At 48.3% G+C, this 283,562-nt stretch overlaps 1 protein-coding gene, 7 long non-coding RNA genes and 1 other non-coding gene across 16 annotated transcripts, besides 24 other annotated features; 5 read left to right on the top strand and 4 right to left on the bottom strand.

Moving 5' to 3' along the window:
* Window positions 1-18,394: 18,394 nt before the first annotated feature.
* Window positions 18,395-24,882, top strand: LOC124903249 (uncharacterized). The gene is made up of 2 exons (XR_007063943.1): window positions 18,395-18,877; window positions 24,579-24,882. It is a non-coding gene; the product is annotated as an uncharacterized LOC124903249 (long non-coding RNA).
* Window positions 19,974-20,865: an enhancer, noted in NCBI's record as "H3K4me1 hESC enhancer chr13:112865406-112866297 (GRCh37/hg19 assembly coordinates)". NCBI's record gives its function as "activates a minimal SCP1, AML or CMV promoter by ChIP-STARR-seq in naive H9 embryonic stem cells {active_cell/tissue: H9 hESC(naive)}" and the evidence as "EXISTENCE:reporter gene assay evidence [ECO:0000049][PMID:30033119]".
* Window positions 26,405-27,196: an enhancer, noted in NCBI's record as "H3K4me1 hESC enhancer chr13:112859075-112859866 (GRCh37/hg19 assembly coordinates)". NCBI's record gives its function as "activates a minimal SCP1, AML or CMV promoter by ChIP-STARR-seq in naive H9 embryonic stem cells {active_cell/tissue: H9 hESC(naive)}" and the evidence as "EXISTENCE:reporter gene assay evidence [ECO:0000049][PMID:30033119]".
* Window positions 27,991-28,782: an enhancer, noted in NCBI's record as "H3K4me1 hESC enhancer chr13:112857489-112858280 (GRCh37/hg19 assembly coordinates)". NCBI's record gives its function as "activates a minimal SCP1, AML or CMV promoter by ChIP-STARR-seq in naive and primed H9 embryonic stem cells {active_cell/tissue: H9 hESC(naive and primed)}" and the evidence as "EXISTENCE:reporter gene assay evidence [ECO:0000049][PMID:30033119]".
* Window positions 28,783-29,576: an enhancer, noted in NCBI's record as "H3K4me1 hESC enhancer chr13:112856695-112857488 (GRCh37/hg19 assembly coordinates)". NCBI's record gives its function as "activates a minimal SCP1, AML or CMV promoter by ChIP-STARR-seq in primed H9 embryonic stem cells {active_cell/tissue: H9 hESC(primed)}" and the evidence as "EXISTENCE:reporter gene assay evidence [ECO:0000049][PMID:30033119]".
* Window positions 30,957-34,624, bottom strand: LINC01070 (long intergenic non-protein coding RNA 1070). The gene is made up of 3 exons (NR_108094.1): window positions 34,549-34,624; window positions 33,602-33,726; window positions 30,957-32,044 (listed from the first exon to the last, which is right to left on the bottom strand). It is a non-coding gene; the product is annotated as a long intergenic non-protein coding RNA 1070 (long non-coding RNA).
* Window positions 31,999-32,498: an enhancer, noted in NCBI's record as "H3K4me1 hESC enhancer chr13:112853773-112854272 (GRCh37/hg19 assembly coordinates)". NCBI's record gives its function as "activates a minimal SCP1, AML or CMV promoter by ChIP-STARR-seq in primed H9 embryonic stem cells {active_cell/tissue: H9 hESC(primed)}" and the evidence as "EXISTENCE:reporter gene assay evidence [ECO:0000049][PMID:30033119]".
* Window positions 34,625-36,268: 1,644 nt separating the features above from the next.
* Window positions 36,269-51,468, top strand: LOC105370370 (uncharacterized). Of its 7 annotated transcripts, none has more exons than XR_944283.1 (7): window positions 36,269-36,564; window positions 36,781-37,140; window positions 42,438-42,490; window positions 48,839-49,093; window positions 50,159-50,316; window positions 50,714-50,808; window positions 50,950-51,468. It is a non-coding gene; the product is annotated as an uncharacterized LOC105370370 (long non-coding RNA). The 7 variants fall into 7 exon arrangements; XR_944286.1 differs by adding an exon at window positions 47,834-48,358 and having other exon boundaries at window positions 48,839-50,316; XR_944288.1 differs by having other exon boundaries at window positions 36,269-36,480; window positions 48,839-50,316.
* Window positions 41,416-42,615: an enhancer, noted in NCBI's record as "MED14-independent group 3 enhancer chr13:112843656-112844855 (GRCh37/hg19 assembly coordinates)". NCBI's record gives its function as "activates an origin of replication core promoter dependent on BRD2, BRD4, P300/CBP and CDK7 cofactors, and independent of MED14, by STARR-seq in HCT116 cells {active_cell/tissue: HCT116}" and the evidence as "EXISTENCE:reporter gene assay evidence [ECO:0000049][PMID:35650434]".
* Window positions 47,291-48,490: an enhancer, noted in NCBI's record as "BRD4-independent group 4 enhancer chr13:112837781-112838980 (GRCh37/hg19 assembly coordinates)". NCBI's record gives its function as "activates an origin of replication core promoter dependent on BRD2, P300/CBP, MED14 and CDK7 cofactors, and independent of BRD4, by STARR-seq in HCT116 cells {active_cell/tissue: HCT116}" and the evidence as "EXISTENCE:reporter gene assay evidence [ECO:0000049][PMID:35650434]".
* Window positions 58,738-59,238: an enhancer, noted in NCBI's record as "H3K4me1 hESC enhancer chr13:112827033-112827533 (GRCh37/hg19 assembly coordinates)". NCBI's record gives its function as "activates a minimal SCP1, AML or CMV promoter by ChIP-STARR-seq in naive and primed H9 embryonic stem cells {active_cell/tissue: H9 hESC(naive and primed)}" and the evidence as "EXISTENCE:reporter gene assay evidence [ECO:0000049][PMID:30033119]".
* Window positions 59,239-59,739: an enhancer, noted in NCBI's record as "H3K4me1 hESC enhancer chr13:112826532-112827032 (GRCh37/hg19 assembly coordinates)". NCBI's record gives its function as "activates a minimal SCP1, AML or CMV promoter by ChIP-STARR-seq in naive H9 embryonic stem cells {active_cell/tissue: H9 hESC(naive)}" and the evidence as "EXISTENCE:reporter gene assay evidence [ECO:0000049][PMID:30033119]".
* Window positions 67,284-67,978: an enhancer, noted in NCBI's record as "H3K27ac-H3K4me1 hESC enhancer chr13:112818293-112818987 (GRCh37/hg19 assembly coordinates)". NCBI's record gives its function as "activates a minimal SCP1, AML or CMV promoter by ChIP-STARR-seq in primed H9 embryonic stem cells {active_cell/tissue: H9 hESC(primed)}" and the evidence as "EXISTENCE:reporter gene assay evidence [ECO:0000049][PMID:30033119]".
* Window positions 67,979-68,675: an enhancer, noted in NCBI's record as "H3K27ac-H3K4me1 hESC enhancer chr13:112817596-112818292 (GRCh37/hg19 assembly coordinates)". NCBI's record gives its function as "activates a minimal SCP1, AML or CMV promoter by ChIP-STARR-seq in naive H9 embryonic stem cells {active_cell/tissue: H9 hESC(naive)}" and the evidence as "EXISTENCE:reporter gene assay evidence [ECO:0000049][PMID:30033119]".
* Window positions 71,160-71,864: an enhancer, noted in NCBI's record as "H3K4me1 hESC enhancer chr13:112814407-112815111 (GRCh37/hg19 assembly coordinates)". NCBI's record gives its function as "activates a minimal SCP1, AML or CMV promoter by ChIP-STARR-seq in primed H9 embryonic stem cells {active_cell/tissue: H9 hESC(primed)}" and the evidence as "EXISTENCE:reporter gene assay evidence [ECO:0000049][PMID:30033119]".
* LOC100506016 (uncharacterized) lies at window positions 71,247-76,800 on the top strand. The gene is made up of 2 exons (NR_134944.1): window positions 71,247-72,324; window positions 76,150-76,800. It is a non-coding gene; the product is annotated as an uncharacterized LOC100506016 (long non-coding RNA).
* Window positions 71,865-72,570: an enhancer, noted in NCBI's record as "H3K4me1 hESC enhancer chr13:112813701-112814406 (GRCh37/hg19 assembly coordinates)". NCBI's record gives its function as "activates a minimal SCP1, AML or CMV promoter by ChIP-STARR-seq in primed H9 embryonic stem cells {active_cell/tissue: H9 hESC(primed)}" and the evidence as "EXISTENCE:reporter gene assay evidence [ECO:0000049][PMID:30033119]".
* Window positions 80,497-81,072: an enhancer, noted in NCBI's record as "H3K27ac-H3K4me1 hESC enhancer chr13:112805199-112805774 (GRCh37/hg19 assembly coordinates)". NCBI's record gives its function as "activates a minimal SCP1, AML or CMV promoter by ChIP-STARR-seq in naive H9 embryonic stem cells {active_cell/tissue: H9 hESC(naive)}" and the evidence as "EXISTENCE:reporter gene assay evidence [ECO:0000049][PMID:30033119]".
* Window positions 118,746-119,945: an enhancer, noted in NCBI's record as "BRD4-independent group 4 enhancer chr13:112766326-112767525 (GRCh37/hg19 assembly coordinates)". NCBI's record gives its function as "activates an origin of replication core promoter dependent on BRD2, P300/CBP, MED14 and CDK7 cofactors, and independent of BRD4, by STARR-seq in HCT116 cells {active_cell/tissue: HCT116}" and the evidence as "EXISTENCE:reporter gene assay evidence [ECO:0000049][PMID:35650434]".
* Window positions 123,940-124,558: an enhancer, noted in NCBI's record as "H3K4me1 hESC enhancer chr13:112761713-112762331 (GRCh37/hg19 assembly coordinates)". NCBI's record gives its function as "activates a minimal SCP1, AML or CMV promoter by ChIP-STARR-seq in primed H9 embryonic stem cells {active_cell/tissue: H9 hESC(primed)}" and the evidence as "EXISTENCE:reporter gene assay evidence [ECO:0000049][PMID:30033119]".
* On the bottom strand, window positions 123,942-259,647 carry SOX1-OT (SOX1 overlapping transcript). 2 transcript variants are annotated; one of them, NR_120392.1, is made up of 4 exons: window positions 259,564-259,647; window positions 136,326-136,482; window positions 133,483-133,641; window positions 123,942-124,245 (listed from the first exon to the last, which is right to left on the bottom strand). It is a non-coding gene; the product is annotated as an SOX1 overlapping transcript (long non-coding RNA). The 2 variants fall into 2 exon arrangements; NR_120394.1 differs by lacking the exons at window positions 133,483-133,641; window positions 136,326-136,482; window positions 259,564-259,647 and adding an exon at window positions 124,598-124,838.
* Window positions 125,179-125,798: an enhancer, noted in NCBI's record as "NANOG-H3K27ac-H3K4me1 hESC enhancer chr13:112760473-112761092 (GRCh37/hg19 assembly coordinates)". NCBI's record gives its function as "activates a minimal SCP1, AML or CMV promoter by ChIP-STARR-seq in naive H9 embryonic stem cells {active_cell/tissue: H9 hESC(naive)}" and the evidence as "EXISTENCE:reporter gene assay evidence [ECO:0000049][PMID:30033119]".
* Window positions 125,328-125,862, top strand: LINC00404 (long intergenic non-protein coding RNA 404). The gene is made up of 2 exons (NR_047014.1): window positions 125,328-125,358; window positions 125,719-125,862. It is a non-coding gene; the product is annotated as a long intergenic non-protein coding RNA 404 (long non-coding RNA).
* Window positions 127,660-128,279: an enhancer, noted in NCBI's record as "NANOG-H3K27ac-H3K4me1 hESC enhancer chr13:112757992-112758611 (GRCh37/hg19 assembly coordinates)". NCBI's record gives its function as "activates a minimal SCP1, AML or CMV promoter by ChIP-STARR-seq in primed H9 embryonic stem cells {active_cell/tissue: H9 hESC(primed)}" and the evidence as "EXISTENCE:reporter gene assay evidence [ECO:0000049][PMID:30033119]".
* Window positions 156,852-157,632: an enhancer, noted in NCBI's record as "H3K4me1 hESC enhancer chr13:112728639-112729419 (GRCh37/hg19 assembly coordinates)". NCBI's record gives its function as "activates a minimal SCP1, AML or CMV promoter by ChIP-STARR-seq in naive H9 embryonic stem cells {active_cell/tissue: H9 hESC(naive)}" and the evidence as "EXISTENCE:reporter gene assay evidence [ECO:0000049][PMID:30033119]".
* Window positions 157,633-158,413: an enhancer, noted in NCBI's record as "H3K4me1 hESC enhancer chr13:112727858-112728638 (GRCh37/hg19 assembly coordinates)". NCBI's record gives its function as "activates a minimal SCP1, AML or CMV promoter by ChIP-STARR-seq in naive H9 embryonic stem cells {active_cell/tissue: H9 hESC(naive)}" and the evidence as "EXISTENCE:reporter gene assay evidence [ECO:0000049][PMID:30033119]".
* Window positions 160,251-164,808, bottom strand: SOX1 (SRY-box transcription factor 1). Its single transcript, NM_005986.3, has one exon. The coding sequence runs from the start codon at window positions 164,296-164,298 to the stop codon at window positions 163,123-163,125; it is 1,176 nt and encodes a 391-aa protein (NP_005977.2). The 5' UTR covers window positions 164,299-164,808; the 3' UTR covers window positions 160,251-163,122.
* Window positions 175,229-175,958: an enhancer, noted in NCBI's record as "H3K27ac-H3K4me1 hESC enhancer chr13:112710313-112711042 (GRCh37/hg19 assembly coordinates)". NCBI's record gives its function as "activates a minimal SCP1, AML or CMV promoter by ChIP-STARR-seq in primed H9 embryonic stem cells {active_cell/tissue: H9 hESC(primed)}" and the evidence as "EXISTENCE:reporter gene assay evidence [ECO:0000049][PMID:30033119]".
* Window positions 177,891-178,091: a silencer, noted in NCBI's record as "peak2105 fragment used in MPRA reporter construct". NCBI's record gives its function as "represses an SCP1 promoter by STARR-seq MPRAs in K562 erythroleukemia cells {active_cell/tissue: K562}" and the evidence as "EXISTENCE:reporter gene assay evidence [ECO:0000049][PMID:32103011]".
* On the bottom strand, window positions 179,819-179,879 carry LOC124900341 (small nucleolar RNA SNORD44). The gene has a single exon (XR_007063953.1). It is a non-coding gene; the product is annotated as a small nucleolar RNA SNORD44 (small nucleolar RNA).
* Window positions 203,352-203,852: an enhancer, noted in NCBI's record as "H3K4me1 hESC enhancer chr13:112682419-112682919 (GRCh37/hg19 assembly coordinates)". NCBI's record gives its function as "activates a minimal SCP1, AML or CMV promoter by ChIP-STARR-seq in primed H9 embryonic stem cells {active_cell/tissue: H9 hESC(primed)}" and the evidence as "EXISTENCE:reporter gene assay evidence [ECO:0000049][PMID:30033119]".
* On the top strand, window positions 217,009-217,986 carry LOC105378193 (uncharacterized). Its single transcript, XR_007063876.1, has 2 exons — window positions 217,009-217,094; window positions 217,694-217,986. It is a non-coding gene; the product is annotated as an uncharacterized LOC105378193 (long non-coding RNA).
* Window positions 219,701-220,244: an enhancer, noted in NCBI's record as "H3K4me1 hESC enhancer chr13:112666027-112666570 (GRCh37/hg19 assembly coordinates)". NCBI's record gives its function as "activates a minimal SCP1, AML or CMV promoter by ChIP-STARR-seq in naive H9 embryonic stem cells {active_cell/tissue: H9 hESC(naive)}" and the evidence as "EXISTENCE:reporter gene assay evidence [ECO:0000049][PMID:30033119]".
* Window positions 259,648-283,562: the final 23,915 nt, after the last annotated feature.

Genomic DNA, 283,562 nt, shown 5'->3' with positions numbered 1-283,562 from the left:
GGTGCAGATTCTCAACTGCTCATCTTATTATTACGTCATGACTTACACGCAGGGCACACACACTTTTCGGATAACAGTCTTTTTAGATGCGTGGTCTGAGCCTGCTAAAGGTGAACACAGCCTGTCCTGAGGTTTCCCTCTTCCTCCGGCGTCTGCCTCCTCTGGCTGAGCAGGAATGCCATCTCTGCGACTCTCACCCGCTGGCACGGCACTTCTCCTCCCCTGGGCTTTGAGGAGCAGCACTGGCTCATCTTCCCACAAGAGGTGTCCCAGCATCTGAGGACAATGATATTCTCTTCTCATGGAACCCAGTCTCTTCCGCTGCCTTTCACCCGAGGCAATGCCATGTCTTCTCGGTGTCTTGATCGTCTTTCTCTGAACTTGCTTGGAGTTGTCTGCATTCCTCTCCAGGTGCCACCCACGATGGAAGGCGACATTGCTGGTGAAGTCTGACTCCTTGAGAGTGGCGTGGGTCCTTCACCTCCTCCCAGCAGGGCGTTTCGGACAATACAGCCTAGGATTCTATGGATCATGGGTAAGTCATCCTGTTGGCTTATCTTAAGTAGATTGACGATTGAAACCTAAAGGCGTTTTTACAAGTGTTGGTGCGAAGACTCCCCAGTCAGGATGTATGTGGTTGGGTTTTGCATCCTAGATCTCATATTCACACCTAATACATTTTATCTTTAAAACTTTAAAACTTCCATTCCTCCAGACAGCAGGAACTCTGGGGACACAATTCTGCTCTTCACAGTAGCTCCTGTCCCAGCTTTAAGCCATTATTTTATTTGGCTGATGTTTCACGCGCAGTGAGGTATTCACATGGTGCAGTAATCCCCACGTCGTCCCGGTTGACACCCAGCATCTTAATGGCTGGCCGTCTTCATCCACCCTCTGTCCTTCTAAAATGAAGCTGCAGATACTATCTTCTGGCCTCAGACACAGCAGTCAAATGTTTACGTGCTCTCCAACTGGTTTGTGTGTTTGTATCTAGTTCAGCATTTCCAAGTTTCTGGGGAACATCATGAGATACCACCAACAAAAGATTTTGTGGTCAAATTAATGGGGAACGTTCAGACTATGTCTCCTTAAACGCTCTGTATTAATGTGTAAAAGGTCTCCGAGAACCTCTGCATTTAAACAACAATAACAAAAACCCACACAAAGAAAATTGTCCTCTGTAATCTGTGTGACCCAGCATTTCCAATTTCATCTGATGACGTTTGGAAAACAGAACTCATGCCCTCTGCCCTTTGGAGCATGTTCTTCTGCAGCTAGACCTGCCTTTCATGTTCTGTAATTCTAGAGGGAGTGTCTCATGTCTGGCTGTTTCCTCTCCCAGCAACTGAATCTAGGTTCTGAATGAGCAGATCCTGTCAATCTAGGTTGCACGCATTTCTCACTGTGTAACGTCAATTACCCTAGTCCTTGTTACTTGAAGATTGTGAAGGGAAGTAAATACTGTCACACATAAAATGATTACTTATGGACTGACCACTTACAAAAGTGTGGTCCACTCAAATGCCCTTCCCCCTGGACAGCAGTAGCTCTCGGCTGTCACTGTCACAACCACACGGCCTTTGGTCAGGGTTGCTTAGACACAAGCGAATACAAAGCACGTTGGTAGAAGGAAGGTGGAAATTGTGAAGCAGGCAGAGAATTTTGGGGTTGATGACGCTTGTAGAGTTATTGGCCAGAAGTGATCTGGTCAGAGGTGAACTGATTAGCAAAAATTGGTCACGCAGGTAGACCCAGGAGTTGCGAAAGGAAATGACGTGAACTCAGGAGTAGGGGGAGCCCTCGGGAAAGCTCACGGAGCCCTTGAACTTCTGCAGGAGCAATGCTCCTTTCCAGCCGGAGGCCAAAGTCACATGTCAAGGGCATTCTAGGTGGCTGCTGTCTAATCTTGTCAGAGAAAAATTCACCCAGAAAGATATGTATATATGATTGATTCTTTTGGTCTAACAATGAAAACATAGTTATGTTTATTACATGTTTCGTTAAAATACAATAAAACAAACCACTTACCATACAACTATGTTTCCTTTCATTAAGCTAAAAATTTCAAGTAAGGCGTTTTGGCTGTGAAGTTCTGGCCTTGATTTTAGGAGGATTCTGCAACTGTTCCAGGGTGGAGATGCTCATGGTTCTTCCTCAGCAATGGGGCCGCCTCTGTGAGGAAGCTCACACGTGACGGGTCTGAGCAGGGAGGTGCAAGGGCAGCCTGAGGCGGCAGACGGCAGCACTGGCTCTCCCCACAAAACACCGGTAGTGACCGTCGCCCTGGTGTCCAGCCGAGCCTGGCCCTCTCTGGAGTCCTTCCTGGTCGCCTTTGCACGGTGCAGAGGTTGACACTCAAAGTTTCAGGACTTCACTGCTTTGAGGCAGCTGCAGGATGCTGCGGTCTTTGCCCCTGTCTCGGGGGCGCCAAGTCTGCAGGGCTGCTGGGGACAGCTTTCCTCTAAGGTCCGTATCAATGGCAAATGGTTTTTTTTTTTTTTTACCTCATTTTGAGGGAGAAGGCACTTTCTGCTTAGAGTAGCATAAAACCAGCTCCCTCCAAGGCAGAAGCCCAGGCCTGGTGGCACCTCCTGTGGGACCTGGATCATCATCCTGAAAGAACAATCCCAAATGCTGTAATCCCGGAAAATCAAAATCCTTAAAATCTAAATCCCCACAGTCTAAAATCCTGACATTTAAAATCCTGAAACCACAGTCGCAGGACAGTTGCATCATGTCAGGTGGGACGATGACCTTGTTACGGTCTTCACTGGAAATTAAGCATGGTTTAAGGAGATGCATTTGGCGGAAATTCAGATGAGTGATGGGCCCTGCCATACAGCACTGACAGAATCCTTGGTTTAAAAATTCGTCACGTGCCTGCAGTGACATTCCTTCTGGCTGATGACGTGCCAGGAGATGTTAATGAATTAAAGCCACACTTGCCTGAAGAAGCTGGCGAAGTTACCGACTGGTTCAAAAATAATTATGTGCACTGTAGGATAAGAAGACACCTACACAGGCCGGGTGCCGTGGCTCACGCCTGTAATCCCAGCACTTTGGGAGGCCGAGGCAGGCGGATCATGAGGTCAGGAGATCCAGACCACCCTGGCTAACACAATGAAACCCCGTCTCTACTAAAAATACAAAAAAATTAGCCGGGTGTGGTAGCGGGCGCCTGTAGTCCCAGCTACTCGGGAGACTGAGGCAGGAGAATGGCATGAACCCGGGAGGCGGAGCTTGCAGTGAGCCGAGATTGTGCCACTGCACTCCAGCCTGGGCGACAGAGCAAGACTGCGTCTCAAAAGAAAAAAAAAAAGAAAACAAAAAAAAGAAGACACCTACACAACGGTTTTGCCGTTCTGTCGCCAGCGCGGTTCCCACCAATCCACGGTCTGCGTATGAAAGCATCCAGATGGATTTCCTCATACCTAAAACAATGTGGACGCATGGCACAGAAGATGTGAAGGTTGAAGAGGGCTCATGCAGCTGTGTGTTGAATCACAGAAGAATTCCAGAAGAGCAGAGCCACATGGAAATGAATGTGAACGTATCCTCCGAGGAGAACCATGTCCTGAAAGAAAAAAAAGCAGCAATTCATCACCACGCAGAATTCAAAACGTAGTTAATGATCGTGAAAGCCGGCCAGCTCTTACGGACTCCGACCTGTGTGCAATCGCCAATAGTCCATCCCTGTGATATGATTTTCCATAGGTTGAATTTTCTTTTTAGTTTCTCCCACCATTTTAAATTGTCAGCATTATTTCTTACAATTTGCCATGCTGTGTATTTCACCTTCACATCACTTCAATACCGGAGGTGTAAATTGTGTGGAGACTTTTAGAAAGTTTTGTTTTATGCATCTTTTGCAAATTTGACTCCACGAAAGTGCGTGATCATAACCTTGAATTTGTGTGTAAGCATTGTGTGTCTGTGTGTGTGTGTCTGTGTGTGTGTGTGTACACAGAAACACTGAAACTTCCTCCGTAAATGAAGAGATGTCCTTTTTGTGCATCTGTGTTTGTGAAGGATAAAGTTTCTCGAGATCTCAGCTCCTTGGGTGACCGCATGTGTGGAGATGACCCATCTCGTTTTTTATGGGTCTTGTCAAAGGCTGAGGCTCTTGGCCACAGTATTTCAGGTGACTGGAGGATAAAGCTGGGTGCACATAGTGACCAATGACAGTGACGTTGTTTACACATTTCCCTTTTACACCTATTTTTTCATGAATCCGGTTCGTCTGCTCATAGCTGTTGTACTCAGGCAACAGTCCTTAGATACCTGAGCGTTTGTGCTCGCAAAAATATGCATGTTCTTAGGGGCCGTTTCATTGCATCAAGTGTTCTGTCATGTTTTATAAATCCCCTTTTAAAATGTAATAAGTATTGTCTTAAATAATTTAAAATGATTTTTTCCAGAAGTACCTTGTTGAGATTTTGATCTTCCGGGATGTCAACATTCGGGATTATGGAGTTCGGGATTGTGTCATTGGGATCACGATCGACCCCCTTCCTGGGAAATGGTTTAAGCTCCCTCCGCAAACCCTCGGAAGTCACCGTTGAGTCATTCCCTCCTGATACAGTGTGGTGACCATGCCGTTGTTGGTTGTATTCTTATCACGAGGGCCCTGTGTGACCCCACGGAGCAGCCTGTGCTGTGTGAATCGAGGCCGGCTGTGCAGCTCTAGCTTCTATGTTAAATGCTTTCAGATGCCACTGGCGTTTCACTCACAGTCCTAGGATCCATAGGGATAGGGTGAGGCAAGATGCTGTGAGCGCATCTGGGTCAGACCAAAGGGGCAGGAGGAGGAGAGGAGTGAGGAGGGTTTGGATGGACAGCAGCACCTGAGCTTAGTTTAGGGCCTGTGAGCTTCCGTGAGTGGAGAAGGACAATGCGCTGACACTGACACAGACTCAGAAGTCACTAAAGCATCTAGAACTCAACTTCTTCTCCCCAAGTAAGGCCCCAACCCAGGCACCTTCTCAAATCATATTTCATGTGTCCTCACTTCTGCCAGTTCCTATTTAAGGCAATTATGGCTTTAGCAAAGGACTCTGATGATACTACGCAAAGGGCGTGTGTCCCTTGTTTGTAGTGGGAACGGCCAGACAGGATCATCCATGGTCTGTATTTCAGCCGCCCAGTGCTGGCTTATGGGTGCAGATGACTGACACGTCAGGGTAGATGTCACCAAGATAACCATGCGTTATTCTGCTGGCCATGGTGGGGTTGACTTGGGCCCTCATCAACACATCCTGGCCTTTTCATGTGACATTCAATTATTTCAGAGGGCAGTGTGTCTGGAAAATTGCTTACATTGTTCAAGCACCAGGCAGGCAGAGTCCTCTTGGCTAGTGATTAGGGGAGAGCTGTGCATTCAGGATCAAAGACTGTGGGGGAGGTACATATGTAACCAGCAGAGATGTATCACCATGATAGTGGGATGCTGCATGCCGTGGGGTCAGGGAGACTTCCTGGCTGTGACAGTGATGAAGTGACTCTTGTCATTCTCCTGGGCACTTCCCTCCAGGCCATCCCAACACGGCCATGCCTGGGTCCCCAGCCATGCCTCACACGCATCTGGCTGCAAATCTGGCCTTCTCCAAGGGCGCTTTCTTCCCTCTCAATGAAGACTGAGTAGGAGGGAGCAAGTAAGAGTCCTGCACATGCTGTATACACAGGACAATGGCTACCCACGCATGAGCATTGCTGGTCTATCAAGGACGTACCCAGCAATTACCGTTGATGAAATTCCACTTTAGTGATGATCTCAGGGACAAATGTTTCCTCCAAAAACATACAAAATGATTTTGGATCTGCCATTTGCAATCTAACCCCATGAGTCCCTGGGGCCACATCGGTTGGAGTTCGCCTGGGTGCTGCACAGCCTGAGCCACTGCCCAAGGGCCTCGCCTCGTGCGTCTTATTGGCTTCCAGTACAGGGCCAAGCCATGGTAAGTTTTCAGGAACAGTTTGTTGATTGATTTTTAAATCTTTTTCCAGGGTGGTAGATCAATGAATGGAACACAGTGTTTCCAAATGCTCATGTGACTTATGACCAGAGGACACCAGTCAGCACCTTTGAGCAGTCGCCGTGTGCCAGGTGCTGTGCTGAGCACTTTGTGTCCAAGATCATGTTAAATCCTCACAACAACCATGAGGGGCAGACTCTGTGATTTTCGTCATTTCTCAAAGAAGGAAATTGAGACCTTAAAAGACATAACTGTGTGACACCACACGCAAACATATTTAGGTCTGGTTTGGAAGATTGTGTGCTAATTCTCACATTCTTCTGCCATATGCAGCCACACATGAAATGTACAAATGCTCCAGAGCTCAGGCCTTGGTGACAGGAGCGCCCCTGCAGGTGGGGAGCACTTGGCATTCTAGCGACGGCTCATTTATTAATGATGAACTATCCTGGGAGGTGGGTAATGAGGTCACCACACTGTAAATGAGGACCCTGGAGGGAAGTGAAGTCTTCCAGGTCGTGTGGTCTGGTGACTGGGAGGGCTTGTCCTTGTGTGCCGAGTCGAGTGTCTTTTTATGACTCCTTCGTTATACATCAGAATTGGAAGCAGCAACTTTGTGTTAAGAGAACATGTCGCAGCCAGGGCTTATAAATGAATGGGCTTGGGCAGGGTGTGGTGGTACATGCCTGTAATCCCAGCGCTTTGGGAGGCAGAGGCAGGCAGATCTCTTGAGTCCAGGAGTTCAATACCAGCCGGGCAACATGGCGAAACCCCAGTACTACTACACAAATGCAAACAAACAAACAAAAAAAAAAAGCCAAGTGTGGTGGCGAGTGCCTTTAGTCCCAACTGCTTGAAAGGCGGAGATGGGAGAATCACTTGACCTTGGTAAGTTGAGGCTATAGTGAGCTGTGATCTTGCCACTGCACTCCAGCCTGGGTGACAGAGTGAGACCCTGTATAGTATAAAATAAAAAATAAAAATAAATAAATAAATAAATAAATGTGCGTTATGAGTATAAGACAAAACCATACACACACACACACAAACACATGTATACGCAACACACATACAGACACATAAAGAACACACACAACACATACATGCATATACACATGCATATAAACACATATAAGCATACATACATACACAGAAAAACACACCCATAAGACGCATAACAGTGGAATCTTAAGAAGATGCTAGCCTTGGCACACAGACTCGGTCTCCCAGAAGCACACACACATACACACACATATACGCATATCCCAGAAGCACACACACATACACACACATATACGCATATGCACACATATATGTACATGCATAAACATGCACACACACACACACACATATACACAAATACACCCCCTCCAGCAATGTTCCATGAAAGTGGCAAGTTGGGTGCTAATGAGCAGTGACCTGTCAACAGACACAAAGTGTTTGAATTAGAGAAGTGAAAAAAACAGAATTACATAGCACGCTAAATGTTTAAAAAAAACACTGAGTAACATTTTTTTACATTGGCAAAATTTGATCTTTGTTTTTAACAAGTCATAGAGAAGTTTTATTTATTTTCCTTCAGAACAATGGCCAGAGCGTTGGTGGTGTCGGACACCCATTAAACAGAGTGAGACTCCAAGTTAACACAGAGAAGAACAAAATCGCCTTTATTTTTACCCACGGAAGGAAGAGTGAGGGTTTCAAGTCATATTAGAAGTGCTCTTTGGAGACCCAGCATGGTGGCTCACGCCTGTATTCCCAGCACTTTGGGAGGCCAAGGTGGGTGGATAACCTGAGGTCAGGAGTTCGAGACCAGCCTGGCCACCATAGTGAAACCCCATCTCTACTAAAAGTATAAAAATTAGCCCGGCGTAGTGGTGGGAGCCTGTAATTGCAGCTACTCGGGAGGCTGAGACATGAGAAATGCTTGAACCTGGAAGGCAGAGGTTGCAGTGAGCAGAGTTCACACCACTGTACTCTAGCCTGGGTGACGGAGCGAGACTCCATCCCAAAAAAAAAAAAAAAAAAAAAAAAAAAAAGTGATCTTTGGGTGTAAAACTGATTAGCATGAGGTGGGCAGAGCCAGACTGAGAGCTGAAGTTTCCATGACTCCAGAGTTCTCTTTAGGAAAAAGAAAGCAAAGTGAGACCCAAGTGGGTATGAAAATGGCATTTGTTTAGAGCGAGAAAAGACATCATAGCAATTTATAAATTTTGAAACACTGATAAATACCTAAGACACCATGAAATCAGGGGGATGGTATGAAGTGTCTGACCCGCTCTAACACCCTTTCCCCACTGTTTGGCTGAAGACCCTGATATTTCCTACAGGGAGAAAAATACAAATTAGCCTACTCCTTCTGGTGGATCAGAATTTGTGTTTAATGATTGATCCTTTAGAAAACTTTCTTTTAGTTTTACAACCAGCTCTTGGAACATCTCCTAAATTTTTTAAAGATTGTTAGCAAATTTGGGGAGAACCTCTGTCGAGTTTCTTTCCTGTAAAGAGCTGTAAGTTTTCAGGAAATTTAAAATGTTCCCATTCTGTGAGGAATCCCAATTATTCCTTCAGTTGCCGACTCTCATCACCAATCTGCCATCAATGCATCTCGGAATTTATCGTGGCCCTCACAGAATATCCTGCCAATCTAAGTGGTGTGAATCTTCGAAGCCATGTCACCATGGCTGGGCCCCAGATGTGCCAGCAGCCCTGTGGTCCTCACCTGGCACGGGGAAGTGGCATGGGGGTGGGGGACTGGGTGGGAAGAAACAGACCCTATCCATTACGGCTGCCACACTTTTGTGCCTTGTGGAATCCCATGGGGCTGTGTGCACACGGCCTCGGCCCGATGGACGCGTGGGCTCAAGCTTCCTTAGCTTCCTGCAAATCCGCCCCAGCTTCGGTGACACCAAGCCCACCACGTCCTCTGGGCGGTGTGGCTACTGTGCCCCACTCCCCAGAGTCTCCTCTTGTCTCAGCCCTGATCCTGGCAGTGTTTCCCACGACTTCCTTTGATGTGGAGTCTTTTATTTGGTTCACACATGCAGTCCCATACTGGTAATGTGTCCAGAATTGGTGGGTTCTTGGTCTCACTGACTTCAAGAATGAAGCCGCGGACCCTTGTGGTGAGTGTTACAGCTCTTAGGGTGGCGCGTCTGGAGTCTGTCCCTTCTGATGTTCAGATGTGTTCGGAGTTTCTTCCTTCTGGTGGGTTCATGGTCTCACTGGCTCAGGAGTGAAGCTGCAGACCTTCGCGGTGAGTGTTACAGCTCTTAAGGCAGCGTGTCTGGAGTTGTTCGTTGCTCCCGGTGGGCTCTTGGTCTCGCTGGGCTCAGGAGTGAAGCTGCAGATCTTCGCGGTGAGTCTTACAGCTCATAAAAGCAGCGTGGACCCAAAGAGTGAGCAGTAGCAAGATTTATTGCAAAGAGCGAAAGAACAACGCTTCCACAAAGTGGAAGAGGACCCGAGCGGGTTGCCAATGCTGGCTCGGGCAGCCTGCTTTTTATTCTCTTATCTGGCCCCACCCACATCCTACTGATTCGTAGAGCCCAGTGGCCTGTTTTGTCAGGGTGCTGATTGGTGCGTTTACAATCCCTGAGCTAGACACAAAGGTTCTCCACGTCCCCATCAGATTAGTTAGATACAGAGTTTGGACACACAGGTTCTCCAAGGCCCCACCAGAGCAGCTAGATACAGAGTGTCGATTGGTGCACTCACAAACCTTGAGCTAAACACAGGGTGCTGATTGGTGTATTTACAATCCCTGAGCTACATATAAAGACTCTCCACGTCCCCACCAGACTCAGGAGCCCAGCTGGCTTCACCTAGTGGATCCCACACCGAGGCTGCAGGTGGAGCTGCCTGCCAGTCCTGCGCCGTGCGCTCGCATTCCTCAGCCCTTGGGTGGTCGTTGGGACTGGGTGCCGTGGAGCAGGGGGTAGTGCTCGTCGGGGAGGCTCGGGCTGCACAGGAGCCCATGGAGTGGGTGGGAGGCTCAGGCATGGCGGGCTGCAGGTCCCGAGCCCTGCCCCGCGGGAAGGCAGCTAAGGCCTGACGAGAAATCGAGCGCAGCGCCGGTGGGCTGGCACTGCTGGGGGACCCAGTACACCCTCCGCAGCCACTGGCCCGGGTGCTAAGTCCCTCATTGCCCGGGGCCAGCAGGGCTGACTGGCTGCTCCGAGTGCGGGGCCCGCCAAGCCCACGCCCACCCGGAACTCCAGCTGGCCCGCAAGCGCCGCACGCAGCCCTGGTTCCCGCTCGCGCCTCTCCCTCCACACCTCCCTGCAAGCTGAGGGAGTGGGCTCCTGCCTTGGCCAGCCCAGAAAGGGGCTCCCACAGTGCCGTGGGGGGCTGAAGGGCTCCTCAAATGCCACAAAGTGGGAGCCCAGGCAGGGGAGGTGCCGAGAGCAAGCGAGGGCTCTGAGGACTGCCAGCACGCTGTCACCTCTCAGTAAGAAGAATGACACAGAAGTTGGAGAACGGAATGTAGGGAAAGGGTTATCTTCCTCTCCCATGCTCATTTTAGAAGATGGAGGACAAAGGAGAGAGGAAAGAACACAGGTTGTCGGGTAAAGTGTGCTGTACCCTGTCCCTCTGTCTCTTGTCAGAGAATTTAGGGCTCATAAAATGCCTTGGATTTCAAAGAGCATTGGCTCTAAAGGTAAATTTACCTGTTGCTTTTCTGTAAAATGCCAGGTGGTTTTCTACTGCTAACTAGTGAACAAGCATAAGGTCATGATCCCTCATGACTGCAAATGCAGCTAAAGGGAACCGCTCCATCAATGAGAAAGACAGGAACATCCACGGAGCGTCATCAGACGGCGTTTTCTAGCGAGGCACACGTCACAAGTTCAGAGAGCGTCTTCTACCTAGTCCCTGAACCAAGACAGGAACATCCACAGAGCGTCATCAGACGGCGTGCTCTAGCGAGGCACATGTCACAAGTTCAGAGAGCATCTTCTACCTAGTCCCTGAACGCTGCACAAGGAAGGAAGATTCGTTTTGCAGGAGCAGTGCAAAAGCAAAAAGCAACAAAAGGAAGCCCAATTCTGACGCAGGTTGTTTGATGTGCATGAAGGGGGCAGACGGAAATACAGCAAGTTCTCTTCCACGTTAGCTCCCCTCACATTGGCCCTGGTGCCGTCTTCATGCCTGCTGCAAGCTGAGTGAGGCAGGCCTGCTGTCCTCCCTGGGGCGAGCTTCTCCACTGATTTTCCTTATACCTGGGACCCAAAAATAGATTCCAAAACCTACCAGACATTTTATTGGAGCATAAACAGTGCAAAATAACAGAATTCCACCCTATAGAAAACAGCAGCTGGGGGCCTCACAGGCCAGGCATCTACAATGATGGGATTGCTGACCCTACGTTATCTGCCACGCTTGCAACTTCTCTGGCCAAGCAAGTCTCGGGAGCTGCGAAACAGATGAGGGCAGGAAGGCCAAACCGTCTGCTGGTTTTCCCGCTGACTTCCAGGGTGGTTTCAATCAACGTGCAGGTGCGGCGTTGAGAATGACAGCTCGTCGGCCTGTACGCCTCTCAATAATGAGATTACATCTCATGACAGTGGTGAATTTGACTTTGACATTATGGAATATGAAGCAACCACTGTAACAGGAATTGTTTTTTAAAAAGAAAGAGATGCAAAAAGTAATGGTCATTTATATTAATTTCACCACAGAAATGGTGGCTTGGTATAAGAAAAATTGCATCAAAATTATAATTCTAAGCATAAAACAATGATTAGTATTGCAGTCATTGGAGAAGAAGGCATGCAAAAAAAAATACCACGAACATTTCAGGAGACTATTTTCCTCATATGAAGCTTATTCTTATAATATTACTGCATTTCAAAAAATACAATTTTAGAAAAAAAAATGAACTATAGCTCTTTGCAGTGATAGGCGACAGGTCAGAAAAGCATTTCAGAATAATTTTACACCTTTTAACCTTAAAAAATACTTTGCTGACAATTGAGAAAGGGCCTTAAAAGAAGCTCTGATAGGCATTCTCACAGCGGGGTTGCCTGTCCCATCACAGGGCTGGCGTCTGCATAATGCACCCCATAATAAGACGTGCGCTGCAGATCACAAGGCGGAGGAGAGGCTTTAAGAGTCAGCCTTGGCAAGAGCCGCTATTAGTCATGACACTGAAAGTTTGTTGCATAAAACTCTTGGGAAGACATAAAGGAGGTAAACTGTTTAAAATTTTGATTTGAGCTGGGAAAGAACGACTTTGTCACAGGATTTTTGTCTGCATTTAAATATAGATTTAGCATTTCTGGTTTTCATTTCTGCTCATGCTTGGACAGTCTGGTTAAATGGAAACTCCACACTGCTTTGCTAAATGAATGGCACTGTCCTCGGATTCTATTGCTCAAAGCGGTAATTGTTAGAAAACTGTGGTAACAATTACTGGTGATAATTACGAATGCTAATAACGATGGCTGGTAGTTATATGTTTCCCAGTTGCAAATCCCGGTCAAATTTAGGGGAAACTCAGCAATATTTCGTCGTAACAAAAACAAAAAAACCATCCATCAAGGAATGATACACCCTGAAGTCATCTTTTAATGCCATTATAAAAGGGATGGATTCTGAGTCAGGTGAAACTTGCCTCCTGGAACTGTAGCGGGAAAAGAGAGGAAAGAGGAAGACAATAGGATTTCTTGTGACTTTCAACAAAAATCTCACTAAACACAAGAGAGGCGAAAGGAGATGGGAAAGACTTGCTTCTAAGCAAGTTTTCTTTTCCTTACCTAGAGACCAAATTCATGATGTTTTTAGTTGTCCTGGGGATTGCTTTCAGCTGTGCTTTGTTTAAGACGGACACTGTTCCTGTCTCAGGTGAGGTCACTTTAATTAGAACAGCGCTGACCTCGGGACTGGATTTGACTAGCTACTCAAACACAGTGCCTTTTATTGTTTTAGAGATATTCAGAGATGAAAGAAGTAATTGGCTGTCGGGTCTGGATCCTACTTGAATCACGCTTTAGTAGGATGCAGAGAAGTTGCAGCTAATTCTTTCTTTTTGTCTTTCTTTCTTTCTTTCTTTCTTTCTTTCTTTCTTTCTTTCTTTCTTTCTTTTTCTTTCTCTCTCTCTCTCTTTCTTTCTTTCTTCTCTTTCCCTCTCTCCCTCCCTCCCTTCCTTCCTTCCTCTCCTCTCCTCTCTCTTTTTTCTTTCTATCATCCTTTATCCTTCTTATTTTTAACTTTTCCAGTTTGGGTGACAGTTTCTCTTTCAAGTCATACAAAAGACTTTCCACATTTTCTTATTCTGGCTCCATGTGGCCACTCTCTGAGCAGTCGTCCTTGGGAACATGAAGTGAACTTGGTGCCTCTCGGGAAAGGACTTTCTCCTGCTCCGCTGTCTGTGAAGATGATGGAGGTGCCAGGGCCTGGCTGGCAACATCCATGTCCCATGAGGCGTTTGCTCCAGAACGAGCACTTTGCTTCTCTTTGGCAACTAGTTCAATTAACAGAGGGTTCTGTAAATTTTAAACGGAGAAACAGGGACCCAGCAGGGTGAAAAGGAATCCACTTTTGGTGGGAGAAGACAGTGCTGCTATGGGGTTGCCCTGAATGGGTTGAGGGGTTTGCCCACACCACTGGCAGAGGAGGGCCTCTGAACTTTGTGTTGTTCTGCTGCCAAGAGAAGGAAACTGGTGAAGAAGATCTGCGATTTTACAAAATGATAGGTTATTGTTCTTTGTTATTTATGTTCTATTTAGTAAGTTGTTTTATATGCTGTTCTATAGATTCAGGCAGTTTTCAATGCCTAAAATGGCTCTATCCCACCCCTGAAATATATATTTTGCATATGATTTCATTTTTTATTCTCAAAGTTCAAATTCTACATGTTTTGGTCAAACGTGGAGACGTGAATTTGACTTGTGGCGTTGACTATTGAGAAATAGTCAACTAAGTGACTGGAAATAGCAATTTTTAACCACTTCGTGGAGGCTGTGTGAATGTCACCCTAATCAGATGAAGCGCTGACTGACAAGATTTATGACAGTCACAAAAAAGTCCTGGCATCTCAGCTTTCCACAGTGTGCGGACCACGGTGGTTACCGTGGTAATTAGTATTTTCCAGAAAAATTCATCAATTTTCCTCATATTGTCAGGGAGCCCCAGATACCCATGCATATGTGCAAACACACACTAACATGCACGTGCATGCATAGCAACACACCTGCACCACACGTGCACACATGCAAACACACAAACACATATATGCATGCATAGCAACACACACATGCACACACACTTGCACACGTGCAGACACAAACACATGCATACCAACACACATGCACCCACACGTGCACACATGCAAACACACACAAACACACATGTGCATGCATATCAACACACATGCACACACATGCACACATTCAGACACAAACAAGTGCATGAATACCAACACACACATGCACCCACATGTGCACACATGCAAACACGCACTTGCACGCATATCAGCACATGTGTGTACACATGTGTGCACACCTGCAAACACACGTGTGCAAGACACCCTGATAGGAAACCCTCTATGACCTGCCGGGGTCTCCAGCTCAGCTTTCCCTCTTGGAGCAGGTCGGGAGCAGCACACTCACTCACACTTGCTGGAGTGGAGAAACTGCAGCTGCATGCACCAGGTCATTCTTTGCTAATATCTTTATTTTCCAGAGAAATGAAAATGATGCATTACACTTAGTATCTATTCTCTGAGAATTCGCAGATACTGAACATGCCAGTTTGCTCTGACAGCAGTCTAATCTCATGAATAGTCTCCGTGTTGTTAGTGAAGACACGAAAGGAAAATCACTGGGGATCAGTCTTTTCTCAGGGCTAAGCTCCGTGCACGGGCCAATGACCAGAGAAAGAAGGGGCACCTCCAGTTTGTCAGTTCTTCTCCTATTTGCCCTCCATTTCTAATGTCAAACTCACCCCGTCACTTTCTGACACCTCTCACCATGTCAGAAGTAGAGAGAGAATTGGCCGGACTTGTTTCTTAGTAGAAAGTGCAGGATTTGGGGTGCTCATACATGTTTATGAATCATTTTTATTTGCTAACAGCATATAATTTTGACAGAATCACTTGGATGAACAATTAGCTTCAGGAGGCGAAGCTCTGACAAGGGCCCATAGGTCAATGGTTGGTCGTGCACCCTCATTGTGGGTATTTTCAATGCTCTCCCTGCTCTGTGGCCTCGCCCCTCCTCTTCCCCGTCTAATGCCTGGGGACTTGAGGGAGCTCAAAAGTGACATAAGCATGAGTAACTTTCTTTATGTACTTTTCTGTATTTTTCCCAATATTTTAAAGGATATCCATTACTTTTCTCTCCCAGTAATTTTAATGTAAAAAAATAACACAATTAAAAAAACCCAGATTTTTCTCCTACAATCGTTTGTCTCTCCTGCCACTGTGGACCAGACGCTCTCAGTGCGGCCAGCGAGGCCGTGGGTTCAGCAGGAACTTCCCTGCTTGCATTTTCTCTTTCCAGAAATGTCTCCTGCTCCTTTCACGCCATGTGTTTTCTCAGCCCGTTGCCTCGGCTTGTACCATCCTCTTCCACCTGGAATCCTGTCCTCCACCTGACCAACTCTGCAGAGACTTCAGGACCCAGCTGAGAACGGTTCCTCCAGGTCCTGGGGTCCTCCACTCCCTCATCCCCCGGCCCACAATCCCCTGGGCACCCACACTGGGACGCTGATTCCATCTCGAAGGCACTGTGGTGTCAGCTGTGAAGGCTTGCATTCCCTGACACCCGGGAAGGGGCCTCGTTCTCCCCCAGCAGGGCCCTAGAAATAAGCGGATTCATCACCTTAGCCTCAGCGTGAGCTTCGAAGCACACGCTCTGAACAGAACCTCCTGGACACAATGCGTGGGGGAGGCCCATCGCCCGGCCAAGGCGTCCTTGAGACCCCAGGAGGGAGTCAGATTCCTGCTCCGAAGGGCCTGCAGGCCCTGGAGCACCCGGACCTCGGCTCCTGACAGCAAGCAGTGGATGTACCCGTGCAGGGGATCCGCTGCCATTCCAAGGATCCCGCTGGCGTGCCACTCGGTTTTTCTCTGCAGATAACCTGGAAACTGGGAGATTTGTACAGATTTGAATGTTGACTTCATCAGCCCCGCCTCTCAAAAACTGCATGTACTTGAAATAAGAGTGAAAAACAATGGCATTGGAAGCCAGACTCCAGAAATCAACCAGAACGGACCTGTTAATGGGTTCTGGTGGCGGTGGAGATGAGAACATGCCTTTTTTTCTTTGAACATTGCAATAGGAGAAATGACACATGGGTAAGGAGCTCTTTTTCTCCCGCTCCTGAAAGGAACAAGGCCCACCTGACACTGGTCACTGGTGTTTCCCTATTCACAAAACGGGGATGGAAAAATCAGCCCCACCAGAGAAGAGCTAGGGTGCCTTGAGACTCCACAGTCAGACACCCAGCAAGGTACAGAGAAGGCAGGAGAGGAGCACAGCTCAGTGCTTCCTGCTCAGCCCTCTCCATCTCCCTCCCCACTCCAGCCCTCACCATCTCCCTCCCTGCCCCCCTTCAGCTCTCTCCATTTTCCTCCTCTCCAACCCTGACCATCTCCCTCCCTCCTCCCTTCCAGCCCTCCCCATCTCCCTCCCCACTCCAGCCCTCACCATCTCCCTTCTCCCCTCCAGCCCTCCCCATCTCCCTCCCTCCTCCAGTCCCCCCCACTTCCCTCCTCTCCAGCCCTGACCATCTCCCTCCCTCCCCCCTTCAGCCCTCTCCATCTCCCTCCTCTCCAGCCCTGACCATCTCCCTCCCTCCCCCCTTCAGCCCTCTCCATCTCCCTCCTCTCCAGCCCTGACCATCTCCCTCCCTCCCCCCTTCAGCCCTCTCCATCTCCCTCCTCTCCAGCCCTGACCATCTCCCTCCCTCCCCCCTTCAGCCCTCTCCATCTCCCTCCTCTCCAGCCCTGACCATCTCCCTCCCTCCCCCCTTCAGCCCTCTCCATCTCCCTCCTCTCCAGCCCTGACCATCTCCCTTCGCCCCTCCAGCCCTCACCATAACCCACCTCTCCTCCAGCCCTCCCCATCTCCCTCCTCCCCTCCAGGCCTCCCCATCTCCCTCCTCTCTTCATCTCTTCCCATGTCCCTCCTCCCCTCCAGCCCTCACCATCTCTCTCCCCGCCCCCAGTTCTCACCATCTCCCTCCTCCCCTCCAGGTCTCCCCATCTCCCTCCTCCCTTCCAGCCCTCACCATCTCCCTCCTCCCCTCCAGCTCTCACCATCTCTCTCCCTCCTCCAGCCCTCACCATCTCTCTCCCTCCTCCAGCCCTCACCATCCCCCTCCTCCCCTCCAGCCCTCACCATCCCCCTCCTCCCCTCCAGCCTTCGCCTTTCCCTTCCTTCCTCTCCTTCAGGATCTGCTGGAACACTGGGCAGGCCAAAAGACAGCTGTATGTAATGGAGAGGTAAGTGTGTATCTCAGGTATCTGAAACCCCCATTGGTAATTGAGTGAAACAGTTCCTTTGAGCTCTGTGCACAGTGCCCTTGGTCCTGTTTCTGGGCTCTCTGATGGCCTCCTACAGGCCTCAGCTCTGCAGAACTTGATTTTATCTTTTACTTTATTTGTGCAGCTGACTCAGGAACAATGCAATTAAGTTAAACTCTGTGGACATTGGAGAATCTTCTGCACAGAGGGGTTTAAACGGAGTGCTGGTGAAGGTGAGGACTGGGGTTATATGTCTACATGTTTGGATCAGGTGTGTATTTGGGGAAGGAGCTCAGACCACAGGTGCCTGAGTCAGCCCACCAGGGCTAAGTCCCAGCTCTGCCACTGAGTCCGTGAGCCCATGGGCCCATCTCCCTGTGGAGCTAAGGAAGGCACACCTGTGCCCATCTTTTCATGGGAGCTCAGAAATACCCCGCGGAAGTGCGGAGGTTGCATCCAGAATGTGACAGTGTGGGCGCACGCAGGGCATGAGCCTGGACCCCACCTCGCCCTCGTCTGCACGGGGAAAGGAGGCATGGAGAAAGCAATGGCAGGGCCTGCGAGGAGAGCCTGATGGAACCCAGCCCCGCCATCGCAGTGGCCCTGAAGCCCCTGGCTGGCTGTGGCCAGGCAAGGAAGGCAGGAGCGGCGGTCTTTCGTCCTGCTCTGTGGTCTTTGGGGCCGAATGCAGTCTGTGGCACATGTGGGGCGAGGCAATGGATGATGTGCCATGAGGGAGGCTCCGTCTAGGACATTCCCATCAGACACAGTGGGTGGTGGCAGCCGCAGGGCCCGGCAGGACTGAGGTCATTGTTGGCAGGTGCCCCACACCTGCAGGGGGCAGTGACTGACATGAGGCAGGAGCGCCTTATGTCAACCTTGATGGCGTCATTCATTTGAGATCAAATTCCAGTTAATGCTATTATATTTACACACATCGCACACTGCTGTTGAGGGATGTGTGGGCACATTTCCCTTGTGCTATCCAGGAAGGGCTAATGATTGGAAGGAAAACGTCAGCCCTTCTCAAGCAGCAAAATAACAGCACCTTCTGTTTCCCCTGAATCCACATGAGTGTGGTGCTGTGAAAGAGGTCGCTGGCTGGTGTTGAGGGTGCCTCCGTGCCAGGGAGCACTCAAAGCTACAGACATTCACCTGCGAATGGTCATGGACCTGACCGGCTGTTTTCTCTGCATTTCTCCCCTGGCTAAAGATGTGTTGCTGGGTAAAGTGATTCTCAGACTTGACCTCCTGCTGCCCTGCTCCCACCCTGGAATGGAGCAGGTGCCAGGTGGACATGGCTGCAGGTGCTGTGGGAGGTGAGTCGTGCAGCCACAGGGGAAAACGTTTCAGGATCCAGTGTCCGTCCTTCAAAGTTGCTTCTAACAAGGAAACCGCTGCCTAATCACCGGCACCTGTCAAATTGGAATCTCAGGTATGAAAATTTCCCAAGGACCCACCTAATCCAGGTTCCTTTCCCTAAAGCAAATAGGGGGGCAAATATAGTCAAAGCCTCACACCATTCCCTTAAGTTTTTTAAACCAAGACTCCTCTAATCAGCTCAATATAAAAAGAATGATTTTCAGAAAACTTCCTATTAATTCAAAAGTCAGAGCAGGTAGATCCCCAGTGACTGGCACGAATTAGCTGTCCGTTAACCATTATAGAAATGCAACTGAAAATCATGATTAAAAAGGGGGATTGTGTCACTTAACTCAATGTCCACCAGTTATATCTATGTTGCAAAAAAATAGGATTTCATCCTTTTTTATGGCTGAATAGTATTCCACTGGGTATACAGACCACATGTTTTTTGTTCATTCATCTGTTGCATGGTAGGGTGACTATAGTTAATAATATTGTGTTGTACGTTTCAAAATAACTAGAAGAGAGGATTTTGGATATTCACGCCACAAAGATATAATAAATGTTTGAGATGATGCATAAGCTAATTATCCTGACTGATCATTACACAACGTTTGCATGGATTGAAGCATCACACTGTACCCCATAAATAAGTACAATGATTATGTGTCAATTAAAAATAAAATAGAGCTTAAAGAAGAAGAGGGCTGGAGCGCAGTGGTGTGCACAGGTGGTCTGCCTGGGCCATAGTGCTGATGGCATTCCCCGGGCCCTCCCAGACTCTGAGAGTGAATGCCGGCTCATTGGATCTGCAGCCAACACACCGTGGCCCTCACTGATTTTTGTTGCAACACCCATTCAGTCACTGAAGCATTCACTCATTCATTGATTCAAGTAGCCATCGTGTATATTAAACTTCCCTTTTTTGTGCAAGTTCAATTTGACTTCTGGCCTCTAGACTAGACCATTGCTCAGCAGCCTGGAGACCCTGTTCCATTCTTTGGAAACGTTTAATGAACATTTATTTAACAAATATTTGATGAAACCATACCAAGATCTCATTTTTCATCTATCAGATACAAATTTAAACACATGAAACATATTCTGTTTGCTCACACATTGCTTATGGCGAAATGGCACAACCACTGTGGAGTGAATGAGGCAGGTTCTTGGAAAATCCCATGCCCTGTTTCTAAGAATCTGTTTCGAAGATAGACTGGCAAAAATAAAAGTGCCATAGGCATGGCTTATTTGTCACACTATCTGTAACAGCAAAACACTAAAAGCAGAACAAAAAGCCAAAACAAAGAACCCACACCTGTAAACCACCCTCATATCCATCAGGAGGGGATGTGTGAAGATGCTGTATTTATTCACACATTGGACACAGCGGAGGATGCCCAATCTGCTGCCATTTACACGAGAGGGGAGGCAGCTACGCAGACCAATGCAGATATATTTGTTTTATACTAAAAACCCAGTGAAAGAATTAAACCATAACGTAGAATTTCAAGGTGATTACTTACAGGGGGTGGTGGAAATAGGGTAGAGAGGTCGAAAGCAGAGGCTGGACTTCTCTCAGAACACCCTGCTGTGTAGACAGTGCTGGGAAGGGGCGAGGTTTCCGGAGGCCCCACTCATTCTCAGGCCAGCAGGGACACAGCCTGCGAGCCCAGCCGCGCCTCCTTAAATCAAAAACCAAATCCATTATTTGACCTTGGAACTATGTAAAGATTGTGCATAATTATCAAACATGATTAAGTTTTAAAAGTCCTAAAAATCAAAAGCAAAATGAAACAGATGAGCATGTGTATGTATTGAGTTAGTCACCACCACACACAGAGAGAAGGCCTTTTCCAGTGACTTTAACAGTCAGTAATTTAACTGTGGCATCCCTACTGGGATACATTCTAAGGACAAAAAGAACTGCAACAGAATCTTAAACAGTGTCTTTAAGTGATCATATTGTTGGTGGTAGTGTAGGTACTACATCTCCGAGGTTCTCTGTGTGTGTGTGTGAATGAGTGTTTTACTTTTAGAGATGCGTACCATAACGTTGATGGATGAAACAATACTGTGTGAGATTTTATTAAAATAACACAGGAGGCTTTGGAGCAGAATTAGGTAGGAGTAGAGTCGAAGGAGGCGGCTATAAGATGGTAATTATGACGCTGGGTGATGAGTATGCGTGAATTTTTTTGTACTTTTCTCTCTACTTTTGGTCACGCCTGCTTTTTCTGTAATAAACATTAAAGACACTTGTTGAGGGTCATCCTGTCCGAGTGCTGGTCTGGGATGCAAGGCTTTTATTTCAACCAGCGTTTCTGACTCTAGACTCTCACACGGCGTAAATATCTCTGCCTCACACCCATGCCCAGGCGTGCTGTCTGCGTGGTGCCTCTGTGTACACTGGGGGTCCCTGCACTCAACCCCACAGGCTCACGCCCACCACTGCCCACCTCAGGCGCCCAAGAACCTGCCCAGATCACCCACTGTAAGCAACAGGAACCGAGCTAGTAGCATCACTTTCTTCCTTATCAAGTAACTAATCACCAGCCGTGGCACTGCTAGGAATTTAGCACAATGTCAAGCCCAGCTGGAGAACTCATCGAGGCGTGGCCCTGACTGTCTCTGCATGAGTAAGCAGTGGCCAGGCTCCTAGACCTTCTCCTAGGCCATCCGTGCGCTTCCTTGTAAAATCCAGTTTTGCCAAAAATCCCTGCAAAGTCAGTTTAGCAAGGACTCCACCCTCGATGTCTGAGATGTCTCCTGGGCCTCCTCTGCCTCCACCATTCCCGGTGATATCAGCACCCCGCCTGCCCCCTGACTGCACCCCAACTGCTCCCCGCCTGCCCCTGACTGCACCCTAACCACCCCCTGCCTGCACCCCACCTGCCCCCTGCCTGCACCCCACCTGCCTACTGCCTGCACCCCATCTGCCCCATGCCTGCACCCCACCTGCCCCCTGCCTGCACCCCGCCTGCCCCCTGCCTGCACCCCACCTGCCCCCTGCCTGCACCCCGCCTGCCCCCTGCCTGCACCCCACCTGCCCCCTGCCTGCACCCCGCCTGCCCCCTGCCTGCACCCCACCTGCCCCATGCCTGCACCCCACCTGCCCCCTGCCTGCACCCTGCCTGCCCCCTGCCTGCACCCCGCCTGCCCCCTGCCTGCCCACTGCCTGCACTCCGCCTGTCCCCCGCCTGCCCCCTGACTGTATCCCAACTGCCCCTGCCTGCACCCCGCCTGCACCTCACCTGCCCCCTGCCTGCACCTCACCTGCACCCCACCCACACCCCGCCTGCCCCCTGCCTGCACCCTGCCTGCCCCCTGCCTGCACCCCACCTGCACCCTGCCTGCCTTCCACAGGAACCCCACTAGGTCTCCTTCATCTCCAACGCTCCCTCTTAGTCATCTTCCAGACGCTGCAGGGGCCCCGGCTCTGGGGTCTTCCCACCGATACTGCTTCTCCCCGTGCCGTTCTTTGGAGCCAGCTTAGTGCGTCCCTGTGTTCTCAGACCAGGGCCTCCTGGGTACATCATTCAGCAACTGGCTCAGTTAAAACAAGAAAGGAGAAGCTGCCATGGGCTCCCTCACTCAGAGCCATCCATTCTCATGCACAGTCGAGACAGGGGATGCCCCCGGGAGCCCGTGGAAGGTGGCAATGCCAGGCCTTGGAGAGGCAGGAGGCCGGACTCGACCCCAGAGGTGGGGACCCGGACTCTGGACTGGACTGAGGTCTGGCTGAAATAGGGAAGAGGCAAGAGCACCTCTCCACGGGACGTGCCCACCCATCCCGTGTCAGTTTACCATCGCCACGGCAACACCAGGACCACTCCCAAGTTACCATTCTTATTCTAGACATTTCTGTGTAATCTGCCCCTAATTTGCAGTCATTAAAAGCCCCACTTTAGGGTCTGTCTGCCCTGCGCCCCCGCGACCCATATGCACTCTGGACCCTGAAATTTACCCAAAGGTAAATGCTTATGATATCAAAACTGGATCTCCTACACCATGTTCTATATTAGGGGGAACCATAGTGAGTAACCACCACATTTTAGAGGAGAGGAAGCAGAGCCTAAATTTAAATAAATTAAGGAGATGTAGGAGGTGCTGTAACAACAAACTGAGTGACTTCCACAGCAGCGTTTGATTCTCTCCCAGCTCCGGAGGTCCCCCAAGTGCAAGACCAGGGTGTGGGCACGACCCGCTCCTGTGGGGCCTCCGAGGGTCTGTCCCAGTCTCTCCCAGCTCCCAGCTCCTCCGAGGGTCTGCCCCAGCCTACCCCAGCTCCCAGCTCCTCCGAGGGTCTGCCCCAGCCTCCCCCAGCTCCCAGCTCCTGTGGGGCCTCCAAGTGTCCACCCCAGCCTCTCCCAGCTCCTGGAGCTGCCTGCTGTCCCTGGTGGTCCCTGGCTCGTAGCTGCACCCCTGCAACCTCTGCCTCCCACATCACATGGTTTTCTCCTCTGTGTCCAATTTCCTCTTTGTATGAATTCACCAGTTATATTGAATTAGGGCCCATCCTACTCCACTATGACCGCATCTCCATGAATCACCTCTGCAGCAATCCTATGCCCAAATACACTTCCCGCCTTATCCCCAGGTTCTGCATTTATGGATTCAACCAGCTGCAGATCGAACATACTAACAACAATAAAAATAATACAGATAAAAAATTAACACAAAGCAACAACTATTGACACATCATGTACACTGTATTAGGTACTGTAAGTATTCCAGAGCTGATTTAAAGCACACAGGAGGAGGCGCACAGGTTATATGGAAAACCATGCCATTCTATACAAGGGCCTTGGGCATCCATGGGTTTACACCTGAGGGGTTCCTTGGACCAGTCTCCTTCGAGTGCCAGGGAAGAACTGTGAAGCCTCATTCTGAGCTGCCTGGGCTCGGACTTCAACTGTGGATTTTAGAGGGACGCAGTCCAGCCTGGGAAAGGAAGTTACAGATGGAGACGCCACCGGGAGGTGGTCGGCGAAGCTGGGATGGGAATTAAGCTGCAGAGTGTAACATTTCTTTGGGTGAGGGCGCCAGACAAGAACCTCTGAATTGGCACGCAGGGCTGTCGGTGTCGGTGAGACTTACACGTTTATAGTGAGAATTCTTCCCAGAAAGGGTGACCAATAACACTGAAAAAAATAACATAACCATGGCTTTCCTTGGAGTATTTAAAAATATTCTTTGTCCATTTACGATGACCCGGAATTTCACACCATCTGCTGGACGTGAAATGAAACCCAGAAAGTGAAAGGGGAAGAGACGACGGTCTGCAGGCTTCAGGGCCCAGCCGTGGGCCCAGGTCCATGTGGCTGCTGCCTTCCCTTTCCGTGCTGTGCGTAGCCTCCTCTTCTCTGACCGCTACCCCGCACCCCCTCTCATTTCCTCCCTACTTTCCATGGGGTCTCACTTTATTTGGATGACTTTCTGGGGAAGTTGGGTGGGTACCCAAAAACAGAGGCATTTTCAGCATGGAAAAAGCCCTTAAAACTAACACTTCAGTTCATTTGAATAAAAAAATCCCCAAAGATATCAAAGGCTCTGAAATGATATCATCTACCTAAATATGACGCTTAGAAAATCTGTGGGGATGATGCCTAGAAGCCCTCTAGAAACGCCGCTGTGGACAAGGGCACCCCAACTGTACTAGTGAAAAGTCAGCACAAAAGTAGATTAACGAGCAAGAGAGTGAGGAATTAATGCCTTTCTTGCTATGTTTCACAGCACACTTAATTGCCCTTCAAATTCTTCCTTCACAGCCATCAGCCTGTAAGCTGGATCTGGGAGGCTTTGTTTCTGGAGACTTCTGCTTTCTTTGGAAGGCAGGCTCAAACCTGATCCTCTATACAACGGTCCCGAGTTAAATCTGGCCAGTCTGAAAAGCCAGCCATGCTGGCGAGTGCATGAAAATCCTGCTTCAAAGGCAGAGAGCCGGGCTCCACGCGACATTCCGCACCTTCCTCAGGGTGGCTTCTCCTTCTCCCTGGCCTCGTACCCTAGAACTTAAAGTATAATAAAAAAATAAAAAATAAAAAAGGAAGAAAACCTGCATCATCAATGAAAGAAACGTCTAGTTTGTCTAATTCTATTGTTTATCTTTATTTTTCTATTTTTCTCTGTCCCTGAATTTTAAAACTTGTTTTCCCGTGTATAGATAGCAGCTCTGAACACTGAAATTCTGAGATTATGTTGAGAAAGACAACCAGTAAAAAAAACCAACAAGAAGCTTCAGTAGCAAAATGTTAAGGGTGCATTTTTCGGTTTCATTCAGTATTTCTAGTCTCTTTAACAGTAAACCTAAGAAATTACCTCCTGCAATAGAAGTAGCATTGATAAAAAAAATAATGTTTGCAACTTCTCCTGAGTTTGAAGAAGTACAAGAAAATTTAATGTGGATGAATACAATTCCTGAATCTTTTTTTAAAAAGGAAAACTGTTCATGATGATATATTTGCAAAACCTTCCAAAAATGAGTTTTGTTAGAGAATAATACACTCCTGTACTCTGTATTTTAAGTTTCATAAAACAAGGCATAAACTTTTAAAGATTATTTTAGAGGTTTTCCGGAAAATATGCGAGATAATTGCCTTTCTCCTACGCAAAACTAAGCTCACTGCCTTGTGCTTTTTGTGACAAATTATAAGTAATAGAACAAAGCCTTCAAAACTGCCATTGTAGCAGAAGAGCGTTTGGAACAAGAACATAGACTATGGGTGGGAATAGTGGTTTTAGTTTTAAAACTATTTACACACAGAAATTTTATTAAAACCTGCTTTTTTCTCATACAAAATAAAAGTGTGAACCGGGAATCTGTCAGGTGCGTCCTGCTCCGCCAGCAGGCATCTGGAAGAAATCACCTCGCCTTTCGTCACTCAATTTCTCTCTAAATTGTACCTGTAAGCAGACTAGAATTATGCTGTTTATTGGCAACACAAAGAGTGCTCGGCGGAAACAGAACTTGCCCGCAGCAGCCACTTTCAGTAAGGAAGCTCGGCGGATCTTCTAACCACTCCTGGTGCAGAGTGCATGTCGATCACCCATTATCTGTCCCACAGACACGGGGGACATGATTATTCTCCTGAGGAACCCAGGGCCATGGCTGCATTCTTATTTTTAAAGTAAAGTGACTTATAGTTAATTTTTTAAAACACCTTTTTATTTTAAGGGGAGAAAAGGACATTTTGCTCTCACAACAGAGAGTGACCTTTTGTTGTCTGAAAGCTCTGTATTAAATCATCTGAAGCTCCTATTTATTTATTAATTTGGGGATTGTCATTGGTACTGTTCTGCCTTGACAAGGATTTTTTTAAATTAGTATTCCAAATAAATGAACACAAACACACGAATTAGTTATTTGAACTTAAAACATGTGTTCTTATGAAGTAGAAACTTCACGAAATAAATTCACACTGTGTTGCAGTTTCTCTTTTCCAAACTTCAGTGTTACCAAATGTTGTTTTCCTCAGGTTATTTTCGGAAACGCTTTTCATTATTCTAGGAAACTTGATGAGCTTGTGTGTTCCGGCACTTCCTCGGGGGATGGTGAGGGCGGCCTCAAGGTGCTTAGAGGATGAGAGAGACCCTCTTCCCTCTGCGGGTGCACTTTCTCAGGTTGGACAGATGGTTCATTCATGGCTTTTAATACTTCCTTGAACTTTCTTTATTGCAAATCAGATGCGACTGCTGAACGAATCTCTACTCCCGCTGGAAGGCTTGGTGCCTCATTCCTTTGAAACAACAGGTCACTTCTCAACTATGATTTGGCTTTAACCTGAAATGATCTTTGTGCATTGTGAAGACTTGCTTCCCGCCGGACTTCCAGCTCTGATTTCCCCTCCTCAGAGCAGGGTTCAGCGCATAGCCACTTTCTTCCCACACACACAAGAAAATGAAACACACTTCTGCGCTCAGGAAAAGCACCCTTCCTGCCCTTGTGTGGACGATTCTGGAGCAGAACCTATTGTCTCGGTTTGCAAAGCACAAAGGAGGTCACCGATGGATCGCATCAGGGTGGAGGTGTGCCCCAGATGAGGTCAGAATATTTGCAGCAGAAGAATGGCAGCTCTCCCTGGCCAGGAGCGGGCCTGCCGCTTCTGTGCTCCTGACTCCTCCCCACATTCTTCTGGTCCGGTTCCCACAGACAGACAGGGCGCGGGAGGTCAGAGTGGACGGAACAAAGGGGACCCCCTGCGGCGAGGCCTTGCTGGGCTGTCAGCACCAGTAATTCATGAGCGCACCTTTCATCTCCATGAGGATCCATGAGGGGTTAAACAGAGACCCATTTTACAGCTGACAAGATTGAAGGGGCTAAGGAGCGGCAGGGAGGCAAAACACCCTAAAATTCATAGTATTCCAACCACCTGCTAAAAATAGATCCGTGCAGGTTCTCCTTTCATTTCTCCCCACATAATGGGATCTGTGTTTCAGAGGCAGCATAATAAACAGGCAATGCACGGTCCGGGGGTATTTACACATTGTGTGGTTAGAGAAGGAGAGAGGAAGAACCGGTGGAAACAGAAAAAAATGATGCAAAACGGCAGCTCCAGCTCCTGGAGGGCACGGGGCTTTGGACAGCTCACCCACAGCTTGGAGGCCAGCTGCGCATCTGAGCCTCGCCACAGCCAAGCAGAAAGGAAGACCTTACAAAGCACGAATGTGGAAATGGAGTGCGCACTGCAACATCTGACAGCGTGCACGTGTGTGCGTGTGTTAGTTGTGTGTGTGCGTGTGCCGTGTCGACAGGAGGAAGAGCAGTACACAGGGAAGGAGCCACATGTGGCTTTTGAGAGATTTCATTTGTAACAGGGCTTCCCCAGCGACTCCTAATGTCTGTTCTGAAACCATCAAATGAATTTAACATACGTTTTAACTGATGAAGGACATGTCTCCAAAATAATTCCATCGAATTTTATTTTAATCAATAGGGCCATCACCTTCTGTGAGGGGGATTTTCTTAGTATTTCTGGGTGGTGTTTTAAAGGAAGTTGAAGAAGGTGGTCTCCCAGTGCAGCAACATTTGTAAAAGGAAGCCACAGGGCATAGTGTGTTCATGTGTGTTTGTGTGTGCACACATGTGTGCCCATTTGTGCATGCATGTGTATGTGTGCACTAGTGCATGCCCATGTGTGTGCTGTGCATATGCAGGTGTGCACTTATGTGTGTGTGTGTGTTGTGCATGCACATATATGTTGCCTTATGGGGCACATGTGATTGCATGCATGCGTGTTTGTGCTTGTGCATATATGTGTGTGCACATGTGTATGTGTGTGTGCTTGTGTTATGCATGCACATGCATGTTGTATGTATGGGCACACATGTGTGTTTGTATATATGTACATGTGCTTGTGTGCATGTATGCATGTGCATATGTGTGCGTGTGCTTATGTACATGTGTCTGTGTTTGTGTGTGTTTTAGCTGTTAGTTTAACCCAGGGCAGGGTGGAGGTCCCCTCACTCACACGTAGATTTGGACTTGCCCTTGGCATGCCCCGCGGGGCTGTGCGGAATCCCAGTCTTTGGTGTGGTGTGTTCAGCAGCTCGTGGGTGCTGCCCGGGGGCATGGTCCCCTAAGGAAAGTGTGCTCAGGGCCTGACAGCTCTGTTGCTCACGGGGGCGTTTGTCCATCACTGACTCCGAATTTGCTGAGTTTTCAGAGCAGCTGCACAGCCCTGGCAGGCACTTCCCCAGTACATCGCGGCTCCCCTGAGCCTCAGGACTTCACTGCACAAAGCCCCTGTTTTCTGCCTGCTACGTCCTCACGTTGGGGACACTGCTGATAAAACGACAGAGGACAAGCATTGTGCTTCCTGTCTTCTTGGCAGAAAGGACTGGACAAGGAGGCCAGCAGGAGGGACCCACTTGCTCTTCCTGCTGGCAGTGATTTCTCTCAAGTGCGTGGATCTTCACCCATTCCGTTCCCAGAGGCCTCTCTGCGATCCCTTCCATGGGAGCCCACTCCTGCTCAGCCTGCATAGCTACTTCCATTTCTTCTGGAAGGCCCCACAGCCTTCGTGAAGCGACATTAGGCACACAGTGGGCTTTTTGGTGTGGATACACAGGCATGTGTTAGGGATGCTTGGTCAGCAGGGAAGCTAAGGAAAAAGTTGAGCAGAGATATTTGGGACGGAAGCTCTAGGATGAATGGCGACCCCCACACCCGGCTCTGCCACGGGGTCCTTGGGGTCAGGTGGGCCCGGCTCCAGCAGGGCAGGCCCCTCGGGTCCTTTGTGCTGCAGCAAAGCTCCCGCCTGCAGTGGAGGCTGTGGGAGGTGGTACCTTCTCCACACCGCCCCACCCCTTTGTCATCCATGGAATCCTCGCTGGTTGCTTAGAGAGGAGGATTTTTAGGGGTGAGTGCCCAGGACTCAGATGTGGGAGCTGCGGAGTGAAGATCAAAGGCACCCCTGTGGTCCGCGTGTCCCGTGTGAGTGGCGGCCAGTGGACAGCCAGCCTGTGAGTGGAAGCCCTGCCTCTGCGTCCCTTCGCAGTTCAGAGTCTCGAGGACCGCCCGAGACCCAGGCTAATGCTGCTGAGGCCAGGGAGCTTTGAGGACAGTGTGTTTCCAGCAGCTCAGCTTTCCCTGTGCCAGGTGGGATGGGGGAATGGAGATGGACGTGCTGGGTGGGCGAGGGGCAGCAATCTGGACAAGCCCCCACTTCACCCTTCAGTGTCCCCTCCAGGAGCCAAGCCAACTGTCACTAAGACGCCACCGCATCACACGCCCAGCTTGCGGAGGTGCCACCTGGCTGCGGATTTGAGCAATGTGACGGTCCTCTGGACACTGGAGCATGGCACACCACGGTGGTCTCCGCTTGCCCTTTCCCCTTCATGCCGACGCAAAGAAACGCATCTCTGCACAGACGCCCCTTCTTAGAAGCATCCAGAGCTCCTGAGCACTGGCTCACGCTCCCCTGGCCTGGCATCTGCAGCTGAGCTCATCCACCAAGACCCTCAGGGACTCATGGTCCCTTTGGGGCAGCCCCTCCCCAGAAGCCTGCCCTGGGTCTCTTTCACGGCGGCTGTCCGGGACACTTCATTGGTGGCAGAGATTCTTAGGAAGAACATTTGTGACCCAACCACCAAATGAGAGGGGTGCTGGCCACTGCAGACCTGGGAGGAAGGGCTCTGGCTTGCAGAGGTGTCTGTGCCAGTTCACCCCTCAGAGGTGAAGAACTTGGTGCCACCCTGCCTTGGCTGAGAGGGCAGAGAAGGGCCTGAATGATGCCACAGGTCTCCAGTGGGGAGATCATCTCCCTTGCCCCGTGTCCCTCTCGTGGGCCCAAACAAATGACAGGCCCAGCTTCCAATGTGCACACAGGCTGTGGGGTGGCCAACTGCCCCGGGATGGCCTCTGTTTCCCCCTCGGTGCGGTGATGGTGGAGAAGGCCTTTCACTTGCGGGCAGAGCATGGGAGTCAGCAGAGGAGACTAACTTTAAAGGCCCCTTGTGTGTTCCCGGCTGTGTGACTGTGGGCAGTCCCTGAGATGGGGGATTTGTTTGTTCATCTGCACAGTGGGACCCGATTGCCAGTGGAAGCCTGGGCAGGCTGTGGGAAGAGCTCAGTACCTGGTGTCCTGGCATCAATGGACATTGGGTGGCATGAGGTGAACGGACAGGCACTGGATCCTTTCCTGTTAACCTCGTTTCAGAGGGAGGATGAAACGGGACCCGGCATGAAGGCCTTGAAGTCGGAAATGGACAAGGAGGGAAACAGCCTGAAGGTAGCTGGAGGCGCTTAATAACGCTGCCCGGGACTGGTCCAGCAGCCATCCTGGGTTGGTGGGCTGTTTAAGATGTGGCCAGGGGACAGAATATTAACACCTCATGTTGGTAAGCACTGGGCGCCTTTGTTTTCTGTGTTTTTAAACCCATGATCATTTTGAAACATAGGCTTAGTGGGCAAGTAGCTTGTCCCTGTTTTACAGATGGGGAAACTGAGGCCCAAGGGACCGTGCTCACTGCTACCAGTTAATGGCAGAATAGAATGAGAGCTGGTTTTCTGCTGTGCAACCTTCAGAGCCAGACTCCTCCATCAAACCTAGGGGAAGACACATTCCCCCGGGATAAAAATCAGTACAATAAGTTTTTATTGTATGATATTTAAGGTGAAATAAAGTTGAAATAATGTTGAAGCAAAATTGAGCATGAGTCAATTCTTTTAATTGAAAGACATTTAAAATACATCACAGTTGTATGGTTCTTTAAGAAACACTGGGATGAATCTTTTGTAAAGTGGCAAACCCTTTTGTCATGCGAACAGTCACTCTTAATGTGTCTCGATGTGTAGATTTCATATTTTCAAATATCGTGTTTCTTGAAGCAGGTCACGCCTTTACGAAGGGTCTGGAAGGGAGAGGATTTGACAGTGGGGCACCTGCATTTACAGGCTTTGCATCAATTACAAATCTTGCAAATAAAATAAATCTCCTTAAAAAATAAGAATAACATTTGTAGCAATTTTTCTCTCCAATTTTCTTTCTTGGCATTTCAGTACGTTTATCGCTTGATCTCTATGAATCATAAATCACCCCATAATCACACAAAATGCCCCCAGGATATGTCTCCCTCAGCACTAACCCTCTCCCTTAATGACAGCAGCCAATTGTTGATTGTTTATTTGATCCAAGAGACACACCTCACCCAAAGGTTTTCAAAGAGCCAAGACGAAGGGCCAGCCTGGAGGTGGCTTCCCGCCCTGGCTCTGGTGGGCACCCTGGAGCTGGCGGCTGTGGTGAGGGCGGAGGCGTGTGTGGGCCCAGTCAGCCCAGCCTGGCCCCGAAACTGTAGGGCCTCAAGTGCGCTGCGGGCTTCTGCTAACTTAAAACAAATATGGTGCTTACTTCCCAGATGACCTTTTACAATGGGATTCGAAAAAGCCAGCGGAGTTTTATTTGAGAATGGTTTTAATCAATTTGGAAATTGATTTTGTTGGTTTGATGTCAAGCTGTCATTTTTCAGAGACCCGAGTCTTATCTATCAGCCTGAGGCTTTGTGGCAAACCCATTCCACAATAAAAGCAGCATTGGCCACCTGAGGAAGTGGGAGGAAGAATTGTGAGGCTTTATCTTCTCCTCTTTTTATGTCGATAAGTAACGTAGGGTCCTAAAGTCCCTCGTGGAGTCTTCGAAACCCAGCTCCTTGTGTTTAAACAAGATCCAGGAGCAGTCCTTAGTGTCCCTCTCCAGTGGTCGCTGCCTCTGCTGCATGAAAGTGACATGATGAGGTCCTAGGATTTCACAGGTAAAGGGAAGTCGGGTCAAACATCCCATTTTACAGGTAGAGAAATTGAGGCCTAGATGGGGAATGACATGAATTTCTAAGCTGCTAAATGATGGAGAAAAGGTTAAACGGCCTCAGACTCCTAGAACTACAGTTATGCCCTCTCCTTCCGGGGCATTCCTGCTGGTGACCTTAGACCTTGGGGAGGCTTGACAACAACCAAGCAGCAATGCCGCCCAGTCACCAGCTGCAGACAGCAATGCCACCCTAGTCACCAGCTCCAGACAGCAATGCCACCCTAGTCACCAGCTCCAGACAGCAATGCCACCCTAGTCACCAGCTCCAGGCAGCAATGCCACCCTAGTCACCAGCTCCAGGCAGCAATGCCACCCTAGTCACCAGCTCCAGGCAGCAATGCCACCCTAGTCACCAGCTCCAGGCAGCAATGCCACCCAGTCACCAGCTCCAGACAGCAATGCCACCCAGTCACCAGCTCCAGACAGCAATGCCACCCAGTCACCAGCTCCAGACAGCAATGCCACCCAGTCACCAGCTCCAGGCAGCAATGCCACCCAGTCACCAGCTCCAGACAGCAATGCCACCCAGTCACCAGCTCCAGGCAGCAATGCCACCCTAGTCACCAGCTCCAGGCAGCAATGCCACCCAGTCACCAGCTCCAGGCAGCAATGCCACCCAGTCATCAGCTCCAGACAGCAATGCCACCCAGTCACCAGCTCCAGACAGCAATGCCACCCAGTCACCAGCTCCAGGCAGCAATGCCACCCAGTCATCAGCTCTGAAGCAGCCCCCCCAGCTACAAACTGTGTCGTTAAACTCTAACTCGTCAGTTCTCTGATGTGACCTGGGTGCCTGGAACTGTAGTATTCATGGTACTATTTACCATATGATACTGGCAGAGGGGTTGATGGACAAGACAGATGGAGCAATGGCTGGGACGGATCGTGGATCTATCACAGTCTCCAACAGGGACACAGTCTCCCGGAGCAGCCATGGGGCGGCTGGGTCTGGGCTGCCCTCCCTGCTTCTTGCCAGTGTGCCCAGGTCCCGCACACCTGGCTGACAGGAGCCATCCTGCTGGCGGAACATGGTGGCCGGGGAGCTGCCCCAGCCTCTGGCAGTATGGGAAGCAGTGGGGGGCTGGCCTGTGCTATAGTCTGAATGTAGGTGCCTCTCAAATACGTACAGTGAAACCTAAGCCCCGTGTGATGTTAACAGGTGGGGCCTTCTGAGAGGAGGCTGAGTGATGCGGGCTCCTCCCTCGTGAACAGGATCCGTGCCTTATAATGGAGGCTGAAGGGCATGCCCAGCCCCTTTTCTTCTCCCACCCCCTCCCTACGTGAGGATGCAGCCCAGAGGTGCCATCTTGGAAGCAGAGGCTGGGTCCTCACCCACCGGCTGGGAACCAGCTGGTGTCTTCATCGTGGACTTTCCGGCCTCCAGAACGATAAGAAATAAATTTCTATTGTTTATAAATTACTAATTCAAAGGCATTTTGTGATAGAAACATGAATAGACTGGGACATCTGGGCTTCCTTTGTCACACCTGGTCAAAGCTGCCTGGTCAAGCTATGAATGCTGTCTCCAGCTCTCCCTTGAATCTGGAGACTGGCCTGTTTTATGTTTTCATCAGCCTCTGCCCGAATCCCTCATGAGACCTCCATCCAGAACCTGTACGGAGAAAGAATGAGGATGCTTTAAGGATCCTGTGTGACTTCTGGTAAAACAAGTGTACTAGTTCACAGTAGGGCTAACAGGTCACTTGATGCTTGGACCTGTGTGGATTCCTGCTGAAGCAAGTGTATAGGTCACATCAGAGCTAACAGGCCACTTGCATGCTTGGATGTCTTCCTCAGAACATCCTTGAATGCTCTTTCAAAAGCATCTCCCCCTACCCCTTTGTCTTTCTCTCTGTCTCTGACTTTGCACGTGAGTGTCCAAGCTCTCTCGGTGAGTAACAATGCCTGGAGATATTTGAGATCAACCATTCGTGCCTTGACCATGCCTGTAGTCAAGGCGGTGGGGCTGTGTGGGGCTGTGTGTGGCTGCATGACATGAGGGAGTTGGGGCTGGGGCTGGGGCTGGGGCTGAGGGCATCGGGCTGCTGGGATCTTGCCTCTAGATCCTGAGCATGCCAATGTCCATTCTTATTCAGCTCGTGTTAGTCAGGTGAGGACTGGGTAGCATCAAGAAAGTGTAGCCTGGAGTTTGAAACAGAACATGATGAAACTCTTCTCCCTGTTAGGATTTTATTTTATTTTATTTTATTTTATTGTACTCGAAGATCTCAAGCCAGGCAGTCACACAGTACGTTGTTCGGTTTATTGACGTTTCCTTCATCAGCACCCTGACAGGAAAAAGATGACTTGATTTCCATTTGTTTTCCTTGCCAAAATAATGAAGACTGTGATGAGTGTTTGTTTAATATGCACCCCCCACTTTTTTTGGAAGAGAAGAGCAAAGAAAGATCAAGAGAGGAGGAGCACCCATTACCTTCATGGAACAGGAGGGGCGCGGGCATAATAGATGCGGCAGCCGTGGGAACAGGAACCAGGGCACCAGGGAACCAGGGGACCAGGGAACCAGGGAACCAGGAAACCAGGGAACCAGGAAACAGTGAAACAGGAAACCAGGGAACCAGAGAACTAGGGGAACCAGGAAACCAGGGCAACAGGGAACCAGGGCACCAGAGAACAAGGGCACCAGGGTATCAGGGAACCAGAGAACCAGGGGAACCAGGAAACCAGGGAACCAGGGAACCAGGGAACCAGGGAACCAGGGAAACAGGGAACCAGGGGAACCAGGAAACCAGGGAACCAGGGAACCAGGAAACAGTGAAACAGGAAACCAGGGAACCAGAGAACTAGGGGAACCAGGAAACCAGGGCAACAGGGAACCAGGGCACCAGAGAACCAGGGCACCAGGGTATCAGGGAACCAGAGAACCAGGGGAACCAGGAAACCAGGGCACCAGGGAACCAGGGAACCAGGGCACCAGGGAACCAGGGGAACCAGGGAACCAGGAAACCAGGGAACCAGGAAACAGTGAAACAGGAAACCAGGGAACCAGAGAACTAGGGGAACCAGGGAACCAGGAAACCAGGGAACCAGGAAACAGTGAAACAGGAAACCAGGGAACCAGGGAACCAGGGGAACCAGGGAACCAGGAAACCAGGGAACCAGGAAACAGTGAAACAGGAAACCAGGGAACCAGAGAACTAGGGGAACCAGGAAACCAGGGCAACAGGGAACCAGGGCACCAGAGAACCAGGGCACCAGGGTATCAGGGAACCAGAGAACCAGGGGAACCAGGAAACCAGGGCACCAGGGAACCAGGGGAACCAGGGGAACCAGGAAACCAGGGGAACCAGGAAACCAGGGGACCCAGGGAACCAGGGAACCAGGAAACCAGGGAACCAGGAAAACAGGGAACCAGGAAAACAGGGACCCAGGAAACCAGGGAACCAGGGGACCAGGGAACCAGGGGACCAGGGAACCGGGAAACAGGGTGCTGAGGAGGCAGGAGCAGGGAGGAGGGAGGGAGGGAGGGAGAGAGGGCGTAAGGGAGGGAGGAGGAAGGAATGAAGAGAGAGAGGAAGGCAGGGAAGAGAGGGAGAGAGGGAGAGAGGGAGACAAGGAAGGAAGAAAGAAAGGAGGGAAGAAAAGTAAAGAAAGAAGGAAGGAAGGTAGGGAAAGAGGGAGGGAGGGAGGAAAGAGGGAAAGAAGGAAGGGATGGAGGGAGGGAGGGAGGAAGGAAAAAAGGAAGGAAGGGAGGAAGGGAGGTGAGGGAGGAGGAAGGAATAAAGAGAAAGGAAGCCAGGGAATGAGGGGAGAGGGAGGGAGGGAGAAAGGAAAGAAGGAAGGAAGAAAGGAAGGAAAAAAGAAGCAAAGGAAAGAGGGAGGGAGAGAGGAAGGAAGGAAGAAAGGAAGGGAGGGAGGGAAGGGAGGAGAGAGGAGGAAGAAATGAAGAGAGAGAGGAAGGCAGGGAAGGAGGGGAGAGAGGGAGGGAGGGAGAAAGGAAGAAAGAAGGAAGGGAAAGAGGGAGGGAGAGAGGAAGGAAGGAAGGGAAGAAGGGAAGGAAGGAAGGAAGGAAGAGGGGAAGGAGGGGGGAGGAGGAAGGAATGAAGAGAGAAAGGAAGGCAGGGAAGGAGGGGAGAGAGGGAGGAAGGGGGAAAGGAAAGAAGGAAGGAAGAAGGAAAGAAGAAAGGAAGGAAAAAAGGAAGGGAAAGAGGAAGGGAAAGAGGAAGGAAGGAAGGAAGGAAGGGCAATTGGTACTAAATTCTTGTAGTGCCCAGGCACTCTTCCCCTAGTGGGCAGGGCAGAGAGACTGTGAAAGGTGGAGATGAAGGAGAGCCATCATTTCACTCTTGAGAAAGGACGGAGCAGGCTGTGTGGAAGAGATGAGATCTGGGATAAATTGGAAAAGGTATCAAAAAATTAGGAGGGAAGAAATATTTTCAGCAAGTCTGCTACCACACTCCTCAAATTCAACTAAGAGTGGTGATTTAATGTAAGATTTATATTTTTATTAACTGGTGCTTTGTTTTCATGTTGATATTAAAAGTGCCTGTCTTCTGCATTACTTTTTATTTTTAGGGAGGAGAAATTTATTTTGCATTTTCCGGGTTCTTGGGAGCTGCTTCAGCACTCTAGAGTCTTTATGGATAAGATCCTGGGTCGCTGGCACCTGAGTGAATTAGTAGTGGGTTCCCTGATCTTCCCTCAGGTCAGAAAAGCTCCGCATCCAGCCCTATTAGCAGGGGCAGAAACAGACGCCAGGAGACACTGCCCACCTCCTGGGAATCGGAATCAGCCTTCACAGCACCAGGAGCCTGGGGTGGGCTGCTGTTTCTGTAAGGTTTTAAAAAGTCAGAGAGCACAGAGTTCTTCCGGAGCCTATTCTGACTCCTCCTGAGTTTTGTTCACGTGAGATAATATCCTCCTGGGAAAAAATCTTGATGGAAAGCCAAGGCCCCCCTGCTGGCTGCAAGAAACCGGAATTCGGCCTTTTCGGCGCGCACCCGGACACGGCGCTGGGATGAAGGCGCCCAGTTCATGCCCAGCCAGGGCCTGCAGGGACAACGGGGTGAGCGCGGAAACGCTGGCATGGGTGTGGGTTTGGGGAGGCGGGAGGAGGCTTACTCCGGGGTTCTCTGTATCTGTGCTGGCCACACAGATGCGCTGTGTCCGCTGAGATGTCGTCTCTCGGACAGCGGTCTGGCGCCGCCGAGCACCAACGAGCCAACGAGGAAGGACACGAGTCTCAGGTGCTTCCTTCCGAGTGTGGGTCGCTTTCTTATTTCGGCCAAAACAGAACTTCACGTTGGAAAATAGCACTAATTCGGGCTGTATCCAACCGGCACGCGCAGCTAGGAAAGGCTTCCTTCCGCGGGGGCTTCACTGGTTTTCCTGATGTGCAAGCCACCTGCAGATGTGTAGAGCCCGGACTCTGTGCGACGTGGGTGTGGGACTCCACGTGTGCCGCGTGACGTCTCCGTGTGGCTCCCTGTGGCTCGTGGGCTGGCGGGGCACTGCTTATCGCCCCTTCTGTTTCACCCTGGGCATCGTTCCTGTCACGAATCTCCCCCTGCCCTTGCTCACCAGACCCCCCGGGGGACTTGGCCACTGTTCCCCGCCGCCGGCTACCTGCAAAGCCTGGGTCGAAGGTGCTATGTCAGCAAGGCTGGGGCTGCGCGCTCAGCTACAAAGCCCTGAACTGGAAACTGGCTGCTCAGGGCGCAGAGGGGGACAGGAAGTGTCCTGCCAGGGGCCCAGGGCTCTGGGCTGTGGCTTCCATCCCATCGCTGTGTTCTTTCCTGCTTAACTTTTGTAGGTCTGAGCCTCAGTTAGTTTATCTACAAAATGAGGAAGGTTAGGTCACATTATCTGCCAGGACTTATGGAGCAATGATGGGTGTGTTTACAATTTTAAAGTTCAAGGTGCCTGGACTTTATTTTCAGTAATTCGATGGATTTGCTTTTCAAAAACAACTAGCTTTGGTACACCACACTTAACATGCCAGATAGATGAAAAGAAAAAAAATTCTTTTACTGAATGGCCGAGTTTGAGGGAAAATAACAGAATTTATCAGAGTCAGAAACACGTTGAGAAAATAAAGGTGCATTTAAACTGGCACTCTTCCCCGAGGTATCTGCTAGCACCCATGGTCCTGGTCATCCGACTTTCAGCGGACCTCACTCTCGAAGGAGACGGAGCCTGAGGCCTGTGCGGGGCGGCCAGGGCACAGTACCCGAATCAGTGGAACAGAAACTTCTGCCCACTGATGGTGGCCTCAGCCTTGGCTCTGAGAGCAGTGCAAGTAAAGTCTTCCCTCAGAATTCCCAGCCATAAGCCTGCGCTCACGGGCTTTGAGGTCCAAATGTACACTAACTATATGATTGTTAAGAAAGACAAAAATTTAACTTGAAGCATCCCAGAATTGATAGTACTCCTGAGTTCTTGGAAGAAACAAAATAAAATCCTCCTTGAAGAAACTCACTTTAAATCCTCAAAGAATTATGAAAGATAAAATACCAAGACACATGGGCTCATAATCAAAACCAAGAAACACACAGGAAATAAGACGTGAGGCAAAAAGTCAACTGCAAAGAACTGAAGATACAGAAAGCATTAGATACAGAACAGAAAAGAAGAATGTTTAACACATTGAAGGAAATACACGAGGATATTAAAAGTCTGAGAAAGCAGCATAAGGTTGTCAAAATTGACCAGGAAGATTTCAAAACCACTCAAAAGCCCTAGAATTTTTTAATATGTATATGAAATTAGACTCAACAGAAAGGGTAAGCAGCACATTTGATACAACTGCAGAGAGAATCAAGGAGCTGGAAGATAAAGTTGAAGAAATTATTCAGAATGCAGTTCTGGAAGAAAAAAGAGAAAAATAGGAAATAAATATTAAGAGGCTTTAAGGATCAAGTGAGGATGATTGCCACATTTATGATGATAATTACAGAATAGTTACGGGAACAAGTGGAGACAGATGGGGAATTTTCCAGAATAGACAAAGTATATCCATCCTAAGAGCTGGGAAGCTCCCCAAATTATGGATTTCTTATAGATATAGAGAATCAAATTTTAAAATTTATCTGGAAATTCAAAGAAAATAGAATGCCCAAATCATGTTTGAAAAAGATGAGTAAAGTTGGAGGAATCACACTACTCAATTTTAAGACATTGTAAAGATGTGGTGATGAAGGAAGTATGCTATCACAGAAAGGATGCCGTCACAGAAAGAATGCCGTCACAGAAAGGATACCGTCACAGAAAGGATACCGTCACAGAAAGGATACCGTCACAGAAAGGGTACCGTCACAGAAAGGGTACCGTCACAGAAAGGATACCGTCACAGAAAGGATGCCGTCACAGAAAGGATGCTATCACCGAAAGGATGCCGTCACAGAAAGGATACTATCACAGAAAGGATGCTATCACCGAAAGGATGCTATCACAGAAAGGATGCTATCACCGAAAGGATATCTATATGTGCTGTCACAGAAAGGATGCCCACCGGAGAGTCTAGAAATAAACTCACACAAACATGACCATTTGGGTTTTTACACTGTTACAAAGGCAATTCAAAGAAGAAAAGATGTCTTTTCGACAAATTGTGTTTGAACAATTGGATAACCATATGCAAAAAGTTAAATAAAAAGAGCTTTGACTTGACACTCACAGCTTATACAAAACGGAAACAGATCTTAGGACTAAATGTAAAACACAAAACTATAAAATGTTTAGAAAAAAGTGTAGAAGAAATTCTTTGTGACCTGGGATTAGTCAAAGAACTGGTAGATATGACTCCAAAAGCATACTTCATCAATCAAATGAAATAATTATTGGACTTAATCAAAAGTAAAATTTTCTCCTTTGCAAGAGACACTGCTGAGTAGACTTAAAAGGTAACCTATAGACTGAGAAAAAATATTTGCAAGTCACATATCCAATGAAAGACTGTTATCCAGAGTCTATAAAGAACTCTGAAAACTCAACAGTAGGAAATAAGCAACCAGTATAAAAGTAGGCAACAGACGTGTCACCAAAGAGAATATGTGGAAAGCACCTTAGCACGTGAAAAGATATTCAGCATCATTAGTCCTTTCGGAGATGCAACTTAAAGCCACTGCGAGATACAACTGCATGCCTATGAGCAGGCCTGCAATAAAACAGGTTCCAAACACTCAGTGCTGGCAAGGATGGGGAGCATCGGGAGCACTGGTGCGTTACGGATGGAAATAAAAAATGCTACAGATGCCCTGAAGACTGGTCCCTCCTGACAAAGTTAGCCACATGACCTGCAAATCAAAAAGAAATAAACACGATAGAAATGGAAAAAAGACATGAACAAGTGTTTCACAGAAGACATGAATAGAAACATGAATAGCAAAAGGAGAAGAAAAGAAAGAAAGAAGATAATCTCTTTAGCAATCAGAAAAATATGAATTAACCTTTCTCCTGTTTACAAAGAAAAAAGTGCAGCTTACTGCCAGCGCTCATTTGCTTTTACATAAACACGCTCTTTGAGGCTGAAGCAAATCTGACTGAGTTTCAATATGAAAATCAAATAGAAAAACTGTTTTTGGAATTATTTCTAAACAAAACTAACATCAGAATAATCTGAATCATGAGAATCATCTATTTCGGAAGACTTGGATTCATCAAACAAATCTTTGGCCAACAACCGTTTAAGAACAGTGTTAACATCACATGTAGGAATGCTACATTTTCTAGGATTTGACATTTTCAGCAATCAAGAATTATTATATTTTGCAAAGGGAAATACCACTACTAAAAACATAATGGTGGCAAAGGTGTCCTGGGGTAAATGCTGCAACCACAAGTACCACCAGCGAGTATTATTGGGGCAAATGGGAAAAGAGAGATAATAATTCATAGGTACCTGATTAACAAAATTAAACAACCTGACAATAAAAAATGTGAGGATACAGAGTAAGTGGAACTCTCACAACCTCATGTCATGAGAATTCAGTAGTAAAAGTCCCTTTTGAAAGCCACTTGGTATTATCCACTCTACTGGGTTGAATAATGTCCCTCCAAAAAATATGTGTGTCTTAATCCCTAGTAACTATGAATGTGACCTTATTCACAAAAGATTCACAAAAGGATCTTTGCGGATGAGTCAAGTTAAAGATCTTGAGATGAAATCTTCCTGGATTTGGAGTCCTGAATCCAATGACCAGTGCCCTTAGGAGGACAGGACACAGTGACACAAGGGAGAAGCCATGTAAAGATGGAGGCAGAGGTTGCAGTGATGCAGCCACCAGCCAAGGGATGCTTGGAGCCACCAAAAGCTGGAAAAGGCAAGGAAGGATTCTCCTCTGGAGCCTTCAGAGGGAGCACAGCTGCTGACAGCTTAATTTCTGACTCTGTATCCAGAACTGAGAAACAACACATTTCTGTTCTTGGAAGCTACTTACTTTGTGACGATTTGTTATGGCTGCCCCCAGGAAACTACACCTCTACTCACGTTGAAGATTTTTGCATTCCTAATAATACAGTGATTCTACTTTTAGGTAAAGTCCCATTTTGAAGAACACTGACTATTTTTTCTTTTCTTTTTTTTTTTTAACTGTGTTCCACTGTGTATTGGCTTTGCTATAAAGAACCATCTGAGACTGGGTAATTTATAAAGAAAAGAGGTTTAATTGGCTCATGGTTCTGTGAGCTGTACAGGCTTCGGCTTCTGGGGAGGCCTCAGGAAACTTATCATCATGGTGGAAGGCAAAGGGGAAGCAGGCATGTCTTCACATGTCTAGCAGCAGAGAGAGAGCAAGTGGGTGGGGAGGTGCTACACCCTTTAAACAAGGAGATCTCAGGAGAACTCACTCACTATCACAAGAACAGCAAGGGGGAAGTCCACCCCATGATCCAGTCACCTCCCACCAGTTCCCTCCTCCAACACTGGGAATTAAATTCAACATGAGATTTGGGTGAGGACACAGATCCAAACCATATCACACCGTAAGAAAACATTTCACATTACAATTCAGTACTGAGATATACACAATGTATTACAAATGCATTGAAGAAAAATTAGAAAACAAATGTCACTCATAATTTTACCATCCAAAGATGACCAGTATTGATGTATTTTCCTATGGTCTTTTGCAGACACGCCCACCTACCCACAGGATGGGTTCCTACATCCCATTCGTGACCTGCCTTTGTCCCCTAATAAATTATCGTAAACATTTTCTTACCAATAACATGTCTATGATTGTATTTCACTGTATGGACATTTTAAAAATTTCTTTCTTCATTTTTGCTCTTAAAAATAACTTTGATAAATATCGCGCCAATATCTTTTTGAGCTTGTCTTTTTATCCTTACCTTTGTTGACAGATGGTCACAGGACGGCTGCCTCAGCTCCAAACAGCAACATCTGAAGGAGAAAGGTAGGAGACAGGTGCAGAAGGAAGCTTTCTCTCTGGGAAGATACTCCTTTTCATCTGGGAAAAATATTTTCCATAGCATCCCCTGGCCAAGTTTCTCCTACACTTTATGGCAAGAGTTGGGCACACAGGCACACACGGCCTAACCTACTGGCATGGAAAGGGAGCCCCATGGCTGTTTCTGAGCAACCACGGTTTATCCCCCGGCTTGAGGCAGGAACTGGCCTCCTCTGAGGTTGGGGACTTTTCAGCCAGTATCTGAGCAAAACTGAGGCTGCACTAGCAGAGAAGACCTGAGAGAAATGGCTGCTGGGCAGGCAACAACACTGTCTGGGTAGTGGTGCATGACCCGGCGGCTTGCAAGCTCCTTCCTCCTCACTTAGTGGTCTTCACTCAAAGGAAAACATCTTTCCAAGTTTAAATTGTATTAAAGGTCTCCTTCCTCTCTCCTAGTCTACAGTAACGCTCTTACCCAATCCATTCCAAGTTTAAATTGTATGAAAGGTCTCCTTCCTCTGTCCTAGTCTATAGCAACACTCTTACCCAATCCATTCCAAGTTTAAATTGTATTAAAGGTCTCCTTCCTCTTTCCTAGTCTACAGTAACGCTCTTACCCAATCCATTCCAAGTTTAAATTGTATTAAAGGTCTCCTTCCTCTCTCCCAGTCTATAGCAACGCTCACACCCAATCCTGAGTCCCAGGTGTTTTACCGTTCTCTGGCATGATCAGCCAGCTGCCTGGTAGCCAGCTGGTTACACTGGACCACTTCCATTGTGGACAGGGCAGTGCTTTATTATTACTGGAATTGACAGTTACTCCAGATACGGATTTGCCTTCCCTGCATGCAATGCTTCTGCCAAAACGGCTATCCGAGGACTTACAGAATGCCTTTCCCACTGTCATGGTATTCTACACAGCATTGCTTTTGACCAAGGAACTCACCTTGTAGGAAAGAAGGGCTGCAATGGGCCCACGCTCACGGATTCCCCAGTCTTACCATGTTCCCACCGTCCTGGAGTGGCTGGCTTCATGGAACAGAGGAATGGCCTTTTGAAGACTCAGTTACCATGCCAGCCAGGTGGCAGCCCCTTGCAGGGCTGGGGCAAGGTTCTTCCCAAGGTGCTTTAAATCTGCATCAGATTTTATGTAGTGCTGTCTCTCCTGGCCGGGATTCACGGGCCCAGGAATCAACAGGGTGGAAATGAGAGTGGCACCACTCAGTGTTACCCCTAGTGACCCACTGGCAACATTTTTGTTTCCTGTCCCCAACACCCCTGCTGGCCAACAGGTGTCAGTTCCCAAGGGAGAAATGCTTCCACCAGGAGACACAGCAGTGATTCCATTGAACTGAAAGTGAGGCCTGCCTTGGACTCCCTGTGCCACAGAACCAGCATGCGAAGATGGGGGTGACTGTACCGGCTGGGGCGACTCTCATGTACAGGCCTCCCTCATTTCTGCTGCAGGACATCCAGGATAAGCCTGGACATCACCCAGACATTCATCTTCTGGGGAAAGGGAGCATGTTTTCAGTTGCGTGCAGCATACTTGTGTTTCGGGCAGCAGTGTGACTTTGCTGCTGTCTTGATCTGGAGACGAGTATAAGACTCAGGCAATGTGGAGGGTGGCAGGTCCAAGAGTAGACTGAGACAGTCAGGCTTGGGAGTCCCCTGGCCAGGCCACCATGCTCGGTTACGCGGTGCTGCCGTGAACGTATTCTGTAAATGAGACGAACACCCCCCATTACCCTGTCGTAGAGGAGATCATCCTGCATAACCTCGTCGGGGTGGGGAGGCTGACTGGTCAGCAGAAAGGCCTGGAGAGGGGAGCCGAGGTCCCCCTGCAGAGGAGGAAACTCCTGGGAAGGGCCTGATCCTGCCTCAGTTTCCAGCTGCCCAGAAAATCAGACTTACCCACTAGGCCCCAAAACTGTGCAGGACGGGTTCTTCACACTCCCCTCCCCTCTCTCTGTCTCCCTTGAGATATATGTGGATATAGACTTGGTTTTATTTCCCTGGGGAAATCTGATCGATACAGGTACTACATTCGGCGTCCAGTCCATGACTCAGGAAGTCAATTCTCCGTCCCTTCGCTCTCCTTCCATCCGAGGCCAAACGCATTCACTTCACGCTCTTGGAATGTTTTCATGTAAAAAGAGTGCCATATCAGGATTAATAGTTTTATGTATATAAACTAGTAATATATAGAGAAAATAACACTTCAGGATCAGATACAGTTGCCTGAACTCTGTGGCTAAGTTAAGCCCCACACTGTATGGCATCTGCCATGCCTCACACCACAGGCCACGTTGGACCCCAGTGCTTTGGTATAGGAGGATGTCCTCTGCCTCCACAGTGAGCCATGGCCCCACCCTAGGTTTCAGAGCAGAGAAATCGCCCTGACAACTAAGCAGCTTCTGACACCCAATTCTGTGGAAGATCCAATCACAGGGATCCTGCCAATTGAGGAATGATGGGAAGTCTCTGCTCCAGGTTACTCGCGCCTGGTACAAAACAGATGCTCAGTAGATGGTGGCCATCACACTAGCAGCAGGTGCTGTAGGGCACCAACACCTCAGAGACAGGGGATGGAAAACATATTATGTATTAAGAGCTCACAGATTTTGCAAGACTCTCCTTACCAAATTTCTACTGAAACTGTCAGCATGACTGTTTTAGACCATTTGTGCTGCTATAACCAAATACTATAGACTGGGTAATTTATACACAGTAGAAACTTATTGTCTTAGCTCTGGAGGCTGGGAAGTCCAAGATCAAGACACCAGCAGGTTCCAAGTCTGTGAGGACATGCTTTTGTGTTTCCAAGATGGTGCCTTCAATGCTGTGTCCTCACATGACCAAAGGGCTGGGTTGGTGGTCCCTCGAAGTTGTCTGTTAAATTTATTTATTTATAGCATCGTGGAGTCACCAAGAGAGTGAGGCTGGAGCTCCACCATCTCTGTGGTTTTGTCGTCACGGGGTACAGCTTTCTCACAGACTGGATCAAAGACTCACCACACTTTAAAAAAAAAAGAGGGAAAGGCAAAAATCAGGCAAAAATTTCAGATACGTTGACACCTGGGGGCTGGAGCAGCTCCACCTACATCCTCCACAGCTGGTGGCCTCAGCTTCTCCTGACAAATGCTTCATTCACTCTAGTGGCTGTGGCCCCCCAGGGCTGCCACATGCCTGAAGCTGAGCCATGGAGAGCCCGTCTCTGCAGCAGAACCCGCAGCAGTGGGCGCAGGGGAGCCAGTGACACTCAGACCTGGGGCCACGCAGGAATGGGCCAAGCTAGCTCCCTCCAGCCCTTTTATAAAGTTACTAGTCCCATTCATGAGGGCAGAACCCGCAGGGCCTACCACCTCCTAAAGGCCCCACCTCTTACTACTGCCGCGCTGGGGATGAAGTTTCAATGTGAATTTTGGAGGAGACACAAACATTCAAACCATAACAGCAGCTTAGAAAGAAATACTACAACTGGACCTCCGTGCTCAAGAACCCAAGGCGCTTCTCATAAGTATTGTCATAATAATGTCCAATACTTGTGTATCTCATAATGGTTTACAAAACCTTTTCACATAGTCTCACTTAATTTTCACAAATACCTAAAATAGAAAATTACACTCCAATTGATTATATTGTTATCCATTTCTGTGGGTCAGGAACAGGGATGGGGTACAGCACAGATGGCTCCACCCTGCTCCCTGAAGTCTGGGCTTCAGCAGGACGACAGGAAGCTTGGGGGCTGGACCCCCCCGAAGGCTCATCCACCCACAGGCCTTGCGGGGGGTGATAGCTGCCAGCTAGGACTGCAGCTGGGGCTGTCACTAGAATGTTACACGTGGCATCCCCCTGTGTCAAGACTTCCTTACAACATGGTGGCTGAGTTCCAAAGGTGAACGTTGGGAGAGACATGGTGAGACAGAGAGACAGAGACCGAGGGTGCGAGGCGGCACTGTGGTCATGGGGAGGGAGAGAAAGAGAGAGTGCACGTGCCAGGCAGGGGTCCACACATTTCATGACCTAGATTGGCAGTCCATTGGTTGGGGCAGTAAGGAGCCCCTCAGTGGGAGGGGAGCCCCTCAGTGGGAGGGGCATTGTGGGAGACCATGCGGTTGGACTAAATATACCAGTGTAGCCATCACTGGAAAATGCAACCTGTCACATGCATAAATTAGGAAAATAAAGCTTTTGATGTTAAGTGACTTGCCAGGGTCACGCGGCTGAGTGTCAGGATGAGACGGGATTTCCGGCACCAAGACGACCGGTTGTCAGGCTATTCCATGTCCACCAGGCATCGCGCCCTCTGAGAGTGGCTGTCGGCCTCCTTTGGGTGTTTCCCTCCTCTGCCCTTCGACACTACGGCCTGCACCCCATCACCCCATCTCCTTCCTCATCATCAGGGGCTGCCTCTATTGTTGAGTTAAAGGTGCGTGAAAGCCAGGTGGGAGCTGTCACCAGCTGCACAGGCTTCTAATGTGCAAGTCTGAAGCAGGACCTAGGAGCCCACCTGGGTGGAGATCCTGGCTGTCACCTTCCGGTTGGATGACATGGGGCATATTTTTTGAGCCCTCGTGGCTCTGGTTCATCACTGAAAACTGGGGAAGATTTCATGAGTTTATTGTGAGAATGAAATGAGTTAATATACGCAGAGTCCTAGGACAGTGCCTGGTGCGTGGTAAGTGGCATTATTATGATTTTATTACCATTAATTATTACACTCTCTCCTTATACATGTTTCGATCAACTCCCAGGGGCTTCCCTCATGTTCCACAAGCTCTGTGTTGTAACTGCTGAACGAGTTTACAGCCACGGACTTTCAGGGACCTCAACAGCCCAAGCAGGCCTCGTTTACCTCAGTATTTTCTCTCTCCGGCGAAAGCCCCGGTGGGCAGTGAGTCTGGTGTGGCACAGCAGGGAGAAAAGAAGCCCACCCACTCCTGCAACAGCAAGGCCAGCGCTGGGGTCTCCGGCCTGAGCCTGGGGGCCTGGGCTTCAGTTGTTTCTGTGACCTGAGTGTGCAGGTCACCTGGGCTCTGTGCTCCGTCTCTGCCTGGCGAGGCTGGCGTGGTCCCGGGCCTGAGTGTCACTGGCTCTCCTGTACCCACTGCTGCTGGTTCTGCTGCAGAGATGGGCTCTCCATGCCTCAGTTTCAGGCACGTGGCAGCCCCCGAGGGCACAGCTGCCGGAGTGAATGAAGCATTTTTCAGGAGAAGCCGAGGCCACCAGCTGTGGAGGGCGTCCCGTGGAGCTGCGCCAGCCCCCAGGAGTCAACTTATCTGAAATTTTTGTCCTTCCCCTTCTCCTTCTCCTTCTTCTTCTTCTTTCTTCTTCCTTTTTTTAAAGTGTGGTGAGTCTTTGATCCACTCTGTGAGAAAGCTGCACTGCGTGACGACAAACCCACAGAGAGAGTGGAGCTCCAGCCTCGCTTTCTTGGTGACTCTGCGATGCTAGAAATAAACAAATTTAACAGACGCCTTCGAGGGGCCACCAACCCAGCCGCACACTGAGTCGGCACGAGTGTGTGCCGGGCAACGCGCTCAGCTCTGCGGGGCTGCGTCACCAGCTGCACTGCGTCTCCCCCACTTTCATACACTGCAGCCCTCACCCCCAGGACCTCCCAATGGGACCGCATTTGGCAGTGGGGTCTTAAAGAGATCGTTGGGTAAAATGAAGCCATAGGGGTTGGCCCTCATCCAGTAGGACCAGTGTCCTTATAGGAAGAGGAGGTTAGGACAGACACACACAGGGACGGCCGGGCGAGGACACAGGCAGAGGGCAGCATCCAGAAGCCCAGGAGAGGAGCCTCCGGAGGAACCAGCCCTACTCACACCTTGGTCTTGGACTTCCGGCCTCCAGAACCACGAAGAAGTAAGCCACCCAGTCTGCGGAATTTTGTTATGGCAGGTTGTAACAAGGCTTTCTGAAAAATACAAGCATTTCAGGCAGAGGCCCTTCACAGCCTGTTACGCAACCACTCAAAGTGCATGCCTTGTCTTTTGCAATTTCCTCAGAATTGGTTATGTCACTGGCACTCACGCCTAGGCCGTCCCGAGGGGCCAGCCCCGGGCACGGTCTCCCTTTCCCTGGGTGTGGGTACTGCCGGTGTGGGAACTGGCTGCTGGCGTGGGAACTGGCTGCTGGTGTGGGAACGGCTGCTTGTCCCAGTGGTGCCCACCTGTGTCCACACTTCAAGGCCACCTGGGCCTGGAGATGTCACTAAGGGTTGACCCGGAGACGCCGACCTCAGGGACCTGGGAGGCTGCACACTGGCCGTGTTTGAAGTGACCCTCATGTCACCCAGGTCAAGTGCCACGGGCCCCACACATCCTCTTCTTCCCTGTCTCCCAGCTGCAGGCCCGGACTGGATGGCTTTGGCTAAGGAACCAACGCAGGTGGAGAAGGAGGCTGACGATGGAGCCCAGGCACTCCAGCCTTGAAGGAGGAGAACCTGACCCTGAGCCTGCATGGCAGCCGTGCGGGGGGACTTCGGGGGGTTTCCCCTTTGCTTCCATCCAAAGAAAGTGCCCCACGTTTGAAAGCCTCTGTGCTGAATGCTCCCAATGCCCTCCGATTCCATCTAGGTCGTCCCTACCACCAAGGCAGGTGTGTGAATTCACCCGCACAGCTCACCGTCCTGGGAGGGTGACGCTGGAGGAGGGACGTCCCTACCATCAAGGCAGGTGTGTGAATTCACCCGCACAGTTCACCGTCCTGGGAGGGTGACGCTGGAGGAGGGACGTCCCTACCATCAAGGCAGGTGTGTGAATTCACCCGCACAGTTCACCGTCCTGGGAGGGTGACGCTGGAGGAGGGACATCCCTACCATCAAGGCAGGTGTGTGAATTCACTCGCACAGTTCACCGTCCTGGGAGGGTGACGCTGGAGTAGGGATGTCCCTCCGGGGTCTCTTCAGCATCTGCCCTTCTCCACCACATAAGTTCGTCAGTGAGGGGGAGTCACGCAGCTGGGAGCATGGAGTGCAGTGCGCAGGCCCCTTGCCCGGGGCCAGGCTCCCTCTGCCTCATTGCCGCTAAGAGGCTGCCCTTTCTGGCCTGGACATCTCCTGGGACTGTGGGCCCTCACAGCCCTGGGCAGTCTGGACAGGACGGACTGTGCTTCTCATGGGGCAGCACTTCCTCCACTGCAGACGCTGCCACCTGCCCCCTCCCTCCCTGCTGGAAGCCTCTGGTCTCCAGGCCTCTCCTGGCTGTCTCTGGCCCTTGCCTCATTCACACCCAGCTGTGAGCATACCTGCTGGCTCAGCCCAGAGCCCCTGTCTTCTCAGCTTTGCACCCCAACTCCTGAATTTGGTTTTCAGCTGGATTTCCTTAGGCTCAGGACTTAGCCAGGACTTGTGGACTCTCCTGCATATTTCTAGTACATGCACCTGCACAGGTTCGGGCCCTCTGACCACGAAGAGTGAATGAGACTGGGAGGGGTCATTACACATTGCAAGCAAAGCCATAAACACACACACCAGCCAGGTGCAAAAAGAGTTAAACTAATTAGCTTATTCCCTTGGGGAGAGTTTAAGCAGAAGTAGGAAAATAACTGAAGTACCAAACTGTCAGACAATGAATGGGTCTGGAATAATGTGAAAATTACTGCAACTGTCTGAGAGGCTATGTAGTTGGTGTTGTTATTAGTGGGGAGCTTTTTCCTCCACAGAGCAAGATACTAAATGGATGTCATTTCTGGGCACTTACATAATTGGCTAAGGCTGGTCTCAGCGGAAAACAGCCGCTGGCCCTGTCCACACACACACGCGGACCCACGGGGCCACTTGGAAGTCGGACGCTCCTGGCCTGACACTGCATTGTCTCCAGGTGGGACTGTGGAGCCACTTCCCTGGCCTGCCCCCTCTGTGGACAGGTGCTTGCTCATTTCCTGTGGACAGGAATCTCATTCAGACACTGGGCTCTGCTCCTTACCTCCTCCTCCAAGTGAGCTCAGCCGCTCCACACAGATGGGCAGCACTGTCCTCACCAGAGGGAACAGTTCGATTCGGGAGGGAGTTTGAGACCCACCACACCCCTTGCCCAGGCTTGATGCGAGTGAGGTGGAGAGCCGCCCACTGACCTGGAGTTCACCCCTCTTCTCCCTGAATTTCCTTTTCTTTATTCCCTTCCCAGTTTAACCTCTCCCTCTTGGATTCAGCATCACCTAGGAGAGACTCTGGTGCTCTTTTAAATACCTTTCCTTTCTGCCTTTGCCACTACACAGCAGAATGAGAAACACAGCAGAGAGGGAATGGTCAACCCCAGAGCACTGGCCACTTTGGGAAAATGGACATCTCCTCTCCTCTGGCTGAAGGAAAGGTGAGCAGACTGGCTGCAGTGAGGCTTCCCAGAGGTGCCAGGCAGGCAGGTGTGCTTCTCCAGGGTAGAGACAGAGTGTGGCTCAGCTCTCCCTGAATCAATGATCTCACCCAAGTTCTCCTTCATTTTTCCTGGACACAGTAAGAAGACACGGTGTTGCCCCAGGCTATGTAGCCCACAACAATTTTCCATCCAAATGCATGAGCCCGGGTTCCCGATGAAGACTTGGCTTCTCCTGAGCCCGGGGGTCCTGGCTGCTCTGGTGCCAACCCCTGGGTGTCTTTGAGCTGCAGAGGGCTTGCCACGTGCATCCTCCTCCCTCTGCCTGAGCCACGAAGACCAGGCTGGACTATGTTCCACAAAGACTTTTTCCCCTCAGGGGTCTCCTCCCAACAACACTTAACCAAGCTTTGTATTCAACAAGGAACACATTCCGCCTCCACCAAACCTCATTGAAAACAGAGAGGTGCATGGATAACCATGGCCAAATCATAACTGGTATGCATGCTCATGGTTTTCTTTGAAAATCTAACTGTCCTTTAAAAATCTTTCCCACATGAAGAGCCACAATAAATGACAAATACAAATTATAAGTTTATAAGGAAAGTATGCTAGTAAGTGTAAGCAAATTAAAAGGATGTCCCATAGGGTGGTAACAACTGATTCAGTGTTGTCAAATGTTTTGGATCCCCGTCGGTGGTAGGAAACATACTTTGTGGCCTGCCTCAGTAGACTCATGCATATGCACAAAGATGAGTGAGGTGAAGCTCACCTTTACTGTGACACATTTCATTACATCCTGTTCTGTTGAAAAGGAACGGATTGCTGTTAGGATTCTGTCCCGACGCCGACTCATGGCTCGCTCTTCAAACACTGAACCAAGTGGTGGAAAGGGCACGTGGTATGTTCACAACTCACACATGGAGCACAAACGCACACCCACATCCACCCACACGTCTGCCGAGCCTCCAGCCACTGGGCTGGATGTTATAGACTCGTGAACAAGCGGCCACTGTTATTCTCCCACTTCATCCTCACTGTCCTCTCAGTTCTGCTCACGGTTCTAGAGGACATGTTCTTTGCTGGTGCTGGCTTTCAGCAGTGCCTCCATGTGGCACCAGGTGCTCCTGCTCTGAGCCAATCAGTGTGTGTCTCTGGACACGTGGATTCCATCCTGATGGGATGCTTCTACAAGAGCAGTCCATGCACTAATTCAGACTGAGAAGGGAATAAAGGTGATGAAGTAGAGAGGCAAGGACTTTTCTACAAATTATCAAACTAGGAGTGCCAGCATCTTTTGAATATATATATAAATTAATAAGAAAATGCCATTCCAGCCTATCAATTCCAGTTACCTGTTCACACTGAGGTTCCACCCCATCCTAGGAGGCCATAAGGATACAAAGCGGCCAGTGATGAGTGCGGGAGGAGGCGGATGGGGGATCCCCAGGGCCAGGGCTAGAGGAGGAGGTTGAGGTACCCAGTGGGGACCTCAGAGACCCCGGGTCACCCCCTTCCTTCTGCAGTATCAGCTCCTGTCCTCACACCAACACGTGCAGTTGCACCACAGCCAATGCAGCTGCCCAGGATGCAGAGGCACCAGTGACACTGCTCCATGGTGATGGCACAGGCAGCTGTTGTGTGCACGTGAAGTAGACCAGAACTCTAAATGCTGTGCGGCGAGGCTGGAACCAGGCGGGAAAGAGCAGCAATGCTGTGTTACTGGAAAGACCGTGGAAATCCCCTGTAAGAACCCTGAGCCCCTGTGCCCACTCTGCGGGGCAGAGCGCTGGTGTTTTTCCTGAAAAGCTTGTGAGTCCATCTTGCTTTTTAACCATACTCACTTATAACGGTCACAAAAATGAAACATTTAAAAAATAAACAAATGCACCATGAGCAGCCTGTCCCAGGGCGATGGACTCACCCAGTCCCACGAGCAGACCTTTCAGGAGCTTTCCAATGGGGGTGATCAATTACGCAACAAACAGCTACTGAGCACCTACTGTCTACCAGGAACTGGCTCAGATAGGGCCAGGTGCCAGGTGTGAGCAAAAACACACATGAAACCTGGCCTTGTGATGCCCACAACGCAGCTGGGAAGACAGATGCCAGTTCACGTACACAAATACACGTACAATCTAAGATGCGGGAGCCCACTGCCCCACAGCCTCACAGGGAGGGAGGTCCCTTGGCTGACACCTGGGGAGGAGAGTCCCACCCACCACCCTGATCGTGGTCCTCCTAGGAGGAGGACCTTCTCTGCCCTCCTAGGGAGGAGCCAGTTACTGCTGCCCACAAGGAGGGCAATGATCCCATTACCAGTTGGCCTTAGGGCACTGTGGGCCCAGCCCTGCTTGGGGCAGGTGTGAAAGTGAAGGTCTACCTGACTCTGAACGCTTGGCCACAGCCTCTCCTCAGTGGAGGCCCATAGCCTCCATCCACAAGACAACGTGAGAATGTGAAATCAGGAGAATGGAGAAGTACCTTCTCTCCAGAGGGAATACAGTGAGTGAAATCAGGAGAATGGAGAAGTACCTTCTCTCCAGAGGGAATGCAGTGAGTGAAATCAGGAGAATGGAGAAGTACCTTCTCTCCAGAGGGAATACAGTGAGTGAAATCAGGAGAATGGAGAAGTACCTTCTCTCCAGAGGGAATACAGTGAATGCGTGCACGTGGGGGCTCTCCCACTCAGGCTGTGTGACCTCAGGCAAGCACCTTAGCTTCTCTGTGCCTCAGTTTCCTCCTTTATAAAACGGGGACTTAAAAACATCTTGTAGGATAGGATTGTCAAGAGAATTAAATGAGTTTATGTGTGTAAAGTGCTTTAAATAGTGTCTTCCAAAGACAGTCACCCAAATAAACCATGTGAGCCAAGGACACCAGTCACCTGGGGCTGACCCTGCTGAGATGAGATGGACAAGGTGGATGAGCTGGCCCATAACTTGAGACACTTATCCTGATATTCAGCCATAGGATGGTACAGGGGACCCGAGAGCTGTCAGCACCGTGCCCGCTTCCCACCCGTCCCTGCCCGCACTCTACCTGGGAGAGCCTCCTGGGCTGCTTGTCTGCCCCTGCATCACCAGACCCACACTCTGCAGCCCCACTCTTGAGCCCTTTCATCTATACTCCACGCCTGGTGAACCTCATGGTGACTCTGCTCCTCTTTTTCCCTCTTTCTTCTCTAAAAAAAAATCTCCATCTTGTGGCCAAGGAAGAAATAGTGTGAGTTGCTTGTAGGCAGGAAAAGTGATGAGGACGCAGGAAGATCTCCAGTGTTAACATGTGAACGACCATCTCCACACGCCCCCACCTCCTTCCCTGTTGATCGTCTTCCACATTCTCCAGAACCTGTGCTTTTAATTCTTGTGACTCAATTTGAAATCTATGTATGGAAATTACAATGATCAGTTGTGAGGAAGGCTCATGCCGGACAGTAGAAAGTTCCAGCCACAGCAACTTCATTGTGCAAATCGTTCTGGGCTCTCTCAAGGCAGCTTTCCCTTGGCTGTTGGCCCAGGAAGTTATTTATAATCCAATAAAAATTAAAAGGACTTGTGGGAAGGATTTACTTACAGAGTGCATTGGCTCTTGCATTCAATTCATTGCTAATGTTAATTCCTGTTCATTCTAAAATTTCTGAATATAGAGCCTTTGCCTCTACAGAGAATTTAGCAAGTAAACACCCAAGATGAGAGCCTTACTTTTTATTCAGCACTGGGTGCCCAGCACAGCGTCCAGGACACTCGTAAGGAGCCAGAAAACATTTAACAAATGATAATGATAAAAAATAAAAAGAAACTGGACAGGCACGGCTGTCTCCGCCACAGGTGACATCTGTCTGTGCCTCCATATGCATGGAATGCACCAAACGCTGAGGCTCCTACAGAAGAAAAACCCAACCAACGATCAGAGTTTCTCGACAGGTGCAATGACCCTAGAGTGTATGGGGCAGCCCTCATGTAAAATATGCTGCCCTCGGTTTCCCCTTTCCTGGCATCCATTTGTTCACTCTTGCTGTATTTTCTATCCTAAAGGACTTTGAATGCCCTGTAAAACACATAAAACAAGACTCAGAAAATGGATCCAAGTGGCAACTCAGGTGAGCTGCAAATGGAAGCCTCCAGGTAGCAGGGCGAGTGTTCCTCACACACACACACAGAGCCATCCATCTGGACAACGCTTCCCGCCTTCTCAGCACCATGGGGCACAGGAGCCGTGAAAGCTGCAGTACATGCTGAGGCTTGTGCAGGCCACTCACAGTCCTCCAAGGGCTCCATCCCCCGAGGTGCTGCCACTGTCTCGGGCAGGAGGCCACTCAGTCCTGCAAGGGCTCCATTCCCCGAGGTGCTGCCACTGTCCCGGGCAGGAGGCCACTCCGTCCTCCAAGGGCCCCATACCCCGAGGTGCTGCCGCTATCCCGGGCAGGAGGCCACTCGCGGTCCTCCAAGGGCCCTGTCCCCTCGCGGTGCTGCTGCTGTCCCGGGCAGGAGGCCACTCAGTCCTCCAAGGGCCCTGTCCCCCCGAGGTGCTTGCCGCTGTCCTGGGCAGGAGGCCACTCAGTCCTCCAAGGGCTCCATTCCCCGAGGTGCTGCCACTGTCCCGGGCAGGAGGCCACTCACGGTCCTCCAAGGGCCCTGTCCCCCCGAGGTGCTGCTGCTGTCCCAGGCAGGAGGCCACTCAGTCCTCCAAGGGCCCTGTCCCCCCGAGGTGCTGCCGCTGTCCTGGGCAGGAGGCCACTCACAGTCCTCCAAGGGCCCTGTCCCCCTGCGGTGCTGCTGCTGTCCCAGGCAGGAGGCCACTCACAGTCCTCCAAGGGCTCCATCCCCCGAGGTGCTGCCACTGTCCTGGGCAGGAGGCCACTCACGGTCCTCCAAGGGCCCTGTCCCCCCGAGGTGCTTGCCGCTGTCCCGGGCAGGAGGCCACTCAGTCCTCCAAGGGCTCCATTCCCCGAGGTGCTGCCGCTATCCTGGGCAGGAGGCCACTCACAGTCCTCCGAGGGCCCTGTCCCCCCGAGGTGCTGCCACTGTCCCGGGCAGGAGGCCACTCAGTCCTCCAAGGGCCCCATACCCCGAGGTGCTGCCGCTATCCTGGGCAGGAGGCCACTCGCGGTCCTCCAAGGGCCCTGTCCCCTCGCGGTGCTGCTGCTGTCCCGGGCAGGAGGCCACTCAGTCCTCCAAGGGCCCTGTCCCCCCGAGGTGCTGCCGCTGTCCTGGGCAGGAGGCCACTCACAGTCCTCCAAGGGCCCTGTCCCCCCACGGTGCAGCCACTGTCCCAGGCCGTCCAACCCCAAAGATGCAGGGAATCCAGAGCTCAGAACACCTGTGACCCACTCCTGGTGACACATGGGCTGGCAGGAGAGATGAGCGCTTTTCGTGGAACCAGTGTTTACCAATATCCTGTGGTCACTGAGGGATAGAGAGGAATAGGTTCTCAGCTACGTCTCTAGAATGCAAGCATGACTTCCCTATGGCCTGTTTCCCATCATAACCCTCAACGCAGACTGTGTCCATTTCCTAAGGTTGTTGTTATGAGTGTCACAAACTGGGTGGCTTCAAACATCAGAAATTTATTCTCACAATCTGGAGGCCAGAATCCAAACGCCCCGTGCTGGCAGGGCTGCTGCTTTCTCTCTGGAGATTCAGGGGGATCCTTCCTCCTCCTCCAGATTCTGGCCGCATCACTCCAGTCGGCCTCTGTCTTACGTGACCTCCTTCCTCTGTACCTCTGTCTTCACGTGACCTCCTTCCTCTGTGTCTGTGTCTTCACGTGACCTCCTTCCTCTGTGTCTCTGTCTTCACGTGACCTCCTTCCTCTGTACCTCTGTCTTCACGTGACCTCCTTCCTCTGTGTCTGTGTCTTCACATGACCTCCTTCCTCTGTGTCTCTGTCTGCTTATGAGGACCCCTGGCATGTTGGATTAGGGCCCAGCCGACTTCAGGGTGACCTCATCTTAGTCAAATTACATCGTCAATGGCTCCATTTCCAAAGAGGTCACATTCATAGGTACTGGGGGTTAGGACTTCAACATGTATTTTTGAGGGAAGACAATTTAACCCATATCACGGGCCAGTGGAAAATGCAAAGGTAAAACTGAGAAAACCAAGTCTGTGATGACTCAAAATAATGTGGTCCATACACTGAGGCCTCTAATGTGTGGCTTCATCTGAGGACAGCGGCTCCTCTATGACATCGTCACACACACCCAGTCCTTGGTGGGGCCTGGGCAGCTGAGGGCTTGAGGAACATTCTCCATCCATGACTATGGAAGGTCAGTGAAGCAGGGGCAGGAGGTACATCGTTCTGTGAGAATCAGGACTGGTCAGAGGTTCTGCTCTGATCTGTTCCAACTCATTGACACATGAGCACTTGAGCTCCAACTTCTCTGCCATGGAGCTGGAGCACAAGCAGAAACCACAGAAATGTCCCAGGGATTCCAGTACTTCGGCATCAGAGCTACGCCTCCCACAAAGCATTTAGCTCTGAGAGAGGTTAACAACCACAAAAACCGCAACACACTTCCTTTGTTGGATCATATGTCTGAAATTTAAAAATCAGTCTCCATATGGCTTGGCTAATCTGCCTCAGTTCCTCATTTTTTATTCCCCCACCCTCATATATATAACTTGGATTACACAGTCACATTTTGTTCAGTTGTATTTTGCATCTACTAGTGTAGCTGCCTTGCCTTGCACACTCTCTGTTCCTTGAGAACAGTCCGTTCTTAGATTCTCGGATCCTCCTCAGTGACTTGTTCATAGAGGCACAGGGATGCCTTACTAGTGCTGTCAAATGAGGATGATTCATAGTAATTCATGGAATACTAGCTCTGAAAATCCTGGCCCATACTAGTCCAGAGTCAGGCCATATAGCTAACTGGGTGCATTTAGATGTCCACATTGTGAAGATTTCCGGAAAATGTTCATCTCAGTTCTTCTGTCCTAGAGATCTAGTTAATATTTTTGGCCATACTTTTCCCAAGACACAAACAGGTTTTGAAATTGTTGGTCAATATTAAGATGTACATGTGGATTTGTATCTACTTTGTTGAGACCATTTATGCCATTCAATGTAGCAAATAACAGAGCGGGATTTAGTGAGAGTAGAGAGCCATCCACATTTTCCTAGCCTCCTTGCCATGGTATTCTCATTCCTTCCCATCGTTTCTTCACTCTCAATATCATCATTTCCTTCTGTCTTCAGTTTTTAAATGTGTTTAAGGGGACACATGTTGACACCCCTGCTAGTCTAAATATCCCTGTGAGGGCAATTCCTGTGTTTTCAGAGTCCGTATTGCCAACAGTCACCTTCTGTAGATTCTATGCAGACTCAGGGTTATGGACTTACTTGGGGCGGGGCGGGGGTGGGACAGAGGAAAATGGTTCTTCAGCAGATTTTGTGCCCTTGCTCTGGCAGCCATATTTGTAAGAACCATGCTGGGAAGAATCCTCCCAATTTCAGAAGTCATGGAGCAGATGATTAGAAGTGTTCCTATTTTGTCCTAAATCTGCAGCACAAGGCTCAGTGTGCCTTGTCTTCAGTAAGAAAACTTTCAACACTCTTATAAAATGCAACAATATTAGAAGTACCTCCCCCAAAAGACTAAAATATATTTCCATTTTAAAGAAAATGTATTCCTTGAAACATCCGATTGCTGTGATAGGAGGGTGAAATCCAGCTGTTACCATCAATTCTAAGCCCCTCTTTTCCTCCGAGTTGGTGGAGGCATTTTGTGTAATTATCCTGCTTGTTTTTCTGTGTTTTAACGATTTTCCCGGTAGCTCCTAGGGTATTTTTTCCTGGTTAATTGCTTGCTTTGCATCTCGCTTCACCATGGTTTCAGGCGGTGATGTGCTCCCAAAAGGACGTGCGGTAGCTGCCCTTCACTTCATCCTGATGCTGAAGACAGTCCTCAGGATGGCAGGAAGACCGGGGCCATGCAGCCGCTGGCCACAGCTCTGCCTCTGAGTCATGGGTGGTGGGGTTCTTGGTGGCTTGCTTTCCCCAACACCCTCCCCTGGGTCAGCCCTTGTACATCCACACAAGGACACACTGTTTGCCACCATCACTCAGGCTAAAATACTTCAGCCACCACAGACCTTAAATGAACCCCACGGAGAGGCAACAAAAATAAAGCCAGGCAGCAACACAGGAGGCAGCTCCGGATTCTTATGTAACCGAGTCAGCTTGCTCTGGAGCTTCTCATTAGCCCAAATTACAGATCTGCGGGGCACTCTTCGGGCTCCATGCCATCTTCTGTTCCATTCCTTTCACCCTTCAGCTATGTTGCTGGGTGAACAGCTTCTCTGGCAGTGTGGGGCGACGGGGTCGAGGGCCATCTGCCTGTGTGGTCCCTGCATTGTCCATCAGCCCGGAACCCTACCCTGCAACTTGAGCCCAGGATGCCCAGCAAAGTCCAGCGCACTGGCTGGCTCGGCTGGCTGAGGAAGAGCGTGCTTTTCACAGAGTGCTACCTGGCCCCCGCAAGGGGATGCAGACGTGGCGGCGGCGCTCTCTCATGGACATCAGGAGCAGGATTTGCAAACCATGTTCACTCTGAAGTCCTGATGGAAGAATAGAAACTTCATCTTGCTATTAAATAATGTAAAGCTTTAAATCCTAAAAAGCAGTGTTACAGGCTCAATTGTGTTCCCCAAAAAGACATGGTGAAGATCTGACACCCAATACCTCAGAATGTGTGTCCTTATTTGGAAATAAGGTCACTGGGTGTCATTAGTTCAGCTCGGAGGTGGTCACCCTGGAGTGGGGTGGGCCTGAATGCTTATGGCCATGTCCTTAGAAAAAGGGGTGATTTGGACACAGACACACACAGGGAGAGGAGCACGTGAAGATGCAGGCAGAGGTCGGGTGGTGCTTCCACACACTGAGGGGCACCGAGGATGGCCGGCTGCCACCGGAAGCTGGGGAGAGGCTGGAACAGAGGCTCCCTTGCAGCCTCGGAAGGAAGCAGTCCTGCCCACCTGGCTCCAGAGCTGGGAGTGAATGTGCTCTGCTGTCTAAGCCACCTGTCTGTGGTCATTTGTCAGGGCAGCATCTGGAGACCAATACAAATAGCATCTGCTGAGCCCACAACCCACCACGTTTCCCTTCCACGCCATTCACTCATTTCCTACAAAGCTGCATTGCTGTCCAGACCCCAGGCACTTCCCTGAGCCCTCTCTGCCCTGGCGGTCCTCCCTCGCTCCCGCAAGCTGAGCTCACCCCCACCCGTCTCATTGTGCCATTTCTGCTCTTCTCCCACGCAGAAGCCTCCGAGGGTCCCGTGCTCCTGCCCCTTGCCTCTGATATGGCTCCTCGCACCCAGTCAGCGCTGCTGTCCAGAGCCTGGGCCTGGCCGCCCCTCTTCCTGCCTTGCGTGAGAGAACCCTTTCCCGGGTAAAGCTGCAGCCTCTGGGCCATCAGGCCTTACCCTCCAGCCTGCATCCACTATCCTCTGTGGCTTCCCCCACCAGCTCACCCCATCCCAGGGTGCACAGCCTTGCAGAGGCTCAGGCTGGTCCTCCCACCTGGCAGAATTGCTCTTCCTGATTTCTCTGCCCGTCCAATTCCCAGCACCCTTCCAGCTCAGCTCAGATGCAACCTGTTCAGAAAGACAGCTTTGACCTCCCTGCAAAGTCAGGATTCACCTGAGCTCTGGATTAGGACTTTCCGGAAGGCAGGGAGCCCATTGGAGGAGCCTCGCCACAGGTAGAGGCCAGTACATGACAGGCCCCAGAGGCTCGGAGTGCCTGCTGCACTGGCTGAGCTGCCACGGACCATGGGTGAGCACAAAGCTGGTGCCCGCTGCTGTGGGGGGAAGCTGTGAGCAGCAAGGAGTTGCATTTTCCCCTCCTTTTTCCCACCCTGGCTCTGGCCTTTCCCCGCCTGCCCTGGCCTGGCCTGGCCTGTCCTGATTCCTCCTCACTTAACACCCAGCACCTGGCTTGGGAGGCGGGTGGCCTCCTGCACCTATGTGCTGGGCCAGAAAGACCCCTGCACCGCTGCAGAAGGAGCTCTAGGCCCTGGCGTTGTCCTCACTGTGGGGTCAGCCAAGCTTCTGAGGGTCCCTCTTCTATTTCTAAAGGTCACCAGTGTCCGTTCCACGCAGGCCACTTCCTTCCTTCTTGTGCACCTGCCAGGGAGAAGTGTGGTGGGCTCCTGGCCAGTGCGCATGGATGAGGAGGGGGCCTGGGCAAGGTGCCGCCAGGGACATGCTGGGCCACCCACCCATGCGCCCAGGCAGAGACGTGCCTGGGAAAAGACAAAGGAGTTGGACAAGGCAGCCATCAACATAGGAACAGCAGACAAGGAAAGAAAGTCTTCCTCCCTCCCAAGGCCTCCTCTCACCCAGGCTTCCCCTTCTTACAAGGTGTCTCAGTCCCAGGTTGGGGGATGGGGTTGCTGCTGGGACCCCAAGCCCAGGACTGCGGGGACTCCCCAGGTGGTTATGGCTGGGGGAGGGAGGGGTGTGGGGGTCTCAAGGCATGGCTGGAAAAGGGGTCTACGGGGTCCCAGAGCATAGCTGAGGCCGAATGTAGGGGTCCTGGGTGTGGCTGGGGGTTGGATGCTGAGGCTCTGGCAGGGACCTGACCTTGGCTCCAGCTCTGCACTCACCCGTGGGCAAGCCTGGTGCCCCTTGGAGCCTGGCTTCCCCGTCTGTGGGGGTGAGGGGTACCCGCCCATGAGGGCCTTGGATGCCCCTGGTCCAGAATTGGGCTCCACGTGGAATCCCAAGGGTGCAGGCTTCTCAGTGGTCCAGGCCTTCGGGTCCCTGCAAGGTGTCCCCACCTCCATCTTCTCGGCCTCTGTGTGTCTCCTTCATCAGAGCCTGTTTTTCAATCCCGGCTGATGAGTCACCAGCGACCACCTTTTCGTGACTTTCCTCTGCCTGTCCCGGTTGTCTGGGCATCTCTTGGGGAAAATCCTGAGCTAAGGGATGTGATGAGCAAGACTCTTTCTAACCCGGCTCAGGTCAGGTGAGGATGTCCTCGAACCCTGCGTCCTGGCAGGGACTGTCGGGGCCACCCTCCCAGAGGGTGCAGGTGGGGTGCTGCCTGGCCCTGGGCCTGCCAGGTCCCTTGTGACATCAGTCAGCCAAGGAAATTTAGATTTAGTCAACTAAATAAGTAAACTGGCAAATATTATCCAGATTAGCACCTCAGCTTTTAATGGCTGCCCTGTGCATTTGGGGTATTTGCCTCAACTCACACTGCCGGTGCGACTTTCCCTGCGAGTGCGAAGTGCTGAGTGGAGGCCAGCCCTGAGAGGGAGGGAGACGTGAGGGGGCTTTCAATCCAGCCGTCCAGGTTTATGGATAAATGTGTGGAAGCAATAAACAGAAACCGGGAGGGACTTCATTCCAGTCACTGCTACACTCAGAGATTCTAGCAAAGTCTCTTAAGTGCCAGGCACGCAACAGATACTGGTGAGTTAATTAATTAGTTAATGATTAGCACAACACATCATGAGGAGGGAATAAGAAACAGCATCAATGAGTGATGCACTCCGGCCTTTTGCTGTTCACATGATTAATGGAGGCCACACACAGAACATGATGGAGGCCGCACGCAGCACATGATAGAGGCCACACACAGCACGTGATAGAGGCCACACGCAGAACATGATAGAGGCCACATGCAGAGTGTGATAGAGGCCACACACAGCACGTGATAGAGGCCACACGCAGAATGTGATAGAGGCCACACGCAGAGTGTGATAGAGGCCACACACAGCACGTGATAGAGGCCGCACGCAGCACGTGATAGAGGCCACACGCAGAACGTGATAGAGGCCGCACGCAGCACGTGATAGAGGCCGCACGCAGGACGTGATAGAGGCCACATGCAGAGTGTGATAGAGGCCACATGCAGAACGTGATAGAGGCCACACGCAGCATGTGATAGAGGCCACATGCAGAGTGTGATCGAGGCCACACGCAGAACGTGATAGAGGCCGCACGCAGCACGTGATAGAGGCCACATGCAGAACGTGATAGAGGCCACACGCAGAATGTGATAGAGGCCACACGCAGAATGTGATAGAGGCCACACGCAGAGTGTGATAGAGGCCACGTACAGCACTACTGAGAGGTTTTCGGATAGGTTTTGGTGTGGACATTTTAACACCTGTTCACATGGGAGAGCGGAAAGGAAGCAAATGGCGTCTGTGAGTCATAGTGAAAGCCGTGTGACACAGGCTTATGGGGAACGCCTCTTCAGCAGTCAGTGCATCCTCTTAGAGGACTCATTTCAAATAATTATACAAACAGCTCCCGCTTCACCTGGCAGCTAAGAGAGATTTGTTCTCTCTCAGTGAACTCTAAATGAACTTTCCACATGTTAGTTATCGAGTAAGATGCATTTGTGTGTTTTCTAGGTCCATGGGGTTTCTGAGAGGATCTTTATCCTTAGGTGGATATTTTTTTTTTAAATACCTTATTTCATGTATGGTTCTAACGTTTTGCTGAAATGAATACAGTTGCACATCTGGGCAGGCTTAGGCTGGTTTGGACGATCAAAGGCCAGGACCCCAAAGTGACTGGAAGAAACTATTAAGAGACACCTGACAGCTACGGCTCCTCAGTGAGGACCTGAGTCCTCCTCCCAGAGCCTCCATTTGCCTACGAGATGGCCTTGCTCAAGGCATCAAATCTCTCCAAGCCTCCGCTTCCTCAGTTATAACATTGGGATATCAGCAGCACTACCCTCACTGGCCTGACAGTGAGAGGCCCCCCTCTAGCATGTCCTGCATGTGGCCTCTATCACGTGCTTCATGTGGCCTCTGTCATGTTCTGTGTGTGGCCTCTGTCATGTTCTGTGTGTGGCCTCTGTCACGTGCTGCGTGTGGCCTCTGTCACGTTCTGCGTGTGGCCTCTATCATGTTCTGCGTGTGGCCTCTATCATGTTCTGTGTGTGGCCTCTATCATGTTCTGTGTGTGGCCTCTATCATGTTCTGCATGTGGCCTCTATCCACTCCAGACCCACGAGAGGTACACATTGGCTGCAGCCACTGGTTTTTCTCTGACAGTGCTTACACTGAAGCAGAGACTTTAGAAAGAAAATCCATCTCTACGAATAAAATCTGAGTTATGCTTGGAGAAACGGCTTAATTTTGAGAAAGCCTAAAAGAGAAAGAAACAGAGACCGAAGCTGAGAGACAAAAAGAGAGAGAAGGACAGAGATGATCCTGAAACACCTCAACTCCACACTGATGTCTGCTCTTTCGGCAGATTCTATAGTCCTGCTTTGTGTCTATACTCATCATTCTCTAAGACCTCTTTCAGCTAAATAAATTAGTGACATATGAAATCAAATTAAAGGGCAATTGATACATTTGCAGCTTTTCACATTATATTTGAATAATGGTCAGTGCACAAGCTGAGTTGTTGGCTGAGGCTTATGTTCCAGCTTCCTGCTTTGGGGTGTGTGGTGTGGTTGCCGTCCTCTTCTATCAATGTGCATCTTCTGGCTTTTGCTGTCCTGCAGATGTGCTACTTAGCTCCCGGGAAGAAGTTCTGGGCAAAGCAGGGACAAAGACACGCAGCTGTGAGCAAGTTTTATTTTGTGCGTAAAGGACCCTCAGCTTTGGATACCACTCTGTGCATTTGTCCTGAAATTTGCTGTGCAGCTTTTTCCTAGGAAAGATTTCAGAAAAGGGTCGCACCTAAGCATGTCCTATAAATAGAATGCTTGGGCTGGATGGAGAAAGCAGGCAAACGAACATTCCCCTCTGCCTCTCAAAAGCCACTCCGTGGCAAAAATACGTGTTTGTTTTCATTTCCTCCATAGGAAGCCTTTCTATTCTCTTGAGCTATTTTAATCTATTTTTTTCTTGTGTGGACATTTTTCATAATAAAAACTGTCACTCATTATACTGTGTGAGGTGCTAAGTGCTATATAGGCATTACCTGAGATATTTTCCATCTATGAGGAAAACACTGTTATTATCCCCATTTTACAGATGATAAAAATGGAGCTAGGTAAAACATACACAGAGGAAACAAAAAAACCTTTGGTATTTTAACACGATCTGGGTTTCTTGTCAGAATACAGTTATCACCATTTCTTCTCCCCCATTGCACCCCCTGGATAATTCTTCTGAAATTTGGGGGAGGTTTTTCCAGCAGTGAGAGGAGAAAGGGCTCACAGCCCTCCTGTCTTGTTGGGTTTAGCTTGCTGTGTTGTGATGTTGGAAGACCTGGCTCAAAGTTCAGAGCACTGGAAGTCCCAGGGTGGTGAAGCCCCACACTCAGAGACCAGAAAATGCTTTTGAAAATGCTCCTTTCGGTGTGCCAGGGACTAAGGACTTTCTGTGCCCCCCAAATCTCCTGCCCAGCTTTCTAAAGATGCTCTTTCCTGACTGGAAAATGCGGCCCACACTGCCACGGATACTCAGCAGCTCATTTTCCTTAGTGAGTTACAGCCACTCACTTTTGTCTACTCTTAAATCTCAAAATGGCAGGCCGCGTCTTGGCATAGTGTAAGTTTCATTATATGTGGATCATACAGTGCAGCCATCAAGGGCTTTCCCCCAGTGGAGGGTTTTCATATAAAGCCCTGCAGACGCCTTAAGAGGCCGTCAGCTGAAACTGCCTTGACCTGTTAACTGGTCAACCCATATGAGGTTGCCCAGAGAAATTGTTCCAGGTAGCATTCTGCATGCAGGGAGTTTGCATCTTGGTTTGGATTTAAAATGCAGTTCTGCCTGTATTGTGTGTATTCGTATCTTCTCGGTGCTGCTTTCTGTAGTTGGCTGTGGATAACCTGCACCCTCCCACCGCCTCCATGATGGGGCTAAGGTCAGACCCTCAGCACCCCAAACCCAAGGGGCAGACCCTCAGGGTGGTGACAGTCCCAGGCACGGAGCTTGGCATACCAGGAGGACTTTGTGACATGATGGAGAGACCGATGAGGCTAAACATCACGTGTGCCCTCCTTCATCCTCATGGGGACAGGAGAGGCCCTGCAGTTCAGGAAATCATATGTTTGAAATTTGCCTTAATAGAGTGACAGTCAGAAATAGTGAGGAGCAGGCTTCCAGGAGGAGGCCCCTAAGATTTCACTGGCTGCGGGGCCTGCCTGCGCCCTGGGTGGTGACCCAAGTCATGCTGCTGGGCCGCAGGTGCATCCTCGGGGCCCCTCACCACCACCTGGGCAGTGTCCTTTGCTCTGATCTGCAGTGAGGTCCTTCCAGTGGGTGTTCCTTTGCCAACGCACACTCTGAAGGCGAGAGGTGTGCAAATGGCTGCTGCTGTGAGCACGGGGCAGGGGCACAGAAAGTGCGGGGTGAGGAAGGAGATGGCCAGTCCCACTGGGCTTCACATCAGCTGCTGTGATTGAAGTTTGAGCAAAACAAGAAGGAGGAGGAGGAGGAGAAGGAAGAGGGGGAGGAGGCGGAGGAGGGGGAGGAGGGAGAGGTGGCAGAGGGGAGGGGCAGGTGAGAGGAGCTCTAGGCTGTGCTCAGGAAAAGGACACACGATGAGCTTCCAGTTCCACCTCTGCTCTGTCTCCGGGATCCTGGGCGAGTCTGAGTAGTCTACGCCCTAAAATTCCATGATTTGAACTTCTCAAGACATCAACGAGTTTTAAAATGTCATTGTAGTTCCAAAGTGTTTCCCTTTATAAGATCATAAAAAGGGTTTTCTCATATACAATACAAATTTTTCATAAACGCGTTGTGCCAGCTTGACTGATTTATCTTTTTACTTGAATGAGTTTGAGTTGGCAAATGGTTTGGGTGCTATAGACACAATCTGAATTTTCTAAATTAAATCAGGCTCTTGATGTCTGCGGTATTTTTAACAATTATGTGATTTAGCGAAAGCAGTCCTGTCAATTTAGCAATTTACACTGACTAGTTATCCACCGGCCGCCGTCTGACGGCAATAATGATTGTTATTGCCTCCATATTCAAGGAAGAGAGAAGAAAAGTTAAGTGATCAGCCCAAAGCAAGGAGTAACGGGAGAAATAGAATTTAAATCTCAGCCCCAGGCTCCTGGTGCCCAGGCCTGTGTTCAAGGAGAACACTTAGCTGTGAAATCACGTTTGCAAAATTACGACATTAAGAGAAATCTGACATTGTTGGCTCCATCTTGCTCCTAACCTCCAAGCCGTCCTCGGTCACTCCTGGGTGTAGGCTAACCTGACTTCAGGAGGAAGTTAGTTTATAGTTTAACCTTAAAGTAAGGATGATAGTAACCCTTCACAAAACCACCTTTTAAAACTAAATGAAAGGCCACAACGTCAGGATTATGAGAGCAGTGGGTTTCTGCTAAGATACCGTTAAATGGCAATCAGTCGTTGTTCCAGAGGCCACAGGATTTGTAACTTCCCCAGGTATGCCGCAGACAACATCACCATGGTAGAGCCCCAGGTTGGCCTTTTGAGATGTCTTTTCAGACTTTGCACTTCTGACCAGCTAACTCCACCTGGACAGGTGAGCCATGATGAGGCTGTCCTGTGGATTCCACTCAGAGGTGGACTCAGAGCAGGAGGAACGTCTTCACTCTCAAAGGTGGACTCAGCGCGGGGGGAACGTCTCCAGGCTCGGAGGTGGACTCAGCGCGGGCGGAACGTCTCCAGGCTCGGAGGTGGACTCAGCGCGGGCGGAACGTCTCCAGGCTCGGAGGTGGACTCAGCGCGGGGGGAACGTCTCCAGGCTCGCAGGTGGACTCAGTGAAGGGGAAACGTCTCCAGGCTCGGAGGTGGACTCAGCGCGGGGGGAGCGTCTCCACGCTCGGAGGTGGGCTCAGCGCGGGGGGAACGTCTCCAGGCTCGGAGGTGGACTCAGCGAAGGGGGAACGTCTCCAGGCTCGGAGGTGGGCTCAGGGCGGGCGGAACGTCTCCAGGCTCGGAGGTGGACTCAGCGAGGGGGGAACGTCTCCACGCTCGGAGGTGGGCTCAGCGCGGGGGGAGCGTCTCCAGGCTCGCAAGTGGACTCAGCGAAGGGGGAACGTCTCCAGGCTCGGAGGTGGACTCAGCGAGGGGGGAACGTCTCCAGGCTCGGAGGTGGACTCAGCGCGGGGGGAGCGTCTCCAGGCTCGGAGGTGGACTCAGTGAAGGGGAAACGTCTCCACGCTCGGAGGTGGACTCAGCGCGGGGGGAGCGTCTCCAGGCTCGGAGGTGGACTCAGCGCGGGGGGAGCGTCTCCAGGCTCGGAGGTGGACTCAGCGCGGGGGGAACGTCTCCAGGCTCGCAGGTGGACTCAGTGAAGGGGAAACGTCTCCAGGCTTGGAGGTGGACTCAGCGCGGGAGTTACGTCTCCATGCTCAGAGGTGGGCCCAGCGCGGGGGGAACGTGTCCACGCTCGGAGGTGGACTCAGCGCGGGGGGAACGTGTCCACGCTGAGAGGTGGGCTCAGCGCGGGGGGAACGTGTCCACGCTCGGAGGTGGACTCAGCGCGGGGGGAACGTGTCCACGCTCGGAGGTGGACTCTGCGCGGGGGGATCGTGTCCGTGCTGAGAGGTGGGCTCAGCACGGGGGGATCGTGTCCACGATCAGAGGTGGGCTTAGTGCGGGGGGAACGTGTCCACCCTGAGAGGTGGGCTTAGCGCGGGGGGAAAGTCTCCACGCTCAGAGGTGGGCCCAGCGCGGGGGGTACGTGTCCACGCTGAGAGGTGGGCTCAGCGCGGGGGGAACGTGTCCACGCTGAGAGGTGGACTCACGTTTTTACGCTCCTACGATTTCATCCGCAACCAATTGGCGGCACCCATTCCCTATCTCCTGACCACGAAAGTATCGGCGAAAATCCCTAATCTCCAAGTCTTTGTGAGATGGCTGTGGGTGACAGCTCAGTCTCCTCCGTCAGTTAAACTCCTTCTTTATTGCAATGCCCTGGCCTCAGTGAGTTGGTTTTCTCTGTGCAGTGGACAGCATGAACCCGTCAGATGATTACAGCTTGTTGGAGTAGATGATCATTTTTATTAAGTTGGCTTCAGAAAAGCCAAGAAGGGGCTGGAACATTTATTTTTGAGCACCTTAGAGAGGATAAATGCTCACTTCGCCCTGCACATCTTCTAGTCTTGAAAATAAAAGTTAAAATCTGATGACGATGATCAGCTGGGCAAGTTAGGAAACTCAAGGCGCTCAGAAGCAGCCTGAGGCCGAGTCCTCCAGTCCTCTCAGCTGTTTTAACAGTCACATTCCATCCTGCATCTTTTGAGTCTGAGACTCAAAAGTCGCATAATCTTCTAACTTGAGAATTTGATATCTCATCTCCTTCCCATTCTTCTATCTTTTGTTGCAAATAATTTAACGTCACATTTGCTCTAATTTTCTGTTATTTTTTTTACTTTGAGCCCTTCTCCCATTCATGTCCCGTACTAATTGGAAGGTCTTTAAAAGAAAAGTCGCTGTCATTTTGTCCCTTGGTTATTTTGTTGTCTTTTTTTTTTTTTTTGGAGAAGTTTGGATTCAAATAAAAGTTAAACTTAAAAAAAAAAAACCATACCTAAATATGTTGGTATGAAAACTAAATTCTATAAATAATGCTTTTTTAATGCAAAGAATGGCTTTCTGAACAAATAACCTTACTGCTAATATTAAATGGAAGCACTTTATGATACAAATGCAAAACTCTTCCAAATCATTTTCGGGAAAAAAAATCATGAAAGTCTGAAATTAGCAAATGAAAACATTGCGTCCAGTGATATTGTTTTCTAAATATGCCTGAAATCTGTCATAATCTGTTTTCCTGGAACAATAAGAAAGTGGTTCCAAGCCCCCATTACTATCATTTTCTACACAAAGGTTATCTGTGCATTATATTCAATATAGAATTTTCAAATTTTGAAACATTTTATTATTACAGTAATGGCTATTGCCTTTTCTAACAGACACCCTGTCAGAAGGTTTAAAAAATGTATGTTTCGGTTCATGCAAAAAAAAAAAAAAAAAAAAAAAAGGTCAAAACTTTTAAAATGTCACTTCTTCTGCGCTTTGCATAGAAATACATTGGATCAGTGGGAGGCTCCCTGCCCACAGAAGGGGCTGCGGGAAGAATGCTGCCTGCTGCTGAGCCTCCACTTTCCTGCAGCTGTGAGCTGAGCAGAAAGGCACTGTGGGAGTCTATTGTTGCCCCAGCTGGGTAATAGTTTTCTTATTTTACAGTCAGCAGCCAAGGGGGGTTGGGGTGTCTCCGTAAAGTGCCTGAAAAAAATACATAACTCCTGCAAATAGATCACTTTCTGCTTCTTCCATGAGAAACAGGAGTCTATAAATTGTGTAGTTCGTTTGGACCTACCAGTATAATTAAATATCACAAACAAAAGCCACCCCCAGAACCACAAGAGCTACAGATACGGTGCATTTTCCCGACAAACCTGGGCTGCGGGGAGCGCTGGGGCCTGCAGACTTGGTGACACAATTGTTTCTCCCATCTCCCGTCAGCCAATTATTCTTTCCCGTTTACTTTGTTTGAAAGTCACCTGCCATATGCTGAAGGACTAAGGCATGAAACTAAAATTTTAATCTCAAATGTTTTCAGCAAGGCGGGATTGCAGGCGCATGGGTCCTACTGAGCGTCTGAATTCCGCTTTTGTTTACCAGGCAGATCGCTAAGTTTGCGTGAACGGTGGTTAGGCTGCCGAGTGTCTTCACGGCTGAAGTTTGAGCAGGGCCCGGACTTCAGGCTTGTTTTGTTTTGTTTTGCACTGTGAATTGTCCATCGTGGTTTTGTTACCATGGAAACTCATTTTTAAAAGGTGAAAAGTCACTGACCTTTTACCATTGCCACTGCAGGAATTAATATTCTAGCAGGTTGGGAGGAAGGAGGCGTCTTGAATGTAGGTGAGGCCGTTTTCTGGTGATGTCCCCACAGAGAACTGTCTGATTTTTAGCCTTAAAGTCACAAGGGGACTAGGCTTACACTTTTTTTTACACAAATCGCCTTCAAATCAGATGTTTCAAAAATAATGAGACTGTTTTGTGCAGAGACTAAAATGAAGCTGTTAGGACTTTGATTTTTCAGAGCGATCGAAAGCGTCAGCTTTCTCATTCCTTAGGAAGCTCCCGTGGCTGAGTTTTAAAATGTTCACTCTGATGACCTGACTCTCTGGACACCCAACGAGTGGAATTATTTGTAGAAACTAATAGCACACAGTCCTAGAGTGAGCTGGCGAGTAGAAACCAGCCTGTGACCACATGGAGAGTCAGAGAGCTGAAGGAAATGTACTGTGAATGGGTTTTTCTTTTAAGCGCACTGAATAAATGAGATCTAGTGTTTACTCTTTTGATGGATCTGAGGACAATGTAAGTTTCAGGCACTGTTCCTGGAAAGGAAGAGAAAGCCACTTCTCGGGGTCACTGAGTGTTGACGCCGCGCCTAGTGTGGGTGGTGATGAGAACGCAGTAACTGCTCAACAAACAGGCGCTGAATGAGTCGCCTGTGACGGTGCTTCCGGAAGCTTCAGCCATATGCTAGTTATGGCAAGTCTGACAGATGGATCGACAGCAGCTGTCCGCCAGGATGCATGTGCTCTGCCTTCCTAGGGGTTGGGCACGTGATCATGGGATGGTGTCAACCCAAGAGAAGGGGTCTTAACATGCAAACCCTTGAATACCAGAAAACGGCAGCTGCAAAGGGAAAAGATAAGAACAAGGGAAAATTTAGTATTTTAACTTTTTGCTTTCTGTATGGGTAAGAACAAAACCCCAGAAACAGAGGGCAGGCTAATTGGGTGATCAAAGGCACAGGACAGGGGTTGGAGCACGCCAGGAGCTGACAGTCCTGTTAGCAGAAGCATGTGAGCCGGGGAGCAGCTGTCCTCAGACCCCTGAGGTGCAGGATGTGGGGCATTGCGAACCACACGGGCCCCACCGTCCTCCCCACCCCGGGGCGATGACAGTGTGGACTAAGGCTAACATGCTTTTCCTCCATCAATCTTTGAATGAAATGTGGATACTTTGTTCAGAGCCTGTCTTTAAGGCTGGTGTGAGAGCAGGCCTTGGGTGAGATGGCTGGGCAGCGTGCTGCCCGGCAGGCATGTGCTTTTAGGCAGACACTAACTAAAACATCCCAAACAAATGAACATGGAGTGAGGAACATGGCTGAGTCCAGGCCTCAGATCCCAGATATGGCTGTGGGAGAAAGGAGACCCGGTCTGCATCTCAGGAGGGCCAGAGCAAGTTCTGAGCTGCTCTGTGGCCAGGGTGGGCTCATTCATCCCTGCATTCCAACTCCCAGCCCTGTTCAGAAACATCTATTGAATGAGCACATGAATGACAACATGAATGAAATCACAGTATATTGTCCCATTCCTGGGGTATATGAAAAACAGAGGGAAAGGAATTCCAAGATACTCCTTCACCGTTCCAGCCTGCCCTGTTCCACTCCAGGCCTCACGACTGCACTCGGCCCCGCCCCAGCCCTGCCCCCTCTCCGGCAGTTACTAGCATAAAGATGCAAAGTCCAGGCAAAACAACTCTCAGTTCTGAAGGAACAATGAGAAACGGTGATGAAAGGAAATACATGAGTTTGCGGAAAATTACTGTTCTGTCTGTTTCATCTGCCTATTTTATGTAAGTTCCCCTAAAATCAGTGTCTGCATTTCAATTATCCCATTATTTTTATCAGGACAATGGCCTCTTTCAGTGACATTTATTCTTAAAATAGTAACACCCTCAGAGACTATTTTTGGCAAACCAGAAATCCCACTTGTCCTCTCGGGAAACAGCATCTGGAGTGTGGGCTGGGGGCAAATGCACCAAGATGAGATCGTGCTTCAGCTTTCTCATCCGTGACCTGAGGCTGGTCCCATCTCCCTTCCTGAATCCACAGGGTCACTGTGAGAAGGATGCATGGACAATGCATGTGAGTGCTTTGGAAAGACTCAAGTAAAAGGCAGAATGGATTGTTCACCACCCAGGGGAGAGAGGATGGGGAGCTCTCCCCAGGGCAGAGTTCCAATGCTTAGGGCTGGTACGGGTGGGGTCTGAGCTGCGTGGAGAACTTCTTCTACTCTACTGACCAACATGTCCTATCCTGGTTTACCAGGACCTCCCCGGCTTAGCTTCTAAGTCCCATGTGCAGGGAACACCCACCTCCCAGTTGTTGGCACCGTCACACCTCATTCTGCATTTACTGTCCCTCTCCAAGCAATGGCCCACCAAGATGAGACGGTCTCTTCAAGAGGCTTTCCCTGGAAATAGGAGATTGAGGTCAGAAACCCCCAAGGGAAGCTTGGCAGCCTTAGGAGAGACTTCGCCCCTGACACATCCTTTCCATGCCCCAAGCTGACATTTCAGGTAAAGTAAATATATATTCAGCAGCTTTTGTATAGGCAAAGCCTGTACTAGGGGTGGCAGAGTTTTCCCCTTAAGAGGTCTATCTCATGGGGTAGGAATTAAAATACCTATGATAGTGTCTTACTAAAATACAGGCAGGATGTGAAAGTATGGCAAGAAAAACACTGAGAAATTGAGAACAAAACTGTAACAGAGTGAGCTAAACAGCCTCCAATGATCATTTACATAAAGTCCATCTCCACAGCCATTTCCGTTTCCCAGATACTCTACTGACCCATAACACATGCGCAAATATATGCATGCACATTTAGACCAGTGGGAAGGGGTTTTATAAATGCTCAGAGTAGAATCTGATTAGTAATACAGGGATTAAGATTAAGTTTGAACATAGACTATTAAAAGGTAATTAGTGATCATTATAATTTTTTGTAGTTGGTTAGAGGTAACACAGTGTTGTTTTATTTTGTCTTTATTAATAATGAAATTATACGCATATCTACAGTTAAGAGAATGACAGGGAAAGAACAAACTTGAGTGTCAACATATCTGTTGTCAACTTAAAAACAATTGTATGGTAAATACGAGAAAAAATACTGGGTAGCCAAGAATTTTGCAGCCTTTAGCATTAATTCCAAATTAATAATAATAAAGATGGAAAATTAGTAGTGAAAGGCTGATTATAGTGCTCAGGGGAAAATTCTAAAAATTTTCTTGAACTAAAAATGCTAAACTATCTTAGCTATAACTAGAAGTTATAAGGAGGGAACAGAGTAAAATAATCCAACTGTTTTATATTATTTACTTTGCCTGAAGTAAAGAGTAATAGAATAGAACACTTTGGTTTCTGGTTTTTATCCAGCAATGAAAAAAAAAGTATATGAATGATAAGAATGAGGAATGGGAGAATAGTAGCTGAATAAAAAAGTACAGAAATGCCAAATTAACAGAGGAAAAATGGAAATAAATGGATCAAACTGTCCAAAATGAGGAAAAGAAAAAAAAAAGACAGAGCAAAGTATATACGTATCTTAGAAAACATAAAGTAAGATAGAGAATAAAGTCAAGCGTATCACTTAGTACACTAAATGTGAATGACATAAACTTCCCTATTAAAGCAGAGATTGTCAGACTGTGTTTTTAAAAATCCACTACATGTTGTGTAAAAAAAATTTTCCTAACAAAGTGGTAAGAAAAGTTGAAAATAAAGGAATAGGCAAATAGATATTAGGATATAAAAAAGGAAAGAAAAAATAGTGATATTAATGAAAAATAATGAAGATAATGAAGAATTTAGGCCTAATGGCTCTAAATGAGACAAAAGCAGGTATTTTGTAATAATAAAAGTAACAGTTTATTAAAGTGAGCCATTAGCCCAAATGTGCCAGTCAACATAATGACTAAATGTAAACCACAAAAATAAATAAAATAAGTTAACATGACAACAATTTCTATTATAGTGGAACTAAAATGTCCCAAACAAATGAACATTGACCTATATGATTTGTAAATGTTAAATGAGAACCTTCATATGCATTCAATGGCCAATAAGTAATAAGAACTTTCTGAATAAAATCCCACCTGCGTCTGGTTTCGATTGTAAGAGTCAATACAAGAACTGATCTCAAGAACTATCTTGGGCTTCTTGGGTATCCCAGAAAGTCTCTAATATTAGCAGGTGCTCCAAACAACTCAGCGGCCCTTTGTCAAAGTGGTAGGTTGTAGGTTAGTGGCTGACTTGGTCAAAGTTAAGGGCTGGGGAAGCGCAGTGTTGGAAGCCCTCTAATCACTTACTTAGGGGTAACTAAAACTCACAGAATGATTTTGCTTGCTTACGAGAACTACGACCATTCCTAAACATATTCGTAAATAAGTGCAGTTTTCTTTCTCGATAGACACTACTTGGCTTCCAGCATAGTCATGTTTGTGAGAAGTTTTATGTAAATCAAATTCTGTTTTCCAGTTGACTAACTTACCATTTCAAAGTTGTTTTGTTTCTTTCTTGATTGATTCTCCATTGACAGTGACTCTTACATTTCAGCTTTAAGATTTTCTTCCTTCAGTCTTTCCACTGAAGCATTAATGATCACTAAACAAGTGATTAACTGCATTTAGAGACAACTGCTTAAAGAAAGCTTTCAGTGAATCCTCCTTTGAGGATTCACCGCTAAGTATCCTTTTGTTAAGTGAAGCCTCCCCTGTAATATTAATAGTAACCCCACAATTTGTCTGTTTGTAAAGTGTAGTGGACGACTCTTTTGTTGTGTAGCATCTGCAGCCCTCCTCTGGAGCTACACTATTGGTGGTGGAAGCTTTGTGGAATGTCCCATTCCCAGTCCATGTGGTCCCAGCACAGGGTGCCATTCCCGCCTCCAGGGACATGACACAACCCAGGCCTAGACAGGGACCCCAGTGCATTCTCCACTGCTCCAGTGGCTCACTCCATGATGACCACTTGACTCAGCCAGAGCCGAAAAGATGCAATGAGATGTGGTGACTTTTGGAAAAGAGAGTTTTGTTTACCATTGGAGCTGAATCCCAAGAGGAGGTTAAAGATCGAATCATTGACTCCATCTCCTTAGCACTCAGATATTGAGACCTAAGCCAACTCAGCAGAAATCAGCAAAAATCACCCAGCTCCTGATGACACTGTTTGATATCTGCACTTCTCATGCCAGAAGCTAGTCCTACCACTGAACTTTTCAGCTTAGGTGACCCAATGTATTTGTTTCTCATTTAGCCCAGTTTACAATGGGTTTTCTCTCTCACAACCTCAAGCATCCCTTCAGACGTTGAAAGTCTGAATTGTAGTTGCTGGTAGGGGTTAGAAATGACCATTTACTTGCATTTTAAAAAGCGCGTCCAAAAAATGCTTGGGAAATGTTGGCAAAACAAATTTTTGAAATATGGCTACAGCAAACTATGATCTCTCTGCATAAAGCCTATGTAACCTGCGATTGCCAACATGACTTCCTATTTCAAAAAATATCAGTTACAGTAAAACTACATTCTCCTTTTTTGTACTATGGAATTTAATGTAAAAAAATATGCATTTTTGTGGACTGAATTATTCTTATGAAGAACCGTCTACCTTTCTTCCAGGAATAACTGCTGACATCCCTTCAATCACCATTGGCTGCTCCGAGCAGCTTCTCAGAGCTGGTTTTCGATTTTCTTTCACAGTCTTTCTCAGAACTCTGCGATCCCCAGAGGTTACAAATCTGTGTTGGGTGCTTTCTCTGCTAAAGAAGAATTTTCTAATGGCACAACTGAGGTTTCGAAAAAGTCAGCTTCGAGAATTTTCCTAAGTACTAAATCATGTGCACTGAAAGCATTGGAAAGAAACCACACCTGCACGAGAATTTCAAAGCCGGGGGCTCTATGACTGGCTGGACGCTGGAGCCCTCCTTTAAAGGATGGAGGCAACTTGGCCAACTGCATATTATTTTCTATGGCAGTGGCCCCCACTGTTCTCAGGCCATGAAACTCGGGAACGGATTGTGGCTGTCACGCAGAATCAAAGAGATGGATTGGCCGTGTTGCTTCAGGACTCAATCTTCTCAAAGCTTCTGACTCCAGACAGACAGTGCCTCCCCATTCTGCTGGCTGAGACAGGAGGGGTATAAGACCAAAAATCGAAGTGTGTAAGATCCTGAATTCCACTGCCTGCCAAGCAACTGAAAGTGCAGTTATCATCAGCTGCTTCTCCCTGATCTATTTTCCCATTAAAAAATAAAGACTTGGATCCTGCAAGAGCTCTGGGATCCCTTCGATGGCAGAGACTCTTGGCTGCATATATGTGTATTGCAAGGTGCCCAGACGAATCCTTCATCTCCAAATATTGCCAGACCTGATGAATGGCCTCTTGGGAGATCCCTGCACCACACCCCTCCTTCCTGTTGCTGGGCTTCCCCTGGGGGCTCTCCCCACACCCAGTGTTCTCTGTATATGACAACATTGACACTTAGATGGCCTTTGTGACCTGTGGACACAAGCAGCGGCCAAGCCTGGTGGTGGGCACCTCGCACGGCACGGCACTGCGTGCTGTGGCCCCTCATGGAGAGACCCCTGTAATTCAAGTCAGTGCTGCCTGCACACCCACCCCCCATGGCAGTTCCTGTCCTGGTGGCTGGCTCGCTGGTCCTGCCCTGCCAGTGGGGAACACCTCCCTGCTGCTGTCCAGGGGCAGATGCTGCTGTCCTCCTGGCCGGGAGCTGGCAGCAGCCCTTGCTGGAGTCACTCATCTTCGCCTGCCAACTTTAGAGGTTCCCCATCTGGTGGCAGATGAGAAGCCCCTGGCAAACATTCTTTTATGTCAGAAAAAAGTCACATCCAGAGGTTCCAGGTGAATTGGTGCGTGGTGGGGCCTAGGCTATCAGTGCTTTCTAGAAGCTCCCAGATGATCCTAAGGACAGCTGTGCTTGGGACCCCGCCGGCTGTGTCACGGTTGCATTTGAAACCCTCACTGACCCCCACTGTTTACAGAACACAGCCCTGGCCCCTAGCAGAGCAGCCAAGACCTTCCTTGATTTGGTCCAAATTTACATTGACAGCCTCGTCCTTTGTTACACACTTTTCCAGTGTGCGTTTCCCCTGCCCCTTTAATTTACTTGCTCCCAATTGCAGTGTGTGGAGCACCTGTGTCGGGAGTGTGCCCAGGACTTGCTTGGGGCACAGCCCTCCGGGGAAGCACAGAAAGGCCACCAGGCAGAAGCACACAGGACACAGAGGAGGGGCGTTGACTCTGTGGGGCAGGGCTGGGTGGCAGGGTTGGAACCCTGAGGCCATGCTTGAGCTGCTTGGAAGGAGGGCAGAAGCTTCTCAGATGGAGAAAGGGCCCAGCCTCTGGGAAGCAGGGCCAGTGCACAGCTGGAGGGGCTGCTGTGCCTGGATAACCATGAGCAGGTCAGGGTGGATGGAGTGTGAGGTGTGTGTGGGAGGAAACAGGATAGCAGGACAGGTACACGGGCCAGCTCGGAAAAGGCCTCCACACTCCACACTCACCCAACCCTCACGCCGCCCTCTAGAGCAGGTGCTGTTGCCCCTGTTTATCTACAAACACACAGAGGCTCAGGAAAGGTAACTCACCTGCCCAAGGTCACTAGGCAAAGACAGCAGAGCCAAGACTTGAACCCATGCTTGTTTGATTCTAAAGCCTCGTAGAAATGTCAGGTGTGAACAGCACTCTTCCTCCTCTTTTCTCCTGCCACAGTGGGCTTCTTCGGCTCTCTCCTCCCCAGGTCTCTGCACTGCTGCTGGCCCCATAGCTGGGAGCTCCTCCACCTGCCCACAGCACACACCCGCACTCTCCCCCGGACAGGGCCTGCCACTGCTCAGGACTCGGTGTAAGGGTCAGTCCCTTGGAGCAGCCTGCTCTGGGTGACGCCCAGCAGGCTTCAGCCTCCAAGCTGAGGCTCCATCTCTCTTCCTCGCTTTTACTTTTAGGGTTTAAGAAGGCAGAAACTCTGTCTATTCCCCTTATTCCGTGCCCCTCGCACCTGCAGGCAGTCTGTCTTTAATAAATGTTAGTGTAACCCATCAATCTACCTCTGAGCTTAACTCAGCGGACCAACCAGTTTATCACCAAACATCTATTGTCTCCCTAGAGAGAGACTGGAAGGGGGATTCCTAGCCCCACCTGGGGCAGACAGATCATGTACCATGAAGCAGCTTCCAGATTTGAGGGATTCTTCCTGAAATTGGCTTTGGAAGGAACTTCTTCAGCCTTACACTTGGAAGTCTTGATGGACCGTTAGCTCAATAAGCCAAGACGGGCATCCGGGGAGGAAAGCAGGGAGCATGCCTGGAGGCGAACGACGCCCATGGGAAAAGGACAGGTGGTTGGTGTTTCCCTTCATGATTCTAACCCAGCTCCTTAAGAGACAGAAACTGGCTGGGTGCGGTGGCTCATGCCTGTCATCCCAGCACCTTCGGAGGCCGAGGTGGGAGGATTACTTGAGCCCAGGAGGCAGAGGCTGCAGTGAGCTGTGATCATTCCACTGCACCCCAGCCTGGGTGACAAAGTGAAACCCTCTCTCAAAAACAAAAAGAAATTTACCTAGAAACTCTGGGTGTTATGAGTTCAACTGTGTCTCTCAAAAAGACATGCTAAAGTCCTGAAGCACAGCACTAGCGTGCTCTTATCAGAGAGATGAGAGGCCTGAGGCGCAGAGACAGCCTTCCTGCAGATTCACTCGGAATACAAGTATTACATGTGTGTCTTGAACAGACGTGGGAGAAAACAGAGTGGCTTTTGCACCAGAGCGGACATTTGGGGTGAATGCTCAGCCCCGGAGCGCACATTTGGGGTGAATGCTCAGCCCCGGAGCGCACATTTGGGGTGAGTGCTCAGCCCCGGAGCGCACATTTGGGGTGAGTGCTCAGCCCAGGAGCGCACATTTGGGGTGAGTGCTCAGCCCCGGAGCGCACATTTGGGGTGAGTGCTCAGCCCCGGAGCGCACATTTGGGGTGAGTGCTCAGCCCCGGAGCGCACATTTGGGACGAACAGATAGCCCTGCAGTGGACATTTGGCTGGGACATCCCCAGGGCTCCATCGCTTGGTGCCTAAACACGGTGTGGGGAAAGAGCAGAGCAAGTGGAGTCAAGAAGCCTTAACTTCACAATTTCCTAAAATCCCACCATCCTTTGCATTCCATTTTTTCCTCTTCCTTATCTTCTCATTTAGCGTACAACTGAAAATAGGTTAGTGTTGACTCAGAGCATTCCACTGAACTGGTAATTACAGTTACCTTTGAAGGGAGGTATTAGGGAACTGTCCGATTATGCATTATGCAATTGTGAAATGCTTGAATGTTTTTGTAAGTGTGTACGGCTTTCAGAATCAAGGAATAATCAATAAAATATCTAAAAGGAAGTCTAAACAATTTGGGAAGAGCTGGGACAAGTGTCAGGATCGCCATGTGTTCCTATACCCCAGCAGGGTGGGTGTATCCATTGCCATTATTCGTCGAGTTTCCGGTCTTGGTTTCTTCTGGCCCCAACAGGCATGTGTCTAGAAGAGGTCAGGGGTGTGAGGCAAGGGTGCAGCTAAGTGGGGCAGGGGGCGGGGGGTCCTGCCGGATCCTCGGCATCCACTTCAGCTTGCTGTGGGCCTGAGGCAGGCCCCCCTCACTGCACCGCTTAGAAGGGGTTGGCTTCTGTGGGTGTGCAGCTTCCAGATCTCCAGGCCAGCAGGGTGTTCGAGGTCACTCTCCTATCAGCCACATGATGACAGAAATCTGAGGCTGGTGCAAAGGCTACTGTCTTTTTTTTTCATGCTTCTCTTTAAGATACACATCTAATACTTGCACACTGAATGGATCTGCAGAATGGCTATTTCTGTGCCCTAGGCCTCCCATCTGTCTGATAAGAGCATGCTAGTGCCGTGGCTCAGGACTTTAGTGTATCTTTTTGAAAGACACAGTTGAAGTCATAACACCCAGAAATTCAAGATGTCGCTGTCAGTAGCATAGCTGGATTCAGCACTCAAGTCTTGGGTGAAATGCATTTATGTTTGCTTTGAAAGTTTTGTTTTCTTGTTACCTTGACCAGATAGATCATCCTGAGCATGAAATACTGGGCAAATTATTTCACCTGCTCCAGGCCTGGCTGGCTCTTCTCTGTAAACTGGAGTGCTAACACCACCTCCTGCCTAGAGATGCTGTCCAGACAAACCCAGGTGGCAGTGTGCTTGCCGTGGGTGTGTGTGTGTGTGCTTGCCGTGGGGGTGTGTGTGTGTGCTTGCCGTGGGTGTGTGTGTGTGCGCTTGCCGTGGGTGTGTGTGTGTGCTTGCCGTGGGTGTGTGTGTGCGCGCTTGCCGTGGGTGTGTGTGTGTGCGCTTGCCGTGGGGGGGTGTGTGTGTGCTTGCCGTGGGTGTGTGTGTGTGTGCGCTTGCCGTGGGGGGGTGTGTGTGTGCTTGCCGTGGGGGTGTGTGTGTGTGCTTCCCGTGGGGGGGTGTGTGTGTGCTTGCCGTGGGTGTGTGTGTGTGCGCTTGCCGTGGGGGGGTGTGTGTGTGCTTGCCGTGGGGGGGTGTGTGTGTGCTTGCCGTGGGGGGGGTGTGTGTGTGCTTGCCGTGGGGGTGTGTGTGTGTGCTTGCCGGGGGGTGTGTGTGCTTGCCGTGGGGGTGTGTGTGTGCGCTTGCTGTGGGGGGGTGTGTGTGCTTGCCGTGGGGGTGTGTGCGCGTGTGTGTGCTTGCTGTGCGCGTGTGTGTGCTTGCTGTGCGTGTGTGTGCGCGCGTGTGCATGCGTGTGTGCGTGTGTGTGTGCACGTGTGTGTGTGTGTATGTGTGTGCTTGCCGTGCGTGTGTGTGGTGTGTGGGTGTTGGGGTGGGGTGGGGCAGGAAGGACTCCATCCCCATCTTCTTAAGGAATGTGAATGTGACCATTGCCTGAAGTAGAAAACGTTTGCAAGTGGTTCCAAGGAATTTTAGACCCAGGAGCACTCCGAGCCGGATGTGGGAGCTGAAGGACTTCACATTTTGTTCTCTAAGTGCCATCGAGCGGCCTCTCAGCGGCGGGATGGACACGGCAGTGCCGGTGGGGGGAGCCTGACACTGTTCTATTTCTAGTTCTTCCATTACCTTGATGTGTGACCTTGTAAAATCTTCCCTTAAAAAAAGTATCTCTGTGGCTGATTTCTTCTTCATCTTGAAAGTACAGGTGGTAGTCATGAATATTTGTTTCCTGCAGGTTGGTTTTGTAAACCTCTTCTCGAAGGAAAAGTACACACAGCTGTGGAGTATTGTTCTTATTAATAACTTCATCTTGGCATGCACTCGCCGGCTTCTAAGTCTTTATATTAATATTCTACTGCAGAAAATATGCCACAATAGCAACCTGTCTGATTTCTCTGTCTTCTGTTTTAGAAGCTGACCTATACACTAAATAGTTGTCCTAAACAGAACACATTTTTTTTCTCTTTCCACGTCAATGTCTAACCATGGCATCTGGTGGATCCTTGCAGTCCAGCTGTCTGTTGCCAGTTGTGTTGGTCATCTTGGGGCTGCCATGACAAAGGACCATAGACTGTGTGGGTCAACCCACAGGAACTGATTTCTCACCGTTCTGGAGGCTGAAGTCTGGGATCAGGCACCAGCATGGTCACTTCCTGGTGAGGACTCCCTTCCTGGCTTGTAGATAGCTGCTTTCTGATTGTGTCCTCACAGGGGGAAGGTGGTGGGGTGGGGGAGAGGGAGAGCTGTTGTGTCTTCTTAAGAGGGCACTGGTCCCAGGAGGAGGATTCCACCTTATGACCTCTTCTAAATCTAATTATCTCCCAATGGCCCCATCTCCAGATACCATCACACTGGGGGTCAGGGCTTTCAGAGATATCATCAAACCGGAGGCCAGGGCTTCCACAGATACCATCACAGAGGGGTCAGGGTTTCCACAGATACCATCACACAGGGGTCAGGGTTTCCACAGATACCATCACACAGGGGTCAGGGTTTCCACAGGTTCCATCACACAGGGGTCAGGGTTTCCACAGATACCATCACACAGGAGTCAGGGTTTCCACAGATACCATCACACAGGAGTCAGAGCTTCCACAGATACCATCACACTGGGAGTCAGGGCTTCCACAGGTACCATCACACAGGGTTCAGGGTTTCCACAGATACCATCACACTGGGAGTCAGGGTTTCCACAGATACCATCACACTTGGAGTCAGGGCTTCCACAAGGACCATCACATGGGGGTCAGGGCTTCCACAAATATCATCATACAGGGGTCAGGGCTTCCATAAATATCATCACACAGGGGTCAGAGCTTCCACAGATACCATCACACTGGGAGTTAGGGCTTCCACAGGTACCATCACACAAGGGTCAGGGTTTCCACAGGTACTATCACACTGGGAGTCAGGGCTTCCACAGGGACCATCACATGGGGGTCAGGGCTTCCACAAATATCATCATACAGGGGTCAGGGCTTCCATAAATATCATCACACCGGGGTCAGAGCTTCCACAGGTACCATCACACAGGGGTCAGGGTTTCCACAGATACCATCACACAGGGGTCAGGGCTTCCACAGGGACCATCACATGGGGGTCAGGGCTTCCACAAATATCATCATACACGGGTCAGGGCTTCCATAAATATCATCATACAGGGGTCAGAGCTTCCACAGGTACCATCACACAGGGGTCAGAGTTTCCACAGATACCATCACACAGGGGTCAGGGTTTCCATAGATACCATCACACTGGGAGTCAGGGCTTCCACAGGTACCATCACACAGGGGTCAGGGTTTCCATAGATACCATCACACTGGGAGTCAGGGTTTCCACAGATACCATCACACTTGGAGTCAGGGCTTCCACAGGGACCATCACATGGGGGTCAGGGCTTCCACAAATATCATCATACAGGGGTCAGGGCTTCCATAAATATCATCACACAGGGGTCAGAGCTTCCACAGATACCATCACACTGGGAGTCAGGGCTTCCACAGGTACCATCACACAGGGGTCAGGGTTTCCACAGATACCATCACGCTGGGAGTCAGGGCTTCCACAGGGACCATCACATGGGGGTCAGGGCTTCCACAAATATCATCATACAGGGGTCAGGGCTTCCATAAATATCATCACACAGGGGTCAGGGCTTCCACAGATACCATCACACTGGGAGTCAGGGTTTCCACAGATACCATCACACAGGGGTCAGAGCTTCCACAGATACCATCACACTGGGAGTCAGGGCTTCCACAGGTACCATCACACAGGGGTCAGGGTTTCCATAGATACCATCACACTGGGAGTCAGGGCTTCCACAGGTACCATCACGCAGGGGTCAGGGTTTCCATAGATACCATCACACAGGGGTCAGGGCTTCCACAGATACCATCACACTGGGATTCAGGGTTTCCACAGATACCATCACACAGGGGTCAGAGCTTCCACAGATACCATCACACTGGGAGTCAGGGCTTCCACAGGTACCATCACACAGGGGTCAGGGTTTCCATAGATACCATCACACTGGGAGTCAGGGCTTCCACAGGGACCATCACACAGGGGTCAGGGTTTCCATAGATACCATCACACTGGGAGTCAGGGCTTCCACAGGGACCATCACATGGGGGTCAGGGCTTCCACAAATATCATCATACAGGGGTCAGGGCTTCCATAAATATCATCACACAGGGGTCAGAGCTTCCACAGGTACCATCACATGGGGGTCAGGGTTTCCACAGATACCATCAAACAGGGGTCAGGGCTTCCACACATACCATCACACAGGGGTCAGGGTTTCCATAGATACCATCACACTGGGAGTCAGGGTTTCCACAGGTACCATCACACAGGGGTCCGGGTTTCCACAGGTACCATCACACAGGGGTCAGGGTTTCCACAGATCCCATCACACAGGGGTCAGGGTTTACACAGATACCATCACACTGGGAGTCAGGGCTTCCACAGGGACCATCACATGGGGGTCAGGGTTTCCATAGATACCATCACACTGGGAGTCAGGGTTTCCACAGGTACCATCACACAGGGGTCCGGGTTTCCACAGGTACCATCACACAGGGGTCAGGGTTTCCACAGATCCCATCACACAGGGGTCAGGGTTTACACAGATACCATCACACTGGGAGTCAGGGCTTCCACAGATACCATCACATGGGGGTCAGGGCTTCCACAAATATCATCATACAGGGGTCAGGGCTTCCATAAATACCATCACACAGGGGTCAGGGTTTCCACAGATACTATCACACTGGGAGTCAGGGCTTCCACAGGGACCATCACATGGGGGTCAGGGCTTCCACAGATACCATCACACTGGGAGTCAGGGTTTCCACAGGTACCATCACACAGGGGTCCGGGTTTCCACGGATACCATCACACAGGGGTCAGGGTTTCCACAGATACCATCACACAGGGGTCAGGGTTTCCACAGATACCATCACACAGGGGTCCGGGCTTCCACAGATACCATCACACGGGGGTCAGGGTTTCCATAGATAGCATCACACTGGGAGTCAGGGTTTCCACAGGAACCATCACACTTGGAGTCAGGGCTTCCAGAGGGACCATCACACCGGGGTCAGGACTTCCACAGGTGAACTTTGGGAACCATATTTCAGTCCATAGCACAGTGGTAGACCATTCTCAAATAGGATTGTTTTGTACCCATCTGCTCACAATTGCTTATAGCTCACCCTGTTGGCGTGCCGTGGATCTTTGATGCTGAACTAGGGACATCAGGATGATTGGGTCTTTATGCTCAGACAGGATCGTCTGGGGCTGCCCCAGGACATCCCAGCGTGGGTGCAAACCAAGAACTCCTGGACCCTTAGTGCAGGTGCAGGGAAAGGGACCCTACGTGTTGTGGGCACAGCAGGAATTTGGAAGCCTTGAAATTTGTCTAAGTCCAGGTGGCATGACTCACTGAGTGGCAGCGTTCTAAACTCATCCAATAGCATAAGGTGTCCTGGCCACGTGTACAAAAGGCATTGAGCCCCCATTCTGGGATCCTCAGAGTTAGAGGGAGGGCATCTCACTGCACCTCAGCTGCCAGGCCCCAGACGTGGTGTGCATCACCGGAAGACATAGAGGAGCCACGCAGAGCTACTCTGCCCACGGGCATGCTTGTCTCACGTTTATCCTCTGCAGGGCTTACTTGTAGCCTTGGGGTAAAGTAAAAGTGATCTCGAATCAAGTCCAAGCTCATGCGCAGCATCCTTGAGCCCAGCCAAAGCCCTCTGTGTTCTCAGAGACAAGTGGACGGTGGTGAGCACAGACAACAGCTCCAGCACTCAGCTCACCTCCCATTCAAATCAAGGTGGCGCTCCTGTGAGAAGCATCCCGGGGGTCTGGCTGTCCACAGCCCTGGCTTTGGTTTCAACGTCAGACCTTTCAGGCAGCACCAACTGTGACGGCGCTGCAAGGAAAGCTGTGAAAGCCACGCTTCCCAGGAAATCTTTTTCCCTGGAAAAGGCACTCGTTTCATTGGAAATGAGTCACATTTCTAATAGACGGGTTTTTCCATAACGTGCAATTCATAATTCATCTAGCTTTTGTCAAACTTCACTCTATTGTCTTTGAACAGAATATAAAATACCCACAAGTATTTGGTGCCATCGTCTTCCAGGTTATGAAAGCAACCGAAAGAACACTTTTAAGAGGCCTGGCTTTGAACGCCTGCCTTTGTGTTGGCTGAAAGGACATAGAACAATTCTAAAAGCCTAGACGCTGAGGAAGAGAGCCGGGGCGGCCTGCTCAGCAGCTCCTGCTCCATCACCACGCTAACAATGATTGAAAAGTAAATTTCTTTTTAATAAGTGTGGTATGCTCGGGGGACGGGGCGAAAGGGTTAATGCGATGCTTGACCCATTAAAACTGTGGGCTCCAGGGAGAACCTTGTCAGCTGATCAGATGATTATTTCTGCAGGAGAAGGAGTTGAAAACTGAGCCTCAGTGGCCAGGTAATCAAGGAAGTCAGCACCAAGGAGGATGTGGCCGAGTAGCGCCAGAGCGGTTACCTGAGATTCTATTACTTGTCATCTTTCAAGCATTATAATGAGATTAGAGTAACCCTAAACTGGCTGAAAACAGAAATCTGGCTGTCTGTCAAGTTTATTGTGTCAGGTTTTACAACAGTGCAGATCTGGTTCCTCTGAACCTGCTGTCATTATGCTGGGAGGGAGGTCCCCGAGAAATCCCTGTAACCTCCAGGCCTGCTCAGACCCCGGCACTTGCACCGTTGTTATTGCTTGAAAAACTTGCTAATGTTTTTGTTTTTTTCTTTTTTTCCACCATGTGATTCAAAAACTAGTAATTCAATGGTGCACAAGTCTTTCCTTCCCCACATCTTTGGCAGGTTTCCTGGGTCCTAAATGGGCACACAGTGGACCCACAATCCCCTGGCATGAATCACACCAGGCTCACATACTCATGTGCGTCCATCTTCCGGAACTACCACGTTGACTCTGCCTTTGCGGGAAGAGACAGAAGCCTCCTTTGCTCTTGAGCGAAACCACTGGTTGTGTCGGAAAGTCATCTGGTCTTTTGCTGGGCTACCTGTTTTGATGCTCAGGACACACTTGTTGAAATGCTGCAGCCACACCTTGAGATGTGAGCTGACATTTAGTGAGCACTTGCCGTATGTCAGATGTGGTTCCTGCTGTTTAATATGTAGCATCTCAATCCTTTTGCAGGCGTGAGCGTTGGCACCTGGTCCAGATCCAGGCAGGGGGTCAAGCAATTTGCCCATTCCTGTAACCAGCAGAAGCAGCAGAACTTGGTCCTGGAGCCCATGTTCCTAGCTCTGGAGGTGTTTGGCCTCCTCAGGAGCAGGGGTGCTGGGCCTTGAAGACTGATTCTTGAGAGACTGATTTGTAAATGCCATGTGTTTTCTTAAGCAGCATAGGATTCCGGAAGAGCAGACAGGAATGATTCACAAATGCCTCATCTTGCAACCACCTTTGCTTTGTAAGAACTGACTCCAGGCAATGTTCTGATCTCTGTTTCTGCAGGTTACTTCTATGAAGGTCGTATTTTATCATTTCAGAGGCTACTGATTAATTAAAACCCAGATGCGTGCCAGCTGGCTGAAGCAGACATGAAGGAGAGCAAAGCCCACTGAATATACCAAAATTTAGCCTAAATCTCCCAGGACGGTAGAGATAATGTGCAGGTCCGAGACTCACTGTCTGCTGAGTCCTGTGGAGCCCACATCCGGGTGATTATTGGTTACCCAATAATGTGAAGCTGATGGCTGAGGCAGCCCAGAACCCAAGGCAGCCTGACGAGGAGGGCTGGGACAGCCTGGGGTTGCGGCAGCCACTTTCCTAGCCTTTTCCCTCGGCTGTAGGCCCGCATGGGGGGCAGGGGCGGCTGGGGACTTGCACTATGTGAGTGGAGGCTGTGGATTTGCACTGTGGCCAGTGTTCTGATGCTCTGTGTCTCGTTTTCCCATCAGCAAAGTGGAACCACAGTCCTCACCTCCTCACATCCCATCCCCAGGGCCACAGCCACCTCCCTGCAGTGTCCTGAGCTTTGAATGAGACAGTTTTGGTGAGAGCGCCTTAGGGAGGCCCCATGTACTCACAGACCCTGGTGATGCTTGGGTGTGGGGGACACTCAGGACTCCTGCCCGCCATCCCTGCCGGCTAGGGCTGACTGTGGGACCTGCTTCCCCGCCTGCCACCGGGATGTTGAAGGACTCTCTGAGCACAGGGAAACCCACCACTCTCTGTGTCCCAGCCGGCTCGTTGAATGGACCATAGGCAGGGATGTGGCAATGAACCTAAGTGGGGCCTGGCCTGCTCCGGCTCAGGGGTGCAGTGCAGGCCTTTTGCCCTCGAGGGGCATAACTTGCCCTCATTCCTCACTAAGTGAGGCCACGAGCCAGGGCCACTTAGGGCAGGTTATGCCGGCGTCTCTGTGGCTCCGACCCAATCGTCCTCATCTCCATGTTTGTATTTTCTTCATCCACTTCCAGTTCCCCATCAGCTGACCCCGCAAGGTGTGTGCCTCCCTCAGGGGCTACCGGAGAGAGCCAGATGCCCTGGACCTGGAGGGGGGTTTCCTCCTCTGCCAGCAGCTCTCCCTCCCTCTCTCCCAGCAGTCTGGGTCACCTCTAGGCCCCCTGGAAACACCTGCTTCTGCGGGGTCAGCCAGTACCCCAGCTAGTGCTCCCCTCCTCCCCTGTGGGTGCAGATGAGTGAGGAGGGGTCCCCATGTACCAGCCCTGAGGCCAGCAGGCCCACTTCCCCACGAGCTGGTGCCCGTAATGACCCTGTTGGGATGAATGATGGCCACCATGATGGCAGGAGCCCCTGCTCTGTGTCCTGCCCCAACCCTGCACCTGAACAACCTCCTCTCTAGGAGGAGTAAAGTGGTTCCTCCTGATCCCCCCATGAGGGGCGCAGGACACACCCTAAATGTGTCATCATGACACCGTCGCCACAGCTGCCCAGTGGTAATGCCACAGCTCGCCGAGCATCCCTGTCTCCTTACCTGGCTTGATTTGAATGGCAAGTCTGGGGTTTGTTGGCTGGGTTTTTACTGTTACATATGGATATGTTCAGAGACTCAGAATGGCTACTGCTCCTGCCCAGGGTGATGCTCTTGATTATACTGAGTTAAAATGCAAGTCTCTTTGTCACCCCAAAAAGGCCAGAGAAAAGCCCCACGAGGGCCTCTGTCAGCACTGGGCACAGCTCTGTCCTCCCCAGGGCTAAGGAGAAGCCCCGGGACTCCCCTTTCCGGAATCTCAACCCATTCCTTCAACCGTGCATTTCGACGGCCTGCGCAGGGCCATGATGGTGGAGGATGAAACAGTGACCCCCAAGGGGAAGCGTTTATGACCCAGCAGCAGAAATCAGGCACCAGCCAATTCCCACGGTGAAAAGTGGAGTCTATCACCGTCGACCTGGGCCATGAGGACTGGACGGAAGGCATGGTCCACTTCTGATTTTCAGGGAAGGGCTTGGAAAGGACATGGGTGGGTGTAGACCGGGAAACCTGGGAAGTATGTTCTGCTCAGAGGTAGGAGCGTGAACAGCTGGGCTGTCTGGCAGGGGCTTGGGGGTCCCCTGCATGGAGAATGAAGTAGACAAAGAACATCTGTGAGAGGGAGGCTGGGAGCCTGGGTGGGGACTGTGGCTTGGAGGCTGCGAGACTGGGTGGGAACATGGCTTGGAGGCTGCGAGACTGGGTGGGAACATGGCTTGGAGGCTGTGAGTCTGAGTGGAGACTGTGGCTTGGAGGCTAGGAAGCTGGGTGGGGACCATGGCTTGGAGGCTGCGAGGCTGGATGGGGACTATGGCTTGGAGGCTGGGTGGCTGTGAGGCTGGGTGGGGACTGTGGCTTGGAGGCTGGGTGGCTGTGAGGCTGGGTGGGGACTGTGGCTTGGAGGCTGGGTGGCTGGGTGGGGACCATGGCTAGGAGGCCCAGGGGAGCCGTGGCTGGGAGGTTGGGTGGGGACTGTGGCTGTGAGGCTGCGTGTGGACTGTGGCTGGGAGGCTGGGAGGTTGGGTGTGGACTGTGGCTGGGAGGCTGGGAGGTTGGGTGTGGACTGTGGCTGGGAGGCTGGGTGAGGACCGTGGCTTAGAGAGCATTGAATGCATGAAGAAGATGCTTTGCCTCAAACAGCACCAAGGTTATCAGAGGACTTTCTGTGCCTGAGCCATGAGATCAGAGTGTGCTGGGGCACAGGGCTGGGAGCCACAGGACAGCGGGCGTGGCGTGGGTGGCTCCACAGTTTGCTTTCTCTTCTTTCCACCCACTGGTCCTCGTCCCAGAAGTGGCAGATGAAAGCCTGAAATATTCCCTTCCTGGACAGGGCTTGGCCACCCTGTTGTACTTTCCTTTCTGGGGACTCTGTTCACCTGGCATGAAAATCTTTGTCCCCTAGACCAATTGGTTGAGGTATAACAGAATCCCACACACTTAGAGAAGAAAGGCAAGTGGAGCCCTGAAGTCAGGTACCATTAACCCTTTGAAAAGGCACTGGGAGGCCTCATGTCACCGAAGCTGACTACGCCTTCAGAGTAGACAAGCCTGTGATAGCATCAGATTCCACAGTTTCGTCTTCTAACAACCCAATCCCGTTCACCATAGCGTCTGTTTCACGGATTATGAAGAAATCACTCAGATGCTAGAATAAACATTAAGGGACAATTTATGGATGCTGCTTTGTGGTAGCTTTTAATATTAACATGATAGATATTGAGGAAAGGCCAAAGATAGATAGCAAGGTAACTATATACCTGTGTGTGTGTGTGTGTGTGTGTGTGTGTGTGTGTGTGTGTGCATGGATGGATGTGCATATATGTATGTATGTATGTAAATCTCAGGGCCAAGACTGTGGTCTCATTTCTCACTAAGAGGAAGCAAAGCTCTCTGGGGAAACAGCTGATCCCAGCCTGGAGTAATACAAGGTGAGCCTGGGATGTTCTGTCCCCGCACATGGTGACAGAGCCAGTGGAAGGAAGCTTCCAATGGCCAAAGATGGGACGCTTGATCATCAAAGTGTAACAACTGCAATGGATTGAGACCCAACACATATGCTCAAATCCATAAGTTCTTCATGAAACTAAAAAAAAAAAAATTAATTGGTACCATTGGAGAATGCTAATGAATAATTCATTATTTTGAAAACTCATAAAGGAAAGGTATTAAATATTTATGTCATCTTTCCCATATAAACTACACAACTGGGTAACCAGATATAATATGAGGCAAATGCTCTGTTAATGAAAGTGTTCCAGCTAATAAGTGGAGAAGTGATAGAATTAGAACATGCCCATGGTGCTGTCCTGAGTGTATCAATGTGTCTGGACACGGAGCTGTGATGGCCACTGGCAGTGCAAAGTGAGAGGCATAAGCAGACCCCACGTGCCTCCCGGCAGACACAGCCACCCAGGAAGGAGCTCACCTCTCCCCACCGTGAAACCCAATCTCTTCAAATCCCCAGATCTTATTTCAGTTTATGGGAAATTTGGAGGAGCGTGTTAGATTAAACCACTGGAATGCAACCGGGAAAATCCCGCACATGGAAGCCCATTATATCTATGACTGTTTCCTTCAACACTGAAATTGTAAGAAAAAAGGAAAGAAAGAAGAAACAGCAGTGAGACCTATGGATTGAAAAGGCTCACAAAACCTTTCAACCAGTCACCATTGTAGGACTCTCATTTTCATCTTGGCTCAAACAAATTAAAAAGCAAACAATACATTTAGGTATGACATAGATATATGATATTAAATGAGATGCTTGGGAAATTTAAAAACTGACTAGATATTTTATGATGTTAAGGAATTATTGTTAATTTTTTAAGGTGTGACAGTGTATATAATCGTGGCTTTTAAAAAAATTCCATATTTTTTAAAGATCTGTGCCTAAATATTTACACATGAAAATATGCAACATTTGGGATTTGTTGGGGGAGGGGAGTGGGAGGTTTGGATTGAACAGGACCTCTGTGAATTGCACAGGGTATGCAGGGATTCATTGTACTATTCTCCCCATTTTTATATGTTTTACATAATTTTAAAAAATAAAAGGTATATATGTATGTATAGTCTCAGATTCTTAGAGCATAAAATCATCACTTTTGCTGAGACACTAGAGATCTTCTGCTCCTCTTTGCAGTGTTTACCCATGCACACGCTCATTAACGCACGCATAAGTGCATATTCCTGCTAATGCCCTTAAATATATATTTTCACAGATAACTAGATGTATATTTTAATTGCTTTCCCCAGTGAACAAGATAATGTGTGCTGGAGCCATGGATTAAAAACATGAACTGTAAAATTATGCTGCAAAGTTTAGAAAACTTTCAGAGGTTACATTTTGACATACTAGGATCTTGCCTTTAACAATGACAGAATGCTACACAAAAATACTGCATTTCATCTGGTGTGGGTCTTTATCTCATCTTGACAGATTATTGCTGGTTAAATTGTAGTGCTGACTTAAAGGCAGGACTCTTCAAGGGAGTCAGAAATTAAGGCTTCACCAAATGGTAATAAAGCTATTAAAAATGCAAACAGCAAACAGCTACACTGTACAGGTTAGACAGCTAATCCAAACTAACAGTTTAAAAAGCAGAGCAATTACACTTTTATTTAAATGCAAGGAATATGAGCAAGAATAGAATAAGGAGCCTTGTTTAAATGCATTCTTTTGAATATTTATTAGAAATAATACATGTAGTTAAGCCACTTATCTGATTTCAGTGAATAAGTAAAATGCAAAAGATCAATTTTCATAATTATACCGAAGAAGTCTGTCTTTCATAAAAATCTCATTAATAACACCATTATTACTGAAAAAATATCTCAGTATTATTATTGTTATTCTAATTATCAGCAAAATGCTACTGATAATGTTGTCATAAAATTTCCTTTTAGTATCCTATTAAGAGAGATAGACTAAGTAGTGGTTTAAGTTAAATCTAGACCCTAAGTGGCATTATGAAAATCTTCTTTGTGTATTGGGTAAAATACATTATGTGTATAATTACATAAATTACGGTGAGTTTGGCAAACAGGACTCTATGTGCATTTACGTCTGTAGGTTGTATGTAGTCACTGGGCACATATGCAGCCATGCACACCCGTGGTGCAGCTGCCCACGCTATTCAGGCTGTGGGAGGACAGCAGTGGTCATCCTTGGATGTCAGATCACTCATTATCTTAAAATGAAATGTTCTTGTTATTAACCACCATGAGTTGCTTTTAAAATGTATTCATTTTTACATTCGTTCCTCAGTCATTTACCTGTACTTACTCGCATCCACCTTTAGAAGAAACTGTTTCCTCTGGAAGTCTGACAATTTGCCAAACTCTTGCCTGGGTGGAGGGAAAATTCCTTCAGTTCTCTGGGCCTGGGTTTCCATCTCTGAAAAACCGTGCCCAGAGAAGGAGCCTCCGCAACCATTTCATTCCTGATTGTTTCGCTGAAATAAAACAATGTGTAGCCTGGATCTTTGGCAAATACTGCTGCAACAAAGCAAAACAGAACGGGAAGCATTTTGAGACTTCTCTTTGTGTCATGGGCTCTATTAAGAAAAAAAGAATTTGAAGCAAAATTAACTATGCAATTATTATTGGTACTTTGTTCTTGATTCCAATAAAAAAACAATTCCACAAACTCCAGTGTCTTTGTTTAGGCAGCATATCTGCCCCCAGCCCACTCAGCCTGACTCTGGGCACAGGCCTGAGCCGCCCCTGCACGCGGCTGCCTCAGAACCGACGCTGCATTTTCTCCTTCAAACCTGCAGAGAAGGGAGCAATGGTTCCTTTCACCCCTCACTTGGAAATGATAGCGATGACTGAAAAAACAGACAAACAAAAAGCCCATTTAGATTGACTCCTGTTTGTGAGTATCTTTAAAGATCACTGTGCTCATAGGAATAAAGACGTATAAATATCCAAAGCATTTCTTAAATTGTATTTATTTATTTATTGAGACAGAGTCTTGTTCAGTTGCCCAGGCTGGGGTGCAGTGGTGCAATCTCAGCTCATTTCTACCTCTGCCTCTTGAGTTCAAGTGATTCTCTGCCTCAGCTTCCCAAGTACCTGGGATTATAGGCGTGTGCCACCACACCCGGCTAATTTTTTGTATTTTTAGTAGAGATGGGGTATCACCATGTTGGCCAGGCTGGTCTCAAACTCCTGACCTCAGGTGATCCACCCGCCTCGGCCTCCCAAAGTGCTGGCATTACTGGCCTGAACCACTGCACCGGGCTTAAAGCATTTTATTTAGTGAGTTAATGCTAAAATATCTCTGAATTGGAAGATATAATAATTTTTGACAGTGCATATGAATAGAAATCGCCACAAAAAAAGTAAAAGGCTTACTTTTACTTTCAGCTCAAGGCTGAAAACATAAAGACATTTGGGAGTATAAAGTGATGTGGTCACCTCAGGATCCTACCTTTTTCTTCATTATTCCATACAAGGGGGCTCCAGAAAGAGCCACCCATCCAGGAGGCATGCGCTCTGGGCTCCAGACCTTGAACTATGGCTGTGGCTGCAGGGGCCCCTCCTGTTTTGGGGAGAAGGTCTAGCTGAGCCACCAGAGAGATCCCGGGGCCACCTTCAAGGCAGGGAGCACCTCAGGGTATGGAGCAAAGGTCTCCCACATTTCACAGGAGGTCAGAATTTCAGAGATGGGAGTCCACGCCCCGGAGTGTAACCTTCCACCCAGGCAGCACCTCCCTGCACAACACACAACACAGCTGCGAGGAACCCTCTGCCCTCCAGCGTCTGCTAGGGGAGACCTGCTGACCCACCACTGCTAGACAACTGGGCTAGAAAGTTCTCTTTGAAACCAGGCCAGAACTGCATCCAAATCTGTACCTAGTGATCCTAGCTCAGCATGCTGGAGCTGTACAAACTCACCTTGTTTCTATGTCAGAGACCTAAAGCCTCTGAGGATGGTTACTACAATTCTCTAAGCTGTCTCTCTCCTCGCCCAGTTGCAGCTCCCATCCTTCACATGATGTGCACTGTCCTCACCCATGGTCACCACGCAGCTCCTGCAGAGACACTCTGCCTGTCACAGTTCCTTTCCGTTCTGTTCCATGAAACTGGGCATCCCCCATGTGCAGGCACCACCTGACGACTGAGGGAAGGGAGGAGGGAGGGAGGGAGGGAAGGAGGGAGGGAGGGAGGCGGGAAGAAGGGAGAGAGGGAGGGAGAGAGAAAGGGAGGGAGGGAAGAAGGAAGGGAGGGAGGGAAGAAAGGAGGGAAGGAAGGAGGAAAGAAGGAAGGGAGAGAGGGAGGGAGAGAAGGAAGAAGGAAAGGGGTTGGGGGAGGACAGAGAGGAAGAAAGGAAAAAGGGAGGGAGGGAGATGAAAGAAAAAGAAAGAAAGAGACAGCAAGTGGGCACAGTAGACCCAGCCCCTGCCAACCTGAGAGCCGCAGGAAGGGCTTCACAGTGAGGAGCATTCTGGGTAGAGAAGGATGTCACCCGGAGGAGGGCCCCGGGGTCAACATGACCCACCTTAGGAGAACTCCCTTGAGCCAAGACCTGGAGGAAGGGTAGGTGGTCACACCTGGGAGGAGGAGCCCTAATGATCCAGGAGCAGGGGGAAAGGTGGGGAGGCTGCCGTTCCAGAACATTCCCTCCTGGTATGTTGGTGAAGTTGCCAACTGAGGCAGGGCCAGAGAGAAGGTTGGGCTCGAGTCTGGGGACCAGGTGCCCTGGAGGTTTTGAGGTGGGGAGCCACGGACTGTGGCCAAGGGCGTGGAGAGTGGATGCGTGGGTGAACCCAGAGGCAGAGGCCTAGGCAGGAGGCTGTGCCCTGGGGATGCAGAGAGACTGTCAAGCAGAAGAGGCTTAGAACGTTCCCTAAGTGATTTCTGTACAATGCTGGCTGCGTTACAGGTAGAATGGGTTTGGGTAGGCTTATCTGGGAACCTAATGTCACTTTTTAACATTGTTTCTGTGGGGAATATTCTAAGATCCTATAACTGAACTTGGGTGTGACCTATCTGGAGATGGAGCATGGCGTATACCACAGCTTGGCAGTGCCCAGGGGGAGGCCCAGCTTCCTGGTGGCTCTTAGTGAGAGCTGGGTCTCGGATGCTTCTGGAGGGAGGATCAACTCTTCCAGGGGCTGTGGGTGTCTGGGACCGTCCCCGGCAGGGGCCCTAGGACAGAGTTTTAGGCCATTTGTGAAGGGACCTGAGCTGGCTTCCCTGGTTCTCTCTCAGGTGATAAAAAAAAAGAATAGAAAACCTAACACCTAGAGATGTTTCCAAAAAAGTATTTAAAAATAAGCCATTAAATTGAACCCTCTAGGAAAGCAGGTCTTGGCTAATTATTACTGTGGTTTAATCTTAACAGAGAATTTGTGGGCACTGTCTCTGTGATGAGGTCACCAGCCTGTGGTCAAGGACTAGCATTTTATTTCTAATTCCCAGTCTGTCGTGGAATGATGCTTTTGTAAAATACAGTAAAAAGGAATTACTTTTAAAAAAGCGAAATAAAAGTAATCCATAAAAGTGCCAGGCATGGTGACTCATGCCTGTAATCCCAGCACTTTGGGAGGTCGAGCTGGGTGGATCACCTGAGGTCAGGAGTTCGCGACCAGCCTGGCCAACATGGTGAAACCCCGTCTCTACTAAAAATACAGACATTAGCTGGGCATGGTGGCGGGCACCTGTAGTCCCAGCTACTTGGGAGGCTGAGGCAGGAGACTCGCTTGAACCCAGGAGGTGGAGACTGAAATGAACCGAGATTGCGCCACTGCACTCCAGCCTGGGCAACAGAGCAAACCTCCATCTCCAAAAAAAAAATAATCCATCAAAGAAAAGTCAGACTTTTGAAGTGTGAGATTCAATATACATAGCACTACTGTGTCAAATTGCTGCAGGAGTTTTAAATTCTCACCGCTCACTTCTGCCCCTACTTCCTCACCTGTGGCGTTCAGTGTGAGGGGTGAGCCGGCCGTGGGCCACACTGGAGTGTGGTGATGGGGTATGTCACTGTTTTCCAGGAGAGCTGGCCCGATAGCGCAGCTGTGCTCAGGGCTTAAGGGGCGGTGAGTGTTCAGCCTCCACCCTCCTTGCTGACGTGGCATTCCCGGAAATCCGAAACAGTGTGGTTACTGAGGTCATTTAGATCTTGAATCCAATTCTCTGGTGTTCCTTTTCTTTAGGGGAACATTGTTATTTCTGTGAAAACAGGGACTGGGGCTTTCAGGATAAAGGGGGATGATGATCGTTTCTGAAACTGAAGAAGCGGGAGAGAAACACTAGTGATGGCAGCTGAAGCCTCATGAACCTGGGCTGGTGGCCGTGGAACGCCAGGTCAGCTCCAGCCTAGGAGTGAGTCCTTGAGAGTAAGTCAGGGTCATAATGGTGTCCATACACAGCAGCAGACTTCCCTGTGTTTCCTAAAGGCCTGATGAAAGAGGCACCATGACGCTCCACCACCCTCCAGTCGGGCCCCATTTCCCTCCTGGGCTCCTCCACAGGCCCCTGCCATGCCTCCCCTGCATCCAGACAGAAGCCCTGTAACAGGTCAGCCGATGAAATGACTAAAGCAGAAGCAGTTTCCAGAACGCAGAGGTCATCCGGGCTTCCTCATGGGACAGAGGTCCGACCGCTCACAGCTCTGCGCATCCATGTCTCTCTCTCGGTGGACAAGGGACAGGGTGTGTTAGTTCGCTGCCACCTCTGGCGGAGAAAGTTCCACGGCAGAATCAGATGGACACGTGGCTGGTTCCCGGCACACACTCGCACCGCTCTCTTCGATGTGATTTTATCTGTGAAGGCGTGTGTATAATCAGTGGGGATTCATTTTCAGAGAAAGGACCCGCTAAAAAAAAGTGACCCTAATGAATGTCATTAGGAAGGAAATGCTGCTTTCTCTCTGGCCACTGTTTACACCGGGGCTGTAAACAGTCCAGCGTGTCCACGGTAACCAGCAGCTCCACATTTAACTTTTCAGTCTATAAAGGAGGCAATTACTTTCTTCTTTACATTTGTATGGTTTATAATAGCAATAAGACTGCCCCCGCCCTGGGTCAGACAACTCCTGGTGATTAATGAACAACTGGCCATTTTCATTTAAGTTTTTCTTTCTTAAGGGCTTTTGATTTCACTCCAGGGTCTTAAACTTCCTTGGTCACTTGCTGACTGCCAAAAAATGTCCTCCTTGTGGGTCATGACTGCCCCACACTCTTGGTTCTAAGACAAAGGCAAGCCTGCTGCAGTATCTTCCGTGTGGCCGCGTTAGTCCGTGAGTGGCACTGTTTTACCCTCTTTGTGTATGTACTCATGCAAGTGGCTTCTGTGTATTTGAGGAGGTAGCTGGGAGGATATTTTGTGATACAGAAGCAATATAATGCATGATGGACAAAGGAACGTATTCTGTGTAACGTCACAGCACTAAGGCATTAGAGTTCAGTGCAATTCTCTGCTTTACAAAATGAAAATGGGAATGCCATCCGGAGGCTTCCTCTACTCATCCAGCTCTACCTGGAGAAATTCAAGCTTTATTTATCACATGAGAAACACTTATCAGTCACCTCCAGGTGTATGTGCCACATGATGTAGGGTCACAGACATGTATTTGCCCCGTAATCAAAAGATACTGCACATTTATTCTGTATTAACTTCTTGGCTTGACTTGGGCTGTGCACAAGCTGGGATCATAATCTGTGGAAGGGGATGGGTATAGACAGTGAATCCTACCACCCAGCATGCAAATTGGAATCTTCAAGGAGACACTGTGAGCTTGAGGTTGTCGAGATGTTGCTTCATTGTGGTCATCTCCACTGCAGCTGCGGTGGCAGGAAGACGGCCCTGCTTCCTGACGTCCACCCACGAAGGACACTTCCTCAGGTGCTCTTTGAACCATTTAAATGGTCAGGGCGATTCACCTGCTCATGGAACCAGCCTGCATGTGGGTTAGAATAGACACCACTGGGCGTATCTATTGAGGATGCAGAGCAGACACACAGGGGATGGCAATTCTCTTTGCGGTGTGAACACAGGGTTTGGTGTAGCTGATGGTTTAGTGGTGGAAGATGAATGTCTGACCCTCTGCTGTGGCTCTCGAGGGAAAAGACTTCCTGGATGGCGCCAGCTCTGTGCAGTGGGGCGATGGGTGCTGAACGTGCTTGGTGGGTCACCTGAGCTTTGGGTGCCTGCGTGGAGTGTTGGCCCAGCACTGGAGGGGCTTGGGCGTCATGCTCCCTTCTGGAGCTGCTGCTTGGAGATTTTTAACTCAGTCGGTATAAGCCTTTCTTTAGTGGTAATATTCCTGAGAATCCAAGAGAGTTAAGTTTGGTGAGAACCTAACTGTTATGTGTGTTGCTTTTAGCTTCTAACTTATTCCAGGTATATATCATGAACTATATGTGTAAAGGCAACTTTTAAGTGGCAGTCTTTAACATAGATATCCAAATACAACACCAACCTGCTTTTCAAACTGTCTGGGCAGATGTTATTTGGAGTCATTCAGCCCGGAAGACAGTGCAGTCCTACTGTTCAGAACCTCCGTGTATATCTGCGGCCGGGCAGGGATGTGCCCGGCTCAGACTCCGCCTTCCTCGGCAGCCGCCGTTGCTCCATGGTGGGCAGGCGGCTTCCTGCCCCTCCACTTCATGCTTCCACAAGTAGCATGGCGGAACATTTTTTTAAAAACAAGGAAGGAGGAGGGAAAAGCTGTTCCACTCTGCAGATTCATTCCCGAGGGAGTGCTGTTGCTCTTGGAGTCATCCACGCTGGGCACATGCCTCCGTTCGCCGGGTGCTCTGTGGGCTGCTCCTGCCCATCCTCGGCTTCCTCCGCACCAGGCTCTATCCCTGCCCGCTCCTCACTGCTTGGGTTCGCTGTCATGTCAAGCCCTGCACTTTGCTTGAGGTTAAGTGTTGGGGAATCTCCCTCCTCACCTCCCTGCGTGAGAGCTGCCGGACACCTGTGGGTCTTCCTGTCTCCCTGAGCACAGGACAACCCCCCACGGCCAAACAATCAGCACAGACCCCAACCACAGTCGGACCCCCCTATGTGGTCTCACAGACAGAGAGGGTCTGTCTGCTTCTTAAGACAATGTGTTTTACTTTTCAACCGTGAACCATTCCCAGCTCCCGGGGAGTGCCAGGCGCGGTGCCAGGTGCTAGATTCCCATGCTGAGTGCCCGAGGCGGCCCCACACCCAGGGCTCAGCCTTCAAGGGCTGCAACAGAGAGGCTCAGCCTGCAAGAGCAAAGCAGGGTGCTACGGCTGAGAACACCGAGGGCTCCGGACTAGGTGGCCAGAGAAAGCTTCGGGGAGAGGTGGCCTGGAAGCTGAGTTCTAGTCCTGGGAAGAGTCGGGAAAAGCCTCCCAGGCTGAAGCAAGGGCAAGTCAGAAGCTCTGCTCGGGGCCTGCAGGCCGTGCACAGCCCCAGGACCTGCCCAGAATCGCTGTGGGCTGGAGCCTGTCCCAGGCAGGCCCTGGAGGCTACGGCGGGATTTGATTTCCTTCTGTGAAGGGAGCTGCAGAGGAGTTTCCAGCGAGGGAGTCTTGTGATCAGAATGATGGTTTCAAATGTGATCTCTGAGACTGGGGGAGAACAGACAGTACACAGACAAGAGCGGAGGCGAGGAGGCCACGGTCCATGATGGACCCCGTGGCTGGGGGACCCCGTGGGATCCTCTGGGGAGGCGATACCGTGGGACGGCAGCCTCAGAGCCAGAGCAGCAGCAGTGGGAGAGAAAATCAGATGAACGTGGGGATGTTTGGAGCAGGGGTGAGAGAAAAGGAGAGCTCGAACCAACTCCCAGGCCTCTGGCCTTGGTGATGGGTGAAGATGACACCGCTGGCCCAGCGGGGAAACGCAGCATGGAGGCGGCCAGTGCCCAGAGAACCCGGGCCCTGTGCTTGACAATAAAGCTCCACTGAGTGCTATTTAACCTGGGTTGTTGGAAAGATTCCCTGTGATTGTGAGCGCTCCCGGTTCATTATTATGAACTTCGAGCATTCAGCTGCTACGGAGACACAAGCGTGACAGTTAACGTCGTTGGCGGTGCACCGCAGAAACTGGTTTTTACGCCAATATTGACCTAACTGGCCAATGCAGACTTTGAAAATGCACGTTGAAGAAACAGTGGTCAGATCTGGGGTCACTGGAACTCAGCAGAGAAGATTCACGCCCCCTCTTCTGAACCCTCTTTCTGCAAAGCTTCAGTGCTCACTCATCAATACTTCTTTGTGAATTTCTAGAAGTCCAAGTTCCAGGAGCCTAATTAATTTAGTTCCTCTGATAGGAGGATGAGCCAAGGGAAAGGAATGGCTGTTAAAGGAGCTTTTATCTCAGCCCAAATTGCAATCAGCTTTCTAATTAACCGAACAATTTAACTGAAACTAACTATTTTAGTTAGCACCGTCCAGGAATTTCTGATGAGTCTTTGTACCACAGGAACCGGAACGCGTTGGTACTTTTTACTTGGTTTCTAAATGTTACTTACCTTGTTTCCATCTCTTTTTTATGGATACATAATGATGGTTCACATTTACGGAGTACCTGTGATATTCTGATACATGCAGGCGATGTGCAATGACCACATCAGGGCGTTCAGGGTATCCATCCTCATTCATCATTTCTTTGTGTTGGGAACATTTCAAGTCTCTTTTCTAGCCATGCTGAAATACACGATAATTATTTTGTTTGGTGTTCATCACTGTGCTCCTGCCACGCCAACATCCTCCTGCTGTGTAGTTTTCTGTTGGCTAATAGCCATCATTAACGCCTTATTCCCAAAAGCCCTTACCTGTAGCTTAACACCTCATTCACTCCCTTCCCAGATAAAATAAGTGCACTGTGACTTGTATATGTATTCAGGGCATTCTTTGTTTAGTTTTTTTTTAATCGGCAAATAATAATTGCCTGTATTTCTGGAGTGCAATGTGATGCTTCAATGCGTGGATCTATCGTGAAATGGGCAAATCAGGCTAATTAGCATATCCACTACCTCACATACTCATCGTCCTTTGTGAGAACATTTAAAATCCACTTGTTTAGCAATTTTGAAGTGAACAATGCATCGTTATTAACTATAGTGACCTCACTGTGCAGTAGACCAGCAGAGCTCCTTCCTCTTGTCTAGCTGAAACTTTGCATCTTCTGACCAACGTTTCTCCTTCCCTCGCCCACTCAGCCCCTGGGACCGCCGTTACATTCTCTGCATCTGAAAGTATGAAATTTCAGACTCCACGTAGGAGTGAGATCATGCAGTGTTTGCCTTTCTCTGCCTGGCTTGTTACTTGGTATAATGTCCTCCGTGTTTATCCACGTTGTCACAGATGATAGGCTTTACTTCTTTTCTGTGACTGAACACAATTCCATTGTGTAGATGTACCATGCTTTCTTTTTTTTTTTTTTTTTGAGATGGGGTCTCACTCTGTCTCCCAGGCTGGAGTGCAATGACGGGATCTTGGCTTACTGCAACCTCCACCTCCCGTGTTCAAGCAATTCTTCTGCCTCAGCCTCTTGAGTAGCTGGGACTACAGGTGCGTGCCACCACGCCCAGCTAATTTTTTGTATTTTTAGTAGAGATGGGGTTTTGCCATGTTAGCCAGGATGGTCTCGATCTCCTGACCTCGTGATCTGCCTGCCTCGGCCTCCCACTGTGCTGGGATTCCAGGTGTGAGCCGCCGTGCCCAGCCTGCCTGCTTTCTTTATCCATTCATCTACTGATGAACATTTAGGTTGATCTGTATGTTGGCTATTGTGATCAGTGCTGTAGTTAACATGGTATTGAATTCAGTATGTGATTTCAATACCTTTGGATGTAGACCCAGAAGTGGGGTTACTGGATCCTGTGGGACTTCAGTTTTTGATATTTTGAGGGGCCTCCGTACTGTTTTCCATAATGGGTACGCCAATTCACACTCCCTTTTCTCCATATCTCCGATTCTGCCATGTTGCTAACATCACTCTCTATATCCTATTTGGTTTTTTAAAGTGTGCTTTTAGGACTTGTAAAATATGTTATTTAAAAGAAAAAGCCAAAGAGTAACTACACTAAAATAATCTGTATTAGGCAGCTTTGTGACAAAGCAATGGGAGAAAGGAAAGCTTTGGAGAAAAGGAAAAGAGGCGGGGAAAAGGAAGAAAGGAGGGAAGAAGGAAAGAGCAAAGAAGAAAAGACGGAAAGGCAGGAACGCAGAAGGAAAGCATGAAGGGGAAGCTGGGGGCCCAGCTCTGAGGGCGGCTTGACTATGTGTGGAGGCAAACAAGAGCTTCCGGGCAGAGCCCCTCTTCATCTCGATCTCAGCTGAAGACTTCAAGGTCTGGCTTAGCACAGCGATTAATTAGAGGACCACATCCCCATGGGCAGTAAGAGGATTTACCGTTGAGGCTCCTGGAGAAAAACAGGGAAGGAATACATGGATGGAGAGGCTCCTTGCTGTGTGAAGAGTCCCAGCTCCATGTCCTGTTGCCCGGGGCAAGGCTGGAGTGTCGGAGGCCCCTCCTTCCAGGACTGCACTCGGAGAAGGAGCCCGCTGGCCAGCAATCCGGGGGTGCCCTCATCCCTCAGTCCTCTGTCAACACAACACACACCAGAGACACTCTCAGCGTCACAGCTTCCCGAAGTGCATCTCAGGGAACACACCCAACACTGGAGGACACTTCCCAGGAGAACGGCGAGGTAGGGGCCCCCACGCAGACGTGCTCACAAGGGGCACGGCGAAGGGTGGGCATGTGGGTGATGCTCCCTGTGCTTCTGCAGGGACAAATCGCTGGGAAACCAACAAGACGAGGAGGGCAGGCCAGCCTGGGACCAGAGAACAGGTGGTGTGGCTGCTTCTGAGCGCTGTGATCTCCTACTGATGACAGAGAGAGAGCAGAAGAATCAGAAGGCCTTACTGGGAGAGGAGAAAAGAGAGAGCTGCTGTGGCCAGCTGGGGTTCTACTAGAGCCAATAAAGAGTCCAGCTCCAAGGATGACCATGGAGACCCACATCCCAGAACACCAATCTTCCTGTCAGCACCATACACCCACGCTCAGAACAAACTTTGCAGCCGTTGTGAACTGACGTGGTGCAGTTCCAGGCATGCAGCTAAGTGAAAAAACAGCACAAAACAGTAAGCAGAGTACATCACCCTCCAAAAACAAGAAGTGGGAATGAGAAAGAATACACACACACACGTGCACACACACGCACACACACACATGCACACATGCACTTGCACACATACACGCATATGCACACACAAGCACATGAGCACACAAGTACACACATGTGCACACACACACACATGCACATTTTGTAAAAAGAAACCCAGGATTATCCAAGCCAACAACAAAAATGTTGACCATAGGGCTTGAGTGGAAACTGGATGAAAGGGACATGAATGAGCATGAGACTTCTCTGAGAATCTGTGTGTGTGTGTTTTTAATTTATAAACCATATAAAACAAAAAAACACTTCAAAGAAATTCTGAACTTTGCTTCATGGGTTTGTATTGATATAATAATTCTGAATCTATTTTGCACATATTAGAGAGTAGAACGAATAAGTAAATATTTTGACCTTCTTAGGAACCAGGGGCATTGCCATAGGGAAAGGAGAGACCAGTATGTGATAGTGGAAGGTGAGGAAGAAGACATCAGGCCTTGTGTTGTAGGGTTTTAATTGGAGGTATCCGTATAAGCCCATAATTTCTAATCTTTAACCTGGCCTGCTGGAAGAGTCTAGAAGCACTGCACGCCTCTAGCAATGAGCATACTACCACCCAGATCTGTGCTTCTCAATTATTTGATCAAAGGAAGCAAGACTTCTGGGAGAAAAGGTTGATTTGGGGTGTCGAGCAGGTGAGCTTGGAATAACTTTTTGGGTCAGAAAGCAAGACAAAGCTCAAAATCAAAGGGGGGGGCATCTGGTGCTGGCTTAGAGGGCATAAGCCCACTGCTGCTTCCAGCTCCCCCTGATTAAACGGAGAACTTGGGTGAAATACAAGCAGTGACCACCTGATGCCACTGAAAGTAAACAGGGGAAGGCAGATCGGGAAAGAGGTCCAAACATGAGGAAAACCAGTATGCCCATGGTAAGTCCTCTGGATTTCTTTCCTCTTTGTATCTGTGAAGTTGGAAGCAAAGGTGAATGTCTTAGTCCACTTTGGACACTACAACAAAATACCGTAAACCAGTGTTGTATAAACAACAGGAACTTATTTCTCACAGTTTGGAGGCTGGAAGTCCAGGATTGAGGTGCCAACAGATTCCACGTCCTGCGAGGGTTTCCTTGTTCACAGAAGCCACCTTCTGGCTGTGTCCTCACAGGGTGGGACGGCTGGGGGAGCAACTGCGGCTCTTTTATAAGAACGCTAATCCCACCCTGAGGCTTCACTTTCATGACCTGGTCACTCTCAAAGGCTCCACTCCTCATGCCATCACGTTTGGAGTTAGGATTTCAACATACGAGTTTTGGGGCCGCAAAAATAGGGTCCATAACAGTGAGCTGACGTGGGACCTCCTCCTCAGGCATGGGCAGCAGAACTCTAAGGGAAGCCCAGCTCTTTTGCCAGAGGCTGGAAAGGCACCCCTGTGAGCCAGAGTACATGGAGATCATCGCTGTTTTTCTTCCCTTCTTTCCTGAAGCTAGCCCCACTTGCATTGCCGCATGAATGGTGCCGTCACCTGAGACCCTGAGAGAAGGCCCAATCTCTCTGGTCAGAGGACCTGGGAAAGGGCCCTTATGTGTGAAGAATGAAGCCGGTGGGGGGTGTCCCAGTTATTGTTTTCTCTCTTTCTTTTTGTTGAGACGGAGTTTGGCTCTTGTCGCCCAGGCTGGAGTGCAGTGGTGCGATCTCAGCTCAATGCAACCTCCTCCTCCCCAGTTGAAGTGATTCTCCTGCCTCAGCCTCCCAAGTAGCTGGGATCACAGGCATTCACCACCACACCTGGCCAATTTTTTTTTTGGTAGAGACAGAGTTTCACTATGTTGGCCGGCCTAGTCTCAAACTGCCGACCTCAGGTGATCCACCCGCTTTGGCCTCCCGAAGTGCTGGAATTACAGGCACAAGTCACCACGCTCGGCTTGTTTTCTCTGTTTTTCCTGCTGCTCTTGGCCGTGAAGCTGCACAGGAGTGTTGAGGGCAGAACTTCTGAGATAATCCCAATCATCTGGCCACAGACACCGGGAACATGACCTTAAATGCTGCAGACTGTGGGGAAATCCCGGAAAGAAGAATGTTGGGGAAGGGGATTCCCCAGTTCTGTGTATAAAGCCGTAGATGCATGCGATCGACCGCAGAAGTGCAGTGAAGGCAGTGGAGACCCTATTCCCAGACTAAGCTCCAGGGTACATGTGAGGGCTGGCCCCAGACAGCAAGGCAAAGGCCGTGAGAGCAGTCGGGCCTGGAACCAGCACCCATAGAAGTTTCCGTGGCCCTGGAAACCTGCACCCTGAGCCTAGCTGGGCAACCGCCTATTAACACAAGCCAGTCACAGGCATCAACATCCTCCAGAAGGTTTTCACAAGACCCAGACTTGTCTGGAATCACTCAGCACGACAAACAATCCCTGGCCAAGTTTCAGCACGAAACAGAATCAGAAGATGCCAACCCTTATATAGTCCAGTCATCAGTGGACAAAGAGGACAGATAATTACCCATGACGGAGAAGACCAGGCACCACGATGGCCCTGTTGGCCTGATTGGTGTGAAGACTCCACACAGTGAGGGCACCAGAAACGCACCCTAGGGTGGACCATGTTGCACACCACTGAGCAAGCCTTTGAACATGCACAAGAACCAAAATTGTATAAACTGTATCGATTAAACATAATGGAATTAAGAAGGAAGTCAATAACAAAAAGATACCCAGAACATCTGCAAACATTTGGAAATTAGATAACATATTTTTAAATAACCCATAAGTCAAGAGAAAGAAACAAGGGAACTTAGAAAATATTTTTACTTGAATAAATATGAAAACACAGCATATCAAAACTAGAAGGATGCAGCTAGAGCAGTGCTTACACCCAAAATTATAGATTCACATTGTTACATTTGAAAAGAAGTAATGTCTGAAATCAAGAATTTAGCCTTTCACCTTAAGAAGCAAAATAAAAGCAAACTAAATCAGAGCAAACAGAAGGAAGACAATAAAACAGCAGGCAACATTGGAACTGGAGACAGAGCCACGGAGAAAACTAATGGAGCCAAGAGTTGGCTCTTTGAAAATATCAGTAAACTCAATGAGCCTCTATCCAGAATAAGGAAGGAAAAAGACAAGATACAGTTTACCAGCTTATGGAGTGAGAGAGAGGATATCACTACAGGTCTAGAAACATGGAAAAGGTAACAAAGGAATACTATGAACCACACTCTAACCATATTCGATAACAGATTAAATGACCAATTTTTTGAAAGACACAACCAAAACTCACTCAAAAAGAGAGAGGTAACTGGAATTACTTCATACTATTGAGGAAATTGAAGCCACACTTAAGAACTTAAAAAAAGAGAAGAAACTCCAAGGCCAGATGGCTTCACTGGAAAATGCTATCAAACATCAGAGCAAGAGATGACAGCTGTGCACACACTCTTCCAGAAAACAGGAGAGGAGGGAACGCGTTCCAGTCATTTATGAGATCAACGTTATCCTGATACAAAACACCAACAGACATTACAGGACAACTGCAGAGCCATATCCCTCATGGGCAGAGATACAGAAACCCACGACCTGATATCAAAACACAGACAGACATTACAGGACGACTACAGAGCCATATACCTCATGGGCAGAGATACAGAAACCCACAGCAAAAAAATAGCAGGAAGAATTTGCCCATGTATAATAAGGATAATATATCATGACCAAGGGGGGTTTATTCCAGGAATGCAAAGTGGGCTCAACATTTGAAAATTAATATGTCATCATATTAAGAAAAGAAGAAAACTCATGTGATCACCTAATTAGACACAGACAAAGAATTTAACAAAAATGTAACATTCATTCTTGATAGAAATTCTCAGCAAACTGAGAATAAAAGGGTATGCCCTTAACTTGTTAAAAGTAATCTACAAAAAACCTATAGCTAACATCATACTTAAGTGGTAAAGACTGACTGCTTATCCCATAAAATTAGGAAAAAGGTAAATTTGTTCAATGTCACTGCTTCTATTTTTTATTCAACGTAATACTGGAAATCTTTGCCAATGAAACTAAGCAGGGAACAAAACAAAGCATACAGGTTGTAAAGGAAGAAATAAAACTGTCTCCATTTACAGATGACATGATCATCTACATGACAAATCCTATGGAATCTACATAGAAAGTCCTAGAACGAACAGTGAAGTCTAGCAGACTCACAGGATACAGTCAATATGCTAAAAAGAAATCAGTCGTGTATCTATATATTAGACATAAACAACTGGAAATCAATTTTTTTAAGAACCATTTCCAATGCAGAATAAAAATAAAACATTTAGGTATTCATATGAAAAAATATTGCAGGATATGTATGCTGAAAACTATAAAATGCTGATGAAAGAAATCAAAGAAAATCCATATAAATGAAAAGATATTTGTGTGCATGAATTGGAAGACTTACTATGGTTGCCATGTACATTCTTCCCAGCTGGATCTATAGGTCCGAGGCCACCCTAACCAAACCTCCCCAGGACTCTTTCAGAATAGCCAAACCCTGATTCTAAAATCTACCCAAAAAGGCAAGTTATTAGAAACACCAGAACAATTTTGAAAAAGAAGAAAATTGAAACTACTTCATTTCAATCCTTATTCTAAAGATACCATAATCAAGACAATGTTATACCAGCAAAAAGATAGACATAGATCAATAGAAGAGAATAGAGTCCAGAGATAGACTTGCACAATTGATTTTCAACAAAAGTACAAAGACAATTCAATGGAGAAGAGAGTCTTTTTAACAAATGTCACTGAAACCATTAGACATCTACATGTGAAAATAAAAAGGTCTCCATTAACTAAAAATTGATCACAGACCTAAATGTAAAGCATGAAACTCTAAAAAATGTAGAAGAAAATATAGAAGGAAACCCCTTGTGACCTTGGTTTAGCAAAACATTCTTAGATACAACATTGAAAGTAAAAGCCATAAAGGAAAAATTAATAAACTGAACTTCATCAAAATTAAAACCTTTTGCTCTGTCCAGGTCAGTGCTAAAAGAGTAAAAATACAAGATGCAGATTAGAATAAAATATTTTAAAATCATATACCTAGCAAAGGAGTTGCATACAGGCCATATATAGAACCCTCAAAACTCAACAATAAGAAACCAAGCAACCCGGGAATGAAATTGGCAAAGCATTTGAACACGTACTTTAACAAAGAAAATACATGAGTGGCAAATAAACACATTTTTTTTATTGTTTTTTTGAGACGGAGTCTTGCTCTGTTGCCCAGGCTGGAGTGCAGTGGCCCGATCTCGGCTCACTGCCAGCTCCGCCTTCCGGGTTCCCGCCATTCTCCTGCCTCAGCCTCCCGGGTAGCTGGGACTACAGGTGCCTGCCACCACGCCTGGCTAATTTTTTTGTATTTTTAGTAGAGACGGGGTTTCACCGTGTTAGCCAGGATGGTCTCGATCTCCTGACCTCATGATCTGCCCGCCTCAGCTTCCCAAAGTGCTGGGATTACAGGCATGGGCCACCGCGCCCGGCCATAAACACATTTTTAAAAAGCTCAGTATCATTATTCACTGGGGAATGAATGGAAATTAAAAGCATAATGAGATGGCACTGTACTTCATATATTTAGTATGGTTTTTCTTTTTTTTTTGAGATGGAGCCTCGCTCTGTTGCCCAGATTGGAGTGCAGTGGCGTGGTCTTGGCTCACTGCAACCTCTGCCTCCTGGGTTCAAGCAATTCTCCTGCCTCAGCCTCCCGAGTAGCTGGGGAGTAGCTGGGATTACAGGCACACGCCACCATGCATGGCTTTTTTTTTTTTTTTTTTTTTTTTTTTGGTATTTTTAGTAGAGATAAGGTTTCACCATGTTGGCCAGGCTGGTTTCAAAGTCCTGACCTCAGGCGATCCATCTGCCTCGGCCTCCCAAAGTGCTGGGATTACAGGCATGAGCCACCGTGCCTGGCTAGTAAAATCAAACAGATCTTATAAGAGCTCATAAATATGTATTTGTATTTATCCAAATGAAATGAACAAATAAGCCATTTAAATAACCCAAATTGTGGTCATTATCCTCACCTCTCCACATGCACTGACTGAGCATGACCACATAACAGTTTTATGGGTGTTTCTTTTCAACAACTATTTTCATGAAATTTAAAAATGACTATAATTGGCCAGGTGCAGTGGCCCACGCCTGTAATCCCAGCACTTCAGGAGGCCGAGGTGGGCGGATCACCTGAGGTCGGGAGTTCGAGACCAGCCTGACCAAAATGGAGAAACCCTGTCTCTACTGAAAATACAAGGTTAGCCGGGCGTGGTGGCGCATGCCTGTAATCCCAGATACTCGGGAGGTTGAGGCAGGAGAATCGTTTGAACCCGGGAGGCAGAGGTTGCGGTGAGCCGAGATCGCGTCATTGCACTCCAGCCTGGGCAACAAGAGTGAAACTCTGTCTCAAAAAAAAAAAAAAAAAAAAAAAAAAAAAAGACTATAATTACTCTTTGCATTTGGGGATTTCTGGAACATGCCTAAGCAGTTGTTTCCTCACTGCTTCTCTTAGAACAGAAGGACGGCTCCGTGTCTGAGTGCAAAAGCGTCTGCAGAAGGAAGCTGATGCAGCTCAACTCCCAGAAAAGGGGCCGTGGGATGAGAGGTATCCCCTCACATTTACCTTGTGAATACCCCATGCCACCCCCACAGAAAGAATCTGCAAGGTTAGAGCTTACATAGCTGTGTACATTACATGTATAGTCTTTTGTCAAAGGTAAAATATCTCATTATCCGTGATGGGAAAAGCCGTCTGCACCCAAATTTGGAGCCTCCTAGCTCAAGGCTTTAAACTGAGATTTTATAGCTCTTTGCTTCAGACCACTCCGCTGCAGATGAGCACTGGTGGTTTACACCAGTAAAAAGGCAGAGATCCGTGTGCTCCTTATTAAGGTCAGAGTAAATGTCTTCATCCTTTTAAAAGCATTGGCAGGTCCTGAGACAGGTTGCGACCTTTCCAAGATTGACTAGAAGTACTTCTCACGCTGGTGTCATGCCGCCTGTGTCTATCTGAATGTCACACAATTGTGATGTTTAGAACAGAGCTAGGCCTGTCCTGGAGCAGGCAAGGCCACACTGCATTGTCGGGAGAACCCCTTTTTATCATGTCCCTTCATTTACTTCTACCCCACCTTAACCTGTCGCAAAAGAATGCCTTTTCTTCCTAGATAATGCAAGTAGAGGATGGCAGAAATAAATATAATAAATAAAATACGACTTGTGGCAAGTTGTGCCAGCCGATCGCTAGAACAGACTCCCCCTGTTAGAGAGCTCGTCTGGGGTCCATTGAGGGTGCCGTGGCATTTGGGGTGGCAGGACCTCAGCTCACCCCTGCTCAGACTCTTGGCTCTCCTGTGCTGTCCCAGAAACACCCCTTTCTCCTTTAGACACCACAGAAGGAAGGGGATCAGTCCACACTATCTGGAGGGTTTTGGCTTTAATCCTTTCCTGCTCTCTTTGCTTGGCTACACTTCATTCCTTCCTTCCCCGCTCCCTTCGTTCCTCCCCGCCCCTCTTTTTCGCCACTTCCTTCTACCCCCTTCCTCCCTCCCTCCATTCCTCCCACGTTTCCCTCTTCTTTTCTTTCCCTGCCTCCCACCCTGCCTCCCACCCTTCCCTCATTCCTCTCTTCCTTCTTTCTGCCCTCCCTTCCTCTCTCCCTCCCTTCCTTCCCTCCTTTTTCCCTTCCTTTCTTCCTCTTTCTTTTCCTTTCTTCCTCTCTCTCTTCATCCTTTACTGGCTCCCTTCCTCTTTTCCTCCCTCCCTTCTTCCCTTCCTGGACAACCAAGTCTAGCAGGTGCCAGGCACTGTCCTAAGAGCTGAGGATCCAAGTCCAATGGAGACAGCCTTCCTTCCTTATAGGAATGACAGGGGCAGGAGAATGGAAGGTGATCACAGGGCATTGTGCCAAGGTGGGGGAGCCTCTCAGTGACACAGGTTGAGGAGAGCAGGGGAGTTTTTGGCAGAGGGGCCTCCTGAACCCAGGAGTGGTCTTCGTGACTAGCAGCAGCCCCATCAGGCAGGTGCCATGAGCAGGGCTGTGTCTCAGCCGTGTGCGTGTCTCAGTCATGTGCGTGTCTCAGTCATGTGTGTGTCTCAGCCATGTGTGTGTCACTGCATGTCTCAGCGCTGTGTGTGTCTCAGACGTGTGCATGTCACTGCATGTCCCAGCCACGCATGTGTCACTGTGTGTCCCAGCCATGTGTGTGTTGCTGTGTGTCCCAGCCATGCATGTGTTGCTATGTGTTCCAGCCATGCATGTGTCACTGTGTGTCCCAGGCATGTGTGTGTCACTGTGTGTCCCAGCCATGCGTGTGTCACTGTGTCCCAGCCATGTGTATGTCACTGTGTGTCCCAGCCATGTGTGTGTTGCTGTGTGTCCCAGCTGTGTGTGTGTCACTGTGTGTCCCAGCCGTGCATGTGTCACTGTGTCCCAGCTGTGTGCGTGTCACTGTGTGTCTCAGCTGTGTGCGTGTCACTGGCACATGCTCCCTAAAGTCACTGATGCCATTTGAGTTTTAATATCCAAATTGCCCGTTTTGAAATGTGTCTACGTGAATCTATTTAAAGTCCTGTCTGCTGCGCAGTGGTGCATTCGATATATGAGTTGTGATTTCATTTCTCATTTATTATTCTTCATATTCAAATTCAGAATCTGTGATTTCTCTCTGAGAGTTCTCAGAGGACTGTAAGTGGAACCGAGACACGCCTCTTGCCTTCTGCAGGTTCCCTGATCCGACTGGTGGCCACATGTCTGAGCCGTCACAGGGCTGGGCTGCTGTGGCTGGCACTGTTGGTGACAACCTCCCAACCTGCCTGTGACGGAGGCCACAGCACACTCAGGGGTCGCCTGCCATGCTCCCCGTGCCTGGGGTTTGTGGTGAAAGCCCCAGGCTACTGAGCCCATTAGGGGTCCCGAGATGGTCCATCCCCTCCCCACCCACCTCCAGCAATCTCTTGAAGGGGCAGCCTCGGCGACAGCCCCTTGATTGGGGCTTGGCAGACCCAGCGGGGATCCGGGGGCTGGAAAACACGCCAGCCCCTCTGCAGCCCGAGAAGCTTGCAGGCTCCCTGAGTGGCAGGGCCTCCAAGACCTAAGTGGCCGTCCTCAGAGCCGCCTCCTTTTAGAATCATCCCAAGGTGGGACCCAGCCACGAAAAGGCCGCTCTGAGTCTAATCTCCTCCAGGACTGATTGGCAATTGCGCTGCCGTGCACAGATGCAATCAGATGGGAAATCACTGCGGCCGACTGTCACGTGCTCAGGCCTCCCTTGTGCACCCCTGATGCAGCATCCACGACCTCAGGAAGGAGCCGTGAGAGCAGGTTCCACACCCAGCCCAAGTCACCCTGAAGGCCCTGGGCCCAGCACAGCAGAGATGACAGAGTGGGAGGGGTGGGACCGAGGACTGACCGCCGGCTCAGTGTGCACGTGGAAAGAAAATGCTAACAGAGACATCAACCTGAAAATTCAAATTAAGTAGAGTGGGACATATTGGGTATTTCTTTATAAACGAAGAGTTTCCCCGTCCTCTCTCCTCTACCACACACAGAGTGGGATGTGGCTCAGCCATCGTCCTGTTCCGGTGCGGCGGGACCCAGGATAAGCACTGCACGGAATCCCAGGCCTCAGCACCTTACCCCAACGCCCCCGACACGAGGCTCACAAGCCTGCTTGTGTGGCACCCCCTCCTCCTCGAAGGCGGAGCTGGCTGCACTACTTCTGTTTATGTCTCCCCATCCCCCAGGGCTTCCACCGCGGCACTTGGCGTGGAGGTTCAAGGTTACTGCTGCAGGGACCTCGGTTGCAGGCTCAACCTCTCGCTTCCGGGTAAGGAAGGGGAGACCCTGGAGCCTGCAGATTTTCACCCCTAGGCAGCGTTCTCCCCTGGGCTGTCCCGACCCTCTGCCCTGGAGCTCCATCTGGGTTTGGTGCCAGGACCCCCTGCAGGACTGGAAGCAGGAGAGAGACAGAGGTGGCGGTGCGGTGTCCACTCCTGCTCCTCCCTGGGCCTTGGGCAGGTGGCTTCCTCAGCTGAAGGTTGCTGCTCCCCTCCAGCTGTGGCCCTGAGACACATCTCCCTTCTCCCAGGCAGGGCTGCAGTCTCCTCCATCCCTGTGGGCCTGGGGCTAGAAGACCCCAGGGTACTGCCCCACTGCCCTGGACATTCTAGCTTCCCGGCACACTGCCCCATGGTGGATACCTCCAAGTCCCCTTAGGTATCTTGTTTTAAGTGGGCCACCTGGTCCCGGTGAGCCCCTGGGCTGGTCCAGCGCCCGGGGGACATCTCTCTTTGGTGCAGGCCCAAGAACTGGAAGCTGGGGTGCGTCCATGTGAATCTGTGCAGGGCGTGAAAACCACATGCCCACACTGTTCTGCTCAGGCATTCAGGTGTGCGGGGGCCGTGTTTGCTCGGCAAGGCTTGTCTGTCTGTCCCCCAGGGCTGCGGTGACAGAGTGTCCCACACAGGGGAGCTTAAATGTCAGAAATCAGTTTCATCACAGTCCTGGAAGCTGGAAGTCAGAAATCAAGCTGTTTGCAGGGCCGTGCTGTCTCTGAAATCTCTAGAGAGGGTCCTTCCTGTCCCTTTCCAGCCACCGGAACTTGCCAGCAATTCCTGGTGTTCCCGGCCTTCCAGCTGCATCACTCCCCACTCTGCCTCCATCTTCACGCCCGTGTCCCTTTCTTCCCACTGTGTCTCTCCCCGCCTCTAAGGACAAAGTTGTAGCGGACCAGGGCTGGCTCTACTCCGGCTGAAGTAGCCTGTGGACAGCTGCAAAGTCTATGAGACGGGCACGCGTCTTGCCCAGTGTTGACGTCTGTAGTGACTCCGTTTCTAATGTGTAGTCCCTTCTCTTCCTTTCTTCCTCTCCCTCTTCATCCTTGGCTCCTTACCGGCCTCTGTTCCTCCCTCCCTTCTTTCCTTCCTGGACAACCACGTCCAGCGGGTGCGAGGCACTGTCCTAAGAGCTGATGGTCCAAGTCCAATGGAGACAGCCTTCCTTCCTTACAGGAGGGACAGGGACAGGAGAATGGAAGGTGATCCCAGGGCGCTGTGCTGGGTACATTCTGAGGTGCTGGGGCTTAACACTTCAACCTGTCTCCTGGGGGGCCACAATTCCGCCCACTGCAGGGCTCCATTCAGGGTTCCCCAAGCCCACCCTCCGTCCCTCTACAGCTCTCCCCGCATAGCAGGCCTCGGTTTCCCCTGTGTCCTCGCTGTGAGCACAGGACGTTCAGGATTGCTGACCCATGTTCCTTCATCGTCTTCCCCTCCACTGGGTTGTCCGCGTATTTGATCATCTGAGCCAGGCATGGTACCTTTCGGTATGAAAGGAGGTGCTAGTGTTTGGGCTGTGCCGACGGGCGTATGCCGGGTGCTGGGCACACAGAGACCATGCCTCATCCACGCCAGCCCACTGCCCGCATCGCCTTCCTGGGGCCCTTCCCTCCAGGAGTGAGCTGGAGAGGAAACAAGGACAATAACATTGACTGGGTTTTTTAAATGTGTGAACATGGATGGCTCACCAGCATCATGCTTTTTTTTCAGATCATCTCTACTTATTTGGGGAAAAGAGGTGCATCTTGTTTAAAAAAAAATAGGAAGGTGTCACTATTGTGTTGTTTTGTTAATAATCAGCATTGATGGATGGCAAGCATGTCTCTTTCTGTCTTGTGTTTGTCCTCCAAATGTCTGGGACGCGACCCAGCAGCATGGCTGAGCCTGAACTCGGGGCCCTGCTGCAGCCGAGATTCCTGCAGTGTCCTCATTATTAAAGTGGTCACAAGGATGCAAACAAAGTTCCTGGGAGGTTGTGTTGAAGGCGGGGTGAGGTGATCCTGTGGGAGACGCAGCATGCATCCTGGTGCGGGGCCGGGGCTAAGGATGGGCTCCGAGGATGGGCTCCGAACGCTGGCCCAGGCCGCCGTGCAGCTGGTGTGTCCGTAGCCGGGCTGCGTGCTGCCTGCAGGGCCTGAGACTGAGATGCCACACAGAGAAGCTCTGCGGAGTGTCTCCACCTCTCTCCAGGCGGGCACATGAACCAGCCCTGCTCTGCCTTCTGTTCTTCCACCAATTAAATCCAAAGAGGAGAAAACATCCTCTGGAAGAAGATACGTCGTTTCTGCTTGTACAAATGGGATGTAATAGAATTTTCTCAAGGTGTGTGAGCTAACTGCCAAGTCATCAGTATTTCAAAGCTTGTGTTCACAAGGTTTAAAGTGAAAATATTTTTCCAGACCAGAATACAGAATGTACTGAGATGTGTTTTGAAATGCTCTCATTTATTAAGTTTTAATTTCTTTCATTCTTTGAAAAATCAACCAAAAATGTCATCTATAAACACTTAAACATTAAGTATAGATGTATATTTTATTACCCATCATAATGGGAAAAGGATTTTATATTTGATCAAGATATTAATTTTGGCAATTCAATTTTTTCATCAAAAAAGCTCGGAAAATGATTCTTACCCAATGTAGCAAACCTTCTTCTGTGCATGTGGGCCCCATCTGTGCTTCAGAAAGTGCCTCAGTGAATGGCGTTGCACTTGGGCTGTCCTACACCCGCCTTTTCCGTCTCTCACCCATGGCCAGCCCTTCCACTCACTTGGCAGGATCCCACAGTGCCAGCTGCCCCAGGACTCACCTGGCAAAACTCACCCCTGACTCATGGCACTCATCAGCCCTCCACTTCCCGCTGCATGGCTTGAGGAAATCACGCCCTTGCCTCCTTGTTTCACCCGAAAATCATGACCGTCTACTTCCAGGAGGCCAGAGGCTGCTGCCCAAACACGCAGGGTTTCCCCAGGCCATTCACTCCCGGCATCCAAGGACATGGCTCCCTCCGTCTCCAAAGCTGGCCTCCTCCTCATGGCCTTCATCATGTTTCACCCTCAGCCACATGTTCATTCCTCCTTCCTTCGAAAATATCCAGGACACACCCAGCTTGTTCCAGGCACAGAGGCCGAGGATGCAGCATGCACTGCACAGGCAGGAATCCCTCCCGGGTGAAGTGTGGTTCTGGGTGCGGAGACCACACAAAGAAAGCCAAGGAGGGATTTGGCTTGGTCCTGGGGTAAGTGCTACGGAGATGAAAGAAGACGAAAAGAGGTTGGGGCCAATTTAAACAGGCGGTCAGGAGGGCCTCACTGACAAGGTGGCCTCTGAGCAAAGGGCCGATGGTAGGAGGCGAGGAGGTGAGGGGCAGAGTCCTCTGGGGAAACGGAAGCAGCGGTGCCAGAGCCCGTAGTGGGGCAGGAAGCGGTCAAGTGGCTAATGTGGGTTGAGCAGAGGGAAGTGTAAATGGAAAATTCAACCAAAGGGATAACAAGGGGCCAGATAGTGGAGACATTGTGGAAGGTCATACAGGCAGGCCCAGGTGCCATGTGTACCACGCAGGGGCCACTCACCTGTTCCAAGAATCCTGAGTGTGGCCACTCCCCACCTGCTCCAGTGCAGGCATGGATCTCTCTCTCTCCCTGAATGAGTACAGTTGCTAAGACTTTTCTCAAGGGCTGATTCTCATGGACCAAGAGGTGCTTGAAGACTAGGTTCACAGCGGCTGTCATAGTGAGCTGTCCCCACTTGGACCTTACACTGATACATACACCAAGATGCTGCAGGTCACTCAGTGCAGGAGTACTGCACTGAGCAGTATTCCACTGCTCAGAATCACTCCAGAGGTCCTCACTGCCCAGAGAATCAGGTCAGCATTCATGCACCTGCCGTCCAAGGCCCTCCATTGCACAGCCAGATGCTTCTCCTCCAACATGGTTACCCTCTGCTCACATACTCAACAGCGTCTTTGGCTTCAGCCAAGCTGAGGCATGCCCACACTGCAAGCATTCAGGAAAGAAGCCAGTGCAGCCTCTCACTTCCTCTGCCGAGGGACTGCTGCTACCTTCCAATCAGGCCCTCCAGGCAGGGGCTTTGCTTGGAGGCCCTGAGCAGATTCCATCTTCCTCTGGGAACTTTCTCTGACTACCCAGCTCTGAACCATCCTTTCCTCTGCAGAATCATCAAAGCGTCTATTCCTGTAGCTCTGCCCCTTGGTATGGGGCCCACTTTCCCGAAGACGATTTGCTATGTCCTGCCCCGTGCCTCTGTAAATGCTGTTCCCCTGCAAGAAAGTCTTTCCCTTCCTCTCCTCTTTCCTCAAGACTGAGATCCTGGGAAGCGTTCTCTCCTCTCCCAGGAGGAGAGTGCCACTCCTTTCTAAGTGCCCCACTGAATTACCTGTAATTGCAGTTGTCCTGCTGAACAAGTGTTTACTGTCTCTTCGCTACAAGGTTGTAAATTTCATGAGAGCATGATTCATGACCAACGTCTTTACTTCCGTATCCTGCACTTTGCAAAGCACCATAAATATGGTAGATACCTGACAAACATCTACTGCATTGAATTCTTACCCTATCATCTTTTCCTGTCTTATCAAAGAATATAAATTACCGTGTTTGCTTATGAATAATCTCCAGTGAAGGTGTCAGTTAATTTTTTTTGGACTAGAAATAAAAGACCATGCCACAGATCTTCAGAAAGATCCTCCCATGAAAGGAGCTTTGAGGGCCCTTCCCACCCTTGCCTCCACCTTTCCTCTTTAACAGAGAAACACGTGAAATAGACATTTTTAAAAGCCACAAACCTTAGATTTGCTCCGATCAGAGAGGAACCGGGTGTGATGGGCGTCTCAGATCAGAGAGGAGCCGGGTGTGCTGGGCATCTGACTCATGCTCTGTGGCCTCCATCCAGTCCGTCCTCACAAAATGCACAGCGGGAAAGAAGGAATGGACTTAGTTTTCTTCTGGGGAGAAATACGCTTCAGTAGAAGCACTGGAGGGCTTGGAGGAAGGCTCAGTGTGCTGTGTCTGCTTCTGGGATGGTCCTGGGTTTGGTGCATGAGGTAGGCTAGGGTGCTGGCTAGGGTGGTGGGCTAGGGTGGTGGGCCAATGTGGTGGGCTAAGGTGGTGGGCTAGGGTGATGGGCTAGGGTGGTGGGCTGGTAAGAGCAGTGAGACGGTGCGTGGAAGGTCAAACCAGTGGAGTGCAGTGGGCAGTGAGCCTGCTAACTGAAAGGACACCTGTGGTGGGTCTTCTGAAGGCTTCTCCGCAACTCCACATAGGGGTTCATGCTCAAGACCGTGAGGTCAAATCATGGTGGTGCATCTGGAAGCTTCTAAGAGTCAAGGAGGGCAAAAGGTCATGGGCCACGTTCAATTCTCGCTGACCCCTCTTTGCACGGATGCAGGTGACCCCATCTCACCTGCCCCAGACAAACACTATAGCAAGGCTGCGCTGGCTACAGGACGGAAATGCTGGGTAAGCTAAAGACATGAAGGAGAACACTGACCCCATGGGCATCAGCTCACCCCTGACCTCAACAGGAGACGGGTGAGGCAAAGCTCCAACTCTCTTGTTTTTCATGAAGCTTAATGTTTTCCTTTTTTTTTTTAATTCCTCATTCTAGATCTCGGCCTCTGACTTATTTTGCTTTATATAATTCTTGTTTCAGCAGCTGCTTCTCAGAGTCCACACCCACCTGCAGCTGCGGCTCACTGCAGTATTTGAACAACTATGATACTCTCCCTCAAAGTACTCACTTTTGTATTAGAATGCAATCAGAAATTCCAGTTTTAGGCTGTTGGGCTTCCTTCTTCATTTTATTTTGTTAGTTTTTTGCATGCCCAGGCATGCATTAGAAATTTAATTTTGTCCTGAAGATGAAGATGAAGGTTACTGTCATTATTGCCACTCAGAAATATGCTCTAAAGATAGTAATTTTCGAATGGAATGGCATCCTCTGTGGGCAGCAGCCTGCTAGATGAGTCTGTGTCTGTTTCTGAAATATATGTTCTGACAGCCATTCTGTTCATTCTATCAAATTATCAACTTGTTAAATACCTTTTGTGATAATAGATTATAATGGTGACAGGAGCAACAATTCAGTGAACTTTGACTGATAAACGGATGATAATCACAATGATCAAAGAAATCATTTTCTCACCTGCAAAATTATTAAAGAGGCTACCCAGTGAAAACAAGCTGAGTTATGCTACTGACTTCAGCAAATGTGGTCTCTGTATGAAAGCCTCAAGGACCTTCTTTTCCAACCCTTGACATTTTAGTTTTGTTATAAGGACTTTGTTATATTAATAGCCGTTTTCGGAAAGAGAGAAACAATGTGTGAAGTAGATGTAAACAATATGTAGATAAGCAGAAAGTAGCCCTCCGACAATGACATTCGGGCGTCCCTCTCTTGAGCTATCTCCATCCTAGAGTGAGTCAAACAGCCCAGCCAGTGTGACCTGAATCTTGATGGTTTTTCTGCCCTTATATGGAATGTATCTTGAGGAAAAGCACAAAGAACCCACCAGCACAGACGATGTGCAAACTCTATAACTGGCTTAGAATTATGGGAACCTTAGGAACGTCTGTTTTCCCGTGCAAGTTGTCTAACTTGCAGAAACATTTGTAATTTGCCTACTGCCATATTAAAATCTAGATAAGGTCCCTCATTTACCAGAAGACTTCGTTGCTTTCTTATCTGCTTTTGAGACATCTTGTAATAAGAGTTGTGTTTTTTTTTTTTTTCCTTTTGGGTCTGTAGTGCTTTTTCAATCAATGTAGCTGACGCCAGATAATTTCAGCACAAGGGATATATCACACTGGCCCTGTATGAACATTGACCTAATTTAGTTAATCTTAGATTATTTACCCAGAATATCTCGTCTGTGAATATTTGAAAGTATATAACCATTGTAGTCCTTAGGGGAAAGAAGAAAAACAGAAAGCAAATGAGAGTCTCTCTGGCTTTATAAGGTGATGATGCAAATGAGGCTGTGTAATACATATACTAAATGAACAGACCATCGTACACATCCAAAGTCAGAGTGCTAGAGTTTCCAATGGGATGTTGATGGCTCTTTAACAGGATATGTGCTAATTTTTTAGTTTCTTCTTTGGCAATTTTTTTCAAAAACAGGTAGTTTGATTAAGGAATAAAGTATTTCTACTAGTTCCTTACTTAAATTTTAACAAGAATGATATTGCCCAAAGAGTTAATACCAAAATTAACCATCTCAATTAGTTTACCCACAAAACTTTGCTCATCCTTGGTATTGCACAACATTTTCTTTTTCCTCTAGTTAAATTTAATTTAGCTAAAAATAGAACAGTAAGTGGACAACATACTAATAATGAGCAACAGGACAGTTCCTTTTATGATAAAAACAAAATTTTAATTGTATTCAAAATTATCTATGAGACATTTCCATTATTGGCAAAGTAGACTTAACTTCACATTTCTGTTGCATTTTTAAAATTAATTATACAACTCTCAAGATAAATGCATAAAATTATAACGTGTGTGTATGAAGCCTGCATGCAGAATTTTTGTGTTGCAGTTATACTGAATTTATTGAAAACATGCTTGGAGCAATCTCTTTTCACTTGCTATCATCAAAAGGCAAAATATAATTTCTAATTTTTATAACTTCACTTCTAGAAATCTGTGGCTAATATGTGAAATATTTTTAAATACCTTCTTTAAAATAAAACGTTTGCAAATATGGTTTCTTGCAACTTCCGTGACCAAAGTATGACTTCACAGATTTTTGAAGCTGTGAGTCAATTATAGGAATAAAAAGGAATTCCACTCTTGATGAGTAGAAGCGTTTTCCCAGATGTAAATTCTTGTTCAAGCTTTCTGTTTGTTTGCTTTGTTTTGGGTTGTGGTGATGGTAGGTGGTCGCAGTGAGAGGTGTGTGTGGAAAAATTAAAGCAGAAAAGTTCCAAAATGCTGACCCGAGATTTGAAAGTAACAGGAAAGCGGGCTTTCGAACTGTGCAGACATCACACAGTCGCCTTAGTCCTGCACATCTCCTCATTATCAAACACTTGGAGCAAGAGTCTTCAGAAGTTACTGCAGAGTTCATGCAAGATTGCTGACTGAGCTCACAATACAGTAATTAGACGGAATTAAAGTTAAAATGGAAAGAAAATGAATCGAGAAGTAAAATACAAGGTGTAATATCCCCCCCCCCCCCACCCCCAACCTGCCCCATTGAAAGAAAAGGAGCTTTGAGAATAGATTGTGTTACAAAAGCAACTTCAGAACAGCTCTGAGCCGGCCTCCCGCGAGGCCACGTGCTCAGCCTTCTCCACCATTTTTGCTTTTCCTTTGACATTTCTGAAGGATCTGTGAGAAGGTCTCACACTGCCCAGCAGGAAGATAACACACAAATAGCCATGTAGGTAATTGCAAAGTTCCTAAGAGCTACATTTTTAGAAAGCAAAAAGAAGGTGAAATTTCAATAATATATTTTACTTAACCTAAGGTATCTAAAATATAATCATTTCAACCTGTGATCAATATTTTAAGTGATGACTGAGGAGTTTCACATGCTTTTGAGTACTGCATCTGGAAAATCTCGTGTGTGTTTTACACTGAGCAGCACGCCTCACCACAGAGGGGCCCTGCTCTCCCTGCTCAGTAGCCACTGGGGGCCAGTGGCCACCACCCCGGACAACACAAGTCCAAGGGCAGCCGAGGAAAATGCACTGAGAAAAGCCTGAACCTGGATGCTGAAAACAAACAGCGAGAACCCAGAGCACCTCAGCAGCCTCAGGCAGGAGCCTGCTCCGAAGGTGCAGGAGAAAAGGAACTGTTGACTTTGAGAAATAAAATGTCCTCATTCTCCATTTTCTGCTATAGTTGTTGAATTTCTATAAGGAGATTATAGTCAATAAGGAAATTATGTCCCTAAGCTAGTAACCTTCCAGCTATGTGACTTTCCCTCCCATGAGAAGTCCTGCCACCAAGAGCCACCTTGGTGTTCAGCCAGCCTTCGACACTGTGGAGATGCAAGGGGATTGCAGTGCGTGTGTGTGTGTGTGTGTGTGTGCAAGTGTGCAACTGTGTCATATGTAAGAGTGAATGCCTGTGAGTCTGTTGCATCTGTGAATCGTGTGAATCTGTGAATCGCATGTAAGAATGAGTGTGTGACTTGGATGTGTATGTGGGAGATTGATTCTGGGAATTTGTGTGAGAATTTGTGTGAGTGTGTAGGAATGTGTGTGACACGTGTGCAAGAGAATGCATGTGTGAGAAGGGGAGGAAGGCCAGAACAAGCCAACCGTCACTGGCTCCGGCGCTGGCCAGAACCACTGGGCACCCTGGAGGGTTCTTTGTGCAGGAAAGAGGTCCAACCTGTGCCCAGAGCTTCTGTGGACCATCAGCTTCACCCCCCAATGATGACCTCTGCATCCCCTCAACAGACAGATTTTGAAACCCACAATTAGCCAGGCACTGTCCCCTTGCCCCTGGGGAGACATCAGTGACCCGGACTGGCCATCAGTGACCCAGGCTGGCAAAAACTCCCTCTCTATGCAACTTCCTGGGATTCCCCTCCCACAGCCACATCTCCAAAAAGCCGGCCTCTAGCTTGGAGCCCTGTCCCTAGCCTTTGGCAGCCTTGTCTGCAGGTGGGGTGGCAGGAGCTGGGGCCAGAGGATGGGGGCAAGGCTGCCCAGGCCCAGCCAGGGGCTGGCACACATGAAGAACCTCCTGCTGGGTGTGATCTGTGACTTTCCAGAGCCTTCAGGCCACATCATACAATGCTCTAGGAAGGAAACAAAATGGTGTCCCAGTTCAAAATTATCCACATTTACCAAGAGTCCCCCGCTTACCCCGCCCACCCCGTAGCTTTTTCCTGGGTCTAGATGGCGCCACTTTCAATCCCGCCCCCCACCAAAAATGACACACCCAATAAATAGATTTCCTCCATGTATTTCCCTGTTGTTGTGTTTACAAAAACATTGTTGGTTGCACTACCCCTTCACATCCTACCCCCTCCTTTTGTCAGAAGGAGGGCAGGCATTTCGGGGGCCTGGGCGCTCAAGGAAGGCCTCGCGGGTGCAGGAGAGGCCTTGGGGTGTGCAGGGGAGAACCTGCCCCTCTGCCGTCTTCGACCTTAAAGTTTAGTCCTCGGCTCTGGTCTGGTGGCTTTCTCTTGCCTTCTCCTAGGAAGTTTTCCCAGCCTCAGATGCGGCAGAGAGGGGACAGCAGCTTGGAGTCCTGTGAGGAGGTGGAAGGACACGTTAGTGGAGATCCTGGGCCTGAGGAGAACTAGCATTGCTCAGGGGAGGAAAATTGCCTCTGCTGGCGCCTGCGGCCTCCCACGAATCTGAGAAACACTACTCCACCCGCCTCTGCGTCCCTCAGGCCCTAACGGTGGTTTGCGCTCCTGGGTTCTAGCGCCCTTGGGTCTCGCTCGCTGGTGCCCGCCCTGCACCCGGGGCATCAGGAGCACCCCTCCCCACCATTCAGATTCTAGAGGAACGAGACCACTTGGGCAGGTGCGGGTAGGGGACCGGGCGTGGAAAGCGGGAGTGCAAGCAGGTCCTCAAGTCACTGAGACTCTCCTCACCTTGGGGTGGGGACTGGAAGTTTGTGAGCTGCTTGCAATCCTGCAGTTTGAGGAGCGTGGCCTGATGTTTTAACTGTTTTGCTTTAGGGCGCGCAGCCTCTCTGACATGCATTGTTGTGAGTTCACCCTAAAGGGTATGACTTCAGAAACGATCACTGCCGCGATCATTAAAACAGAAGATGATGTCTATGAAATTCACTCGACTTGGTATCTGGGCCTCTTTCAGTGAATTTAAACTCGCAACATTAAAGCAACTCTTGGGAGAAAACGGGAATATGTCCAAATCTCAGGTCATTCAAGTCAGACATCCGCGCTCAGAACCCCAAGGAAGGCTTTTAAAGTTGCGGAATGCACCAGAAGGAGAGCAGGGATCCCCCGAGGCCCCACTTGCGAAAGACCCCCCTCCCTGGGCCCCTCCTCCTCTTCCTACCCCTACCAACGTTGGAGGGGGTCTGGACTTTGAAACTTGTCACGGGGAAAAGAACCTTCGCCGAGAAGGCTGCTAATGAATTCAGACTGCATAGTTCTCAAAATCTGATGTTTTGCAATGATGACATTAGCGTGGCGGCCGAGGGTCCGAGCCCAGAAAGTCTGCGCAGCTGCTCGGCGCTTTGAGCGCCCGGGACAATGGGCGCAGTGTTCGGCCTCGGCCTCTCCAGGCCATTTGCATACCCCGTTCTGCCTGAGTGACCGGCGGAGCTGCGGCAGGGAGCAGCATTGTCCACGGGTCACTTCAAGATGAGCGAGATGACAAGAGCCAGGTGAGCGATGGGGCGGGACATTCCCCAGGTCACGAGAAGAAAACGCGGGGAGAGCCTTGGCCAGAGCTTGGGTTTGTTGATTCTCGAGGTGGGATTTGCTCGTTTGCTCTTAAAGCACTCATCAGATGTTGTAGGGGGAAATTCGAGATTTAAAGATTTTTAACAAGAATTTACAAAGCCTCATTTTGGGAGTAATTTGGGGTCTTCCTTTTTCTGAAAAATCCAGTGATCTTATGGCATTTTATTTCATTGTATTCTTTCACTCTTCGAAGTTTAAGAGTTCCACCGCCAAAGGGAAGCAGTTTCATTCTCTATAGCCAAAAGCTGTCACCAGTTGAGTCTGAATTTGTTATTTTCCAGAAACACCATTTTGAAAAGTTGCAACTGAGGCCCCTTGGCCGGCAAATCTGAGCTGCAGAAGCGCCTGAATTCCGGACGTTAAACCTCCAATCACCAGCCAGGGCAGCTCCGGCTGGGACAGCGCGGGCGCGCGGCCCCTCCACCGCCGCCAAACGGAGCGCGCTTGACGCCCCCGTTTTGACTTCAGCTCAGAAAGACAAGTCTTTGTAATGCAAGTTCCTCTTCCCTAGAGAGTTGACGCACCACCTGCCACCATCTCTACCCCTAGCCCTGGAGCGGCCTGCAGAACTGGGACTCTTCTCTTGTGGATTTCAATCGTGGGGCGTGTAACTGTTGCCAATAATTTTCAGAGACCTGGATCCTTAAGGAGGGGATCCTGGGGGAGGGACCTGAGGTGGGAACGGGTGGGTGGGACGAAGGACGAAGCCAGAAAAACCGAGACAACAGGAGGGAGGCAAGGGACCGAGGGCAACGTTTCTCCCAAGTGAAACACGCTGCATTCCGGCACCGACGGCTCCTCCGGCGCCTGGGCCCCCCCAGGCCCCGCCGCGATGCACCCAGGGCCTCCCGAGGCCGCGCTCCACCCAGGCTGCTCCGGGTCCGCAGCCCCACAGGCCCTCCTCCCCTCACCCCTCCTCCTCCCTCCGCCTCCCGCACCCGCGCACCACCCACTCGAGCGAAAAGCAAGTCAAGCAAATCCTGGGGAAGGCGCCCCACAGCCCTCTCCCGCGGGCACCAACACCTGGGCACACCGCGTCTCAGGCGGTAGCGGAGCTGGCCCACACCGGCCCCGCCAGCGCCCGGGAGGCGTCTCCAGGTCCCTACCCGCGTTCGCTGCGGATTGCAGCGACGCTCATCTCGGGAATATAACGATTAATCCAACCGCAGGTTTCCAGATAAGTGATTGTGATGGAGACTGTTGGCGAGAAAATAGACAATTATCCGCTGTTAGCTTTACATAAAGATCGCATTAACTCAAATTAGTTATCAGACAAAAGAGCGTCGGCGCGCGCGCCCTGCCTGCCCCGCGCCCTGCCCGCGGGGACCCCCGGGCACAACCAGGCCCAGGGCACGGCAGGCAGGGCCGAGGCCTCGGCAGGGCGCGAGGAGAGGGGGCATGCACTAGGGGGCTCCGAGCTCTGGCCCCCGCGGGGACTGCGTGTTGCGCCCTCCTAGACGCAGCGCGGGGCTCCAGACGGGGACAGGGTGGCTGCCCGAGCGCTCCCCGCCCCCCAGCGCTCCCCTCCGCTGCGCTCCGGCTCCCCGCTGCTGCGCCCCTCCCGCCCTCGCGTCCCGCTGCCGCAGTCCCTCTTCCCCCGCGCGCTCCGCGAGGCGCTACCCTTTTCTTTCTGGCGCCCGCAGCACCAAGTTGCTGGTCCCTGAGCACGAGGAGACGAAGTTAATGACTCCGGGAGGGAACTGCCCCTCGACCCCAAACTCGCAGCGAAAGCGTCCTCGGCCATGCGAACACTCTTAGACTACCGTCCTGTGCCCCGCCGTCCCCACTCCACGCGTGCGGTCACTGTCCCTCCCGGGGTCGCTCCCTGCGGGGCCGCGCTGCCACTCGGACAGGAGAGGGGACCAATGGGAAAGGTGGGCTGGGGAGAAAGGGCGCAGAGCGACCCTGGAGCTGGGTGTCCATGGCCTGGGGGCACCGGCTGAAACGTGGCCGTACAGCCTGGACGCCGACAGAAGTTGCGCACTGCCCACGCGCCGCGTGGCCTACTGGCGTGCTCTTTCTCCCGTGTCCCCACTAGGGTTGACACCGGCCCGCCGGAACACAGATTTGTGCAAACGCACAGCCCAGCGCCCTGAGCCCCGGCCTGGCCGCAGCGCCCAGCGGGGTTCCCCCCTGTCGCCGGCGCGCGCTGGCGGCGGTGCTCCCGCCCGGGCTGGCCTCGCTCGGCCCCCAGGGTCCCCGGGCCCCGCTGAATAGGGCGGATAATGACCCCCGGTTCCCAAGGCAGGCTTTCTGCGGCCTGGTGAGCCTTGGACTTGTGTGGTCTAAGCCTTTCCCAGCTTGTCCCATTCTGTCACCGGGATAAGGGGCTCCCTCGGCTCGTTTGCACCTGCGTCGCTTTTGGCTCCTTCAGGAATGCGCTGAAGCTTGTAATCAGCTTTGTGAAGCCATTGAGTGCACGGCTGAGTGAAACTTCCAAAGCTCGAGGAAAACGGGCCGGCTGAATGGGAGCCAGCATGGGGCTTCTCTCCAAGCCTCCGCGCTGCCAAATTCCAGCAGAGCCCCTCACAATCGCTCCGCGCGGGCTTGACTGCTTTCCCCACACTGAGAAAAGTGAGAAAAGAAAAGCGAAAATACCAGTCACCGAGGTTAGCCGCTTGTTCCCAGATTAATGGCAAACGGCCCCCTCCTCCTCCCCGCGCCCCCGCCCCCGCCCCCCTCCTGCATAGCGTACGGATTCAGGAAACACGGCAGAGGGGAGGGGAGGACAGTTATTCATAACTCCCCATCTGATTTCATATTTTCTGTCCCCTGCCCAGGGCGGGGTCTTCGAGCCAAGCGCGCGGTCCCCCCGCCTGCAGGTGCTGAGCTGGGCTGCCGCGGGCCCGTGGCCTGGGGAGGTCTAAGCAGGCTTGGCTGCACGCCTCGCTCCAGTAGAGGAGTCAGATGAAGCCAAACCTAAGATTTCCCAAAACTAGCCCTGCAAAGCCTTCACAGTACTCCTAACAGGAAACAAAAACAACAAACCAGCCCTGGGCCTCCAGTGACCTCCATCCCCACATCCACTCAGCAGGGCTGGCGCCTGGAAACAGGCACTTCTGGATTTCAGGGGCTTGGGAAGGAGGAGGTACAGGGAAGGGAGGACTTCTCTGACACCCAGGGTGTGTGTGTGTGTGTGTCCTCTTGCAGATAGTTAGGAGTAGAGGTGCCTGCAGCTGGGAGTACCCCCCACCCCACCCCGTTGCACGCCTCCCTGTCTGGTTCCGGAAGACAGGCGTTCTTCCAGAGGTTCTTACCAAGGGTCTAGCCCTTCAGACCAGTGCCTCCCAGGGCTGCCTCCCAGGCCTTGGGTCCCTCCCTCCCAATCAAGGTAAATGAGGGTTCCAGGCTGGCTTTCTTTCCAAAAAAGGAGATTCTTGGCAGCCAGTAGAAAAGCAACCAGCTTGCAGAAGGCAAGCAGGTGGGCAACAACATCGGGGCGGCTTTCTCCCCGTGGCCAGCTCCTCCAGGGCAGGGCTCCTTCCTCCTGCTGTTTCACCCCATGGTCCTGCAACAGTGCATGGCAGTGTGTGCAGAGGAGATGCTCAATACCTATTCATCAAGTGAATGCTGTCCAGTTTTACCTCTCAAAATTCAAGGCCTGCAAGCAGGTCTTCTGGAAGGGAAATATGGCAGCTTTTCTCTGGATGGCTCATAGGGCCCTCTCATCAGTGAACCCGCATAGGCATTACTTGTGGGAAAGAAAGTGAAGACAACATTATGATCTACGTGTAAAACTCTTTTTACAATCGCTGTGCATTTCTTTTGCTAATTAATTCTTGCCACCATGAATTGGACTCCTTTCCTTTTCTGCAAGCACAAATATTAAGCACAAGTTTTAATATGTGAGCTAGATTTCCATTCCTTCTAGTAAACACACGTTCAGGCCTGCCAGGTTTTCTTTCTCCTGCTGTAGAACCTTGCTTTTGTAGGGGCACCACAATGTCTGACTGCTGCTCTGTGCTATAAATAGTCCCCTGGTGGATCGAAAGGTTTAATGGGCCTCTTTAAATACCTAACTTATTATAAAGCCCTGGGAGAATCACATTAACAGGCAGAGAAGAGCAAGAAGAGAGCTCCCCCTGTAGATGCCCTATTACAGCATTCTTGGAGATCCGGAACAGGCAGGACTTTTCCTATTTATGTACATTAATGTGCATGAGAAGCTGCAGCACGCTGGCGCCGGGAGGGGCTGTGGTGGTGAAGGGGTGCACCTAAGCTAGGAGGAGGTGACACTTAAAGAGGTCAAGTGATTTGCGCAGAATTACCCAGAGGCATCGCGACTGTTATCAGTAATAATGAGAAGTCAGAAAAATCAGTGGGTGCTTTGTCCTGTGTTTAAACACATCAGATAGTCCCGTTTAAGAGCAAGGAACACCCCCACCCCCAGCCAGTTCTGAATCCCCAAAGGTGGCACAATGGCAGAATTGGTGAATCTCAAAGAAAAGTTGAATCTCTCTCTATGCCAAGACTTTGTGCATCCATTCGTCGACGCTGAAATGCTTTAAACACTCCAAATTCATACCGCCCATTTTGACAGTTAAAGTTTGCTTTTTATGATAAAGTTTTACATGTTGTTTTCAGCAATGTTTCTCCTTCCAACCACTCTCAGTAACAAGTCAGGAGGATATGCAGTAATTCAGAAATTAGTGAAATTTCATTCCTGGTGGGGGTGTTGGATTAAGAGGCTGGGAGAGTGTGAAGCAAGTCAACGTGTAATTGCATGATAAGGCTCTCACGAGGAATTTATTGGCCAAGTTGCTATTTCTATTCCTTCCTAATCTCGTTTAGCACATTCACTCTCTGCAATCTGTCTCCATAATCTTCTGTAGCAGAATGGCAGCCAACAGAAGCATGCATGTTTGGAGAGAAGAGAAAATATGCAGAGGCGTGATAAACTGATGCTAATTATCCATATTTAGGACACGGAGTGCAGAAGATCAAGGTTTACAAATCACAAGCCCGAGCCCGTGATGATGGCTTCCGCGTGTGGAATACATTGGAGGAGACCAGATAAGGGTTTCATGGGCAGGAGAGATTTATTGGTCAAAGGGTTCACCTTCCACTTTTCCACTTTTATATAGCAGTAAATTATTTAGGTTAAATTCACCAGAACATTACTCTTTCATCTGGCGACGTGCCATGGCTTGCTCTTTCTTTGTGTCTTTTCAATGCAAATCCTTGTAGTTTAACATCAGTTGATAAGAAACAAATAATTGAAGTAATAGGTAATTCCCTTTAAATCGTGCATATAGGATGGTCCCAGAAAGAATGAGATGAGGTAGAGAGCAGAGGGCTGAAAGTGAAGAAATATCAACCTCAACTCTTAAATGGCATAGCTGTCAGGAAACAAAATTTAGATATTCACTGCATGTATGTGTGCACATGTCTCTGTAAGCTCCACAGCCAGCATGCTTGTGGTAAGAATAGGTGTTCTAGTGTAGCACTAATATGGATGATTTTCCTTTCTGGAACCCCGACCATTTAAAATTTAAAGAAATCTAGGCCGGGCACCGTGGCTCATGTCTGTAATCCCAGCACTTTGGGAGGCCGAGGTAGGCAGATCACGAGGTCAGGAGATCGAGACCATCCTGGCTAACACAATGAAACCTGTCTCTACTAAAAATACAAAAAATTAGCTGGGCATGGTGGCAGGCACCTGTAGTCCCAGCTACTCGGAAGGCTGAGGCAGGAGAATGGCATGAACCCAGGAGGCGGAGCTTGCAGTGAGCCGAGATCGCGCCACTGCATTCCAGCCTGGGCGACAGAGGAGACTCCGTCCCCCCACCAAAAAAAAAAAAAAAAAAACACTAAACATAGTTTCTCTTCCCTCCACTATTCCCACATCACCTCCAACTGACTTAATATTTACAATTGCCTCTCAATGCTCTCCAAGACTTCTGGCTCTGAGAAAAGACATAGAAAGAATTCAGACCAGAAATATCTTGTGGCGTGGCTGGGAGGTCAGTGGTACAGACTTTTCTGCATTACAGAAATTGCCTTCTAAACTTCCCAGAGAACAAGCACAAATGTAGCACAGGATTTGGTTGCAAGTGGGCATGCTTATTTAAAAATTTATAAGATTAGCTAAACCCCATTCAATGGTACTAACTTTGATTTTTTTTTTTTTTTTTTTTTGAGGAGTTGAGGGAACTCATTTTTAGCTTTGGTACCGAATGGGAAACTGGTCTCCTAGAGTTTTCATTTGTAGATTTTTTTTAGTTGATGGGAGCGGGGGACAAAGCAACAGAAATTCTCTGTCGAATACACACTGCAAACTAGCATGAACCACTCATTATAAGGACAAGAGGTTTTTAGAATAAAAATAGTTATGCAAAAGTTTGGGGTTATAATTTATAATCCCTACATAAAGAAATATTAGGGAAGAATAGCTGATATTTGACACAAACAATTTTTTTTACCCCTGAGACCATCGGGACAAGAAATTATCTGTAGGCTACTTCTACACACACACACTTTTTCTATTTCAACAAGCCTAAGATGCCATTTATAAGATGCATCTTTATTTTACATGCTGCTATGAAAGAAAAAACTCTGCCAATTGTAATTCTAAGTTGCCGCTGATGGTAATGGTGCATTTAGATTCCAGAGATGATAAAAATATTTAAAATGAGTGTCTTAGAACCAAAGAAATACAATATGCATTGTTGAGTTCATTGAATAATGAGTTTGTAACATTTTATCCAGAATATTTTCAAAATTATCCATTGTTCCATAGAAATTAACTTTGTTGTAAATTAATAAATGTGTCAATAATCATATGTGAGTAACACATGCAACACGACTCTATAGATATGCAGAGTTTAGAAATGCAGAATTGAAACATTTATCCATTCCAGCCACCTCACCCAAAGGAGAAAGAAAAGTTAAAAACATAAATATTCTCTCATCAGTAATAATCTAGCAATTGAGGCAAAAGATGTGGATTGCTGGTTTTTTTCCAGAAATTATCTAAATTAGAGAAAGAACTCCAATTGTTCACTTTATTTGATACACATATGCATATTTGGTGCCTGCCAAAGTAAAGTGAACAATTTAGGCTGGTTGGTTTGGTTTTGGTTTTGGCACTGCAGATTGGATATGGTTAATTTGAATAATTTGGTTCCAAGAATCAGCTTCTCCCCCTAAATGACAGATTTTTCTCTACATGATCTAAACTGTGCCTAAACTCTTTACCTGTAGATGCTCTCATATTCACCTTCAAATACCTCTCCCTCCCCACACTGAGGACCCTATCAATCTAAGAAAACCAACCATAATTTTGAAAATAGGATTACGTTCAGAGAGAGATCAGCAATTTTCAAGGAACCAGTTAAATCTAATTTAATTAAATTTTAAAATGAAGCTAAAAATTTTTAAATTAAGTCTAATGGAAAATTTTTAACTTCAATTTAAAATTAAATTTCATGTTTCCTTGTAAGTTAGCTTGTGTTCAGACAGGCAGACACGGAGACTAATTTTTACTGCAATAGAAGTAGGCCTTGGCTGCACGTGGAAAGCACGAGGGGGAAAGGTACCCGCCAGCAGACCCAGGAGTTCTAAACATGCCCCACAGAGGCTGCACGTGCCTGTGCAGGTGTGCGTGTGTGTTTCTGTGTGCTCACACTTGCCCATGCCTCATGAGTGGCATCTGAATCCTAGCAAGCTGCAGCAGGCAGCACTCGTGGCACCTGCCAGAGTTAAGCACTGACCAAGCCCTGGTGCAGGAGAGAGCAGGGAGATGTAGAGAGGCCAGGGAGAGGAGCAAGGGAAGTGGAGAGAAGTACGACTGTGAGTTAACGTCTTTCTGGAAACCAGCTTTGCTCTTCCTTACGGTTCATGATGCCAAGCATGTGCGAATGTGAGCCGCGTGCTCAACTCTGCCTGCGGGTCTTTTTCTCACTGAAGGGAATGGTCAGCTGGGCCTGTGTCTGTTCTTTGTTCTTACCCTCCTCTTGGAACCTCTCCCCCAACCCTAGATGAATTAATCCACAAATGTCTACTCAGTGCATGCAAACTGCAGTAAGCATCTCGTTCATAAATACCTAGTTTCCACTGAATTTTCAAACCATGCAGAAGATGGTTCTGTGTGTTCGTCTTCCTGGATCACGCTCCTGGGCCACTTGAGTGGAGGCATTTTCACCTCTTCAAAACAATGTCTCAGGTCGTGGTTTCTTAACTGTGGGCAGTGTATACTGAGGTATCTGAAATAAACACAAAATTCCACTCATCATTCGCCTGTGCACTGGTTAGCAAGATGATTACAAGATACTCTAAATGTGCTCGGCGTGTTGAAACACACTTTCAGCTCCAATGACTTCAAATAGCTTATAAGTAAAACAAATAAACAGAATAATGGTGGGATTTATTTGGATTTATTCATTACGAGACTAACCAAGGCATGACATTTTCAGGCATGTCTTAATTTTTACAGGAGCAGGAAGGGCTTTCCTATCTTGATGTGTTCATCCCCCAAGCCTCAGGCAGTTATCTCTCTGGCCTGTCCCACGGCTTGAGGAGCCGACAGGGCACTGTGAGGGCTTTCGCAGCTCATGCATGGCTTGCCCCAGCTTCTACACATTAAAAGTGAAATAAATACCCAGGCCGACTCGCCTAGATTATGATCTGTGAGTTGATGTGTTAAATGAGCCCGTCGCCTTAAAGGTTATAAATGACAAGATTTTTACTATTACAAGTAATTTATAGCGATTTCCTGTTTGACGTGACAGATCCTCATGGAGAAGTCCAAATTCGTCTGCTTGACATACATTTATTTTAACACTTTACCCTTCTCCAAATTCTAGCATGTATTAACTACTGTTTGCCTAGGTGTCAATTTGTACCTGTGGGGTCTCCCTCTTGAGGCCTCAGTGGGGTCCCCTGGCCTCTATTCCAGCTGGCTGCCTGCATTTTAGCAGCTAATGTGGGTGATTACTGGCATATTTACTGTAATTTATAAAAATCACAGGAAATGACATTTTTATTAGTCACTGACTCCACCGTCACCAACTGCAATGGATGTTATGCATACAAATCCATTTTACAAAATTGTTCTTCCAAAATCAGAAGCTCTTTCCAGTCTCTAATTCTGTGGAATGATCACATTTCACTTTCACTTACCATGAACGGGATCGCGGCTGAGCTCAGAACTCAGCTTATTTCTCAGGCCTTGGAACTGTCTGTGTGGGGACTAGAATAGGGTCAGGGAAATGCTCTCAAAGACAGAGAATGATCCGGAAACATCCTGGCCTCAGTCTGAGAGTGAGCACGGCACCCACGCTTGCTATTGTCTTTACCGTTATGTGTGCCAGGATTTGTGGGACCCGTGCACACTGACACACTCCAGGGCCGTGGGCAGAGGTGGCTCCACGCAGGTCAGGTGCGGCTCGGAGAACCTAGTAGAACCCTGTTCTGCCAGTCCCTTGCTGCATGGCTCCAGGAGGCCTTGCTTCTCTGAGAAGGTTGGCAGTGGATTGAGTCTTAAAGGATGAGTAGGAATTTTCTGCTTGAGGGCAGAGAAGGCAGGGAATGTACTATGAGCAAAAATGCATGGAGTTGTAGGAGAAGATGTTGGGGTTGGGAAATTGCAAGATTTTTTGATATTGCTGGGGAGTAGGGTGCCTATGAAGGAACAGAGAAAATAAGACCAGAACCTTATTTTCCAGGAATCATATCGTAAGCCATGTGAATGCCATGCTAAAGAGTTTAGACGTCATCCTACAGACAGTGAGAAACCATGACAGATGCTAAATGGTTTTGTGTACATTGAGTATAGCTTGCTTGGAGTTACATACCAAGGGAGGAGAGACTTCAAGGAGGAAGAACTATCACTTATCTCAAAGGCCATAGGAAGTCCAGTTGGTGGAAGTTCCCAGCATGTTCATTGTGTGGGGAGAAGTAAAAGGCCTTTGTGAGCCCTCACAGGATGACTCCGGGGGGAGTGGAGGGGCAGGACCGGAAAGGAGGAGGGGCTCAGAGAACACAGCTCTGCAAGGAGCTCAGCTCAGAGTGGGGAGTGAGGGCAGCTACAGTGCTGTGGGGGCTGCAGCAGTGCAGAGAGGAGGCCAATGGCAGGAGGCACTGAGGATCCCAGAGAATGGACAACTGTGACCACAGTGTTTAATAAGAACACAGTGTGCACCAGGAGCCCAGCTGTCTGCACCTTCACAACCTCATCTAATCTTCATAGGAGCCCTGTCTCCTTTTCCTAATTGTAAATCACATAGTAAGTGTCAGCCTTGGGTTTGACCCAAGGAGTGTGACTCCACAGCTGGGCTTTCACCATGGAGCTGTGGGGCACTATTGAGGGTAACGTGGGACCAGGAGGAGTGCCTTCAGACCAAACTCGAGGGAGAACCTTTCCCTGGACAGAGGAAGGGGAGGGAGGAGGAAGGGGGCTGCTGCCTGTTAAGTTTCTGACGGTTGCTGACACATACCAGGCATGAGACACTTTAAATCTGTTATTGGCTGGGCGCGGTGGCTCACACCTGTAATCCCAGCAAATTGGGAGGCCAAGGCAGGTGGATCACGAGGTCAGGAGTTTGAGACCAGCCTGGCCAACATGGTGAAACCCCATTTCTACTAAAGATACAAAAAATTAGCTGGGTGTGGTGGCGCATGCCTGTAAACCCAGCTACTCAGGAGGCTGAGGCAGGAGAATAGCTTGAACCCAGGAAGCAGAGGTTGCAGTGAGCTGAGATCACGCTGTTGTACTCCAGCCTGGGCAACAGGGTGAGATTCCAACTCAAATAAAAAAAAAAAAAAAGAAAAAATCTGTTATTTATCCTTATTAACAAGGCTGAGGTGAGTGTTTCTCATGCCCTTGTGACAAATAAGGAAACAGGTTCAGGGAGACACAGGGAATCGGTAGGAACAGTAATATCCAAACCTGCATGGGCACGACTTGGAAGTGTCCCTGGAAGTCCGCCGTCCCACCCTCGGTGTAGCCTGTCCTGAGAGGGGGCCCTGATGATGGAGGGCACACAGGCTGCAGGCTCAGGCCCGGCCTGAGAGCTGCGCTTGCTCGGAAGAAGATGCCAAGCCATCTGGAAGAGAAGAGAAGGGCCTGGTGGGTGAATGGCTGGAGGAGGTTGCAGTTCTCAGAAATGGACGTGCTTTCTGACCAGGGAGGGGCACAAAAAAGAATCCTGGGGAGTGCTGAGGACATCACTGGTTTTTCAGACTAACCAAATGGGATGGACCGTGATGGTGTAGGGATGGCTGAGACACAGTACAGAAGCTACTGGATTCGAGGTTAGAGCCCGATGTGGCCATTTCAAGCCAGGGTGGTGAGAAGCCAACTGCATTGAATGTCTTCACTGGGGCAGCCTTGTTGAGCCCAGGGAAGATCAGCTGTGCCGTGAGTGGAGTGTAACTTGCTCTCAGGAGCATTTCGGAATCACACAGCTCTGACTGTCAGAGCTCAGCCCTGCGCCTCTAGGAGAGAGACACATATGGGGCGGAGGTAGACAGAGAGACAGAGACACAGAGGAAGAGTCAGAGAGAGAGAAGAAGAAGAACAAGAGAAGGGAAGGGAAGGAGAAGGAAGGAGAGAGAGGAAGGGAGAGAGAGAGTTTGCTGAAATGGATGGGAATGTGTTATCGCTTACAGCCCTAAATCGGAACTATCTCACAGTGCAATAATTTTTTTTCTTTTACTACGATGGCCAGTACCAAAGATCTAATGAACAAATCCCCTGCATTTGGGAACTGAGAATCAGATTTAACAAATATTTGCTGAGAACCTCTAATGGCTCAATCTTTCAAGAATATTTCCTTCTTTAGTTCTCACAGTCCTTCAAGTTATATATCATTTTTGCCATTTTCCATTTGAAGAAACCAGCTCAAAGACGTGAAGCAATTTGCTTCATGTTTACAAAGCTAGTAAGTAGCATAGTCAACGTTTGAATTAGATCATCTGACTTCAAATCAGTATCCCTATACCACAGCTACCACTGTAGGGTCTACATACGGTGTAGATCACAGTACAACTAAGGTGGAATTTCACCAACCACCAAGATGCAAAGATTGAGTGCTGTGGAGACAAAGGAAGCGATCAGTTGGAATCACTCTGTAGATCCACTGGGACTTAGAAGAGAAGAGGTTGAACAGCAGTGGACTCTGGGAGGGTTGACATTGGCAAAAACCCAAGGGCAAATTTGATTTACTTAAATCAGGTCATGGCTTAAAATGAACATCTTTGTTGTAAGCCCAAGATGTCAAATTGACCTCTGTGACTCCTGGAATAGTCTAAAATGGGAGTTCCATGGACACTATCAGCCCCTTTGACACTGTGGTGAAGCCTCTGAACCCCTTCTCAGGATAATGTTTCTAAATGCACAAAATACAGTGCATATAAGGAACTGATTCGTTATTTTGAAAACTGGTAAGTAAAGGGAAAGATTGTAGCATGTGCATTCTGGTTTCTGTACTAACTCTACCACTGGGTAACCTAATAGTCAAGAAGACATATTTTTTCCTTTGTAGAAGTATTATAGCTAATACATTACAGTAATGATAGAATTTGAAAAAGCATTTCGCATCTCCTAATTAACGAATGGATTCACGCATTAACCCTCAATGGCACCAACTCCCGGAAGTCACGCTGCTTCCCTTTTGCCCTTGAATCAAACCTGAACAGTATCAGGACTCTGAGGCCAACTGTCAGTTCCCAGAAAAGTCACGGAAGAGGCAATGATAAAGGATACCACGGATGCAATTGGCAACCCAGACCGTGGGAAACTCTGCATGGTAAATAACCCTCTTTTTTTTTTTTTCCAAAGAATTCCAAAAAGAGAGACAGAAGAGTGAGATTGTAATTAAATTCTTTAATAATCATAATTTCTTACTAATGGCATGTGTGTGCCTGCCATTGGAAGGAGATTTTGCAGCTGCCACCTTCGTTTCATTTTCTGCTTTGATTTTTGTGGGGTACTTGCTTTTATACTGCAGCAAATGTCAAAACCCAGATTCACAGAGACAAGGCTGCTGCCATGAGGGTTGTAGCCCTGTCTCATATGGAACCATGAACCATATCGGGCTACTAGTTTGTGCGGTGTCCACAGACAACAGTTATCACTGTGTTTCCCTTGAACATTGAAAATATCAATGTTGTTGGCACCCCTGTGAGCTTGCTGTGAGGTCCCAGGGTACCTTGGCACACAGGGAGCAAAGTGTCGCCTAAGTTATACAAGCAGGTGCCCTGGATCCAGAAGAACCAATGGTTCTTGCTTTCTAGTCCCGTGAACCATATTCATGCAAGGACGAGGTCCTTCTTCTGATTTCATTTATAAATGGACAGTGGACATGTGTCCAGAACTTGATGAAATTATGTAACAAGTTACTGGTCTGTTAAATTCTGAAAACCGTCTCTACTTAAGTATATTTGACTTATCTGGACTGTGTCCTCTTAGGCAAATTTCTTTTAGTGGGAGATCTACTGTTTAAACTGTTTGAAAATTCTCACTGTTCTTTTAGCTGTGACAGTTAATTTCCATGTGCATTTCTACTTCTGGTCATGATGAAACTGGTATCAAACTAGAACTTCTGCTGTTAAAAATCTATAAAGTTGGACAAAATGTGTGAAACGAGTGTTTTCAGATGCTTGACAATAAGAGTGCAGGCCTGTGCTCCCTGAAAGAAGGGCCATAACAGAGGTGAGCCCCAGGATTGCCCAGTGTCCTGCCATGAGCCTTCCCAAAGCAGGTCCCAGAGGAGCCCGGGCAGGACAAGGCCATCCTGCTAGGTCGAGAAGTGTAGGAGATGCAGTGGAGCTGGAGGGGAGCACAGGCTGAAGGCTCAGAGGAGAAGTTTCAGAAATCCACAGGGAGGCCTGCTGGCATCTTTGAATACTCAGCTCTACCTGCTAAGGCAAGACTCCAAAACAGCAGACAAAGACCAACTACCAGGGAGAGGAGCTGAGTAGAAATTCCAGAACTGGCATGGGGCTGGAAGACAATGAGGACCAACAAACCAGTATGGAGAGACCTCGTTGAACACACCAAGCACTCCAGTTAATATCCTGGAGCAGACGTGATTTAGGAATAAGGTTACTCTAGCCCTAGAGTCAAGACTACTGCAGGCATTCACTAACTGAGCTTAAAATCAAGCCTTAAGAGGATCAAGTTGAGCTGCACGTAAATTAACTGCCTACCACCATTAACTTCAATATTCTTCAAATGAGGACAACGAAACCCAGACATTCAAAAAGCTGGCATCCACTATGTCCAGCATGCAATAAAAACTTGCCAGATATATAAAGAAGCAAGGAAATGTGAGAAAAATGTGAGGAGAAAAATCAGTCAAAAGAAACTGACTGGAAATGACAAAGACGATGGACTTTAACACGACCATTATAAATAGGTTGAAAGATTTAAGTGAAAATGTAAAAATATTGTGGGATCAATAGGAAATATCAATAGAGAAGCAAAAACAATTGGAAAGAAAACACACGAGAACTCTAGAACTGAAAAATGCAATTGAATATGAACATTTCCGTTTTATCTATAAACCTTCTGATTACAATGCCTGTCTCATCCGTAAACACAATGCAGTATACAAAATAGCTTGTCTCGTGTAAATAAAATACAATGTAAGTGAGTAATCCCTCGTTTGACTCAAGCATGTTTCCTGCAAAGAAGCTGAGGGACTTCACACACATATCCAGGCACTCTCAAAATCAGCTGGGCAGCACTGGGCACTGCAGTTTATTGTCTAAGACAAGGCTGTTGATGGGACTTTCTGTGATGATGGAAATGATCAATGTCTGCACTACCTCATACGCCTGCCACTAGCCCCATGTGGTTATTTACATTTACTTTAATTAAAAACTCAGTTCCTCAATAGCAGTAGCCAAATTTCAAGTGGTCATAACACAGCTCTGAGGTCTTAAAGTCAATTTTGTAAAAATCTTTTTTTTTTTTTTTTTTTTTTTTTGAGATGGATTCTCACTCTGTTGCCCAGGCTGGAGTGCAGTGGTGCAATTTCAGCTCACTGCAACCTCTACCTCTTGGGTTCAAGCGATTCTCCTGTCTCAGCCTCCCGAGTAGCTGGGATTACAGGTGCCTGCTGCCACACCTGGCTAATTTTTTTTTTTTTTTTTTTAGTACAGCTGGGTTTTTGCCATGTTGGCCAGGCTGATCTCAAACTCCTGGCCTCAGGTGATCTGTCCACCTTGGCCTCCCAAAGTGCTGGGATTACAGATGGGAGCCACCATGCCTGGCCCAGTTTTTTTTTTTTTTTTTGGTATGTTGAAATAATTAACTCAACTTCCAGAGTTTGGAATGACTCAATGACTGCATAAGAAGAAATTTATACACTAGGGAAATTCAGGTGTGAATTTTTTTTTTCATTTCATTAGTTAATATGTTAGGAAAGAAGTGAAGGACCTATCTGAACTCAGTGGTTCTAAAGTTTCATAGGCAAAGCAGTTAGTTGGAGGGTTTGTTATAATAAAGATTTCTAAGATACACCCACCCCCAGATTAAGGGGTATTTAATATGGTTATCTACTACTGGGTGGGACTCAGAAATCCACATTTTTTGGAAACATCCTAGGTAATTCTGATACATGAGTATGCCTTAAGAAAAGCTGAAAAAATATTCAAATATTCAAACCAAATGTTGCCACTTCAATCAGTGTGAGTTTACATGCATGGTGTGGACAATTATCTAATTTTTCTTTTTGTAACTTTTGTTGGTGTTGAACTGCCTGCCTGCCTGCCTGCCTGCCTGCCTTCTTTCCTTCCTTCCTTCCTTCCTTCCTTCCTTCCTTCCTTCCTTCCTTCCTTCTTTTCTTCCTTCCCTCCTTGTTTTTTTATTTTGAGACAGAGTTTTGCTTAGTCGCCCAGGCTGGAGTGCAGTAGCACAATCTTGGCTCACTGCAACCTCCTCCTCCCGGGTTCAAGCAATTCTCGTGCCTCAGCATCCTGAGTAGCTGGGATTACAGGCGCCTGCCACCATGCCCGGCTAATTTTTGTATTTTAGTAGAGACTGGGTTTCACCATGTTGCCCAGGCTGGTCTCTAACTCCTGAGCTCAGGCAATCTGCCTGCCTCAGTCTCCCAAAGTGCTACCATTACAGGCTTCAGTCATCGTGCCCGGCCTATGCTGTTTTTAAATGTAGAAAAAAAGTTTTTTATTTTTTCCTTATTCTATTAAAAGCAAACTGCATTTCTCAGATGATTCAAAATGTCATGTTTCTGTGTACTAGAACTTAGGATACAGAGGTCCTATTTACTTGTTGAGTGAGCAAATCCAGGCGAGAGATGTTTTAGGGATGCTGTCTCTGAACACACTTGCTCCACACACGAGTGAACTGAGTGTGGCCTGAGACCCCTGGTCCAGCTGAGCGCCCTGCTTCTGTGTTGGCAGGACACATTTCACAGGCAAACGTGTGAGTGTGAGCACATTCTGGATCATTCGTCTTTTTCTCTTGGAAATAAATTATAATAAGATTTTCACTCGCAAACTCACCAAAACGTGTGTTCTCCCTTCGAGGTCATGGAAAATTCTCTCACATAATAACATAGGATAAAGACAGATTTGGCTTCCTGAATTCATTTTATGAAAATCAGACTTGGAGGCATTCTAGAAGGAGTCCAAAGAGGAAAATTTGATTTCAGGAACCTTTTGTCATCAACTTTTTCAACACTGAGTTGGCAAGCTACCTCTTAAGCCTGCCAGAGCCAATGTTTCATCACATCCATTTCTCATTGAACCACTGGGTTTCTTCTACTTCAAACTAAAAACCCTGCAGGATATTGTGTCTATAAAAATAATTTTAGAAAGATTTTTCCAACCTTATATTTAAAAGGATTTTTTTGTCTGTTTGCTTAATTAAATTCATTTTATTTTAAAAGCCAAACCAAATTGTTTTGTGTTGTAGTGTTTTGTGCTTTTGGTGTAATAGTGGAAGACACATCACACAATGGTGTATTTGTGCCCTATAAATGCTACATCATACACATTTTCCAGATTATATAGGAATCATCTAAATAGTCCCAATACCAGCCATAATTCCATTTTGTCTTTTTTGTATATGTTATGTACCAGTGAGAAGAAGGGCACAGTTATATTTAAGTATAGCTATGTATGTGTATTTTGAGAAGAAAAAAAAATTTTCCTTATTATTCTTTATCCAAATTCTGACACTTATACAATGGCCTGCCATAAAATGCTTTTTTTTTTTTTTTTTCAGTATTTGTTTGATTTTTGGGTCCCTGAGTCCAATTCGCTTATATGCTCAAAGAACGTCTCTAAGTTTTGGGTCACAATAGTTTCATTGACTTTATTTTGGGGACCTTTGGTTCCAGCAGTAGCCTACTTTTTTGTGATAGAGAAGAGATTAATGAATTAACCCCTTTATAAATACCACGTGCATTTTCTATTTCTGGACATTTCTGAATAGGGCCCATGAATCACTTAATAATTCTGTGAAAAGCTTTCTGTGGCAATTCTTTGGACATCTCTGGCCACTAGATAAAATTCCATGTTCGTGGACTAGGTGGAATAATCACCCTGTTAGCGCTTATGTAATAGCACTGAGATCATCTCGTCCTCTGTAGGGACTGGCATCACTCTGTGGCTGTGTTCTCCCCGTCTGCCGGAGTCTGCCTGGTGATTGGCCTCATTGCTGTCTGTAGGGACTGGCATCCCTCTGTGGCTGTGTTCTCCCCGTCTGCCGGAGTCTGCCTGGTGATTGGCCTCATTGCTGTCTGTAGGGACTGGCATCCCTCTGTGGCTGTGTTCTCCCCGTCTGCTGGAGTCTGCCTGGTGATTGGCCTCATTGCTGTCTGTAGGGACTGGCATCCCTCTGTGGCTGTGTTCTCCCCATCTGCCGGAGTCTGCCTGGTGATCGGCCTCATTGCTGGGGCTGTAGGTGGTGGTGGTGTTTAGCACTGTGGTTTCTATTTCTAAGAACACCCTTTGCAGAAATGGTTCCACCTCAAGGTTCTACCGCAGCTTCAGTGTGGGGTGGCTCCCGTCACTCCTATGAGAGTTACACTCCTTTCCTTTCCCTATTTCAAATGAAGACAGTCTCTTCAAGATGAAAAGGGAAAGGAAGGGGTCACAGCTAACATTAGACTCTAACACCAAAATCAAAACAATTGCAACTGGCATTGGGGCATTTCATACTTGGACACAGAGCTGCACACCCCGCCCGCTGCCAACCAGGAACTTCACAGGGGGTATTCACAGATATCCGAAAGTGCGCATTTAGAGATGGAGATGTGAGATGGATTGGGATTCAGCAGATACAAACCCTATCCGTGCCTGAAGGACCTCTAATCGCGTTGTCTTCACATGTCTCCTGAGGAGCCAGGAAAAAGGGGTTTCACCTCCTGTGCTTCGTGTGGAACTCCACTGCAGCCTCTGAACTCTCCTTACTCGTGTCCATGTGACTGTGCAGGACTCAGTGTTCTGTCAATGGTGGAACTTGGTGTTTAGAGAAGAAAGGCTGAGGAACGGAAGCTGGCTCTGGTTTTCCATAAGGGTCAAGGACACAGGGAGACAGAGGAAAAAAAGAGAGGATTTGGTGAGAGAAAACAGTGAATGTCCAAGACCTGATAAAGGAGAAAATTCCAGTTAGCAATGCAAAACCTTACGATGGACTACAAGCCAGAGAAGCGAGACCTCCTGAGACCTTCTCTAGGTTTCTGGTAAGGGGGCAGCATCGCCAAGGAAAGCCATTTAGGATGATGACTGCAGTGCAGGGGACTCCTGGTTAAACCTGGCGATTTCAACACGTGTTTTATTGATTTTTTTCTTTCTTGTAACCCCACTCACATGAAAATTAAATAGTATCAAAAAGGAGAGGAGGCTTTACTGGCTTATGAACAGCAGTAAATTTTTTGGAGATCAGAAATAAAGAGAAAGCAGACCTAAGAAAGCCAACGCAATGCCTAAAGTGAGTGATATGATAAGAACCATGCTAATCTTACTACAGAACCAGAAAGGACCCGGAACCTGAAATTCCAGTGTCTGAAATGATAGAACTAAAAGGAGTCTGAAGTCCACAGGAGAGAGGCCAGACTTGGAAGTCCCCTCCCCTCCCCAGCACACCGGCAGCGACCCCTCCTCCAACGCAGCAGATTCATTTACAGAAAATGGAATGAGAGAGGCAGTAGAGGAGGAGACAGTAAGCGTAGCAGATGGGAGGGGAGAAGGGCTGCCCTGAGAACAGACCTGTTACATGAGAGCTTATGTCCTGGACTGGGGGTCCCTCCGTCCCTTCTGTGCAGTTGCAAGAATGCCTGTAGGTGATGGCAAAATTTTTCTCTAGAGAAACAAAAGGATTCAAGAAGAGGGGAGATCCCCAAAACTACACATAACTGACATCTGGATATTCCTGCAATGAAACATTCAAATTTCAGGCTGCAGTAAACCTACCAGGTATCATACAGCCCCTCCCAAAGCTTCCAATCAGCTTTTTTGTGCCTCATTTAAAAATATTAACAGATAAAAAGAATAAACATACATTAGAGGAAAGCCCCTACATGAAAGGCTGAGTCCAAAATTAACAGGTAAAGGGATTCAGAAGCAGCCAAAGCCATTCGGGACAAGTAGAGGCATTTACATAAAAACTCATAAAGAGGATATTATAATTCATGAAATGAAACCAGCACAGTATTTAAACCAAAAAGATATAAGAAAAACTCAGAGGACAAAATATGTCCTGGAATGTAAAAATATGATTGTTGAACAAAAACAAATCAATGAAATAAGTGAAAGATAAATGTGAGAAACTATCCAAGAAAACAGAGCCAAAAGAGCAAGAGAGAGAAAGGAGAGAAACAATATAAAAATCAAAAGATGATGCAAAAGATGTGATCTCTAATAGGAATTCCAGAAAGAAAGACCAGAGAAAAATAGAGAAAATTTTAAAGAAACAATTCATGGAATTTCTCAGAATTGAAGGATATGACTTTCAAGATGGAAAAAGTACATCAGATTCCCAGCACAGGAAATCAAAAAAGATATCAATACACATCATCACGCAACTTCAAAAACCAGTAATAAAAAGAGAAAATAAAAACAGACAACAAAATAGTTTGCATAGAAAAACCATAGATCAGATTTTTTTTTTTTTTTTTGAGACGGAGTCTCGCTCTGTCGCCCAGGCTGGAGTGCAGTGGCGGGATCTCGGCTCACTGCAAGCTCCGCCTCCCGGGTTCACGCCATTCTCCTGCCTCAGCCTCCCAAGTAGCTGGGACTACAGGCGCCCGCCACTACACCCGGCTAATTTTTTGTATTTTTAGTAGAGACGGGGTTTCACCGTTTTAGCCGGGATGGTCTCGATCTCCTGACCTCGTGATCCGCCCGCCTCAGCCTCCCAAAGTGCTGGGATTACAGGTGTGAGCCAGCTAATGCCATTCTTAACATGAAAGACTGAAAGCTTTCCCTAAGATAAAGAATAAGACAAGAATGCCAGGTCTCACCACTTCACTCCAACACTGCACTGGAGGTTCTAGCCCAGGAATCGCAGCTCCCTGCCCAGCCATTGACTGGTACCTGTCCCTGTCCATGGCCTGTTAGGAACAAGGCCACCCAGCAGGAGGTGGGCAGCCAGCGAAGCTTCATCTGTATTTACAGCTGCTCCCCAATGCCCACATCACCACCTGAGCTCTGCCTCCTGTCAGATCAGTGATGGCATTAGATTCTCATAGGCGCGTGAACACTGTTGTGAACTGCACACGCGAGGGATCTTGGTTGTGTGCTCCTTATGAGAATCTAATGCCTGATGATCTGTCACTGTCTCCCATCACCCCCAGATGGGACCATCCAGTTGCAGGAAAATGAGCTCAGGGCTCCCACTGATTCTACATTCTGGTGAGTTGTATAATTATTTCATTTATATATTACAATGTAGTAATAATAGAAATAAAATGCACAATAAATGTAATGCACTTGAATCATCCTGAAAGCATCCCCCCACAACCCCCCATCTGTGGAAAGTTTGTCTCCCACGAAACTGGTCCCTGGTGCCAAAAAGGTTGGGGACTGCTGTTCTAGCCAGTGCAATAAGATAAGAAAAAAAAAAAAGACATCAGATTAGAAAGGAAGAAATAAAAATGCCTTTATTTGCACATGACGGGATGTCCATGGCAAGAATCCAAAACTAAAATAGTTTGGGATAAATATGACAAAAGATGTATGAGATCTTTGCACTCAAAACTGAAAAACATGACTAAAGGAAACTAAAGAAGATTTAAATAAGTGGAGATTATATAACATGTTGAAGGATTGATGACTCAATGTTGTTAAGATATCGGTTCTCCCAAAATTCATCTATAGATTCCATAAGGCCTCAATTAAAACTGCAGAAGGCTTTTTTTTTTGTAGACATTGACAAGCTTATTCCAAACTTTATATGGAAATGCAAAGTACATAAAACAGCCAAAACAACTTTGAAAAAACATTAACAAAGTTGGAGTATTTACACTACCTGTTTTTAGGACTTATACAGTAATTAAGATTGCGTGGTATTGACATAAACATAGATCAATAGATCAATGTAAAATAATAAAGAGTCCAGAAGTAAAACCACACATATATGGTCAATTGATTTTTGACAAAGGTGCCATGGCAATTTAATGGGTAAAGAATAATCTTTTCAAAAAATGATACTGGAACAATGAGTAACAATATGCAAAAAAATACTAACACTTACTTCATGTCACATACAAAAATTAATTCAAAATGCATCACAGTCCTAAATGTGAGAGCTAAAACTATAGAATGTTAGAATATTGCTCATTAGAACATTTTGCAATGATGGCACTACTATTTGTCGTACTGATCAAGATGATTGCCAGTAGCCCCCTGTGACGACTCAGCACTGGAGATGTGGCTGGTTGACTGAAGGACATTACTTATGGATAAACAACTGTCTCTCCCTACAGCAGAATACTCACCCATAAAAGGAATGGCCTATGGATGCATGCTATATATGGATTACTCTTAAAATCATTATGCTAAGTGAAAGAAGCCAGACAAGAAAGAGCACACACTATAAAATCCCATGTATACAAAATTCTAATAAATGCAAACCAATCCATACTGACAAAAAGCAGATTCGTGGTTGTTTGCAGGTGGAAAGAGGTAAGAGAGAGGGTTTGCAAAGAAGGGAAGTGAACTTTTGACGGTGATGGATATGTTTGTTATCTTGATTGTGATGATAATTTCATGGGTATATATATTTGTCAAGCTGTATCAAATTGTTTATGGTATATGTGTACAGTTTATTGCATATCAAGTATCCCTCAGTAAGGTGTAAAACACAAATAGTACAGATTGCTCAAAAGCAACATCATGTGTTGGAGATAAAATCACAAGGGAAAATTATTTTTTAATCTAGATTTCTATACCTAGCTAAACTATCACTCTAGGGTTGTACAGCCTATTAGAAGGCATAACTTACCAAAACAAGAAAGGAAATCCAGCAAGAAAAAACATGGATATGGAAAATGGGAGATCCGTGGCAGAGAGATGACATGAAATGTGACAATAACCACCATGCAGCAAGGGGACAGAGGCCCCCCAGGCCTGGCTGCAAGAAGAAGCTGAGCTGATGAAGTCCCTGATGTATTCAACCTTGCAGGACATACTATTTAAAGGTGTTTACTAATACGGATGCAGAATTTGGAAAGAATTTGTGATAGGACCGTAGAAAACCGAAGGATGAACAACATCAACTCTCACAAAACAAGACCATTAAAAACTTTAGGTAAAAGAACAGTTTCCCAAGAATGGAAATGTTATTGTTTACCACTGGGCTCAGCCATGAACAATACTTCTACATTCAAAATAAGGTAAACACTGGCATTCACTTAACAAAATCCAATGATGTACCTACTTTGGGAAAGACGGGAGTAGGAAAGAATGTGAAAGAACACCATAGCTTTATAGTCCTGCTAAGGTCTGAATAGATGATGTCTACAATTAATAAATCAAGAATAAGCAATACAAACATATAATCCAGAAATATGGAGATAAATATGTGAGAAGAATGCCAAAAGAATTCTATGAAGCTGCTGCTGGGGAATGGGTCCAAGGGATGGGCTTGAACAAAGCGTGGGTCTGCTGTTTTCCTTGGGAGCCTATGATACTGTTTGCCTTCTAAAGAAATGTTCATATGGATTATATTATTAGCATTAGAGTCTGTCAGCTCTGGGCTGATCCTGAATCTTCTGTTCATTGATAATATGCCCTTTGGTAGATTACTTAACCCCTGTTAGTCTCCTCACTCTATAAAAAGGGGAATAACTATACATCTCAGAGATGTAGTGGGGATAGTATGAGATTATGTGAACTGCATGGAATTGCACTGCATTCTTCCGAAGGGGTAAAGGTGGTTTAGTAAAAATAAAAATAACTCCCAGGTGGCATCTGAGGGTTATTCAGTTTCCTTTCTGCTGTAACGGAGGGACCGTGTTGTTTGGAGTAGAATTCACATTAGTGGCCACTACATGCTGTCTTAACATGGCAACAAGAAGTAAGTCCCCTCTGACCTGCTGTGGCTTCTACAGTGCCATGATGTAGGTGATTAATTCAGGATAGATTCAAGGTCATTGAGAGGGTAACCAGTTGGTAGGAATACGTATTAAAAGCTCCTGTTTGCAAACAGGTCTAGGGGATAGTAAGGGTATTCAAAAGCTCATGAAACACTAAACTACTTCTTTTTTCAGCAGTACCAAGGCCTTTAGAATATGGACTATTTACTAGGCAAGAAAACTCAGTGTCATTATCAATCACCACCCATTATGGCTTGAATGGTGTTTCCCCCAAAAATGTTGACGTCCTAACCCTAGCACCTTTGAATGTGCCTTTATTTGGAAATAGGGTATTTGCAGATGAACAGGTCAAGACAAGGTCATTAGAGTGGGCCCTAATCCATCGCCTGTTGTCCTTTGAAAGAAGGGGCACTTGAACCAGGCATGCATGCACTCGGGGAGCAAGCCCTGTGAGGGTGAAGGCAGCAATCAGGGTGACGTGTCCCCAAACCAGGGAATGCTGAGGATGCCAGCAACACTGTAAGCTGGAGGGAGCCTGGCACTGACCCCCTCACAACTTCAGAAGGAACCAGCCCTGCCATCACCTTGATTTTGGACTTCTCTACACAGCTGTGAAAGAATAAATTTCTTTTTTTAAAGCCACCTAGTTTGTGGTACTATTACGGCAGCCCCCAGAAACTAACACAGTGAGGCCCCATTTAGTACACATGGGAAGGTTAAAGTCTCCTAACTTAATCCTCCTAAAATAATCCTTTGAAAGCATAAGGAGAGGCTGTTAACACTTGCTCTTCATCTTTGATCCATGCTTTCCAGCCCTGATCAACTCTGCAGCAGCATCTCTCTGGATAGGGTGGCCTCATCACCAAAATCTCCTTGTCTTTCTAACATTTGGTCTTTCCAATGTGACCCATCTCTGACCCTGCTTTGGATTCACTTCTAGCTTGTAGGTAATCCCTTGCTTCTAATAACTTCCTTAACGTTCCATGTATTTCTTGGCCTGAATTATTTATTTCTAACGTCCAGTCATTGTGATGAATACATACAACTAAAATATTTAATCACATCTAATACAAATGCAATTAAATGACTACACTACAGGGTTCTGACTTCAATAGGCATAAGGTTGTCGAAGGTTATTTTTATGCCTTTTCACTGAGCATGGGTAACAACAGGTAAGGAAGCCTGATGTCTTTCATTTTTTGCTCAAATTGGGGTCCAGTGAAATACTGGCTAAAATGTAAATCACCTTCTTGCTCTCGTTCACTTCCTTCTCTCACTGCTGCCCCATATTTTCCTCAGTCTTTCTCAATTTTACTCAACAAGAAAAAAATAAGAAAGTAAATTTTAAAATAATAGAATGCCTTTGGCCACATGCGGTGGCTCACGCCTGTAATCTCAGCACATTTTGAGGCTGAGGTAGGGGGATCACTTGAGCCCAGGAGTTCAAGACCAGCCTGGGCAACATAGAGAGACATTGTTCTACAAAAAAAAAAAAAAAAACAACAAACAAACAAACAAACAAAAACAACAAAAAACAGCCAAAACAAAAAAAACTTTTTTTAAAGTTAGCCGGGCATGGTGGTGTGTGCCTGTGGTCCCAGCCACTCAGGAGGCTGAGGTGGGAGGACCACTTGGGCCCCAGAGGCTGCAGTGAGCAGTTACGGTGTCACTACACTCCAGCCTGAGCAACAGAGCAACATCCTGTCTCAAAAAAGTAGTTTAACATGTATAACTAAAAGTTATCATTTTCAAAGGGAGCATTTTCCCCAGATACATATATATTTGATGAACATATAAGATAAAATAATTATTCAAAAAAATAAAAAGGTGAATGAAAAGTTGTGGTTTCAGGGTGCCAGTGATCAATTAGTACTGACCCCTTTACTTTGTAAACTCCTGCCTTTGCACATGGACTGGACTGGTCATTTCTGTCACCGTCATGTACAATTCACAGTCTTGCTGCTGGTGGGACACATCAACTGTCCCTCATAACCGCCCGTGACGTTCGGAACTACAAACACTGTGTAACCTGATGGTTTTCCTAGAGAGAAGAGAACTCTGAACCCAGAAAGAAAGAAAGAATGTACTGGAACAGAATTGTTTCTAGGAGAGTTAATGAAATAGAAAGGTAGAATCTAGGGTAACTCTTAGAGCAGTTTTGCTGATGGTCAAAACTATTAGACTAAGCATCTTCTTTAGAAAGTTCGTAGAAATCCTGGCATGGGGAGCATCTGTGACCAAAATAGGCGACAAGCTGATGGACACGGTTTAGAAGTTCTTCAGCACGTGAGCGCACATGCTAGCATTCTGCCATCTCTAATTCTGTCTGACTTGCATAGATTTAAATTTGGTTATGTTAATCTGAGTAAGATGTTAACGTAAAAGCTTTCTTGCTCATTAAAAAAAAAAATTTATTTCAGCCTTTAAACTGAGAATACTACTAGAAATGTAGTCTCAATTCTAAAATACCGACTATGAAATATGGATAACAAAGCAAATTATCCACACGAAGGAAAATTATATAAAATTCTTAAAATAATTAAGCCAACACTTTATTATTCAAAAATGAACACATCACCTGTAGCAACTATTTGCAAAAAGCTAAAATTGTATTCAAAACCACAGCTTCAATTAAATGGTATAATTGCATAAACACAAAATGTAGGCAAAAATAGATAATTTTACATCAATCTGTTGGCTACAAGTTTGATATCAATTTGAATAGTATAGGTTTTCATAACACCCTTAGCACCCCCAGGGATTTTTTACAGTGCCCCAAGCTGAAATGCCTAACTATTCTGTTTGTTAAATAGTTAACTTCAAACAACTTCATATATATTTCTGTTCTAATAACGTAGCAGTCATTTTTTAAAGTGACACATATAGACTGAAATAAAGAATACTATTTTCACCTCACTTCTTGCACACCAGCCTTGCATACTGGTGGTCTGCACGTGCCTGTCTTGAGCCGCACGGCCTCTCCAGCCTTGCCTCTGGTTCCGCCCAACCCTGCATTTCCTGGTCTGCACTTTTCCCACAGGAATTGCTTTTGACACAGCAACTGCCAAGAACCCAGTTTCACAAAGATATGATGTCATCCAGGGAGTGTAGCTGCAAGTTCACCCTGGGAGTCTAAAGCTGCCTCCAGCTAGCTCACAGGGCCTGGGAAGAGAAGTCTAAAACTGCCTCCAGCTAGCTCACAGGGCCTGGGAAGTGAAGTCTAAAACTGCCTCCAGCTAGCTCACAGGGCCTGGGAAGTGGCCGGCGTTGCTGTTTCCCTCAGAATTTAAAGCTATGCTGAGCTTGTGGGGCTCTGGGGTTCCTTGGCTCACAGTTTGAGAAACCACAGGCATCACGGACCAGGTTGAGGTGGGTCCCGAGGCACCACCCTGTCACCAGGGAAGGGTGACATAATTGATATAACATTATCTATTTTTGCTGCTTTTGCACTGTGCTGACACCAATCATTCTGATTATCAAAAATAAATTCCTAGGTTTGTATATTTCAAATATCCAAGCAAGTAACACAGTCAAATCCACACTGCAGCAAGGGTTGGCACAAAGTGGAATCATAACCCGGCCCCGGAGGCAGAGCAGGTGGGACTAGCTGTGGGCCTATTTCTACGTCAAGATTCTGTCTCATGGTGTGCCCCGCAGAGGCCTCCTAATGGCTCCATGACAAAGCCAGAGTGTGGCCCAGCAGGGTCCCTCACAGTTCTGGTTTCAGTCTGGGGGAGGGAGTGGGGCTGCCTGTTCCCTGCCTGGCCTGCTCTTTCTGTGTGCCTGAACTAGCCCTGTGCACCTTATCTTAATATAATAGGACCCAACACAGCACAGCACAGCACAACACAACACAACACACAGTACAACACAACACACAGCACACTACAGCACAATTAACATAACACAACACAGCATAACACAACACACAGTACAACACAACACAACACACAGCACAGCACAACACAACACCACAACACACAGTACAACACAACACACAGCACACAGCACAATATAACATAACACACAACACAGCATAACACAACACAACACACAGTACAACACAACACACAGCACACAGCACAACACAGCACAGCACAATATAACACACAGCACAACACAACACATAGCACACAGCACACAACACACAGACAACACAACACACAGCACAGCACACAGCACATCAGCACAGCACAACACACAGCACAGCACAATACACAGCACACAACACAGCACAGCACAGCACAATACAGCACAACACAACACAACACAACACACAGCGCAATACAGCACAACACAACAGAACCAAACAGCATAACACAATACAGCACAGCACAGTACAACGCAACATAGTGTAACAATACAATACAACAAAACAGCACAGCACAATACAACACAACAGCACAACCTACAAGCATTCCTTGCACCAAACTACGTGGGGAATTATGCAGCAGGTCCCGGGGAATTCAGGGCTGGAAAGCGGGCTCCCTGGCCCGCAGTCCCAGGTCCAGTGTTGGCCTCACACAGACCCCCGCCCCGCCCTGTGGCTTCCTCCCGCAGCAGCTCAGGCACCCTCCCCAGCTCTCCTGCACCTGAGCAGGGGCCCACGCCCCGCCATGCAGCGGGAGCAGGCTGCTTATCTCCCCGGCTTTTCCAGCCCCTCATCTCTGGGCGCCGGACTGCGCTTTCTGTCTCTTAATAACCACAGCAACAGCAGCCTCAGCTGGGCAATGACTGACGTTCCTGGTGTTCTGTGACAGAGCCTTTGGGGTCCACGGCCCCCTCATGAGGACAGGCTGGTCCCATGTCCACAGGGACAGAGGGACTCCCTGGGCCGACACGGGCCAGCCTTTCCCTGTGTTGGCTCTGGGATCCCTGCGTCTGCCCTGCTGTACTGAATTAAACTCAGTAAATATTTATTGCCCCTCTGCTATGTGCCCAGGGCTGTGCTGATTCTGGAAATAAAAACTTTAAAAGTCTAGCCAGACACAGTTGCTGTGCCTGGGGAGGCCAGGTGATGAGGGGGGGACCTGCCTCCATGTGCTTCTACCCAGGAGCACCGCTGCCTCAGGACACATTCCACAGGGGGGAAGGCTTCACTCACCCAGTGGAGGAGGACTCGCTGCGGCAGGGGCTGCAGGGGCAGGCATGGGGCCTTGGCCCTTCTTTGGTTAAGTTTTGAAAAAAATTCTCAAGTGATGAAATCACCTTAAAATGTTATTGCAAATGTTCTGTTTTTCTCAAACCTAATTTAATATCATCAGAATTGGCTCAAATTAAGTAAAAACATGTTATTCAAATTGGTATTGAGCTTTTAGTTTATAGATTGATTTAAAATGATCCATTTTGCTTTTATTATATCTTAATGCAATTGCATGATTTAATTTGAGCTGTGATTTTAAATATAATTTTATTTTTCTGCAAATAGTTGCTACAGGTGATATATTCATTTTCAAATAATAAAGTGTTGGTTAAAACATTTCAATAATTTTATATAATTCCCAAGTAAGTAAATAACTTGGTTTGTTATCCAAATTTCACGGTCAGTATTTTAAAATTAAGAACATATTTAAAGCATTATTCTCAGTTTGAAAAACTAAAATATATCTCTTCTAAATAAACATTTTAAATTTTAAAATATTTGTAAAATTCTCTTATTTAAAATTTATTTTTCTTACATGCTATTCAAACAGAGAATGAGTTCCTCCACAACCATCCCCTAATCTGTATCTCTATCTAGAAATATAATGAATGCTCTCTTCATTATGAGCAGCAGTATGGTAACATCCATAATGCCAAATTAAATGCTTTGTAGATAAAATACTGTTGATACACAATAATTTATTCTGTTTAGCCCCTTCTATTTGCATAACCCCTTTGTCTCAAAGAAATCTGAAGTACTTATTCTATCAAGCCTTTCTAATAAGATCTTCCCATTTTACAGATGATACTATCGAGAAATTCAGTAGCTACATACCATATCATCATTATTATTATAGTTATGATCTATTGGACAGAGGCAGTTCAACCCTGTTGCGGCACTATTACATGGCCCTTCTCTGACATTTCAAAGGTCCTTAAAATAACCCTCAACAACATGAGTGTTTTGGCCTATATTGTATTCATAAGGATTGCACAGAGCCAGTCTACTTACATACAAATTAGTTTGTTACAATTAGAAATTGATGAGACACAATCCATGACTGTGTGTAGTCCTTTTAATCAACCTTTCTTTAAATCAAAGATCACATGTGGTTTCTGCTTCCCTTGTTCCACACTGACTGCACTTCAGGAGAGTTAGGATGTATTTACAGGCAGCTAACACAACCCGTAGGAAAATGGAACTAAAATCAGTACATCAGTCTTTTCTATTAGGAAGATTCTAATAATTCAGCTCAAAAATTTTTTTTAGTCTTCCACTAATTTAATTTTTTTCAAAAATCATCTCAATTGAACAATTAAGTAAGAGCACTTTATAAATAATAAATAGCTACTCAAATTTAAATGATGTAGTCTTAGTAGCTACTTACCATAAAAAAAAAAATAGGCCCATCTCCTAACACGGGTTTCCCAAGTGTCATCCAGGACTGGCCTCAAAATCTCCCCCAAGTGTGTCTAAGAAAGGGCAGATCCTTGAGGCCCGCTGGAGCCCCAGAAGCAGCCTACCAGCGGCACTGGGTCTGAGAACCTGAATTTGGAGCCAGCTCTCCTAGTGATCCCATGCACCTTGATGCTGAAAGACCATTGCCCTTGCAAACCTCTGAGTTTCAATCTTTGACCACCAAGACCAATCCGAAGCAATCATTCATTAAAAAACAAAGCAACTATCACATACACTCTGTTCAAATTTACATTGCAATCTGTATCTACTGATAAAGAACATCCAACATGCACATCTCATGGGAAGGCCACCTGAGGGAGTATTTATTGGAGCACCAGGAAGTCACAGGCTCCACCGTGGGTGTACCTCCTCTGCAAAACCTTCCTCGGTTCTCATACACTGGGCCAGAGCACCCTACCTGAGCATCTGGCATGGGCCTGTGTCCCACACCCATAACCCTCGACATCATACTTGCCTGTGTGATCATCAGTCTCACCCACCAGATGGTGAGCCCTGTCGGGTTGATCTTTGCATCCTCAGCACCTGGACACAGGTTGCATACATAGCATGTGTTCATACTCAACTTGAACACGTAACAAACTTGTAATAAATGCTTGTTGAACAGATGAAAGAACGAATGTCGTAACTGTCAAGCAACTTTACAGAGAAATCACTATTAATATGGATACATGGAAAGACTGTGGTTTGTATCATTTCCATTGTTTCCTGCCGAGGGCAGATCTGGCACTTAATGTCCCAATTGTCCATTGGACGTGCCCTGAGCTCACACGGGCTTCCACTCCAGATGATTCTGGAGCGAGTGCTTCCTATTTGCTGGGCCCTGCATGCACCTTAGATGATGCATCCCTGGGAAGCTGGTTTTGTAATTTCTGCTTTACATCTGAGGAAATGGACTCAGAGGTAAGGACATTTGCCCAAGGACACAGAGCTAATCTCTGGCCTGCATGACACGGTGAAAACGGCCAGTTTTTACAAGGAAACTTCATTCTTCAGTTCAATTTCTAACATAAAGAGCTGGCTTCTGCTTCTCCATCTACCTGGACACTCTCACCACTGAAGTTCAGGCTTTTCCACTTACTGAAATGTCCCACTGGAGTTTGAATTACCTAAAACACGGGGTTGCTAAACCCTTTCTGAGGTTAAAATATTGCTCACCTGGCTTTCCTTCTGTTCTGTTACTTAGAACGAAAATGATACGTTGGCCTCTGCTTTGAATTTTTTCAGGTTGATCCTGACACCACTAGTCTAATGTTTCTAGGTTCTAGGTACCTAGAAGGCACCTCTGCCCTGCAAATTCCAGGGACCCATCCTGACCTGGGAAATCCCAGGTCAGTTCCTTAGCTGCCCGAGACTCGTTTCTGTGTCTTAGGAGTGCATAGGACTAGCGCAGAGTGCTATTGCTGCCACTAAATATCATCTCTCGTTAGCATTTCCGGGGTGCTCAGAGAGAAAACAATGTCTGGGTGATGACTCTTGTCAGTCTCCCCATTGTCAAACCCCATCTCACGTTCCTCCACACTCACAATATTTCCCCATTGGGAACATGCCTGACATTGCAATTTCTCAAAACTGCAGCTCTGCAGTGAATGCCTAATTCCTGAAACTGCAAAATCTAACAAAAGCGGATTTTTTCCACTGATTTGACTGGCTGACTATTTCAGGGCTTTGCATGTGATGACCTGCTGCTCTCCACAAACAACGTCTTCAATGCACCCACATGGTTGCTCTGAAGTGGCCGAGGGCAATTACAGCCTCGCCAGCTGCCTACCGGGCATCGGGAATTACTCACAAGGTCCAGTGTTTCTGCCGCAGACACGATTTCCCCACAAGTCACACTTAGCAACTCGCCAGGCAGCGTTCTGTGGCTTGATTTTGAACCCAGAACCCATTTTCCATCACAGCGCCCCCATGTCACCCAGGGTAAGCTGTGGACAGGTCATTCACTCAGAGTTGCTTGTTTTGTGTTGTTTTTAAAAACTGCTTTGTCCTTTGTTTTTGTTTGAGTGTTGGTGTTTCATATCGGCAGATGAAAAGTAATTTAGACGAAAATATGTCAATTCTGTTCTTTTTATTTTTACTATCAAAATAGACGATCATTTTCCGTCTTTGGATCTATCACTTGCTCGGGTTCTTCACGTGTTTTTCATGTGAAAACTCTTGCTGTTGTACTTTCAGCACAAATTTCCAGCTTGGCTGCTAGGGAAGATGCATTTATCTGCTTTCTTCCCTTGCCCCCTGACCTCCCTCTCCTCTTCACCCACACTCGGTTTTCACTCCTTTCCCGCGGAGCCGCGGCTTTCCCTCCGTGATGAAAAACGCCACGCGCAACGCCCGGGAGCCGCAGCTCTGCCCGGGTGGAGAAAGCGGTGTCGTGACAAACAGCATTGATATTTTATACCCCGATTCTGCGTCACACACGCCCCCCAGAAATAGATCCAGGGCTGCGAAGAAGCTCGGATAAGGCGAAGATTCCTGGAGAGCCTGGGGACGCAGTCGTCCGGGAGAGGAACCAGGCCTTCCTGTGATTTTTTTGTTTCTTATGGAAATTAAGAAACAGTTTCTAAAACAGAGCCTCTGGGGCAGAGAGCGCAGGCAACCTTCTCCCCAGTCTTCCCTCCAGAGGAGCAGCCGAAGCGGCCCCGGGGAATGGAAAAGGCAGGTGTTTATGAAGGAGATGGAGTCCTGGGGGGCAGCCAGTCACGCCCTGCAGGCCCCAGTCCGCGCCCGGGTCGCTGGTGCGCGCTCCCCTCGGCGCCCGTCCCCGATGACGCTGAGGCCCTGGGGCGCTGTGGCCGCGTCCCCTCCCCCTCCCCTCTCTCACGCCGGACCCGGCCGGTACCCGGCCTCCCCTCCCCCTCCCTTCGCGCCCACTTGTTGCCGTCCGGCCCGAGCCGTGCTCGTTCCGCCGGCTGAGTGTAAAAGGGTTTGACTTGCGGCTGACCCCGGGTCAGCACTTTCTCTCCACTAATCCTGCTCTCCTTCTACACAAAACCCTCGGCCCCGTCCCTCGCAGCACTCATCTTAATCTCCACCCGCCCCCCGCCGGCGGCTGACACCGGCGCGGACCTGAGGGAGATGGGCTCCCAGGGCGCCCGGGGACCCCTGCGCCCTCCCGCCCCGAGGCTGCGGGGACGGGGCCGAGGCAATGAGGGGACTAGTAGGGGGAGCGCGGGCCGCCCCGAGACTCGTGCCCCATCCCGCCCCGACCTCCGACTGGGCGCCCAAGGGCCGGAGAGGGACGGAGAGGGGAGCCGCGCGCGGGCCTCGGCGGGGGAGCTTCAAAGACAAAGAGGAGGCCGGGCCGCGCTGAGAGAGGCCGGCGGCGGAGACGCAGCTCGGTGCGGGAGTCAGAGGGCGGTGGAGACGGCACAGGGACTGGAGAGGCGGTGGGAGTGGATGGCGGGGGCGGGGAGGGAACGCCGTGTGCCGGGACCCCAAGGACAGCGGCGCGGTGTGCGGGGCTCAGCCGCGGGCAGAGCCGGAGAAAGGGCGACTTGGAGAGGCGCAGGCAGGGGGGTGCGCCCGGGAGGCCCGAGGCCCCGAGGAGGCCCGGCCACCCCCGCCCGGAGGGGACACGTCCGGACCAGCCGCAGACGCCGCTCGGCTCCCGGGGGCGGGAGGAGCGTGGTCCCGGCGGGCGCGCAGCTGGAGAGGAAGGGCCGGGGAGGGAGGAGGGAGAGAGGGAGGGAAGAACGGGGGAGGCGGGGAGGAAGAGGGAGGAGGAGAGCTCGCCCTCAGGCAAGGGGAGGTGATCCCGAGGCCTGGCTCGGGCGGGAGCAGAGGACTGGGTGAGGGGTCCCTGCGTCCCCACCTCCCGGCCTGGGCCTCCACGCGAGCCCCCCCGCCGGCCCTCGCTCCGTCCTGACGCCGCCCCACCCCGCCGGATACTGGGGGCCCGCACCCCGCTCACTTTTCCCCATCTGGCCTGGCCTTTCAGTCTCGCCAGATAGTCACGCTGGAAAGAGAGCCGCGCCAAGGCCAAGTCTGCTTTTCACTTGAAGTTTCCAAGGACTCAGACCGGGGGTTAAATTCTGCCGCCGACGCCTCTGGAGCCGCTGCCCCCGGGCCCAGGCCGAGCGTGGGTGGGGAGGGGGCGGGAGTCGGCCGGAGCCCGACGGGGTCGAGGGGGCGCTGGAGTCCGGGCTGGCCTGAAGCGAGCCTTCGGGGGGGGGCGGGCACACGTCCGGGGATGGGTTTCTTGAATTAACTGGAATTTTCCGGAGACAGAAATCTGCGGCGCCCAGTCTTTGCCGGGGGAATGAAACGCGGGAGCATGAGTGCCGTTCTCCCACACGCGTGATTTTAATAGACCTATCAGTCACGCTCCCGACGCGCATCTGGAGATCACGCTGTGCCCGAGTCTTCTTTAAAACTAATCCATCTAGTACGTTACGGGTGGGTTTCTCCGGGGAAGGGGACGTCAAAATCTCAACAACAAAAGGGGCGGGTGAGTTGAAAAACAAAACAAGGCAAAAACAGAACAAAACAAAGCAAAAAAACCCTCAAGTAAACCCTCCTACCCTCAGTTTGGAGGGCAGGGCCCGAGCGCAATGGCAGATTTACGAAGTCACACTGTCGCCCCCGCAGAAACTGATGCAAACTTTGCACTAGGCCTCAAAGACTCCTATCCGCCTTCCCTACACGGGTTGCAAACATAATTGGACTAAGCGACAGAAGCACCACCCTGTGATTTGGGAAGTGAATGAAGTCGTCATATAATATAATAACTATCATCATATAGTATTTCACTCCGTGAATACGATGAGTGTTACCTTGGCCAAGCACCGAATTCACAGTCGGCTCAGGGCCTACTGTAATCTTTTCTCCACTAATTTGAATTGGAGCGACACTGCTGGGGGCGGGGAAGGGGGGATAGAATCTCAATCCTGAGATGAATCTCAGCTAATTTCCTTGCCCCCACCCTGTGATATTTTTAAATGGAGTCATTAAAAATTTATATTTGCTTTTTTCTGTGTTGTTCTAATCAACAAAACAAGGAAATAAGGTGGTTGGAGCACCTGGCATTGGCTATTTCAGCTGACTGTGCACGAAGCACCTGCAATAAGATGCCAAACTGTAAAAGCTGCTTGCCTGGCGTCCCGGGCGCACTAACTCAGCTTTTCATAGTCTGTGCCTCTAAAGTGGGGCCCACATCCTAATCTTGAGCCAAGACCTAGATGCCAACAATTGGACACAGAAACTCCAGGGTACACACAGGGGAGCACAGGGGCCAGACTGAGAGTGGACGTCAGTCAAAGAACCTCAGAGAGAGTCCTTTAAGTTTGTATATTTCAGAGAAAACCCTCAAGGTCCCATTGGACCCTCAAGGTCCCGGTGAGTTAACAGAACAAGCATTATAAAATTTCCCAAATCATCTCCCGGAGAGGACTGGGGAGGCCCTTATCCCGGACTAAGTCGTAGTGGTGCTCAGCCATCCATGGGCGCACAGACTCTTCCAGAAACAACTGCTTCAGAAAGGATCAAATAGCTAAAAGAAATAAAAATAAAGAAAAAGAAAAGAGGGGGGGGGTTTATTATCTTGTTAGAAAGCAGTGGACATCATTCTTGAACTTTTTTGTAATCACTTTAACGAATGAGTGGTTTAAGCAAAATTATCAAAATGACTTCCCAAATTACACGTCAATTGTCAGATCAGCATTATACTTAAAGCTATTCTCGAATGCAGGCTGAATTCGGTTCTCATTAAACTTATAGCATAGGCTCACTTTTGGACGGACAGTCCATACTCCAGGACAAGGAAGGGTGTTGAGAAAGCGAGGGGAAACCTAAGGCTGCTGAAATAAACGTATTTCCATCTGGGCTTCAAGTGTTTTTTTTTTCCAAAAATATAATTTCATCTTAACGTTGTGATTAATTTTTAAATGTATTTGCTACAGTATAATTTTTAAATGCAATATTTAATGCTGTCAGATTACTTGAAGACAAAGTTTTACAGAAATTTTTAAATTTCAAAAAAAAAACTGCAATGTACCAATAAACACCTAGAAAATAATATAATTAAAAAATTTAAAGCATCAAACAACCTCAAGATCTCGTCAGGAATAATGAACAAGGCATTTTGCGTTCACATCGGTTAGCAACTTGCATCCCAGTTCACGCGGGGGAGGGTGATGGTCGATATTTCTGTGTGTGTGAGAATCCAGCACAATTATTTTGCCCGTTTTCCCAAGAGAAAGAAGCCAGGGGGAGGGGCAGAGGATGGACGGAGGGGGCTCGGCTGCAGTACGTTTTGGTTCAGCGATTGTGTTTCCTTGAAACACATTTAGATAAATTCTGCTCGAAATCTTAATTGCTGGGGAATTGGGAAACCCGTGACCTGCCCTGGTCTTTGTCCTTCATCCATGGCCTGGTCCAGGGTCCCACCACTGGGGTCTTCCCTTCCTCCTCCCTCCTCTGGACCAAACTGTGGCGCAGACCCCCAGCCAGGTGGAAGGCGCCCCGCTTGCAGCAAGGTAACGCGCAGCAGCCCCAGCCGTCCGCAGTGAAACAGCCGGAGCAGAAGATACTTTTATTTCTCGGCCCGTATTAACACTCAGCTCTACAAAATAACCTATAGGTTTTAACTTCCTTCTCTTTCATTGAAAAAGGTTCCTTGAAAAATCCTGTCCTCCCATTCCCCGGGGTTCCCTTACTTTTAGTTCATACAGATAATTTCCCTGTCAGATTTCCTCATTGCATTTTGAACTCATAAAACATGCACATAAAAATAGCATGTTACAAATTTATGGAGAAAATGGGCTCTGTCTCTTAAATTTGTTGACTCGAAACATTTTGGGTGGGGGGTCTTTTTTCGTTTTTAGAAGAAAGGCTTTTTAGAAAACTATGTACATAATCTGACTTCTCCTCCCCGCATTGCAACGCCGAAAATAAAATTTTTCACAATGCATTTACAAGAAATAATACAAAACCCAAAAAAAAAAATGGAAATGCTCAGATACATAAAGTTTTACAAAACCCAGAATATAACTCCGCCGTCTGAAGGAGGGGGTGGTGGTGGTAATCTCTTTGTATAAATTAACAAACCAACCCAAAAGAGCGGTAACAACTACAAAAAACTTGTAAGTGCTTGGACCTGCCTTACTACATTTATAACAAATGCGACGAGCTCCGCGTCACTTGGGCTCCGGCGGTCGGCGCCGTCCGGAAGCAACGCGGAGGAAAGTGAGCGCGCCGGCCGGTATACAAAAGTGGGCTTCGCCTCTCGCCTCGTTTTGACTTTTTTGTCCCCTCGAGCAAAGAAAACGCTTTCCGCTTCCTCCGTAGGTGATAAATACTGTACAAAAAGTCTCAAGAAAACACCGAAGTTCAGTCTAAAACCCAAGTCTGGTGTCAGCGCCCGGCGGTCGCCAGGGTCTCCGGGGAAGGTGAGTGGGGGACACGCGTCACCCGGCGTTCGTCTCCAGTATTTTCCTTTTGACAAGAATGTGGGAACGTCTGTACAAAAGCCACGCCGCGCCGGGGCGGGGCGGGAGCCGGGCGCGGGCCGCGAGCTCGTGGGTCGCCGCCGCAGAGTCCCCGGCGTCCCGAAGGCGCTAGATGTGCGTCAGGGGCACCGTGCCGTTCACGCCCGCGCCCGCGCCCTGGTAGTGCTGCGGCAGCGAGTGCAGCCGGCTCTGCGCCGCGGCCGCTGCTGCCGCCGCCGGGTCGCCCCCCTCGCCGGCGGGCAAGTACATGCTGATCATCTCGCGCAGGTCCCCGGGGCACGGCGCCCGCGAGTGCGCTGGGGCGGGCGGGCTGCCGCTGGGCTCCGACTTCACCAGAGAGCCCAGCGCGCCCAGGGCGCCCGACGACGCGGCCGCCGCCGCCGCCGCCGCCGCCACGGCCGAGTTCTGGTGCGCGCCGCCCGCAGCGGCGGCGGCGGCGGCCGCGGCGCCGTAGGGGAGGCCGCCGTAGCCCGAGGGCGACGCGCTCATGTAGCCCTGCGAGTTGGAGATGGGGCTGTACTGCAGCGCGCCCATGTCGTAGCGGTGCATGGGCTGCGGGTTGTGCGGGTGCGCGTGCGGGTGGTGCGGGTGCGGGTGCGCGGGGTGCGCGTGCGGGTGCGCGCCGCCCGCGCCCGGGTGCTGCCCGTAGGCCAGCTGCGCCTCCTGCATCATGGCCGCGGCCGCCGCCGCCGCCGCCACCGAGCCGGGGTAGGCGCCGTTGGCCCAGCCGTTGACGTGCGCGTAGCCGCCGCCCGCCGCGCCGCCTGGGCTCTCCAGGCGCTGGCCCACGGCCGCCGCGCCCACGCCCACGCCCACGCCCATGGCCACAGCCGCGCCGCCGCCACCCGCGCCGGCCGCCAGGAGCCCGCCGGCCAGCGAGTACTTGTCCTTCTTGAGCAGCGTCTTGGTCTTGCGGCGCGGCCGGTACTTGTAATCCGGGTGCTCCTTCATGTGCAGCGCGCGCAGCCGCTTGGCCTCGTCGATGAACGGCCGCTTCTCGGCCTCGGACATGACCTTCCACTCGGCCCCCAGGCGCTTGCTGATCTCCGAGTTGTGCATCTTGGGGTTCTCCTGGGCCATCTTGCGCCGCTGCCCGCGGGACCACACCATGAAGGCGTTCATGGGCCGTTTGACCCGGTCCTGGTTGGCCTTGGCGCCCCCGCCGCCGCCGCCGCCCCCGCCTCCGCCCCCGCCGCCGCCCGCCCCGGCGGGGCCCGAGAGGTTCGTGGGGGCCTGGGCGCCGCCGGGCGAGTGCAGGTCGGTCTCCATCATCATGCTGTACATCGGGGCGGCTGGCGGGTTCACCGGCACCGCGAGGAGAGGGCCTGGAGCATAGACGGCCGGGGTGGGAGGGAGACGGAGAGGAATTCAGACGGAGTGAGACGGGGGCGGGGGGGTCCTAGCGGAGAGAAGAATGGGGAGGGGTGGAGGCAACGACAACAAAAAAAGGCAGAAACACACGCACTCGGCGCCGGTTCGGCTCGCAGGTGGAAAGTTTCTCCTGATGCACAAACCACTTGCCAAAGAGGCCGACGGTCGGGGTCGCCGTCTTCGCCGCCACCGCAGCCCAGGCGCCCTCGGCGGAGCGGTGCAAACAGGTGCAGTCGTGGCCAAGTTGCAGCTCCGCTTTTGGGGCCGGGAGCGGTGCGCTGGGCCCGGCCCGGGGTGTGCTGTCTCCTCGCCGGCCGCCGCTGCGCGCTGTCTCCTTCCTCCTGCGCTCGGTCCTCAGCGGCCTCCAACTCGGAGGCTGCAACTTCTAGCAGGGCGGCGCGCCGCGTGCGCTGGGCATGTGCTGGTCCCAGGTGCCCGGGGGAAGCCAGGCGCCAGTGGCGGGGGGGGGGAGGCGCAGGGGGGCCTGCAGGGGGCGATTACGGTGCAGCCAGGGAGGGGCCCGGGGACAGCGGGAGGAGCGCGGGCTCGCGGAGAGGGCCGGAGAGCCGGGGCCGCCGAGCCCGGGATGGGCTGCCCGCTGCCTGCCCGGGGCCGTGCGCTCGGAGCGGAGGCGCACGCGGGGCCGGCGGCGCGCGGGGCCCAGCAGCCATACGCCGGGCCCGGGCTGCCATTAAATGAGCGCGCCGCGGCCAATGGGAGCCGGCGGCGGCGGTGATTTGCATGGCGCGCTGGCGAGTGACGTGGGGAGGGAGTAGATACACTGGGCGCGGGCGGCGGAGCGGGGAGGAGGGGAGGAAGGAGGGGGAGCAAAGCAGGAAGGAGGGGGGAGGAGGCCCGGGAGGGGGTGACAGCCACACCGCTTCCTGAGCGCGCGCGCGCGGCGGCGGCGGCGGCGGCGAACCCCGAGCTCGCCCTCCTCGCCGCTCCCCGCCCGCGCGTTCCGAATGATTAACGATTGGGTTGAAAAGCGAAGACTAAGAAAGGATCGTCGTGGGGTGGGGGGAGGAAACGCAGCCCCTGGCCAGGTTTAAACGGGCGCAGTGGAGACCCAGCTCCTCCTCTGCCCCCGCCGGCCAACTCTGTGCCTGCAGGGAAGGGGAAAGTTGAGTGCGGGGCTGGCACGTCGCCCTCAGTTCCCCCGAGTGCTGAAAAGGAGGGGCGCTCCCTTGGACGCAGGGGATACCCTCCGAGGGCCCCTGCAGGTTCTCTGCAAGGATCAGGCGGCTCAGCCATCCCCCGCCCTGCATCCGTTCTCGGCCGCGGCGTGCACTGAAGTTCGCCAGTGCCCGCTCTTGCAGCGAAGGCCTTCACAGTCCAGGCCCCACAATTCGGGTAAAGGGGGAGTATTTGTGTGGGCATGGCTCCATAGCTTCGTTTAGTATCAGCCCTAAACTTTTGTGGGGAGGAGTCTTTCAATGAGCCCGGGGCCATAGTCACGCACTCTTCCCAACCCGGATCTTCTTCCTCTGGAAAAGGAATTTCTAGGAAGGCCGAACACAACAAGATCTATCTGGAATCTAGTTCCTGAACAACAGTTGAAAAAGTTTGTTGAATCGCAAAATAATGATATGGCGCACGCTTTTCTGGAGTGAATTTCCCACGAGCTGGTTGCCTAAGAACGGAGAAAACTGCGTGAACTGCGCGGGGCCACATAAACCGAATGAAAGGCGGGGCCTCAGGACGGGTCTCAGCCGCCGGTCTGCGTCATGCAAAGGAAAGGCCTGGCTCGTGGAAAGAGTAAGGCATTCACCTGTGGTTATCATTCTTAAACCTCAAAGTGGCTTTGATTTGGGAACGTGAAAGAGATTTTCAAACGCAGTCTCAAGTAGCATAGCGCTCACACTACCGTTTCCACCAGACTGATCTGAAAGTGGTCCAAAGACGACTTTTGAGCCCAAGTATTCCTCCTCTGCCCTCCCCGAGGCACCCTGAGATGAGAGTGCTTGTGGAGATTGGTGGTGGGTAAAGTAGAACCTTCACCGCATGTCACATGTCTGCCTGTCTTGTAGTAGGAATATTCAGTAAAGATGATGATAACGGTAATAGGAGTAATAGGATGTTTGAGTCTGTTGGGCAGCGAACACGTGACACCTTTTTTTTCCTCTTAAAAAAACTTCTGAGGTTGTGAATTTCTTGACCCTGTTGCTTGTCCAAGGTAAAAGAATAATGCTTTATTTCCTCTCAATTGCTATGATTATTACTGTAGGGTTTGTTTTATTATTGCAGGGTTGCTACAGTGTGAAGTGCAACAGCAAATTGATCTCTCTGCAGATTAAACTGCTTTCATTCCAGGCCATTCAGCATTTACTAGTAAATCCATCAAGTAATATATAATTATATTAGAAAGGGAACATCATTTTATATTTATTTTTTCACTAAATATCTAGGTTATAAACTGGGCTTCCAACTACCTTCTTATTTCACCAGTCGAGTTTGTTAAATCTTTTGATTTGTTACATGCACTACCTACAAATATCAGTTACATTGTGAATGAACAAAAAAGGAGCAATAATATTGTTTGGGAATGCTATAGCCCCATTTTTTTCTTTGATAATTTAGGAGGCAATGGGTGTGCAGTGAGATCCAGTGTGTTATGGAAAGTCAGCAAGACTGAAATAAAGGAAATGGTTTACAAATTATAAACTATATTATCCACTTAGCAGTTGAAAGATTTCTTTCCTCTGCTTTTCAATTTAGAGTTTAAACTAAATAGCTTAAGACTCCCTGAAAATGCTTTGTATGAATCAGGCTTGGCACATTATTTTCCATATCAATGGAGCAATTTATTTTATAAACACCCTGCACTCCAGTGTGCTTTGCAGGAATGCTTTATGCTTTGGGGAACTTGGATAGCTGACTTTGAAATGGTCTACTTTTTTTCTACCATAGTCCCGAAAATTGTTTCCAAATACGACGTTACCCTTGTTTTTCAGAGCATCTAAATAAGAGGAAAATGGTTTAGCATCCTGTGAGCTCACACTAGTGCTCAACGTTCAGGGTGCTCTCCATAAGCCCTCTTCAGTGACGAGATGTTCCCTAGGCCCAAGCGGCTGCACGCACTATGTGTGGCCACCTGCATAAGTATTAAACCAAAGCTGCAGGTGTAACTTGTTGCCAAGCGATAAATGATTGGCAGCAGCAGGCAGTGCCAATTAGGCAGCACAGGGCACTGCATGCTAGACCTCTGTGCCTTCATTCCTGGCATGAGGATTGACGAGCATAATATTAACTCCTGCTGGTGATCGATGGCTTCTGGAAGCCTCAATTTCTTGCTCCTTCTAAACTCTTTCCTCAGTGACTCTTTAAGAAGAGAGAAGACAGTCCAAAACCAGTTTGAAAAGCACCTCCTTCTCCCTTCTACCTCCAGCCAAGTTGGCAGTTACCTCCTTCAAACCCAGTACTTTCCCAAAGGCTGGACTCCTGGAGATTTGAACACTGACTTCCCTATTCCCAAGTAATGTAATAGGAAGTCTAGACCCCCAGGCACAGGGTTACTGTCACTGTTGATTGACCAAACTTGCTTTTTTGGCAGCTCAGAAACTTCATTGTGCCTCTTTGCTCAAAATGCCAAAGCGAAGATCAACTTAGAAATGTGGATAAAGACACTTTCTATTGTTGTATGTAACCTGTGGTCATAATCTTCAAAGCCAATCCAGAACCAAGCCATCCCTAGAAGTTACACGCACACATATATGCCTGTATGTATGTGATAGGTTAAGCCATTATGCAAGAAACCTCAACTTTCAAGTAAATTGAGTGCTGGACTGTAACACCATTAGCTTAAACTGTCTGTATGGAATAATTAGCACTTTTAGCTTTTGTCCCCCTTCCCCGCTCCCGCCCGCCCCCCAGCATGAAAGCGAGCTTTGAGGCATCTAGAGGTGGATTTTCTGGCCCAGTGTCAGTCCCGAGTCCCAAGCAAGGAGCACGATGGACAAGCTAGGAGTTCTACGGGACAGTGAAAGAAGACAGAAACTCTGCCCTGTCTTTCGTGGTCCTGGTGAAGTCGACCCGTCTTGCTGACACTCTCCAGGGACATGTGGCCGCACCACAACCGGTTGCCCTCCTGGGTTCAGCTCCTACGGCTTCTGGGGCCGGTTGGAGGATTGAGGCCATGTGTAGGTGCCTCCCCGGATCTCCGAGGGGCTCAGGCTTCCGCGCTCTGGTGTCGCCCCAGAGGGCCGAGGCCACAGTTAAAGGAGGCAGATGAAGAGGAAGCCGCTAGTTTCCAGGCGGAGCTTTTGAAAGAGACAAGAGTAGTCAGAAGGAGAGGAGGAGAAGGCGGAAAAGAAAGCGCGGGAGAGAGAAGAAGAAAGAGCCATTCAAATTGGAAGAGGCCTTCGAGGCCATCTCTGCCAACAGGAGGCGCGGAGCGAGGGCGAGGAGGGAGGGGAGCGCGACGGTGGGGACCGCGCGGGGGCGGGGCGGGGGTGCTGGGGACACCGCAGCGAGAGGAGGGCGGGCGGAGAAGGCCCGGTTTCCTCCCGCGCGGAGCCATGAGGGGCAAAGAGGCAGCGGGCCCGGCTGCACGGCTCCGGCCCGAGACCCCGCGGCGTGTCTGCGCTGGCCGTGCCGTGGCGCGCGCCTCGATCGCCGTCTGCTGGCCGCCGCCGCCCTCGCGGAGACACCGGGGCTCTCCGCTCTCTGCCGCCTCTGCGCCCCTCACTCGCTCTGGCAGCCAGAGGCCTTGTTCGAGGGCCTGGAGCGCGCGTTCGGGTGATGGCGCTCCAGGGCGCTCGGGTGATGGCCAGGGGGCTCTTGAGGAGTGCTCCTCTCTCTAGGGTCCCTGGGCGCTCTGAGTCCATCATCTGCGCCCTGGCCCGGGCTAACTTGGTTCCACTGTTCCCAAACAAAACCAGAGAAGCCAGAGTAGCACAGAAGTTTTTGTTGGTGGTGGTTTGGTTTGGTTTTGAAGGAGGAAAAAAAAATAATAACAGCCCAGGGAAAGGGGGTGTGTGGAAGGAGAACGGAAAGAGAGCCCTGGCCATCAGGGATAGCAGCAGAGCTGTCTGCGTGCCGGCGCACCGCTCTCTCCTTTGCCTGACTAGGCGTCCTAGTTTGGAGGCCGTTCCAGTAGCGTTTGCGGGGAAGGGTCAAGAAACTCCTTCTCCTCAAAAGCGACCCAGGCTTTCTTTCGGGCGGTTCGTGTGGAGAGCCGCACATTCACAATCGAAGAACAAACAACTGTGTGTGTGTATGTGTGTGTGCGCGCGCGCGCACGCGCGCGTGCTGTGTGCCTCCGAGCTCTCTGGGTGAAAGCATTTGGAGAAGCTCTGGGAGCTTTGGAGTAGGGGCTCACCCTGTGAGCAGTACTCACACATATAATTCAAATTTCACAGCTGACCTGCTCTGAAAACCTCAATCAGCTTCTAATTGAAGGGAAAACAAAATATTGCTTCCCTACAGCAGAGCTAACGATTTAATCATTATATCAGACATTATAGCTTTTAATTAGGCTAATGCTGATACTGTATGGAAAGAGATAATTCAACACAGTTCTTGATGAATTCTGTAATTGGGTTAACGGCAGAGCAGTTGGGGGAGAGACGTCAATATTCAAGCTGCGTCTGTAGCCACCAGGTTTATGAATGAAAGAGGAGACAAGGGGAGGAAAAAGGCTGGAACCAGAGCGGGGCATTGCGCCCTCCGCCCCACGGAGCTACGGGCGGCTCTGGAGAGAGGCGGCGGGAGACCCGAGCAAAGCTGGGAGGCCGCCGGATGCCAGACCTCTCGGGCCTCGCCGCTGAGCACCGGCTTTTCCTGCCGCTCGGCCTGCCCGGCCCTTCTTTTGTGGGAAACTTTCCGAGAAGACTCTCTGCTGGGCCTACCTGCCCTGTACGCCCCGGCACGGGAGTATTTCTGCGCTGTTCCCACCCAGCCCAGCTGGCGCAGATGTAGCGCGCAGTTCTGTCGGGTGGCTCTTAAAGACGCGAGCTCTACCTGGGCTTCCACCCCTCGCCAGGTCCGAGTGCCACTCAAACGGGCACAGTGCCCCTGGCCGAGGGCAGCCCTAGTTGGTCCTCAGCGCTGTGGGCACGGCGGATGCGCCGAGCGCCCGGCGCCTCAGGGCACCACAGGCTGCCCATACTCTCGAGCTCACAGTGATGACTGCGGGGTCGGCGGGAAACGGTGCTTGGAGGGGGCGCCGGGCCTATTGCCTAGAGGCCTGGACCCGGTGGCCTAGGCTGAGCCGCTGCTGGGCCCTGTGGCTGCATCAGGAAATTGGCAATTAAACCGCCGGGCCGCTTCTCTTCCTCTCCTGTCGCTAAGGGTCCTGGAAAAGAAGGAGGAAGCAAAAGGCCGTTCGCACTCGCCTGCGGGAAGTCTATTGTGCGAGAGAGCAAGAGTGACCCCTCCTCTCACTCCCCAGTCTCTTCTTGCCAAGTAGGGCCTGAGCCACAGGCGGTTTCGGGGTCCCCCGGGAGCCGCGCCTGGCCGGCTGCGTCGTCCAACCTCTGGCTTCGCGTGGCGGGTGCACGCCCAGAGCGGCTGCCGGCTGGGAGCGTTCCCCTCCCTCTTCTGCTGCCCAGATTTCTAGGACCCGCAAAAGTTATGCCCAAGTGGGTGAGGAGGCAAGAGGCGGAGCTGAGACTGGACCCTGCCAGAGGAGATGGTTCTCGAGCCTCGGATTTTGAGGAGAAAATGCCTGTGCCTTTCAGATTTGGTTGAGTTCTTTAGAGAAGTCGCCTAAGCTAAGTCTTCCGCGGTTTTAACCCAAATGGTTTCAGGGTGTGATTTTTTGCACTTTTTATACTTCTGCGCTTCCCTTTTAAATTTTTGCTCTTACTCTTTGGTTTTACCACATCAGCGCAATATTCTCCTTCAAGATAAATATACCGTGTTGTGATTCAGCCTTGTCTTATTTTGTCAGTAATTACGGCAAAATTAAATGGGTCACTGCTAAAGTTTCATTTACACAAACCCCCGTAATTAACAGCTTGAATACACCTTTTTACGTTGTACAAAAGTTGTAATTTTCTAACGCATGTTGTTTTTTATTGACGGAGAATGCTTGTGTTCGATGCCATCCTGAGCACACAAAGCACCTCCTCTGAGCACTAGGTGTGTTTTGTTTCTGTAATAGTGTAAAGAGCCGGTACGAGATCAGACTTTTCTGAATCTGGGGTAGCTTCATAACCACTCCCATTAAAAACTGCCGATTATAAATGTCCAAGAGTGCAGGACATCTGACTAAACTGGGAAAGCCGAAATTCTGGGGAGAAACAAACTGGTCTGGCCTGTTACACCCCCACTCCTGCTCCCCGGAGTGTGGAAGAGCAGGTGGGATTTGACATTCTAGGGCTGCTGTAGTGTTCACTCTGCAGGATCAAAAACAGCGTTTTAGGCCAGTGCAGGGACCAGCTTAGTCTCAGCGAGCCAGTGACCAGGGGCTGCCTGCAAGCCAGTGCAGCAGCTATGAGTCAACAGGCCTTTCCTCCATCCTCTCTCATTAGCCCTCAGATGGAAAAGGCATCACTCACAAGAGGAGACAAGTCATAGGGAATTTCTATATGAAAAGAAATGAAGTGAAATCAGAGATGCTTTTTCTTACAGGCCATCCCTGTTATTGCAAATTAGATTAGCTACACAGGCTTCAATATAAACATGACACGAGGTTCACACGAGTGAAAGGACCATCCACTCCAATCTCTGCTTTCATCGAAGCATCTCACATAAATTACATCTTGTCCTTTAATACACTTTTCAATGAGATTAAAACATCACTTTGACACAATTTCAAGCCCTTTCAGTCGCATGGGTTGCTTACTTCAGAAAACAGCAAATGGGGAAAGTGGTTCTGTTTAAATCTTCAGGCTGTGGGATGGGGCTTTAACGCAGCGCCAGTGCCCTGCACGCTGAGCTAATAGAGGGCCTCTTGGCCCCATTTGAATGCCATTTATCTTACCTCGAAGAGACAGAAACCAGCTGTCCTGTGAGCAGAAATCAGATTTCCCTCAGGTTGGGTGGAGGCCTGTGACTACCTGGGCACAGGGCCTCTTTGGAAAGCACATTTGTATTAGAGCAGCATCCTTCGGACGGGGGAACGGGAATGGCCTGCGCTGACCCTGAAAGGGTCGGATACCCCACAGGACAGACACTAGCTTTAGGGAGAGAGTGCCACCTAAATGAGATAGGGGAGGTTTGGCAGATCAGGCAGAGAAAGAGCCCTGTTTTGGATGGTGCTTGACCCTAAATCTCAACTTAGAGGCAGTGAGAAGAAGTGGGCAAACATAGGTGAGTTTTCTGCTAAACCAGCTAAAGGGAGATTTGCACCTCTTCTTGCCAGCAGAAACACGCCACTCTGACTCCCCAGGGGCCACCTGTCCCTTCATGGACTGACTCCTTCTGGACTGGCTCCCATGGCTCTGGGGAGTGGAGGAGCCCCACCCAGACAAAGGACCCCATCGGGCGGCAGTGGAGGGGTGTGTGGGTTTCAGGGTAGGGGTTCTATGCATTTTCATTATTTTCAGCTGTTTACAATTATGCTCAACGCTCAGAACACACAGGCAGATTTGCTTCTGGAGTAGAGGCTGGTTACAGCCTGCCTTCTCAGGTGGTGTATCCTCTGCCATCAGCCAGGTAGGCACAGGAAGGCTCGCCACTTGGAGCCTCTTCCCTCAGACCCAGCACAGCCAAGGCAAGGTTTTCGGGGCCTCCTCTTCCTTGCGGGGAGGGAGACTAGGACCAGCAAGTCCAGCCGCCCAGGTGCCAGCCCCCTCCCTTCCCCAACCCCTTTCTCTCTGCCTCCGTGGCAGCCTCCCCACAGGGCTCCATCCGTTTCCATGACATTGATAACAAGATCCTAGCACTAGGCCATCTGAAGGCTCTCTCTTCATCCTTACAGGTACGCATGCCATCTCCTGTGTGCCTGCCTGCTTCAGCCCTGCCACCTGGCCTGCGTCGCATCCGGGAGATGTGCTAGCAGGGGAAGAAGCCTGGTAGGGCCCAGGGGATGTGGGTGGCAACGGAATTGCTTTCCTCCTGGATCCCGGTTTAACCACCCTTCCAAATCAAGCGGAGCTCCTCGGGGGACACCTGCCAGTTGTTGGAGACTTCCCCCTCTGCTGCGGGCGCTCTCTGCATGCCAGGCCCTAGGTGCAGGGGAGGAGGCCGGGGTAACAAGACCATTGTCCTGGGTGGGGAACGGAGCAGGACTCCTCTTTCCACCCCAGCGGGAGGGAAAAGCTGCCCTCCCAGCCGCCTGGGCAGCCCCGCTGTCCGCCGCTGCGGTGACAGGGACTTTTGGGGATCTTCTGCGCCAACTGGGGTACCATCAGGGCAATTCCCCCAACCCCGCCTTTCACAAACGAGCTTCCAGAACGCAGGCCCCACCGCACTCCAGGAAATCGATGTTATAAAGCGAGCTTTTAATGCCTTAGTTGACTGGCGGCCGCTATCGCGTTCAAACACCTGTTTCCTGCAAGGGGAGGCGGCCAGCCGGGTCCCTGCTCGGGTCGATGACTGCCAGGCTTGCCCCGCCCTGCCCATTGACTCCCGCACCAGCCACCGCCGAAAATCCATTTCACCTTTGAAACTTCGTGACCTTTCCTCTCCACGGGAGGCTCAAACCCGCGGAAAGAGGGAGCGGAAGCGGGCGGCTCCGCGGCGCTGGTGGGGGAGACTCCCAGCTGCGCAGACCGAGAACCTAGGCACGCGCGGTGCTGCAAGAGGAGGCAAAGCGGGTGTGATTTCGCTGGAGGAGGGAGGACAGGCGCACGGAGCTGTGCGCCCGGGCGGGGTTCACTCCTCCTAGGGCGGCCCGCTCGGATCCCACCTTGGGGCGCCCTCCTTTGGGCGTCGGATCCCACCTTGGGGCGGCGAGACTGAGGCGTGAGCCGCGCTGGTGGGGCTCTCGGACGGGCACCGGCAGCTCTGCGAGTCCAAGGCTTGCGGCTCATTGCTTTTTTTTTTTTTTTTTTTTCGGTAGCAGAATTAATACAGTCAAGCCCGTCGGTCAGTCACAGTTAAATTGATTCTTTGCCCAAAACACCTCTCACTAAATGGCACACGCTTCAACATGTTAATTTTTAAAACGTAATTTCAGCCCGCGGATTTAGTTCTCGGCGCGGCCGGGTGTGCACCGGGGAGAGCGCAGCCTGGCGCTGCCGAACGCGAGGGTGGGGGAGCCGCGAGGGGCGGGGAGGGGGCGCGGAGCTGTGGCGGACAAGAACCTCTCCCCCAAATCCACAGACTCGACCTCCCTCCCCCCTCCCCAAAAATGGCGACCCAGAGAGAAACAGTCTGGGTCCGTTGGGCGGCGGCCAATCCCAAAAGCCGAGGATGGGGGAGGAGTGAACGCACAGATAAGAAAATGACAAATGTGCCCCGCGGCGAGTCCGCTAGCCGTGGCCACCACATCTACCCACCTGTTCTTTCCTGGGGCCCCAAAGCTGCGGAGACACCCCATCCTCCTTCACGGAAAGTCACCGTGGAGACACCGCGCCCCTCTCCCGAGAGCCTTTACCGGCCAGCTCCGCAGCCCCGGGCGGGCTGAAGCCCCCGCGCAAGTTCGAGACACACTTACAGTTAGTTCCTCCTCCAGCTCCAGCGGGTCCCCAGGGCGGGTCCGGCACGGCCGCGCCCCTAACGCTCTGCCCACGGGCACCTCCCGGAGCCCCGACTCATTCCGGACCGGGTGGCCAGCGTGCCCAGCGCGACGCAGATCTCGGACCCCGGTCCGGCCCGGCTCCGGCAGCGCCAGCCCCGTAGCCGCGGGCGCCGGTGCCACGCGCACGCACACACACGCGCACACTCACACGCGCACCCCCGCTAGCACACTCACTCGCACACGCGCCTCTCTCCTCGCCTCGCGCGCGCGCACACACACTGCAGGCGAGAGAGACAAGAAAATGAAATTTATTATTGATAGAAAAGACTTTAAAGACAATTTCAAGTTATTGTTTCTCTCTGGAAAAAGGAGATCCCTCCACATAATGAAACGCCTTTTGTGTGGCGCGGAACAATACCAAACAAGTATTCTAATAAATAGCCACTTTTTTGTTCCTACTCGACAGTGAATAGAATCGAGCAGTTGGTTTGCGAGCAGCTGGGACGCCGTTTTGAGCTGGGAGGTGGAGCCGCGTCTCCCGTCCTCCTCTCGCCGCTCCCCAGTCCCCTCTCCCCTGCGTCCCCTCCTGCTCCCCGCTCCTCTCCCCATTCGCTCGCTCTCGCCTCCCGCCGCGGGTCCCCCTCCCGCGCCCCCGCCCCCGCGTTCCGGCCTGGCCTGCGGGATTCGGGCCGAGGCAACTGCAGGGACGGGGCACCCCTCCTGCTCCCCTGCGCCTCCGTCCCGAGGGACTCGGAAGTCCAACCCCCGCCCCCCCAAAAAATAGTTGTCAATTCTGTCATCACAGAGGGCTGCCTATTTTCGCCTGGAACTACCACCCGGACCTTTTCTAACCCCCGGGTGGGAGGATGTCACCCCCCTCCCGTCCCGTGTCCACCCGGTCCTTCCCTGGGGTTTTCCGCGCCGCGCCCCCACTCCCACCCGCGCCGGTCCCCGCGCTGGGCTCTCTCCTCCCGCGGACAGCGCCTCAGCTTTGTTGGCTCGCAGCGGGGACACCGTGGCCGTGGGCGCCGCCGCGCGAGGCCTCCCCTGGGAGCAGCTCCGGCTCCCCCCCCCCTTTTTAAATATTGCTCTGCGACGGGCTCCTGAATTCGCCCCCATCCCCACACTAGTGCCCTCACGACTGACGGCAGCTGCTGAACGAAGCAGTGTCTAAGGATTAGTGTTGTGGACACAAAGCTCTCCAGGTAAACGTCCCTCGGCCAGGCGGCCCCGCGTTCCAGGCACGCACTGCGGGAGGGGAGGCCTGCGGGGCTGTGCGGCGCTCCGGGGTGGTGCGGCCACCCCTGCCTGGGTCGCGGACCCTCGCGGCGCGCTGTCACTCCCTCTGCAGGCGGAGCCCCAGCCTCACCTCGGAGGACCTAGTTGCCTGCCCTCCCTAGCGCGGGGCTAGCCCACGCAGAGCCGAAGGCGGAGGAGGAAATGTGTTCTGTGAGGCTCCTGGGCTGGAGCCACACTTGTTTCTCGGGGTCTGGGTCTCTGTCTCCACCCTCCCTCTCTGCCTCCTCCCCACAGTTGAGTGAGGCTGTCAGCACTTCGGACTTAAGACCACCACCCTTGAGACTCCCTGCAAATGTATCACAAGCAAACTCACTGCTTTTTTGAAAATGACGACCCCACGTTTGCCCAGAGGATTTGTGACCCCCTCACACCCAAGGCAATATGTTTACCAACATAAAAAAAAAAAAAAGGACGCACAAGTCCAGCACAATCGAAAGACAGTAAGGGCGTGCCAGCCCTCAGTGTCGGTGCGGGGCGCGCGGACCCACGCACACATCTCCCCCGGACAAACGCAGGGTAATTTTTTTTCCATTGTCGGCAGCTGCAGTTTGCAGGAGATCCTTGTCTGTCTGGCTCTAATCTCGGAGACAAAAACCCCACATGACTTCACTCGATGGATCTTAATCTAGAGAAACACTATGTCATTTGCAAATTATTTCTTAATCGGACTAAGCTATTTAGAAGTGCGAGTGGAGGAGTGAGTGTTTTGGAAGCCGCCAGAGCTCAGATGTTGACTAGGAACACTCTTCCTAGCAGCCTCGCTTTCCCCCAAAGGCACGTTGGTCTAAGTGTCAAAAGCAAAATTAAGCAGGTACGTTTCTTTACTTGGGGATTTTTAAAAAATTTACTTTTGAGAAACTGTATTCCCTTGGAGTTTAAGGCAATTTAGTTCAGTCCTCCAAGATGCTGGTAACAAGAGGAAGTTGGTCCTTGACATCTTTAAAAAACCGGGTTTGTGCAGGAATTTCGTGGCGGGAAACGCGGAGACACGTTGGAATTGGACCCATTCCAGCAGGCTCCTTGAAAGCTTTTTCCTTTTGTATGGAAAATGGAAACATTTTGGAATCCAGATTTAAAACTTTGACTTATATTTTACATGTTAAGTCGCTGAAAGATTGGGTACAACACTGCATAAACCTTCAAAACCTGCAAATATTTGAATGGTTTTTGTAAGCGGAGCAGCTGCCAGTCAGCTGGCTTTGACAGGCTGCCACAATTTTGTCACTTAATAGCGGGTGTTAGGCTAAGTGCAAAACACTCTGGCAAACAGATGTCAAACCCGTATCAATGGGGGTTGTGAAGTGGAGTTTTAACCCACATCGGGGTCTCGCGCACGGAGCCAGTGTGTACACGGTACACAGCGCAGCGAAGGCGAGCGCTCCTAAACGTAGTGGCCTCGCCCGGGGCGCTGGAGACGCGACCCTGAAATTCTGTAAAACCGAGGCTGCTCCTCTCCCGCCGAGACAGAGGAGAAGCAGGGCCAAGGAGCCTTGCAGGGCATGGGGGTGTGGACCCACGTAGCTGCCTCCAGCCCCGCTGCCGTCCTGCGTCCCGACCCGCTTCGCCCGCAGAAGGTGGCAGCTCTTTGCCCAGGCTGGCGTGCAGCGGCAGGCCCCAAGCGCGGCCCCGCGCCTCCCTCTTTCCGGCTTGCTGTGGGCGCTGCCCCCTTGTCCACCGAACTCGGCCCCGGGCAGCGAGGCTGTCCTGCGGCCTCAGTGGTGAGAAGGCGGAGGCGACAAATAAAAAGACTCTCTGTCCGAGCAGAGCCGGCAACCACGGCCCAGGTCACCCAGGTGTCTGCGGCCGCGCCAGACCCCCGCCAGGCCCAGAGCCAAGTGCAGAGCGTGGCGGCACCGGCGCTTTATTCCCTTTGCCCACAGCCGGCCGTCTGGGTGGAAACTGGCTTTTCCTCGTGGTTTGCAAGAGGAAGTGGCCCAGGAGCGCGGGGTCCTTGCGCGGCGAGGCGGGGAGGGCGGACGCTCAGAAGACCGTCTTCTTTGTTTAGGCACCGGAGGCGGCCCCTGGGGCACTGCCCTCCCTCTCCCAGGCAAGGGTCCTCCCCGAAGGCCTGATCTGCCCCTTTCGCCTGAAGGACTGGAACTCTTAAGGGCGGCGGCATCAAAAAAATGACCCCAACCCCCTGCGGCTCGCGGGATCCTGCGGCCTTTGTGTTTCTCGTGCTGAGAACGATTTACGCCCGCGCGTGGCTGCGGGGTGAGGTCTCAAACATTCTGCTCTGCCGGCAAACCAGTGCCACGGGGGATTATTCTGCACGAAGAATATCTGTTCACTCACTCAGAGCTTCCGTCATCCTTGAAATGTCTTCCCAAATTTTCACCTCTTGATGATGTCTAACTCCGACACCAACCGCACATGGGAACAGGAGGCATCCCATGACTGATCCCACATCACAGCAGATCACTGGTTTTCCGATTTTTACAACGTGGATTGCATTTGACTTCGTGCTTAACTCACACTTCTCCTTTTCTTTGAATAACCATCATACCAACTCTTCATTTTGGGAACTTAAACTTGTGGCTGGAAGGCCAAAACGAAGCTTTGGATTTTACTACAAAATGTGATGAAAGGCAAATTTGTCCTTATGTAGATTAAAAGAATTCTCAGAGCTTTCTCTTGAGGACAGCGATTTCATTCGGCAATGCATATTCCTTCATGATAGGTATTTGGCAACTGATTAGGAATCTTTAGGCTAGTATTTACTTTATAATGAACAAAAGTCAAAACACTAATTTTAATTTGCTTCACTATAAGCTCAGCCTGAGACCATTTCTGTGTCCCATGAATGCACACACAGTTAATAAGTGCTTATTTGTTTCTTATAATAATGTGTGTGTCTTATATTCTCATTGATGGAATACAATCAAAGCATAATTTAATGCCCCCCAAACCCTCTTAAAAATATACAGAACAAATATTCTCCTGCCGGGGGGGGGGGGGCTCCAGAGAACTAAAGCTTCTCTGTGCCATTAATTTTAATTATATCTTAATGGAAAATCAGATGTTTAAAAGCAGTTTCCACAGGTCTATAGGATTCATTAATTCTAAATGTACAGAAAAGAATGTATTTTCACCTTCCGGCTAAAGTTCACTATTTTCCCACGTAAAAGTATCTAACCACAGAATTTTGCTTCGTCTCCTACCGAGGTGCATGTGCCGTTCAGGAAGGTGGGGGTTGACTGGAACAGATGTCAACTCCAGCAAGCATCCCTGCCCGGGCTCGTGCAGTGCACTGGATGTCTTATTTCAGCTGTGAGGTGGAACTGGGCCTAGGTCTTTTGAGGGAGGGGCAGGGAACAATTGCTCAGGGCAGATGTGCTGTGCGGATGTGGCGGAGGGACCCCGAGATTTCAGTGTGGAATTGTGGGGTGCAGCTGTGCAACCCCGGGAGGGTCGGGCCTCATGGTGCGGGAGCTTGAAGGATGAAGAGGATGCAGCTAGAAGGATCATGCTCTCATCACAGGTGATTCCAGGGGTGAGATAACTTTCCGAAATCATCATTTGTGGTGGAGGGTTTTTGTTTTTTGTTTTTGTTTATTTGTTTGAAATCAGCTAAAGCCGAGTATGACCTTCACATTCAGGCATCATTTGCTTATCATCACCCAGGGCAGTGGCTTTCACGTTGTTGGAATTGACTTCATCAAAAAAAATTATATAACTTGAGATTCTGCTTACCCATTCTTTATTAGAAGCAGTAATTTCACTAAAGCGGTAATATTTTTCTATGCAGTTTATCCAAGGACTTAAGCTGAACCAACTGATGAGCCATAAAATAATGAATTTCACAGGTTTGTTGAATTTCTGTACTTATGTTTAACTGAACACAAGCTTCCCTCTCATGTTCTCCTGCCCCATTCTTTTTTCTCAACACTCAACCTCTGTAGTAAGCCAGATGCAATTAGAATGGAATGTACAAATTGTTGAATAGGAATACAATTGGTATATCAAAATCTTCTCTGAATCGGAGCTGACCAGGGTCAATATTTCACTTTATTCCAGTCCTTGAATATAGAAGCACAGCTGCAATTATTGAAAGACTTCACCGAAGAGTTAGATATTGTCAATGGGGTGAGTTTGAGTAATTGTCATTCAAAAGAGGAAGAGTCTGCTGATACGTGTGTGTATAATATTGTAATAATATTAGATGCTATAAAAATAAAAATAACCCATGTTATATAGGAAGAAAGGGCCTTCTCAGTCATTAATTCACAATAAAAACAAATTTCATTTGAAAAGTTAAAACAACTGTAACATTTCTAGTATTTATTGACTATGCTAATTCATAGGTGATATGCACACGAGTAGGTTAAGCCAGACTTTCCAGCCTTTAGTCAGCAGTCTTTGGAGGCAAGTCACAGCTTCGTGACCTGCAGTTGCCTGGAGCACTGGTTGGTGACTTCTCTAATCCTCAATTTTCTAATCCATAAAGTGGAGATATTAAATCCTACATGGTAGGATTATTGTGACAACTGAACGATGTCATGAATGTAAAAGCACCTGGACCTGGCACTCAAAACATCACTGGAAGACTCTCATTTTTTTCACTTGGTCTTCTTGGCAGACCCACTCACATGGATTCCCTGGCTCAAGGGGTGATGGAGAGAGTGAGGTCAGGCCAAGAAACACCTTACTTTCTTAGGGAAAACCCCAAAGGTGTGTCCAGTGTGGTGTGTGCTGTGTATCCAGCATCGCCTCCTAGCCAGAGGTCTTTGTCTGCAGTACCTTAGACCCTGATCTACGTTGACATTTCAATGTTCTCTTCCTAGTGCTTCTTTCTCAGAAGTCCTTAAACATCTCCAGTCACTAACTAAAATTCGACACTCTGTCATGTTCTGTCACATGTAACCCAACTGCCCTTTGTGGGAACAGTGGGCATATCTAAAAGTCTTATTGCTTTTGCTCATAAAGGCTTATTTATGGACCAGAATTAAAGTGCAATTGGAATACACATTTCCTATTTCATCAACTACAGGATTTGGAGGTCTTACCTCTTACTTGCTTGGGGAGTTTTTTAAATTTTGGACCTTCATTCATTTCTTCATTCATTCATTCCTCCCTTCATTCATTCATTCATTTCAGAAACATTTCCCAGTCTCCTCCTATGTGCCAGGCACTGTACTGGGCCTGGGGATGTAAAGGTGATGAAAAGTAGGTGCCGTCTTTGTCCTCACAGAATGTGGGGCAAAGCCTCACTGGTGGTATTTGGCTGGTTATTTTTCTGGGCTGGCCCCTCTCCGCCTTTCTCTGATGCTCTTTCTTTCCATCTGTCACGCACTTCTTAAAGCTTTTTTTGCTTTTTGTTTTTATTTTTATTTCTGATGAGGAGTTTTTTCCCTTCTTTCCTGTTGGGTCTGTGATCATGGAGCTACAATAAAGATTCCTTGGTAGAAAAAGTTGATGTAGTTTTTTTTTTTTTTTTTTTTTTCTCCTGGCTTTGATTCTGCATGATGCTAAAGCCTCTGAATAAGTCAGTCTACATTTCACTACACTGGTGCTTTTTGAGCTTGATGTAGGCAAATGTCTGGGCATGACCCTGGGCAGGTGCTTTGTTCTTCCAGGACCTCAGTTTTCCAAGCTGGAATATAAGGCAGCCAAACTCAATGGGTTCTGAATCCACCTTTCAAATCTAATGCTTCATGGTTCTAAAATTAAATAATGGAATATTTCATCATGGTTTAGACCCCCAGGGTCTAATTTTTTGATCTGTGAGGTGGGTACAAAAATGTATTAGCCTCCCAGGAACATTAGTGTTCTGAGAGGAATCCAGAAGCTTCTAAACATGTCAAATGCTTATTATTATAGACAAGTTTTATTCTTTCCCATGTCAATGGGGCAATAAGGCACAAGATGAGAGGGAGCCCAGTGATAGTCCTGTTAAGACACGTGCTTCCTGCTATTTACATTTTGCAGCTCTGGCAGAGTACTGGGTATTAGGAACTCAAAGAGTGATTTCATAAAGAAAAAAAAAGTGTAGTTTATACCAAAATGGAATAAACCCCCTTTTGAGTAACAACAATCTGCATAAATGCTTTAAGAAAGCCTATAATTATGATAAAAATGTTGCTCAAAGTTAAAATTATGAAGCAATCAAGATTTATAAACAGTCTCTCATCGACTTTTAATCATTCTTTCTTTTTTATATACAAACTGTACACAATATATGCTTGTAATATATCATGCTATACATTTTATTTTCAGTAATTTAGCCGAGCAAAATATATATGAGGTGACATTGAGAAACTAGGTTATATATGCACGTGATTATGGGCATGTAGCTGCTTCCAGTGTGCACGCACGCATGCACACACACACACACACACACAGTGATAGCTATGCATCTTTTTTGGTATCTTACACAGAAAAGATGCATGCTTTTACTGTATCAGAATCTCTTTAAAACTTTAGTATAGCTCCTTTTGCAATATTTTGGAAAAGTATGTCATGCATATGAGTATTAATACCCTTTTGCCAAAAAATTTTAATTACTGGATGACTAAGGGCAAAATTGACCAGATTGATCAATATTTGTCTATATTGGGCAAAAATTGCCTCAGTTGAGTAGCAGGAAATAAACAATATGGTGACCATGTGAAGGGCTGACCTAGAATATGAGTTTGTAAGTGCTGTGTTTGGAACTTTGCGTTGAATGACTTTAAAATGTTTAAGCATACATTGAAGAAGTTAACATAAGGAGACCCTGATAGCAATAGACACTTGTTAATTGGCAGGTTTATGTCAGGGATCAAAAAACAATTCTAGAAAGTTTTAGGAATTGCATGAGTGTGGTGCCTGGCACCTAGAACTCCTTCCCTGTAGGCCGTCCTTTTCTGCTAATGTCAACTTCACGTTTGTTATAATACCCTCTAGCATACTAGCCCAATCCACCTAATTCTAGCTTCTTCACTCAGTTGGTCCTAGCTACATAAAATGAAATATATTAGAGTGCAAAGAACTAACTCGTAGGTTTAAAATGACTTTTTAGGTAAGATTTTATCATCCGAAGATTTGAAAGAGAAAGATTTAACTATTGAAACTCTATTGCCTCAACAAATAGTGACCTAGGATACATTGATTCTTCCCAGGCAAAGATCCTCAGCTGGCTCTGTGTTCTCTCAAAGGCGTATTATTCCTTCTCTCCTGAAGGCTCACCCATGAGAGCCGTATCAGCACCTGCTGGAATTTTGGCTCCTACTTGTAAGAAGACATTTCTGAACTTGATCTTGTTGCTGGAAATGTCTCCGTGGAATTCCATTTCACCGCAGGTATAACCTGAGATCTTCCAAGGTCTGCTGGTTTTCCAACCTCATCTTCAGCTTCTGTTTCCAGCCCAAGGACACTCAGTTCGCTCCTGCTGCGGGGCCTCCTTGCCATCTGCTCTTTGTGCAGGTCCCCTGTGCGCACTCACATATTCAAAGTCTCCCCTCAGCCTTTCATCCAGCCCACTCATCTCCCAAGCCACGTGTTTAAAGAGGCTTCCCCCCCCCATCTACATTAGGGTGCTCAGTGTTATTTTCTCACTGCACTCTCTACTTTCAGCACACAATATCTATCATAATTTAACTACAGACTTAGATTTGTGGTTGTTTCATGTCTATTTTTTCGCATGGACTGTCTACTCCATGAGGGCAGGGCTCATCACATTTGGCCCACACTGTGCCTAGTGCCCAGCACATTGAATATGCTCAATAAATACTTGTTCGATGCACGCAGATCAGCAATGATGGGTGGCTGTCTATGGTGGAGAAACTGGTATTGAAGTAGTGCCCAGCAATAAGCAACTGTAAAACCTGACAAAATATATGAGGTAACCGTTTTCCAGTGGTGGGCAATAGGTGTTCCCTAAGGACCTGTGAATGAAGGAAAATTCTGGAAATGAGCCCCTGCCCTGGTCTCTGCCTGTGAACAATTTCCCGGCCATGGCCAGGGGGGGCTGGAACCCAGGGAGAGTATGGTGGTCCCTCTGAGTTGGGAAAGCAGAGGTCAAAGTTTGAAGCACCTGAAGCAGCTGGAATCCATAGGGTCTAAGAGTAGAGAGCAGAGAGCCAAGTAACAAGATGGTCTGTGGCTGAGGGCTGGGCTTCCCATGAACAAGGCAGAAATAACCAAGGCTTATCGATAGAAGCTGGCAGGGGATTGAGAGTTAAGCAGAAAAACGGGAGGTTGAGCAGTGGAGTGCTGCCAGAGTTCCAGTCCTGTCAAGGCGGAGAGATCTTAATGCCACTTTAACACCTGTGGTGTCCAGATGAGATGCCAGATAGACTGCCACAGGTGGTGGGATCAAATGCTAGTGTAAGACCACTCTAGTCCTGCCCTAACAAAACCTAATATCAAGCTCTGCAAAGACACACAAAGGATATAGAGGTTGAAAGGTAAGTCTGGCAAAGTTGGAGGGGCTTGGGAAGCACTTTGGACTTCCAGAGATATGCTCACATTCACAGAGATCATTCAGTGATTGAACTACCTGCTGTCATAAGAGTCAATAACGGAAAAAGGAAGGTACCAAAATCCAGAGTCTCTACAGCATTTTATCCACGAAGTCAGTATCAGTGGAAAAAAATCACCAGACAACTAAGAAACAGGAAAATGAGATTCATAGTCAAGAGAAAAAGCAGTCAAAAGAAACCAGTCCTGGGATGGCTCAGATGTTGCACTTGGCAAAGATCTTAAAGCAGCTTTTACAACATGGTCAAAGAATTGAAGGAAAATATAGTCTTAACAAGAGAACAGATTGAGAATCTTAGCGACAAAATGTAAATGATAAAGAACCAAATGGAACTTAAGAATCTTAAAAGTATAATAACTGCAATGAAAAATTCACTAGATAGGCTTGACAGCAGGTAAGGAATATCAGGAGGAAGAGTTGTTAATTTGAAGACATCAGCAGATATCATCCAGTAAGAAGAACAGAGAGAAAGCTAGAAGGAAAAGGGGTGGAGCCTCAGGGACCTATGGATAATATTAAACCGCCTAACACACATGGAATTGGAGGCCCAGAGGAGAAGGAAGTGATATTGGGCATCACCTTTTTGGTTTTTTCTTTGGCTGGATATGCCAAATAATGACCAGATACTTACCTAAGTTGATGAAAAACATAACTTTCATATCCAAGAATCTAATCAAACTCCAAGCAGGAGTATGCAAAATAAAAAGACAACCATACCTAGGCACATTGTAGTTAAACAGATAAAAAAAAAAAAGATAAGGGAAAAATCCACACATACAGGGGTCTAAGTGGACCCCTGTACAAAATACAAGGAGGCCAGAAACAACGGAAGGGCATTTTTACAGTGATGAAAGAAAAACCCCACAAACCTGTCAAGCCACAGCAATTCTGTATGAAACAAAAACCTCCTTCAAAGAAAGGCTGAAAAAAGATCTTTTAACATCAGTGAAGGCTGACGGTATTCCTAGCAGAGGCCTGCGTTACCAAAATTCTGAAGGAAGCCCTTCAGGATTATGGGTACTGGGGAAGAAATGAAGAGCAGCAGACGTGGAGGAAGGTTGTTCTTCTTCCTGTAATTTACTTGAAAGAAAATTAAGTGTTTAAAAAGTAAGGCTCCCCTTTGGAATTAGTGTCGGCTTATCAGATGCCCAAGGATGTCAAATGCCACCACGTCCTTGGCTTCACTAATTCCAGCAAACTGAATGTTTATTTACAGGCGAAGCAAAAATGAAAGACAGGGCGTGAAACAACACAAGGTTGAGAATGATGTTTTATCACAAAGCAAAGGGAAGCTCTGGAAGTCAGTGAACTTTCAGGATACCTTGCCAACCATGAGTTGTTAACCCAATCTTCTCAAATTTCTTGAAGATGAAATGCCTGTTATCTTCCAGTCAGAAACTAGGTTATGTAGAGGAATTATTGAGTTCTTCAAAAATACAATAAACATGCTGACTTCTCTGTATTATTAGGTTGTTTCTATGCCTATTTCTCAATCTTCCCAAGAGTCCTTGAATGCATTAAAGACAAGGGACAGAAATGTAGAGGGAGGAATCTGGCTCATTTTTAAAATGGAGATTTGTTTGCAACATAACCTGAGTATTATCTTTCATATTGCTGCCCAAGGGCATTTGAAATAATTTCTTCTTAAAAGAGGTTCAGGGGAAAGTCTTTAGAGCTGAAGAGTTACTTGACTCTGGGCCTCTCTGTATAATGATAAAATAAAGATGCATTTCCTTTGAGAATTAGAAAAAATAGTAGCCAAACATTCACTCTAAGACTTATGGGGTTTTTCTTCCTCCCTTCCCCTGTTTTCCATTCTCTCCTCGAGATAATTTACTATTTGTAGTTATGAGTCCTCCATTTTAAATGAATTACAATCTGGAATGAAAGAAAGCATGTTTCATCCTGAAATTTAATACTTGAAAAAAAGAAGTACTTACATCATTCGAATAAATGTAGTATTGCCTGTGAAGACATCTAGTTTCTCTCTCTCTCTCTCTCTCTCTCTCTATATATATATATACACACACACACATTTTTGCTACTTAACATTGGAGCACATTTTTGTTTTACCATCCTCATAGCCTTGGAGGTACAGCACGTGCACACACACACGTACACACACGAATACACACGTACACACATGCACACAGGCACACATGCATGCACACATGTTCACATGTGCACACATGCACACATACATGATGCATCATGCATGTACACACACATATGTACACACACACACATGTACACACATACACATGCATACACATACACACCCAGAACTCTTTCATTCTCTTTTAATGAGATCGACACTTACCAAGGTCTTGTACTTGAAGCCGTGTTCTCTACCTTTCTTCCTGCCCTCTATAAAATGCTCTCTCAAAAACTGAAATTCTTCGCATCAATAAAAGCATCTGAAAAAATGTGTTTTATGTGCCAGCTGGATAGTAATTTGCAGGGATAGAAAATATTGTTAAAAGGGCAATGCTGAACAAAACGTACATCTTATCTAACTTATGTAGACTTATGTTTGCTTATATTTAAAGAGATGATTGGCCTATGGTTGGGCGTTCTTTTTTATTTGCACCATTACTGGATTTTTCTCATGTCTCCTTGATGTTATTCAAGGGCTGTCCATCAGAGCTTTGTATCTTGAAGATGAAATACTCCATGACCTGTAGTGTGGTCCCCACCAGGAGCTCCTGAGAAACGCTGAATCTTGGGCCCCACCCCATGCCCACGAGTCTGCATTCTAAAGGAATCCTGGGAGGTGCTCCCCCAAAGCATAGGTCGACAGATTTTTCTACTAGGTTGATGTTTACTCAGATAGCTTTAGAGAAAAACAATATTTGTACTTCTTTGTGGCAGGCTTATGCAATGAATCCCTAGAGAAGTGAATAAGGATTTGTAATTATTGTTTTGATACTTTTCTGGAACGTGTGTTTATATGCAGTGTTTCACACAAAAAAGATTGATTATTTTATATTTTACAGTAACGATAAAAATGCATTATGGTGTTTCTCCAAGTCCACTATCTAAGACAATTTGTGAGATATTTTAGGGTCACACTACTTTAAATGCTAGTTTAGCATGTAAGTACTTATTTAATGTCTGGTTACTAATTACCATCCCATGCTGCTTTGTCCTTGCTAAAATATAAGCTAGTTTTACTGATTTTAAAAAATGTAAACTTGCTCTCAATCCTATGTACTTCCTAAAATAATTGGACATTTGGGTTATAACTCTTCTGTCATTTTAACATTGAGGAAAGTGAAGGAGAATTGAAATAAATATCCATGAAATGCTGGTATGGGTTGGGAAGCAGGGACTTGAGGGTACAGCTGAAGACTAGAAACAGCCTCTAAATTAATGTTACGTCTCTCCTCTCTGGATTTCTTAGGCCATTATTTACAAGCTGTCAAATTTTATGGTTGAAGTAATTTGTATGAACTATGCACTGAAAGCACATTTTATCCATTGATTTCCTGGCAGTTCGTGGTTGCCACTCATCTCCTGAAGAACACTTTCTGCTTTCACAAAGCATAGATTAAAATATCAGTCTTCAGTCCTGTCTCTAATGCAGAGATAGAGAGAGTAGGTTTTGAGGTTTCGTTTCGTACTGCTACTCCTCCCAGAGAGCTACAAAAGCAAATAAAAATCTTCCCTACAGGAAGATGATGATATCCCAGGCCTCAAATTATATGTTCAAAAATTTAAAAAATTACTGTGCCAGTAGATAGTGGAAGATGGCCAGAGACAAGGAGACCAAACACCATTAAATGAGATGAAACAGAAATAAGAGACTCCAAAAACAGAACTACAGTGACTCCAGACACTGAAGCCAATAGATGAGGTATGCATTATATTTAGTATATAACAAGAGATTAAGCAAAGCTCTGAAAAAATGGTCAGGGAATTGGAAATCCCAAAAGTAAAACAGAAATTTTTAAAAACTCTGAAGAAAAAAATAATTAAGAAGTCACTGGATAGATTTAAGATCAGATTAGATACAGCTAAAGAGAGAATTTGTGAACTGGGAGACTGTTCAAGAGTAAACCTAAAAATCATCATGGAGAGATGAAAAAGGAAAACCTCAGAAGTAAAAGTAAGAGACATAGACTATACAGTGTGAAAGTTCAACACACACTTGAGTCTTAAAAAGAGAAGAGAACAAGAATGGAGAAGGAAACATAGTTGAAAATATAATGGCTGATAATTTTCTAGAACTAATACAGCAAATTGAAATACAGATTCAAGAAACCTGGTATGTCCCAAGTGGGATAAATGAAAGGAAATTCATAGCTGGGTACGTTAGAGTGAAACTGCAGAAACCCAAAGGCAGATGAGACTTATAAGCAGCCAGTGACGGCAGGCAGACTACCTTTAGGAACAGTGTCTTCCCCAGCTGGCTTTCAAACAAAAGTAGACACAAGAAAATCATGGAGTGATGCTTTCAGGCAGGGCTGGGGCAAGGGCAAGGAGATGAGGAGCCTGCCTCTGGTGCACAATTTAAGGAGATGCCACAACACTGAGTCATCAGGATGAGGAGTAGCTCTCGACTGTGCTGGAAGAGCCTGCAGATGTCGCCTTTACTCCCAGCGTCAGGGGAAGTAGCTGATTCAGGAGTTTTGAAGCAATAATATGGTTAATCAAATATGAAGGCCCTTTTAGCCTAGGAATTTTGCATGTTTTTTAACCAACCTTAACAAAAATTTGTGAAAGAGCAGAGAAAAGGAAAAAAAAAACCCAACTCTACCACCTTAAATAATCATTTTTATATGACCCTCCTGATCTTTGTTTGTATGGATGTGGTTTTCCATAGTTGTACAGTTGGGCCTAGAAAGCTCCATCCATGTGTCCCTGTCCAGCTGGGAGGTGGGACAGCTCCTTTCCCTGCTCCTGGGAGGGACTATGACAGCATGGGGTGTCAGTTTCCCAGGGCTGCTATCGCAAAGTCCCACAACTGCTGGCTTCAAACAATAGAAATTTGTTGTCTCACAGTCTGGAGGCCAGACGTCTGAAATAAGGTGTCCATAGGGCTGTGCCTCTCTGGGACTCTTCTGGGCAGGGTCCTCCCTTGACCTTCCCAGCCTCTGGCAGCAGTGGTCCAGCCTCTGTGTTTCATGGCTGCGCTCCGGCCTCAGCCTCTGTCTGCACATGGCATCCCCTTGTGTGTCTCTGTCTTCATCTCCTTTTGGGTCTTCTCTTCTTACAAGGACTCGGGCATATTGGATGTAGGGCCCTTCCTACTCCAGCATGACCTCATTTTAACTAACTCCATCTGCAAAGGCCCTATTCCCAGTAAGCTCTCATTCTGAGGGGCTGGGGGCTAGACTTCCAAATGGCTTTTGGGGGACCCAGTGTGACCCATAGCAGACAGCAAAGCAGAGAAGGCAGCAGTTGACAGCCCTCAGCCTTCTCTAATCCTTGCAGACTCCAAGTGAGACCACTGGGGAGTCTTTTTCTACTCACTTCAATATAACACCTTGTTAGGCTGGAGATTCTTTTTCGCTGTTAAGCTGAATTCCAGTGGTTCATCTTCCTAGTAAATAAAAAAGTGTGCTAACTTCACAGAAAACAGTCCCAATCTCACATGTTAATTCAATTCTTTGTTTTTCCAACAGAAAGTATTCTTCCCCCCAGCCCCCGGCATCAGCCTAAATTAAACTTATGCTGTCTTAAGAGATCTAAGGATTCTGGGGACTCTGAGTCCGAGGAGGAGTCTTAACATGTTCTCAAGTAAATACCATAGATCTTTCTGAGAATGCAACTAGGAATATCAGTGGTTTCACTGGTCTTAAAGTAATTTGGTCTTTTAAAAAAGGTTTTAAAGGTGTTAACATAGCCAAAGGTCAAGCTTCATTTCAACAAATAGTTGAGCCTCTTAGTGAGACAAAGCATGCTGTATGTTTCCATGCATATGCTATAGTTTGTTTGAGATTTACCTTTTTTTGCATGAAAAAGTGAGCACTTGTCAATTACCCACTAGGAAAGTGTTGTGATAGAGAGGTCATTTTTCAATAATTGCCTGAATAAAAACCATTTATGCAACATGCCATTTCTGCTGCATGTGTGCCAACAGGCAGCACAGCTTGGTGAGGGACCTCCCCTCACTCCTGTCCCACCCAAAAACAGTGCAGTGCAGCATGGATTTGGATTCTCTAGGAAAGAAAATGCTACTAAAGTTACAGTTGCTAACCTTTACCATACTCAGTCTCTACAAGGAATGCGATATTGCTTGCTTTTGCCCTATGAGATTTTAGGTGTATAAAGATGAAAGAATCAATCAATTCTACTTTCAGTTTTCCTCCTCTGGGTAAATGTCACTACTGTGCACTGGGCTGAGACTTCTTTCTCTTCCTGCCCACCTCCCACCCCTCAACAGGACCTGGCAGCTCGATTCCTAGTTGAAGGAGCACAGGGCTGTGGGTGACTGGTGCCGGCCAGAGGCTTAAGCCCAACCTATGGGCCGGGGCCACAATAAAATATGAGGGTGGGGCCACCAGCAAGTCCTTCTGTCCTGGAAATCACGGAGGTGTGAGAATCATGGAACTGCAGCTTCCCATACATTTTGGAAGGGAAGAAACACATGCACCCAAACCTACTTTTGGTGGCTTCGTTCTGCACCATAATTTTGTGATTGCCGTGGGTGCTGACGCAGTTTGTAACTCCACATTCTCATGCTGATGCTGATACAGTTTCACCACTGCCCACAGCTGGAAAGCAGGGACTTCTGGCACCAAGTGCTGTGGGAATGATTTCACACAAGCACCAAATGTTGACGCCTAAGATTCATCTTGGTCAGTTTTATCCGTTTCTCTTCCATGAACACATTCACGTGGAATCCACCCAGATGGCATGAGGGTTTACTGAAAAATTTTTTATGAATCTGCTCATTTTTATCACCATGGAACTGTATTTAAAGAAGATAAATTATTTTTCTTTGCATTCAACAACCCCAGTTTATCCCCCAAGTAATCAGAGAGTAATTCAAGGTGATCGAGGGTTTAGCCCTGAGCTTTCTTGATGAAGGAAATGTTCTGTGTCTGGTCTGTCCCCTGCTGTGGTCACTGGCCACACATGGCTGCAAAGCACTTGAGGTATGGTGAATGCAACAGAGGAAGTGCATTTTTAATTGTATTCAATTTACAGAGCTGCTGCTTTGAACTTCGCAGGTGTAGACGCATTGAGGCTGGTGTGGTTGCTTATCTTCCTAACAGAGCTCCTTAGCAGGGAAAAATATATTTTAGATTTCCTTCAAATCAGTGTTTGAAACACTTGTAATAATTGTCATTCTCATGAAGGAAATTCATCCTATTTTACAGCAGAAACACAGGAAACCAGGAGTTATGGAGACTGGCTTAGGATGTAGGAGGATTAATTGATTTTTTTTTGGTCGATGATTATAGATGTAAAAGTGACTCAGTTTCTTGTTAATTCCCCAGGTAGCTTTTACTGAGACCCTTGCTTGAAGTAGGAGATCCAGGCTCTGGAGATGGAGCCGGGAGAAATTATAGCCTCATGCACACAGGGCTTGCTCCATGCTCCCTCCAACTGCCTCCCGACTCCTGATGCCCACCCCGTCTAGAAAGCTCTTCCCTCCGACACACAACATGCGTGTGGCTCTTCCCTTTGCTCCTTGCCTCTCTGCTGGAATGCCCCTCATCTCAGAGCTGTCCCTGCCTAACCCCCGCTCTCACTCCCTTCACCCGCTGTGATTTTCTACAAAGCACAGATCACCATTGGACATTGGCACGAGGTAGCCTTACTTGCTACTGGTGTGTGGGGGTACATTTTGGCCAAGTGAAGCTCAAGACCCCTGCTCTGCAGCCAAGCAGAAGTGTTGAAGAGCTGCTATACGAGACATCTAAGGAAAGGGAGACAAGTGGGAGGTGAAGCTGTCCTGCAGCTGAGAGAGACCACTGGGAGAGTTGAGGGCCGCTGGAGGAGGAGCAGTGAGGGGCACTGCATAGGTGTGCCCAGGATTTGGAGGTCAGGGAAGTGAGGGAGAACCTGCAAAGGAGACTGAGAAGGCAGAGAAGCAAGAGAGGGCTGGATCCTGGAAGCTGGTGAAGAAATAAGGATAACTTTGCCCACTCCTGACAGAGAAGTTGGATGGAGACAGAATTGGCCGTGGACTCAACTGTGTGGAGTCAATTCTGGGGACCTTGGCAAGTGCTGCTCAAGTGAGTGCTGGTGTGATCAGCAGAGAGCAGGAGGAGGTGAAGTGGAGACCTGGCACAGGCCAGCCTGGAGGGCTTCGCTTAGATAGGGAGGCGGGAACTCCATTATTTATAAAAGCAGATGGCCAGCATGCGCAATGCCATTTGCAACTGGGATATCCATGGTGACGCTGTGATTTACTCACATGTGATAAGAATGTAGTTGACCCAGCGTATGTATGTAGATTCATCCTAAATAAATGATTGGATTAGGAGTTCCAAGATTTTTGCCTTATTTAAAATATATGCTAATCACTACTCAATATACATCTTTTCAAATCAATCTATTTGAACATAACAAACTTAGGACGGGAAAATAGCATCAATAAGCCCAAATCTGAGTGATGCAGAGTGTGAGGGGGGCTGGAGAGACATTCCCATTGTTTTCTCCCAAAGTTACATTTAGATCCAGAAAGAATTTTGCTTACTAAAAAAAGAAATCCCAGAATCCTCTTTCAGAAAATTTTGAAATAGGATTAATTTAACCTTTCTAGAAGACTTCAAGACATTTCAAGATGGACATTTTTGTGCCAGTAGAGAAGTTCCTGCTGTCTCTGATACTAAGAAAGAAAACCTTCTCTGCCTCAAATTTGCCTTAGAAAACACCAGGCAAGCACTACACTTTGATGCCTAAGATCCATCTTACTCAGTTATCAGTTTCTCTTCCATGGACATATTCATGTGAAATCCAGCCAGATGGCAACAGGGTTTATTGCAACGATTTTTCAAATTTGAAGTCATTTTATTTTTCAAATTTTTCAAATTCTAAGCCATTATATTCGAGCCATTCAAAATGGCTTCAAAAATACCAAGGGCTGTTTCTGTAGTCCTGACCACCGAAGACCGTCCATCCCACCCAGAAAGGCGTTCTGGAGGTCGGAGACAGAGCTGGGCAATGAAGCCTCCACATAGAGGTAGGAGCTGTGCTCATCCCTGCCTTCTACTGCTGTAAACAGAATGGCCCCCTTCATCGTTGACCAGCTATTGCTGGGTCTTTCCAAATGGCTCAAGTCATGCACACAGCTCCACGGCTCACGGGTAGCAGCAGTTCCTTTGCCGCGGGTGCCCTGGTAGACGCAGTCAAGCAATGGTTCTCATCCCGTGTTTGCTTGTTTGACCAAACAACATAAGGTGGAAGAAACGACAGGACGGCTTGCCCACAGCCGGAGAGAACACGGTCCGGCCCCTCTCTGTAGAGCAGCCATGGATCCGGGAGACGGAGGTTTCTGAGACACCCTCAACTCATGAAAGAGCCCCGCACGTGTGCCAAGTGATTCCCAGACAGAAACGACGACGGGGAAACAATACCGAGGTATAAACTTACGCATTTTCATTGTAGGTATATTTCAGCTTTTGGTTTTCAAAGAGTCTTTTGGATCCCAGCAGAGGCAAAAAGACTTAGATAAATAGTTTTCAATGCCATGGTTGAAGCCGTTATCAGTAGGTTTGGGAAGAACGCCCTCCTTATATTTGATATGGACTCGCCTGGTCAGACAGGAGCAGAGGCACACTCGCACGGGGAAGGGAGAAGGGTTTAAATAAAGGAAATATTTACAAATATGTGGGTAGAATTAGGGAGAACCAAGAGCAACTAGGAAGCCTCCTGGGGCTGGTGTCAGCGGGTGGGCACCGTTGTCTCCCCTCAGCAGCAGGGAAGGGGAGCTGACCTGGAGACGCTGAGAGAGTTGCGTCTAAGAAAGGGCTGGTGGAGACGCGGAGGGAGCTGGGCCTGAGGAAGGGCTGCGCGCCGTGGCCACTGGTGGAGACGCGGAGGGAGCTGGGCCTGAGGAAGGGCTGCGCGCCGTGGCCACTGGTGGAGACGCGGGGGAGCTGGGCCTGAGGAAGGGCTGCGCGCCGTGGCCACTGGTGGAGACGCGGAGGGAGCTGGGCCTGAGGAAGGGCTGCGCGCCGTGGCCACTGGGGAGACGCGGAGGGAGCTGGGCCTGAGGAAGGGCTGCGCGCCGTGGCCACTGGTGGAGACGCGGAGGGAGCTGGGCCTGAGGAAGGGCTGCGCGCCGTGGCCACTGGTGGAGACGCGGAGGGAGCTGGGCCTGAGGAAGGGCTGCGCGCCGTGGCCACTGGGGAGACGCGGAGGGAGCTGGGCCTGAGGAAGGGCTGCGCGCCGTGGCCACTGGTGGAGACGCGGAGCTGCTGATATGCAGCCCCAGGAGAGACTAGGAGATACAGGTCCCAACTCCCCACTTTTCCTGCCCTCCAGGCCCCTGCCATCCTTCCCAGTGATCAAACCCACCCCCAGGCCAGAATCCCCTGGAAATCAGCTTCCGGGACTCAGAAGAGGGTGGAGGACAGGGGAGGGTGGAGAGGGGACGGCAGGGCCGAGTGCAGAGTGCTCAGTCCGGCCCTGCGAGGGGAGCTGGACTCCCCTTCCCTCCCTTGGCGCTGAGTGGGGTGGGGTTGGGGACATGATGTACACCCTAGGATTCAAGAACACGTGCACACACGGCCTGCGCGGGTGCAACTCTGGGGATGTGACGGCCACACGGAAGCATGTCCGGCTCTCAGGCCTGCTGTCCAGGCAGGCAGGGCTGGAGGCAGGCCTCTGAGTCTGGGCATCTCCGGGTGGCCCTGGAGAGCACTCTGTGTCGATCTTGCCCTGAGAAGGGTGCGTCGGTGCGGAGCCGTCACGGTGGGCCTGGCCCTGCTGCTGAGGAAAATGCAGGGCCCCGGGCTACGTATGGGTAGTTGCAGAGCTTCAACTCTCATTTGACAAATTTCAGAGAGATCTCGTGCACTCGGAGCCGTTTGCATCACTGGGGCCGTTTCTAAGGCGGGAGAGGCAGTGCGACCCCCACGCAGCCACCTTGGGAAAGGCAGAACTACCTGCCCGATTGGCTCTCAGCAAGGGCCTCAGATCCTCAACACGTGGGCCGAACGCCCCTGCCACTCGGTAACTGGGTGACCCAAGGCAAGCTACTTAACTTCTCAGCTTCAGCTTTTCATCTGAATAAATGGATAATCTTATGGTGAGAATCAGCACTGTCTCTGATCCATGCTAAGCATCAAGAAATAGCCTCTATTTTGCTGTTGGTTCAACAGGAACAAATCTGTCTTCCAATAATAAATGCAGTGACTGGCACGTTGTTTGAAGACATAAACCTGATATCATTAATCTGCTAGATTTCTGACCTTGGGAAAATCTCTGGTTCTCAGATGGTTTTATCAGTGGAATAAAGTATTTGGACAGGACGAGATAATCTGTAGGCTCCAGTTCTGATATGCTCTGCATTACAGGGAAGGACAATAGGACCACTTGGCCAGAGGACACTGAACAGGTCCCTTTAGGTCTCTAAGACATGAGGGAGAACCGCCGGGGTATGAAGGAGATGAGAGATGGGGCAGAAAAGATGAGTCCCAGATAAGAAGCCCAAGGAACAAGAGACCCCTGAAATGGGGACAGGAGGGCAGTGGCTCATCCTCTAGGTTGGGGACAGGAGGGCTCTGGGTCACCCTCTGGGTTGGGGACAGGAGGGTTCTGGGTCACCCTCTGGGTTGGGGACAGGAGGGCTCTGGGTCACCCTTTGGGTTGGGGACAGGAGGGCAGTGGCTCATCCCTCTAGGTTGGGGACAGGAGGGCTCTGGGTCACCCTCTGGGTGGGGGACAGGAGGGCAGTGGTTCATCCTCTAGGTTGGGGACAGGAGGGCTCTGGATCACCCTCTGGGTGGGGGACAGGAGGGCAGTGGCTCACCCATTAGATTGGGGAGAACTTTTCTCTTGGTTCTTGTCATGGTGCTGGAAGCAAGTATGTTTCCCTGTTCCTGGGACCCAGACTCACACACACACACACACACACACACGGGTGAACAGGGCCATGCTCCAATGTGCTTCTGCTCCCCTGAGACCCTGCAAGGAAGGAAATGCGGAGCCCTCATCAGACAGGCCTTAAGGGTCACTGCTTCCCGCTTCTCCTGGCAGATGCCCTGAGGGTACATGGGTCATTCTGACCGTCTGCAGGTTCCAGGAACTAGGCCTCCTTCCACAGGGAGAAGGACATTCCACCAGCAGGGATGGGGCCGCCAGGGCAGCAGAGACCCTGGGCCTGTCCTGGAGAGACAGCTCCTGTGGCCTTGCTTACCACAGGATCCCAGACCTTCACACACTAGCGGCCAAGGTACAAATAACTCACTCATCCCTGAAACTTTATGCAATGAGAAGTCAGTCACTGCTTAGACTCCAGACATAACACTAAGGCCTAGATTAAAATAGCTTTATCCAGCTGTTCGATTTCCATCTAAGGCCAACGGACTTCTTTAGGCAATGAGTAGTGACCAAAAAAAGAAAAAGGCAAAAAATTAATATTTACTTTTACAGTCTCAGATTCCACAGGGACATTGTTCAGGGGAAATCCCAGGAGTCTCCTGGAGAGGGTCAATGAATGAGTCTGGGTCTGGGTCATCTAGGAGTAGTGGAACCCGAAACCAGATTGTGTGCCAGAGGCTGCTTCCAGGCGGAGCAGCACCACAAAGCTGCCCCTAGGTAAGAGCCTGGGATTCCCGTGGGATTTGGAGAGCGCAGGCATGAGGCACGGGCTGAGATTGACCCTGCGAGCCAAGTTATTTCCTCTGCACAGCAGTACTGCATGTGCAAAAGCTGGCCTGTCTCCATCTGGAATCTGAACGTCAGAAATGATTCCTGGGGTTGCTTTTTTATTTTAATGGGTCATAAGGAGAATTCCACAGAAGAGGCTACAGCAGGAGAGCCTGAAGCGGGGGAGAGGTGACGGTCACGGGGGATTCTGGCCATTGTGCCAATGCGCTGTGAGTGACGGGGGACCCTGGGCGGTGAGTGCAGACAGGGGTGTGGGACTGCTGCTTCCAGATACAAAATAGCTACTCCCGTTGCAGCCCAAACTGGAGTCAGCATCTACTGGGCCTGCAGGAATGAACGCCTTACTAATGACCATGAATTCAGAGTGCGAGGAAGAACCAGGCCTGTTTAGTATTGGGGACATTCCAGATTTAGGGATATGGAGGGCTCTGCTTATTAGGTCATGGGCTTTGTCCATGTGGACACACATTGGGTTGGAAATGGCCCTTTTCACAAAGCGTGCCTTCTTTCCTCATCTGGTGTGTCTTCCTCGACCGCAGAAGCTGGAGAGCTTGCAGGAGCCACGGTTCCTGACCCCTCTGCAGCTGGGATTCTGCACGCCACTTCCATTTCCTCACTAGCTTCTCTTACCTATGGAGATGTCAAAGCAGAGGCTAAGTGGGCGCCATCTCCTTGCTGCAGGTGGTCATCTCCTGCTACCTGGAGAGGCTGCACCGTCGGACACTCCCACAGCACCGCCCCTGCACCAGCAGTCCTGTGTTGAGGAGCGGGTTTGTGTGGAAAGGTGGAACACCCAGCTGAACGGCTGAGTGGCATTTGCAGCTCCCTGATCCTGGTTGTATGTCTTTGACCTGAATCTGGTGGTTTTGGTGCACCTGATTCCCCATTTTCAACTTGTGGCAAAGGCTGTCAGTGGGTCAGGTCTTTGGGGTTCTAAGAGCCAATCCTGGAGGTCCCACCAAAGCCCTGTCTGCCAGCCCTGCTCCAGGGGGCCCTCAGCTTGCCCTGGAGCCCCCGCGGTGGTTTCTGTTTCTTTTGCTGAGCCATCAATGGTACAACTCACTGTTCCCCGAGGAAGTAGAATATCTTTGTTCATTTATTTATTCCTTCATTTGTTGATTCATTAGTTCTTTTATTTAACTATAGTTATATAAATAACTATAGTATATTAGTTTTTATTTAACTATAATATAAAGAGTTAAATAACTATATTGTTAAATAAAAGAACTATTTAATAGTAATAACTTTTATTACTAACACTGAACACCTATGACTTGTAGGTGCTTTCCCAAGCTCTGGGGACATAGAATTAAATAAGACTTAATCATTGATGAGATGACAACCTAGTGGGGGACCCCAGAAGACAGCCCTTCCATTGAACGTATCCCAGGCAATGGTGGAGCCTGGTCCTGCTGGGCGCAGAAGGTGGCTGCCAGGAAAGGTTTCTGGGAACTATCCCAGGGGGATAATATCAGGACATTTACACAGAAGCACACTGGTAAGCGAGAGGCTCTGTTAGGGGGCAGAGTGGAATCTTGGAAGGGCGAGGCTGACTTTCAAAGGCTTCATGAAGGTCATGCTTGAGCAGAGAACTGGAGGGAAGAAGAGCTGCAGGTTGGTGGAGAAAAAGGAAATGACAGCCATGGCCATGACTCACTGTGCTCAAGAGACCTTTTTAACTCTTCCCTCATCATGGGGCTCAAGGGCGAAGCCATCAGAAGCAGCTGATTCTTATGCCAGGCTCTGGTCTTCCCTGCAGCCATCGTCTTCCATCTCCGCAGGCCTCCTGGGTTGCAGCCCGGGATCGGATTCCAGGCCACAGGAGGGGCTGCAGCGGCGCCTCTGAGGTCCTTTCTGCATTTTCCTCCACCTCTCTTCTCTCCACCAAGTTCAAATCCTCTTTCCACTTTCACGAAGCTCCCATGGGCTCCTGTGAACCAGGTCACACCTGGGAATTCCTTTCCGAATTCCTCATGGCAAGCCCAGGCGGACACCTGGTTCTGGGCCCACTGCTGCAGCTGTCATTGCTCTGTGTGTTCTCACTCGGCCCTTGATGGCCAGCCCTGCAGAGAACCCCTGTCTGTCACGATTTCATCCTGCCTGGCACGTCCACACTGTGTGGGATGACCACGTGCCTGATTACTCAGCATAAGCCACTCACTTCACAGGCATTTGCTGAGGCCCTGCCACGCACCAGCATGGATGTTACATTGAGTAAGAGGGAGGCCCTCTTTTCTGTTCGCATGGACTTGGGGAATCCAGGTAATTACCCAGGAGGGTGGTCGTCCGGTGCACATAGCAGAAGGGTGAACAATTTAATCCAGGTGATGAGAGCTGGCATGGGGCTCTTTCCTCGGTGTGATGAGAGACCAAGGGCCTCTGACACCAACAGCAGCAGTAGGTTGCTGGTGTCAAGGAGGCTCTAGGGGCACCGTCTCTGCTGACACTCACGGCGGGTGTCCCTGCATCTCACGGATGAGGAAACAGAGGCACACACAGGCTCAGGAAGTCACTCAGGTGTGCAGGTAGGAAACAGAGGAGCGAGGATTTGACCAAGACCTCCATCCAAGTCGCGAGGCAGGAAGAGCTCCCAGGTGGGCTGTGGGGAAGGGAGAGGGAAGAGCAGGTGCAAAGTGAGGAGGCATGGGACACAGGAAACCAATGCAAGTTGCAGGAGGATGGCTCCCCATGCCTCGCAGAGTGCAGGGTGCATGGCAGGCACCCAGCAACGCTGATGCCCTGACAGCCACAGTGGCTCCGGGGTGTCTGCCACAGGTTCTGAGAGGAGCCATGGGTGAGAGCAGAAGGCTCGCGGGCTGGGCGTGTCTCACACCTGTCCAGATAATCGCGCTGCCGCTTGTGGTGTTGAAACCTTTGGCAAAACCTAACACCCCGAGCCTCAGTTTCCCCAGCTGCAAATCAGGAGTAATATATGTACTTTGTGGCATTATTTTGTGCGTAGGAGACAGTATGTATGGAGCAGTAGCATGGTGCCAGGTAAACAGTGGGTGCTCAACAAATGTGTACGGTTAACATCCCACACTCAGCACACAGCTCCCCAGGGCCCAGAGAAGCCCTCTGGTGGGGTGAGAGCCACTCCCGCAGGACCGGTCTCTACCATAGGCGAGCATCCCCAAGCCGGCGCTGCCGTAAAGAACTCTCGCGCTATGGATTTCATTATTCGCATCTTACATCTTTCTGGTAAGTGATAATGCTGTTTGTTATAACTCATTAAATTGAATAATCAGCAAAGATCACAAAACAAGAACAAAATTTACCCACACATGGTTCTCTATGGGTTCACCTCTCCCTGTGGGAGCCCTAAGGGAATTTACTGAATTGAGTGTTTCCTGCTTTCTGAACTCCATAAACCTTGAGTTAACGTGGACCTGCGGGAAGGGCAGGTGGAAAACAGCCCCCATTTCTGAAGGATGCTGGAGTCCATGGCTGCGTGTCTCCAGCAATCTCATGGGCCTGTGCACAAGCTTCTCATATGTATTGACGGCTTTTTTTTTTCCCACATGCAAAGGGGTCCCCTCCTCTTGTACTGACCTCCTGCTCTCTCCAGCCAGGCCTGTGAGCAGAGGAGGAGTTGCAGTTTGCAAGATGCAGACAACAGTCTTCTCAGGGCCCAGCCCAGCATGGCTTTGGGACGCATAACCCTTACTCTCCCAGGGAGCAGTAACAACAAAGTGCACACACACAGCCCGGTGAGTCCACCGCACGCAGAGCTGTGCTGAAGCTCCCCGTTGATTTTAGCTCGTGGGGTTTGGCAGTTGCATTTTGCTCGGACTTTGACTTCATTTGAAACTCCATGGTGGGAAAATATGTCAATCAGATTGTTTTCTTGAGAATGAGGCCTTTGCTAACAGGCATAGAAATCTAACCTGCGTGATGAAATAAGGCAGTTTCTGCTGGACAGATGGGGTGAAGTTTGGATCTTTAGAAACTCTGGGAAAATTTGAACAATAGTAAACTCTGAGAATCTGCTGAGAATTCATCTCTGTCGCCTTCTTGCCGGCGGTTCCAGTTTTGGGGGAATGAGTCAACAATTCTGTGTGTGGCAGTGAGTGTTTTCAGAAGGTAGCCATCCACCTGGACCCTTCTCCCCCAGCCTGTTCCATTCCCCATGGCTCCAGCCACACCCTCAGGTGAGAGCCAGCATTGCTACCATCTGGGCCTATCTCAGGGACTGGTGCCCTCTCAGGCACGATTCATGAGTTTGCTTCTTGAAATTCACCTGCTCTTTTAAACGACGTCCAACTCACACCAAGTCTTAATGGAGGTCCTTGTCATTTACCAGATGTTTTGGGCAACCTTGATGCCCAGCACCAGGGTTTCTGGGCTTCTCTCTATGTCGTATCAGGACAGGCGTCTTCGGTCTCTGTTCCAAATTATTGGCAGTTTTCTAGGGACCTGGTGTGGCAGAGAGAAACTGAACACTGTTGTAGGGCTGACTTAAGTCCTGCAGAACAGGCAGAATACAGAGGCAATGGGTTTGCTGGGTCGGATGTAGAACAAAGGTTTCAAGCGTAAGGGACATTGGTTTTTGGCCCTCACCCCCGCCATCACCACCACTCTGATCCATGCCAATAACTCGGTTTGGGTGCAGAAGCTGTTTTTATTGGGAGGTTCATATGTAATTTGCTGTCTCATATTTGCATACACATATTTCCCCCCTAGACAGTTCTAGCCTTCAAAAAAGAAAGGAGACTCTTCTTGTTCATCTGATAACATCACTTCTTAAAAGCATCAGTTTCTTTGTATGTTTTTGAGGGAGCTGAACTACCTGCTCTGTGAGGCATCCCCCAGTCAGCAGCCTGTGTCGAGGGACAGGTAAGACCCTGTGAATGGCCTTCGCTGGTCATGAAACATCTCGTCATGGTTGATTTACTGGGGGCAGCGTGTGACTTTGGGGTTAAATTTTCCTGGGATATTTGGCCAGCTGTGCTCCAACTGGGAAGTGTCTGCTGGTGCCTGCTAGTCTCTGGTGCACAGGACTTTGTCGCCCTCTGAGCTGGCCCCACACAGCTGACCCTCATGGCTTCCGACGCGCTGACCACGCCAGCCCCCGCTTTCCTTCCCAACCATGCTGGTTTCCCTGACATCTCTCTTCACCCGGTTGGCCCCGACTTCAACAAGGCCCTCTCCTGGACACCACCCCCGCCCCCACTCCAGCCCAGGTCCTGCTCACTGGGCAGCTCGGAAACCGCTGGATGGAATCTCTGAAGAAAAGGACACTCAGGACAGTGTGAGCACAGCAGAGCTGTGTAGATGAGACCCAAACAACTGGCCATTCATCCATGTGTGAAAATAATGTAGACATGGCCCTTGAGACAGAAAAGGATTAATCCACAAACAAAACCAGTTAATTTTATCCTATAAGCAATGCCAAAAGTTTCAGGAGATCTTAAATCTTGCAGAATAACTTGCAAGGTCAGTTTGTCGTTTCCTTCCTGAGATACTGCTCCTCCTTTTTGAGAACCTACCCATCCTTCCAAATCTTCTGCCGAGCTCCCACCAGGCAGCTGGGTGGAAACGCTTCTGCACACAGAGGCAAAGGTTCCGGTGCCTATGAAGGATCCACTGAACCTGCAGGTCCCTGACAGTGTCGATGGTGGGGATTCAACACCCAGCGTCCCATGGAGAGACTCCTTCCTTAGGGCCTCTGTAGACACTCACGGCATTTCCTGAGTGTAGCTCAGTTCTCAGGAATTTCTCCCCCCCGTTCTCGGGAGAGCACCAGACCCGATGGCGCAGCGGTGCTCCTGCCTCGGCCAGTGGACAATGCTGGCTGCTTTGCTTGCACTGGCCCATGGTGCCTGCGCTGTCCTCCCTCCTGCTGTGCCGTCCTCTCTCCAAGTTGTCCTCCCTCCCGCTGGGCCGTTTTTCCTCCCTCTGGTCCGTCCTTCCTCCTGGTTGGGCTGTCCTCCCTCCTTCCTCTGGGCCATCCTCCCTCCTGGCTGGGCTGTCCTCCCACTCACTGGGCTATCCTCCCTCCTGCTGTGCCGTTCTCCCTCCTTCTGAGTTATCCTCCCTCCCTCTGGGCCATCCTCCCTCCTGGCTGGACTGTCCTCTCTCCTGGCTGGACTGTCCTCTCTCCTGGCTGGGCTGTCCTCTCTCCTGGTTGGGCCGTCCACCCTCCCTCCCTTCTGGCTGGGCTGTCCTCTCACCCTCTGTGCCATCCTCCCTTCTGGCTAGGCTGTCCTCCCTCCTGGCTGGGCCATCCTCCTTCCTGGTGGGGCTGTCCTCCCACCCACTGTACCATCCTCCCTCCTGGCTCGGCTGTCCTCTCTCCTGGTTGGGCTGTCCTCCCTCCTGGCTGGGCCATCCTCCTTCCTGGCGGGGCTGTCCTCCCACCCACCGTACCATCCTCCCTCCTGGCTCGGCTGTTCTCTCTCCTGGTTGGGCTGTCCTCCCTCCTGGCTGGGCTGTCCTCCAACCCACTGTGCCATCCTCCCTTCTGGCTAGGCTGTCCTCCCTCTCTCTGGGTCGTCCTCCCTCCCAGCTGGTTCATCCTCCTGCCTGCTGGGCCATCCTGCCTCCTGGCTGGGTCCATGCCCCTGTGCCTTCAGGAGACACCCCTGTGCCATGGGGCTGGCCCTGTGCACGTTAGAGCCACCTGCACCCCACATCCTCCTGCACGGGTCCCTAACTTCCCACTTAGCCTTCAGCTGTATTTTGGGTGGGCTGCGAGGAGCTTTGATGCCTTTGTGCCACGCATTTCTCGCTGCTGTTCAGGATGGACCCACATGTCCCTGGCATTTTGCCTTCTCACCCTCATCCCCTCTCTCCCAGCTTGGGGTTCTGCAGGCTTCTTTGCAAGAAGGACACAGTGCAAGCCTTCCCATGTCCATTTGCTGTCACCCACCTCTCCTGCCGAGGTCAGTGCTAGGTCCCTCCAGTGCTGGCCACACATCTATGGGGGCCATCTGTCCCCGACACGACTCCTGGGACCCCAGGTCTCGGCCTGCCCCCACCCAACTTCTGGGACCCCGGGTCTCAGCCTGTCCCCACCCGACTTCTGGGACCCCGGGTCCCCAGCCTGTCCCCACCCGACTCCTGGGATCCTGGGTCTCAGCCTGTCCCCACCTGACTCCTGGGACCGTGGGTCTCAGCCTGTCCCCCACCTGACTCCTGGGACCCTGGGTCCCCAGCCTGTCCCCAGCCCTGCTGATCTGGGCCGTTGCCGGAATGCTCTTTCTACATGCCGATCTTTCTAAGTACAGATGGGCCAGTGCGGCCTGGCCTCACACTTCTCCTTGGCTCCCCATCCATTTCTCCAGGATAAGGCCCAGACAGCATGGCTTATGGCCCTTCCATCTGCCCCTACTGAGTTCTGCTTTTCTCAGTGGCTGAATTGCCCATTTGAGGATTCTGTAGAGCAGCTGGGAGTGGGTTCCACCTGGGCTGCCCTTCCCCTGCTCTCAGATGTGGACCCCGCAGGGAACTGGCGGCCTCTGGGATGGGACAACCACACCCTCCGTTTCCTTTCTGCAAACCATGGGCTGACTCCTGTCACACTCCCAAAATGGCTGTGGTTTCTCTTTCTCACTCAGACTGTAAGTCCTTGAGGACAGATGTCAGGCCTTATTGCTCACCCCCCTCACCTCAAATCAAGTCCGAGGGTCTCTGTGGGAACATTTGGAAGATTTGCAACTCGTTCTGTAAGCCTGCAGCTCAGGGATGCAGGCACCCGTGGAGACCCTGGGAGGGAGGGTCTGTCTGCAGCCACCTGCTTTTCTGTGGAGCCCAAGAGGTGGCCCCACCAGCCCCACCTGTCCTCCCGGGGGTGTCCTCCCAAGGGTCCCCACCTGTCCTCCTCCAGCAGAGGGGCCCCTCAGATCCGCTCCATGTGATGGGTGCCTTCCTCCGGCAGGACTGATGTCTAAAGCTGGCTCCTGTGGGAAGCTTCTGGAGGTTCCAGCCCCCGGGGGCCTGGCCCTTGCTCAAGGGGTTCCTTGGATGCAGGGGTCTTGTTCCCCTCACCCTCCTTCTTCAGGCAGCCCCCTCTGCTCCTGGGCGAAGGGCAGACGCCTCCAGCCCCTTGTGCTGAGGCTTCCTTGTGCCTTCAGTTGACGGAGCTTCTCTCTTGCTCCGTGGCCCAGGGTGTCCACATGGCCTTGCCTGACACACTTGACAGCACAGGTGGCGATGGTGGGGCCGCTTCTCTGGGCCCCACAGGAAGCGGGGAGGGAAGAGCTGAGGACAGAAGAAATAGGGGAGGGGCTGGCCACAGCCCCCCACTTCCAGGCTTCCAGGCTGAATATGTGAGGTGCAGCGGGGAGGGACGCTTCAATGGTGGATGAATTTTAGAAGGTAGTGGGCCAGGACATTTTAAGTACAGAAGTGATTCTTGTGGCTGGGAGTGACCAGAGGACTTTACATTATCCCTTAGGGTTGAGAGGTACTCCGAGGCTGCAGGTTTCCTTCCGGGAGGAAGAGCGAGCCGCACCTACTTAGGGCTGCCGGAGGAGGGGCAGCAGGTGCACACAGACACTTACAATTACAACCCTCAGCCTTCTGCCCAGGATTCTCAGCCTCCCTGGGCATGTGAACCCACAAAACAGTGATCACCATGGATGTGCTACATGCATAGCATTCTAGTTAGATTCCTTTTTACCCCAGTGTTTTATTTTGAAAAATTTCAAACTTACAGAAAGCTGAGATAATAATGTAACGAGCACTCTAAAGTCACCAGTTGCTAACGCGTTTCCTCATCTGTATTCTCTCGCTCTCTATATGTGCGTGTATGTACATGCGTGAAGTTTCGTTTTGGATCCACTGCTTGCTAACCCGTCTGAGAGCAAACCATGGAATCAGGGCCCCTTGCCCCAGCACTTTTGCCGGTGTCATCCAAGAACATGGACCTTCTCTGAAATAACCACAATGACACGCCAAGCCAAGCAGCTCAGCATTGATTCAGTGTTGATGTCGCATCAGCTGTCAGCACTGTTGACTCAGCGCTGTACCTCTGGTTATACAGTCTCTCTCCAAATGTCCCCAGCCATCCCAAAAACGTCCTTGGTAGGTTTTTAAGAAGACAGATCCACAGGAGAATCTCACACGCCCCTGCTTGCTGAAGCTCTTTTGTTTCTTTTTAATCGAGAGCACCCCCGCCCCCTGCCCCATCTCTTTTGCTTTTGCATTTTTGTGTTTTTGTTTTGGTTTTCATGACATTGTTGGTTTTGAAGCGTTCAGGTCAGCTGCCTTATATATGTGTCTTAAAACCAGTAGCCCTCATAGATACAAAAAACAAATTAGAACATTTAAGGAAGAAAAGACCCCCATTTATCACAGCAAAAATAACAGCAGCAGCAAAAATAACAGCAAGAACCAGAAGTAAATTCAATGAGGAATTGGCAAGATCTATGAGGAAAGTTTTCAGATACCACGGAGGTGCACGAAAGACCTGAACACATAGAAAGACACACTTTTCTTGACGAAGAAGTCTCAACACCATAATGCTATACATTCTCTTTAGGTTATCCTAAAAACATAATATGATCCCAATAAAATTACCAACAGTGATTTTTTTTGAACCAAGCAAGCTAATTTCAAAGTTCATGAGGAAAAATAAGTAATAGTAAAGAAACTCTGAAAAGGAAGAGCAGTGCAGGGCCCTCGCCTGCTGGATATGAATCACGAAGACCCAGCAATGAAAGCGGCCCGGTGCCGGCTCGCACAGGCGGAGGCAGGTGGGACAGAGGAGAGTTCAGGCACAGAAACTAGCACTGTGGGAATGAACAGGTGAATAAAGGTGGCAGCTCGAGTGAGAGGAAAAGGTGTGATTTTCAATACAACGTCGAATACCTGGATTTTTCTGCTACTGGGCGGGGGGAAAACACCTTTGGATCCCCATAGCACAGCACACTGGGGTGGACTGCAAATGGGTCAAACAAAAAAATGCAAGTGAGAGAAACCGTGATGATACTAGATAAAGCACAGGAAAATCCCTTATAACCCGGATTGGAGAAACTAAGACTCAAAAATTCAACTGGAGTTAAAAGAAATGCAGCTCATATCACAAAAGACGAATACCTCTCACATATAAAGGGCCTTACAAATCAATAAGAAAAAAACAAGCCAGAAAAAAATGGGCAGTGGAAATGAACAAACTGGCCCAGAGAAGGGCAAAGGCAAATGGCTCTTAAATACAAGAGAAGACGCTCAGCTGACTGAGATACCGTTTCTTTCACTTAGAAGCTCAACCAAAATGAAAAATTTGGACAATATGCCCTGCGGTGTGGGAAGACAATATGTACATCGTGGATGAGAGTGCATGCTGAAGGGTGATTCAGCGATATCTATTTAACTACAGATGCAAGCCTACCTCTGGGGATGTATCCTAACGATACACCTTCATGGGTGTAAAGGTATTCATTATGGCATTGTGTGAATAAGCAAATCATTAGAAACAGCCCTAGTGATATGGTTTGGCTGTGTCCCCACCCAAATCTCATTTTGAATTGTAGCTCCCATAATTCCCACGTGTTGTGGGAGGGACCCAGTGGGAGGTAATTGAATCATGGGAGCAGTTTCCCCCATACTGTTCTCGTAGTGAATAAATCTCATGAGATCTGATGGTTTTATAAGGGAAACCTCCTTCTCTTGATTCTCATTTCTCTCTTGCCTGCTGCCATGTCAGATGTGCCTTTCGCCTTCCACCATGATTGTGAGTCTTCACCAGTCACGTGGAACTGTGAGTCCATTAAACCTCTTTTCTAAAAGTAGCCGGGTGTGGTGGTCGGCTCCTGTAATCCCAGCTACCTGGGAGGCTGAGGCAGGCAGATCACAAGGTCAGGAGATCAAGACTACCCTGGCTAACATGGTGAAACCCCGTTTCTACTAAAAATACAAAAAATTAGCCAGGCATGGTGGTGGGCACCTGTAGTCCCAGCTACTTGGGAGGCTGAGGCAGGAGAATGGCGTGAACCCAGAAGGCAGAGATTGCAGTGAGCCAAGATCGCGCCATTGCACTCCAGCCTTGGCAACAGAGCGAGATTCCGTCTCAAAAAAAAAAAAAAGAAAGAAAAGAAAAAAAAAGAAAAATGCCGTAAACCTCTTTTCTTTATACCCAGTCTCAGGTATATCTTTATCAGCAGCATGAAAACAGACTAATACACCTAGTGTCATTAATAAAAGATAAAAGATGATTGAATAGTATATTTTATTATAAACAAAATATGAAGCTGTAAAAATGAATGAGAAAGCTCTCTGCTGGAAATAAGGATGAATCTCCAGAATATAATATTTAGTGGAATAGGATGGTACAGAAAGGTGTGGAAGGAAGTGGGGAAAATAAGAATAAGCATAAATACTTATATTTCCTCCTGTTTACACCAAGAAACTCAGGAAGGATACATAAGAAACTGAGTGGTAACCTGAGGGCAGGGGCAGGGGTGGATGTGAGCATGGGGAAAATTACAACATTTTTCACCTATACCTATTGACATTGTTTTGATATTGAACCATGTGAAAACATAACCTATTCTGAAACACACACACTCACGCGTACAGACCACAGTGTAAGCTGGGACAATCGTCTTGACAGCCTGTTTGGCAGGTCAGGCAGACCCTAGAGATGCAGGTCAGGCAGACCCTACAGATTCCAGGTTTAGTTCTAGACCACCACGATAAAGCAAATATCACAGTAAAAGGAGTCACTTGAATGTTTTGGTTTCCCATTGCATATTAAAGCTATGTTTACACTATGCTGTAGTTTATTAAGTGTGTAATTGCATTGTGTCTAAAAAACAATGTACATACCTCAGTTAAAAATACTTTTATTGCTAAAAAATGGTAATGATCATCTTAGCTTGTAACAAATTGTAATCTTCTTTTCTGGTCTTGCCTGAATGTTGATGGCTGCTGACTGATCAGGGTGGTAATTGCTGAAGGTTGAGGTGGTTGTGGCCTCACAAATATTCCTAATACAAGAAAATGAAGTTTGCTGCATTAATTGACTCTTCTTTTTATGAAAGATTTCTCTGTAGCATGTGATGTTGTTTGATAGCATTTTACCAACATAGAACTTCTTTCACAATTGGAGTCAGTCTTCTCCAACCCTGCTGCTGCTTTATCAACTAAATTTGTAGAATATTCTAAATCCTTTGTGTAATTTCAGCAATGTTCATAGCATCTTCATCAGGAGTAGATTCCATCTCAGTAGGCCACTTTCCTTGCTCATCCATAAGGAGCAACTCTTCACCATTCAAGTTTTATCATGAGAGTGCAGCAGTTCAGTCACATCTTCAAGCTCCTCTTCTAATTCTACTTCTCTTGCTATTTCCACCCCATCTGTAGTTCCTTTGTCTACTGAAGTCCTGAACCCTCAAAATCATCCATAAAAGTGGGAATCACCTTCTTCCAAACTCCTGTTAATGCTGACATTTTGACTTCCTTCCATGAATCACAAATGTTCTTAATGGAATCTAGAATGATGAATACTTTCTAGAAGGTTTTCAATGTACTTTGCTCAGATCCACCTGAAGAATCATTATCTATGGCAGCTATAGTCTTATAAAATGTATTTCTTAAATACTAAGACCGAAAAATTAAAATGACCCTTTGATTCATGGGCTTCAGAATGGACGTTATGTTAGCAGGCATGAATACAACATGAATCTCCTTGTACATCTCCATCAGAGCTCTTGAGTAACTTAGATGCATTGTCAATGAGCACTAATATTTTGAAAAAAATCTTTTTTCTGAGCAGTAGGTCTTAACAATGGACTTAAAATATTCAGTAAACCATGCTGTAAACAGACATGCTATCATCTATTCTTTGTTGTTCAACATATACACCACAGAGTAGACTTAGCATAATTCGTAAGGGCCCTAGGATTTTTGGAACGGTAAATCAGAATTGGCCTCAACTTGAAGTCACCAGCTGCATTAGCCTCAGAGAAGAGAGTCAGCCTGGCCTTTGAAGCTTGAAGACAGGCATTGATTTCTCCTCTCTAGCTATGAAAGTCCTAGATGGCATCTTCTTCCAATATAAGGTTGCTTCATCTACATTGAAAATCTGTTGTTAGTCTAACCACCTTCATCAATGATCTTAGCTGGATCTTCTGAATGGCTTGCTGCAGCTTCTCCATCAGCACATGCTGATTCACCTTGCACTTTTATGTTATGGAGATGGCTTCTTTCCTTCAGCCTCATGAACTAAACCCCTGCTAGCTTCCAACTTTTTTTCTGCAGCTTCCTCACCTCTCTCAACCTTCATAGAACTGAAGAGACTTGGGCCTTGCTCTGGATTAGGCTTTGGCTTCAGGGAATGCTGTGGCTGTGGGTCTTCTCTCTAGACCACTCAGACTTTCTCCATATCAGCAGTAAGTGTGTTTTGAATGATAAGCGTTCCTGTGTTCGCTGACTCGCACTTTTCATTTCCTTCGAGAACCTTTCCTTTGCACTTACCACTTGGTTAGCAGTTTGGTGCCACAGACCTAGTTTTTGGCCTATCTCGGCTTTTGACGTTAGCTGAATTATTTAAGCTTATGTCAAACCTCACTAAGCTCAATGATTTTTAGCTTTTAGTTTAAAGTGAAAGATGTACAACCCTTCCTTTCACTTGAACACTTAGAGGCCATTGTTGGGCTATTAAGTGACTTCACTTTTAAATATTGTTTTGCTCTAGGGAATTTGGAGGCCTGAGTAGAGGGAGAGAGACTGGGAACAGCCTGTCGTAGAGGAGTCAGAATACACACACTTATTAAGTTTGCTCCTGTATGGGCATGGTTTATGGTGCCCCAAAATAGTTAACAGTGGTAACGTCAAAGATCATTGATCACAGATCATTGTAACAGATATAATAATAATAATAAAGCTTGAAATATTGCAAGAAATATCAAAATGTGACATGGAGACACAAAGTGAGCACATACTGTTGGAAAAATGGAGCCAAAAGACCTATTCGATGCAGGGCTGCCACAAAACTTCAATTTTTAAAACATGTAATATTTGCAAAATGCAATAAAATGAGATATCCCTGTATTTACTACAAAGCTAAGATAATCCCTCCTAAACCCGGGGATTTATGTAAGAGAAATGAGCACAAACAACTGAAAATAACACAAATAACGTGTTGACAAGAGAATGGCTAAGTAAATTGTGGTATGTTCTTAGAATGGAACACAAGTGAGGAATAAAAAAGAACAAATGATTATTACATTAAACCAACGGATGAATCTCCAACATGCTGAGTTGAAGAAGCCAGGCATGGGTGAGCCTGATTCTGCACACTCTGATTCTGCATGTATGAAGTTCAAGATCAGGGAAAACGAATCATTAGCCATGGAGTGAGCACAGTGGGTTTTTTTTGAGGGGAGTGACAATGAGGGGGAGGGGCAGGAGGGAAGCTTTGTAAAGTGCCGGTGGCTACTGGGGTCTCATCCCGTGCAGACATTTCCAGCAATCATCTACAATTCATGCACTTTGAGACTCTACAGGATGTATAGTATGTTTGGCCTCAATGAAAACATAAAAGAATATGATAGTCTTCCTGAGATGAAACCCTCTCATACTTTATGTCCTGGAAGAGCCCTCTGTCTTCATCACTCTTTTTTGATATTTTATTTTGGAATCATTACCGATTCACAGAAAGTTGCAAAGAAATGCAAAGGGAGGTCCCCTGCGTAACTACAGTATATTATCAATACCAGGAAGTTGAACGTGATAAATCCACAGGGCTTTTTCAGTTTTTGCCAGTTATATAGGCTCTCATGGATGTATGTGTGTGTTTGCACACATGTGCATGTCTACATAGCTCTATGCAATTTTATTTTGTGTGTATCTTTGTGTCACCACAACCACAATCCAGATAGAGAACTTGGTTTCTCGGGCTTCTCCCTTATCCCACACAGATTCCTCCTCCTTTCTCTAACCCCTGGCAACTGCGAATCTGTTCTCCATCTCTGTGATTTTGTCATTTCAATCATCTTATGTAAATGGAAGTCCCTTTCTATTGTGTTTGAGGCTTTATGCATATCTGAGTCTATTTATTGGGTATAAGCACTATGAACTATTATTTCTAATTTGTACAGAGTGGCAATCCATGGGAACTTGGGAAGTTCATGGGATTAACAAGGAGCTGGCATTCATGGCATTCTCCTCCTGTGGCTAGAGTGGGGCTCCTTATGTAGGATGGCGAGCTGTGTGAGCTAGAGAGAGAATATCTTCATGCATTGATCTAGGTGATTCTAAAGCCTGACAGAACCAATTTAAGAAGATTGGAGTTGTATCTAGTGTTGTTTCTGACCACAGTGGTGTAAAACTAGAAATCAATAACAGGAGGAATCTCAGAAAATTCATAAATATGTAAAGACTAAACAACATGCTCCTGAACAACCAGTGGGTCCAAGAAGAAATTGAAAGTGAAATTAAAAAATACCTTGAGACAACTGACAGTAGAAACTTAACATATCAAATCCTCTGGGGCGCAGCAAAAGCAAGAGGGAAGTTTATAGCAACAATGCCTACATTAAAAAGAAGAAAGATCCCAAATAAATAGGCTAATATTATGCCTCAAAAAACTAGAAAAAGATGAAAAACTGAACCCAAAGTTAGCAGAAGGCAGGACATATAAAGATCAGAACAAAAATAAATCACATAGAAAACAGAAAACCCATAGAAAAAGTTCATGTAATCAATAGTTGGTTCTGTGAAACAATAAACAAAATTAGCAAACCATAAGCTAGATGAGAGAGAGAGAGAGAAAGAGCGAGAGAGAGAACTCAAATAATATCAGAAAATAAAATGGAGTCACCGCAAAAATAAAAAAAAAACCATAAGGGACTATTATGAACAATTATATGCCAAAAATTAGGTAACCTAAAGAAAATGGATAAATTTCTAGAAGAAAATTACCTACCAAAATTGAATCATGAAGAAATAGAAAGCTTGGCCAATAACAAAGAGATTGAAAAAGTAATTACAAACCTTCCAACATACAAAAACTCAGGACCACATGGCTTCATGGCTGACGTCCCTCAAACATCCAAGGAAGGAGTATTACTAACACATCTCAAAGTCTTCCAAAACACAGATCTGAAAGGTATAATTCCCAATATCTTTTATGAGGCCAGCACCACCTTAATACCTAAGTCAAGGACAGTATAACAAAAGGGAGCCGCAGGTCAGTATCTCTGATGGACATTGATGCAAAAATCCTCAATATAATATTAGTAAACCAAATCCAATGTGACACCACAAAGGTTACATATCATGACCAAGTGGGATTTATCTCTGGCATGCACGGCTGGTTTAACACATACAAATCAATCAATGTGATACGTCGTGATATGTCACATTAACAGAATGAAAGATAAAAAACCACAGGATCATTTCAAGTGACACAAAAAAAGCATTTGACGAAGTTTAGCATCTTTTCTTGATAAAAACTCTCAATGGTTTAAGTACAGAAGGAAAGGTCCTTAAACCTGTAGTTAACATCATAATCAACAGGGAACAACTGAAAGCACTTCCACTAAGATCTGGTACAAGGCATAGATGCCCACTCTTGCCACGTCTATTCAACATAGTACTGGAAGAGCAATCAGACACGCTGACTGCAGGAGTAATCAGACAAGAAAAAAGAAAAAAGTTTTAGGGTTTCCTATATATAGGGTCATGCCATCCGCAAATAAAGATAACTTGACTTCTTCATTTCCAATGTGGATGCCTTTCATTTCTTTTTCTTGTCTGATTGCTCCTGCAGTCAGCATCTGATACAAAATCAGCATACAAAAATCAGTTGTATTTATGTACACAGATAACAACCTAGCTCAAAAAGAAATCAAGAAAACAATTCAATTTATGACAGCATCAAAAAGTAAAATACTTAGGAATAAACTTAGTCAAGGAGGTCAAAGATTTACACTGAAAACTATAAAATACTGATGAAAAAAATTGAAGAAGATACAAATAAATGGAAAGATATCTCCTGTTTGTGGATCGGAAGAATTAATATTGTTAAGATGTCCATGCTACTAAGCAATATACAGATTTAGCACAATCCCTATCAAAATTCCAATGGCATTCGTCACAGAAACAAAAAACAATCCTGCAGTTTGTGTGGAACCACAAAAAAAACCTGAACCACCAAAGCAATACTGAGAAATAAAAACAAATTTGGAGGTGTCATGCTTTCTGATTTTATTTTTATTTATTTATTTTTTTGAGATGGAGTCTCTCTCTGCCACCCAGGCTGGGGTGCAGTGGCACGATCTCGGCTCACTGCAAGCTCCACCTCCCAGGTTCATGCCATTCTCTTGCCTCAGCCTCCAGAGTAGCTGGGACTATAGGTGCCCACCACCAGGCCTGGCTAATTTTTCTGATTTTAAATTATATTACAAAGCTATAGGAATCATACTGGAATAAAAACAGAAACATAGACCAATGGAACAGAATGAAGGGCCCCAAAATAAATCCAAATATAATATGGTTAGTGAATTTTCGACAAGAGCACCAAGAGGATGCAAAGGGGAAAGGAAAGTCTTGTCAATCAATGATGCTGGAAACACTGGCTTTCCAGTGGGGGTTTTTTTTTTTACCACACATACACACACACACACACACACACACAAAGAAAAAAAAGAAATTGCATCCTTATCTTACATAGTTAACAAAAATCAACTTATAATGCATGAAAGACTTAAACGTAAGACCAGAAACCATAAAGTTCCCAAAAGAGAGCATAGAGAAAAACCTTCTGGATATTGGCATTGCCATTATTTTTTTGGGCATTGCACCAAAAGCTCAGGCTACAAAAGCAAAAAGAAATAAATAGGACTACCTAAAACTAAAAAACCTCAGCACAGCAAAGGGATCAATCAACAAAATGAAAAGGCAGCCTACTGACAAGGAAAAAACATTTGGTAATCACATACCTAAACAAGGGTTAATTTATACAAAACTTATAAATACTCATACAATTCAACAGTTGAAAAACAAGTACCCAATTTAAAAAACAGGCAAAGAACCTGAACAGACATTTCTCTAAAAAGGACAGAAAAATGCCCAACAGGTATATGAAAAGGTGCTCAATCTCACTAATCATCAGAAGCAAGCAACTTAAAATCACTATGAGATACCACCTGGCATCCATCAGGATGGTTATTTTGAAAAAGACAGGAGGTAACAAATGTTGGCGAGAGTGTAAAGGGAACCCTGGTACACACTGGGTGGGAATGTGGATTGGTATAGCCCTTATGGGAAGCGGTATGGAGGTTCCTAAATGAATTACAAAATTGCACTAGCATATGACCCAGCAGTCCATGTTCTGTGTGCTCTGCTCACCCTCCTGAGCCCCTAAATTGGCCCGGAAATCAGGATCATGTGCCACAGGCTGAAGAAACATGCTTTTCTGCAAGTGGGCGATAGACCCAAAGAAGATGAAATCACCACCTCTTACAGCCTGCACTTCCCTGACCCTTGCAGCGTTACTCCCAGTGGGCACTTCCCTGACCCTTGCAGCGTTACTCCCAGTGGGCGCTTCCGTGACCGCCGCAGCGTTACTCCCAGTGGGCGCTTCCGTGACCGCCGCAGCGTTACTCCCAGTGGGCGCTTCCGTGACCGCCGCAGCGTTACTCCCAGTGGGCGCTTCCGTGACCGCCGCAGCGTTACTCCCAGTGGGCGCTTCCGTGACCGCCGCAGCGTTACTCCCAGTGGGCGCTTCCGTGACCGCCGCAGCGTTACTCCCAGTGGGCGCTTCCGTGACCGCCGCAGCGTTACTCCCAGTGGGCGCTTCCGTGACCGCCGCAGCGTTACTCCCCGTGGGCGCTTCCGTGACCGCCGCAGCGTTACTCCCAGTGGGCGCTTCCGTGACCGCCGCAGCGTTACTCCCAGTGGGCGCTTCCGTGACCGCCGCAGCGTTACTCCCAGTGGGCGCTTCCGTGACCGCCGCAGCGTTACTCCCAGTGGGCGCTTCCGTGACCGCCGCAGCGTTACTCCCAGTGGGCGCTTCCGTGACCGCCGCAGCGTTACTCCCAGTGGGCGCTTCCGTGACCGCCGCAGCGTTACTCCCAGTGGGCGCTTCCGTGACCGCCGCAGCGTTACTCCCCGTGGGCGCTTCCGTGACCGCCGCAGCGTTACTCCCCGTGGGCGCTTCCGTGACCGCCGCAGCGTTACTCCCCGTGGGCGCTTCCGTGACCGCCGCAGCGTTACTCCCCGTGGGCGCTTCCGTGACCGCCGCAGCGTTACTCCCCGTGGGCGCTTCCGTGACCGCCGCAGCGTTACTCCCAGTGGGCGCTTCCGTGACCACCACAGCGTTACTCCCAGTAGGTACTTCCGTGACCCTTGCAGCGTTACTCCCAGTAGGTACTTCCATGACCACCGCAGCGTTACTCCCAGTGGGCGCTTCCTTGACCACCGCAGCATTACTCCCAGTGGGCACTTCCGTGACCCTTGCAGCATTACTCCCAGTGGGCACTTCCGTGACCACCGCAGCATTACTCCCAGTGGGCGCTTCCGTGACCACCGCAGCGTTACTCCCAGTAGGCGCTTCCGTGACCACCGCAGCATTGCTCCCAGTGGGCACTTCTGTGACCACCGCAGCGTTACTCACAGTAGGCAGGATACCGAAATAGCGTAAGTGTCTGTCAACACTGAGGGTGCCAGGGATAAGAAACCCTGGTCTATATACACAATGGAACAGTATTTAGCTTTAGAAAAGGAGGTTGTGCCATTTGCCACAACCTGAATAGACCTGGGGGACATGATGCTCAGCAAAGTAAGCCAGAGACAGAAAAGTAATGCGTGATCTCACTTATATGTGGAACCCTTAAAAAATTACAGTTCAAATATTCAGAGATAGAGAATACAACAGTGGTTTCCAATGCCAGGGCGGACGGGGAGAAGTGAGTCAATGAATTCAAAGTGGAAGATTGACAGGAAGAGTAAGTCTAGAGACCTAACGTCTGCATGAGGGCTATAGTCAATAAAGTCATATTCTATTGCAACAAACAAAGCGGCAAAGTGTTTGATGCTCAGGAAGCATGTGTGGCCTTAAATAGGTGGAAAATAACCGCCTCTTCCAGGGTAGGTCAATGACCACGATAATCAACTTCTGATTAGAATGTATAAATGCAGACATTTGGTTTGCACATAAGTTGATGCATTTGATGTAATTTTAAAACTTCATTCTTCCTTAAAAATATTTGAAAGGCCTTTTACTTTTTTCTTTAAAGCAAGCACAAGACGCGAAAGGCTATGGATCTGAGGTTTCCTCAGTGGAATGATGATGTGGGGCGCTGGATTGAAGCCGGGGCTCCTGGCGAGTGCGTGAGATGAAGTGGAAGCAGAAGAATCAGGTGGTGGTTTAGGAACTCGCAACAACCCCACTTCCGGGGAAAGGAAGAATAGTCATTTCCACTTAGCCTTAGTTTTGCTTTCCAAGCTCTCAATTACCTGCGGTCACAACCTCAGTCAGAAAATATTAAATTAAAAAAAATTCCAGAAATAAACAATTCCCAAGTTTTAACTTGTGCACCCTTCTGGGGAGCGTGGTGAAATCTGGCACCGCCCGCTTGGTCCCTCCCGGGACTGAACCCTCCCTTCGTCCAGCGTCTCCAGGCTGCGGACGCTCCCCGCCCCTCTTATGGCCTCTTGGTTATCAGATCCACGGTCCAGGGGTCGCAGTGCTTGAGTACAAGGAACCCTCATTTGACTTCATCATGGCCCCAAAGCACAAGAGCAGTGAGGCTGGCAATGTGGGTACACCAAAGAGAAGCCAGAAGGTGCCCCTTTAAGTGAAAAGTGAAGTTCTCGACTTAATAAAAAAAAAAAAAAAGGTAAGCTCAGGATGCCAAGATGTCCAGTCAGATGGAATCTTCTATCTCTGAAATTGGGAACAGCATATTGGTATAATTATTCTATTTTATTATTAGTTATTGCTAATCTCTTACTGTGCCTAATTTATAAATTAAACTGTATCGGGGGGTGTTTGCATAGGGAAAACATCGTGTCTGTAGGGCTTGGTACTATCCACCATTTCAGGTGTCCCCTGGGGGTCTTGGAACGTCACCCCCAGGATAAGGGGGATGGCTGCACTTGCTGTGGTGACCATGCGTTCCCTGACTCCTGTCCTGTCCGTACGCCGTCTCCCAGGAAAGCCACAATCTTTTCTTGTGAATCTTTAGAAGAGAGACAGTTTCACACTCACTTCATGGGAGGCTGGGTCGATTTGTTCTGGAAAACCCCTTTGCTCGATAACATAGATCCTACATAAAGCATTAGGACCCCTTTCTTTTAAGAACCTCTTCGTTAGGTAACTGCCACTCTGAGGAAATATCTTGGATGTGTTCTCCAAGCTCTTGCCTGTCCGCACAAGTGGAATCTTCTACAACCTTCTAGAGGACATTCCGATGTACTGTAGTGAGCCTTTTGAGGCACAGCGTCTCTGTAGGATCACATACCCTCTGACAGGGGAATCCCTCTGAGGTTCATCGTTGGAACTGGAGGGGGGCAGGAGGAGGAAGACTCTGGTGAGCCACCTTCTGAGTGCCGTACAGCCCTGGACCCTGGGGAACGAGGTGCCCTCTTGCAAATTAGGTGAGGCCTGTGGGTCCTCGCTGCGGGAGGAGGGCAGGCATCACCTCTGGGACAGGCCCCGCACTCAGCACAGGAGTTATCTGGGCCCAAACCCAAGGAAACCAAACGTGGGAGGCATGGTGTTTAAAGGGGCTGTGCTTCCGAAATCACGAATGCACCCCACACAAAAATCACTAAAACCAACGCTGATCCAGGCTAATTCACCCTCCTCAGGAGAACTAAAGGTGCTGAAATTCTCCCCGCATGGAGGCTCGCGTTTCAGTCTTCACCTGTGTCTTGGCTCTGACAGTGTCCCACTTTGGGTGGTCAAGGAACAACTGTCCATAGGCGCACGTCATTAGGGACTCAGATGGGGCATTTTCCACCGCTGCATGAAGACATGGCACAGACCGTTCTGAGCCCCCAGAGTGGCACGGACGTCAAGATCACATGCCACAGGCTGAAGAAAATCATGCTTCTGCACAAATGGGAGATGCTTCCCTGCCTGAGGGGCTTCTGTTACAGTCTCGCTCCACTCGGCACCAGCACCGAGCTCCCTCAACCTCAGACTCTAGATCTGACCGAGAGCCACGAGCTCTGATCCGTGAACACTCCGGGGAACGCAGGGAGGCAGTGGGCAAACCTCGGGCTGAGGAGGAGGGTGACGGGTGGGGGAAGCTGGGGCCTGGCTGCTTCGCAGGGGGACGTATTCCACACAGGACCTCTGCAGGGAGGCAAAGCGCCGGGACCAGCCGCATTCCAGCCATACCTCGCTGGCCACTAGGCACGGCCAGTTCTGCCTGGAGTGCCAGGGCTTTGCAAGGTAAACATCTGACCAGCAAGGTAAACATCAATGTAAGTGTTTCTGAGGACCCTGCTTTATAGGGCACCGAAGGAAAATAAGACACAGTCTTGTTACCTGGGAGTCTCTAATATTCTTTTTTTTTTTTTTGAGATAGCATCTCACTCTGTCACCCAGGCTGGAGTGCAGTGGCGTGATCTTGGCTCACTGCAACCTCCACCTCCCAGGTTCAAGCAATTCTCCTTCCTCAGCCTCCCGAGTACATGCGACTACAGGCGCCTGCCACCACGCCCGGCTGATTTTTGAATTTTTAGTAGAGATGGGGTTTTACCATATTGGCCAGGCTGGTCTTGAACTCCTGACCTTGTGATCCACCCCCCCTCGGCCTCCCAAAGTGCTGGGATTACAGGCGTAAGCTACCATGCCAAGCCGGCGAGTCTCTAATATTCTTTAAGGCAAAAAGAAGGAGAAGAGGCCGGGCGCGGGGGTTCACACCAGCACTTTGGGAGGCCGAGGCGGGTGAATCACGAGGTTAGGAGTTTGAGACCAGCCTGGCCAACATGGTGAAACCCTGTCTCTACTAAAAATACCAAAAATTAGTTGGGCGTGGTGGTGGGCACCTGTAATCCCAGCTACTTGGGAGGCTGAGGAAGGAGAATCTCTTGAACCCGGGAGGCAGAGGTCACAGTGAGCTGAGATCATGCATACTGCACTCCAGCCCAGAAAAAAAGGAAGGAAACAAAGATGGAAGGAGAGAAAAATGTATAAGGGTGATTTGAGTGACATGGTGGGCAAAGAGAAAGTTAGGCTGGGGACTCCATCCAGGGGTGACCTGGGCTGTGGGGCTTGTGCCTGGAGGCCCCAGACTTGAGCAGGCTGGGCCCACTCCCATGGATTTGTCCGTGAGGCCTCCTCCAGCAGACGCTGGTGGGCCATGTTTCTAGCGGGTGCATTCACTCGCTGAGGGCTTTGCTCGCTGCTGGGGCTGGGGCCAGGCCTGGGCAGAGGGGCTGTCCAAGGCTCAGCAGTCCTCAGGGCCGTGAGTCCAGGGCCAGCAAGGGGCTGCCATGTGCACTGGGCCCCAGGGACTGCAGTGCAGCTGGGCCCCAGGAACCACCCAGGCTGTGCCAATCTTGGGGCTCTGGCAGAAGGACTAGTGCTGGCTGCCAGCTGCACAGGGTGGGGAGGAAGTGGACAGGCTGAGCCACAGGTCTTGGGACCCAGGGGTATCGGCGGAGCAGGGGTGGCAGAGGCTGCGCCTGAGGCCAGGCAGGGGGTCGGGGGCAGGAGCAGCAACCCGATCTCCGAAAGTTTTTTATGCAAACTGCTCTCTCAGGTCTGACTTGTGTTCTAAGCCAGGCGTCCTCTCTGGTTTGGCCACCGTAAGCTCCCTGGGGCCACTGTAACAAAGTGCTACAGACTACATGGCTTCAACAGCAGACTTGATTGTCGCTCAGTGCTGGGGGCTGGAAGTCCAGGACCAAGGTGTCTGCAGGGTGTTGCTGCGGAGACCTCTCCTTGGCTGCAAGTAGCTGTCCCCAGGTTCAAGAGACCTTCTCCCCGCGTGCACTTGCCCACACTTCCTCTTCTGAGAAGGACGTTAGTCTTATTAACTTAGGCCCACCCTAACAATCTCATTTTATTTATTTAATTTCCTCCATCTTTCTTAAGGTATAACTGACAGAGAAAAATTGTATATATTCACAGTGTATAATTTGATATCTTAATATACATTGTGAAATCATCACCAAAATCAAGCTAATTTACACATCCATTTCCTTACACAGTTAACATTTTCTTTCTTTTTTTGGTGGTGAGAACACTGAAGAAGTTCTCTTGGGCCAATTTCCAGTGTGTGACATGGCACTGTGAACTGTTTAGGCACCGTGATGAGCTCACTCGCCCAGCGTCTCCCCATCTCCCTCATCCTGGATCCGGTGGCCACTGTGCTGCTGTCTGCTCCTGTGGGTTGGACTGTTTTAAACGGGTCATAGAGGCAGCGTCATGCAGGACCCGTCCCTGTGTGCCTGGCTTATTCACATAGCATGATGTCTTCCGGCTTCATCCACATTGTTGCGAGTGACAACATGGCCTTCTATCCATATTTAAGGCTGAATAATATCCTGTTGCATGTGATGCCACGTTTTCTTTATCCATGTATCTGTTCACGGATACTTAGTTTGCTTCCATGTTATCTGGGTCTATTTAGGCTGCTATGACAAAATACCTGAGACGGGGTCATTTATTAATATAAACAGTAGAAATTTATTTCACATAGTTCTGGATGCTGGGAAGGTCAAGACCAAGGCACCTGCAGATGTGGAGTCTGCCGAGGGCTGCTCTCTGCTCTGTGACTGGAGTCCCGTGGCTGTATCCTCGCGTGGCTGGAGGGCAAGGCAGCTGCCTTCTGCCTCTTTTATGAGGCACAGATCCCATTCCTGAGCTCAGAGCCTTCATGACTTAATCACTTCCCAGAAGGCCCCACCTCTTCACACAGTCACCCTGGTGTTAGGTTCCAGTGCGTGGCTTTTGGAGGGACACAGGCGTTCAGACCACAGCACACGCCTTGGCTATTGTGAGCCATGCCGCAACAAACTCGAGGGTGCAGATATCTCCCTGAGCTACTGATTTCATTTTCTTTGGCTGCCACCCATTAGTGGGACAGGGGATCATATCAGTTCTATTTTTGACATTTTCAGGAACCTCCACACTGTTTCCATAAATGCTGCATGTCCTGATTCACCTTCCCAGCCACAGTGTATGAGCTTCCCCTTCCCCACATTCTCACCAGCGCCTGCTATGTCTTGTCCTTTTGATAATGGTCATGATAACAGGTGTGAGGTGGGATCTCATTGTGATTTTGATTTACACTTTTCTGATCACTCATGTTGAGCACATTTTCCATGCTTTCGGCCATTTGTATGTCTTCTTTTGAGGAATGCTTTGAAATGATCTCATTTTACCTGGACTACCTCTGTAGAGATCCTATCTCCAAACAAGTCCACACTCGGAGATACTGGGGGTTAAAAATTCTGCATAGGAATTTTAGAGGCAGAGTCAGCCCGTGACACCATGAGGTTCTCCCACTGCAAAGATACCTGCTGCATGGCAGCCTAGATTCCTCCGTGCTGACAGCCCCCTGCTCCTGACGTGGAGGTGGGGACCACCCTGAGTTGCCTCCTTGCTGTGCCGTCAGCCCTACCTGACCCTCTGCACAGGGGAACATTTCCTTTGATGAAGCCACTTGAGCTAGTTATTGCTGGACAGGCCTTTCTGTTTGCTTCAGTAACATTCTTCTTCTGCAGAATCAAGCCTGTCATCTCCCCTCACCTACAGACAGTCTCTGTCCTTCCTGGGATGCAGCATTATAAACACTGCAGTGTAGCACATGATACCCACTTGTCAGGTGAGGAAGCCGAGGTTCAGGAAGCAGACATGACTTGCCTGAGGTCACAGTGTTAGGACAGCACCGTGCCAGGGCTTGAATGTACTTCTGAGGGACATGGTGCCACATGGCCACTGCTCATGAAAAGAAGGGCCTGCTTTTTGCTTTCTGAACATGTACAGGTGAGAGCTAAAGCTCGTGTGAAGCCATTTTGCTTTTTGCACCAAATGTCAAGTCTCCAAGGAGACAGTTGTGAGCCCTCACATGCAACCCCTGTCTGTTTGCTGATGCTGTGCACATGCTCAGCTGGGGTTTCCAAAGCAGCACATTGCCCAAGAACAGTGGACTGGTGGCAGCGGTCTAGCAGCTTACCTCATTTGCACGAGCGCTAGCTAAAATTTTCATGATTGTCAGTTCCCTCATTTAAAACAAAGCAAAATGACTAGAAAAGAAAATCAATCAATCCACTTATGCCTATAAGAAAATCTTGAGGAGTTGATTTTCTTTTTAACAGAACAGATGGCTGGTAACAATAAAGTCAATGTTAACATATATCAGAATTTTAGTCCAACAGCAGGCTGGGGAAATGGGTAGATGTGGAGAGAAAGAGGGAAGAGGCATTTTTAAGACTTTTGTTTACTTCCAAACTTCAGGAAATTATGAGAGTGACATAAATGATGATAAAGCAAGAAGACCCTGGTTTTGCTGGTGGGCCACTGAAGATAAGCACTTTGGGAGGAAACCAGATTAAACCAGGCAGGAGAGCAGCGGCTGAGAGCATGGGGCTGGAGTGAGACAGCCTGGGTTGATGCTGTCGCCAGCACTGATTGGCATGTGCGTTTTAATGTCTTGTACCTCTGCTTTTCAACTGTGCAATGGAGACTTCACAACCAGATGCCCAGAGATGGGCTGTGAGCATGAACAGGACACACAAATGGCCAGCGACCGTACCTCCCACCCAGGAGGGACTCCAGCATCAGCTCGTAGCCTAGCGTCATCGGGAGGCAGATCTGATGTCAACAGAGGAAATGACCCATCACAATGCTTCTTGGATGGAAAAAGGCAGAGCTAGAGTCCCGTCATGCCTCTAGGCCTGCGCTGCCCTGGAACTGGCTTTTCAAAGGTATTTAAAATCAAATCCCTTATAATTAGATTACATTAAAACTCAGTGCCTCAGCTGCAGCAGCCACATTTCGAGGGCTCAATGGCCACACGTGGCTGTTGGCTACTGCATGGACAGAGATGTGGGATGTTCGCACCCCTGCAGAAATCCTACGGGGAAGCCTTGCTCAAGAAACAGGGATGGGTGTGCAGAGAGCACCCAGGATGGTGGGTGGGGATGTGATTAGCAAAATGCAGAGGATGGAAACCTGTGCAGGCAAATGACTTCATTTCTTCTACAAACGAGCAACAGGGGCAAGGAGAATCGTCAGGGACACACCAGCCGCGTGAGACCTGTGTGCCTTGCTGCATCTCGATTTGAACAAACCAGTGGGGACAAAAAGGCATTTATAAGACAATTGGGAAATTGTAAACATTGGCTGGATATTTGATACTATTATTGCATTTTATAAATTTTTTATTTCAAAAATTGTGGCAATATGTAACATAAATTTAGCATTTAACCATTTTCAGTGTACGGTTCAGTGGCATTAAGTGCAGTCCCATTGTGTTTTGTCACCACCCATCTCCAGAACTTTGAAGCTCACCAAACTGGAACTGTGTCCCAACCAAGCACTGACTCCCCCTCCCCCTCCCCCTCCCTGCCAGCCCCTGGCAGCTCCCTCTCCCTCCCTCCTTCTCTCTCTCTCTCTTTCTTTCTTTCTCAGAGTTTCCCTCTTGTTGCCCAGGCTGGAGTGAAATGGCACAATCTCTGCTCACTGCAACCTCCGTCTCCTGCTTCAAGCAATTCTCCTGCCTTAGCCTCCTGAGTAGCTGGGATTACAGGCACCTGCCACCACGCTTGCCTAGTTTTTTGTATTTTTAGTAGAGATGGGGTTTCACCGTGTTGGCCAGGCTGGTCTCAAACTCCTGATCTGAGGTGATCCTCCTGCCTCGGCCTCCCAAAATGCATGGATCACGGGCGTGAGCCACTGCACCCAGCCTTGTTCTACTTTCTGTCTCTCAGAATGTGACTATTTGAGGGACGCCATGTGAGTGGACTCAAACACTCGTTTAGTGTTTGTCATTTGTGGCTGGCCTGTTTCACTTAGCACAATGTCCTCATGAGTCATCAGTGTTATGGCACGTGTCAGAATTTTCTTCCTTTTGGGGGCTGAATAATATTGTATGGATACACCACATCGTTCACCCACTGAGGGCCACTGGGTAATGTCTGTCTTTAGGCTACTGGGAATAATGATGTGGTGAACATGGGTACAGCTGTTGCTTCAAGATCCTACTTACAGTTCTTTTGAGTGTGCACCTAAAAGTAAAATTGCTGGATCATATGGTAATTCTATTTTCAAGTTTTTGAGGAATGCTGAACTATTTTCTGTAGCAGTGCCACCATTTTACATCACCACCAACAGTGTACGAGTCCTCCAGTTTCTCCACCTCCTCATCAACACTTCTTGTCTTCTTTTTTTTTTCTTGATAATAGTCATCCTAGTGGATGTGAGGCTGTGTCTCATCGTGGTTTTGATTTGCACTTCCCTAATGACTAATGGTGTTGAGCGTCTTTTCATGTGCTTATTGGAAATTTGTACATCTTCTTTGGAGAAATGTCTATTCACATCCTTTGACCATGTTTTAATCAGTTGTGGTTTTTTGTTGTTTTTGTTGTTGAACTGTAGGAGTTCTTTATATATTCTGGTTACTAATCCCTTATTAGTTATATGAGTTATAAATACTTTCTCCTATTCCATATGTTGCCCTTTCACTCTGCTGATAATATCCTTTGATGCATAAAAGTTTCTAAATTTGGTGTAGTCCAGTTTATCAATTTTTTCTTTTGTTTATGTTTTTGGTATCATATCCAAGAAATCACTAATGAATTCTGTTAATTTTTAGGTGCAATAGTCATACCGCTTATGTTTTCTGAAAGCCCTGATCTTTTAGGGAGAAACACTGAAATGTTACTGCTGATGAACGATGAGGCCAGGGATCAGCTTCACAACCTGGCAGGGGTAAAACGTGAAAGGGGCCATGTTGAAGTGAGACTGGCCAATTGTTAACAATTGTGTTGGCTGATGGGCTCAGGGGAGGTCATCATGTGAGTCTTTCTCCTTTAGCATATGTTTGAAATGTTTCACAGTAAAGAAACTTAAAAGAAAAATTGGAAGCATACATTCTTCTTTCCAGGGCTGAGACAGATTTCTGCCCACAGGTGAACACATGCCTCACACTGGCGCCCACGGTGATGGAGCTCAGGCTCTCTCCTTGGGTGCCTGCTGCCAGCCCTCCAGAACATGCTACAGAGCACAGGGGCCAGTGGCCCCTTCCTCAGCAGCCCATATTGATGGTTTTCTGATAAAATACTGTGTTTAGAGACCCAAAGGAGAGAGGACAACATGGTGATCTCTGGGAAGTGCTGCGCTATCAGACTTTTTTTCCTCTGCGCCGGTCCTGCCACTGTGATGTAGGAATTTTGGAAGCCCCCTGTCAGAAGGTGTTTGTCTCCAGGCTGTGCAGTGAGTGGAGGGAGTGGGGCAGCCATGGCCTGCCGGACCAGCAGGGTCTGAGAGGCAGCAGGGCTCCCTGCCCTGCCCTAAGCGCCGGGACGTCAGCTGGCCCTGCTTGCCTCAGTAGTACTTCGCCGCAAAGTGAGGACAAGGGGAAAGTTGGGATTCACATGTTATGGTCTCCAAAGGCGGCAAGGAGACCTATTGCTGCCATTTATTGATCATCGATTATTGACCAGGCACAGTCAATTGGTGATCAGTAGAGCTAAGCTCTCTTCCCAGGCACACCATTCCATTCATCCTTATAAAAGCCTATGAGCATCATGGTCCTCATTTTACAGACGAGGAAGCAAGGGCTCAGAGAGGTTATATAATTTCCCCAGGATCACATAGCTGCTACGTGGCAGAGCTGAGATGCACGCACAGGTTGCCCTGTCTCTTCCTGACTACGGATGTATGTGGTGAATCATTATCTTGCATTTGTCTAGTTTTGAAGAGACCCTTAAATCTTTAGCTATAACAGTAGTATAGGTTTTGGGGGTTCTCCTCATTTTCCCACCTATAATATTCATTTTCTTCGGTGTTGATTCACACCACACCCACCGTGAGATGCAGACATGAATGGTGAGACCGGCCTTCCCAGATGTACAACACTAGGAAGGGTCTCTTTAGGAAGCCCAGTGGGCCCCTGAGCTTCGCAAAAATTATCATGGTGAGCCTGGCGGCCCACGCATGGGCACGGCTGGCACAGGAGAGCACAGAGCACAGCAGGGCACCAACTCATGGGGTCAGTGCCCAGGGCAGGGGTACACGGATTCTTCTCACCAGCTGCTTCCCAGGGAAAATAGTCTGGTTTTGGTCCTGAGTCTGGCACCCAATCTTCTGCCCTAACATTGATCCTGTCTCCTTTGGAATAAAATCGGGCAACAAATGGCTGGTGGGTGGGGCTTTGTGCTGGTGGTTGGTTTTCTTGGCAATGTACACATAGAATACATTCTAATTAGATTTAGCACATTTCTAAAATAACCACCCTTATGGATAAAATGTGAAACCACCATACGTACAATTTGCCATGCATCAGTGACATAAAAAAACACATGGTAAATACATTATAATTATTGGTTAAGATAAAGCCAAGACAGTTCTCTCTTTCTAAGTGCTCATTTCATTGTGAAAGGTTTAATAAATAATTATATCGCAGTTCTGTAGTCCCCTTAATGGCTTATTAAACAGAAATAAAGCAATCAACAACCAGTCTAAACAGGACTTGAAAATACCTTGCAAATAATTTGTAAGGCATTTCTGAATAAACTAGTTATGAAATGTCAATATTCTTAAAATATCAATACACATTAGTGTTGCATTTACTTTCTGTTTTCAAACCTACTCTATTCTGTTCCAAAAAAAGCTTATAAAGATACTTATAATCAGATGCACAACCTTTAAAACAAATGAGCTGAGAGTCGCTGTAGCTGGCACGAATCTGAGGGTCTCATAACACTGTACATTTCCAGCCTTGTTTTGCTTTTGCCTGAATTGAAGCCAAAAAGCTTTCAAAAACCTGCGTTCACCAAAAACAGCGCAAACTGCCAAGGCATAAATTGAATTCTAAAGATTAACTGCAGCTCTAGCCATTGTTACCTTTTATTGTCTTTGTTTGCTTAAAAAAATGGATTTGTGGTCTGAAATGTGTATTGCCTGCATACTAACATTTTAGAAATTTTACTCATTTTTAGCCGCATGACATTTATCTTACTCTCTAAAATTTTAATTAAACTATTTTGTTTTCTGTAGGATGCAAGCTATATTCCTCATGTTTTGAATTGAGTAATGGTTTTTATTAAAATTACCTACAATTCCAAATGTACTGAGATGCATGCACTCTTTCCCACTCACTACCAGTGGGGCCAAAGACATTGAATGTAGAAGGTACAGGTCCAGCCCTTTAAGTAAGTCAAGCAAACACATTGCTTCACTCCCACCAGAAGGACACCAGTGTCAGATTAGACACCAGGCTCTTATTCTGATTTGACTTGCAATTTGGCAGATACACTCCCTCAAACTGCAGATGCTGCTAAACCCTTTATAAGTAAGTTAATATACCAGTTATTTCTAGGCCAAGCTCGCAAAGTACATCACACATTTTAGCCGCTTCAGTAGCTAAAAGATCTCCCCAACATCACTGGGCTTGTGCCTGAGTTATTTTTATTTTTCTTGAAGTTCTGAAAGAGTTTTAGTAATGCAACTGCTTATTTTCCCCCTCACTCATGACCAGCAATTCTTCGACTGGGAGGCCCCAGCACATTTACAAAGGGTCCCAAGATCAAAACCGTTTCATAATAATGCCAGGATGCCCATTGCCCTTCTAATAGTGTTGATGTCTGCACCAGTGGTGCAAAGTCGGTGGTGAGTGCAATGCACCTGAGCCCAAATCAAGGCAGCAGCCCTCATCCGGGCCGGTAATCACAGTCTGTTCACAGTGAAAAGAATCCAAAAGGCAGTTTCACTTGAGAATGGACTTGGTGATGCAGGAAAAATGGTTAATTTTGTGACCTCTCCCCCTTGAGCACACACCTTCTAAGATTCTTTGTGGTGGCACGGGGCATCTACACAGAGGGCAGGGGTGTCTCCACAAGAACACTTGTAAGGCCTTCTGAGTTAGAAACCAAACTAGCCAGTTCCTTTTCCATGGAATGCCATTTTCCCTGGAAAGGGCACCTGACAAACCATGGCTGTCGAGATGAGGGTACGTGGCAAAGGTTTCCTTGAAAGTGAAAGAGAGCTGGGAGCAGTGGCTCACGCCTGTAATCCCAGCACTTTGGGAGGCCAAAGCGGGTGGGTTAACTGAGGTCAGGAGTTCAAGACCAGCCTGGCCAACATGGTGAAACCCTGTCCCTACTAAAAAATACAAAAATTAGCTGAGTGTGGTGGCGGGCACCTGTAATCCCAGCTACTTGGGAGGCTGAGGCAGGAGAATCACTTGAGCCTGGGAGGTGGAGGTTGCAGTGAGCTGAAATCGTGCCACTGCACTCCAGCCTGGGAGACAGAGTGAGACTTTTTCTCAAAAACAAACAAACAAGAAAATGAAAGACGTGGCTTCTTGCTTCAAGGAAAAACTGGACGATTTGTTGCCAATGACATTTGATTTTTCCAGTAAAAATGTGAATTTTTGAAATTTCTATCTACCACAATCGGCTTAAGACCTTTCCGGTTCTTAAAGGCCTTTCAGACAGAACTGGTGGTGATACTGATGAATGCAACGATGGAATATGGTACAATGAGATGTGTCCGCTGCAGGGCTCAGAACCAGTATTTTCCAGATGACCCATGCATGACATTACAAAATCATCACTGATGGGTGAAAGGCTTATTCCAAGTGCAAGAGAAACCAAGAGACCACAGAATGTTTGTTGACATGGTTTTGGATTTCACACTGTGTGTAAGTAACCTTTAAGATGCAAACACTTGTCATGTTTTCGTGTAGTATCAAAGGGGGATATTCACAACTATCTGAAAAGGCAATTGATATGCTTCTCTTTTTTCCAACCACGTGGCTGTGTAAGTCCTTGTTTTCTTCATATATTTCAATTGGAACAACAGACAGCATGAGACTTTATACTGCAGGACTGTGAGGACCCAGCTGTCTCCCCAGAAGCAAGGTCCAAAGGAACACGTCTCTTCTCACTGAAATGTTTTTTAAAAATATAGTGATTTCTCATGGAGAGCTTAAAAAGTAATAATTTATCATTGTTATTCTTAAGTGGATTAACACATATTCTAAGATTGTATCGGCTTTAACTTTAATACAGTAAATATTTATAGGTATAACCCATACAGACAAAAGCTCATAGGGTCTTCAACATATTTTAAAAGTATATTGTGGCCTAAAGACAAAAACATTTCTTTCTTTTTTTTTTTTTTTTTTTGATACTGAGGTTGGTGAAGAACTTAAGTTAATTAGAAACCAATTTCAATTTCCCTTATTTCCAGAACAGAAAAAAGTATGTAAAAGACACCATATCGTTACGTCATAAAACATTCTCAGGACAATGGCTGTTTTGCTGTGGTCTCAGATTGGCCCCAGCAGCACCATTGAGCGTCCCTCACTGGATAGGAGTGTGTGCAGGATTCAAGCACATTGATTATAATAATTTTTTTTTTTAAATCAGCTGGGAGAGTGGAAGCTGTTGGCATTTTAAAAATCAGATTCAGAAGTCGACTGTTGGGAGAGTGGAGTCTCCGTGGGCTTCCGGCGTCGTTCATGTGAACCGTTGGGAAGTGAGAAAGAAATGGCTGCATGGAAAAGGCCATCTCTTTCCTGCTCTTTCCTCTTTGCACTGGCATTGGGCTTCTAGAACCGGCCCGAGGTCACCGACCGTCTCCTGATTCATGACATTCGGTGCCCACAGCCTCATCTCGACTCCCTTTACAGAAAAAGCTGAAAGTTGAGTCTGAGCACAGTCTTATTTAAACAATGATCCTGGAGACGCTCCAACCTTAAAAACCCAAACAGAGCAAGACAGACAACCTACAGCAGCTGAAAACTCTTTGCTGGGGATTGAAGTCATGTCTTCTTGAACTAAATTATAATTCGGTTGTGCATACAAGCACGCTCATATGTACCGCAGACACACCTGGTATCTCACGGGCAGTTTGAAATTATGACAGGGGTGTACAGTTCTGCATGAGTTAGTTTTGTTGTAGTAAATCTTGAACTCACGACTTACTAGGAAGAAAGAAAAAACAATTTAAAACGCTGAAGAAATCCCTCCTGAGGGTATAAATGCCTTTGCTCAATTTCAGCTTTATTCACAGTAAGGTCCTGAGTTCTGTGCATGTTTTCAGAGTGTGTTTCTGATAATGCTGTTAAAAATGAAAATGTTGTAGTGTTTCTGCCAAGTTCATCATTTTCAAACATTAATAGTCTCACTCATTTTTGCTCAAAAATTCTTTACACTTCATAGGATTTCCTTTTTCACCAAGGTCTTCCCATGTTTTCCAAGTTAATTCTCTGATGTTTTACAGTGATTAAAAATGACTCAATGATTTCATCCGGAGACATTAGAAGCAAACAGAGGAGAAAACATATCAGGAAGTGCATAGGCTTCTTACGCCGGGTCAGGCAAAGGCACAGCTTTTGGGTCTAAGGAGCTATGCCCTTGATGACGTGAAAAACATTGAGGAAACGAACCTGAGTTTTCAAACACAGGTGTGCTAAGCCATGCCATGCAGGAGATGTGGGGATTCAGTGTGGAGTCAGCACATGCCCTGTCCTGTGCCACCTGCAGGCCAGGGGGCCCTGCTAGGCCTATGTGAATGTATATGTAAAGTTGTGTCTTTGATAATAAAGAATTGCTAATGGTTACAGATCCCTCCCTCACGTGTAAAATCATCCCGAAGGCTCACAAGGGGGTGAAATGTTGCCGTGTCCTGCAGGCAAAGAATGCAAAGCAAGGAGATGATTTCTGCATCTCACATAGTTAGGGTTCAGGTTAGGGTAGGGTTAGCATTCAGGTTAGGGTTAGGATTAGGTTAGGGTTAGGGTAGGGTTAGGTTAGGGTTGGGGTTAGGTTAGGTTAGGGTTAGGATTAGGATTAAGGTTAGGGTAGGGTTAGGGCTGGGGTAGGGCTAGAGTAGGGTTAGATTTAGGGTAGGGTAAGGTTAGAGGTAGGGTTAGCCTTATTGTAGGTTGGTTTTATGTGTTGGGGAATCGGGCAAGTTTCTTTAGCCTTTGTTCATTTTCGGAAATCCCTATGATCTTCACTGAATCTGATGTGTGGTGTTTGTGTTTTCTGTGTTTGTGGTGTTTTATATTTAATGCTTTCTCTTGTAGATTATTAGGTGCCTGGAGTTGAGAAATGTAGTCATGTTACTTCTCTGCATGCTGTCACATCCACACTGCTCTACATCCCTGAACAGATGGCCTGGTATGGCCTCTCTGTTCCTCTCTCTGCAAACCTGTGTTTGATCAGTCAAGTCAGCACCTGCAGTGGACTGTGCTTGGCTGCCAGTCACAGAAAATGCCCACCTAACCATCTTCGACAATATGTGAAATTATTTGTTTTAATCTGAAGTAAGAAAAAATCCCAAAGAGGTCTGTTTCCCAGGCTTTGAAGTCAGTGGGCACAGAGCCCAGCTTTTTTCCTCTCTCCTCCTGCATCCCCCGGGCACTGCCTTGGCCTCAGGCTGGCACTTCTCAGGCCTGCACCCACCCCAGGCACCTCATTCAAGCACAGCCAGGCTCTCCCTTGACAAAATCCATGGAAAAGGTGGAAAGATCTTTCTCCATGTCCCACCTTATCAGCAAAGAAATCAGAATCAAAAACCTCTCCTCAGTTCCCGCCTGATGGAGTTAACGCTCACGCTTATGTCTACATCTGTGCCTGCCAGGAACGGAGTCCGTGGCAATTTGGACTTCTTTGGAGTTGGGATGGGCTGCTAACCTTGAAGCTTAAGGTCACAGGGAGGAGCGTGAACACCTTAGGAAGACTGCATTTCATTAGAAAGGGAAAGAGGTGTGCCACTTGGTCAGGAACTCGCTGTGTCTGCTACAGGGAGAGAGAACAACCTCTATCAGCGTTCCTACTTTTTCCAGTTTCCGAAGGGGATCCAGAGACCTTTGGGGAGGCTCCCCTGCTGGGAACGTGGGCTACAGACGTGGTCGTCTTATGTGAATCTTTAGACCCTGGAACACCAGTGCATCCCAATCTCCGCAACAGGTCTCTGTTCTCCTTCATAATTACTTCTCGGGGCTTCCACGGGTATCACGGCATCAGTTATTAGTAAAGGAAGGGACTTCGCAGGCACAGCATTCCGCATCGTCTTTCCTCCAGCATGAATTAAAACACGAGGCCGAAGGCAGGTTCCACGCTCCTTCTACCTCTTTATAGATCCCCCCAGGGCTGGTGTGGCCAACCCGAACACTTTGAAGGACTGACTTCAGGATCCAGCCCAGCGCCCCTGCAGGGATGGAGAGTCTGTGACTGCGGACGTAGAGGTGAAAGAGCACCTTGAAAGAGGACTGGGGAGAGGCCCGGGCTGTGGCGAGGGGAGATAAAGGAGGGGAGGCCTCCTCTCAGGAAGTTCCCTTTGGTTCTCAATATCTGGTGCAAGCGGGGATCAACGGAAAGCTAGCGTGAGATGGGAGAGGAGGATGAAGGGCATCACTGATTTTAAGAAGAAAGAGAAATCATAACAATGACCTTAACGCAGCGGCAATGGCAAAGGGAGAAAGCTGATATTAGAGGAACGAAATGTCATTTTCAATATTCACAAATTATATATAGTATAATGAAAAAGTAGATGATTTTCAAATGAAAGATGATTCATAAAAGAAAAAGCAAAGCTCTCAATAAAGGCAACTGGAAATACTGTCCTTTCTGGAAGGCTAATTCTTAAAAAACTACCTCATTTAACATCATAATCAAATATGGCTTATAATAAATAAGTACATTTTACCAGACCTTGAATAAAAATTGATTTGGATTTCATGATAAATTATTCTAGAAAATCAAGATATAATGAATGATATGTACAATATAAAATTTATTACTTGGGTCACAAAAAATTAATGATATATTAATTATTTGAGGACTTCTTTATAATTTATATGATCAGAATAAATTGGTCCTACAAAAGATAGAAAGGTCCAATGTTTAAATGTTTATATGTGCCAGAGGAAGAGGAATCTAAATGGATGTACAAATGAAAGGTCTCTCAGTTTCACTTTAACCAGGTTTGGGTGAATATACTAGAAATATGAAGAAACAAATCAGGAAAAGAAAGAACAAAAATGTTTGTGCATAGAATGCACATAACTATGTCAAGGTCAGGATTTTCTTTTCAGCTACATACTGTATGCAGTAAAGTGGAAGAAAGCTAAATGGCAATACTGGAGTCATCCCTGTGAAAATAGTACTTACAGCGGTTACACAGTAGTTACTATACATTCATCCTCTTGCCCATCAGTTAATTACATCACCCTTTAAGATAGACGTATAATGTAATTAGAGATTTGAACAGTTCACAGCCAGATCACTTAAAGTAACATTGTTAATGGGCTCTAGAAGTTCTCTCTTTAATATTGCCAGTGTTATAACTTCTAATTACCTTAATAATTAGGGCTCTGTCACTCATGATTGAGGTAACAGGCCCTAACACTAATGGGTATTAGAGATCTTGGACAAGGCATGTTTTGATGTTCTCATCGAGTTGCTTAGGATCGAAAGGAGCTATTTGCCCTTGGAAACCTAGCAGTTGCTATGCGGTGGCTGGGGCATCCTCACCGACACCTCCGGGGCTGCCTTGGTGGCTGCTGTGTTCACTCAAGAGGGAGGATGTACACTATTCACTGGGGACTGCGCAGGAAGTGCATGTGGGGCACTTATGGATGAAATTCTCTGAAATTAAATTGTCTCTGTTGCTTGTACTACAAAATAACAGTACAAACCCAGGCGTCAAATCAACTGGAATTTAAATGGAAAGGCACCAAAATTTCCTGCATGTACAGCTAGGATCTGCTACTAATTGATGAGGTGAGAGATTTGGAAGGAAATGGGAGGAGAGGAGAAAAATTGCTGCTCTGTGGAGAGTTATATGGGAGTCTGCAGAATGGGGAAATAGAGTCATGAGAAAGAATGAGGAGTGGAAGAAGAAAAGCTATGGGGGAGCATGGGGCAAAGCCAGGTGGGAGTCTGGAAAACAGGGAGAGTCATGTGGGAATGTGGGGAATGAGGAGGGTCCTGTGGGAGTATGGGGAATGGAGAGAGTCCTGTGGGATTATGGAAAGTGGGGAGAGTCAAGTGGGAGTTGGGGAATCGAGGAATGTCATGTGGAAATTTGGGAATGGGGGAGGGTCCTGTGGGAGCCGGGGGAGTGGGGGGAGTCACGTGGGAGTTGGGGAATCGAGGAATGTCATGTGGAAATTTGGGAATGGGGGAGAGTCCTGTAGGAATATGGGGAATTTTTGGAGTGATCTGCCTAGTAAATTTAAATAAATCTCTTTGTATATAACAGAAAAAACATGCAGAAGAAACATTTTAGGGATAATACTTGTAGTTATAATCGTGATTAAACCCCAGTGGGTTTAGTCACAGTCCTACGATGAAATCGGCCACTTCCGGACAGCATCTGGAGTGACAGCTCAACAAGGAGTATGTGCCTGCCGACCCCTCTTAACCCTAGGAACCAACGTGGCCTCTCCTTCCCCAGAGCCACTTTCTGGTCTCTTTAACTTTGTCATCTCATATTACTGTCATTTTTATTTTGATATGTTCTCTTCTGATTTTAAGTTCCTGGAAAATAAGTTGCATAAATTAGTCATCTGTGTTTCCATAGTGTTGAGCTTGTACTTTTCACAGAAATAGATACAACATAAGTATATGTTGAATTAACACATGAATGAATAGTTGGATAATTTAACAAAAAGGAAAATCTGTGATAAGCTGGATGTAAATGTAACACCAATTTTTCCTCTGAAGCAATGGATTTTGGATTTATTCACATACTTTATTAGGATATTTCCTGATATTTAAAAGCTGACTAGTAGAAATTAAGTTAATTCATTATAGAACAACTCATTTGTTGTATAACTGGACTTTTGAGCTGACCTCAAATGTATATAGTCAAACTCTAAAAATACATACAACAGAAAAAACAAGTTTGCTTTTGCAACAGTCACCCTCATAATGATTACAGCTTAGTCTTCCTACATCTTCCCAACTGAAGACAGCCTCCAGCCCAGATTTCTGCAAACATTGTTCAAGACATAGTGCCCTGGCTAGGCAGGAGACTCCTTCCAGCAGAGGACAGAGTCTCTCTGAGTGTGGAAGACCAACAAATGCCTGCAGCACAGTATGTCAGATCCTGGGTTAGACACTGCTGTGCCTTTGGATTTCATCTCACAGTATCCTACAAGACAGCCATACCATTGCCATATTCCAGCCACGCAAAATGATGGTTGAACCAGATCTGGTTTACCCTGAATGCTGTAATGTAGCACATGTGTGTCTAAAACCCATGGTGCTGTGCAAAGCCATGCGATGAAAACCACAGTACTTTATGGAGAAGGAGGTTCAGAAAACAATACTCAGAAACTTCAACGCTGGCACATTAAAAAAGGTGGAAGCTTAATGAAACGTTAACACGGTTCTTCCCATGTTACGTGGTTAACAAATACATAAATGCTACAATTAACACGGGACTTCTTCACCTTAAGAAAGCCCTGATGCTTGTCTATGAAAGGGGGCAGTGGAACGTTGCAGCTCCCGCATCATCCTGACTTGTGGAAGGGATTGAAATCGATCAGAAAGCTGTGACGTCAAGCGGGGTGGGGGTGAGCTCACAGCAACATGTGATGAGGGAGAGGCCGGTGGGCCTGGGGTGTGTGTGTGGTCTGTGTGCTCCTATGTGGCTCTTTTAGCTGGATGTGGTTTTCCTTGGGGGTGTGTGTGTGTGCTCTGTATGCTCCTATGTGGCTCTTTCAGCTGGATACGGTTTTTCACATCCATCTAATGTTTCCTGCAGAGGAAATCACACAGAAGCAAACACCACATTTACCTTCTGCTTAATCTATCAATTGCCCTGGAACAAGTTCCTGGGTTCAAAACCAGCATTACAGGAACACCCACTTCACTCACTCTTCTGCTGGCCCCCCTGCCTGTTGTGTCTGAGCAGTGCTTCATCCTGCCTGTGTGAACATCTCCTTGGATCCTCACGATAACTCCGGGAGGCAGAGCGTAAACCCTCACCACAGAACAAGGACATTTAGGATCAGAAGCATTCACAGACTTGTCTCAGATTCCCCATCTGGCAAGTGGCAGAGTCAGCACTAGAACCCGTGGCTCCAGCTTCAAGGTTATGGAGTCTTCAGCAAATACGATCTGAGTATTTGTAGCCAATGTAAGATGAAAGCTTAGAGAACAGAGGCCCATGAAACAAGAAAAAAAGAAAGAAAGAAAGAAGACAAGCTGGTGCACTCAGCTTATTCAGCAGAAACCTGGGCTTTCCACTGGGTCTATATGTGTTTTTTGTTCATTCCCTTGGTTTTCTGCTATTGCTCACAGGTATGAAAGGCTTAAGGAAATATGTAGAAAAAAAGCCATTCGTCCCCTGGCAAGTTTGGAGAAGAAAACCATTACACTGCTGTAGCAGTGGGCTCCTTATTCCCTTTCTGAGTCTCAGGGAGCAGGGCTGGAGAGTGTTTGCCCTGCAACAGGAAGGAGGGAAGAAAGACTTGGATGAGCTCCCAGAATTAAACCCAAGATGGAGAGTTGGCTTTAGACATGCCATATTTACAGATGGTGAAACATTAACGTGGAAATGACCAGCTGATCATTAGAAAGGTGGGCATCTTAAGAGACCTGCATTTAAAGAGTTGAAATATAACGAAAGTTAGTGAAGGAGAAGAGAGAGCCCAGAAGAGCCACCCTCTGCCTCTGGTGGGATTCAGTGGGTCAAATATCTCCCCTTCCACCAACACTCCATCCTGTGTCATCATTGTCTCCATCATCCCCATTAGCAAATAATGACTGTGTACCTCCTGAGTACAGGTCATGGTGCTGAGTGCTATGGGACGTATAAAGGTATGTTAGACATGTCCTTCCTCTCAAGACCTTACAACAGAGCTGGGAGAGAAGACACAGCTCTAGGAAAAGGTAACGAAATCAAAGCAATAGGACAAGAGCTAGCTATGTGATGCAGGTGCAGAATGTTTCAGGATTCCACGGAGGGAGACAGTCTTCTGTGGGACAGGCCCTGAAGGCTTCCTGGAGGAAGCAGAAATTGATTTCGAAAGCCAGAGAATGGAAAGACCTAATTTCAGGGGATAGGAAAAGGATGAGTTTGAAATATGAGGAAAAGTGAAAAGCAAGAATATTTAGTAGATTAGCAATTGATCTTGAGCAGAGAAAAGCTTGAAAGAGAGAACAAAGTACCATTAATAGCAGTTGGAATGGCTGAGATGATTTCAGGACAGAGTGCCTTTTGTTGAGACATGTTAAATCTATGGTGACAGAAGAACATTTGTGGGGAAATGCTCTGAAAATTATTGGGAATGTAGTTCCTGAGTTTGGGTTGTAGGGAGTGTTATGGGTTCAATTTTGTGCCCTCCCCTTAAATTCCCATGTTGAAGTCCTAACCTTCAGCACTTCAGAATGTGGCTTTATTTGGAAATAGGGCCAATGCAGATGTAATTAGTTAAGATGAAGTCATACTGGAGTAGGGGGGGGCCCCTGGTCCACCATGACTGGTGTCCTTCTCAAAAGAGAAGATTGGGATGCAAAAGCAGACAACATAGAGAAAAGACAATGTGAAGAGAGACAGGAAATGACAGCCATGCACAAGCCAAGTGCAGATGCCTGGAACAGGTTCTTTCCTCACAGCCTTCGGGGGAACCAACCCTGCAGACATCCTGGTCCTGCACTTTTAGCTTATAAACTTGTAATACAGTAACTTTCTGCCATCTAAGCGGTCAGGTCTGCGGTATTCCATTACAGCAACTCTGGCAAACTCCTATGGGTGGGAAGTGGGCCCAACACCAAGTGTTTAGGAGCCCCTCCTCTTCACATTTAAAGGAGGAGGTGAAAGGAGGGTTAGTAACAGAGAGCAGCCATTTACAAGAGGAAGGCGCTCATGGCCTCACAAAGCCCACCCAAGAGAAAGCAGAGAGAGGGAAGACATTGGCAGCCTCGGTGTTCAGAGAGGCCAAGGAGATAACTTTTCGAAAAAGTGGCCCAGGTTGTGCCCGGGTGTGAAAAAAAAACTTGAGCTTTATTCTGTAAGCAATGTGGAGCCCTGGAAGTTGTGTGAAGAAGGAGCTAACACAACAAAAGTAGTGATTTAGGAAGATGAGTGTGCCAGGGGTGTGGAGGATGGACCAGAGCAGACATCACTAGGGGCAGGCTGGACGGGAACAGATGAAGCTGAGGTGATGCAGTTGACAGCCTGGATGGAGAACAGGACTGCTTGGCAGAGACCAGTGAACCCAGATCCTTTGAGTAAGAATATCATGACACAGACAGTGGAATCAGTTAACAGTCATGCCCTTATGTGGGGTGTGTTTCTTCTAACCCACTTAACATGGGGGTGCTTCAGTGTGTAAGTAAATAATAAAACACATGGAAGGATGGAAATATTGACTATAAGGAAAGAAAAGAGAACTCTGTAGTATGGAATGGCATTTTCAAATGTAAAGTGACTTTCTAGAGAGTGTGGTTTTTATTGACAGACAAAAAATTAGAAATATATTTTCCATGGGCAAAAAAAAAATCCTACCTATATTAGTCTGTTCTTACACTGCTATAAAGATACTACCTGAGACTGGGTAATTTATAAACAATAGAAGTTTAATTGACTCACTGTTCTGCATGGCTGGGGAGGCCTCAGGAAATTTACAATCTTGGTGGAAGGCTAAGGAGACACAAGCTTGGACCTTCTCACATGACAGCAGGAGAGAGTGAGTACATGAATGAGGAAGTGCCACACTTTAAAACCATCAGCTCCTCTGAGAACTCGCTCACTATCATGAGAACAGCATGGGGGAAACTTCCCCCATGATCAAATCACTTCCCTCCTTCTACATATGGGGATTATAATTGGAGATGGGATTTGGATGGGGACAAAGAGCCAAACCATATCATTCTGTCCCTGGCCTCTCCTAAATCTCATGTCCTTTATAAATTTCAAAACCAGTCATGACTTCCCAACAGTCCCCCAAAGTCTTATCTCATTCTGGCTTAACTCAAAAGTCCAAGTCCAAAGTCTCATCTGAGACAAGGCAAGTCCCTTCCACCTATGAGCCTGTAAAATCCAAAGCAAGTTAGTTACTTCCAAGATACAGTGGGAGTACAGGCATTGGATAAATGCTCCCATTCTAAATGGGAGAAATTGGCTAAAACAAAGGGGCTACAGACCCCATGCAAATCCAAAATCCAGTGGGGAAGTCATCAAATCTTAAAGCTCTGAAATAATTTCCTTTAACTCCATGTCTCACATCCAGGTCACACTGATGCAAGAAGTGGGCTCCCACAGCCATGGACAGCTCCACCTCTGTGGCTTTGCAGCCCCCCTCCTGGCTGCTTTCATGGGCTGGTGTTGAGCATCTGTGGCTTTTCCAAGCACATGGTGCAAGCTGTCAGTGGATCTACCACTCTGGGTTCTGGAGGATGATGGCCCTCTTCTCAGAGCTCCACTAGGCAGTGCCCCAGTGGGAATTCTGTGTGGGTGCTCTAACCCCACATTTCCCTTCCTCACTGCCCTAGCAGAGGTTCTCCATGAGGGCTCTGCCATTGCAGCAGGATTCTGCCTAGACATCCAGGTATTTCTGTATATCCTCTGAAATCTAGGTGGAGGTTCCCAAACCTCAATTCTTGACTTCTGTGCACCTACAGGTCCAACACCACATGGAAGACACCAAGACTTGGGACTTGCACCCTCTGAAGCAGCACCCAAGCTGTACCTTGGCCCTTTTTAGTCATGGCTGGGGTTGGAGCAACTGGAACATAGGGCACCAAGTCCCAACGCTGCATACTGCAGGGGGGCCCTGGGCCCAGCCCACAAAACCATTTTGTCCTCCTAGTCCTCTGGGCCTGTGATGGGATGGGAGGGGCTGCTATCAAGATCTCTGACATGCCCTGGAGACATTTTCCTCATTGTCTTGGTAATTAACATTCAGGTCCTTGTAACTTATGCAAATTTCTGCAGCTGGCTTGAATTTCTCCCCAGAAAATGATTTTTTCTTTTCTACCACATCATCAAGCTGCAAATTTTTCAAACTTTCATGCCCTGCTTCCTTTTTAAACAAAAGTCCCAGTTTCAGACGATCTCTCTCAAGTTCAAAGTTCAACAGATCTCTAGGGCAGGGGCAAAAGGTTGCCTGTCTCTTTGCTAAAGCAAGAGTGACCTTTGATCCAGTTCCCAATAAGTTTCTCATCTCCATCTGAGACCACCTTAGCCTGGACTTCATTGTCCATATCACTAATAACAATTTGGTCAAAAACATTCAACAAATCTCTAAGAAGTTCCAAACTTTCTCACAACCCCCTGTCTTCTTCTGAGCTGTCCAAACTGTTCCAACCAGTTCCAAAGTCACTTCCACATTTTTGGGTATCTTTATACCAGTACCAACCTACCGGTACCAGTTTATTTTTCCATTTTCACACTGCTATAAAGAAATAACTGAGACTGGGTAATTTATAAAGGAAAGAGGTTTGATTGACTTACAGTTTTACATGGCTGGGGAGGCCTCAGGAAACTTATGATCATGGCAGAAGGCGAAGGGGAAGCAAGCACCTTCTTCACAAGGTGGCAGGAGAGAGAAGGACAATGTAGGAACTTCTAGACACTTATAAAACCATCAGATCTTGTGAGAATTTACTTACTATCACAGCATGGGGGGAACTTCCCCCATGATCCAATCACCTCCTTCCCACGTGGGGATTACAATTCAAGATGAGATTTGGGTGGGGACACAGAGCCAAACCATACCACCACCAAATTCTGAATTTCTAATAATGAAAGTCTATAGGATCTTAAAGAGTTTTTGCCGCACTTTCAGAAGTTTGTCCATGTTTCAAACCCAAAGTCTCTCCATTTTGGTTTACTATAATAGAATACCTGAGATTGAGTAATTTATATAAAAAAGTAAGTTATTTCTTACAGTTCTGGAGGCTGGGAAGTCCAGGAACATGGTGCTGGAATCTGGTGAGGAACTTCTTCCTGCATGATCTCAGGCAGAAGGCAGAAGGGCAAGAGTGCACAACAGCAGGAGAACAAGAGGTGGCTGAACCTACTTTATGACAAACCCACTCATGATAAGTCACCCACTCCTGAGAAAACAGCATTAACCCACTCATGAGGGCAGAGGCTTTATGACCTAATGACTTATCAGGCTCCACCTCTCAACACTGTTGCATTGGGGATGAAGTTTCTGACACATGCTTTTTGGGAGACACATTCAAACTATAGCATTCTTCCCCTGGCCCCCAACATTCAATGTCTTTCTCACAATGCTAAAGCCATTTATTCCACCCCAGTATTCCCAAAAAAGTCTTAACTCATTTCAGCATCAACTCAAAAGTCTGAAGTAAGTCTCACCTAAAGCAGATATGGGTGAGACTCAAGGCACAATTCATCCTGAGGCAAATTTCTCTCTGGCTGTGAGCCTGTCAAGTTAACAAATTATGTGTCTCTAAAATACAATGGTGGAGGCTGGGCACCATTGCTTACACTTGTAATCCTAACACTTTGGAAGGCTGAAGTGGGAGGATTGCTTGAGCCCAGGAGTTCGAAACCAGCCTGGGCAACATAGTGAGATCCTGTCTCTACGAAAAAAAAAAAAAAGTTGAGTGTGATGGCATACACCTGTAGTTCCAGCTACTTGGGAGGCTGAGGTAGGAGGATTGCTTGAGCCTGAGAGTTTGAGGCTGCAGTGAGCCATGATTGTGCCAATGCACTCCAGCCTGGATGACAGAGTAAGAGCCTGTTAGACCCTGACTAACAAACAAAAAACAAAAAATCCCCCCAAACCCCAAAATACAATAGTTAGACAGGCATGGGATAGATATTTCCATTCCAAAATGGAGGAATAGGCAAGAAGAAAGGAGTAACTGGTCCCAAATAAGTCCAAAACCCAATAAGGCAACATTAAGTCTTAATGTTCCAGAATAACGTCCTGGACTTCATGTCCCATATCCTAAGCACACTGGGGCAGGGATTGGGTTCCCAAGGCCTCCAGAAGCTTTCATGAGCTAGAGTCTTGTGCCTGCAGCTCTCCCAGGCTGGAGTTGCATACTGGTAGCTCTACAGTTATAGGGTTTTGGGGGCTGCTCTACTCCAACAGTTCCATGAGGCATTGTCCTAGTGGGAACTCTGCGGTGACTATTCCCCTGCCATGAGTCTCCACCTGAGTGACCAGGCTGTCTGTGACATCCTTTGGGGCTTTGGTTTATAGCCATCAGGTCCTCATGTGCCTTTGTGTCATACTTAAAAAATTTTTTTTGAGATGGAGGTCTTGCTATATTGTCCAGTTGGCCTGTAACTCCTGCAATCAAGCGATCCTCCTGCCTCAGCCTCTCAAGTAGCTGGGACTACAGACACAGGCCCCTGCAACTGAATGTCTGTGTTATGCTTAATATGTGTAAGCCCAAACTCCCCACTTTCTTATTGTCTTTAGGGCAGCACTGTTCTCATGCTTTTTCATTTTCTTGATCTCTCCAAGTCAAAGGTGCTCTATCAATCCTTGCTGCTTGGCTCATCCATTTGTATTGAAAGACAAAGTGGAAGCAAGGCCTATGGACATGACAGAGATCCTTTAGGCCACACAAGCCTTCAGATGGATAGGCCAGAAGCCACATCTGGACAGCCAGTCTGCCATTCAGACTCACAACTGACCCAACATTTCTCCTCCAAAGATTCCTATCTCCATTCCCCCAATCACTGCACTCCAGGCTGCAACACTCTACTTCAGTTTCTCAGGACTCTCCAGTTTTGCCACATTAAACACGTGACAGAGCACAATTATAATCACCCACTGCACTTCCATCTCCATCGCTCCCTGTGTGTGTTGGTGAAGGTGATGAATGTGACCTCGAAGCTGCTGTGACTTTCCAGGATCTTTTGGGTGGTGATTTTTTTCTATTGTCATTTAGTAGTGTCCAGAGGTTTTTAGAGGTGAAGGTAAAAAGTGCGTTGAGAGCTGGGGGCACACCTCTGCTTCTGAGATGCCTGCTTGTGAACCCTCTGCTTGGCACCTAATGCAGGAATGGGCCATCTAGGGACTCATTAACTCAAAAACAACCAACTGTTCAATCCTGGAGTTTATTGATGTGGGGCAGCCAACTTTGCTTCTAGTACCTGCTAGAATCTAGGTTTGTTAATGATTTCAAATGCTTTTGTAGGTTCAGTCAATTCAGGGTACTGGATAAAGACAGGCATTTAATTTTCTTGTAGTTTGGATATGAAGAAAATAAAATATTGGCTGTACTGGTAGCTGCTATGTGAACCTGAATTGTCAAGCTTGTTTGCCTGTGAGACAAGTGTAGTGCTTATTAGGTCACACAGTCTGAGCCTCCCTTTTCCATGAAAAATTTACATTGAGAATACCTAGAATAAGTGTATATGCTGTCGTCATTCTTGAATATTTGTATGGAGAACAGCAGGGAAACCTAAGTCTTATTCTTAGAAACTTGCTTTGATTACAATGACTAGTTTTTGAAAAAATCTATTTGACAATAAGTCTCAGTGACCATCCATCAACCTCTTTTTTTTTGAGATGGTGTCTCGCTCTGTCGCCCAGGCTGGAGTGCAGTGGCACAACCTGGGCTCACTGCAACCTCCACCTCCCGGGTTCAAGTGATCCTCCGGACTCAGCCTCCTGAGTAGCTGAGATTACAGGCACGCACCACCACATCTGGCTAATTTGTACTTTTAGTAGAAACAGGGTTTCACCATGTTGGTCAGGCTGTTGTCATCCTCTTTTTACTCTTTCTAGTCATGTCTCCTGGTCATAGTGAGACCAGCATAGGGAAGCCCCAGGGTATGTGCCAGGGCACCTGAGTTTCTCTCCAGGTGCATTTGGCCAGCTGGTCTGCAAATAACTGTTATGGAGACTGGGTCAGGACACTGGGGCTGAATTGCTGCCTTGCAGAGCAGTGACACTATGCAGTCCACAGCTGGAAAAAAATGATTGGATTCCTTTAAACTTTTTTTTAATTCAACCTGTGGAGGCTCTCCTTCTTTTAATAGAAAAAGAAGGTGTTTTTCTTCTGACTATTCTTATGCTTAACTTTTACTTAGCTTGGGTACTAGTTGGCCATTGATATAAGCTGCTTCAATAGTGCCCACAGCTCCCATTTCTTGAGTATTTGCTATGTGAAGGCCCTGTGCTAAGTTCATCAGGTGCATCTCATTGGTTCCTCTCAAAGCCCTGTGACACAGGTACAGTTTTATCCCCTCTTATCATGAGAAAAACAGGATGTAGGGTGGTTAAGTAACTTGCCTGAGGCCACAAGACTGGGAAGCGCAAGAACTGGAAATCCAGGCTGCATCATGGAAGATAACATTGACTCTTCTGTGGCACAAACTGTTTTGCAAAGATGCTTCTATACTTACTTATTTTTCTCTTTAATTTGATCATAAGTCCTATACATGTAGTCTTCACATACATATCATATAGATAGGTGTTTTAATTAATGAATAAGTTGGTTGAATCCCCAAATGACCCTATTTGACCTGCTACTGAATCGGTTTCTTTCCTATGTAAATAAAAATAAAATTAAAGATTATAAATCTAGTTTCGGTTTCATCACAGAGTAGTAGTGTGAACACGAGTAGGAATGTGAGAGTGTGTGACTTTGCCTTAGCACACTTAGTATCTGCCGACCACTGAGAGTGAACATCATTCATCATCCTTCTCAATTCGAGATGGAGGAAACAGTTACCATTATTATGGAAGCCTGTAGATATCTATAAAATGATTAAAACTCAACAAGCTAAGAATAAATCAAAGCCCACTGTGGCATTGGGTATTTTCATCTACATTTATTTTTAAGACAGGATAACCCAGAAGTGAGCTTGGGCTCTAGAAGATAATAATAAAGGTCCATTGCAATGGGCTCAACTTAATTACTCTATCCTGAAGGCATTTGGCTCTGTGAGATCTGAGAGGAGAAACAGTGAAGAGTTGAGTTGTTCACTGAGAATGCTTTGCCTCCAGCCTTCTAACCTTGGGACAAAATTCAAGGGAATACACGGTTATCATTAATGCTAAGGAAGATAATCCTAGGAGCATTGATACTTTCGAGTATTATCTTTAGCTTCCTGGAATTGTATCCTTAAGTAGCTTTATAGAGAGCATCACAGTGAGACACAATCCTGAGGCACAGATATTATCCCAAACTGGCGACCACCAAAGAACAGAGTGGTAGAAGATTCTGGAGGCAGCATGTATTTTAACGGGAAGCATATCAGGCTCAGACAAATGAACACGTAATATTCCTTAGGGCTTTTGGAGTAAATGCAGACTTAATAATTACTCTAATTGCTTCTGTTGTGATTCTACCTTTGAGTCTACATCAAACAAACATATAGAAAGTATTACACTTGCATTTAATCTACTCATTCTAGAAAAACTAACTCTTATTTCCTTCTTATATGCTTTCATTTGTCAAACAAGGCTAGAGATAAAAATTTTTATATTTAGTGATAAACATGTATTTAGTACCTAATAATGCAATTTTCTTCTATGCAGAATTTTAGTGCACTGACTATTCTGGAAGCCACAGCAATGCTGTCTGCCTTGAAGTTTATAATACAACCCATGAATCCCACAGGTAACGGTGATGAGAAATTTCCCATAATTCAGCACTTCTTTTGTCTTATGCATGAAGTTATGACAGCTGCCTTGTGATCTGGCACACTTTCAGATATTTTTCCAGAAAAATAAGGTTGCTCTTAACTAGGGCTGCAAAATGAGGGACATATGTATGTATGAATACAAACCAAAAGATTAGAGACGCTGAACCTCCCCTGCCCCACAATCATCTCTTCCATTTGCCCTGCCACTATGTCTAAAATGGCTGCCATGGTGTCTAAAATGGCCTCCATAGCTTACTAGCTCTATGACAAGTTACTCTTCCAAGCCAAGTTTCTTCATCAGTAACCAAGAGTAATAGTAATACCTCCTTCAGAGTGTTGTGGTGGGAATTAAAAGACAGAATATGGCACTTCTTAAACTTGCTAAATTGCTGTAAATAACAAAGATGCTTTTGAAAAAAATATATTTTCCAGCTCTTCCATAAGGATTTCAACTCGGAGAGTCTTAGAGAGTGCAGAAAGGGTGAGAATCTGTATGTTTAACAAGCAATACATAACAATTCTAGGACATAAGAGAGAAGTAAAGTGCTCCCCTCAGTAAGTTCTCAATAGATAGAGTTAGGAGTCTCCTAAAATGACATACACTTGGCCCACTAGTCCCAGTGAGAGCTAGATAACCCAGCCATTCATCTGTTCATCTGCTTGTAGGGAATATATTCCTGAGGGAATAAACTCAAGCTAGGCTAAATTTTTTTCAACATTATTTTTTTCCTTAGATCCCTAACTTTCACTATATACAAAAATGAGCTCAAAAAGGATTAAAGACTTAAATGTAAGATCTAAAACTATGAAACTACAAGAGAAAATACAGGGGAAGGAAAATGCTTCAACATTCTTTTTCATTTGATTTTTTTGTCATACAAAGAGCTGTACGTAATTAATGTATAAAAATTGGTGAGATTAGAGATAGGTATAGACCTGGGAAACCATGACCACAATCCATGCCATAAACCATCCAGCACATCCCAAAGTTTCCTCTGAAAACTATGAAACTACAAGAGAAAATACAGGGGAAGGAAAATGCTTCAACATTCTTTTTCATTTGATTTTTTTGTCATACAAAGAGCTGTACGTAATTGATGTATAAAAATTGGTGAGATTAGATATAGGTATAGACCTGGGAAACCATGACCACAATCCATGCCATAAACCATCCAGCACATCCCAAAGTTTCCTCTGATCTTTTATTTTTATCATCATTATTATTATTTTGATAAAAACACTTAACATAAGATCTATTCTCTTAGCAAATGTTTAAGTATACAATACAGTATTGTTAATTATAGGAACTATACTGTACAGTAGGTCTTTAGAATTTGTATTACTGGTATAACTAAAATTTTGTACCCTTTAGCGAATTCTTCCCCACTTCTCTCACACCAAGCCCCTGGCCACCACCATGCCACTCTCTGCTTTGATGAATTTGACTATTTCAGATTTATCATAAAGTGGTATCATGTTGCAAATGACAGGATTTCCTTCTTTGTAAGGCTAACTGGTAGTCCCTTGTGTATACTACATCTTTCTCATTAATTTATCCATTGATGGGCATTTAGGTGTTTCCATGGCTTTGCCATTGTGAATAAAGCTGCTGTGAGGATGGGGGTGCAGATATCTCTTTGAGATGCTTATTTCAATTCCTTTGAATTTATACCCAGAAGTGTGATTGCTGGATCATATGGTATTTCTATTTTTAAATTTTTGAAGAGCCTCCATACTGTTTTCTATAAGGGCTGTACTAATTTACATCCCACTAGCAGTGTACAAGGCTCCCTTTCCCCCACATCCTCACCAACACTTGCTACCTTTTGACTTTTTTTTCTTTTTTTGAGATGGAGTCTTGCTGTGTTGCCCAGGCTGGAGTGTAGTGGTGCGATCTCGGCTCACTGCAACCTCCTCCTCCTGGGTTCAAGCAATTATCCTGCCTCAGCCTCCTGAGTAACTGGGATTATAGGCATCCACCATCCTGTCTGGCTAATTTTTGTATTTTTGTAGAGATAGGGTTTCACCATAGTGGCCAGGCTGGTCTTGAACTCCTGACCTCAGGTGATCCACCCATCTTGGCCTTCCAAAGTGCTGGGATTACAGGTGTGAGCCACTGTGCCTGGCCACCTTTTGACTTTTTGATATTAGCTGTTCTAACAGGTGTGACATGATATCTCATTGCATTTTTAAGAAATAAAAATTGTATATATTTAAAATGTACAAGGTGAGGTTTTGATATACATATACATTGTAAAATTGAAATTCTTAGTTGATTTTTCTATTGGTTTTCTATCTCTATGTCATTTATTTCTGCTCTAATCTTTATTATTTTCTTCCTTCTGACTTTGGGCTTTGTTTATTCTTCTTTTTCTGGTTCCTTGGGATGTAATGTTAGGTTGTTTATTTGGGGTCTTCCTTTTTTCTGTGAACTTTTATTGCTATAAACTGCCCTCTTAGAAATGCTTTTGCTGCATCCCATGAGTTTGTGATGTTGTGGCTAGGTGAAGTTTTGAAGAAGGAAAAGTGCTAGGAAATTTCAGATAATGGGGCTGCCAGTGAAGGAAGGAAGGTAAAACAAGATGGGGATGTGGAAGCCCTGAAGTGTCAGGTGGGTCCTGATCTTTAGTTGCTGCCAGAGGGCAGGCAGACTCTTCCCTGAGAAGCCTCACTCACCTCCTGAATTTTGTCATTTGGAGCCAGGCATGTATGGGCACCTGCCCTCTACCCCCACAGCGGTGATTCTCACCTTGGATGTGGGTTAGAAGCCCTTGGGAAGGGCTCTGGCTTCCTGGGTGAGGCCAGCCCTGCATCTGAGACTGCGGGAAAGCTGCCTTGAGGATTCCCTGGGGTGGGGGATCCCAGCTCGAGCATCTACACTAGATGCAGACTTCGAAGTCACTGACCAAGTTTTCAAGCTCTGCCCTGTTCTCTGGGTGACCTGGGGTCTGTGTGGCTACTGCTGCCTCATTCCTACTTTTGTCCAATTGTCCTTTTCTACTGAGACCACACACAAAGCTGATTCCCTTAGTCAGAAATAGAGCAAGTGTACCAGTTCATTTCAGAGGAAACGTGGTGACAAACCACCAGATATTTCATGATAAAGCAGAAAGTCGGAGCCCTACTCGCTGCCAGCAAGCGTCAGGGACAAGTCCTGGGCTCCACCCACTTTGCTCAGCGCTGCTCAAAGGTGCTGGAGAGCCTAGGATGTGGCGATTCTTTCCGGTACCTTTGTTTGTGAAATTCATCATTTATGTACAAAGTGTTTTCTGCGTTTTTACAGGCTGAATTGTGTGTCCCCCCAAAATTAGTGAATGTAACCACATTCCTTAGTGCGAATCAGTCTTCACAGATGTAATTCGTTAAGATGAGGTCACAGTGGAGTAGGTGGCCCAATCCCATAAAACCATGTCCTTATGGAGGGTAAAAATCGGGACCCACGCACCACGCAGGGAGAACGCCAGGAGAAGACCAAGGCTGAAGCTGCGATCATGCATGGGCCAGGCAAGGAGAACATCTCCGGTTGCAGCGAACCACAGAAGCAGGAGAGAGGTTGGAACCGAGTCCCCCACAGCCTCAGGAGGAGCTGGCTCTGCCCACACCTGGACCTCAGTCTGCGGCCTCCAGAGCTGAGAGGGGACACATTTCTGCTGTTCAAGCCTCCTGGGCTGTGGCACTTTGTTACGGCAGCCCCAGGACACAAATACTGGCTCCTACCGATGGCCTGTCCTTCTCTCTTTTTTTTGTCCAAATCTTTCCTCTTTGGCCAAAACAAAAGAGTAGAGAGATGGATGCCGTAGATCCACACACGGATGAGCTTGACTGGATTAGGTTAAAAGTAACGTGGCCTATGAGATTTTTTTTTTGGTATAAATATGAAGAGAAAAAATGAGTCTGAAGATGGAGTTGTTGATTCTGAGTCCGTGCAGGAGTAGCGAGAGGACCACAGCAGAGCCAGCGGAAGAAAGCCCAGCAGGGTGGGACGGCGTGCAGGGGTGCGACACAGACATGCTGGGGACCTGTGTCCACGTGTGCACGCATGTGCCTCACGTGCTCTATATCTGTGACTGTGCAACTTGGCATGTGCAAGTCTGTCCCCCAGCACCACCATGAAACCCTAGCCATGCCCAGGAACAAGGTGTTACTGCGACCTCATTTTACCAGTGAGCAAAACACAGCAGAGACACTGAGTGCCTTAGCCCAGGTACCACAAGCAGTATTCTGTGGTAGAAGAAATCTGAGTAAGGAAGAGGCTCAGTCATTTCTTCTCTTGTCATGAGCTTGGGGAGGCAGGGAGGGCTCTGGGGCTCGACATAAGCTCCATCCCCTGGGCATTACTGCCCAGAGCTCAGGGACCTGACCTAACAGCTGGCTCCGGGCCAGACTCAGGCCACCCTCTTCCCTAGGCTCTTGTGGAGTGATTGGGGACATCTCTGCTGCTCTGGGTGCCTCTGTGCACCTGGAGAAGCCTCATTTTTGAGGCTGGATGGAAAAACAGAGAACACACACCCATCCAGGAGATAGCTAAGTGAGGATTCTGTAGATGAGTGGCTAGGCATTGCTCAGAAAGCTGCCCGTTCATGCTTCTCTCCCGTTACACTCCTGTCCATCCCAGTCCCTTCTCTGTCCCTGTTCTCAGCATCACAGCAGCTGGATCTGGCCCCTTGTCCTCTAATGCTTCTATGGGGCATTTGTCCACGTGCCCCTGACTATTCTACCTTGATAGCAACCTCCATTAACCTCCATGGAACACCTTGGAGTCAGCAAGTTATTTATAGTCAAAACCGAGGGTCAGGAGGGCCCTGGACGGCTCCACTCTCCTCCCTTCCTCTCCCCTCCCCTCCCCTTCCCTCCCCTCCCCTCATGTCCCCCTGCTGTCACAGATGGCCTCTGGTTTGTGATCCTGGGATTGGGATCCTGGTCCGTGTGTTAGAGTATCAAAAAAATACACATCTACACCAGAAACATTTTAACGTAAAACACATACATATTTTGCTGTAAGTCCAATGTCTTTTGATGGGTTCTTTCTCTATCTCCCATGTTGGAGTACAGTAGTGTGATCATAGCTCACTGCAGCTTCGAACTCCTGGACTCAAGTGATTTTCCCACGTCAGCCTCCCTAGTAGCTGGGACTACAAGCACACTACCATGTCTGGCTAATTAAAAAAATGATTTGTAGAGATGAGGCCTCATTATGTTGACCAGGCTGGAATTGAACTCCTGGCCTGAAATGATCCTCTTGCCTCAGCCTCTCAATGCCAAAGTCTTTTCTTTGAGTTTCGGGCTGCTGACTGGCTTATGGGGTCTTCTTTCTTGTATAAACACCACCTATCTAAGATGCGTCTTTTAAGGTTCCTCAAAGTGAAACAATGAACTAAAACCATGTGTCAAACAATCTGAATGTCGTCTTAGGCTTCAATGATTTTCCTCAATAATTTACGCTCGTGTATTTTTAAAAGCAATTTGATTTTGTCTGGTCATTCCAAAATACCCAATTTAATTTTCACAGAAAAAAACAATTCATTCTTTTTTTTTGTTGTTGTTGCATTCATATTTCAGTGGCTTATGTAACATTTAAATTACAAATTACAACAGTGATTGCAAAGGGTATTTAAAAAAAAGCATTGGGGCAAATAGCAATCCACCTGGTAGGAGAGAAGTGTGTTTGTGAGCCTTGCTGTTGGGGTTCAGAGGCCATTTATGGAGGGTGGGTGGAGATGGGGTGGCTGTGGAAGGCCTGCCCTGGCTGCTGCCGTCCTCGGCCACCGCGTCTCTCCTTTCCTTGGTGTCTACACTGTGCCTTGGGGCCTGGAATCCCCTGCCATGCCTCCCATTCTAAGGTGGCAGCTGGCAGGACTGCTGGCTACCTTCTCCTCAGGGCCATTGAAAAAGTAAAACGTCACTGGAACAGTTTGGGTGTTTCTTGGCTTCATTCATCTCTTATTCATCCAGTCGCTCGCTGAATATTAATGCTTGGCCAGAGTCAGCTGATTTTAATTCCGGCTGCAAATTATGCTGCCAAGAATTCCCTCCAAGGCCAAGCAAGTTCTTTGCTATGTACCATTTTGGGGAAAGAACCCATGTCTTCACCAGAGTTCCATATATTTGAATAGGTGGGAATTGCTATAATGGAGCTGGCAGGAATGAGTGAACAGGTCCCCAAATCAAGACTGAAATGAAGTCTAAGAAGCTCTCCCCATGGTCCATAAACCCACAGGTGGCAGCCACTGACTGCCATGCATCCCGTAATCTGGAGCTCATGCTGACGGCTCTCACACAGGCGCAGACTCCCTTTTTCCTTTCTATTTTACTGGGATAAAATATGTAGAGCACAAAATTTTCCGTTTTAGCCATTTTCAGTGTACAGTTCAGCAGCATTCATCACACTCACAATGTGGTACAAACATCACCATTATCTGTTGCCAAGACTTTTCCATTACCCCAAAGGAAAACTCTGTGGCCATTAAACAAGTAGCCTCCAGACCCTGCCAGCTCCTTCTTAGCTTTGGGTTTTGGTGAGCCAGCATAGGTATGCCTTTTTACATATCTCGATCTGATCACATATTTAACTAAGAAATACATACTCCTGGTTTTGGGTAAGTGAACACCAAAACACAATCACTTTACATGTGGGACTTGCATTATGCAATAGATGAGTTCATGAAAGTAATCTACTTAGATTCTTTGAAATCCAATAAGGTTATAAATGATCTGGTAAAAATGGAGTGAGGGTGACATAAAAAATAATTCATAGTTTGAGAAATTGCATGTGTTCTGCAAATTTATATTTTACACCTTGGATTTTTCCTAAAGCGAGATTTATGTATCATTCCAAAACCTTTGTATCCAGGAAAAATCATGATCATTTTCCTTATGTATAAAAATACTATGTTTTATAACCAATAAATACATTTGGCCAATTTTAGCTCAGTGAAATATACTGTCACCCTAAATTCTATGTCAAGAGGCTTCCTCAGATCATACCTGCCCTTTGTGCTGGCCCCACACTGTTCAGAACTGACGTATTTTGGGTTGGAGAAAGATCTTGTCCTCGACAAATATTAGAAATTTGAGCATATCAAATAAATGCCAATAAAAAAATACATGTTTCTGGATTTGTGCTAGCAGTTATCAAAACAGTAACAGCAGTGATAAACGTTTTAGAGATTGAGCACTAGGAACTTTTAAGACCTTCATTATATGCCAGTCTCAGTAAGCGACGTCTAAGAAATGCAAACATCTTTAAAAGCAAATAAATACTTTTAAAAGAATAATTTCTTTCAGCCTGCACACTGATTTTACAAAAACATTTCTTAAAAAAAAAAAAAGAAATCTCATTTCAAGACGTATGTATTCCAGCAGACTTGGAGAAGGAAAGGGATTCCCAGGTCCTTATCATGCGGAAGACACCACGGCGGCCATAATCCTAAACGCACGCAGGGCAACAACAGTTCAGTCTCGAGGCGCGGAGCAATGGCTCGGAGGCTGGGAGCAGAAAGTGTGTTTCCAGAGCATAATCCGGCGGATACACTGTGTTCTTTGCAAAAGGTTGCGAGGCCTTGGCCTAATAAGCATAATCTCATTACACTGCAAATAAAAGTTTCCTATTTATCTCCAGATTTCAAATGAATCTAATAAGGCTTATGATACAGTCACCCAATACCCTAATCATATTTCTGCCTATCTAAAAGCAATCAGTAATTGTGTTACAGCAGAACGTGCTGACAATACCTCTGACACAGAAAGGAGAATGAGAGCCCAGCTGTACTAATTAAATTAAATGCTAGGCTGATGGAATACATTTGCTGAAGCCGGGAGAGTATGGGTGCAGAATTAATAAGCATTACAGCCTAGAGCGGGAGATGATATCATAATGGATGCAGGGTTTTGATGTTGAGAGCCTCATTCAGATTCAATGTACCATAATGTACAGATCTGACAGCTGCTTAGAGAGGTGCAGAGCCTCGGACAAATTGCCCAGGAACTTTCTGGTTTCTGTGCTCCTCGGTGAGGAACATCATATTTTGCATCGCCCTTACAGCCTAAAACCCACCCACCCAGGCCGCGCCCTGGTTGGCCACTGTCCCCTCCGAGGTGAGCTCCTCCCCAGCGAGCTCCATCCTTCCCCCACCTCCGCCTCGCCGGCTCCGAAACGCTCCTGTCCATTCTGAAAAGATGGGTATTGAGGCACCCCAACAGGCCAGGAAAAGATCCCTGTAGGATTATTTTCTACAAGGCCTTTTCCTGATTTTCCTTAAAAAAGCAAAACCCAGGGCCCGCGGGATCCAGCCACGCAGTGGTCCTCTGGGCTGCGGCCAGGCCGCTCCGGAGGTGGCTGTAAGACCCCAGCGAGCCCCCAGCGAGCTCCCTGGCACCGCGGGCCGCCGCCGCCCCCCCGCCCGCCCACCCACCCACCCGCTTTGGTGCCAGCGCAGCGCGATCCCTGCTCATCAATCAGCCGCGCTATCTCGCCGGCTGCAGAGCTGAAGCCGCGGGGCCGGCCCGGCCAGCCAGGGCTCATTATCACGGGAATTTTGACAGGATATTAAATTTACTAATCCTGAACTTTCCGGACTGACCCTCACGGGGAACAGACAATGCTGCTGTCTGCTGGGGAAGCACTTTCTCCGTTTCCTTTCTTCCTTCAACGACCTCACCCGGTTCCCTCCTGCCCGGTGTCCCTCATGGGAACAAGCCTCCCCGGCCCAGGCCTCCAGTCTCCCTGGAGCACAGGCGCTGCCCAGACCCCTCCTCCCGGCAGGCGCCCACGGAAGGGCGGCCACATACCCACTCCAAGGACCCAGAGATCCGGCCAGGCACGGCCCAGAGGAGCTGCGGTCACTGATGGGCTTGGGGGGCAAACGGGCTGAAATGCGGCAGTTCCAGGGGGCCTACCTCCATGCACACAGGCTGTCACGGAGAGACGCCAGCACACTTGTCAAAGATCACACCCCATCCTGCACACATGCATGCCCACATGCACCTCACACAGGCACACTCCCTCCACACGTGTGGTGCACACACTCTCCACACGTGTACACAACAACCACATCTGTGTACACACACATGCATACCCACATACATGTACAGGACACCCACATCTGTGTACATACACGTGCATGCATACCCACACAGTACACATGTGCACACACACCCATACTCTACACACATGTACATGACACCCACATGTTGCGTACACACTGGCACACATACCCACACACGTACACGACACCAACATCTGTGTACACTCACATGCATACCCACACACATGTACATGACACCCACATCTATGTACATTCACACACATACCAGCACACATGTACACGACACCCACATCTGTGTACACACACTTGCATACTCGCACACATGTATACATGCGCACACACTACACACGTGTACACAACACCCACATCTGCATACACAGGCATACCCACACATGTACACATGTGCACACACACTCATACTCTACACACATCTGTGTACACACACCCACACACATGTACATGACACCCACATCTGTGTACACATAGGCACACATACCCACACACATACACATGTGCAGTCATACTCTACACACATGTACACACGCCTGCACACATGTACACATCTGTGTACACACTCACATATAACTGCACACATGTACACAACACCCACATCTATGTACGCACACATATCTGCACATATGTACACATGTGCACACACTACACGTGTGTACATGACATCCACATCTGTGTACATACTCTTGCATGCATACCTGCACACATGTACAAGACACCCATATCTGTGTACATACATGCCCACACACATGTACATATGTGCACACAGTCATACTTTACACATGTGTACACAACACCCACATCTGTCTACACATACATACCTGCACACATGTACCTGACACCCACATCTGTGTATGCACACTTACATACACACATGTACATGACACCCACATCTGTGTACACACACGCATACCACACACGTGTACACATGTGCATATACACTCATACTTTACACATGTGTACACGACACCCGCATCTGTGTACACACACTTTCATACATACTCCCACACATGTACACGACACATCTGTGTACACACACATGCATACCCACACACGTATACGCATGTGCACACACACTTATACTCTGCACATGTGTACACGACACCCACATCTGTGTACACACACTCACATGGATACCCACGCACGTGTACACATATGCACACATCCATGAACACTTGTGCACACACCTAGCGCACAAACAGGCGTGCACCCGTGTATGCCTTACGCACACACAAGCAGGCACCGTCAGTCCTGTGTAGTGTGGGGTCACCTGTGAGTCACCCCGGGAACACGCAGCTCCACAGGCGGCGCCCATCTGTTAAAATTTTGAAAAGACAGCCCACACTGGCTCTGTTGAGAGCGGCTGCCTCTACGTTCTTGCTGCCCCCTCACAAATCAGACACTGCACATATGTTGTGATAGCAACTGTTACTCTTTGTTTATTCCCTCTATAAATAAACTCGGAGCTGCATCAGACCCTGTGAATATTTTTAGAAAGTTTCGGGCATCACAGCGGAATTCAGCATCTTGCCCATTCATAAGCTTTCTGTGCTTCAGAAAACCAAACACGCGACAGATTCCCACTGACATTCTGCCAGTTTGATCTCTAAATAATTCAGCATTAAAATCTGGTCAGCTCTCCTACCTCCCCGAAAAACTCCTGCAAACACTGTGCCAATTAAGTTGCTGAAAACAGCAGATTTGCACTGATACCATCCAGATAAAGCTGACCATTAAATCGCAATTTAACATCCCCGGGCAGCAGTGGCTGCTGACAGCCTCCAAAGCTTGCAATCTCATTTAACCCCCTCCTGTCAGGAGCAGGCCCGCCCTCTCAGCATAATGCCGCCAAATTAGACCTGACAGGGCAACAAGAGAAAGAAAAACCTCTTTAGCTTAAAAGTCAGGCCACAGTGGGCAACCCTGACCTTCAGCGTCCCCTGCTCAGCCCCCTGGGTTCTCCAGGGACCCCGGAGACATTTACGCAGAGAGAGGAGGAGAGAGATGGACAGAGGGGAGTGGGGCGGGGGCCCCGGCCACAAGGCACTTGGATTTCCCAGGGGGCAAATTACAGAGAATTTTCCTAGACAATGGAAGAAAATTTCACCTGGGCTTTTTCAAGTCTTTCTTTGGTAATAAAAGATGAACCCTGATGGTTCTGTTCAAACTACTGTGGCTCAATATTTCCCTGTGCCTGTAGTGCCCTCTGACTCCGAAGCCAGGGGACGCCTCTGTTGGAACACAGAGCCCCCTCCATGCCGCAGACGCCTGCATTTTAGATGAGGCCATCTTAGCTGGTGGCTGCAGCCTTCAAAGCCCTCCCCATAACTGGCATTTACCAGAGCTCTGTTTTCATAAGGAAATCAGGCTGCCTCCGAGACCCCTGACCACACGCGCTCTCGCCGCTGTCCTTTCCACCCGCTCCACCTGTTCTGCTAAGAGAGGGTGCGGGAAAAGGAACGGAAGGAGGGGAGGGTCCCGGCACAGCCGATGGGAGACGATTTTCACAACAGTCAGGAGGATTTCTCCAAATCCAGACGGAGCTACTCTCAGAGAAACGGCTACCCCACGTTTCACACCCGACAAACGAGGACAGAGGCAGTTGTAACTAAAATGACTTCCATGTATATTCTAGTTCAAATCAGTCATTAATCTAACAGAGATTCCTTTGCAAACACACACTTTTTGTTTTTTCTCCTGTACAAAGAAAAATGCTTTAAGGCCAAAAGTTAGAAGGGTGTCACCCATCAGTTTTGTAACACATCCTGGACCTTAAGAAAACCGAAGGCAATACCCCACTCTAAAATCCTGTCCGTCTCTTCTTCCTCCTCTTCAGTCCTCTCCTTGCCTGAATTTCATAAATAGATTGTGATTGCACAAGTCAAAAACTTCTCAAAGTCGAGCTTAAAAGAGACAGAGAGTCAGAGACAGAGAGAGAGAGGGAGAGAGAAGTCCTCCTCCTCCTGGAGTCACTCCCTCTTTAGGCAGCGGTTCAACACCTGTAAGAAGGCCTTTTTAAAAAGGAGAGAAGAGCCAAGCTGCTTGCAGGAACAGAGCCCCAGGCGTCAGCGCAGTCTGCTGCCCACCTCTGCGGTGCCCCAACCTCCTGTGACTTACCGTCCGGGCTCCCAGGGCCACACCGCAGGAAGGACTTCCTAGCGCTCCTGGAAACCGCTGCCCTCCACGCCGTGGTCGCGACCTGCTGCAGAGGCCGGCTCTCGGGGGCTACTGACCCACTCAAGTTCCGAAGTCTCCCCCCTCCATTTTTTCCCCTCCTTAAGTTAGACGAAATGGCTATAGCAGAACCCACCTCAATGTTTATTTCGACTTCCCGGGGCTGCAGTGGAGTGAAGTCCTGCCTGCCCACGCTTTTCTGCAATGGAGTGGTTTATTTAATTTGTCAGAATAATGGGAGCGGCTGAATGAGAGACAGAGAATGCAGTGTGGTATAAAAGAAACAAAGGCTAAAAGTACCACTATTTTGATTCCCTTTTTAAAATTACTTCCAAAGTGTGGTATCTATTGTGAAGAATAATGCTGAACAAAGCAGTGTCTTGGCAAGATTCACAGAGCTTATTCACCCACAGCCAGTTCTGCCTGCGCATTCAGAGGTAGGACACACTTATAAATGATGTATTGGAAGGACCATAGCTCCTATTGTGTTCTCAGTGTAAACAAAAAGGCAGACAGGGGCTGAATGGTGTGTAGGCAGTGAGGCCACGCTGCAGCCAGCCATCCCCGGTTCTGGAGAGGGAAAACTGAAGTCAGCGGAAGCCCCAGCAGAGTCAGTTTGTTGAAGGCTCATCCCCCACTTTCTCCTCTTTGTCCATCAACCCTAGTCAGGGGCTGGAAAGGCTTCTAGAAGGTTCTCCTGGGAAGCACTGCCTGGAACATCCCTGCCACTCACGCTCCAGGTGGACGGTGCGTCCTGAACCTGACGATTTCCAGAATCTTTCAGTGAGAGGACACTAGTCTCCCCCGATAACAGCAGCTTCCACGAGTTTCAGCAAACTTCATGACGGCCTCTGTGCACTGTGCGCAGGAGCTGGGGGTGGGTTCCTGCAGCCTCCCAGGCCAGCCCCTGACAGCTGGAGGAAGTTCTGTTGTTACCGAGGCAGGCATGAGGCTTTCTCTCTGGCCCTAGAATCTCTCATTCTGAAGGTCCTGCAGTGGATCCACCTGGGGCAGCTGGATTCTGCATTCCCCTGCAGGTGGGCAATGCTTTCTGGTTTAATCTTTCAGCTCAGAGCCTAAGTTTTTTTTTTTTTTTTTTTTTTTTTTAGACAGTTTCGCTCTTGTTGCCTAGGCTGGGGTACGATGGCGCAATCTCGGCTTACCACAACCTCTGCCTCCTGGGTTCAAGCCATTCTCCTGCCTCAATCTCCCGAGTAGCTGGGATTACAGGTGCATACCACCACGCCTGGCTAAGTATTTCTTTAGTGAAACAACTTCACTGCATTTGTCAAAAAAGGGCCCTGCTGTTTATAAACTGTAAACTTCAACTTCCCTTGTCCATTTGATGTAAAAGCACATTTTGAATATTGGTTTTCTTCTGGTAAAACATTTTTAGACACTCTTGCCAACGGGCAGAAACAGTTTAGTTCTGCAACTCTGATTCTTGTCCTGTTGTGGGTACACACAGAGACTGCTGTCTCTCACCCACGTGTCTGCTCACATTCCTGGGGGGAGACCTCAAACCATCCCCACCCCCGTAACAGCACTCCCACGGTGGGGATGGACCACACCTAAAATGGAACTGTTTGCCTGCTTAGTCAGGAAATATACCGAAGAAGGGTGTGGGGTTTTTTGCAATGCAAGTTGCTGTTTGACTGCACGGAGCGTTTTGGTTACGGGAGGGAAGCGGCCAGCATGGGGCTGTGTCTGTGGCGCAGGATATGACTCCAGTGCTCCTGGTGGCTTGCAAGGATGCACCAAGGCCTCGCTGTGTCCCAAGTGGAGGCTCGCCCAGGCCCCGTGGTGCAGAAGGTCCCACAGTAGCCCACGTTTGACCGATGAGCAGAGGCTTCCCGAGGCCACATGGCCCAGCTTAGCAGGGATTGTGGAGCACCTGGCCCCAGCACTGTAACAGCCTGTGTTTACTTTATCTAGACACCTGGCACCACGTTTTCATTTTCCATTCCAACTTAGCAAATTAATATTTCTTACCTTAAGCTGAAAAACCCAACAGCCCATACCTCTTGCGGTGTTTCTGCCATGGCAGCACACGGGGCTCTAATGTTTTAGGGGTCTGTGTACCCTTCGCCCACTAGTGTGCTCCCCGCCTGCTGCCAGTGAGTCTCGGTGCGACTGAGTGGAGAATGAGGCCACCGGAGTTTCTGCAGCTCGGGACGCACCTTCCATCACGTGCACGTCTCACAGGACCTTCCTGTGCAGCTCCAGGAAACCACACCAATTCCATAAAATACGGACACAGTCACCTTGCTGCTGAATTTTTGTGACTTAGATTTTGTCACGGGACATTTGTAAAAATCCCTTTTAAAATTATTTATTTCCCATGACGGAAAGAGAAATCAATACCAGTGTATAGATTTTAAAGTTGGGATTCTTCAAACAGCTCTAAAGGCAACATTTTGACACCTTCTGGAGAGTTCTGTGAGTGTAAAGTTTACAAGACTGACATTGCAGTGAAATACTCTAAACATCTACTCAGGAAAAAATGAACAAGTGATACAATGTGTTGACACAGTGAAAGTAAACAATACAATACAACCACAGGTCAGGTGTGCTGAGCCCTGCACTCCAGGCCTGGCTGTGCCAGGAACCTGTGGCCAGCCTGAGAGAGCCTCAGCTTCCTCTTTAGAAATGGGGACCAGAGTGTTGCCACTCAAAAGAATGAGGGCCGTGTGGTAGAGCTGGATCGGGGTGTACCACATTGTACCTGCGTGAGCAACCCCAGGACTCTGCACTTGGAAAGGAGAGCGTGAGCCCCGCCAGGCTGGCACTGAGGCAGCAGGTGCAGTGGTGGCTCACTTCCACTCTTCTGCAGCCTTCATCCAGGCCTCCTGCGCTGGGGTCACCCCTCTGGTCACTGGCAGTGCAAAGGCTGATGAGGCCCCATCTACCGCGTGAAGAGAGCCCATATTTCGAGTACTTGACTGAAGCTTGGACATTTCCAGTTTTTGTAAAAATTGCTGCGATGGGGTCCCTATGACTAAAGAAAGGAGTTGATTAAACCCACACCATTGGCTTTCTCTGGGAGCCCTGGGGCCTCAGGGGCCATCGGGTTCAACCACTTCACTCCACAGATGGAGAGACTGAGCCTCAGGAGAGTGAGGGCTATGGGGGCACAGGCAACAGCGGAATCCAGCAGGAGTATCAGAAGCCTGTTGGTCTAACATGCCCATCTCACAGAGGGAGAAGCTGAGACCCAAAGAAATCTGGTTGCTCAAGATTAGCTAGCAGGTAATCTGGGGCCAGGTCTCAGATCTCCTGGCCACACAGGTACTTTAAAAAATTTTAAACACAGTGGTCCATGAAGAGTGGTAGTAAAAGATATGGATATAATTAATTTTGGAAAATGTTAAACACAGTGGTCTGTAAAAGCAATTGTAAAAGATATTAATATAATTACTTTTGCTGTAAAGACTTTCCAGTCAACATCTGTGATTACATACATGAGTTTTCCCCTGGTACACAGGTTCTCAGAGAGTGAATGACGCGGCTGACTATTGTCCAGTTATTGAGGACTCAGGGACTCCCCAGTTTGATGAATCTTCCATTTCTGTGTTCTGTTTCACAGTGAAGTAGCACATACCATTTGCTAAGTGGTGTACACTGCTGGTCACATGCTCAGGGCATCTCAGCTTCCTCTCACCAAGCCCTCCCATCTAGCTTTCCTCAGGCTGCTGATGGCGGAGGAGGCACCTGGGCTAATGGGCAGGCGAGCAAGACGAGGTCGGCTGTTGTGTTACCTTCTCACCCTTCCATAGAGGTGTATTCCCTAAGCCACTGGAGTGGCCCACAGAACGCACAGTTTCTACTTTTTCATTACTCAGTAAATCATAAGTGGGTCAGTACAAAATTCTGCGGAGTGAATCTTGGCTGGGGACTAGGAAGTGAGTCTAGATTTCACTCCAGGTTCTGGGCCCCTGAGGGGAGTTATGTTATCTCTTGATCTCCTGATTTGGCAGCTTTGAAATGGCCGTGGCGGCTTAGGGACCTGGACTTAATACAACCTCAACATGCCCACATATTTCCTGGAGATGGGAATGTCCCTGAAATCTATTTAACCTGCAGAAACCTTAAAGACGAGAAATTCGCACTCATTGCAGGCTCTCAGGAAGAAAGGTTCCGTGTACATTCTAGGTAATCCTAGTCTACGTTGAAAGGGGAGTTGCCCAGGGTTGAAATGCTGTCATTAAGTGTGAATGACCATCCAGTTACCACATGTGATCTTCAACATTTAGAGTCTCTGACTGAACAACTTTACACTAGAGTCCCAACTGGGCATTGCACGTCAGGGGTCTATTTCACCCTGGGTTTTTCCACATATGTCCAAGAATCTGAATTTTCACAACAAAGGCACAGGAAGTGGAATTGAGCTATCATCACTCTGACTTTGAAAGTCCTTCAAGAGCTTAAGGAGCATGATTGTTTCATGCTGTATTTCTTGAATTTTATTTCACATGATTGGGTCCTGATATGTTTCGATTTTCAAACCAGGATTTGTTTCCAAAGGAAGAGAAATTCACATTATTAGCAGAGTACTGCCTGCTTCACTGAATTAAACAGCAAATCCGTTTTAAATAATCAGTTCTCCAGTCTTTAATTTTTTCAGCTTTTCTTTCTCCTTCTTTTTTTTCATAAGCTTTAACATTCTTTGCAGCCTTCCTTCCTAACTGCACCATATCAAAAGCTCTCTGTTCTGATCCTCTCTGTTCTGATCCTCAATTAATCACTTCTTTATTACAGAACTTGGCGTCTTGCCCTCTCCCGCGCCCGCTGGCATTTCCCCTTGCTTCCACGAAGCTGGGCTTCTTTTCTCCTTTGCCGTCTACTCCTCCTCATCCTTGGGCCTTCTCATGTTCTTTCTTCATTAAAAAACATTTCTGCATTTCATTTTCATTATTTTCTCTCAACTCCCTAAAAATAAACCCATTCTTTCTCTTCCTCACCCTGTTGCTGGCACCAGCTCCGTGCTGGTGCCCACAGCTAGGGTGAGCTCCCAGCACCAAAGGTGCAGTGAGAACGCGTCCTGAGGACTGGCCGTGTGTGATGCTGCATGCATCTCTGTGAACTTTCTCTCAGAAGCCTCAAGAACACGATGCAGAAATGTTGTTACTAGCTCCATGCTATGCAGGAGGAAAAACTTGACTTTAGCCTCTCTAGTAACCCACTGAACTGGGAGTCTACTCCCAAGGTGGCCGGAGGGAGGCTCTAGTGACCACTGCCCCGTGCTGCCCCCCAGCATGGCTCCCACCTTGCTGATCCGAGTCCGCAATTTCACCATGGCCTTCCCAGGATGGTGGAGAGAGTTCCCTTGGGACCTTCATCCCTGGACCCCAGTGCTACCCAGCCCACCACTCAGGGTCGACCAGATGGCCTGTGACGTGCAAACCCCTGCCACCCCCACACTTGTCACATGGGTTGCCCTGAGGGCTGGGGAGCTGCAGGGTGAGGACAGGATTTATACCACCAGAGGCTTGTGGAGTGTGAGCTTTGGGGTTAGCGTGAATATTGCTCATCACAGAGTGACTACATTGGAGCTATGTCAGATTTATTCATTAGGAACAAGCTTAATTTTCAGCAGAGCAGTTGATGGTTAAAATGGTTAAAATGCTTCATAAAAGGCTTTTAGATGTAAAGCAGTCTATTCTAACATAAAATAATTGATGTTTTATGATTTGTATTTTTTCTAAAACTCTATTTTAAAACTAACTTCCCACCTTATTATATAGTAAAGTAAGAAAATTTCTGATGCCAATTTATGTAATTGCCTAAAACACAGGCCTTTTTTTAAAAAAAAAAAAAAATAGTTATCCTCTCCGTTCAGCGAATATGTACAAAACATATGCCAGCCGCCAGCACTCCGGCACAGACTCTATGATGAAACAAAGCTGAGGAACATACTCTAAGTATCATAGACCATGAGATTTGAACACCCAAACATCAATGGTTTGCCTGCTGGTGTGTTTAAGAAAGAAAAGGTGAAATCGAGAAAAGACACTTGGCTTTATTGACTTATTTCTGCCTTAACAGGGAGTTGGGGTGTTTTATAGCTCATCCATTGAATGCTGTTATTTTACAGACATTATGAACACATTTTTATTTATTTATTTTGAGACAGGGTCTCACTGTGTCGCCCAGGGTGGAGTGCAGTGGTGTGACCACGGCTCACTGCAGCCTTGATCTCGTGGGCTCAATCAATCCTCCCACCTCAGCCTCCTGAGTAGATGGGAGCACAGGTGCACACCACCGTTTTTCTGTATTTCTCTGTATTTTTTGTAGAGATGGGGTCTCACTGTGTTGCCCAGGCTAATCTCAAACTTCTGGGCTCAACAGAGCCTCTCACCTCAGCCTCCCCCAGTGTTAGGATTACAAGCCTGAGCCACCATGCGCAGCTGAAATATCAAAATGACTGGGTGAGCTCGCTGCCGCACAGGAGGTGGTGCTGAGGATGGAGACACACTACTTCAGGCCTTCACGCTCTTTCCTTCCCTTGGTCCCCTTTCCAGCAGGTAATCGCCGCCGTGTGGGCCACAGAGCAGGGCGGGGCTGGGTGCAGAGCCGGAACCCCGTGGGGCAGAGCCCGGGCCCCAGAGGCTCCTACGCCCTTGAAACCCTGAATGGAGGTGTGCGGAGACTGTAAAGTACACACCGGATTTTGAAGTTTTATTATGGAAAAAAGAATGTGGCTTTTTAAACTTTAATTAATAGACTTTATATTTTTATAGTAGTTTAAGGCTCACAGCAAAATTATGGGGAAGGTGCCGTGAGACCACGAGGCAGGGTAAGAAGCCACGTCTGTGGGTTTCTGCTTGTGGTGTGACTTCACCAGCCCGGCTCTGTGCTGATGGGCCGCCCTCTGAAGACGCTCTGAGGACAAAGTGAGAGGGTGCACGCCACTCCCGGGGCTCCTGCTCGAGTCACTGTCTCCTTAAGAGATATGGCCATCATTCTCAGCAAACTGACACAGGAACAGAAAACCAAACACAGCATGTTCTCATTCATAAGTGGGAGTTGAACAACGAGAACACATGGATACAGGGAGGGGAACATCACACACAGAGGCCTGTCGAGAGGTGGGGAACAAGGGGAGGGAGAGCATTAGGACAAACACCTAATGCATGCAGGGCTTAAAGCCTAGATGACGGGCTGATAAGTGGAGCGGCCAGGTGTGGTGGCTCACGCCTGTAATCCCAGTACTTTGGGAGGCCAAGGTGGGTGGATCACCTGAGGTCAGGAGTTCGAGACTAGCCTGCCCAACATGGCGAAACCCCATCTCTACTAAAAATATAAAAAATTAGCCGGGCGTGGTGGCTGGTGCCTGTAATCCCAGCTACTCGGGAGGCTGAGGCAGGAGAATTGCTTGAACCTGGGAGGCAGAGGTTGTGGTGAGCCAAGGTCGTGCCATTGTACTCTAGTCTGGGTGATAAGAGTGAAACTCCATCTCAAAAAAAAAAAAAAAAAAAAAAAGGTAGGTGCAGCAAACCACCATGGCACATGTATACCTATGTAACAAACCTGCACATTCTGCACATGTATCCCAGAACTTAAAGTAACATAAAAAATACCAATAAAAAAATGAAGATACAGGACCCGGGTCCTTTCCTTTTCCTGCATGAGGTAACGCCCGACAGGGTTAGTGGTTCGGTCTCTGTGATCTGTAACCAGATGCACTCTTCCACCCAAACCCTGATGTGGTTCTGATCACTGCAGCTTCTGAGCCGGCTGGATGTGGTTCTGCCCGTACGGAAGCTCTGCCACACGTGTATGAGCTGTGGGTGGAAACGCTGGACCAGAGCGCTCAGGCAGAGCCTCTCCGCGGTGCTGCAACGCTGTGCCAGAGCGGTCCGGCTGTGGGTGGAAACGCTGGACCAGAGCGCTCAGGCAGAGCCTCTCCACGGTGCTGCTCTCAGGCCGCAGGCCCTGGGCTATGGTCCGCGGTAAGACTTCCGAATAAAACTAACTTTGCACTTCGGGAGGCCGAGGCGGGCGAATCATTTGAGGTCAGGAGTTCAAGACCAGCCTGGCCAACATGGTAAAACCCTGTCTCTAAAAAAAATTCAAGAAAATTAGCCAGGTGTGGTGGCGGGCGCCTGTAATCCCAGCTACTGGGAGGCTGAAGCAGGAGAATCACTTGGACCTAGGAGGTGGAGGTTGCAGTGAGCCAAGATTGCGCCACTGCACTCCAGCCTAGGTGACTGGGCGAGACTCTGTCTCAAAACAAAACAATACAAAACAAAACTAAAACTAAAACAAAGAACTAACTTTGGTGGACTGAAACGAATATATTTTTAATATATTGTGTTAAAATATATTATTAAACTTACTTTTACTTACTTATTTCTTCTTATCCTCTTCTAAAAATATAGCTACTAGAAAATTTAAACTCACATTGGCTTGCATTATATTTCTACCTGACAGTACTGGGCTGGCAACCCCAGGCAACCCCGTAGAAAGAGATTGGTGACAGTCAATTGTGGTGGCTCACGCCTGTAATTCCAGCACTTTGGGAGGCTGAGGCAGGTGGATCACCTGAGGTTGGGAGTTCCAGACCAGCCTGGCCAACGTGGCAAAACCCCATCTCTACTAAAAATACAAAAAATTTAGCAGGGCATGGTGGTACATGCCTGTAGTCCCAGCTGCTTGGGAGGCTGAGGCAGGAGAATCGCTTGAACCCAGGAGGTGGAGGTTGCATTGAGCTGAGATTGTGCCACTGCAACCTGGATGACAAAGTGAGACTCTGTCTCAAAAAAAAAAAAAAAAAAAAAAAAGGAAGAGACTAGTGACAGAATCCTAGCACCCGAGCCAGGCAGACAGACCTACAGCCTCCTACCCCCAACAAACCCTGCCCCTGCCCCAAAAGAGAATAAAGCTTTACAGGCGATTCTAGAATGGCCCATATTCAGCAGACTGAGGAGAATCACAATAAGACTTCGGTTTAAGTTGTCCCCAGTAGGAAGCGAGGTTGGGGTCTTAAAATAAAGATGAATTAGATGAGATCAAAGATTGCTAAACCCTGCCCAGGTGAGCTTGTTGATGACGATTGCTACCAAAATACGCCCAGGCCTGGACACACCAGGCCCAAGTGTTTCTTTCCCCGCTCACTCTGGCTGCTGTCCTGCCCTGCTTCTCTGTGATGGGACATGTTTATAGTAGCAAAGGACCCACAGCACTGTCCCCCTTGATGTGTTAGCTCAATGTAGACAAAGAACCCTGCCGTCCTCACGGGCTGGTTAGCAGAGCCGGCTGCAGCCCCTGCGACCCCCTGAACATCTCTCGTGGTGCAGCCTCCTGGGGAAGCCTCCTTCTCGCAGGCACGCAGGCAGGACCATCGTGAGCTCTCACTGTGTTACCCCAGAGGAGATGCTGGACCAGGAACCCATGGAGGGCGCAGCACAAGAGTGCCCGGGACAAAGACCTAGATCCCTAGCACGACGGCTGGGGATGCTGCCATGCTCCAAATTCTGAAACTTGTCCAACAACAGGATTTCAGTTCGTATTTCGGCTGCCATTTCCAATAGACCACACTGCATGACCGACACCTAATCAGAGTGAAAGCAGCTTAGAAGAGAGGGACTTGCTGCAGCCGGCAAAGGGAGAGTCCAGGGGGTTCCCGGATGGAAGAAGCACTTTGTGGTCTTTAGCCAGGCTGGCCCAGGCCTCATCAGCTTCCTAGTGCGCACCCCGTCTGTGCACTGTGTGTGTGTAGATGGTGAGTAAACTGTTGAGTAACTGCTCCGCTGGGTTTCGACATCGCCTGTCGTGGTCACCAGTGTGAACTCTGGAGCCAGCCTCCTCCTCCTTCAAGTCATCACTCTGCTCCTTCACAGCTGTGGGACCTAAGTCACTTACCGCCTCTTGCCTCAGTTTCCTCCTCTATCACGAGAGGCACACCGTCCCGCATAGGGCTGCTGTTAGGCCCATGGGAGCCAATGTCTGTGAAGATGCGGGGGCGGTGCTGGGCTCGCAGCAGGTGCTAGGGAAACGCGCCATTGCTGCTGACTTCCTGAGGTCCAATCGACTTGGGGCGGAGGGTGCACTGTGGCTGAGACCCAGGAATCCATGTGGGTAGAGCCACTGAGTGGGGTTTTCACAGAGCAGCAAACAAGGCCTGTGCCGTGTGTAGAGCCCACTCTGCACAGGGCAACCTTTGGGAGCGTTTTTCTCCTATCATTTTCTGTGTGTCTCCTATTTCCCATGATTACCTAACAGGGTATGAAAGACATTTCCTTTAGCTCCCTTGCAGGGATGAGAATGACGGCTGCAAAACAACAGCAACGAAGCACACCTCCTAAGTTGAGAAGGCTTGTCTGGCATTACACGCTGAAGCCTGTGAATACTGAGTGTTTCCATTTCAGGCAGTATTTTAAGGCCATACAGTTACGGCCAAAGCAACGAGGAGCTGAGAAATGGTGATTTACCCTGCAGACGGTTTTGAGCGGCGTGGTTGAGATTCGTGAGGCTTTAGGTTATTTTCCTGAGTTCAGAATCAGGAGTCCTTGTTTCGTGTCTGACTCCACAGCCCTGATTTCCTGGGCTTCTCTGTCCACCCGCTTTGGTGGCGTCATGCTCAGGACTGATGTAAGGCATAAACATGTTGTCTTTGATATAATTACCAAAAGCAGAGTGTGTGGTGTGTTGCCAATGAAGAACTGAGATTTTGAAAGGCAGATTTAGTGCCTGGTAGCTGGCAGCCAGTCACCCACCAGCAGGCAGGTGCTCCTGACAGCCTTTTTGTTAAGGCACAGAAACACTTTCTGTTATCAACACATAAGTCAAACAATTCACTCCTCTGCACAGAAATGTGGTGCTCCCCTACTTACTCGCTGGACACCCGTAGAGGACAGTGGGGCCTAAGGTATGTTATTTTGCTATCTCCCTGTGAGTGTCGGTATTTTCTGGCTTGCATGATTGGACTGGGGTGGAGTCTGTCCCAGCATAAGGGAGCAGCAATGTGCAGGGTAATGTGTACAATTTCCCTTTGGGGCCCAGAAAGATTGAGGTGAATGCAGGGACTCACACGGAGGTGGGAGGGCAACCGGACAGTGGCACCCTTTGCGTATCTCACGAAAGCTTCCTATGTTCTGCGTCCATGGACGCCCAGCTCAGGAGGAAGATCAGGGCTGGCAGAAGCACACTGGCCACTGGCAGAGAGAAAGTAGGAAAGGCCAGGACCGGACACAGGGTGACAAGCACAAAGAGCAATGACAGAGCGCGGCCAGAGGTGCAGGAGAAAAACACTGTTTCAGAGAGACCAGTGGGGTGCAGGATGGGAGGTAGGGATAGGCCTCAGATGAGGAGGACGTGTATCCACTGAGTTCACCCAAAATGAGGCGAGAGGACAAATCATAGTACACAGCAGGGAGCTCCCAGAGGGACCCATATCTTAAAGTGCAGTCATTAAAAAATATAGAAAGTACAAAGAGGAAAACAACCAGCCCATTATCTCACAACCAGATAACCCCAATTATATAAAAATAAGTTATATACATAGCAAGGAAATGCAAACATTATAGGAAAGTACAGAATGAAAAGTGAAAATCTTTTAAAGCCATGCTAATACTCCACAAATTCTCAGCTCCTTTGCTAATAGCTAACCACTGATGACAGTTTTCTGTGTTCTTTTTTAGGAGAAAATAACAGAGAAAAAGTAGAATCTTTACATTGTGTTTTATCCATCCATCCATCCATCCATCCATCCATCGGTCCACCCATCCATCTATTCATTCATCCATCTACTCATCCATCCAACCATCCATCCATTTCTCCATCCATCCATCCATCTATCCCTCTATCCATCTGCCAATTTATCAATCTATTTATCTATCTATCCATCCCCATCTCTATTTATCCATCCATCCTCTCTATCTATCAATTCATCTCTATCTATCCATTCATCTCTATCTATTCATCCATCCATCTATTCATTCATCTATCCATCCATCTCTGTATTCATCCATCTATCCCTCTATCCACCCATTCATTCATTCATCTCTCTATCTATCCCTCCATCCATCTATTCATTCATCTGTCCATCCATCTCTCTATCCACTCATCCATCCACCTATCTATTTATCCATCTATCTCTCTATCCATCTATCTCTATATTTATTCATCCATCCATCCATCCTTCCATCTCTCTATCCACCCATTCATTCATCCATCCATCTCTCTATTTATCCATCTATTCCTCTATCTATCCATCTATCTCTATATCCATCCATCTCTCTATCTACCCATTCATTCATCCATTCATCTATTTACCTATCCATTCATCTATTCATCCATCCATCTATTCATTCATCTATCCATCCATCTCTCCATCCATCCCTCTATTCACCCATCCTTTCATCCACCCATCCATTCATCTCTCCATCCATCCGTCTCTTTATCTATTCATCTATCCACCCATCCATTCATCTCTCCATCCATCCGTCTCTTTATCTATTCATCTATCCATCCATCCATTCATCTATTTATCCACACATCCATCCATCTCTCCATCCGTCCATCCATCCATCCATCCATCCACCCATCCATCTCTATCCATCCATTCATCCATCTATCAATTTCTGTAGCTATTCATCTATCCATCTGTCTCTCTACTTATTCATCCATTCATCCATCATCCACCCATCTGTCCATTTATCTTCCCCTCCACCCATCATCCATTCATCCATCTATCCATCCAGCAGAATACATACATATATTAAGAAATAAGAAGATGTTGGCAGGCACTGGGATTATTTCTCAAATAATTTTTAATCTGAAGGTAGCTTCATAAATAAACATAAGAATTTTCTGTTGGCAACCTGTATTTTTGTGAAATCCTTACGAGCATGAAGACAGGAACCTGTCACTCCCTTTGCTGCAAAAGTTTGAGCCCACCCTGGAATCCTCTGAACACAAGGGTTGATGTTAGGAGGTGGCCTTGACTCTTTTGCTCAAAACTTCTTGGGTTCCGTGAAGGCAGACATGTTTTGCCCAGTGTAAGGGCAGCCAGTTAGTGCAGATTAACTGAAGGTTTAAGCAAACTAACCAAAATGAGGAGGGGTAGGAGGCCATTTTGGATAGAGTTTGGTTCAGAAAAGTAAGTTAATGAATAACAATCGTGTTGAGACCCAGGTGCAGGTCCAGATTTTATGGGGCCTGAACTTCTAGAATTTTGGGTGCCTTCTTTAATGAAGACATAAAAGTTGCAAATATGAAATATAAATACAAAATTAAGTACAGAGCCTTGGAAGTGGCCCAGGCCCAGATGTTTTGTTGGCTTCATGGTCGTTCTCTCGTCCCCTGCCAAGGTCCTAGCACAATGCTTCTGTGCTCATGGGCTGTTGCAGGTTACGGCGGCAGCTCTCAGCTGGAGGCTGTTCTTCCCCCAGGGGACATTTGGAAATGTCTGAAGACACTTTTGACTGTCCTGACCATGGGACACAGGGAATGCTACTGGCATCTAGTGGGTAGAGGCCAAGGATGCTGCTAAACATCTGATAATGCTCTGGACAGGCCCCAAGAACAAAGACCTTCCCAGCCCAAAGTGTCAATAGTACTGAGGCTGAGAAGCCCGGAGTTATAGCTAGAGATGTGTTCTCACACAACACCCAGCCACGGATCAATTGATTCCAGCTGGAGTGCTCAAAATATAGTTTACGAGCTGCATTTGCAAACTCAGACTCATCTAGGTGTGTGTGAAACGTGGGCTGGGTTCCGTGGGTGCCCACCACCCACTGGCGCATGGAGCCCCTCAAACTCTTAGCGTGACCCTCACTCAGCCAGCACCACTGGTTGAGGGCATTGTTTATACCTCTATGCCATTGTGCATGCTTTTTGTTCAGCAACCAAGTTACATTTAAATCTTCTGCCTTCATGCTAAAGTAATATATTTTAATGCTTATACCCATAAATCATTCATTTCAAAATTCTCATCTCTTATGAATAAGTTCATCATTTTCATTCACATTTTGTCACAGAAATTAGGAGTTTAGCTTTTCGAAAATTTCATTTTCCACTTGTCTTTTATGTGCGGCAAGATAGTAAACCAGCAGATTAGCTTTTCTTCCATCACAGCAGAGGAGGACGAGCTAGAAAGTAACACAATCAAAACAAATTGCTTAGGAAAATAATTCCTTTATTTAAAGGAATTACCAATAAGCAGGCTCCTTTCACAAGAAACATAAACTGTCATGGAGCTAGCCAGGGTCGGAGTATGTGCAGTGTGAATTATACTCTCTTCTCCAGAGTCACTGTTCCAAATTATAGCAATACTCACATCTTGTGAATGACATCTTAAAGCAGAGTAAGTTAAACACCACGTAAAGACTGACTGCTTCTAGTGTTATTTTACAAGCGTGAATCTAGAAGAAGACACTGTTTCCCTCGTGTCTGGCTGAGCGCGAACGCCCCTGGCCCCGGCGTTTCCTGAGTCAGCCTCACACGACTTGACCGAGGTTGTACCCGGTGATGCCATTTCTCAGGGATTTTTTTTTCGTGGGAAGTGTACAATTATTTTCTCCAAAAATGATCAGACCAGCCAGGGAGTTATGAAAATGATGGCTTTGATCCTAGAGGCTGCCTCATCTTGATTATACAACAACCAGGAGCACCTACTGCAAAATAAAGACATCCAAGTGGCAGGCTGCTGCATTTAGAACACCTGCATTCAAATAAAAAGGGGATGCCAATTGGGCAGTCTGCTGCATTTAGAGTACCTGCATTCAAATAAAAAGGGGATGCCAATTGGGCAGTCTGCTGCATTTAGAACACCTGCATTCAGATAAAAAGGTGATGCCAATTGAGAGTCGATTTAATTTTTTAAAAACCCATTTAAAATAAATGCAAGCAAAGGCTCGAAATTCATTGATATGTTTGCTTTCTTTGGGTCATTTTCACTGTATGACTAAAGGAAAGAGGTGAATTAAAGTTATCTCAGGATATTACTTGTAAGAGGTTAAAGTATGTTCTAATGGGCAGATTAATTCTGTGGGGAAATAACATTAAGTCTTTCTGAAGCCTTGAAATTTCTCAAAAGCATTCTTGCTGCTTTCTTGCATTGCCACAAATGCAATCATCTGGCTAATCTTAAATAACTTTGCACTTAAGCCCTGTCAATTTGATCTTCCAAGGTTAATTGATTATTTCAACAAGCATTCTTGCCAGAAAAGATCTGAGTGCTCACATCTTTTCATTAATTCATGCTGTTTGGTGAGAAGGTGAAAAATACGAAGGGGTTGTTTGATTTAACCCTTTCATTGCCCAGCCTCCAAGGAAGATGGAGAAACAGGTCTGCGGCTTGCCCTGCCCGATGAAACCACAGCCTCATGGGCAGAAGCAAAACGAATTAGCACACGTCTTCACAGGCCCAGGCTGAGTTACGGGAGGACTCAGGTAGGTGTTCATGCCGCGATGAAAACAACTGACTTCATTTCGAGTCTTGCTAAGCCTGACGTTCGGCACCTCTGCGGCAGCAAACGGTTCACGTTGGACAAAGCCTGACCAGGGCTGCCTGGGTGCTGAGGACGAGGTCTACCAGCAATGCATAACCGCGACGGGCACGACCAGGACAGGGGGTGTCCCCGCTCACACAGACCTGCGCCACGGCCCATGGGTTGAACGGTAGAGCTTGGTCAGGAGCCACGGTTTTTGGAACAAGCGTTAAGATTATGCAGGCATTATTACGTTTCCTAAAGAGACTGGAAGAAGCCCCAACCTTCTGTGGCATGAGGAGGACCGTGAGCCTGCCTGGTGCGCCCGTGGTACAGCACGATTGTCTCTGAAGACAACCATTTCCGACCCCAGATGCGGGCGCGACGAGTTCCTGCTGTTCTCATCCCCCAAACCGCCCCAAACGCACACACAGCCCCCGCACCCCTCCACGGCCTCCACTTCTTCCCCCGCAGGCTTAAACAGCACAGACGCTACTTTCGCGAGTGGTCGGGGCCTGCGGCCTCCACGCCTTTCACAGCTTCCCGCCCGCCTTTAGCAGGAATGCTGCATTTTGGGGGGTGATTCCTATTTTTCTGAATTAGGCACAGCGGAGAGCAGAGGGAGGAAGAAGAGAGAAGCTGAGGGGGCTCCCTGGCTCCCCCACGGTGCCCGCCCCCTGGCCTGTGACTCCGGGGTGGGCACAGCCGAACGGGGCTCAGAGGCACCCGCGTCCCCGAGCGCACGCGGCCGGCTGGCAGGGCCCTCCCAGCCCTCCCTCCGCTCACTTCCAAATGGAAGCAGCCCCACCGCCCAGGAACGGGAAGGAGAAGGCCACAGCTTTATTTACATAACACAAGAGATATCACAATAAACAAGCATTAATCATGATCATTACACCAAATCATGCAAAATGATGCTGCTGACCGCTTCCGCGGCACATCGGTTATTTTTTGTTCCTTTTCTTTTCCTCTTGGAAAAAGGGAAAATCGACAGAATCATTAGGAGCCATCCAGGGTCTCCCCAATTAAAATGTGTGTAAATGGAACACACATGAAGTGCCCGATATGTGGCAAATTAGTACAGAAAATACGGAGGCCTGTGCATCTCTCGATGCCGCCTGCGAACCGCGCATGACAGGTATGATTGCCCTCTGTGGAATTATTTAAGCCCTGCAGGAATTCCCAGCATCAGGGAGTGTCAGGGCACTGTTATTAGACAAGTTTAATTAGGATCTACCCTGCTGCTTCCAGCAAGTATTTAATTAACTTCCAGGCAGGGTAATTAGCTTGAGATTGCGGCTGATTTTCTTCCTCACCTTCTGTTGACACTTGGCCTATGCGCGGCCCCCCGCTTTGCTGACAGTGTAATGGATAGCATCGTCGGGAAGCCCAACGTCAAGGCTGCTAGTCTAAGAAACAGCCCGGCGATGAAGATAAAGACGAAGCAATGTCCGCCGGCGTGTCCAGGGTGGTGCACAGGGCTGGTTTCCACAGAGACACAACAGGCCACCTGAGCGGAGGGGACAGCCCGGCCCTGATGACTTCAGGCAAGGAGCAATGAAGAGGAAGATGCCCCGGGACAGCCAGCCGGCCCTCCTGCCCCAGCTGCACCTGCCCAGCGACCGTGGGCTCCCTCCCCTCCAGCAGGCACCGCAGGGGGGTTCTCACCTTCTCCTCCAAACACATGCTGGTGCCTGGTGGAGGCTTGGGCCTGACACCTGCTCATGAAGACACAAACAACTAAGGGGCATTGCCCAAGCCATTGGCAGCCCCAGGAACCTCACTGGTTCTTGGAGGCAGCATCTCCACCATAGCCAGGGAGTTTATTCTCCTTCCTACCACCACCTGCAACACCCCTACGCCAACATCTGTGATAAAGATAACAGGACTTGAAGCTGTAACACCACGAGGAACATTCGGGGACTGGGGAAGGGGTGGATGCAGAGGTCAGCATCCCTCCTTTGCAAGATGATGCAAGGTTGAGTCATCCACACCTGGCTACAGAAGTCCACGAGTCTTACAAGGAAATCGGTTCATATATGCACACCACCTTCACACCCGCATCGTTCGCAGTAACCAAAAGACAGAGGCCACCCAAGCGTGCAGCCATGGATGAGTGGAGAAGCCAAATGTGGCCACCCATCCCACGGAACGTTATCAGCCCTAAGAAGAAGGGAGTCGCGCCACGTGCCCCAGCAGGGAGGAACCTTGAGGACTACTGTACCAAGTGAAATAGAGGACTACTGTACCAAGTGAAATAGGCCAGCCACAAAATGACAAATACTGTCTGACTCATTCATGTGAGGGACCCAGGGTGGCCACATTCCTAGAGGCAGACGGCGAATGCGAGACAGCTGGGAGGCCTAGGGGGAGGGGCGATGGGGAGTAGTTGTTGAAAGGGGGCAGTTTCCATTTTGCAAACTGGGAAGTCTTGGAGGAAATCCATGGTGGCGACTGTGCTGTGACAGCTGCAGATGATGTGAGTCTACTTAACGCCACTCAACTGTCCACTTAAAAATGGTAAAGATGATACATTTTATGTTATGTGTATTTTGCACAATTAAAAAAAGGGAGCTGGTTCTTAACTTTTCGGCAGATGTGTTTGTATTTGGGAGCTGAGGGTCGCTCTCTGGAACTTTTCCTCACAAAAGCCTTCAGTGTTCCACAGACCCGGGCCAAACCCTGTGGCCCCAGAGTTGTCGAACAGCTTGGATCTGAAATCCTACCTTTCAGAATTTGAAATGTTCTTTGTTCTAGGTAATTACGGGATAGGGGGCTTGTTTTGACATCTTGGGAACTGTGCATGGGCATTGGCCCAGGAGCAGCCTGAAGATGCCACACACACCTCTGCTCATCTGAAGCTGGTAGCAGGCCTTGGAGAAGGTGTTGCCCTTCATTCTGCACCCAAGGGCGCTGAGGCCAGTGTTCACAGTGCATTCATGGCAGGCTGACCGGGCTGGAGCACACTGCCATTCCTGGCAGCTTCTGCTCCTACCATACCAGCGCTAAGGATCTTTAATGTGGCCCTGGGATGCACTCTTGAGCCACAGACAAGGCCCAGCACCCCCGGGGCGTCCATCCTGCTGAAGGGGGCGCATGCCGATGAACAGATGAGGTGTGTAATTTGTGGTGGTGAGAAGGAACACATTGCAAAACCAGGGGGAGGAGTTCCTGCAGCTGCAAAGACCCTGGGGTGAGACGCCTGCCACAGGTGAGAAGTGATGGAATCAGGTCGACCCCAGTGCCTCTGCTCCTCCCATGGCAACACAGGAGGCCCCATCCCTTTGTTAGTGAGCCACAGACACAGTGCAGCCACCGGATGGTGCGGAAGCCCGAGGCCTGCCCTCTGACCCCCTCCCACTGACGGCCATGAGGACCCTGTCCCTGGAGCATCTCCTTGGGGTAAGGCTTCGATCCTTATGCAGAACCATGTGAGGGTGCAGAGTGTCTCATCTGTCACCTGTGCCTTAGTGAGAAAGAGGAACAGCAAGTCAGGGAACCTACTCGGCCAAGGCCGGACACGGCACAGGCCTCAATGCTCAAGGCATGGATGGACCATCCCCGGCTTGTCTGAACTGTAGTCCTGTGTGTTTCCAGGAACGCATGCTTTCTAATGGTTCCTGTAATCCATTCTTATTGTTATTATTTGGAAAGACCTGGAAGGAGAGACTGGTGAGCTGCATGTGTGTTCTGAGCCTGGGTGCCCACTATGTGTCCTCCCTCTCCACGTCCTGTGATTGGTGGCTCAGGGTGTCCCCAAGGCTACAGAGCCTCATTCGCAGCTGCAGCGCTGCTTTCAGGCTGCCCAGGACCCCAGCCACCTCACCCCAGTCGGAAAGCCAGACACACGCGGTTGGCTCTTGTACACGGGAGTGCGATGCCTGGAGACTGTGATTAAGCAGACATTTTCTCCTCCTCTTGACTTTTGGAGAAAAAGTCAAAACACTGAGAGAACAAAATAAAGCACTAAAAACATCCAGGAGTGGCTGCAGCAGCTTCTTGTGGTCCTTGCTCTCCCTGTTGCTGGATGCTCCCAGGTTGGCCAGGCCCATCTCTCCTCCCTCCTGAGTCTGCTCAACTCACCGTCCTGGCAAAGCCCTCACTGCCCCCGCTGCCCCTCGCACCCCTTACGCCCCATCCTCTTACCCCGTTGTGGTTTCTTCACGGGGCTTACTCCTGTCCCGCCCTTTCCGCCTGTGCTTGGCCTCTGGCTTTTCCCTAGGGGAGGGTGAGGTGTCTGGTTTGTTTTCTGTTTTTTTTCTCCAGCTCCTAGGCACTGTCAACCAATATCTATTAAATGAATAAGGGATGAATAACTCCCCACAGTAATGTCAGGAACTTGGAAAAATAAACAAATCAAAACTAGGACCCTCCTAAGTATGTCTTGAGTGCCGTATTAATCCAGCCAACCTACTCCTTTCTTGTCCATTGTATTTTCCAATGTTCAGAGGAATGCGCCTGAGCCTCGGAAACAATTTAATTGGTTAATTGGCTCAGCATATATTTATGGGGTGCAGCATGCGAGGGGCAGGGACACAGCCATTGAGTGGGAGCAGGTGAGCCCCCACCTCTCCCGGGCCTTGCTGTCCACCGTAGGTGACACACATTCATCCAGCCCTGTCCCAGCAGGCAGAAGCTGAGGCAAGGCTTTGAAGGAAAGGACCTGGCTCCTAAGCCACCAGGGATGCTCAGCTATCTTTGACAATTAATGCAGGAAAGAGGGACAGGAGCTTTCAGGGCTGATGTTTCCATGGCTGGGACTAAAACGGAGTTGCTGGCTCAGCCTTCTGATGGCGATTGCATCTGCTAACCAATTAATTTGCGTGCCTGCATCACACTGACCAGCTGCTCACAGGAGGCTCCTCCAACTCAGCGCCTCTGACTTCCTTGGCTTCCTTCCTGCTGGTCCCTCCACCGTCCTGCTGCAGCTCAGCTGGCCACACACCTGACCCTCATCCTTCATGGGTGTGTGGGCTGCTCCTGGGCCCCTCGGCTCCCGACGGTTCCTGGGTGGACCTGTCCTACCTGTTCCTAAGGAAGTACTAACCTAACAACGCAGCATTGAACGAGGATGCGCGTGAGCCCACAAGAGGAATGGAATAGTTATGAATGTGGAAGTGCTCTACCAAGAATGTTCTGTGCATCTCAAAAAAAAAAAAAAAAAAATAGCAATGCCTGCCCTTGTTAAGTGAAAAGGAGGAAAATCACAGAGTATTTTCACCAAAATGTGTGTAAAAATGGACTTGGACCAAATAAGAAAAAAAAGGGCCTTCTTCTCATTTCCTAACCTAGCCTTCCACAGGTGGACTTCTCATCCTTCTTCACGACACATACCTACAAAAGAAAGAGCTTTCAGGTCCCACCTGGCTTCCTGCTTTCTAATCCAAGTCCCCCGCACACTCAAAAGCAAGTGAAGCCCCCCAGCAGAGACACAGTGCCTGATTTATCTTGTTTCTGGTTGCTCTGGGATCTCAGATGGTCTCAGGGAGTGGTTCCTCTTCAGAGGTGGGAAGAGAGCCAGATGCCTCTCTTAGCTGAATCCTGCTGCTTCTCCATGGGGAGAGGGCACAGGGCTGCTCTGGAGCCAGCACTGGGACTGGCACAATTGGAAGGGAACTTCTAGCTCCAAGGACAGGCCAGACATTTCTATGGCCTCATTTGCCCTAGCTGCTGGCTCAGCAGGAGACACCAGGGATCCCAGGCATCAGCAAACAGCACTGTAGAAGCTCACCCAGAATGGCTCAGAGACCACACCCGAGGGCCTCATGGCCCAGGGTCATGCTGGCCAGAAACATGGTGCATTTGTTTTGGGGTCTTCCACTCTGTCCCATGCCTTTGGCTCTCCAGGTGCTGATTGGCTATCTTAGTTCAGTCCTGAGGTTCACAGGTTCTAATGAAACAGGAGCCATGTGGAGTGGAACAAGGGAACATTCTGTGCCTTGTAATGGGAGGTTCCATTCACTGTCACTTGGCCCAGGTGACCATGCCCAGCCAAGCACCACACCCAGCCTCACATACACATTTGAACATAGCTATAAAAAATCAATCACATGAAGCCTCTCATGACGTTTCCTGTTTCTGCTGATGATCTCTGGGGTCCTGAGGAGGCATCCAGGCACACAATGTGCATTTTCCCAACCTTCTCCAATTGACCATCGACCGTTCCTGCTCCACCACCCCTCCTTGCACTTTGCCATGTGTTGTATCTTCTCTGCTACCCTGAGGAACTGGAAGCATCTCACCCCTTTATTAAGCAGAGCAGTTTAGCAATGTGACTTCAATCCTTGGGCTTTCCCTTGGTGCCTCATCCTGTACGCTGAGTGATTTAGCAAATCATGTCTTCCAATGGATGCCCTGTTATCCCCAAGCAGAATTTTGGGGAAGACAATTTTCTCTATTTTATTTCAAGTATAAAATAAAAGGTTGTTGAATGAACTTGAGATTATTTGTTGTAACTATCTTTCAATAGTTACAAAGAACAGAAAATGTAGAATCTGGCTAATTTTATTTTGGAAAATACTTTAAACGTTGGGATTAGCTACCAGAACACAATCTCGATAAGACTACTTTATACATTTGAATTTGTATTTTCAGAAGCATGTTGGTTCAAAGCTTTGTCCCAAAGTTGAAGACAGATAACTAGAGATCACCAACTTCAGCCTAACCAGATATTTAATTAAATTTCATATAAATGGATTAAAGCACACTATATGCAAAGAGTTGTGTTCTGTCTAAACACCACTCTTCCCTGGGGCCTCCACCAAGGTGTCAGACCTGCCTGTCAGAATTCCTAAAAAGCCAGGAAGCTCTGCAGGCAGCTTTCTATGCTGCTTTCCAGGACTGTGCTGCCCTCTCCACCAGCTCCCCTGTGCATAGCAACTGGAGTTCTGATGCAGCAGTGTAGGGCAGCTGGGAGTTCTCACCACATCATCCTCTCTTGCCTGTCAGGGACTTCGCTGACTGCTCACTGATCCACAGTGGCCTCAAGGCCAGGGCTGCCTTGTCTCAAACACAGTGGGACTCCTGGGCGTGTATACCTCCTGCTGGTTTTGGGGACACTGGTAGGAGAGCTTTCTGGTTGCCTTCACCTCCCTGCATGCTCTCTCTCCGTTTCTTTCTTCCATAAACTCCAGTATTCCCCAGGTGCCATCCCCAGCCTTGTCTTTCCAGCTGCTCATGCTCTCGCTGGGTCACAGTTGCTGTTGGGCCTCCCACCTCCTGGCTCATCCTTCTTCCCCATGGCCAGCAAGCACCATCTTTCTAAAGCCTTGTTCCTGGCCTGTCACTGGCTTGCCTTATCATCTTTGACCCCCTCGTCTCCAAAGTCAAGTCCATGCTGTTTCAGGTTGGACTCTTCCAGGAGCCAATCAAAGTCAGTTTTGAGTGCAGGTGACCTCTTTGGGAAGCGATCCCAGGAAGCACAAGGAAGCAGATTCGGAGAATGGAAAGAAGTAGATTCAGGGTGTCTTCACGAGTGGTTGCTGCTGTGACCACTGGGGTTCCAGTCCACTAGGGACCTCAGGGAGATGGCAGACCCTGCCTTGGGTGTCCCCTTGAAGGCTGGGTCTGTTGTGGGGTCCATCGTCCACTCCCATGCAGCATGGCTGGAGGGTGGCATGGGGACTGCCCTGGTGTGAATGGGTGCTCCATGCAGTGGACACCCTCTTACTGCCAGAGAAGCCCTCAGGCCGGGTTTTAGGACCTTGCAGTAGGAAGCCTTTGGTTGTAAGGAAAGTTGGAGGAACTGGACAGGCATTAGAGCACCACACCCTTCACCACAGCACTGGAGACCCTCCCCAATATGCCATCAGCCTCCCGCCCCATAGGACCAGCCTCATTCCGTGTCCTCCTCATGCTCTTTGATGACTGGCAGCCTTTGTTCTGCCTTTCCCCTTCCCCACCTGGTCAGCCACTGACCACAGTAAGGTTAGGCTTGGATGGTACTTTCTCTGCAAAACTTGGTGCCAATTTCAGGAGGATTCCCACCCTTCCTCTGTGATCTCACAGCACATCTTCCAAACCCCTACTGTGGCACACATTGTGCCGTTCATCATGGCTGTCCCCCGTGGTCCCAGCGGCATGGCATGGCCACTGCTCGAGGGATCACACTCTGCATCATACTGGGCCCTCAAGGCACGAACGATAGTTTTGCACAATGGGACAGTTTCCTTAGCTCGCAGGGAAGAGTTGATTGCAGGCACATATAGGCATATGACAATTCACATGGAAATGTATATACATATGTTTCTATCAAGTTTTTTTGAAGTCCTATTTTCAATTAACAGGGGGAGCTTACTTTTTAAGGAAAAGTGGTGAGAAACATTTATATATGAAAAACAGTAACTTGACTCCTTCCCCATTTAACCATTTTGCAAATTTGGATTTCCGAATGCCGAGTTAGTTTAAAGCAGACACGTCTACCCATCACTGGAGACACGGAATGATCAGGCGGGACACGGCTGTGATATTCTCCAGTGAAATGCAATGATTATGACTATCACACAGCAAAATGGATTATGACTATCACACAGCAAAATGGATTATGACTATCACACAGCAAAACGGGAGTGATTCTGCCTTGGGGGCCTGTGCCCCTTCATAGCATCAGAAAGGATCTTTCATCACAGGGGTAGACGATGTACATCCAGGTATGGCGCCTCCCCGTACCCCACCCACCGGTACGTCAGAAGCACGTGGCCAT

Source organism: Homo sapiens, chromosome 13, assembly GCF_000001405.40.
Source record: "Homo sapiens chromosome 13, GRCh38.p14 Primary Assembly".
Lineage (NCBI taxonomy): Eukaryota > Metazoa > Chordata > Mammalia > Primates > Hominidae > Homo > Homo sapiens.
The sequence above is the reverse complement of the archived record's forward strand: the minus strand, read 5'-3'. Positions and strand labels throughout refer to the sequence as shown.

Bases quoted from the DNA above. Each gene is read 5' to 3' on its own strand.
- SOX1 (NM_005986.3), bottom strand. From the start codon at position 164,298: ATGTACAGCATGATGATGGAGACCGACCTGCACTCGCCCGGCGGCGCC.